This window comes from Megachile rotundata, chromosome 15 (genome assembly GCF_050947335.1).
Source record: "Megachile rotundata isolate GNS110a chromosome 15, iyMegRotu1, whole genome shotgun sequence".
NCBI classification, from domain to species: domain Eukaryota; kingdom Metazoa; phylum Arthropoda; class Insecta; order Hymenoptera; family Megachilidae; genus Megachile; species Megachile rotundata.
In genome coordinates this window covers 9513699-9768892 of record NC_134997.1, presented here as the reverse complement: position 1 = coordinate 9768892, position 255194 = coordinate 9513699, and the positions used below count along the sequence as shown (strand labels likewise).

The 255194-nt window shown below is 37.3% G+C and overlaps 5 protein-coding genes and 1 long non-coding RNA gene across 7 annotated transcripts; 4 read left to right on the top strand and 2 right to left on the bottom strand.

Annotated features, from left to right (window-relative positions):
- Window positions 1-24810: 24810 nt before the first annotated feature.
- On the top strand, window positions 24811-36923 carry LOC100881092 (ras-related and estrogen-regulated growth inhibitor). The gene is made up of 5 exons (XM_003703659.3): window positions 24811-24992; window positions 26746-26968; window positions 27985-28171; window positions 31751-34686; window positions 34771-36923. Exons 1-4 carry the CDS (start codon window positions 24854-24856, stop codon window positions 31931-31933), a joined length of 732 nt encoding a protein of 243 aa, XP_003703707.1. The 5' UTR covers window positions 24811-24853; the 3' UTR covers window positions 31934-34686; window positions 34771-36923.
- On the bottom strand, window positions 32214-35377 carry LOC100881752 (BBSome complex member BBS2). 2 transcript variants are annotated; one of them, XM_003703502.3, is made up of 11 exons: window positions 35153-35377; window positions 34979-35098; window positions 34736-34924; window positions 34484-34666; window positions 34192-34414; window positions 33920-34131; window positions 33696-33866; window positions 33534-33638; window positions 32780-33092; window positions 32461-32715; window positions 32214-32396 (listed from the first exon to the last, which is right to left on the bottom strand). In XM_003703502.3, the coding sequence occupies exons 1-11, from the start codon at window positions 35375-35377 to the stop codon at window positions 32302-32304; spliced, it is 2091 nt and encodes a 696-aa protein (XP_003703550.2). In that variant the 3' UTR covers window positions 32214-32301. The 2 variants fall into 2 exon arrangements, with proteins under 2 accessions (XP_003703550.2, XP_012141494.2); XM_012286104.2 differs by having other exon boundaries at window positions 33920-34414.
- Window positions 35578-36716, bottom strand: EMC10 (ER membrane protein complex subunit 10). The gene is made up of 4 exons (XM_003703660.3): window positions 36576-36716; window positions 36246-36509; window positions 35907-36173; window positions 35578-35823 (listed from the first exon to the last, which is right to left on the bottom strand). The coding sequence occupies exons 1-4, from the start codon at window positions 36633-36635 to the stop codon at window positions 35725-35727; spliced, it is 690 nt and encodes a 229-aa protein (XP_003703708.1). The 5' UTR covers window positions 36636-36716; the 3' UTR covers window positions 35578-35724.
- A 376-nt stretch (window positions 36924-37299) lies between the features above and the next one.
- On the top strand, window positions 37300-40516 carry Mad1 (Mitotic arrest-deficient 1). The gene is made up of 7 exons (XM_003703503.3): window positions 37300-37560; window positions 37710-37976; window positions 38055-38285; window positions 38355-38791; window positions 38865-39317; window positions 39384-39682; window positions 39966-40516. The coding sequence occupies exons 2-7, from the start codon at window positions 37710-37712 to the stop codon at window positions 40316-40318; spliced, it is 2040 nt and encodes a 679-aa protein (XP_003703551.1). The 5' UTR covers window positions 37300-37560; the 3' UTR covers window positions 40319-40516.
- A 66510-nt stretch (window positions 40517-107026) lies between these two features.
- LOC143265901 (uncharacterized) lies at window positions 107027-120454 on the top strand. Its single transcript, XR_013040696.1, has 4 exons — window positions 107027-107250; window positions 108040-108176; window positions 112581-112682; window positions 119893-120454. It is a non-coding gene; the product is annotated as an uncharacterized LOC143265901 (long non-coding RNA).
- A 9143-nt stretch (window positions 120455-129597) lies between these two features.
- On the top strand, window positions 129598-244448 carry LOC100881497 (uncharacterized). The gene is made up of 4 exons (XM_012286108.2): window positions 129598-133357; window positions 234343-234609; window positions 236846-237075; window positions 240412-244448. The coding sequence occupies exons 1-4, from the start codon at window positions 133174-133176 to the stop codon at window positions 240727-240729; spliced, it is 999 nt and encodes a 332-aa protein (XP_012141498.1). The 5' UTR covers window positions 129598-133173; the 3' UTR covers window positions 240730-244448.
- The last annotated feature ends 10746 nt before the right edge of the window (window positions 244449-255194 follow it).

Below are 255194 nucleotides of genomic sequence, written 5' to 3'. Positions count from 1 at the left end.
CAGTGACCGCGTAATTGCAAGGCCAAGAAACCCGTCTCGTTCCAGCTTCGCGGCCGAGCTCCGCTCGTATTTTTAGCCGCGATTTATCGCCGACACACGGAATCAAATGTCGAAAGACTTTCGCGATTCAAACAGGAGGAAGATTATCGGGGGATACCTTCTTAGTATTTTCGTGGGTGTTCCTTTATCTTGTTTTATTGCGGTAGGTGGTTTAGTCTGTGGTAGGTGGTGAGGTGCATTGAACTGGTTATGCTAGTATTAGTAGCATTGATATAGTAATTCAAGTTAGTTGAGTTAGATAGAAATTTATTTGACCAAAGAAGAATTATATGGTTTATATTATACATGATTATACGCTTTATACAAGTTTATTTTGTAAAAGATTATACACTTTGTATTATACAGAATTATACAGTTTACATTTTACAAAATTATACAGCTTATATTATACGGAATTACATAGTTTATTCAAATTCAATGGATATGTTAATATTTCGCGACTGTGGCGCCATAACAAAATGGCCACCGCCCACTCGCTCCACCTCGCGTTATTATAAAAAGATTATAACAATTTCAGTCAATGTAAAAACGTAATAATCACTTCAGTTAACGTAAAAAAGTAGCAGTAACCTTACTGTAAAAAGATTTTGTACGAGGTACACACTTTATATTATACAGTATCATATAATTAATTCAAATTTAATGGAAATGTTAATATATCTCCACCGTAGGGCGTCACAAAATGGCCGTCGCCCACTCGCTTCACCTCGCGTTATTATAAAAAGATTACAACAATTTCAGTCGATGTAAAAACGTAATTACAACATCAGCTAACGTAACAAAGCACTAAAAAGGTAGTAGTAAATAACAAAGTACTAATATATTTAGTTAATATAAAAAATTAACCTAATTTCACTTACAACAAAAAACTAACACTAATTTCAACTACCAGCAATTTCATTTAATAAAAGAATTACCAGTTTCCTATAAAGAAGTAACGGTGCATAATAAAAACTCTAAGATAATAACCGCCTCGATTTCAAGGTCAAAGTAATTAGGATATCCGAGTGAACCGTGTGGGTTACATAACGAAAATCTCGACCGCCCCCCGTATGTTCTATGAACGGGGTTAAGTTCGGGTTGTTATCGCAGCCCGTCGATCACATTCCCGTATCTGTTTTGCAGCGTCCAGATTTTTCTCCGGATAATCCCGGGCGGCCACGGGAAACGCGGTCGTGCAGCTGGCCAAATCTATGTAGGTCCGATTTGCTTAGGGGATCACGTGCACCGTTGTTGATTGCACTTTGAAATCGGGTCTGCTGACTCGCGGGGGGCGATAACTGCACGCGTCTACGATACTCGACAGCCTCGAATCGATCTAACGAGAATTACCCAGCATACATTCAGACATCATCCGTTATGCGAATCACGGAGCTTTCGGGATCTGTGTGATTATGCGTCTTCGTTACCGAACGTGTTACGTCGTCCTAGTTGCATGGAGCAGTTGAGAAGATGAATTAGAGGGAATGGGAAAAATTATTGGAGAGAAGCTATTTTTAGAACGGTTAGAAGAATAGTCTTTTTTAAGGTTTTATTGAGATTTTATGGGAAAGGAATTTAAAAATTGACAAATTGATAAGGTGACAAATTTGCAAATGGATAAATTGAGAAATTGAGAAATGGACAAGTTGACAAGTAAACAAATTAACAAGTTGACAAGTAAACAAATTAACAAGTTGACAAGTAGACAAATTAACAAGTTGACAAATTGACAAGTTTACAGGTAGACAATTTAACAAGTTGACAAATTGACAAGATGACAAGTAAATAAATTAACAAGTTGACACATTGACAAGTTTACAAGTAGACAATTTAACAAGTTGACAAATTGACAAGATGGCAAGTAAATAAATTAACAAGTTGACATATTGATAAGTTCATAAGTAGACAAATTAACAAGTTGACACATTGACAAGTTTACAAATAGACAATTTAACAAGTTGACAAATTGACAAGTTTACAAGTAGACAATTTAACAAGTTAACAAATTGACAAGTTTACAAGTAGACAATTTAACAAGTTGATAAAATTGACAAGCTGACAAGTAGACAAATTAACAAGTTGACAAATTGACAAGTTTACAAGTAGACAATTTAACAAGTTGACAAATTGACAAGATGACAAGTAAATAAATTAACAAGTTGACACATTGATAAGTTCACAAGTAGACAAATTAAAAAATTGAAAAGTAGACAAAGTAACAAGTTGACAAATTGAAAATTTGAAAAATTAAAAAATTAAAAAATGGAAGAATTGAAAAGTTGAAAAATTGAAAAATTGAAGAATTGAGGAATTGAAGAATTGAAGAATAGAAGAATTGAAGAATGGAAGAATTAAAATTGAAAAATTGAAAAATTGAAAAATTGAAAAATTGAAAAATTGAAAAACTGTAAAACTGAAAAACTGAAAACTTAAAAACTTGAAATCTTGAAAACTTGAGAACTTGAGAACTTGAAAACTTGAAACCTTGAATACTTGAAACCTTGAAACCTTAAAACCTTGAAACCTTAAAACCTTGAATCCTTGAAACCTTAAAACCTTAAAACCTTGAAACCTCGAATCCTTGAATCCTTGAAAAATTTGAAATATCGAACCTTAAACCAGAACAAAATAAAAAATATTATAACCAACTATGCACCTCTAAATCTCCAAAAGTCTCTCATAATTTAAAATTCCCAGAAGCCCGTGAATTCCACAAATTTCTTAAATACCCTCCTCAAATTTATACGTTCATTCAAATCCAGATTAAGTAATCGTCGTATTCGCGTGTAAGTAGTATTCTCCAACACGTGTGTTTGGAATTTCGTTCTGATCGACTCGTACTACTCGATATCGTTGAACGACACGTGCAACCGGTTGGTCTGACCGATTTGTTGAACGAAACGACACGTGGTTTCCGGTGATTCGAGTACTTGCACGAGTGGCACGCTTTTACGGATCGTTTACGGAATGTACATATGTGAATCTCGTTTAATGACGAGTCATTGATGACTGCTGCAATTTTCTTAGTATTTGTAGATTCGTTTTAGAACTTCGTTTTGGAAGTTGATTATTTTTAAAGAAATTTGCAGGAGTACTTTAATTTTTTTATTGGTTCATTAACATTATTTTTTTAATATTTCACTATTTGCTTTGTTATTGTTTACATTTTTTTATATTTTTTAAAGCATCGTTATTCTGTGATTTTAATATTTCATTATTCTGTTATTGCACATTCTTTCAATTTTAGCTTGAAATTTTTTTTAAACACTGTATGATGTATGGATGTTTTCTATAGAGTTTTATTATGTTATCTTACTATTTTATTATTGTATAGTATCATTATTTCATCGTTATACAATTTGATTACTGTATTATTGCATCATTTGGAATTAAGTTTGAAATTGTAGAAAGACAATAATTATAATTACAGCGTATTCTGTTATTTGCTATAAATGTTAATAAATATTGTGTCAATTGTGTAACATAATTTTGGCAATAGTGTATTTATTATGTCTCGTAATTTTTACGGAACCTCTCGCTGCGGGTGTCTGACCACGCACCGCTAAGCGAGATCCACTGACGCCAGGTATTGCATCTCAACAGGTTTCGCTTTCAAGTTATATCTCCCCTAAAAATAAAATTTTGCATCTAAACTAATTCAAACTCACATATTTTTAGAGAAGCTAACAAACATCTAAATTACATAATTTTGCAAAATTGTAATTTATAGGTGTGACCTTGCAAATGCGACCATTGTAAAATGGCGTCTTAGACAAATGGCATCTTAGAAAAAAATATTTACAAATATCTCAATATATTTTTCAATACTATAATTTTACATTTTAAATAATTTCTCAAAGTTCCTATTTCTCTAAAATCATAACCCATTAAAATTCATCTTAAAATTCATCTTCACCTAACAATAACCTTGTCAAACAAATTTCTTTACATCGTGTTAACAGAACAGTCATACATTTATTACCATTACCATTTATTAGCCACACTAACATAATTTATTACATTTATTAACACTAATAAACGATCCGAATCAATTGTCCACGATATAATTTCGCACGGAAGTCTCTTTCCCTGTTTATTTTCCTTGAGCAGACTTTTCCTGCTAGTTCTTTCTGCGCTTCGGCCTTGATCCAGAGGATGCGAGAAATATCGCCCATAAAATAGGTCGGCAAACCGATTGGAGGACTCGTAAACAAGTACAAGGTTCGTCGTACAATAATCCAGACCTTCAAACCAAAGAGCATCGCGAAAAAGAATATCACCAAAAAGGAATATTCCTTTAGGAACGGAATGCACTGTTTCGTATTGCGTATCGTTTTATCGCTAGCACATTTCCAACGCTCGATATTAGCAACGAAGATGCTCGACAGAGGTAGCCATAGAAGCTGAGAGGTCTAAGGTCGACTCGTGTACGACCTGAAACCGATATGACGATCGAGGAAATAACAATTGACTCGTTTTATCGTGTAAACGCTCGATGCAGTTTCCCTTGATTCGATCCGCAGAAAAATATTGTTCTGTACAAACTTCAAGATGATCGGCCTAGTTTCTGCTTCGGTTTTCAGGCTACGATTATACCAGTCGGAATATTTATTTTCTTGCTTCTACATTGTTATTTTGCAATAACTTATTACTGTAACAATTGTGTACAATTATTACAATTATTTTTCGGGGAATTTTTAGTGGGAGACTTTGTGGAATTTTTTAATAACATTTTTTAGGTTATTGCGTTTCTTTATTTTTCGGTATAAATTTTTATTCTGAAGTTTCAATAACCTAACCTTTTGTGTTCTGTTAGTTCTAACCTTAACTGCGTTCTCTTAGTTTTAAGTTGACATAATCTAACATAGCTGTATTGTTTTGAAATTAACCTAAGTCTAACGTTTTCTAAGTTTTAAATTTCTTAAATTTCCAAGAATTTACAATTTTTAATTTATGTTTCGTTCTGAGTTCTGAGGTCCTAGACGTTGATACAAAATGGCGGCTGATGTATACAAAATGGCGTTCTAAGTTCTCAGGTCCTTTTGTACAAAATGGAGGGTGAATTATACAAAATGATTCATACAAAATGTAGTTCGGTTTCGTTCTAAGATCTGAGGTCCTTTTACACAAAATGGAGGCTCATTTATACAAAATGGAGGTCTCCTTTACATCTTCAATTAAATATTACACGTGAGTTTATAAAGTTTCTGTATTACAAAAATTTCTATAATTTCCTATACAGTCAAGACTTATAAATTTTTCAAACTTGCTTCAATTTTACGTACTGAGGTCCTTTTATACAAAATGGAAGCCGATTTATACAAAATGGAAGTCTCCTTACGTTTCGAATCAAATATAAACTTGTAAAGTTTCTGTAACCCAAAACTTTCTAAAATTCCCTACACATTCAAGACTTCTAAATCTTTCAAACTTGCTTTAATTTTACGTATGTACATCCACAAAAATAATTTTTGAATAAATACAATAGAAGTAACTTTAAAAAACTAACTAAAAAATGCCTATAAAGAACTAACTGTAAAGTGTCTATTAAATCTATAACCATAAAGTGACAATAAAGAATATAGTAAATTCTAGAAGAATTCTCTCAAGCTAAAAATCGAAAGTAACGTTCAAAGGAATGCAAGAAATTCGAAATTTTGTACACGTGGGAAAATCTTGTATTACGTATCCTGCGTCATCGGTTACGACACGTGTGTCGTTGCCCGTGTAACCGTTTCTCACACGTGCATCGTTTACCGTGTCATTTTGCAACACTGATTCATTCATACGGTTCCGTTATCGAGAAACAAGGATAACAGATACAGTTTTCAAGCGGCGATAACGATGCACGAAGCTGTTGAAGCACGCTCGGTGCGAGTCTCGCAGTTAACAGAGGTAATTGCCTGAACGTTTACTCGAAGTTTACCCTACATATTCAATTTAGATCGTTAGTTCTAGCTGGCGGGACTCTGTACGTGTTTATTGCATGCATTACGATTTTATTACACTGTTGTAGGCTTCCTGTAACTCGTTGTGATAAGAATAGCTCGTTTCAACACTTCTATACAACTACATTTTTATGTTTCCACATTTTTACGTCTATACAATTTTGCAATTTCGCAATTCCACAATTCCATAATTCCACAATTCCACAATTCTATAATTCCACAATTTCTCAATTTCCCAAATTCCCCAATTCCACAATTCCCAACTCCACAATTCCCCAACTCCACAATTCCACGACTCTACAATTTCCCTACTCCACAATTCCCTTATTCCCCAATTCCATAATTTCCCAGTTCCACAATTCCCCAATTTCCCAATTTCCCAAATTTCCCAATTCCCCAACTCCACGATTCCCTTATTCCCCAATTCCACAATTCCCCAGTTCCAGAATTCCCAAATTTCCCAATTTTCCAATTCCACAATTCCATAATTCCCCAATTCTCCAATTCCCCAATTCCCCAATTCCCCAATTCCCCAATTCCACAATTCCCCAGTTCCAGAATTCCCAAATTTCCCAATTTTCCAATTCCACAATTCCATAATTCTCCAATTCCCCTATTTCCCAATTCATCTATTTTCCAATTCCCCAATTCCCCAATTCCCCAATTCCGCAATTCCAGAATTCCCTAATTCCCCTATTCTCCAATTCCCCAATTCCCCAATTCCCCAATTCCACAATTCCCCAATTTCCCAACTTCTCAATTTCCTAATCTCCCAATTTCCCAATTTCCCAATTCCCCAATTCCCCAATTCCCCAATTCCCCAATTCCCCAATTCCCCAATACCACATATCCCCAACTCCACAATTCCCCAATTCCATAATTCCATAATTCCACAATTTCCCAGTTCCCCAATTTCCCACTTCCCTAATTCCGAAATTCCCTAATTCCAAAATTCCAAAATTCCACAACTCAGCAATTCCACAATTCTACAACGCTGCAATTCCACAACTTGAGATTTCCGAAATTCCACAAATCTACCATTCTACAGCGTTACAATTCCACAATTCCACGACTCCATAATTCCGCAATTCCACCAATCTACAATTCCGCAACTTTACAATACTACAATTTAACAATTCCATAATTCCACAGTTCGCAAGCTTGCATTTTTAAGTAATTTATAAATTTATCACTCTATGAAATGAATGAATAATAAATTTGTGAATTATTCAAAAACGAATAATAGAATCATTAATTATCGACATCTCGTTATATGGCCATCAGTTTCAGATGATTTAAACGTGAACCCAACCGGGAAACAATTATTCTCAGTCTGTGGTACAATCATGTCTGATCATTTAACCAGGCCCGAACGAGGCAATAGGTGAATTAGATCACTAAGCAGAATTATTTTCGCCAATCACTCCACTCGGTCCGCTCGAGACCCCTGTCCCATTCGATTAGTGTAAAGCCCACTATTAACCTGTTGAGTCGGACCGGTCGTAAATGACCCGTGTTAGGTGATCGCTCGTTCTGGTTCACCCTCATTGTATTCGTAAACAAAAAAGTAAGATTTTATTTCTCAGATTTTGCATCGCAATTTTTGGGAATTTGGAATTTTGCAGAGAATGGAATTATTTAAAGGATGGAATTTTTGTGAGGTTGGAATTTTTGAGAGGTTGGAATTTTGAGAGGTTGGAGATTTTGAGAGGTTGGAATTTTTGAGAGGGTGGAATTTTCGAGTGATTGGAATTTTGAGAGATTGAAATTTTGAGTGATTGGAATTTTGAGAGATTGGAATTTTCAGTGATTGGAATTTTGAGGGATTGGAATTTTCAGTGATTGGAATTTTGAGAGATTGGAATTTTCAGTGATTGGAATTTTGAGAGATTGGAATTTTGAGAGATTGGAATTTTGAGAGATTGGAATTTTGAGAGATTGGAATTTTGAGTGATTGGAATTTTGATTGATTGGAATTTTGAGAGATTGGAATTTTGAATGATTGGAATTTTGAGTGATTGAAATTTTGAGAGATTGGAATTTTGAGAGATTGGAACTTTTGAGGAGTTGGAATTTTGAGAGTTTTGAATTTTGAGTGATTGGAATTTTGAGAGATTGGGATTTTGAAAAATTTAAAAATTCCTAATTTGAAAATTTGAGATCTATAAAGCTTAAAACCTTGAAAACTCAATAACATTCAAAGATCCAAAAAAAACCTAAAAAACCTCGCAAATACATAAAAAGAAGAATGAAAACGCACAATAAAACAAAGAAGCATTCATCTATAAATAACTGTAATCTGAATCGCAATTCAGTTTGTAAAGTTCAACTGCACGGAACGAAATTGGACTATCTAAGCTTCCTGAATTGAAAGAGTAGGAGGAGAAATAGAGAGCTGCAGTACACGTGGAAGAAGTAGGTCTCTCGTCGAGGATCATCCTAATCTATGTTACTTACCTCATTGTCGTTGACTGATCATGCACCTTGCTCATGCACACATCTCCCCATGCAGCGTTCTGGCGCACGCGACCTGACCTCTGTCTGCTCATCTTTATCATCTTTCGACTCATGCCGTGCTTCTGACCGATTGACACACCGATTACTCGATTATTGGCAGACACGCAAATCCAACGACGATACTTTGACACCTAATTTTGGGTCTTTGGCCCGTTTACGCTCCGGTCGTTAACTCCTCGTCGCCGGGGCTGTTGACTGGATTTTAAATTGATGTCTCCTTGGGTACAAAGGTGTTTGATCTGATTGAAATCTCTTTCGATTATTATTTTAACCTGGTTTTTATTCTTTTGTGTTGTTTATGGGTGGCTTTGGGTTTGTGGATAAGTGAAAAGTTTTGCGGTGGGAAAATATCGAATTGAATAATTTAAGATTTATATTTGTTAAGAATTTTTATTATTATATTATTGTGTGAATGAAACATTTTTATAAAGAGATGTAGATTATATTTGTTGTATTTTATTAAGTGATTTAAATGTCGTCCATTTTGTGTGTTTGACGTTTTGGCGCGTAATTTGAAAACGCGTACGAGCGTTCAGCGGTAACGTAACCTTAAAATAAAAATCCTTAAGTAAATATTCTTAAATTAACTGTTTTTATTCTTCTTCACTTGTTCCACTAACTTTAATATATGAATACGTGTAATATTTAAGTACAAACGAAAATATTTCTAATAAAACTTAAAGACGAACAAACAAGCTTCGTTTCGAAACTAAAAATAAAAGAATTTAACAAAAATATTTCCAGTAAAAAATTACTTTAACATTAGTTAGAATGACGTAACAAATGTGAAAGTATTTTGACCGAGAAATTTACCCTTCACAATAATAAGATAATTTGAAATCGGCCACGATTTTCCTTTTCCGAGAACGTAACGATAGAGACGTAGAAGAACTGTTTACACGAATGCGGCAAACCAAAGATCAAAAGGTTCACTGTTCCAGTTTCATAGATTGCTACCTCTGCGATCAATGTTTTTCCATTTAGAAGACAGATGCCTTCGGATCAAGAAACTGTGTTCACCGCGATGTACAGAGTCCGTAAACCTTCGACGCGATAGTCGGACGATCCTCTAACGTGTACGAGTTGCATCGGAATTCTATGCGTTCGTGAAATCTTTCCTGCGCTGTTCGATAAGGAAAGTTATGTCGGAGGAAGAAAGATGGAAGAGGGACGATCCCAGAGGACGAGGTTATGTTTTTTTAGATATAGGGAATTTTTTTAGTGATTAATTTTATTAGTGAGGGGATGTAGGAGCTTTGAAGCTGTTTAGTTACAAATTTGGGAATTTTTCGGGGGGTTTGGGGATTTAGGTACTTGGAAATTTGAGGGTTTTAGAATTGGGAGATTTTTTAATTTGAGGAGAATTGGGGAATTTTTTAATTTAGGGTGAATTTGGGGAATTTTCAATTGGGGGGGTGGTCAATTGGGGAATTGGGAAATTTAGGATATGGTGAACTAGGGAATTTTTAATTTGGAGGATGGGCAATTGGGGAAATGGGAAATTTAGGATGTGGTGAACTAGGGAATTTTTAATTTGGAGGATGGTCAATTGGGGAGTTTTAAAATTTGGGGTATGGTGAACTAGAGAATTTTAATTTTGTGGGATGGTTAATTAGGGAATTTTGTAATTTAGGGTATGGTGAACTAGGGAATTTTGAATTTGAAGGATGGTCAATTGGGGAATTTTGTAATTTAGGGTATGGTGAACTAGGGAATTTTTAATTTGGAGGATGGTCAATTAAGGAATTTTGAAATTTAGGGAATGGTAATTTGAAGAATTTTGAAATTTGGAAAATGGTGAATTAGGAAATTTTAAATTTGGGAATAAGTGAACTGGGGAACTTTGAAATTAGGGAATTTAGATTTTGAGAATTATTGAAATTAAGAAATTTTAATCAGTTACAAAATATTTACAATTTCAACTTCCTTAATTTCTAATTTAAAAAATCCCAAGACCATTTTGTAATTTCTAAATTTCCCAAAGTCTAATTTTCTCAATTGTCCTCTCTCCAAATTTCCACATACTCCCAAATATTCCCACACACCAAATCCTCAGCTTCAAAATCCCTAACCTATAATTCCCTCTAATCTCCACAAACTTAACCTTACCTAACCCACCCTTACCTTATCTTACCTTACCTACCCTTACCTTACCTTACCTTACCTGACCTAATCTTCAAATATTCCCTACACTCCCATCACCCCAAAAAACCCCAAAATACCAACCAAAAAAATTCACCAAATTCCCGACAAACTAAAAGAACGAAACGTTAAACTATCGTTCAATAAACTCAACGATTACGTATGACGCATTGTTTGTAACCTCTCCATTCTGTCCCTGTTTCTGTACCAGGTTATAGACGAACGTAAATGGCCGTGGAATTTCTCGATAGGGACAAATTGCCTAGGGGATCGCACGGGAACGAGCACAACGGACCGAGTATAAAAATATAATACAATTATGCATGCAATCGGAGGAGACGGTTGTTTTGCTGATTTACGCCGACGAGGTCCAAGTTCAGACGCCACGATCGACCTGGCTGTGTCGATGAAACAGGCTGGTGTCGACGACTCCGTTATCGTGATACCGGTCGGAAAACATCTACGTTGTATTCAATAGTATCCCATTTACGGTTAGGTGAATGTCGTATGTTCTCAATTTTTAATGTGCCTTTGTCAAATTTTTTTGTATTTTGGATCTTTGGTGGGATCTTGTTGGTTAGTTTAGTTAACTAGTTTTGTTAGCTTAATGTACTTAGTTAGCTACTTTGTAGGTTAGTTAGCTTAGGTCGCTATTGCAAGCTTAATTAGCTTAGTTAGCTATTGTAAGCTTAATTAGCTTAGTTCAGTTAGGTCAGATCTTTCACAGGATCTCATTAGTTAATTAGCTATCATATAGCTTAGTTAGTTAGTTTAGGTTGGAATTTTTGAGAGGATGGAATTTTTGAGAGGGTGAAATTTTCGAGTGATTGGAATTTTTGAGGGGTTGGAATTTTTGAGAGGGTGGAATTTTTGAGAGGATGGAATTTTTTAGATGGAATTTTTGAGAGGGTGGAATTTTCGAGTGATTGGAATTTTGAGAGATTGGAATTTTGAGTAATTGGAATTTTGAGTGATTGGAATTTTGAGTGATTGGCATTTTTGAAGGGTTGGAATTTTTGAGAGGGTGGAATTTTCGAGTGATTGGAATTTTGAGAGATTGGAATTTTGAGTAATTGGAATTTTGAGAGATTAGAATTTTGAGTGATTGGAATTTTGAGAGATTGGAATTTTGAGAGATTGGAATTTTTAAAAGGATGGAATTTTTGAGAGGGTGGAATTTTCGAGTGATTGGAATTTTGAGAGATTGGAATTTTGAGTAATTGGAATTTTGAGAGATTGGAATTTTGAGTGATTGGAATTTGGAGAGATTGGAATTTTGAGTGATTGGAATTTTGAGAGATTGGAATTTTTAAAGGGTTGCAATTTTTGAGAGGGTGGAATTTTCGAGAGATTGGAATTTTGAGAGATTGGAATTTTGAATAATTGGAATTTTGAGAGATTGGAATTTTGAGTAATTGGAATTTGGAGAGATTGGAATTTTGAGTGATTGAAATTTTAAGAGATTGGAATTTTGAGTGATTGGAATTTTGAGAGATTGGAATTTTTAAAGGGATGGAATTTTTGAGAGGGTGGAATTTTCGAGTGATTGGAATTTTCGAGTGATTGGAATTTTGAGAAATTGGAAAATTGCTAATTATATAGTTTAGTTAGCTAGGTTAATTTTCTTAGTTAGCTACTTTGTAGGTTAGTTAGCGTAGTTAGCTATTGCAAGCTTAATTAGCTTACTTAAGTTAGGTTAGGTCTTTGATAGGATCACATTGGTCAGTTAGCTATCATATATCTTAGTTAAATAGCTTATTTTACTTAATTAGCTACTATGTTGGTTAGTTAGCCTAGTTAGCTATTGCAAGCTTAATTAGCTTAGTTAAGTTAGGTTAGGTCTTTGATAGGATCTCATAAGTTAGTTAGCTATCATATAGTTAGCTTAGTTAGGTATCATACAGCTATCATACAGCTTAGCTAGCTATTGTATAGCTTAGTTAGCTACCATATAGCTTAGTTAGCTCAGCTAACTATTATATACCTTAGTTAGTTATCATATAACTTAGTTAGCTTAGTTAACTATCATATAACTTAGTCAGCTTAGTCAGGTTAGGTTACCATATTTATAAAAGTTATGATAATATTTTGTTAAGTGTTTCAACATGTCTTCATCACATTTTTAAATGTTCAGCCAGGTCCTCATCACACTTCTGCACATTGCAATTCATTCTTATTGCATTTCCAAGTGCCTCAGCATTTCTTCATCATAGTTTTAAATGTTTCACCAGGTCTCTATCATATTCTGGCACATTGTATCCACAAAGTCATCCTCATAGTGAAGTCAACTTCACTAGTTGATGACTCTGAACCGTACTCCAAATTCGATTCAATATATTCCATAGAACATTCCCTATTCTCATTAACCTTGAAGACCTCGATCGGCCCAGAATACCAACAAAACAACAGTTACACAATTGCCATTGCTTGTAAGCCATGAACAATACTCCCTGAACGTTGCTCCTCGAACATGCGCGTTCGTCGTGCAATTACAGGCGTTATGCAACCATAATCCGTGTAAACAAACCAATACAATCTTCGAAACGGTGTCCGTAAACAAACCCTACCTCTATTGCCACACACAAATCTTGGATGTTCTCACAAATTCCAAACTGGATCAAAATTGACTTCTGCTAAATTACTAATATTTACAAGTTATAAATTTTCAATCTTGTCAAATTCTAAATTACTAATGTTGACAAGTTACAAATTTTCAATCTTGTCAAATTCTAAATTTCTAATCTTGTCAAGTTCTAAGTCTTCAATCTTATCAAGTTCTAAATCACCAAGTTTTATCAAAATCTGAAGCAAGTGTATCTAACCTCAATGCAATCCAAAATGGCGGACGAACTTCGTAATTTAAACACCAAAAACGTTTGAATGTTTCTTAAATTTTTATATATTTAAGAGGTTATGTGTATATATTTAAGAGAATTTTTGTGTTATATATTTAAGAGGTTATGTTTGTGTATATTTGCAGTCCACCAAGTACCTAACCTTTACGCTGCGACCCAAAATGGCGGAACTCCATGACTCAAACACCAGAAACGTTTGAACGAATCTCGAAATTTTGATATATTAAAATGGAGGTTATGTTTCTGCATATTTGCAGTCCACCAAGTACCTAACCTTTACGCTGCAACCCAAAATGGCGGAACTCCATGACTCAAACACCAGAAACGTTTGAACGAATCTTGAAATTTTGATATATTAAAATGGAGGTTACGTTTGTATATATTTGGCCACCATGTATGATCGGACAAACACGAGAGATATTCAGTAAGGTGCATGACACATCGAGAGAAGAGAACGGGCCACGCTATCTTGGCCGTTCACATCGGTTCAGAGGTCAATCAATTGAAAAGAGAAAAGGAAGAACAAAAAAAAAAGGAGGAATGATCGTTAACGGGCGCCCCGCGTTAATGGGCACCGCGTTATAATTGAAACGACAATCTTTAATGTAGCAATTATTCTTGGACGGGGTAATAGGTTTTTTACGAGGCGATCGTTTATTAATAGATCCGAGAGGCGCATCTTGCCTGGCTGGTCAACAATCCTTTACTATCGTCCGAGGAATCGTGTCAGAGTGTGCAGAATATTCCAGGAAATGTGGAGAGTATCGTTTCCAGATACAATGTAATCCTTGCTTTCTGTGAAAATTATTTAGGTTGCGTGGAATTATTGGAGTGAGTTAGACAGCAGGTTTTTAAATTTTTATGTGATGAGTGAGCTTAGAATTTAGATAAGTTAAAATTAGGTGTGGTTTGATTAGGTTGGTGGATGTATTTTAATAGTTTAGGTTGGATGTGCTGGGTTTGGGAAAGTCTAAATTTCCTGTGTTTTAAGTTTTCAGAGTATTGCATTTCCTAGGTTCTAAATTTTTCAACTTTTAGGCTTTACAAGGTTTAAATTTCTCAAGTTGTAAATTTCCCAAATTCTAATTTTCCCAAGTTGCAAAAGGCCCAAATTCATTTTCCCAAGTTGCAAATTTCCGAAGTTCTAATTTTCCCAAGTTGGAAATTTCCCAAATTCTAATTTTCCCAAGTTGCAAAAGGCCCAAATTCATTTTCCCAAGTTGCAAATTTCCGAAGTTCTAATTTTCCCAAGTTGGAAATTTCCCAAATTCTAATTTTTCCAAGTTGGAAATTTCCCAAATTCTAATTTTCCCAAGTTCCAAATTTCCCAATTTGTAAATTTACCAAATTATAATTTTCCCAAGTTCTAAATTTCCTAAATTCTAAATTTCCCAAGTTACAAATTTTCCAAATTCTAAATTTCTCAAGTTACAAATTTCCCAAATTCTAAATTTCCCAAGTTTGAAATTTCCTAAATTCTAAATTTCCCAAATTGTAAATTTCTCAAGTTACAAATTTCCCAAATTCTAATTTTCCCAAGTTCCAAGTTTCCCAATTTGTAAATTTACCAAATTATAATTTTCCCAAGTTCTAAATTCCCTAAATTCTAAATTTCCCAAGTTACAAATTTTCCAAATTCTAAATTTCTCAAGTTACAAATTTCCCAAATTCTAAATTTCCCAAGTTTGAAATTTCCTAAATTCTAATTTCCCAAATTCTAATTTTCCCAAGTTGCAAATTTCCCAAGTTCTAAATTTCCCAAACTCTAAATTTCCCAAGTTACAAATTTCAAAAATTCTAAATTTCCCAATTTATAAATTTCCCAAGTTGGAAATTTCCTAAATTCTAATTTCCCAAATTATAATTTTCCCATATCCTAAATTTCCCAATTCTAAATTTTCCCAAACTCTAAATTTCCCAAACTCTAAATTTCCCAACTTATAAATCTCCCTCGTTGTAATTTTCCTAAGTTACATTTCCCTACTGCTAAATCTCTCAATCTCCAAGTTCATCAATCTCAAATTTCCTTAAACTCTAAGTTCCTCAAACGTTAATTTCCCTGAACATTTCCCTTCCAACATTCCTAACTTCTAATTTCCCTAAGTTCTAACTTGCTTAAATCATAAATTCCTATATTTCCAACATTCTTACGCCTTAATTTCCTAAAATTCTGTCTTCCAGAATTTTTCTGTCTTCTTCAAGTTCCTCAAACTTAGAATAAGTTCCTCCAACTTAGAACAAGTTCCTCCAACTTCCTTCTAACTAGTAACGACACCACGCTATTTATTATTACACGTAAATAATTGTTGATAAATATTGATTTGTTGTCCTTAAAACCAGCCAGCCACAATCGCCAAGCAAATATTTATTTTGTCTTATGGTATTATGTCTCAGGGTAATGTATGCGCCACGAGATTACTTTATCAGAGTAAATATATGAGCGAATAACAGTGAACGGGTTTATGGCGGTTCACTCGCGATGTCAATAACGAGCGAACAAGCAAATAGAGAACAATCGATTTTTTACCGGAAACGTTTTGATCGTCGACGAAACAAACGCTTGGTTGTTTACCAATTTTGATTGGGAGTTATCGATACCTCAATGAGTCATGGGTAATATGTCAAGTGAAATCGGGGAATCTCTCTGCAACGTTTACGGAAACATTTACGAAATCTGCGAAATTATTCAATCTTGAAATAAGGTCTTGACATTAAAAATTCATCTCAACGTGTAGTGGAAATCAATATTCATAATCGATCGTTGATGATGTAAGAGGAAATTGAAATTTTCGCGCTGCGAATTCACGCAACGTTTCTGCGCATGCGCGGTGGATCCCGCCACCATTCGCCTTTCAAATACCGCGAAAAATGATTTCTTTCGAATTAATTATGATGTCAAGCTGATTTTCGCCGATAAAATTTTGCAATAAATTAATAAATTATTTCACTACACACTTATGAAAGTTATAGTCTCGAATTTACTTCAAATTTATAAAAGTTTCAAACTATATAGGAAAATTGAAGGAATTAGTTTTTCATTGTTTTGAATATGTCAATAACTTTATCGTCGACCATAAAAAAAACGTAGGGCCGATAGTAGTGTCTTAAAATAGAGATTATGAAGCTAAAAATTGATTACTCCTCGGTTTCGATTTTAGCTGCACAGGGCAGTGATCAACAAAGGTCATTCGAAAATATTTTTAGACTTAGATCCAAGGGAAAAACAAAAAATATCGGGTCACAGAACTGAACTGACTAAAAATTATAGGCACATAATTGGCCCCTGTAGGATCTCTAGATAAGAAGATAGATCGTCAATAACTCTCCCCTTTCCTTGAACCATGCAACCAACAAACAACATCTACAAAAAATATCAATAAAGTTTCAGTTCCTAGAATTTCAGGTCTTGGAGGATGTTGAAGCACACAGACTTGTTTTTTCATCAAAAATTCACGAACAAGTTCTGTGACATGGTGCGTCATGCAACAGAAACCAACTTTCCGCTCGATATTCGGGCCTCACGAACGATCTTCCGCAAATGTTCCATAACCCAGATAATATTCGCCATTAACATTTTGTCCCTGCGGAACGAATTCCCGAAGTATAATTCCTTCAGAATCGTAAAAGCAAATTAACATTGTCTTCTCGAGGGACTTCTGGAATCGCAATTTTTTGATTTTGGAGAGCCTGGAGATTTCCACGTAGCACTTTGGCGCTTTGTTCGAGGTTCATACTTGAAGCACCAAGTCCCATCACTAGTTACAATTGATTCCAGGAATGTACAGTTTCGTCCGGCTGTTTTGATAAGATCTCGCAATATTCAACGCGAGCAATTTGTTGCGCTTGCTCGTGATTTTGTGACACGGTGACGGAAGGTTCTGTCGCATTAAACGCTATAAGTTTACAATTCGTTGCTCGATTCCAATGATTGTTGTGTTTTGTAGGGTATACTGTTTTCAGATAACATGTTTTAATAGATGGCGCTAGTTTTCCTTAAATTTAAGTTCCGTTACTTTTCCGACATACTGTGTGGAAGGGCTCCTTGAGTACTAGCGAGAAAGTCAAGTCTCATGCGCCGTCTAGTGATGAACATACAAATCGCCATAACTTTAACCGGTGTTAGAGTAACGTTCTGTAAATCTATTCGTTCTATCTCACAATAAAGATTGTTGTGTTTTGCAGAAGAGGTATACTATTTTCAAATAACATGTTTTAATAGATGACGCTAGTTTTCCTTAAATATAAGTTCCGTTACTTTTCCGACATTTGAGAATAGTTTGAATATTCCTATCTGTGACGATATTTAATAAAGTGGAATAGAGATTGATAATGTCTACGACCCTGAAAGAGGTCCACCAAGGTCCAAAACAACTTTCCCGATAAACTATCAGATCTGAAATATGTCCTCCATCGATGTCCCCTTAATTAACGACCGAACTGTGACACTGGAATGCGTTAGAGTTCAATGTCCCCAGCAGAGAACCCCCACAATTCGTCAAAAATCATTCTTATCCCTGTTAAAGCTCTGTCCGGAGTCAACAACCCAACGTAAAAACCATAATTCCCGAGGTCGATGTCAGTGTCCTCTCGATCGCCGGTTCATCGACACGAATCGATCGATCGGAATCCCTTTATCTTATCCAGCGTCCCTTTCGTACTCCATTTTTTAATCGGCCGGTGAAACTGGCGGGCGCGCTTTTTTTCGGAGCCCGTGGCGTGGCCAGGGCAACCGATAAACGTGATAAGGGCAGCGAGTTACACGCGGCGATAACCCCGTGGTGCTCGCATGAGGTCAACCGGCGTCCGGCACGCTTTTCATCTACACGGCCGACTTCATGGCGTCTATATTTAGATTATCAATGGCCGGTTTGGTGTACCAGGAAACACCGATTCAGGAGAAACGGATCCAGAATTCCTGGTATTGGCCCGGATGAGTGTGTGACGGGACTCCTCAAATGCCTCGGCTGTTATACCATGAGGAGAGTAATTTCCTAATCGATTTTCCGATCATTTGCAAAATGATTTATCGTAATGCTTATGTGGTAGAGATAGTTGTGTCGGGGATAAAAATAATTAGTTATCAATTTTAAGATTTGTTCAAGGCTGAAATTGTCTTCGCTGGAGCGAAATTTTGTGCGAAGTGAGTCAAGGTGAGGGGAAACGAGTTCAGTCGCGGAGCAATTGTTATTGAGTTCTGTTTTTGTACTACATAAATAACTACCCTATTCAGATGAGGCAAATAGTCAAATAACTAATGTAGCTAAAATATGAACAACCTTTGAAGAAGTTAAATATGATTAATACTTGAGGCAGCTAACTATGTACATTTCTTGGAGACACAAAATATGAACAACCTTCAAAAAAGTTAAAATATGGACAACCCTTAAAGAAGCAAAAATATGAACAACTCTTAAAAAATCTAAAATGTGGACAATCCTTAAAGAGAGCAAAGATATGAACAGTCCTTAAAAAAACTAAAATATGGACAATGCTTAAAGAAGCTAAAATATGGACAATCCTAAAAAAAATCTAAAATATGGACAATTTTCAAAAAATCTAAAATATGAGCAACCCTTGAAGCAGTTAAATATGATCAATCCTTGAAGTAGCTAACTATGTGCAATCCTGAAAGACACAAAATATGAACAACCCTTAAAAAGCTAAAATATGAATAACCCTATAAAAACCAAAACTTGAACAGCCCTCAAAGAATCTAAATATGAGCAACCCTATAAGAACCAAAACTTGAACAACCCTCAAAGAATCTAAATATGAACAACCCTTGAAAAGTTAGAAGATGAACCCTCAAAAGAGCTGAAAGTACAACTCTTAAAGAAATTAAATATTGAAGAACTCAATCTTGAAGAACCCAAATAAAAGAACTCTTCAAGAACTCTTTATGTATAAACAACCCTTGTTATATTCTTCAAGTATTAACAGTAATAATCGATTATTAAAGTATTAATAAAGTAATGAACAGTAGGTCAATTAATTAAGAAGAATGGTTTAGTAAGATAATAAATTTGTGAAGAGATCATATTCAAGAATGGCGGACAGGGTGTTACGAGACTAGACAGAGATAGGATGGAGCTGTAGCAAAAATAGTCGACGTGATCGCAGTTCCGCAAGAGGTCGTGAAGGATTATATTGATGTTCGATGTATACTGCGTTATCGTTAATCTTTAGATTGAACCACGTACTCGTTTCGCAAGGTTCCATTTTGCGAATCTGAGGTGGCGCGAAATTTGAACGATGCGAGATGGGTAGATGGTTTAGAGTTGATAATTGAGTGATAATATGAGGATTGTGAGGGAAGTTTTGGGGAAAGTGTTTGAGGAAGAGGGTTTTTAGTATTAGGAAGTGTAGATTGGAGGTTTGAGGGAATTGGGGTAAATTGGGGAATTGGGAAGAAGGTTGGGAAATTTAGAATTTGGAGTGTTGGGAATTTGGGGGGTTGGGAATTTGGGGGGTTGGGAATTTGGGACGTTTGGAATTTGGGAAATTTAGAATTTGGGGGGTTGGGACTTTGGGGGGGTTGGGAATTTGGGACGTTTGGAATTTGGGATGCTGGGAATTTGGAACGTTTGAAATTTGGGGGGTTGGGAATTTGGGACGCTTGGAATTGGGGGTGCTGGGAATTTCGGAAATTTAGAATTTGGAGGGTTGGGAATTTGGGACGTTTGGAATTTGGGGGATTGGGAATTTGGGAAATTTAGAATTTGGAGGGTTGGGAATTTGGGACGTTTGGAATTTGGGATGCTGGGAATTTGGGACGTTTGGAATTTGGGGGATTGGGAATTTGGGAAATTTAGAATTTGGAGGGTTGGGAATTTGGGACGTTTGGAATTTGGGGTGCTGGGAATTTGAGACGTTTGGAATTTGGGGTGTTGGGAATTTGGAACGCTTGGAATTTGAAGTGTTGGGAATTGGGGACGTTTGGAATTTGGGAAATTTAGAATTTGGGATGCTGGGAATTTGGGAAATTTAGAATTTGGATCATTGGGAATTTGGGAAATTTAGTATTTGGAGCATTAGGAATTTGAAAATTCAGAATTTGAAAATTTGCGACTATAGAATTAAAAAATTCTAAAATATCGAATCAGAAAATTTCAGAATTTGAATTGAATATAACAACCTAAAAAATAATTAAAATATGCAAACTTCAATCGCAATTACTAATATCACCATCACAATTTACAATAATTAATCACTTCTCCCAATCACTATTAATCATATTTCTCCCTAATCGCGCAATAATGATGCAATATAATACGATGCATGTTTACATAATACTTCCAGCTAACGTTTCAACATATTTTCAATATTCGCACGAATTCATTAACTTCAGAGAAGTTAAAACTTGCCAGCAATGTCGCACGTGGAGTTCAAAATGTAAACATGTTTGGTGAATCGTTTTTGACCCGTAGTTTCATTTTTCGCGCGATGGAGCATTGTATAATCGAGTTTACATTGATAATTATTCGTTTATCGTTCAACGAGATATTTCGGCTCGTTATCTATATCATACATCGTTTTTATGTTTATTATCGATGATACGAATTCACTTGATTTTGTTTATTTTTTCTTTTACATCAGAAGAAAAATGGTTGTTTTTTCTGTTGAGATAAGCATGATGGAATATTTAGTTTAACTGATTGAAAAAATATTTAAATGATATTTGAGGAAATTTGTAGATTTTAATATTTGTGTTAGATCAAATTTTTATTTGAATTTTATGTACATGTTTAGAGTATATATTTTTTTATCTTTGTGGTTTTGTTCTATATATAATTTTGTGTTTATCATTTTTATTCTTTGGGACTGATAAGGGAAATTATAAATTACAAATTACAAATTATAAATTATAAATTGTAAATTACAAATAAAAATTGCTAATAAATATTGCAAATAAAAATTGCAAATAAAAATTGCAAATTAAAATTGTAAATAAAAATAACAAATTACAAATAAAAATTATAAGCTACATATCAGAAATAAAAAATTACAAACTACAAATTACAAATAAGAATTACAAATAAAAATTACAAACTACATATTACAAATAAAAATTACAAATAAAAATTACAAACCACAAATTACAAATAAAAATTACAAACTACATATTACAAATAAAAATTAGAAATAAAAATTACAAACTACAAATTACAAATAAAAATTACAAATAAAAATTACAAACTACAAATTACAAATAAAAATTACAAATAAAAATTACCAGTAAAAATTACAAATAAAAATTACAAATAAAAATTACAAATAAAAATTACAAATAAAAATTGCAAATAATGAAAAATTAGTTAATTACAAATAACATAAGCAGTGTAAATCATAAAAGAATATATAATTGTAAAATATAAAAAAATATCTATTATAAGAGGAAAACGCATCAAAATGCTCTTTGCTTTTATTTATCAAAGAATCGATATCGAATCCCGTCAAAAAATTCCAAACCGGTTCATTGACTTCAATTTGCATTCCAAAAATATTCGATACACTTTATCACCGATAAATCCACTTTATTTCTACAATACGCATATTAATATCTCGACTGCGTTATATTGGGCACTTTTTTCTACGACAAATTAACCTCGATGCCTAAACCTCAATCGATATCCACGTTTTGTAACATGATTAACTGTTAAGTAACTTTTATTGATTTCTTAAAATATACAGTACATCGATATTTTTAACATTAACTGAGAAACGGTTGTAAAATTAACATTATAAGAATCATTAGATAACGAAATAATTACGTTTACACAAATCTGTATATAGAATATAATCTTCTGACGTCTTGTAATTATGGTCAGATTAACTAAAAATCGGTGTACAATGTAGATTTAATTTGAAATTAAAAATGAACGAGAAAACAAGAATTGATTCATGACAGTTATTGCATGTACCGTTGGCAACCCACGAGTTGGCGCGTGAGGTGTTTAGAAGAGCAGCAGTTTACATAGTTAACCGAATAATACTAAATTGATATAATATTTTAACTTTCTTCATCTGTTTTAGTATTGCAGCAGTGATTAGTTCTGACCGACGCGAATAAATCATGAGGCAAGGGTACCGATGCCAACCCACGAGTTGGCGCGTGAGGCTGACGTGTTTAGAAGAGCCACGGCAGTTTACATAGTCAACCGAATAATACTAAATTGATATAATATTTTAACTTTCTCCATCTGTTTTAGTATTGCAGCAGTGATTAGTTCTGACCGACGCGAATAAATCATGAGGCAAGGGTACCGATGCCAACCCACGAGTTGGCGCGTGAGTTGACGTGTTTAGAAGAGCTGCAATTGGTCGGAATAGAAAAATGGACGCCTCACGTATTTTCGGCGATGCAATTGGCTCGCGGTCGGTACATTAGACCAAAAGCAATGACGGAAACGAGAGTGAGATAGTGCGGTTCAGCAGTTGTTATTATTCTTATTTGAAGTGTGGAAAACTTCTTTTATTTTGGGTGACTGAAGTGTGGGAATTTTGTTTCACGCGCCAACTCGTGGTTTGACATCAGTACACGTTAAAATATGAAACCAATTAAGATCTCTCTCAAACCTTGAAACTCTATTAATGAACCTTGACTTAATCTTAAGGAAAACGCAGAAAATATTACCTCACAGGAAAGTGCGTAGAATTCATGCGAAATAAAAGTGAGTCACCCTAATCTACGCTATCAGCATGCGAAAGACGTAGACATAGTTCGACAGAGGCTTGACAATAACTGACAAAGGAACTGTTTAATGTTTCTTACATAAAAGTAATAATAACCATCAGTTATTGTGCCACGCTACCTAACCCAGACCTAACTCAGCGCCTACAGTGGCGAAAGTGCAATTGAAACGATGTTGGTTTTATTCCATACAGCAGGAGGGCCGCGAATTGCGAAATAAATCGTTAAAAGTTTGACCTAGCGACATTGATACGAAGCATCTCGATTAGAATGATGTGTATGTGTGTACTTATGTGTAGATCTGCGTTTGATTTCTGCTTTGGCGCCATTGAGGTTCGTCTGCAACGCAAGACTTCCGCTAGTTTGTTTGTTTGAGGAATTGAATTTTTTCAAGTGTAACTGGATACTTTGACTCGTTTGGAGGATTTGGAAGTTTGTAGAGTTTTGTAGATAGTAATTTTCAATTTTGTATATTTGTTATTTTATAGTTTTCAAGTTTAGGAATTTACTACCCTACAGTTTTCAATTTTTGTAAATTTACTACTCTACTATTTACTATTTTACAAATTTATAACTCAACAATTCTCAAATTTCAAAATACTTACATTTTCATATTTCCTAACCGCCAAATTCTAGAAGATGCAAATTCCTATATTGCCAAGTTTCAAAATTCCCAATTCCCATATTGTAAAATTTCTAAAACCCCAAACTTCTAAAATTTCCGAATTGCCACGCCCCCGAATTCTCAAATTTCCTAATTACCACGCCCCCAAATTCTAACATTTCCAACTTACCACGCCCCCAAATTCTCAAATTTCCAAATAGCCACGCCCCCAACGCCTCAAATTTCCAAATAGCCACGCCCCCAAATCTCACATTTCCAAATCGCCACGCCCCTAACTTCTCACATTTCCAAATAGCCACGCCCCAACTTCTCACATTTCCAAATAGCCACGCCCCCGAATTCTCAAATTTCCCAATAGCCACGCCCCCAACTTCTCAAATTACCAAATAGCCACGCCCCCAAATTCTCAAATTTCCGAATTACCACGCTCCCAAATTCTAACATTTCCAAATTACCACGCCCCAAATTTCAAAATTCCAAATTCCCACATTGCAAAATTTCTGCAACCCCAAATTCTAAAGTTTACAAATTCCCACAACCCCCAATAAGCTTCCAAATTTCCAACCCCTCAAATATTCCCCTAATCTCAAGTATATCCTACAATTACTCCCCTCTAAAATTAACCTAAACATTTTATCTCCACCCACAAACAATTTTCCCAAAGTACATCCATAAAAAAATCATCCCCCAAAATCATCCATAAACAAAATCTCAATAATAAAAATTGCTAAAAACCTCGATAAAAATGATTTTAAAACGATTTCCACATAAACAATAAAAGTACAAAGACATCTGAATGAACATTAAAAAAGACCTTGACTAAATCGAGTACTTTCTTAATGGTCGCTGGTTATGAATAGCGATGGTAATAAAGCATAATCGATCGTTTGTTTACTAAACACGGTTCAACGAGAAGGAAAGGGAGGCTCGAAGGATACATGCATAATAATACGCGTATTAAATATCATCGGGTAAAAGAGAGGGTCCATAAATCGATGAGACGCACCAGAGGGAAAGCAGTGACGGTCAAGTCATGGAGAGATTCAGTCCACCAGCAGCTTCATTGAAGAAAAGAATTAGCCCTCCGATAGCGTGGAATCTTGGTTTGACTAGCAGGGAACCGAGACTCGTTAAAGTGATTTTGTTAGGGCATCAGGGTGTTGGTAAAACTGGTAAGAATTTGGGTAGTTATTGGTAGAATTGTGGTTGTGCAATTTTTGGGGGTTGATTTTTACAGGTGGAAGTTTGGAGGTTAGGAATTTTTGGAAGATGGTTGTGTTTGGTTGTTTTTCTGGGTTAATTGTAGGTTGATTGTAGGTTGCAATTTTTATGGTGTTTCTCAAATTTGAAATGTAGGTCTTTTTTGAGTAAATAGTTCATTCATTTTTACTTTTATTAATTTTGAAGTTTAGGTGTTTAAGAATTCTATTTTTGTAAGGTTCTGTTTGTGTAATTTGCAATTTGTACAATTTCCACCTTCCCCAAATTTACACTTTCCTAATTTCTAGCCTCCCCAATTTCCACCTTTTCCAATTTCCTACTTTTCTAATTTCCACCTTTCCTAATTTCCATCTCTTCCAATTTCCTACTTTCCCAATTTCCACCTTTCCTAATTTCCACCTTTTCCAATTCCCTACTTTTCCAATTTCCACCTTTCCTAATTTCTCACTTTTCCAATTTCCACCTTCCCAAATTCTCAATACCCCAATTCTCACTTTCCTAATTTCCACCCTCCCCAATTTCCACCTTTTCCAATTTCCACCTTTCCTAATTTCTCACTTTCCCAATTTCCACCTTCCCAAATTCTCAATACCCTAATTCTCACTTTCCTAATTTCCACCCTCCCCAATTTCCACCTTTTCCAATTTCCACCTTTCCCAATTTCCACCTTCCCAAATTCTCAATACCCCAATTCTCACTTTCCTAATTTCCACCCTCCCCAATTTCCACCTTTTCCAATTTCCACCTTCCCAAATTCCCATTACCTCAATTTCCACTTTCTTAATTACCACCCTCCCCAATTTCCACCTTTCCCAAATTTCCACATCCCCAATTTCCACCTTCCCAATTTCCACATCCCAAATTTCCACCTTCTCCCAATTCTCACTCTTCCAAATTCTTATTTCCTCTTTCCACATCCCCTAATTCCTACTTACTCAAATTTTCAACTTTCCAAATTTCTCACTCCCCCAAATTCCTACTTCCCCAAATTCTCACTCCACCAAATTCTCACTTCCCCAAATTCTTACTTCCCCAATTTCCACCCTCCCTAATCTCCCAAATCCTTGATAACCCTCCCCAATTTCCACCTTTCCCAAATTCCACCTTCCCCAAATTTCCACTTCCCCAAATTTCCACAACCCCAATTTTCACTTTCCCAATTTCCACCTTCCCAATTTCCACATCCCCAATTCTCACTCCCCCAAATTCTTATTTCCCCTTTCCACATCCCCAAATTCCGACTTCCTCAAATTTCCACCTTCCCGAATTTCTCACTCCCCCAAATTTCTGCTTCCTCAAATTCTCATCCCCCCAAATTCTCACTCCACCAAATTTTCACTTCCCCAATTTCCACCCTCCCCAATCTCCCAAATCCTTGATAACCTTCCCCAAATTCCACCCTCCCCAAAATCCACCTTCCCTAATTTGCAACCTCCCTAATTTTCAATCTCCCTATCTTCCACCCCTTCCAAATTCCCACCCTTCCCTCTTCCCTTTTCCTTCTTCTCTCTTCCCTTTTCCTTCTTCCCTCTTCCCTCTTCCCTCTTCCTTCTTCCCTCTTCCCACTCCCCAAATCTCCCAAATACAATTTTCCACAGTTCCCAAATTCCCCCTTCCCCAGAAATCTACCTCCCCAAAACTCACCAATAATTCTCACCAACGAATACGTATAATTCATATAAACCGCAATTTATATGTATACAGCCTTGGCAGTAAGATTCGCCACCAAACGATACATAGGCGAATATGACTGCACCACCGAGAGGATGTACAAGGTGGACAGCTTCCTCGACGCTACGTGGGAGATATCTGATCCTCCAGGATTCTTACCACCCCCGACCGAGCTAAAATTACGATGGGCTGATGTGATTGTCCTGGTTTATTCAGTGTCGGATCGAGTCAGCTTTGACGAGACTTCTCGACTTCGGTGAGAAAGCGAATTCCAATCTTATTTTCACTATTTCTGTTGTGTATGTTAATACAAAAGAAGTATCATTCTTCTTTGGTAAATTTTGTATAATGTGTACTCAATTTGAAGTTAAAAAATAAATAAACAAACGGAACATAAATTAGTACACACATTTATTCTTTATCTTGATGGAAGTCAATGCTGATTTCAAGGAATGTTTTTTGACAATATGTGTACCTTGTAATAAGAAACTTGTGGAGCGGTCATTTTACTGGTTTGGTAGTTTTAGTGTTAACCCTTTGCGCTCGAGAGGTGACTCACCATTATATTTAATACAATAATTTTAAATAAGCATTTTTTAATTGATTCTGTAACATGACACGTGTGATGTATAAACATAGTGAAACAAATAATAATAATCTCAAGTAAAGAAATAATAACCTCAAGAAAATTCATTTAACTTTTTAACTAAATTTTAAAGCTGCTGTTTGTAAACAGTCAAATTACCTTCGAGTGCGAAGGGTTAACTCTCAGAAGATGTAGTATTTGGTGTTAATGTATCTGGTACAGGAATTATATTTAATAAACTAGTATAGTAATAATATATTATACACTGTAAACTAGCATATTAATAATATATTATAAATTATAAATTAGTATATTTATAAAGACATAATACATGGTTCATACGTTTTCTAACGAAATGTGTTAACACGTAACAATAATTTGGAACGATGTTACACTTTCTTCGGCTATGATTTTTTTCTGCATCTGAATCGATGTCCCCCAGCTATTTTTAATTAATCGTGGAAATATCAAGGGGTTACGCAAGAAATGCCAGAGGAATACGCACGGTTCAACCCCTATCGTACACGCTATACAAAGTTACTTGAGCTTCCGTTTTTAATAAATTCATCCATGAAAGTACATTAATGAAATTTCGCTTTATGAAGTTTATTGATCATTAAGATCTTTAATGAATTTTCATGAATAGGTGACTGCGAAAGGTTTTATATAAAATAGTTTGTTGGTAGATTTCTAGTGTCACACGCGAGGAGAACTAGGAAGGTACCACCTGTGGTGATACTGATTGCCAATAAAGCGGACGTAACGTACACACCTGGCGAAAGGGTGGTTTCCACTGCGGAGGGTCGCCAGAGGGCCGAAGAAATCGAAGCTCACGCGTTTCATGAGATTTCGGTCAGAGAATCGGTCGAACAGGTAATTTTATCTTTATTTCTCATTTTTTTATGCAAACGATTATTTATAGATTCATGTATATTATTGTTTATGCATCAAGACTTTGGTAATATTTCACAAAGTTAATTTTGTAAAGATCAAGCGAATGTTATGTTAGAAAGCTTTGATTCTGGTATTAATATTAAACGTAGTACTACGTTTACTCGTACCATTTCTCATAAATTTCATTTTGACTGCCATAGCTTAGTTACCTTACACAAAATTGAAATTTAACCTTGATTAAAAATAAAACATGTAGTACTACGTTTTGGATTCACTCGTACAATTTCTTGTAAATTTCACTGTAACTACCATAGCTTTGTTGGCTTACATAAATTTGAAATTCAACTTTGATTAAAAATAAAACACGTAGTACTACGTTTTGGATTCACTCGTACAATTTCTTGTAAATTTTATTCTGACTACTATAGCTTAGTTGGCTTACATAAAATTGAAATTCAACCCTGATTCAAAATACAACACGTAGTACTACTTGAATAGGTGCATTGCTAATACTACTGTTTTTTAAACCTATAAATTTATAAATCGGTAGAAAAGTTAGAACAGTCAGTTCGAAACACGAAATCGTGCTATTAGAGATAACAGAACAGCACTTCAGCTTCGGAAAAATCAGAAGTCGTTGACATGGTGGTGTTACGTCTTGAACGATAATGATGGAAGCGTTTGACGTAAAACTGACATTGACTTCTCTGTTGTATGATCTTCGGGCACAAGGGCTAAGGCATAGGGCAAACTTATTTGTTTGTAAAATAAACAATTATGCAATTCAATAAATAAAATCCTCTTCCATTAAAAAACTTGACTAAGAAATTGTATAAAATTTGCTGTTTATATTGCTCTTCATCAGAATTCATATTTATAGAATGCTTTGATTTATAGAACGTAGTACTACGTACTTCATTTTATTTGCATTTAAGCGTTATGTATATTCAAACTAAAATGTATTTAATATTTGTACAAAATTTTGTACGAAATTTTTATTGGGGATGAAACTTGTCAAAGAACGTACTACTACGTCTTTCATTTTGTTGACTTTTGTGGATTCCACACGTGCTGTCTAACATTTACTTCGAATTTCTACAAAATTGTATAGAAAAGTTTCATCGAAGATGCAATTTGTCAAAGAACGTACTACTACGTGCTTCATTTTGTTAACGTTTGTGTCTCACACCTGCTGCCTAAGGTCCACTTGATATTTCTACTAGATTTCATATAAAAATTTAATCAGAGTTAAAGTTCGTTAAAGAACGTAGTACTACGTTCTTCGTTTCATCAACCTTTTAACGTGCTACGTGTGTCAATACACATTTCCTGAATATCCCTACAAAATTTCCTATGGAATTTTCATGACAGGTGATACTTATTAAAGAACGTACTACTACGTGCTTTAACCATATTTAAAAAAAACAATGATTATGTAATAATAATTAATTATTAGTAAGATTCGTCAAACACATCAAAATTCTCCACGAAAGTTTGCCCCATCAGAAGTGACGTATTACTACGTGTCTCGTTTTGTAACGTCTGGTAGATAGCCTTATCACTTACGAAAGTGTTTATGGTATACCAAAAAGAATCGTACGTCCTACCTACGTTCTAGAATTCCCTTTCCCACGAACGTAGTACTACGTTCTCGATAATTTGCAATGTCAACCGAATTCATTTGATTCTCTTCTCATCTAAATGAATATCAACACCCCAAAAACACTCGATTATCTCGAAAAATTCCGTCGACTCGAACGTAGTACTACGTACGCGAAAGTTCTGAGATTTAATCGAACGCGAAATACTTATCGAACGAAATTCGCAAACTACGCATATCGTGGGCGAACGATACACCGATTGACGTAGCACTTCGTCAACGTAGCACTACGTCATCCATCGTGGGAGACGTTCGAGCGAGATACCGATCGCCGGAAGTGCTATTTCCGATTGCGGAAGCGTTCAGGTTTCGCGAATCAACGACGAAGATCTCTGGTTATTTTTCTTAAACGATTGTTTACTCCACCGGGAAATCAGTCATGGCGTTCACGCGTGATCGCCAAGTGGTAAACAAAATCTGTATCGCGACGAAGCTGTCCGCGAGATATACGGCCACATCTCCAATCGTCCTGCTTGCTATCTTAATATGGCCGCAATTAAAAATTTGTTTCACAATTAATTATCCGCAGACACTGTCTACGATGGACTGATTGTTGGTACATCGGAGAGCAGATTAAAATGGAGAACTTAGGGAATTGTAGAAAATTGTGAGAAATTACAGAGAATCGTAGGAAACTAGAGGAAATTAGGAAAGTAGGAGAAAGTAGGGAAATATAGAACCTGAGTAAATCTAGAATTTAGTGAGACTTCCATGGAATCTAGGGGAAACTTGTATTGTATCAAAAACCTAAACTAGTTTGTCCAAGTTAAAGTCAAGGAGTCTCTAGGGACCCTAGAGTCTGGTCAGCACCTAGCAACCATACATAGTTTAAAACCTAGGGAGAACCTAACCTAGAAGGTAGTCTATATCTTAGAGATAACCTAGTGTTCAGTAAGAATCTAGAGACTGGAGAGAACCTAGAAGCAGTTTAGAACCTAGGAACAACCTGTTGAAGTAGGTATTCTAGGGAGAATTTAGTGTTTAGTGAGCGCTTACTGTCTAAGAGCAATTGAAGAGAGAATGTAGACTCCAGAAGAAACTAGAAACTAGGGAGAATGTAATACTAGTAATCTAGATTGTGAGAAACCAGAACTTAGAGAGGATCTGAAACTAGTAATCTCGATTCTGAGAAACTAGATCCTAGGGAGAGCCTGAGACTAGTAACTTGGATCCTAGGAAACTAGGAATTTCGAGTTCAGTTTCTGGGAATCTAGAACTGAACCTGGAGCCTAAGAACCTAAAATCTAGGAGCTGGAGAAGCCTAGACCCTAGTAGCCTAAAAACCCTAGACCCTAGTAGTTTAAGAACACTAGACCCTAGTAGCCTAACAACCCTAGACTCTAATAGCTTAAAAACCCTAGGTCCTAGTAGCTTAAAAACCCTAGACCCTAGTAGCCTAAGAACCCTAGACCTTAGTAGCCTAAAAACCCTAAAACCTAGTAGCCTAAGAACCCTAGACTCTAATAGCCTAAGAACCCTAGGCCTTAGTAGCCTATAAACCCTAAAACCTAGTAGCCTAAAAACCCTAGAACCTAGCAGCCTAAGAACTCTAGACTCTAGTAGCTTAGAAATACTAGACCCTAGTAGCCTAAGAACCCTAAACCCTAGTACCCTAAGAACCCTAAGAACCTTAAGAACCCTAGACCCTAGTACCCTAAGAACCCTAGGAACTCTAGGAACCCTAGGAACCCTAGACCCTAATACCTTAAATACCCAGAAATCTAAAATTAGCCTAAAAACCTAGGAACCCAGCAGCTTACAAAAGTCGCACGTGTCGCGGCCATTTAGTGAGGGGCGAAAATAAAAATAGAAAATGGCTGGGCGATAATCGAGTTGAATAGATAATCGCACGCGTTATGCAACGATGGTAGACAGGCCCGATTATTTTTATTTGGCAGGTCATGGCCGTTTTCACCGACATCTCCAAGTTGTTGACGGAATTGCCGGGCAACTCTGGGCACCAAGGGAGCTCCTTCAGAGTGAGAGCCTCGACTGATGGCACTTTGAACGCTCTTCGACGACCCTCGCCTATTCCGCTCAAGAGGAGATTCAGCATCTCCGTACGGGGAACGACTCATTGAATCAATTGAATGTTAATTGTGATTGTTGTTTATAGTAATTTAATGAAATTTATTGTAAGTATCTGGTATTTTTAGTTTTAATGGGCTGAGATCAGTCTGAAGACCTCGAGGTACCTTGAAGAGTATACAAAATATACAGAGATTTATAAAATGAATGCCTACTATTCTGAATACTAACAAAATGGCGGCGCGTTGATGCCTACAGATTGACCTCATACTTGTACCATTATCTTGTTAAACATTCGTTACAGTTTTTGTGAAAAGTAAAATAATACAAAAGTCTTATAAGAATTTTTATTAACACCTCCAAGTAGAATTTTACAATAAAATTTTTTTACAAAAATTCTTACTGCGTAAACAGTTCAAATTCAACCATGTCTTATCGCGAACGCGAGAGCCTTTGGATTCTCGTCTTGAATGGCGGCTCTGCATCCAGCTACAGTGTTCGACGAACTTTTCCCAACTGTATTAAAAAATTCCCAACAATTAAAAAATAATTCACACGTCAGGATAAAATATTAGGCTACCTCTCAGTCTGGCTGCACGTTGCACTCCCATGTTCAGCTCCTTCAAGTTCGACGTGAGTTCCCTGTAACTCTTCATCCTGATTTCGTGTTCCCTTATTAAATCCGCGTTCACGTTCTTCAGCTGCACTAATCTTCTCCTCATGTCGTCCACATTCTCGAGAATCCTAGCATCTTCCAGTCTGATTATTATATTTTTTAATAACGTCGTCTCGTTTGCGGTCTCCGCCTGCAGTTTAGCGTCAATCTCCTTCAGTTCTACAAAAAAATTAAGAATTAATCTTCAAAATTTATTAAAAATCATTGCTAAGTTTTCATTTACCTCTGACGCGTTCCAGTGCGTCGACCAGCCTTTTCTCTTCGTCCGGGAACGAGACTTCAGAAGAAAGCTCTCTGAGACCCAGATACATAGCCAAAGATTGAATAACGTCACCCGCGAATGCGGAATCCTCTGTTTGAATGGTTATTTTTCCAGCGGAGTTGACCAGGAAACAGTGAACCTTGTCGTCCCTCATTCCACGAAGCCATAGCTCGATGCCTCCATTGTGTATGCCGTCTTCCTTCATTTCGAACTCTTCCGGTAGGATGAGGCTCTGGTTCAGCCAGAGGGCGATCCTTTGAGGCCTCTCTGCAAGCTGAAAATATCTTCTGCTATTTTGTACAATAATCGCTTCTGAATAAACACTTCTCTTCAACAAAATGATGTACAATTTCTTTCAACAACCATCTTAGTTTGCATCAAATAATTAAGTTTCGTAGAAGAAATAACAGGACATTTCTTCCAGCAGCAACCATCTTTTGTACTTTCAGTTTGCATAAAAAAAATTAAGTTACATAAAGAAACTAACAGGACATTTCTTCCAGCAGCAACCATCTTTAGTACTTTCAGTTTGCATAAAAAAAATTAAGTTACATAAAGAAACTAACAAGACATTTCTTCCAGCATGAACCATCTTCTGTATTTTCAGTTTGCATCAAATAATTAAGTTCCATAGAGGAACTAACAAGACATTTCTTCCAACAACCATCTTTTGTACTTTCACTTTGCATCAAATAATTAGATTCCACAGAAGTACCTCAGCAGTGACACTATTTTTAGCGAAGTCATCCGGAATCTGCGAAGGACGATCAATGACTTCGTACATACAGAATCTAGGCAGCTGACGGGTCATCTCAAACACCTGTTAAGAAGTAGCTGTGCAGTTAACCAAATTAAACATTTCTCTGTAATTTGATACCTGAAGAAGATCAGCTCCAGCGGGACCAACGCAGACCTTCACATGCATGTCCACAGGAGTATTCTTCGCAGGACGAAGCTCAATTTCAAGTTCCCCTCTGGGCTTACTAGGGTGAACAACCAGGGTCTCACCTTCGAAGACTCCTTCCGTGAAAACTATAGCGCAGTGAATCTGAAAGAGTCAGAATTAAGAAGAGTAAGAAGTAATCTTATTAGACTATCTACCAGAAGTCCAGGTCCGGATGCGAGCGAGACGCGGGCCGCACCCCTTGAGGTCATTAAACTGACGGCCAATTTTGTCCCGTGGTACATGTTTGGAACGGTCGAAGCTCTTTGTCTGAGTTCCATCTGCAGCATCTGTTTTCTAGCTAATAAATCTCGCATGGCTTCACCGGGTTCTGGAGTGTCCATCGTGGAGGCAGAACTGTAGCCTCGTACTGTAACGATGAAAACGTCGAATAGTGGATAATACGAGGGTGTTGCGAATAATATTTCACCTTCTCCGGTGGTGGAGACCACTACCAAGTCGGGCTTTCCGAGTCGCCTATAGTCGGCCTCCACGATTCCAGCCACACCGGCTGATAATTGAATTTTAAAAATTACTTCGCCACTGTCGGACAACCTGGCATCCACTTTTCCATTATTCCAGCCGGTTATTACTTCCGGAGTGCCGTCCCCATTCAAGTCGAAGCTGCGTGTAACCACCACCCTGTGTTTCGACTGAAAAATTCATTGAATCGAATATGGTCTCGTCTATTTTTATACGTTCGATAATTTCGAAGAACCGACCTTAACACGCCAGAGTCTCTGAGACATTTCGTAGACACCTAAAGTTCCATTTCCGACGGAATAAACGAATCTTCGATTAGGGAGGCCGGTTAAACTGGTGATGGGTGCTGTTTCCTTGGTCTCCCAGAGAACGTTGCTCTGCTTGTGCACCTTTATCTCAAAATCTACTGTACCAGTTATCAGCTGGTAACAAAATAATTTCAGTAAGAATAAAATATTAATTTGCTGAAAAAAGTTTCAGTTTGATTTTACCTCATTCTCATTATCCCCATTGAAATCAAACACAGCCAGGGAGCTAACCATACCTCCTACCACTGTCCAGAATACTTCTGTACCCTGTGAGTCCAAGATGGTTACCGAACAGTTTCCACCCACTATAGCCACATGATTTGAGAGCCAGCCCAGTCTTCCAATGATTATGCATTTAGCTCCATCAGACATCTAGCAGAAAAGATGATTGAGCATCCTCATCAAGGGTTCAGGATGATTCAGTACCTCTTTGTAGAAGATGTCTGAGTTGTCTTCAACGTGGAAGGCAAGAACATGAGTGACAGTTCCAATTAGAAGAATATCCCTTTCATCTTCACCAAGTCTGCCAGTACACAGTGCTGTAATCTGTTAGAAATATAATAAATGGTAATCTTGGACTAATTAAGGGTGTCACTTTACCTCGGTACCAATTTGGAGTTCAGCAAGCTCCCCACTCCATGATAATTTCCTGTCTGCCTGCTCATGATCATGGCCAGTTATTTGTGGTTGTCTATGAGGACTGTGCACCAAAATATTCCCGCCAAATGTGGCTGCTGCTAGGCAGGCATGGGAACCATCAAACTTCCCACAAGTGACAAGGCAAGGTTCCACGTGTTTTTCAATGTTCAGAGTAAAGGCTGCCATTTTTAGAGCAGCTTAGTTTGTATGTATTCTAATGCATAGTGCTAACAGGCTATGGCTTACTCATTGGGTGGTGGATTATTGATTACTGTTTCACCTGTGAACCTTACCTTCTGTATTAAACTATACATATTGATGCATAGTTACAGCTGTTTGTATTCAAGGAGAGACAAAGCATATGTTTTTGGGAAAATAACAAAAGGTTTTTACTTAAATCAAGTTTATTCAGAAGATGTAATTATGAATGTTACAATTGCAATTATGAAAGTACATTGTAACTTTATAAATAAACGGTCCACACATGAACACTCATCGAGCAATAATGCACATGAAGATGTAACAATATGGTCTCACTGTCTTTGGGCACTGCCTCCCCCTGCTCCTCCAGCTTCAGGATTTGTTGCAGATGACAGAACAACAAAGATCAATGCTGGTACAATGTACATCCACTGAAACAAAAATATAATAATGTACAATTTAAAGTGTCATATAAAAATAGAATCACAAATACCATTTGAATTAAAGAACTTACATATCTTGCAAGGAAAGATCTGTTATCTTTAGCTTCCCCTCTTTCCCTTGCTTCTCTCTCACGTTCAAGTTTCTGAATGTACGTAGCAGTGTCTGGAACTGGTCCACCATCAGGATATTTAACAATAACATTAGTTGTCCACATATTTGTGAATGGACTCTCGGTATTACAAGGACCTGGCGAGGAGAGGCTTACAACTATTGGTTCAGCTGCACTATCTAGCCAAACTGTTATTACATCTTCTAGATCAGAACCAAGAAGATAACACTGAAAAAAGAAACGCGGATATAAATGTTTATAGGATATAAGTAACTGCAATGATGAGAGAAGTATAATTACCGCAGGTACAGAAGTTAAAAATGTTATTTCATTTCCTGAAGAAGTACGGGCTACTGCTTTAAGCCTGTATTTGCCATCATTTTTGGCAAGATTTTTCAATTCAGTTATGTGGGTTTGCAGTAACCCATTTTGTCCAATGACAGATGCACCACTGCGGACACTGGATATGGTTACATTTCCACGCTCTATAAAAATGGGCTCTGGTTCATCATTAAATGCGTGCCATAGTCTTAGCTGTAGCCATCCATCATAGTCTAATTCGCTCTGAAATGTTATCGAAGTTTGTTACGTGGCATATTGTAGACTGCTCAAACTTATGGTTATACTAACCCCATGAATCAATGATGACAGGCTAAGTAACAAACTTATACAGAAGTATGATATATACATTATTAAAATTATCTATTTTTTACAGTGTATAAACAGAATTAAATTGATCTCATTTTATAACATTAATCTTCTAATATTTATTTATTAATAGTAATTCAACATGTATGTTTCCGCACTGCGGTATAAACGATTTTAACAGCAACAACGTTGACATTTAGTCCTTATCATTTGTACTCTCATACGGCTATCAATTAAATTTATTTAATTTAATGCTAAATTTATAGTATTATCAAATTTTATTTAATTTATTAAAAAAATATCGGTTGTCAAAGTTGAGCAGTTTAGAAATGATGCATCAACTTTTTGTAACTTTCTTGTGGTTTTATTGGCAATAGTTAGGGATAATTTTTGATCAGTCCTACCAATACATACATTATACAGCATACAGTGCGGACACTCGAACAAAATATTGTATTCTAGGATCTTCTTGGGCGTTCCCAAATTCTTTGGAAATGCAAAAACTTTTTTGGTTGTTACATATATTAAAATATTCTAATATTTGGAGTATTATGACATTCATATTTTATTCATAATTTTCGCAAATAATCAATGATACTTATTGGATAATGCAGTAGCTATAGTACATTATTTATAACTCTTGGAGACGCTTCCATGGCGCCAATGTCTACACCAGCGCCACCATATTGCCGATTATATTGCTACTGTAGAAGGTTGACTGAAGTATCAGTAGTAATGATACTTCAAATTCGTAAACCGAATAGCTACGAAACTAATTCTGAATTAAAGTACTACATAGTGTCCCAAGAATTGTGATTTCAGTCGTCGAAACCTTCTGTAACAAATTGTGCCGTACATAGGATAAGTGATACATATCAATGTATATTTGTATACTCCGATTACAATCAAGCAACGCGCGTTTTAGCATTTGAATTCCTCAACAACAGCAGCATCGTAATTTAACATAGTAAGTTCAATTGATGTTATTTTAATTGTTTTTCTGAAACTGTTTTGTTTGGATATACTCAGCCAATAAATAGTAATGACTTAAGAAATATATTGATACATTCTTTAATTACTATTTAATTTTCATGTTTTTAATAATTGTTGTTACAGATGGATGATAAGGATCCAACTACTGTCATCAAAATGATAAAGGATTTGAGATCAGGTTCAGAAGCCTATCGTAAAAGCAGTAGTAGTGGTGTATCATTACGGCTCTCAGGAACTGCATTTACATCTCCTTTGTTCAGTGAACAAGAGGAATGTATTATTTCACCCAAAAGACGAAGACTTGATGATTCAGATAGTTCTATTTCAAATAAGAGTCAGACAGAGACTGTTCCAGGTAGTCCATGGGAATGGAGAAGATTAAAGGGAGAAGTAAACATTTTTTGACTAACACCATACATGAATTTATAGAAATTCTATACATTAGGAAAATTCTGTGTGTTTTGTTAGGTTGTATCTTTAAAAACGAGGCTTTCTCATCAAGAGGCAACAGTGCAACAACTTCACAAGATACGTAGGCAAATGGAAGAGGTGTTTGAAAAGCAGAAAAGTGGTTTAGAGATACAGATAGAAGAAGACAAACAAACTATCAAACAGTTAGAAGTGAGGCTAGATATTGCTCGTAGAACAATTCAAGATGCACGCACTGCACAAGCTGCTGCGGAAAAGGAATTACACCAGGTAAATAAACTGTGCTCAAACATTTACATTTTAATGTCTACAGAATTGTATATATAATGGAATTTGTAGGTGAAGACAAATTTGGAGCAAAAGAACCTCACACTAATGAATGAGAATGCAAAACTATTAGATGAGCTTAAAAATGTTCCTACACAAGAAACCCTGCCAAAATCTACAGATGGAGAAGAAATTTCACAAAGTCAGCAACAGCTTGAGGTAGCACAAAAACGAATAACACAGTTAGAGGAAAAACTGAGAGAATATCAAACTAAACAGCAAGTATTGGAACTGCAAAATGTGGAACTTCAAAATATGAAAATAAAAATAGAGAAACTAGAATCAGAAAGAGCATCCTGGGAAGAAGGAAAATTATTGCTTGCCAAAGCAGCGAAAGCAAATGAGCTTGAGAAAGAACTCACAGTTGCGAAAGAAACTATTGCCAATTTAAGAGAATCTGTCAGAGGAAAATTATTACTAGAAGAACAAATGGCTAATGTAATGAAGAGGTATTGTTTCTGAAATCGCTTTTACAATTCACGTAGCCATTACTTCATGATAAATATATTTGTCCTTTTACAGGTTAGAGCATACAGAGAAAGTGGAACAGCAAGTTACTGTGTTGGAAGCCAAAAAAGCGGAACTTACATTACGTCTGGCCGAATACGAGTCTATTGGTATCACCGGTGGACCGTCGGTCTTGAAACGTGAATTGAACAGACTACAGCAAGCCGAATTAGTTTTGAAAGCAGAAGAAGGACAACTTAGATCAAAGTTGGACGCTGCATTGAGAGAATCGCAGAATCTATCAAAAAAATACGAGGACGCTAAGAAATTGGCCACAGACGTAACAGTGTCCAAAGAAAAATTAAACAAGTTGGCGAGCAGATTACAGAAGAAGATGATCCTCGTGACGAGAGAAAGGGACAGTTACAGACAGCAGTTAGATTTATACGAAAAAGAGATGACCATAGATAGCAATAACGCCATAACCGAAAGAATTCCTGCACTGGAACGTACAATAGATGCTTACCGGTAATTATAAGACCTCAGTTTAAGTATTTAGTATCAACTGCAATGCTAAAGAGATTTATTTCCCAGGGAGTTAGTTACCAAATTAGAGTCGGATCTTCAAGCAGCCGAGGGTTATAGTCAAGTGGATGAGTGCAATAAATTGAAGGAGGAAGTCGAGCGACTGAAGGGCGAATTGGAGCATCGTGCACTAAAAGGTGATTTTAATTGCAACGCTAGGATACTGCACTATTCCATGAATCCTGCTGCTATCGCGGAACAGCAGGCGGAGGAAAAGCAGAAAGCATTACTGCGTGAACTGGAAGAACTGAGAGCTAAAGTGGCGCAGGGAGGAACCAACGCTACGACATCTTCTCTACAGGCACAAGGTAAGGGTTTTATATTATATGGAATGGTGATGAAACCAAGTGCTCATTGGAGAGTTTGTGGAGTACTGTAGCAGACTCTAGTTATGTTTGTTGAGCGAGTTACCTTTGGGCATTTGGGGATTTGAGAAGTTGGAAGCTTGCAAACTTGAAATTGACAAATCAAAAAGTTTTGAAACACGGAAGAACCTCTGTTTATCCTTATGAACTTTTGTCAATCTGAAGACTGATACTACCTTAAATTTCTCACTCAACATAATAATCTTCATGCAACTGTTTTTTATAGAAATAGCGGAACTTAAGCAAACTCACGAGATCAAAATAGCTCGTTTGAAGGAGGCTTTTAAGGCATCGTCGCAGGAGTATCGACAAGCTTGTTACCAGCTATTCGGTTGGAGAGTAGACAGAACGAAGGAAGGTCGATATAAATTATTCAGTCAGTATGCGGAATCACCTGACGACTATCTGTTCTTCCAAATCAGTGGGGATGGAGTGGATCTCCTGGAAACCGCGTTCTCAGCGACACTCGAGTCATTGATGGAACAACACTTGCATCGACAGCACAGCGTGCCCATGTTTCTAAACGCTGTACAAACAGACTTATTCAATCAGCAGACTATGACTAATGTTATGAGTTGATCTTCCTAGCTGCTAAAAGAATTAAATCTTCAAATATGGAATGAAAATATGAAGATCAAGGAATTATAATCATTGTCAGCTATAAAATTGGGTTTATTCTCCATGTTATTTTAAATGAATTTTTTCATAAAACTTAGTTCTTGAAACGAGTGCTCTGTGAATAAAATGAATACTTCTTGATTAAAAATCATGTGGCAACCTGGCGTTTTTATTGTATGAATGCAGGATCAAAGTAGAGATAAGGCTGGAACTTTGTATGTTGCTTCCTTTGGTTAAGAGTGAGTCTTCAGAAATTTTAAAACTCAGGAATTTAGGGAGAAACGTAAAAACATGTCTCTGAATATGAAAGACACAATATATTCCTCTACGGTTTAATTAAAGGAAGCTGTACTCATATGACTAATAGCAGTTCATATAACATGAAGTTGCTTGCATTAATGTGATGTTTTAGAAAGTAATCTACATTTTATTTCTTTAAAATTATACTTCGAATGTGGCAAAATATTTACACGGTACAATAATTTACGACTAATCAATTTTTATTCGGTCCAGTTGGAAAAGATGGTTACGTCGTTTGAACTTTTAAATAAAGTATTTCCGACATGATACAAAGTTTTGAATTTAATTTATAATACCTGTATTTAAAAGGTGTAGGAGAATAACTGGTGCGATTCTTTACACATTCACAAGTATTTTCAAGCTTAATTCTTACAATATGCGCGCGCTTTTTGCAAACACCGTTGGCGCCATCCAACGGTGAACTACGACATCAAAATGTAATTTTTTATTTTTAACGTTTTTAACTAATAATTATCGTATTATTTTAGTTCTGTTTACATAATAAAATATTGTATACGTATTAGAAAAGCGTGGAAGTATTTAATTTTACAGAAAAATTAAATTTTCTGGTAGACTAATACCACAGCCCACCGCCGAGTGGCGCCATTGGTACTGTCTCAAAAGCGCGCGCAATTTAAACTGGTCAAACTTAAAGAATTAATTCTTTTACTATTTTTAGTCAAACTAAAATATTAATTTTGCAATAGTCCAATATTTTTTGATACTGTTAATTTAATTCTAATTTACTTTAATTTTAATGTACTTCTCTTTAGCTCTACGTAGTTTTAATTAATGCAAGTGCAACCAGTTAATTTTAGCGTCAAGATGCATTTAAATTAAAGGACACAAGATATTCTCCATTCCGAATTCTTCACCTCAAAATTATACGCGACAGGATTTCCTAGCTATTAAAGTAATTAAGTTATGAACGAAGAAGGCAGACTACGAACACGTCAGTCCATCTCAAGAACGGTCTCGCCTAAGCATTGATAAACGACGTCATAATGGAACGGGCGCGAAACCAAGGAAGAGGAATTCCTGCTCGAGGAACAGGAGAATCGTTCATCTCAATTATGTGGCAGTCTCACCAGCAGTCTTTCCAATTCTTATCGCACGAGAAAAGCCATGACAATAGAACGTTGCGGATGGAGAGTCCCGTGGAGCCTTTCCTGCTTCCCGGGGGATGCGTTCATGGTTCTCGGTGACCCCCGTATCCGAGGGGATTCCCGTGGAACGATTCCAATTGCATTGTCCGCCAAGGGGTGGTAATTCTTCATTAGCGTCTGAGTCATCTCAAGAACCCGTGGGACGCCCACATATGTCTACTTTCTTAGATACACCTACACTCATTAACTTATACAGAGTATAAGTTAATACTAACTGAGTAAGTTCAAAATAAGGTACCTAAATTTTCTAGTAAATATAACATTTTCAGACTGGCAAATTTAAAATTAAATATTTTTGTGGTCACAAATCTAAAATTTCCAGACTTGCAAATTTAAAGATATTTAATTTTAAATTTGCTAGTCTAAAATTTCCAAATTTGCAAATTTGGAAGAACAAAATTTCTGTGGTCACAAATATAAAATTTCCAAACTTGCAAGTTTAAAGATATTTAATTTGAAATTTGCAAGTCTAAAATTTCCAAACTTGCAAATTTAAAGATATTTAATTCTAAATTTACTAGTCTAAAATTTCCAAATTTGCACATTTGGAAGAACAAAATTTCTGTGGACACAAATATAAAATTTCCAAACTTGCAAATTTAAAGATATTTAATTTTAAATTTGCTAGTCTAAAATTTCCAAATTTGCACATTTGGAAGAACAAAATTTCTGTGGTCACAAATATAAAATTTCCAAACTTGCAAGTTTAAAGATATTTAATTTTAAATTTGCTAGTCTAAAATTTTCAAATTTGCAAATTTGGAAGAACAAAATTTCTGTGGACCCAAATCTAAAATTTCCAAACTTGCAAATTTAAAATAAAAAATTTCTGAATTTTTAAATCAGACATATTGATGAATTATTAATTAATTGAATTAACCCTTGGAAGGGTGAATGCAAATATTTGAAGTTTACCGTAAAGAAAATGGAGTATATTTTATTACGAACGCTATTGATTGTGATTAGCATAAGGAGGTCGGTTGATCCGTAAAATTGTCGAAAGTTGTAGAGAAAAAGTTTACTATAATCTCGCGATAATATCGCGTTTAACGACCAAATGTGCAGAAAGATATTCCGAAACAGCTATTAAGGTTAAACAAGCGGGTACAGTTTTTTTCTTCCGAAGTTATTCCAGACGGTAGTTTTTAACGATATAAGATTTTTCTCGCGATACTCGGACATAATCACAGAAGTTGCCTTGTTAAATAATTCTCAACTTATATATTTTATAACATTATCGCGACTTCTGCCCCGTAAGGGCAGTTTCCATAATTCACCGTAACTTTGTTTATTCATTGATCGAAATATCGTCTCGTTTTATATGATATTCGAAGTTCGAAAATAAACGAGGGTGCGCTTTAAGCGATTCGAGCATGCGTTTCAATTTCCCTTCGAAATGTCGACGAAGAAATTGATAAAAATAGGAAAACCTGAATGGCTCGCGGCGTTTACATTTCGTGCTTCCATGTTGTACAATTTCCCCTTTGCTTTCGTATTGTTGAGGTTCTCGAGCGTTTAATGAAAACCGACGACTTAATACGGAAAGGGGTTGAATTTTCTCCCTTGCAACTTTGTAGATTATTTGAGAAGCAGCGGATAGGATTACGGAACTTCTCGGTTACTCTATTCGAACTGACGGCCTAACAAAATCCTTCACGTCCAGGTACAACTTTACTAGCATAATTCGCTGAAGAACAAAATGCTATTCCCGCGAAACAAATTTAAATATTCAGATGCATCAATCGCGTTCAATTTACCGCGATCTGGATTTCTACGGAATATTTTCTCCGGAATTCTATTTTATTTCTTCGAAATACGTTACACGACTTGTATTCTGGTTATCTCATATTTCTTGTTTATATACAATTTTTTTTATTGTAATAAAAATATAGGTATTTTTATATAGAATGTTTAATGAAATAAAAATTGATAGACATTAATTTGCCTGAATTTTCGTTTCAATTAAAACTTAACGCTTTCCTCTGTCCGCCATATTGGATGACGCTTCACTTTCTGTACGAGTTTCAATTTCAAACTCGTATCAACTACTTGGGACTGCGAATAATAAATACAACTATTGTGAAAATACTCGGTGAGGTTAAAATTAAAAACTGTCAGCTTCAATGTAAAAGTTGAGTTAAATTTTTATCTCATATAACTCTTCATCTAAAAATGCGTCGCATTGGACAACTGCTAAATTAAGAAATTAGTAATACAATCAAAACTAAAAGACATCCATTCCTCACCTTAAATATTGCTAAAAAGTTAATGAATCTAAAAAATTGAGAATAAACCAAAATGTAAGAATATTACCTCAAAATTGAAGCAGTTTCCAAATGTTGCAGGAGGTCGGACATTTTGTCTTTGACGCACGAAAGCGTATAAAGTCGAATAGTAGGAGGTACGTGCGAGAAACTGGACGACCAAAAGCATTTTCGTGGGTCGGTTGTGCACGTTGGCTGACGACAGGAACTCGATATAACGACGCCAGCTGCGAAGGGACTCGAGTCGACGGCAACTCCCGCCCCGAAACTCCATTATCCTTAATTATAATCGCGTTTAATCGCAAACTCATCCAGGCTCCCTTCCATATGTGCTCGTCGCGGCGCCTTAACTTCACCACGTCGAACCGCCACCCTCGTTCAACCACGGTTATCAATCTGGAATCAACCCTGCCCGTTTTCCGCCGCAGACCTATACCTCTGCTTAGAAAATCTTCTTTGTACCTTTCTTGCTAACATTGTTAAACCATTAGGTCGGTGAGGTAGAATATCTCGTTAAGGGCTGCTTTTTTTGGTTGGTGGTTAATTTTACTTGTTTATTGCTTTGGGGAATTATGCCATGACAAGGAATTGTGATTACTGACACGAGGTTAGCTTTTTAAATTTAAGGAAAACCATCTATTAAAACATGTTATCTGAAAATAGTATACCTCCTCTATAAAACACAACAATCATTATTGTGAGATAGAACGAATAGATTTACAGAACGTTACTCTAACACTGGTTAAAGTTATGGCGATTTGTACGTTCATCACTAGACGGCGCATGAGACTTGACTTTCTCGCTAGTACTCAAGGAGCCCTTCAACAGTATGTCGGAAAAGTAACGGAACTTAAATTTAAGGAAAACTAGCGCCATCTATTAAAACATGTTATCTGAAAACAGTATACCCTACAAAACACAACAATCATTGGAATCGAGCAACGAATTGTAAACTTATAGCGTTTAATGCGACAGAACCTTCCGTCACCGTGTCACAAAATCACGGGCAAGCGCAACAAATTGCTCGCGTTGAATATTGCGAGATCTTATCAAAACAGCCGGACGAAACTGTACATTCCTGGAATCAATTGTAACTAGTGATGGGACTTGGTGCTTCAAGTATGAACCTCGAACAAAGCGCCAAAGTGCTACGTGGAAATCTCCAGGCTCTCCAAAATAAAAAAATTGCGATTCCAGAAGTCCCTCGAGAAGACAATGTTAATTTGCTTTTACGATTCTGAAGGAATTATACTTCGGGAACTCGTTCCACAGGGACAAAATGTTAATGGCGAATATTATCTGGGTTATGGAACATTTGTGGAAGATCGTTCGTGAGGCCCGAATATCGAACGGAAAGTTGGTTTCTGTTGCATGACGTACCATGTCACAGAACTTGTTCGTGAATTTTTGACGAAAAAACAAGTCTATATGCTTCAACATCCTCCAAATTATTGAATATAAGTACGTATACTGATTATAATTACTGGAATGAAGAAGAACGAAAAATTAGATTCAGTCTACTGTAAGACGTAAAACACGAAATCTTAGGCGCTCGAAGCGCGTGAATATTTGAACCGAAGGAACCTCGCGGCTCCGTTTTGTCGTTCTTGAGACAAGACCGGTCTCTTATATCCGGCGGGCTGGTGAAATTTTTAGTACCAGACCGTCGGATTGTTTTCCTATTGCTTCATCCTTGCTGAAGATACCTCGCACAGCCACTGTAAAAATGGGAACACGATGAAACTTGGAAACTGGATTAGGATTGGACAATCCACTTCGACGAAATTTACGCTTCGTATTCCCATCTTGTGTGCTCGTAAAAACCTTCCTTTGCGCAATCTCGAGATATCCTGCTAAATTACCTGGGATTTTATTTGGTAATTTTGTCACTTTGTAATTTGGGGATTTCGGGATTTGGTCATTTGGAGGTGTGGACATTTGGAAATTTGGGGATTTAGGGGTTTGTAGGTTAGGTTAGGTTAGGTTAGAAAATTGTAGAATTGCAGAATTGAAGAATTGAAGAATTGAAGAATTGAAGAATGGAAGAATTGAAGAATTGAAGAATTGAAAAATGGAAGAATTGAAAAATGGAAGAATTGAAAAATTGAAAAATTGAAAAATTGAATAATTGAAAAATTGAAAAATTGAAAAATTGAAGAACTGAAAAATTGAAAGTATAAATTAATAAAAATAAAAAATCTATATTTTCTGTCATAAAACATTTCAAGTTGAATTTTCCAAAACTTTTCTAAACACTAAAAAATGTAAAGTAGTTTTTAGAACCAGTACATGTGTTGACAGGTACAGATAAATTGTACTTATATGCGACGAGCAGAAAATTTGTCGCAGGTGGAAGTTACTCAACCATCAAAGCAGTAAGGTGATATTGATCGATTGATTGATTGATTGCCATGGCTACAAGTTCGATTGGACCAGTTTCGGAAATATTTCGACAGCTGGGTAATCCGATCAACCGTATCTGACGTGTTCTCCATAATGCGGAGGTTCAGATTAGATTTTCTAATTATCTTGTTTGCCGTCTGTGTTGTTACAGCACTCACAGTTGGGATTCGAGGATACTATTTCCAGCTTTCTGATCAATACGAATGTTTTCGAAAGTAATTTCCGACATATTCCATATTAAATTCTCGGTTCATACCACGCACAATTTCTCTATTCATTAAAACTTCTAGATGGAGCTCGAAAAAACGATTGCGAACTCAAATATCTCGTTCTACGAAAAATAACAAATCACGAATGAAAATTAAGATACTGTTATCTTAACTATCCCCGTGTATTTTATGCAGAAGTTGTTCGATTAAAAAATAGTCTACAAAAAGTTAATTGAGAAACCAACATCCCTCTGCGCCGTTAAACTGTCCGTACACCCATTTTTTATGACCGAAATTGCCGAAGATAATATTTAACATTCTACTTTGTGCGATACTTTAATTAAAAATGAGGCGTTTTATTGTACATAAAAAAAAGTACAGATGTAACAGGAAAGAAGTTGTAACTTTCAAAAATTGTAGTCTCACGTTGAATGCTTCTGCAAACGGGGTCTTGGATTTGTTCAAGCAAGAACGCCGCGAGCATCGACGCGGAGGGTATTGAATTTTTCACAGGATTGTTAATTATTCTGCAAAGTTTTCGCGGTACAAAGGGGCTGCTCGATTGGTCACGAGGAAAATTAGTTCCTCGGGTCTCTTTGGCAGACAAGTTTTCGATGAGAAGCTCACTTCTAGAACGGTTGGAGAACCGACTACTCTATCAACATTCTCGAACTTCTAGAAACATATTGCAACATTTTTCTTTTTATAAGAATTTTATTTTTATGATTCTGGAGGTAGAAGCTCGCAAGTTTCTTCATTTCTAAATTACTAAATTTTCAATTTTTCAATTTTTCAGTTCTTTAATTTTTCTATTTTTTAGTTCTTCAATTCTTCTATTTTCTAGTTCTTCAATTTTTCAATTCTTCAATTCTTCAATTTTTCAATTTTTCAATTTTTCAATTTTGCAAGTTTTCAATTTTTCTATTTTTTAGTTCTTCAATTCTTCAATTCTTCGATTCTTCGATTCTTCAATTCTTCAATTCTTCAATTCTTCAATTCTTCAATTCTTCAATTCTTCAATTCTTCAATTCCTCAATTTCTCAATTTTTTAACTCTTCAATTCTTCAATTTTTCAATTCTTTCATTTTCCAACTTCACCTTTTCCTGTCAATTTTGCAGTTTTTCAACTTTTTCCCAATTTTGCAGATTTCCAAATAATTCGTTAACAAGGATTATACTCCAAAGTGAATCTACTATGATGCACATTAATCAAAGATACTATCACTCCCCTTATAAAGAAATTCTACAAGTGACACAATTAGGAGTAAAACAGAGAGGGTTGGTTTTAGTGCCCCCAAACTTGAAATACAATATCACAAAAAGCAACCCTTAACTTCCGAAAACAAATAAGAAAAGATTCCACTCGAAAGTGAATCCACAAAGATTTACGTTTATCGAAAAGCCCTCACGAAGAAATTCTATAAGTACTAGAGTCGAAGTAGAAAAGAGAGGGTTGATTTTAACGTCACCCTCGCTGTGTTTATATTTAATGGCTATCCTGAATCCGGACGTGGCGCACCCCGGTCTAGCCCCTCTTCGTTCATCCCCTGTTTCTCCCCTTTTCGATGATCCGACCCGTGAAAACCATATCGACTCGGCTGATCTTCAACGTTCGGGGGATTAATTTTTATCCTCGCAGCCCAATGGCGTACTTAATTTGCCGTGAATCGACACGGGAAGCTTCTGTCACCCCCTCCGTGCTTTCAGAAGTCAACGAGTCACAAGTCGCAAAGGTTATTCGATCTGTTCCGTGAAATTGCCGTTCAACGTGGCTCTTCACTTTTTCCCGAACAATTTTCCTGACTTTGCTACAGCTGCCTTCTTTCCTCCGCCACCCTTTTTTTTTTTCTCCCCCGGCACCATTTTATTTTAACGCGTTCGACGTCGATCGTTCCACGGTTTTATCGACGAAAGCCGATTGTTTCAAGCTTCTAATTGGCTACCCTTGCTTTTCTTTCCAGATTTTTACCCTTACATAAAATGTACTCGTTTATTTATCAGCCTCTTGTAAATTTTACGGAAAATCCTTAGCCGATTAATCGCTGGAACACCGGTTTTAATGGGGGATTCGACGGGTTTTAGGAATATTAATGAAAATTAGAACGCTTTGAATATTTAACGTTTGATTACTTGGCTTCTTAGATCGCCATGAATTTTAATTTAGCCAAACGATGAAAAACTGCTGGGAGAAAAGACGACCTGGGAGCTTTTTCGCGATGCGTTAAATTAACGCCTCTTCGTAGGGCCATATAGCGAGACACGTCCCTTCTAATATTACTCATTTATCAAACACAATATGTCAATGGAAAATTCTCGAAGACACAACCATTGTTTAGCAAAGAAATAGAATTTCATTTCTGAAGAATTTGCATCGTCTAAGGGCCATATAGCGAGACACCCTTAAACCTGATATTTTCCATTCTACTGTCATGTTCATTGACCATGCTATTGACACGAAAAATATTGATATGACCTTCATTGTCATGAAGAATGTGCATCATGCATCTGAGGCCATATAATGAGACGCCCTCATACTTTGTATTTCCGTTCTACTTCCTCGTTTATTGACCGCGATACTGACACGAAGTAACAATATTGATACCTTTATTGATATGAACAACGTACATCATCTATATGAGGCCATATAACGAGACTCGTCCCTTCTAATTTTACTCATTTATCAAACACAATATGTCAATGAAAAATTCTCGAAGACAACATTGTTTAGCAAAGAAATAGAATTTCATTTCTGAAGAATTTGCATCGTCTAAGGGCCATATAGCGAGACACCCTTAAACTTAACATTTTCCATTCTACTCTCATGTTCATTGACCATGCTATTGACACGAAAAATATTGATATGACCTTCATTAATATGAAGAACGTACATCATCCAAATGAGGCCATATAGCGAGACACCCCCATATTTTTGTATTTCCATCCTACTCCCCCGTTTCTTAACCACGATATCGACACCTACAGACGAAAATTCGCTAAGGAAAAAATCACAAGCACCGTTTAGCAGAGAGATAGAATTTTATTTCGGTAGAATGTGCTATTTACCGAGAGTGTCGCATCTTTTTCCAGCCAATTCCGTCGATTTCTGCGCGACTTAAGCACCGTGGAATTCGTGGTTCTTGATTTTTCTGATTCCACTCGCGTCGTGAAAATTTTCGCCCGCAAACGGTCGCGTTCTCTGCTCCCGGAATTTTCCAGCGGCTTATTTAAGCGGCGCTTTCGCGTGTCCCGTGTTTGCCGAGTTCACGGCTGAACGTTCGTGGTTATTCCGACGAAAGTGTTGTACACTGCGTCGAATATGCACGCGCGCGCCCACACATACGTGAGCACGTGCTAATAATAATTTGTAGCGATTGCGCGAAAAGAAGGAAGCTGTGCTAGCGTTTCCGCTTCCGACCCCTTTGAACCCAACGCGTTGGAACGCGAGGCCGACGAGGCGCGAATAAAATTTAATTGTTGCGAATGTGGACGCAGCTGTTGGAAAAATATTGGAACCTCGTTTCGCGACAACTTTTCGGAAAATTACTTTTTGGACTACGCTTCCTTTCTTCGGTTAATTACGGAACCTCGATTATTGAAAAGTTTCGAGATGGCTTTTTGTACGGAACTCGTGTGCGGTTATTGATAGTACTATAATGGGATTCATGTACAGTTAAATCCCTAGATTCTCTAATTACCAAATTGTTGAATCCTTAAATTTCATAAGTACCAGATTCTCAAGTTAATAAAGTCCCCAACTACCAAATTCCCAGATTTCAGAATCTTTAGATTCCCAAATCTCTAGATAACAAAATCCCCAGATAGCAAAATCCCTAGATTCCCAAATCCCTAGATTCGAAAATCTCCAAATACCAAAGTCCCCAGATTTCCAAATCCCCAGATACCAACACCTCTAGATTTTCAAATCCACAGATACCAAAATCCCCAGATAGCAAAATCCCTACATTCCTAAATCCTCAGAAACCAAAATCCCTAGATTCCCAAGTCCTCAGATGCCAAAATCCCTAGATTCCGAAATCCCAAGACACCAAAACCCCTAGTTTCCCAAATCCCTAAATTCGAAAATCCCCAAATTCCCAAATCCCCAGATACCAAAATCCCCAAATTCCCAAATCCCCAGATACCAAAATCCCTAAATTCCCAAATCCCCAGATAGCGAAATCCCCAGATTCCCAAATTTCCAAATACCAAAATCCCTAGATTCCCAAATTCCCAAATACCAAAATCCCTAGATTCCCATTTCTCCAGATATCAAAATCCCTAAATTCCCCAAATCCCAGATAGCGAAATCCCCAGATTCCCAAATCCCCAGATTCCCAAATCCCCAGATACCAAAATCTCTAAATTCCCAAATCCCCAGATAGCGAAATCCCCAGATTCCCAAATTCCCAAATACCAAAATCCCTAGATTACCAAATTCCCAAATACCAAAATCCCTAGATTCCCATTTCTCCAGATATCAAAATATCTAGATTCCCAAATTCCCAAATCTTCAGATGTAAAAATCCCCAGATTCCCAAATCCCCAAATTCCCAAATCCCCAGATCCCCAAATTCACACGTAAATTTCCCTAGGACCCCGAACCGACATAACGTAATAAACGATTAATCCTCCGAACCGTAAAATCAGCATACAATTATTTTTGCACCGGTAAATGGTCCAACAAACATACGAATCGTCCTGCTTACATAATTTCGTTGCTTCGCAATAAGAACAAACGGCCCTCTAATGAATGTTGATTCAACGTTTAAATATAAAATTACTGTGAACAGAGGTACAGAAACGATAACGGGCGTACATTACAAAAAACTCGTGCGGGTAAAACAACAATGTGACTTCTGCAGGAGTACAATCGAAGTGTGGTTAACGGTACAATAGGGGTGGGTCGAACGAAATTCAATTAAAAGAATCGTCGATGCGTGTCGCTATATTATCGATCTTCTAATTGCGTCGTTTTAACGCGGCTCCCGGTTAAAACTGGCGCATTAATGTCGCTGTAATTCAATTAATTAACCGCAGCCATTACACGCGTACCGGAGAGTGTGTCAAACGTTCCTCGCGCGAAAACCTTCTTGCACCCCCGCCGTTTCCCAACGATTATTTCGCCAACTCGTGTACCCGGCGAATAAATACCGAAATTAAACGGCGAGGAACACGGCGAAAAAAAAGAGGGAAAATTGGGAACGGAAAATGCGCACGGCGGGAGAAATTTTAGAAAGAGACGTGAACGAGCGTTGAGTGGTCCCGTATGACCCGCTCACATTTTAATGAGCTTTTGCGCGTTAATAGTTCGTATCGCCGAGCGCTAGAATGCCACGCGGTATATGGTCAAGTAAGCTTTATGTCAAATTAGTGGCGTCATTTCAACGTTTAAATGAAAAAACTTTTAACTATACGTGAATTATGTTTGGGGTATTAGAAATTATTGTACAGAAATTTTGGGGATGAGGAAATTTGTACTGGGGAGTTTACCTCTTACTATATTGCCAATTTCAAGAATCTACAAACGAAATCCCATCTGAGGCCAACAAATTTTTGATAACTATACGTGAATTATGTTTGAGATATTAGGAATTATTCTACAGAAATTTTGTGTGATGAGTTAAATCATACTGGGGAATTTACCTCTTACTATATTGCCAATTTCAAGAATCTACAAACGAAATCCCATCTGAAGCAAACAAATTTTGGTAACTATACGTAAATTATGTTTGAGGTATTAAGAATTATTGTACAGAAATTTTGTGTGACGAGTAAATTCATGCTGTTAAATTTACCTCTTACTATATTGCCAATTCCAAGAATCTACAAACGAACCGTCTGTGGCCATATAATGAGAGTACCACAACAATAATACCAACTAGAATTACTAGAATTACTAAAAGGATAAAAATACCATAATTGTACCATAATAATATCTGTAATACAATAATCAATAATCAATACCATTGGTACATTATCCTTCATAGTTAACGTGAAGGGATTATGTTGTTATAATCGTAGCCAAATTGAAACATGACTGATGAACCGAAAAGTTGACAAGACATTGACTAATAGACGTTAACTTGCCAAACACGCCTTTATCTATTTATCTACATCATAATACTGACATAATCAAATACCGATGGCAACCCATGAGTTGTCGCATGAAGAGGTGTTTAGAACAGCGGCAGTTTACATAGTCAACCGAATAATACTAAATTGATATAATATTTTAACTTTCTCCATCTGTTTCAGTATTGCAGCAGTGATTAGTTCTGACCGACGCGAATAAATCATGAGGCAAGGGTACCGATGCCAACCCACGAGTTGGCGCGTGAGGCTGACGTGTTTAGAAGAGCCACGGCAGCTTACATAGTCAACCGAATAATACTAAATTGATATAATATTTTAACTTTCTCCATCTGTTTTAGTATTGCAGCAGTGATTAGTTCTGACCGACGCGAATAAATCATGAGGCAAGGGTACCGATGCCAACCCACGAGTTGGCGCGTGAGTTGACGTGTTTAGAAGAGCTGCAATTGGTCGGAATAGAAAAATGGACGCCACACGTATTTTCGGCGGTGCAATTGGCTCGCGGTCGGTACATTAGGCCAAAAACAATGACAGAGATAGTGTAGTTCAGCAGATGTTATTATTTTTATTTAAAATGTAACTGGAAGTGTCTTTTACTTTGGGTCAACATGTGCATTTGACTATGTCAATATTACAACACATATTCGTACATACATATTTGCACTAACACAGTAAAGGCATATGAAGCATCAGATTCCGCAACTATCTCCAGCATACGTCTGCATAATCATCATTCGGCCACCGGAAATTAGGCACTCAAACCGGTCCTCCTTTAATTAAGAAGCTGACGGTCGCCGAGCCTTGATGACGCAATTCGCCATAAGCCTGGAAGTATGTTTTCCTGTAGAGCATAAAACTAATGTTCCAACTTCACGAGCGCCGGATTCACCATAGATGCGTCGTTAACCCTCGTTATTCGGATTCAGAAACATTCCGGACTTTGCGAACTCGCCTTTCCGTCTGAGGACGTAACGTCGCCATAGAAACGATAGGTTCACAGAAACGCGATATTCGACGATATTTAGCGTCATTATTCTGGTAGCACGCGTGAAACATTCAGGCGGCCATGAAAAGACGCGAGGGGCATTTAAATATTGCCGCCTTAGGACGCCTCTTAGCGTTCGCATGATTTTTTCAACGCCACTTCGCGAAATGGCCGCTTCACATCCGTTGAATCGTTCCTACGGCAATTCCGCAAAGAGCACAATGCGCCCCTTAAAAGCGAACCGCATCAGAAATTCTACAGGGAAATTCTTCGACATCGCGAACTATGGGCTCGTTCGTCTATCGCTTGTTTCAATGAACCATTTTGCGTTAACACGAAGCAGCCATTTTGCGTTAACAAGCTATGCAGCCCTCGAATAGCATTCAACGACGCTCATTTTTTATTGAATTAAAATCAAATGTTGAATTTTGATGACTAAGAATCAATTAGAAGACGTGGAAAAAGAAACTTCTTCATACCAATTGAAATAACACTGGAAATCTTAAAATAATTACAAAAATTTATCTTACAGTAAATAAATTTTTGTAGAACTAAAAATTAATACATAATTTTGTCTTCGCTTCAAGACTATTTAGTTAAGAAGTTAAATGAAATGCACGTAGATCGGCAATCTTCGAAGAAACGATTAAATACTTAATGAAAATCAAACCCTTATTTATCAAGGGGAAATCCCGTAGGATTCGGGGATCACGGTTAAACCGAACGATTTAAGGGAAAAGGGAGTGATGGAAGTATAACGAAAGAGGACAGGCCGAGACTATCCGGGCAAAACGTATAAATAATAGAAAGCCAGGATAAGTTTCGTTGCTCTTAGAGCGCCTCATATGTCCCACGCGTAAAGGAGCACGGATAAGAGGTTGCTTTTAAGGGCATAAAATACGTAGACACGTAAGAATACCTGCGCACACGTGAGCCCGTTGCTTTAACCCCTCTTTCCGACGGAACACCACTTTTCTTTCTACCGTAGAATTCCGTGACTTCGCCGATAAATGATGTTCGATCGAAAGGATTCGAGCTTTTAACCAATCCTTACCTTTCAATTACTTGATTATGTTAGGCTCGTAATGTAGAGGATGAAGCTTAAAAAATTGAAAAAAAATTATGGGAGGAACTTTTTGAAAATTTAACGTGCGTTAAGTATGACGTCCGTTAAATTCGACGTGCGTTAAGTCTGACGTCCGTCAAGTTTAACGTCCGTCAAGTCTGACGTCCGTCAAGTTTGATGTCCGTCAGATGCAATGCGCGTTGCAAACATAGCACGTCAAATACGCAGTTCATTAATTATATCTTCTGTTAAATATAGCATGTAGTGAAAATATAAACTGTTGAATATACGTTGCGTTGAATATACCGTGCGTTGATTGCTCAGTAGGTTGTATCCACGGTGCGTTAAATAACCAACGCATTGAATTTACGGTGCGTTAACTACTTCACGCGTTAAATACACACTGTGACATTTATACGGCGCGTTGAATGCATCGTACACCAAACATTCGACGCGTCGAATATACCGTGCGTTGAATATACCGTACGTTGTTTATGCGGTGCGTTGAGAATACGGTGCATCGAATATACGGTGCGTCGAATTCACAGTGCATTGAATATACGATAGATCGAGTACACAATGCGTCCAACATTTTGCGTGTTGAATACACAGTGCGTCAAATACACCGTGCGTCAAATATCCCGTACGTAAAATATACCGTGCGTCAAATATACCGTGCGTCAAATACACCGTGCATTGAATTCACATTGCATTAAATAAACGATGCACCGAATACTCGAGGCGTTGAACTTAACGCACGTCGAGCATACCGCACGTCAATTACAACGTCCGTCGAATTTAACGCACGTCGAACTTAACGCACGTCAAATTTAACGTACGTCAAATTTAAAACGTAATGGAATAATTTACGACAAATATAGCAGGTGATTATACGACGTAGTTTAAAAATGCGTGGCAATATAATGAGTGGAATAGAGCGTTATATATAGAATTTATGGCGTTATGTATAGAAACTTGCAATTTACATAGAATATTTAAGAATATTTTTTGCAGGTTTCACCTTTATCAATAATCCGGCACCGGGGAGCTATAACACTAAAGATCCCCTTAATATCGTAGCCGGAGTAAAATGGCGGTAGGATCGCGTAAAGTATCGTTCAAGCGTCTACATTGGACGCAATCTCGCGAGAGTTTTACGAAAAACCATAATTTCTTCGCTCGCTATCTCCTTAGCGAGCGTCCCGGTGCCGTTATCATTGTTCGAAGTCTACTTTAGCTCGCCGGCAGGAGCCGAAGTGTCCGTAAAAAGGCCAACAACGATCGATCGGAAGCGATAGATAACGGGCGTGGGACGTTCGACTAATCAAAATCGGAGAGGAACAGCGGCGAGGGGCGAAGCGAAAGTTATAGCCCAACGTCCATTAACACGATATGGTGTCGCTGCACGCGAAATGTCCGTTTGCCGACCCCGTGAATATGAATTACAGTTTCGCCGTTTGAACGAGCCGGACTAAACCGCGGCTAGACCCTGTGTTCCAGCAAAGTCACCCTGCCAAATGAATGAACCCTGAATTCTCGATCGCTTTCGATGCTTCGATAAGGCTGTGCGTTGTAATCGTTAACAGCTTTTCCACGTAGAAATGACGTGGCTGATAGAAAGAATTCATTGCGCCAGATCGTAGGATTAACGGAGACCTATTTAGACCAGGCAGTCGTGTTTGTATTTCTTACGTTACTTGCGAGAATTGCAAGTCTGTCAGTTTTGTTTTAGGGTGAAGGGTTAAATGTGGATAATTATTGACGTAATTAACGGAGTTTCATTTGAGCGGTTAATTGTGGGTAATCGCGAAGCCGGTTGTAATTAGCTTGATGGTTTTGTAAATGAAACTTGAGGTTCGATGTTTGATTAAAATTAGGTAGATAATTATGACTTCTTTTAATTAATAATTAACTGCGGTTTCTGTTGGTCAAGGGATATTGTTTTAATTATGATGGATTTTTTTTAGTGTTTTCTGAATTATGTTTAGTTTGATGTTATAGAAAATTAATTTTTTTTATCGAATTTCGTGAAAGTACTAATTAATTTAGTTTCTAAATTGCAATCTGTTCAAATTGATAATTAGAATTTGATTTCTAACTTGATTTAAAAATTGCAATTAATTCTAATTAAGTTTGAAAGTGAGATTTAATATGATTGATTAAAATAATGTAACTGAATGTAATTGAATTTATAAATATAATTAAATTTAATTAAAAGTAATAATGTTATTGGATTTAATTGATTTTAAAAATGTAATTAAATCTAATCAAATTTATAAATCTAATTAAATCTAATTAAATCTAAAAATGTAACAAAATTAATTAGATCTAAAAATGTAATTAAATCTAATGAAATTTAATTAAATCTAAAAATATAACAAAATCTAATTAAATATAAAAATATAATTAAATCTAATTAAACCTAAAAATATAACAAATCTAATTAAATATAAAAATGTAAAAAAAAATAATTAAACCTAAAAATGTAACAAAATCCAAATAAATCTAAAAATCTAAAAATATAACAAAATCTAATTAAATCTAAAATTATAACAAAATCTAATTAAGTCTAAAAATGTTAAAAAATCTAATTAAACCTAAAAATGTAATTAAATCCAATAAATTCTGAAAAGTACCTAAATTATAAAATTTTAAAATTTCATAAATAATCAAAAAATTGTTGATCAATTAAATTTAATCAGTTTTAATCAAATTAGGAACGAAATACCAGTAAACCTGGCTAGAGTTAATATCCTTGATTCAACAAACCCTTTTTAATCTCCATTTATGAATGAGTGGTACAAATTTGATCGTACAAATAAATTCCTCCTTATCGCGTAATATCTAATTTCCTGCCAGACAAACGCCCACGATTCTCTTAGAGAGCCTTTTTAAACGACCACGTATTCCCCTGTTCTAGGCTATGCATCACGGTTAACACACGATATCGCCCAGAATCGTTTCCAATCAATTTCAGAGCAATTTAAAGCTGCTCTCTAATTCAGACCACGTTGTTTCTCTTCTCATCATTCCCTTCTGTCTCTATAAATACAGTATCGTTTAAAAGTTCCTCCAAATGAGAATTCCTCGAATTAATCATTCCTTAATTCTCCCGGCGAATTCCAACGAAATAAATAACCCGATCAGCATCGAGAAATTTCAATTTGTTATCCAATTGATACGATCATACGGAAATAAATTAAGCGCTTGTTCCACTCACGGTGTTAATTAAGTACGAAGTCATGTTTGAGCTGGACGTTTTTTTTTAAATCAAAGACCCTCTATAAACGCGAGATTGAAAAACTTGTTGAAAGGTTTAAAGAGGTCGGGGGATTGCAATCAGCGGTTAATTACTTTACGTTTATGCAACCTTGTCTTTGTTAAGGCTTGAACAAAGAGACATAACTTTTAACTTGATAATTACTATTTCGTATTCTTTTTGAGCGCCGCTATTAGAATCTGTCACGGGTGCCCCTGCAGCTACCCGTGTTTCCAAATTTCATCGAGTAATCCTTCGTTAATTTATTTCCGTTCATGTTTTACGATATGGTGCGGTGATTGGAAACGGGAAATTTTATTGGTCGATGAAGGGAAAATGATTTTGTGGAGTGCAGATTGGGAGATTAAAAATTTCGTGGCAATTATGGGAATGATAGGGGTAGAAATAGTGGAATTTTTTAGTAACGGAATTTCAGATGTTGGGAATTGGGAATTTGGGAAGGGCGGGGTCGTGGAATTTGGGGGCGAGGCAATTTTGAAGGTTTAGAATTTGAGGGCGTGACAATTTGAATAATTTGAGATTTGGAGGCGTGACATTTTCGGAAATTTCAGAATTTGGCAAGTTAGAAATTTGGAAATTTGAGAATTCGGGGGCGTGGTAATTTGGAAATTTGAGAATTTGGGGGCGTGGTAATTTGGAAACTTGAGAATTTGGGGGCGTGGTAATTCGGAAATTTGAGAATTTGGGGGCGTGACTATTTGGAAACTTGAGAATTCGGGGGCGTGACTATTTGGAAACTTGAGAATTCAGGGGCGTGGCAATTTGGAAATGTGAGAATTTGGGGGCGTGGTGATTTGGAAACTTGAGAATTTGGGGGCGTGGCAATTTGGAAACTTGAGAATTCGGAGGCGTGGTAATTTGGAAACTTGAGAATTCGGGGGCGTGGCAATTTGGAAACTTGAGAATTTGGGGGCTGGGTAATTCGGAAATTTGAGAATTCGGGGGCGTGGTAATTTGGAAACTTGAGAATTTGGGGGCGTGGCAATTTGGAACCTTGAGAACTCGGGGGAGTGGCTATTTGGAAAAGGGAGAATTCGGGGGCGTGGTAATTTGGAAATGTGAGAATTTGGGGGCGTGGTAATTTGGAAACTTGAGAATTTGGGGGCGTGGCAATTTGGAAACTTGAGAATTTGGGGGCTTGGTAATTCGGAAATTTGAGAATTCGGGGGCGTGGTAATTTGGAAATTTGAGAATTCGGAGGCGTGGCTATTTGGGAACTTGAGAACTCGGGGGCGTGGCTATTTGGAAAAGGGAGAATTCGGGGGCGTGGCAATTCGGAAATTTGACAATTCAGGGGCGTGGTTATTCGGAAATTTGAGAACTCAGGGGCGTGGCTATTCAGAAATTTGAGAATTCGAGGTCGTGGCAATTACAAAATTTCATAATTCAGAGACATGAGGATTTGATAATTTGGAAATTTGGAAATTCTAATGAACTTCTTACTTAACTTCCATTATCTGATAATTATTTTCCTCTCTAATGTTCCATGAAACATCACACACATCAAGATATAAATGCCTCCACTTTATTTTGTCGGCGCCGAAGTCCAAAATGCCAGTTGAGTGATCGTCGTTGAACGCAAGTATCGAGAAAGTGGTCGCAAACGCTTCGAAGGAACAACAAGGTGATTGGGGGATGAAATGGAAGCGTAAGGGTGGTTGGTCACGCGATTGTCTCTCGTCTTTAAGGGTCTCGATCATGCGAGCTTCACGGAAACCAGAAGGTATTTCGTGTTGGGTCTCATTAGACCCCACAATTATCTAAATGCATCCTCGCTCTTCATTGATGAAACGTGTATTTGGTAAATTCGGGGAAGATTGCGAGTTATGAGTGCTGCAATTATTCTTCTTCTCAATGTAAAATACACTTGGTTTAATGGGATCATTTTGACCCAGCAATGTACAAGATTTTATCAAAGTTTATATAAAGAGAATATTGCAAAATTTATTCAGGAAAATAATTTTTATCAAGGTTTATGCAAAGAAATAATTTTGCCAAAGTTTTGTTCAGACAGATAATTTTTCAAAGTTGCAAAAAAATAATTTTTGTCAAGATTTATGCAAAAAAATAATTTTTTGCAAACTTTGTGCAAAGAGATAATTGTGCAAGATTACAAAAAAAATAATTTCTGTCAAAATTTCTGCAAAAAGATAATTTCCCAAAGTTACAACAAAAATAAAAAATACATTGTTCACAACAAACTGTATTTTAACTTTTCCTCAAACTTCAATTTTTTACCTGACGTCTTAATTCAAGAAAACTGACGTTGCACTCTGACAGACAAAACCGTTCCTAATTCAGTACTCGTTGAAACACGACGCTTGATAAGATGTTCATCGTCAACAATGAAACACTAATGTTTTTCAGTCTATAATTCGACAGTCTAGTACTCGGGAACAGGTTCAACAACTATAATTACTCGGAAGATTAATTATTGGCTAACTGGCAACCGGAGTGGTGTTGGGTTGTTGTTCACGTGTAAACCTGGGATCGAGTTAGAGTATTAAAATGTGCTGACGTTAGTTCAGATTGTTTAATAGGAATTTATGAGCTGTCAGATTAATGTTCAGTGGCCGTGATCGATGATTGATGACTGCAGGAAATAAATTGGTGGACAGGATGAAAATTAAGAGTTGTTCGACCGAGGATGGACTTGGAGGAAAAGATCAAGATAAACGTAGTAAAAAATAACGTATTATTATTGCTTACATAAGGAAAATCCTTAATTTGTATTGCAATAGTGATAGGAACGTGTAAAAATTTCAATAGTGATGGTAGGAGATGATTTGAGGACAATTAAGTAGAATAAGTCAATATTTGGTCAGACAGTATATACTCTTTTTATTGGGCAAGTAGTACAAACACGTATATGGTCAGCCAGGATATACTCCTTAATAGAACAAGTAGTACAAGTACGTATATGGTCAGCCAGGATATACTCCTTAATAGAACAAGTAGTACATGCACGTATATGGTCAGACAACACATATTGTTTCAATAGAACAAGTAGTACAAACATGTATAAGGTCAGACAACACATACTCTTTCAATAGAACAAGTAATACAAGCACATATATGGCCAGACAGGCTATAACATTTTAATTGACACGAAAGAGATTAATTTCGGGACACTTCTCCAGAATAATAACTTTGAAATAAGTCGTTTAAAGCTAGTCTGCCAAAGGAGATATCACAGAAATAATTCGTTACAGCATACTTGATCGGGAGGGAACGTATCTCTTATCGGGCAATATCCCGTCTTACGGGCAAGTTACCCTAAAACGAAGTGGATCCGTCGAACCTCTCACAAAATACTGCTCGAACACCCGAGACAACCGCATGTACCAGAAAGTGTCCCCGGTGGGCAGTGTCCTTCGGCCAATAAGCCGTGCTTCAGATCGTCGTCCTCTGGACAATTTTCTGTATAGCCGGAAGAAAAAGAAGGTCCATCCCGGTCGAAACACGTGAGAGGCGAGCCGATAGTTGGCTTAGTGACAGACTCCAATCTCCGGCTATTCTCTCGGAGACACCTCGGTGTAAGGGTGGTTTTTAAGGGCGGCGTCCTACGACGGAGGTTATGGGGCACTTTTCTTAAATGGCGGGGAACGATAAGGAGCAGGAACGTTTGATGAATCGGCACGGGACCACGTCCGGCATACGTAAACTCCCCCGGGGGAGGTGGAGCGGTGGGATGAACGATGCCCTCGTCGGGACCAGAATGTCGAGAGCAAACTCTCCCTGCCTCGAAACACTTAAAAGTGATTACAGGAAAACTCTCTTGCCGCTGAAACTCGCTGACCACTTTGCTAATACTGTGGAGCTGGATTTCAGCCACTACCACCGTCTCGCACTCAAAGATGTCGAGATTCTTTGTGGCCTCCCACTTTGAACGACCGACTCTGGAGGACTCACTTCAAAGTATTTGATGCGGTGGATTTAGCTTTTGGGTCCGCGAGATCTATTTCGTGAAACTTCCGGGAGAACCTTTATGGGTGTCAAGGGTTCTATTTCGGCTGGCATTCAAGGTATTTTACTAGGGACTATTATTTCGGGCGACTCAACCTGGGTAGTCATTTCAGGTCTCAAGGAAAGGTTTTAGGTTTGTTCTAGGAGACTTGTGCATAGTGGGATCGGGGGATCTCATAGTGTGGAGTTTCATCAAAGGATATGTTATAGTATGGGATATGGTCAAGAGGACTCATGGTGTGAGATGTGATGAAAGGGACTTACAGTGTGGGGATCTGGTCAATGGGACTCATGGTGTGGGATCTAATCAAGGTGAGTCATAGTATAGGATCTGACTCAGAAGACCCATAGTGTGGAGTCTGGTTCAGAAGACTTATAGTGTGGGACCTAGTCAAGTGGACTCATGGTGTAGGTTCTGATCAAGGGGTCTCATAGTGTGGGATCTGGTCAATGGGACTCATAGTGTCACATGGTCCAGAAGACTCATGCTAAAAACGCCCTCTATGTGATCCACTTGAAGGGTCAACATCACAAGAAAATAATTTAGGAGATTTGTGCCAGACATCTCATATTTAAGGACCCATTTGATGTAATTTACTAAGAAGTACGCAGCAGAAGATTTATTCCAAATGAGCTGTTTCAAAGAACATGTTAGCATCCTCCTTTGAAGAGATTCATTTTGAAGGACCCAATTTTTGGGACTCATACAAGTGACCTATCTGATGAGACTCCTTCAAGAATACACAATAAAAGAGTCATTCTAGAGCAACGTTGTCAAAGGACATGCTAGCATCCTCTTTTGAAGAGATGCAATATGAAGGACCCACTTTTTGGGACTCATACAAGTGACCTCTCTTATGAGACTCCTTCAAGAGTACACAATGAAACAGTCATTCTAGAGGAACATTGGCAAAGGACATGTCAGCATCCTCCTTTGAAGAGATGCAATATGAAGGACCCACTTTTTGGGACTCATGCAAGGAACCCATTCTATGAGACTCATTCAAGAGTCCACAATGAAACAGTCATTCTAGAGGAACATTTTGAAAAGACATGTTATCATCCTTCTTTGAAGAGATTCATTATGAAGGACCCATTTTTTGGGACTTATGCAAGGAACCCATTCTATGAGATTCATTCAAGAGTCCACAATGAAACAGTCATTCTAGAGGAACATTTTGAAAAGACATGTTATCATCCTCCTTTGAAGAGATTCATTTTAAAGGACCCATTTCAGAGGTCCTACTTTGTAAAAGTCGTCAGAGCAGACGCACCAGAGGAATAACCAAGTGAAGAACACAAAAACGAAAAGGTGGACGTACCAGTTGGTCATGGGTTCCTCAATGTACACAGTGTCAGCGGAAGTGTCAGTTCGCTACTTGTAGCCTCTGTAATTTCCGGCTGCCACTCGACCTGTTCTTATTTCCCGTCACGTTCAACGGTCGCGCCGTCTTTCTCGTCGGCCCTTACTCGTCCTTCAGGTGTAATGGAGCCGAGAAATAGATAATTATCCCCTTGGCCCGCTTTGCAACGTAAGAATTTTGCCGCGTTATCCCGGCGCTGATTTTTCATTCCGGCCGCAAAATGGAAGGCTCGGTGTTTAAACGAATAATCCCGCCTCCTCGTAGCGCATTTGTAAGTCGAGTGCGAGGGATTAGGCTCGCTGGACGGTTTTGTTCCGTGCGACGGAGGCGAAAAACCGCGACGGAATTAAGGAACGCTGCCTTTTTCGCTTCCCGCTAGGCTTAAGGTTTCAGGGAATTCGTTAATAACTCGATGTTGTTCGACAATCGTGTTTCAAAAGGATAAAGACTCGGAATTTTCATAAAGTGACGCTTCCGGATGAAACGCGCCTTTTATGAAAAGGAACCGGCATCAAAGCAGCACCGGGTCTTTATCCGAAAGCACATTTGTTTGCAGTCGGAGAAATTAAGAGCTCCCCGGAATATTCCATATTGTGCGCGACTTTTTACGAGAAAGAAACGGTGTCTCTGCGCGATAGCAGCCATTATGAAATATCGAGCCGTTTAATTATCGGCCACGACGCGAAATTCGTGTTCAACAGGAAAAATAACGAGCCGGCTACATCGGGGAAAAAAAGGAAGATCGATCGCAAGAGTCGAACAACACGTTGAAATATCGAATTCTTTCGGAATGAAAAGGTTCCGTTATCGAAACATAAATATTTGATCGTCTCTCTAAAGGGTGGCGGTTCACGTCCGCAGCAACCAGAGTGGAATCCACTCCTTCTTTTTTCCCTTCTTTTTTTTTTTGTTTAAATAATTCCGCCGGCTCCTCGAAACGGATGGACCGATAGAGAGCGTAAGACATTTATGACACCTCCATTTAGGAATATTGATGAACCTGTTGGTGTGCCTCCATTTATGCATCGACACATCCTGCCAGACTCTATTTACATGCTACGCGGGGATCTCCTGTAATTTATTTCGTTCAAAATTCGTTCGTCCATAACGCGCTGATAATCCTCTTCATCTGGAACGCTTCGCGCAAAAATATTATGCTTGATCACTTTAAACAGACTTTTTTATTTTATATTCGTTATAACTTCGAAAATTTACGTGTTTCGGAATTTATGACGGATTTAATTTTAGGATTTGTTAGATTTAACTGGGTTGTGAAATTTATCTGGATTTTTCTAGGTTTAATCAAAATTGGTTAGGTCCGTAGGTTTCTTCTATGATCACTGTAGAGGCTATTCAAATCTTCAGTGGAACAAGGGATTTAGGTTTTACATTGTGTAGCTTCCACATAAAGCTTCAGCTAGGTTTAATCTAAACTTCATGTAGGTTTAATATAAACTTCATCTGGGTTTCTCATAAATATCAGCTAGGGTCCATATGAAAATTAGGTAGGTTACATACAAGTGTCATTTAGGTTCACTATAAACTTCATGTAGGCACTGCATAAGTTTCACATAAGTTATCTGTAAGCTTGATCACAGATTTCTCGCAAGATCTTCATAGATCCCATCTAGGTCTTTATAAGTACCTGCTGAGATGACCATAGGTGTCACATGAACTTCATAAACTCCAAGTTCCATCTAGGTCTTCATAGGTACCCCTTCATATGTCCATGACTGTCACATGAACTCCATAAACTTCACAAACTCCAAGTTCCATCTACTTCCTCATAGGTACTTCTTCATATGTCCATGACTGTCACATGAACTCCATAAACTTCACAAACTCCAAGTTCCATCTACTTCCTCATAGGTACTCCTTCATATGTCCATGAGTGTCACATGAACTCCATGAACTCCACAAACTCCAAGTTCCATGTACTTCCTCATAGGTACCCCTTGAGATGTCCATGACTGTCACATGAACTCCATGAACTCCACAAACTCCAAGTTCCATGTACTTCCTCATAGGTACCCCTTGAGATGTCCATGACTGTCACATGAACTCCATGAGCTTCATAAACTCTAAGTCCCATCTACTTCTTCATAGGTACCCCCTGAGATGTCCACAAGTGTCACATAAACTCCACAACCTCCAACTTCCATCTAGATTCATAAACGCCACTTATGTTTAGATTTCACATAAACTTCACCTAGGTGTCCCAAGATTCCACACAAGCACCCAGGTTCCACTTAAATTTCACATAAACTTCACCTAGGTTCCACACAAGCTTCTAAGATATTAAACTTCATTTCACCTAAGATCTCCATAGGTATACCTAGGGCATAAGCTTCACTTAGATCCAATTTAGGTTTTGTTCCACATTTCATCTAGGTTCCAGTTCTCTTGTAAGAACCACTGGTTTCTTGTAGCTTCATTCATCAGTTCAGACCCTAAGATCAGTTCAGACCCTAGACTTCATCACTTTAGACCCTTAAGTGAATCATAGACTTCTCATGTATGTAAATAGTGAACCCAGAAGGAGAAGCTCTAGCTTCTTCATGGGCTACCGTGAAGACCTAGGCTCCCTAATTTCCAGGATCCTTGTTCTCCATGATCTTTGTAAGTTAGCATCCTTCAAACATCACAATTTCCCCAGAGATCACTATAGACTTCTCCAAAGACCCCAATAGATCAGATACTGCAAATATTTCCACAGTTTTCCCAAAAATCCCCATAGGTTCCTCCAAAGATGAGAATTCCAAAGTCCACAAAAGAGAATTATTTACAAAATATCGGATGACACGAAAAATTTTGAGGGTGTTGAAACTCGAATAAATTATAGCAAGTCCCGTCGTGAAGCGTTCAAATTTGTCGGACGATCATGGTTGAAATTTCTCGTTTCTCGCGCGACAGATACGACGCGTCGTATCAATGCGACGATGCGCGATAGACGTGATAGACGATCGCATTATTGGCCCATATTTCACCGATCGCTGGCAAACAGGTATGCTTCATTTTTATTGGGGCAGATTACAAATTTCTACCACCCCACCTCCCACCGCGTCCTCCGCCCCCTGGCACCCACCGGCAGAGATGGGAACAGCGTTAGCAGCTCGATATTCGACGGGACGCCGATAAAACGGCCGTTTTATGCAAACTGCGTTATCAATGCGGCGTAAACCGGCCGTCGGGATTTCCGCCGGAAACGAAGGAGAATTTAACGTCTCACTTTAGCGCGCGCTTTGTACGATCTATCGTTCCGCCGATCGACTTCCGGTTTCAGCGTGTATCTCTGCGGACGTTATTCATATGGGAACTTGAAGGCGGATCTCTTGTATCGAGTTTCTGTTTTAGGTTCAGAATTTTTTTAGTTAAAAGCTCGTGTGTGGAGTTCTTGATTGCAGTTTGTCAAAGTAAATCGAGTATCGTTGATATTTGTTTGATTGCGTTTTACTGTGGTGAATGGAACGTATTTTATTGAGGTGAATTTAAAAAGAGTGGAATTCTAATCGTTAAATTTCATGGAGTGGAATTCTATTTGTGCTGAATTTTAACTGCACTGAATTCCATTGCTTTGATTTTTAATCTTGTTGAATTTGAACTGAAATTTCAGATAGGTTGATTTACTATCCATTGAATTTTAATCGTAGTGAGTTCTAAGGTATCGAATTGCAATCGTATCGTATTCAGTTGTATTAAATTTCAAGAGTATCGTATTTCAGTGTGACGAGTTCTGGTCGTATCGAATTGCATAGTATCAAATTTCAATTGTATTGAACTTCATCGTATCGAATTCTAATCATATCGAATTTCAGCGCGTCGAAATCCAAGTGTATCGAATTCTAATCATATTAGATTTCACGTATCATATTTCAGTCGTATCGAATTCCAATCGTATCGAGTTTCATTGTGTCGAATTCCAGTCGTATCGAATTCCTATTGCATTGAATTCTATTGTGTGGAATTCCAGCGCGTTAAATTTCGGTCATATCGAATTTCTATTGCAAGGAATTCCAGCGGTCCGAATTCCATCGCATCGAATACCATCGTGTTGTAATTCAATCGCACCGAATTCCACCGTATTTAATTTCTACCGCATCGAATTCCATCGCGTAGAATTCCATCGCGTAGAATTACAGTCATATCGAATTTCTATTGCAAGGAATTCCAGCAGTTCGAATTCCATCGCATCGAATACCATCGTGTTGTAATTCAATCGCACCGAATTCCACCGTATTGAATTTCTACCGCATCGAATTCCATCGCATAGAATTCCATCGCGTAGAATTACAGTCATATCGAATTTCTATTGCAAGGAATTCCAGCAGTTCGAATTCCATCGCATCGAATACCATCGTGTTGTAATTCAATCGCACCGAATTCCACCGTATTGAATTTCTACCGCATCGAATTCCATCGCATAGAATTCCATCGCGTAGAATTACAGTCATATCGAAATTCTATTGCAAGGAATTCCAGCAGTTCGAATTCCATCGCATCGAATACCATCGTGTTGTAATTCAATCGCACCGAATTCCACCGTATTGAATTTCTACCGCATCGAATTCCATCGCGTAGAATTACAGTCATATCGAATTTCTATTGCAAGGAATTCCAGCAGTTCGAATTCCATCGCATCGAATACCATCACGCCGAATTCCACCGTGTTGAATTTCTACCGCATCGAATTCCATCGTGTAGAATTCCATCGCGTCGAATTCTAGTCATGTCGAATTTCTGTTGCAAGGAATTCCAGCAGTCCGAATTCCATCGCATCGAATTCCAGTCGATCAAATTCCAACCGTGCCGAATTCCATCGCATCGAATTCCTGCCTCCTCGAATTCCCACTAACACTGCTGAAGAGCCCTTACTTCCTTCAACTGCATCCAAGAACAAGCATCCGTTTAGCGTATTCCAAAATTCCTCACGAACTCTCCTCAACCACTAATAAACGTTACGCTCTCAAAAAAGACCAACAAAAAAACTAAAGAAACAAGAAGAAAGCAGCAGTACCGCTCACAAAATGGCGTACACGGTCCGCCGAGAAAAGGAGTGCATATTCAACATGGCCAGTTTTTCGCTCACGACTCGCACTCAAGCATTTCCCGCGAGTCATTGTCTCTATCTTTTCCATCCTTGATTGTTCGCAGTCAGGAAACATCTAATTACCTTTCTCGCTTTCTGTTCTCTGTCCGTCCATCAGGCACGTTTCGTTGAATTTTCATGCTCCTCCCGATACGCCATTCATGACAATATCTCTCTTCCTTTACGCGTTATTGCTTCAATCATTCCGCTCTGATGATCATCCACCACTGTCTCAGATTTTATTAAACCACCGTTGCAATTGCATTTGCATATTTCTTGCCATCGCCTCTTTCTTTGCTTTCGCATAATTCCTACCGTTTCCCCTACCATCCGCGTTATTTACTTATCGTTACTTCGCCCGCTACTGTTTCCCCGATTCTTGCAAACTTTTCGCGCGGAAAATTCTCCCGATCTTGCCATCTTTTTGTGGATACCCTTCCCTTTGGTTTCTGATTCACTAATCATTAAAACTGACTCTTTCCAGTGAACCTCCTTAAATAGACTCATTCTAAACATCCATTCCAAACGCATTCCAGTAAGAGAGACTTGTTTTAAACAATTCATTAAATTGGACTCGTTTGAAAGAAGTGGCTAGAAGAGACTCATTTGAAAGAAGTTACTAGAAGAGACTCATTTAAAAGAAGTTACTAGAAGAGACTCATTTGAAAGAAGTTGCTAGAAGAGACTCATTTAAAAGAGACCCTTACAAAGGACTCATGTTAAAGCAACAACCTCATATGATCCATTATAAGGAATTAACTAAAGACAATCAGTCTAGAGGATCTACTTCATGTGGCTCACAGAGGATGATCTAAAAGAGACTCATCCTAGAGGATGTATTTGATGCGACTCAGTTCAGAGGATGAACTAGAAGAGACTCATACTGTAGGACCCATCTCATATGACTTATCATGGACAATGAACTAAAAGTCAGTCCAAAAGACCTGTCTTATGTGACTCATACTAGGTGATGATTTAATAGGTACTCATTCTAGAGGATACACATGAACAGACCTAGCCTAGATGGTCCACTGAAAGTGGCTCATCCTAGACAACTGATTAAACCAGACTCGTTTCAGAGGATTCGTTACATGTGACTCATTATTGAGAATGAATTAAAGGAGAGTCAGTTTGAAGGACTCATCACATGTGGCTCACATTAGGTGACCATTTAAGAGGTACTGATCTTAGAGGATACATTAGAACAGCCTCATCCTGAAGGACCTATCTCATGTGACTCATTGAAGAGAATGAATTAAAGGAGAGTCAGTCTAATGGACTCATCACATGTGGCTCACATTAGGTGATCACTGAAGAGGTACTCATCCTAGAGGATGCATTAGAACAGCCTCATCCTAAAGGACCCATCTCATGTGACTCATTATAGAGAATGAATTAAAGGAGTGTCAGTCTAATGGACTCATCACATATGGCTCACATTAGGTGACTATTTCAGAGGTTCTCAACCTAGAGGATACGTTAGAACAGCCTCATCCTAAAGGACCCATCTCATGAGACTCATCGTAGAGAATGAATTAAGGGAGAGTCAGTCTAATGGACTCATCACATGTGGCTCACATTAGGTGATCACTGAAGAGGTACTTATGCTAGAGGATACATAAGAACAGCCTCATCTTATAGGATCTATTTCATGTGACTAAAGGGTGATGGAAGATTGAGCATCATAGGTAGACCGTTAAGAGGTCGACTGCGTTTCGAAGTAAACGAGATCAGCGTAGAATAAAACGGAAGCGCCGTACAAGGGAATAAAAGTAGAATGGTTTTGCGATGGTGGATGTAACTTCCGTTATCGACGGCGCTTACTATGGTCCGCGTAAAAAATAAGTATTGCTGTGTTCATCGTGCAAGCGACAGGTTGTCTATAAATCTTTCCGCGATGCTGTCGTCGACGGATCAGAAAATAACGAGGGGAAGGTAAAAGCCAGAGAAAGATTCGTCGTTTCCCGTCTTTCATCGTCGACGTCCCGCCTCGGATTAATTTCGATATTGTATCGGCTACAGAGATAGAGTTTTGCATCAAGGGGGGTGATGGAGCCGAGAAACAGGCAATTATGTTCGCGATAGCCTTCGAAAGTACCCTTTCAGGGGCTCGATAAACGTACCGGAAGTCCCCTCCGATCATCCGGCTGAAGATGATCATCGCGGGAATAACGCGAGAAGTTGGCTATAAAACGGTTTTCCTGTCAGCCCCGTTGCGTTGCCCCGGTGAAGTTTGTTTTCAGAACAAAGTTCCCGGGGTAAATGTTTTCAACGAACTTCCAACGGCGAATAAACCGGCAAATGAATGGGTTTTTAGTGTAGCGTATTTTTTTTTTCAGACGCGTCAGCGGACATCATAGAAACGGCCGTGTACGCGCTAACGCGTTTACCCCCGTTTATATTTGCCGGATTAAATGGAGAATAATATTTATGATGATGGGCGTTTTTCAGCGAAACCCGACGGAAACAGATCAAACGAATATTCGTTAAAGATTCCGGTTCCAATTAGAAGCTAGACGATCCCGCGCGTAAATAGCGGCTTAAATAAACATTTACCCTCCGTAAACTTCTTATCGAGCTTGCCAGCATCATAATTCGAGGATCTTGCGGAAATTAATAAACTTTCTGATTAAATCTCGCGCCGATCTCTCGAACACCGATTTCGTGCCGCGTGCGGGACGCTAGTCATCATTTTGGTAAATTAGTCAACTTTGAGTTATAATTACTTTCTTCTTTTATTTTTATGTACTTTTTATTGGTTTTTAACAATTTTATGGGTTCTTTATATTTTTGGAATCGTATATTGTCAGATTGCAAGGTTTGTAGCAATCTCCACAATTCCTATATTTCGCAATTCCCACATTCCTCAATTTCCACTCTCCCCAATTCCCACATTCCCCAATTCCACATTCCCTAATTCCACATTCCTCAATTTCCACTCTCCCCAATTCCTACATTCCCCAATTCCACATTCCCTAATTCCACATTCCTCAATTTCCACTCTCCCCAATTCCTACATTCCCCAATTCCACATTCCCTAATTCCACATTCTCCAATTCCCACTCTCCCCAATTCCTACATTCCCCAATTCCCACATTCCTACATTCCCCAATTCCACATACCCCAATTTCCACTGTCCCCAATTTCTACATTTCCCAATTCCCACATTCCCCAATTCCACATTCCCCAATTCTACATTCCCCAATTTCCATTCTCCCCAATTCCTACATTTCCCAATTCCCACATTCCTCAATTCCACATTCCCCAATTCCACATTCTCCAATTTCCACTCTCCCCAATTCCTACATTCTCCAATTCCCACATTCCCCAATTCCACATTCCCCAATTTCCACTCTCCCCAATTCCTACATTCTCCAATTCCCACATTCCCACATTCCCACATTCCCCAATTCCACATACCCCAATTTCCACTCTCCCCAATTTCTACATTTCCCAATTCCCACATTCCCCAATTCTACATTCCCCAATTTCCACTCTACCCAATTCCAACATTTCCCAATTCCCACATTCCCCAATTCCACATTCTCCAATTCCCACTCTGCCCAATTCCTACATTCCCCAATTCCCACATTCCCACATTCCCCAATTCCACATTCCCCAATTCCCACATTCCCCAATTCCACATTCCTCAATTCCACATTCCCCAATTCCCATTCTCCCCAATTCCTACATTCCCGAATTCTCACATTCCTCAATTCTCACTTTCCCCAATTCCCACTTTTCCCAATTCCTACATGCCCCAACTCTTGCATCCCTAGATTTCCATATTCTCCATCTCCTACATCCCCAAATTTCTACGTCCCCAATTACTACGTCCCCCAATTCCTACATGTCTAGATCTCTACATGCCTCAACTCCTGCATCCCTAGATCTCTACATCCCCTAATTCCTACATCGTTAGACCTCTACATCTCCCAATTATTGCATCCCTAAATCTCCATATCCTACAACTGCTGCATCTCTAGATCTCTACATCCCCCAATCCTTACAGCTTTAGATCTCTACATCCCCCAATTATTGCATTCCTAAATTTCTATATCCTACAACTCCTACATCCCTAGTTCTCCACATCCCTCCACCCCTACGTCCCTAGTTCTCCACATCCCTCCACCCCTACATCCCTAGATTTCCACACCCCTCCATCCTTACATCCCTGGACTTCTACATCCCCCAATTCCTGCATCCCCATATCTCCACACTCCCCAAATCTCTCATCCCTCAACTCCTACATCCCCTGTTCTCTATAACCCAAAAACACCTCCCGCTGTCTCTCTGTCCCAATTCCCACACTCAAATTTCTTATCCCTTGAACTTTGTCCCTTCAACCGTTCCCTGATTTGTTTGTTTTCGGCGAATCGACGCATCGGAACGATGGAATTTTTCAAATTTAAGAAAGAGAATTTGAAATGCGCCGTTTCGTAGAAATTTCGTTTAAAGGGAATTTAGAGCAGCTTGTTAGCTAGAAGCTACGTTACAACGTCCTCTTATTTAAATAGAACACGAGCTTGCCACGGGGAATGGAATGGTATGCGAGTGTACTAAGGTGAAAAAAAAGGAAGTGGAAAAGGACGAAAAGCGTGAAAATAGGTGGTGTGTATGTGTATATATACATGTGTATGCGTGTATAACACGAGAAATTTAATAAACGGTCTTTCAAATGAAATAGAAGTGACGACTGCGTTCATCTCCTTTCTCAATTTTATTGCCCGACAATATTTTACGATTACGACCCCTCTGTTTCTTATTTATTTATCGATTTTCTTGTCGTACTACATGCACTTCACTTTGCATGGAAGATATTCTGAAAATTCATTTATTTACATTCTTGAAAACTGATTAGTGTACAATTTTGTTTCAAACTTTATTTTTAATTAATTACAAGGGTATTATTACTTATAAAATCATAGGAAAGGTTTTATATTTAATCAATTTTTGTGAAACTCATTCAAATTATTCTCATTAAAATACTAAAAATGAATAACATGTATAAAATTATAATATAGCAAATATAATAACAAATATAAAAATGGAAAAATGAATAAAATTAAAGCATGTCAAGTGTTCTTCGTACGAGTACACGTTTTAATTCCAGAGAACGCAGATACAAAATGGTGGTCCATTTGGTAAATTGACGAATACCTGAAATACCCGACAATTGGTTATATTCGCAACCAAAATGGTTCCCAGAAATTCCTATTCCTCCTCATAGATCGCATGCATATATGTACATACGTAGATCCTTTGTTCCAACATCGAGTGTCTCTGTGTATAAAGCTCGAATCTACAAGGTAACTAGGTAATCCACTGAAAGTCCTCTCAACCCCCTCGCAATTCTATCTCTTTTCATCCCTGAAACCCCTTGCTATCGATCGAAACCTTTTGTGGAATTATTCGACAATCTTGTATAACTAACGTTAGGTTTCTGTTTCAACTCCTCTTCAATTGTTAACAATTTTAGAAATATTTCATAAATAAACTTTGACATTTTTTTAAAGCAAAATAAAAATAATTTTCAAGACAAATTTTTGCTGAATGTCTTTCAGCAGTGTTTTGTAGTTTTTTTTATTTAAAAAATATTTTTTCAATTTTGTAATTTTTCACCAAAATAATTATTGCAGTTTTTAACTTGTTTGTATTTTAATACTCCATGTAGTAATTTTCTAAAAATAATTTTGAGGAAAATCTTTTTGCTGAATGTCTTTCAGCAGTGTTTTGTAGTTTTTTATTTTAAAAAATTATTTTTTAATATTGCAATTTTTTATCAAAATAATTATTGTAGTTTTTAACTTGTTTGTATTTTAATACTTCATGTAGAAATTTTCTAAAAATAATTTTGAGGAAAATCTTTTTGCTGAATGTCTTTTAGCAGTGTTTTGTAGTTTTTTAATTTAAAAAATATTTTTTCAATTTTGTAATTTTTCATCAAAATAATTATTGTAGTTTTTAACTTGTTTGTATTTTAATACTTCATGTAGAAATTTTCTAAAAATAATTTTGAAGAAAATTTTTCTGCTAAATTTCTTTTAGCAGTGTTTTGTAGTTTTTTATTTAAAAAATTATTTTTTAATTTTGTAATTTTTTATTAAAATAATTATTGTAGTTTGAGTTACATGTTCCTTAAGGGAATGAGCTCGTTTAATTTTTAACTTATTAATACTTCATGTATAAATAACGAGAATTTTATAAAAAAAGTAAAGCATAACAATCGTTTAAAAATATCTTCCCTTAAAAAACAGTGGGTTGAAATGCACATTCAAACACGGAATTTCAGACAATACACAAGTCGCATTGTCCGAAAACTTCAACCTACCCCAACAAACGCAGTTCACCGTCACAAATCAAGAAAACACGATCCTTTCTTCCCCATTCCAGGGACCCGAAGCATTCTGCGAGAACTACTCTTTAAACCGCCGTAGCATTGAAGCGAGACAGCCCCTCTCGAAAACGTAGAAACTCACTTTCCTTCATTGTCACTTGGTCCCCACTTCTGGCAAACGTCCTCGCAACCGGTTTATCTTCTCGGCTGAAAAATTGCCAAGCAACGTCACAAGTGTTGGAAAGTCATCGGGGAATGATTCAGCTAGCAAGAGAAGCAAAAGGGGTCTGTATAACCCGCGGCGTAACTCTCCGTTTACGTTCGCTCTATCTTTCTTGTGCTCTCGTGACAAAGTGGAAGACGCTCGCGAACGTTCATACCATTCCTCTAGAGATGTACACGGTGATTCATGGAAATCGGACCGACGTTTCGGTTGTCTTGGAAGTTGCACAATTCGGGGATTTGCAGGTTTAGGAGTTTGGATGTTTTTGATGTTTGGGGATTTGGGAATTTGATTACAGAGAAGTCTGGGATTTTGGAAGTAGTTTCGGGTTTGTAGCGGTTTCTGGGGATTTAGGAGGGTGGGATTTATAGGGTTTAGGATTTTGCAACATTAGAATTGGAGGTTTTAGGTTTTGAGAATTTTTGGGAGTTCTGAAATATTGGTATTTGTTGCTTGGAAAATATGAAATTTGCAATTTTATGGCTTTGAGAGGTTTTGGGGATTTAACTGTGAGGGACTTATAGGGTCTGTGATTCACAATATTAGAATTTAAGGTTTTAGGACTTTGGGAGTTTTAGGGAGTTCCAAAATATGGTATTTGTCACTTGGAAAATATGAAATTTGGAATTTTATGTCATTCAGGGGTTTTGGGGATTTAACTATGAGGGACTTATAGGATCTATGATTCACAATAGTAGAATTCAAGCTTTTAGGTACTGGAGAGTTTTGGGGAGTTGTAAAATATGGTATTTTTCACTTGGAAAATATGAAATTTGCAATTTTATGGCTTTGAGAGGTTTTGGGGATTTAACTGTGAGAGATTTATAAGGTTTATGATTCACAATAGTAGAATTCAAGCTTTTAGGTACTGGAAAGTTTTGGGGAGTTCTAAAATAAGGTATTTGTCACTTGGAAAATATTAAATTTTTAGTTTTGTGTTCTTGAGAGTTTTTGGGGATTTAACTATGAAGGATTTATAGGGTTTATGATTCACAATTATAGAATTTAAGGTTTCAGGTCTTTGAGAAATTTTGAGAATTCTGTAACGTGACACTGAAAAATTATGAAAATTGGAATTTGATGTCCTTGAGAGTTTTTGGGGATTTAGCTATCAGGGATTTATAGGGTTTATGGTTCACAATATTAGAATATAAAGTTTCAGCTCTTTGAGAAATTAAAAGTATTTTGCAATATAGGACTTGCAGGATTTGAGTCTTAGAATATTTGAAATTGCTAATTTTAAGCCCTTGTCATTTTTTGGGGATTTAAGAAGATGGGACTTATAGGGTTTGGATTCACAATATTACAATTCAAGGTTTCAGGTCCTGAAGAATTTTTAGGAGTTCTAAACTAAAGAACTTATAGAATTTTGGACTTAAAAGATTTTGAATATGATGTCTTTGAGAACTTCTGGGAATTTAACTATCAGGGACTTATAAGATTGAGGACTTATAACACATGGAATTTAAAGTTTACGTCTTTAAGAATTTTGTGGGAGCACTAAAATATACTTCCAGGATTTAGGACATGAAATTTTGAATTTTATCTCCTTGAGAATTTTGAGGGATTTAACTATCAGGGACTTATAGCATGGAGCACTTATAACATTATAAATTTAGGTCGCTGAAAATTTTTTGAAATTTTACAACATATAACTTGCAGGAATTAAAATTTGGAATTTTATGTCCTTAAAAATTTTTGAGAATTTATAATTTGAGACTCACAGCTAAATCCCTTAAACTAAAAATTTTTAAAAATCAGCAAACTTTGGAAATATATAAATTGTGAGGATTTGAAAGTTGCCTTAGGGACCTGTATAATCAAACCTAGAATTTTGAATTCAAAATTTTTTAAAATAATTGCAATAACTATTTTGACACCCAACAATTTTGAAACTCATTCCTAATTTTCGAACGTGAAACTTTAAAACCTTGAAACTCACATCCCCACACATCCGAACTCCCCCGAATCAACCTACATCCAATATCTTAAGGAATCATTTCCCAAAATGGCAATGGATCCAGAAAAGTTTGAGAACCTCTATAACCTAACCCAGTTACATGGGACACCCTGTACACATTCAGCCATCGTCGATATAACCGGGTCTATGCTTCGCAACTCTGATCGACGAACTTCCTCTTGGCAATGCCGCGAGCACACAGACTCGAAAGTTAGCACAACCCTTGAACCATCTCCGTCGTCCGCGTCTGAAAAGCGTGCTGTCTATCTTTGTCACGCGTTACCAATCCCCGTCCCGAATGCGAAGAACACGGGTACGTACACCTACGTCAGGACCAACTTCCAACGAAGATGGGCCAACTTTGATAAGATACCCGTTTACTCTCCTCCCTCCGATTGATTATCTTCCTCACAAGGCAGTCGGGATATCGATGAGGGATCACGCGTACCTTTTTACATCCGCCAACAATGATCGCAACTTTTCCGGGACCTGGTTATTGGCCTGGAGAGTATGGGAATACGACTGACTCTTGGCAACAATGGTTGTTTGTTCCTGTTTCGTGGAAGTGATGTTCTGAAGGTTTCCAGAGTACACCCGGGGATCGTTGCTTCCAGATTAGGGTTTTCACGTGGATACGTCGATTCTGTGATTGTGGATGCACTTAGGTTGCAATATCTCACTTTACTGATGGGATAGTGGGGTTTGATTAGACGGGAATAGTTGGGGAACTCGTTGCAAATATAGGTGCCACCGGGGGTTGTGTCGGAAGGGTAATATGTACGTGACTGTAAGTCCCTAATTATTATTATAAACTTTGCTAGTCTATGCACGATCTTAGCTTATTATTATTAGAAATCCCAGAGGGGGGTTTTATGGGTTCTCGATACTGGACTCACACTCGGTCTAGATTCTAGGCTTCTTAGGTACTAGATGACTCCAACAATTTTAATGACTCATAACTTTTCATTAGGTCCTAAATCTGATGGAGTCTACCTAGGTCATATGCTCCACATGTGCTCACAAGTCCTAGACTTCATAGGGTCCACCTAGGTCCTATGCTCCATATGTGCTCATCAGGTCCTAAATTTGATGGGGTCCACTTAGGTCCCATGCTCCACATGTGCTCACAAGTCTCAGACTTCATAGGGGCCACCTAGGTCCTATGCTCCACATGTGCTCACAAGTCCTAGACTTCATAGGGTCCACCTAGGTCCTATGCTCCACATGTGCTCATCAGGTCCTAAACTTCATGGACTCCACCTAGGTCATATGCTCCACATGTGCTCACAAGTCCTAGACTTCATAGGGGCCACCTAGGTCCTATGCTCCACATGTGCTCATCAGGTCCTAAATTTGATGGGGTCCACTTAGGTCCCATGCTCCACATGTGCTCACAAGTCTCAGACTTCATAGGGTCCACCTAGGTCCTATGCTCCACATGTGCTCATCAGGTCCTGCATTCGATGGGGTCCACTTAGGTCCCATGCTCCACATGTGCTCACAAGTCTCAGACTTCATAGGGTCCATCTAGGTCCTATGCTCCACATGTGCTCATCAGGTCCTAAACTTCATGGACTCCACCTAGGTCCTATGCTCCACATGTGCTCACAAGTCCTAGACTTCATAGGGGCCACCTAGATCCTATGCTCCACATGTGCTCATCAGGTCCTGCATTCGATGGGGTCCACTTAGGTCCCATGCTCCACATGTGCTCACAAGTCTCAGACTTCATAGGGTCCATCTAGGTCCTATGCTCCACATGTGTCCATAAGGTCTTCAACTCCAGTTTCTAAGTTTATCTAGGTCCTATATTCTCAATACAACATTTCTCATAATCACCAAGTTCCCCTAAAACCTAGATCACCCCAAGGCGTAGGAGTCCCAGACATGTGGGCTCTGAGTCCTCCTAGGTCTTACATTTTGGATTTTAGATTTTTTCACAAATTTTTGATCCTTGAAGATCCTATTAAGTGGTCCTACATTTCCTTGGGTCCTGAGCATCCTTGAAGTATCAGACACTTATTATCTAGTACTAGGTTTCCCTAAATACTAGAGGAATATAATAATTCACCAGACTTGTGGCCAGAAGGACTGTATTCTCTTTATGATGAATTGCAACTGGATTATAGAACCCTAGGTCCCAGTGTGTCTCTACTATCCTTTCTGAAATGTTCCTAAAATGTCCCTAGAATGTCCCTAATCATCCAAATGAAAGAGGAACTCACATGACACATGTGGAGTAGATTAACATAGAACTCCAGATCCTAGTCCGTCTTTAGTATCCTTTCTAAAACGTCCCTAAAATGTTCCTAGAATGTCCCTAAAATGTGCCTAGAATGTCCCTAGTCACCAAAATGAAAGCGCTCACACAGCACGTGTGTAGAAGATTGATATTCAGACCGGATGAAATGTTCTTTCGAGAAGTGGTAGATTTTAAAAGGTAACAGAGACGGTGCACAGCGAATAATAAGAGCTGAGGAGGATAGTAATCGTACGGTAAGGATCAATGTTTCAGCGAGCACTGTTCTGCATCCAAGATACATGTAAATGGAGACCGGGTTCTCGGGTTTCGGACCAACAAGAGCTGCGCTACGACCACGCCTTTAACCGTGTTAATCATTGAAAGGATCCTGTTAATCCTGCGAAAGTCGACACGATACTTACGGACTCTGCTAAATATTCAGATTTTTACTGAATGCGTTCCATGATAAAATTCTTTTCGATTGTGAATTATTCTGATTGAGTTCAACAATTATCATGTTTATATACCAATCTCAAAATTATCTCAAGTACATCACAACGTACCGGAATTAAATATGGAAGCCTAAAACGCGAAAGGTCATCGGCATTTCGCGTTATAACGTTTCTGACGAGTAGACACTTTCGAAATTTCATCTGAACTGCTCGTACCGCCTGTGCGTTACAATTAATCGTGACAAATGGAGTTCGGTGAGCAAAGTTAGCAGTTTCGACGTAATTTTCTGAACCGATAATTCGTTCAACGTGGCCATACACATCAAAGAAGTGGAACTCGGTTCGAAAACACTCGTCCGTAGCGTAGCGTTCGCTACGAGGTGGACGGAGCGCAACAATGTCAACGCCTCGGGTCTCGAGCGTGTTTTAAACCCCGGGCCAGATGTAATTTGCACGCGAAACGATGTCAAGTTGCCACGTAAACGCCGCTTTTATGCCGCCGAAAGCTTCGATAATGAGGAGGTTCTAACGCAAGGCTCAAGCTCGTGCGCTGCTTTCGAACAAGAAGCCTTTTCCGTGCTCGCGCACTGCTTCGTTAAATTTATTCGATAAGTTGGAAACGTTTTTTTTTTCCTGCCGCTCTTTCCTTTTTCTTCTCGTTCCAGCTCCGGCTAACGAGTACGATTTTCACGAATAACTCTAACTCGTTCTTTGATCGCCAACCAATTCCGTTTCAACGATTTCGCTAGTAATTTTGCATTGTTAATAGGTTTGACGGGGTGAGTGGGAGATTTGGATTTTACAGTTTGAGGGATGGGAATTTTAGGAGTTTTGGAGAGTTTGGTGCAAAGATTGCAATTTTGGGATTCGGGAATTTAGGTTTTGGGAAGTTGGGAGCTTTGGAATTTGGGGAATTTTGGGTTTGGGATATTGGAAGTTTTGGAATCTAGGGAATTTTGGGATTTGGGAATTTTGGGATTTGGGAATTTTGGGATTTGGGAATTTTGGGATTTGGGAATTTTGGGATTTGGGAATTTTGGGATTTGGGAATTTGGGAATTTGGGAATTTTGGAATTTGGAAACTTTGGAATTTGGGAAATTTCGGATCTAGGGAATTTGGGGTTCGGGCAATTGGGAGTTTTGGAATTTTGGATCTAGGGAATTTGAGGTTGGGGCAAATGGAAGTTTTGGAATTTGGAGAATTTTGAGTCTAGGGAAGTTGGGAGTTTTGGAAATTGGGGAATTTCGGGTCTCGGAAATTTTGGGTTTGGACAATTGGAAGTTTTGGAATTTGGGGAATTTCGTGTCTGGGGAATTTGGAGTTTTGGGCAGTTGAGAGTTTTGGAATTTGGGGAATTTCGGGTCTAGGAAATTGGGGATTTTGAGAATTTTAGAGTTTTGGAATTTGGGGAATTTCGTGTCTGGGGAATTTGGGATTTTGAGAAGTTTAGAGTTTTTGAATTTGGGGAATTTTTGATCTAGGGAATTGGGAAGTTTAGAGTTTTGGAATTTGGGGAAATTTGGGTCTAGGGAATTTGGAGTCTGGAATTTTTGAACTAAGGAATTTGGGGTTCAGGAAGTTAGGAGTTTTAGAATTCAGGGAATTTTGGGTCTAGGGAATTTGGGGGTTGGGAAGTTGGAAGTTTTGGAATTTAGGGAATTTTAGAAGTAGGGAATTTGGGAAATTGAAAATTTGGGAATTTTTTAATTTGGAATTTCAGGAATTTGGAAATTTAGAGTTATTAATTTAGAATCTTTTAAACCTGAAAATTTATTATTATTAATATAATCTTGCCTTTGATATTTCAGGTTAGGTTAGGTTAGCTTGAGTTAGGATGTTTTAAAATTTGGAAATTAGGAAAGTTTCTAATTTAGAATCTTGTAAATCTGTGAGAGTATATTATAATTAATCTAGTTTTGAGTTTTATACTAAAGGTTAGGCTAGGTTAGGTTAAGCTAAATGTTTTAATAACTAGAAATTTGGGAAGTTGCTAATTTAAAAACTTTTAAATCTGAAAATTTATTATCAATAATGTAGTAATATCCTTGATACTGTAGGTTAGGTCTGGTTATGTTAATTATAATAACTATTATAATTAATGGAATTATGTCCCTAATATTTGGGGCTAGGTTAGGTTAGGTTCGTTTATGAAATTTTTAAAATTTGTGAATTTACAAAGTTGTTAATTTACATGTTTTTAAATCTGGCAATCTATTGTAATTAATGGAATCAAGTCCCTGATATTTTAGGTTAGATTAGGTTAGGTTAGAATAAACAATTTTGAAATTAGGAAACTTAGGAGGTTGCTAATTCAGAAACTTCTAAAACTAAGAATCCATTATAATCAATATAATTGTATCCCTCATACTTAGTTTTATAGGTTATGTTAGGTTAGGTCACCAAAATAAAATTCACAGTTCTTATAGTTGATGATTATGAAGACAATTTCTTTTAAAAAAAAAATAACAAAATCAGAGATTCACGAAAGAACCAGTTAAAAGTTCGAATAGCATCAGGTAATACAATAAGAGTTGCAAATTTTCTTCCAGGCAGTAAATCACGAAAAAAGAAAATGGTTCCGAAGGAGGTCAATAAGTGCAAATTACAAGGGTGTACGGTAGATGGCACGGACAATTCGAAAGGAATGAAACTTAAGTCATTGTCACGGGGCAAGTGGAATTCAAAGAAACTCGGATAGAACCAGAGGGACGAGAGAGGGACGCAGGGGGTTGGAAACGGTAGAAGCAAATGAAGCTCCCCTATTTGCAAAGTTCGACCCGACTCGACTGTTCGCTAGCAAAAGAGACTCTGAGATAAGCTGAAACTTTCATCGTCGAACTGTACACTCTTCTAATGGCGCCATACACACGGCGAAAATTTTATCTGTTCGTTTGGAATCCTTTACGATCGAGAAAATTTTCATTCGATCGTTCGATATCTTCAAGATATACTCGCGTACTTTGCAATCTTCTGATAACTATTTTATACGGCTATCCAATTATCGCTGTTAGATTCATAGTTGCGCATGGTCACCCTTTCTTTTCTGTTTTTGGGTAATTTAGATAAATTGTAATTTTATTTCTTTTTTTATTGGTTACCCTTATATTCATAGTTGCACATAATCACCCTTTCTTTTTCATTTTCAGTTGATTTGGATAACTTGCAATTTTACAAATTTAATTATACCTTTTTTTATAATCATAGTTACCCTTAAATTCATAGTCATTCATAGTCACCCTTCCTCTTTAATTTTCATGTAATTTATAAATCTTGCAATTTTACAAATTTATTTATACCTTTTTTATAATCACAGTTACCCTTAAATTCATAGTCATTCATAGTCACCCTTTCTCTTTAATTTTCATGTAATTTATAAATCTTGCAATTTTATAAATGTATTTATACCTTTTTTTATAATCATACCCTTAAACAATAGGCTTTTATGTGCATAATAATAAACTCTTGTGTGCATGGTTGACAATATTCAAATATAATGAAAATTTTTTTTGTTCAAATATAATAAAAGAAATTTTCTTGTTCTAACATAATGAAGAAAATTTTTTTGTTCATATATAATAAAAAATATTTTCTTGTTCTAATATAATGAAGAAAATTTCTTTGTTCATATATAAAAAAAATATTTTCTTGTTCAATTATAATAAAAAAATTAAACTAATTGAACAGAAAATAAAGAACACAGAAAAGTTGTAAAGATGTTTCATGGAAGGTGGCAGTATCACGAAAAGTGACTCAACGCACCTTATCTTTTTCATCCCCTCGGCTAACAAGTCCGACAGTAGTCGCGAAACGTTTCTCGAAGGGAAATTAATAACACGTCCCCGGTTAATGCCAGCTCGTCGTGAAAACGCATCGTCGCGACGACGTGGGAATATATTACCGTCCGCGTAAATGTCATCGTGGAATATTCGGGTCTGCTGGATTTCGTCCGCGGGGCTTGATTCCGCGACACAATTTCGATGCAAATTTTCCCGCCATCACCGTACCTTCACCCTTGGATTTAACCCAGTTATCCAAGTGTCTTGGAAAGAACAGGAAAAATCAAATTTCGTTTCTTCGAGAGGATGCTTGCTGGAATAAGGTTTCATGTGTCGACGTTTCTGAGGGGTGGAACTTTGTAATTAGGGGTGATCGAGTAGAGTTAAGTTTTGTAGAAAAATTGCAGTGTGCTGCAAATGGGTTAAATTGGAAAAGATGGTTAGGGAAAAGTTGGTTTGAGGAAAATTTTAGAATTGCAGGTTTTGAGTGAGAAGTGCAGAATTGCTGAATTTTCAGATGTGGTAATTTTGGGGTGGGAAATTTCAAGTTGAAGAATTTTCGAATGTGGTAATTTGGGGGGAGAAAATTTCAAATTGTCGAATTTCCGAATGTGGAAATTTAGGGGTGAGAAAATTTCAAATTGCTGAATTTTCAGATGTGGTAATTTGGGGGTGGGAAATTTCAAGTCGAAGAATTTTCATATGTGGTAACTAAGAAATGTGGTAATTTAGTGTACTGAAATTTCAAATTGTCGAATTTCCAAATGTGGAAATTTGGGGGTGAGAAAATTCCAAATTGCTGAATATTCAGATGTGGTAATTTGGGGGTGGGAAATTTCAAGTCAAAGAATTTTCATATGTAGTAACTAAGAAATGTGGTAATTTAGGGTACTGAAATTTCAAATTGTCGAATTTCCAAATGTGGAAATTTGGGGGTGAGAAAATTTCAAATTATCCAATTTGCAAATGTGGTAATTTAGGGGTGTAAAATTTCAAGTTGGTTAATTCCCAATTGTAGTAACTTAGGAATCTGGTAAATTTCAGAAATTTACACTTGAGAATACAGACACTTCAAACACAAAAATTCACAAATACTAAAATTCAGTATACAAAAACCACCCCTAATCACTTACCAATTACAAAATTTCAAAATCTACATCTTCTCATACTTAACAACCCATAAATTACAAAAATAATCCCCAAATAATCCAAGAAAAGCACCCTGAATCTCAGAATTCGACTTCGGCGGGTCTCTCTCCATGGTCCGTCAAAAAAAAAGAAGTCTCTCGGCATCAAGCAGGAAAATTACAAAGGTAGCCTTGTAAAATTTGAAGAAGGAAGTTCATTCCCTGGAAACAAGCAAGGTCTAGCAATCTCTTCGCCGGTGGATTCGGATCATCTCCAAATCACGAAGAGGAACGGAGATTAGAAGCTTCGAAGCGGTGGTCGTTTCCCTTAATTATGCAAAGCAGACTTATTCGCGAAACGAGAGACTCTCTTATACATCCACAGGGACACACACGTACGAACTGACACGCACACGGAATCACGGTCGTAGCATTCTTTCTCGTGTTCCATTTACCGTATTTTACGCGCGAGTCCTCCTCGAAACTCTTCGCTGTGTCGTGCAGAGTGGTGGGCCGCAGTAAATGCTTATGACCCCGAGGCAAACGCTCGCGGCGAAGGGTTAAATAGCGGAAAAGAGGGGGTTGACCGAGGAGAAATTGCACCGACGGTGACTTTATTCTGCTCTTCGTTGGCCGCCGGTAAATTTCTACGGATACAGGAAACTCGAATGCCAGACAGTCTAAGAAGCCAAACTGTGTAAGCTTTTGTTCGGACAAGAACAAAGAACCCGGGGTCCATTGGGGATGATTCTGCTGACATTCTTTGGGGATGCAACTTTTGGGGATCATCCTTCGAATCATCAGTAATTTCTGAATTTTTACTGGTAATTTGAATAATTAGTTTTAGGGTAGTTTAGGGTAGTTCTGACGAGGTTTGTACTATTTTAGGAAATCATTGGAATAAAATTTTGGAGGAATTTTTAGGGGATGATCCTTCTGATTCTTCGAGGGTTTCAAGTTCTTTTTTAGGTAGCAATCATTTTTCTAAAATTTGTGAATTTCTAGGGAAATTCTACAAGTTGACATTTTAGCAAGAGCTCTTTTGAGGTTCATAATTTGTTAAGGGTTGATTAAAATTTATGAATTTTCATATAATGAAAAATTTAGAAGCTAGAATTTTATAAATGAAAAATTTGAAGAATGAGAATTGGAAAGTGATTAAATTTGACCCCCAACAATTTTGCACCAATAATTACCCTAGGCTAGCTAGGTCACAAGGTTCAGAAGCCCGGGAATCTTTGATCTTCATTGATTATTTCCTCACAGTCGTTTCATTCGTGGTCGAATGAAATCTTCTATGTCTACAGAGGCTGCTCGCTTCACTGTCCAGTTTGATATTGCTTGTCCTTATTTCTTTAATGTCCATAATGATTTCTTTTGCTTCTGAGATTATTCACAGTAATATTTGACCTTAATCCAGCGTCGTACGATGTTTTACTGGTATTAATACTTTCGAACCCGAGTGGGTATTATTACGAATTCTGACGTAGTGATGGGTATTGACATATGATACTCCGGGATCGAACTTGGTAAGTTTCATATGGAGGTCCATAAAAATTGTATTAATTCAAATATTTGACTGTGTGAATGTTGTAACGTGGAATTATTAATGGTTCAGAATAAAATTGCAAATTTTTTAGGAGTTTATTATGAAATTAAACAATGTATAAGTTTTATGAAGATTAAAAGGAAAGGGTGATTATGAATAACAGTGAACTTAAGGGTAACTATGATTGTAAAAAAAGATGCAAATAAAGAAACAAATACATTTATAAAATTACAAGATATATAAATTACATGAAAATTAAAGTGAAAGGGTGACTATGAATTTAAGTATTAATTTGTAGCCATTGCTGATATAAATAATCTTCAAAATTATCTTCTGTAGCTTGTATTATTTATCTCACATTATTTATCTTAATATTTCAAGCGAGTTGTGCAATTTTCATTAAATGAATTATGAAGAAATCTTGATTAAATTTTCCTTAAACCAATTTCTTTTTGAAATAATTAATAAAAATAAAGACCTCGATTGTGTCTCCGTAAATAACAAAATGAAAACGTGAGAAGTGATTAACAACGAAACGCAATATTGATAGAAATTGTATAATTTCGAGATAAAAGTATTTCCGATGATGAAGTAAAACGCAAGCTTAATTCGTCTGGTTTCGGTGGAACGATAATACGTGTGTACACAGTTGATATAGAATTATATTTGAACAGGAATATAATGTTGGAAATACGGTAGCTTGTACTGTTAATTGCAGAAACTAATTAAGGAACTGGAGGACGATAAAAGCTCGCTAACGGACGAATCCGGTAACTATGCATTAATAACTATCATATGCAGTAGATATAACGGTGATAAGCAGATGAGAACGATAATAATATTTGATGATTGTAATAACGATTTTTAATTATTCTTATTTCGCGTTGCTTTGTGTTGTTTATTGGAAGGGAAATTGAGAGATATGAAGATGAAAAGAGGTTGGGAGAGTTTTAGAGGGAATGAGGGGATTCTAGGGATTTTTTAGGGATTTTAGGCAGAAATTTGGGACGGTTATTGGGTGTTTAGGAAGATGGAGTGTTAGGGATTTAGAAATTTGGAGAAGATTTGGGGGTCTTGGGATTTTGGGAATTGCAGTTTCGGGTATTTCAAAATTTGGAGATTTAGGGATTTTGGGTTTTGGGGATTTGAGGATTTAGGGATTTAGGGATTTGGGGATTTAGGGATTTGGGGATTTAGGGATTTAGGGATTTGGGGATTTAGGGATTTAGGGATTTGGGGATTTAGGAATTTGGGGATTTAGGGATTTGGGGATTTAGGGATTTAGGGATTTGGGGATTTAGGGATTTGGGGATTTGGGGACTTAGGGAATTAGGGATTTAGGGATTTAGGGATTCAGAGATTTAGAGATTTAGAGATTTAGAGATTTAGAGATTTAGAGATTTAGAGATTTAGAGATTTAGAGATTTAGAGATTTAGAGATTTAGAGATTTAGAGATTTAGAGATTTAGAGATTGGGAGATTTAGAGATTGGGAGAGTTAGAGATTGGGAGATTTAGAGATTGGGAGATTTAGAGATTGGGAGATTTAGAGATTGTGAGATTTAGAGATTGGGAGAGTTAGAGATTGGGAGATTTAGAGATTGGGAGATTTTGGGATTTAGGGATTTAGGGATTTAAGGTTTTAGGGATTTAGAGATTTAGAGATTTAGAGATTTAGAGATTGGGAGATTTAGAGATTTGGAGATTTAGAGATTTAGAGATTTAGAGATTTAGAGATTTAGAGATTTAGAGATTTAGAGATTTAGAGATTTAGAGATTTAGAGATTTAGAGATTTAGAGATTTAGAGATTTAGAGATTTAGAGATTTAGAGATTTAGAGATTTAGAGATTTAGAGATTTAGAGATTTGGAGACTTTGAGATTTTGGATTTTGAGTATTTGAATATTTGAAGACTTTGAGATTTTGGATTTTGAGTATTTGAATATTTGAAGACTTTGAGATTTTGGATTTTGAGTATTTGAATATTTGAAGATTTAGAGATTTGGAGAATTCAAATCCTAAATTCCTAAATCCCTAAATCTCTCATTTCCTAACTCCCAAATAACAATAAAAAATGCCTACTTGTAGACATTTATTGCTCTAATATTATTTGTAAGACCCGTTATATGTTTATTACAATTTCTTGAAGTGTGAATGAAGTGAATGAAGGCGTTGCAAGTGGAGACGAATGATCGTTGGAAATGTATGAAGCCGTTAATGTTCAATTGATTTGTTACCAGCCCTTTGCCACCCTTAAATTGTAAAAGACGTGTTTTAAAAGATTCAATAAAATATTTAAACATTGCCCCATTAAATAAATGTTTAAACTAGTTGGAAGTGCTATATAATAAATAAATTACCATAAAAATTCCGCTCCTAACAAATCCCAAAAATATCCAAAATCTTCCCAGACTACTTAACAAGCAATTTATATTTCCAGCCCTAAAAAATGATGCATTAAGTTTACTGCGTTCAAGAGGGCTAATCGAATTTGGACGATCAATTATTAAATCCTCTTCTCAAAGAAGTCTTACTTTTTTCGCCTTTCATAAGGTAGAAACGCCGGTAGCAGACGGAGCACGATTTTCGCAAGAAGTCCGCCGCATCATCCCTCGCGTCGCATCTGCTCCTCGTTTCATCCCCTTTCCTCGCGACGAGTCCGCGGAGACTCGCTCAATCATTCATAAAATACGCGTTTTAGGGAGATCTTTCGTTCTCGATTTAAATATTCAACAGCATCTGCGTCCTCTTTGCGCTGCACCCCCGTGGACGAACGTGCCACTCCAATCAACCCCCGGTACGTCGTCACCCCTCAGTGACTATCAAAGTCGCTTTCGCACCCGCATCACACCCCTTTCGAGAAAGTTAACACGAATGATACGCTAGCGAATCCTTTTGCAACTCGCTCGAATGTTTACGATCCGACTGTCACTGCTCGTTTCAGCGCGGGGGATGAATTTGCACCCTTATGCGACTTCAACGTTATGTAGCTCGAAGTTTGCTGCTGGCACGTTTGGCTCTTCGATGGTTTCACCGGCTTGGAAAGTGTGAACTCGTATTTTTGGTTACAAGAAGGGTTACAGCAATAAGCTCGTGTCGTTGGGGAAAATCGAAATTTTGGTACGTGGGGGTTGAAATCGGAGGCATTCGGAAAGGTAGAGATTTTTGTGGTTCCAATGGGGTGAATTTAATTTCGAATTTTTAGATTGATTTGTTTTCAAATTCTTAAATCACCAAATCTTGAAATTTCCAAATCCTCAAATCACCAAATTTTCAAATAACCAAACACTCAAATCACGAAGTCCTCAAATTACCAAATCGTCAAATGAACAAACCTTCAAATCACCAAATTCTCAAGTGACCAAACCCTTAAATCACCAAATTCTCAAATGACCAAATTCTCAAATCACCAAACCCTCAAATCACGAAGTCCTCAAATGACCAAGTCCTGAAATGACCAAATCCTCAAATGACCAAACTCTCAAATCACCAAATCCTCAAATGACCAAATCCTCAAATCACCAAACCTTCAAATGACCAAACCCTCAAATCACGAAGACCTCAAATCACCAAATCCTCAAATCACCAAATCCTCATATGAAAAAACCCTCAAATGACCAAACCCTCAAATCACGAAGACCTCAAATCACCAAATCCTCATATGAAAAAACCCTCAAATGACCAAACCCTCAAATCACGAAGACCTCAAATCACCAAATCCTCAAATGACCAAATCCTCAAATCACCAAATCCTCATATGAAAAAACCCTCAAATTACCAAATCCTCAAATCACCAAATCCTCAAATCACCAAATCCTCAAATCACCAAATCCTCAAATCACCAAATCCTCAAATCACCAAATCCTTATATGAAAAAACCCTCAAATTACCAAATCCTCAAATCACCAAATCCTCAAATGACCAAACCCTCAAATCACCAAATCCTCAAATGACCAAACCCTCAAATCACCAAATCCTCAAATGACCAAACCCTCAAATCACGAAGACCTCAAATGACCAAACCATCAAATGACCAAATCCTCAAATCTCCAAATTCTCAAATCACCAAATCTTCAAATCTCCAAATTCTCAAATCTCCAAATCCCCAAATCAGCAAAGCCTCAAAATCTCCAAATTCCTAAATCAACATTTTTTTAATCCCTCCTCAAATATTGCAAGAAGTAAACTGTGACAAAAAAGGAGAGAAGGTAAATGGTCCGTGAGCACCGTAACGAGGAAGAAAATCGAAGGAAAGCGATGGTGGGAAAATTGTGAGCGCAATTAGGCAGCTTGCTTGTGATTGTTTCGAAGATGCAATCTGCAAAGGAGACGAGAAGCTAAACCGAGAGGATGAAATGTCTCGAGAGCTAGGGGTTGATTATCACGGAGGTGTGAGGTGACCGAAGGATACACCCTGGGATCGAGCATGGTCCTACAAGACCCACAGGAAATTGCTATGCGGGTGATGGCTTCCGGGTGATTGGCAGTGGCTACCAACAGCATTCCTAATCGACACTTGTGCTAAAGTGTTCGACATTCGATACGCTTCTACTTTCTGCCTCTTCGTCTTTATTCATCTTTCAATATATTGATGCAGGAAAATATTTGGAATGTGGGATTGAAGTTTTGATGAGGTGGAGGAGGGTTTGAGGGGGATGAGATGGTGGGAAGGGAATTTGAAGATTTGGGGATTTGGGGGTTTGGAGATTTGAGGATTTGGTGATTTGAGGATTTGGTGATTTGAGGATTTGGAGATTTGAGAATTTGGTGATTTGAGGATTTGGAGATTTCAAGATTTGGTGATTGGAGAATTTGGAGATTTGAGAATTTGGTGATTTGAGGGTTTGGTCATTTGAGGATTTGGAGATTTGAGGGTTTGGTCATTTGAGAATTTGGTGATTTGAGAATTTGGAGATTTCAAGATTTGGTGATTGGAGAATTTGGAGATTTGAGAATTTGGTGATTTGAGGGTTTGGTCATTTGAGGATTTGGTAATTTGAGGATTTGGTCATTTGAGAATTTGGTGATTTGAGGATTTGGAGATTTCAAGATTTGGTGATTGGAGAATTTGGAGATTTGAGAATTTGGTGATTTGAGGGTTTGGTCATTTGAGGATTTGGAGATTTGAGGATGTGGAGATTTGAGGGTTTGGTCATTTGAGGATTTGGAGATTTGAGAATTTGGTGATTTGAGGATTAGGAGATTTCAAGATTTGGTGATTGGAGAATTTGGAGATTTGAGAATTTGGTGATTTCAAGATTTGGTGATTGGAGAATTTGGAGATTTGAGGGTTTGGTCATTTGAGAATTTGGTGATTTGAGAATTTGGAGATTTGAGAATTTGGTGATTTGAGGATTAGGAGATTTCAAGATTTGGTGATTGGAGAATTTGGAGATTTGAGAATTTGGTGATTTGAGGGTTTGGTCATTTGAGGATTTGGTAATTTGAGGATTTGGTGATTTAAGGATTTGGTAATTTGAGGATTTGGTGATTTGAGGGTATGGTCATTTGAGGATTTGGTGATTTGAAAGTTTGGTCATTTGAGGATTTGGTGATTTGAGGGTTTGGTCATTTGAGGATTTGGTGATTTGAGGGTTTGGTGATTTGAAGATTCAACAATTGAGACATTTGAGGATTTGGTGATATGACTATTCAACAATTTAGAAATTTGAGGATTTGGCAATTTGAGGATTTAACAATTCAGAGATTTGAGAATTTGGTGATATGAAAATTCAACAATTTAGAGATTTGAGAATTTGGTGATATGAAAATTCAACAATTTAGAGATTTGAGGATTTGGTGATATGAAAATTCAACAATTTAGAGATTTGAGGATTTGGTGATTTGAGGATTAGGAGATTTGAAAGTTTGGTCATTTGAGGATTTGGTGATTTGAGGGTTTGGTCATTTGAGGATTTGGTGATTTGAAGATTTAACAATTTAGAGATTTGAGGATTTGGTGATATGAATATTCAATAATTTAGAGATTTGAGGATTTGGTGATATGAAAATTCAACAATTTAGAGATTTGAGGATTTGGTGATATGAAAATTCAACAATTTAGAGATTTGAGGATTTGGTGATATGAAAATTCAACAATTTAGAGATTTGAGGATTTGGTGATTTGAAGATTCAACAATTTAGAGATTTGATAACTTGAAGATATAAGAATTTGAGAAACTAAGAATATAAACCTTGAGAATTCACCAGCTTGACTACCCAAAAATTCCCAAAATGTAAAAATCCACAAGTTCCTGAATTTCACAATGCACCCCACAACAAATAAACATCAAACATTCCTATGATAACTTCCGTATTATACAGATCGTTGACCCGCAATCAAAGTCAGAGTCCACATTGATCGCCACCCAAGTATCAGTGTAAGAACAAATTTTGGTTTCGGTTCAGTAAGAAGCTTTCGAAGGCCAGTAATAATTAAGTCTACAAATGATCAGTTTAACCAAGCGCAGTCTCAGAATACAGCTTAGCGATAATACCACGAAATTCATAGATCGAGTTGAAAGGACTTAGTGGAAGCATTAAGGCAAACTGTGCTCTGAATCGAGCTAGAATCAATAGGAACGTCTAAAACCCTCAAACGCGACTGCCAAATCCGTGGTGAATGTCCGATCCACTTCAGTCATTACGTTGATCAATTTGAGAGGACTGTCAAAGCTCAAGAATCGAATATGTACGGGTCTTGAATCTGAAAATCCTTGAGGAAGCATTTTGCTTTGGGGTCTAATTAGTACGAGTTCAAGCACGGATTGTAAGGTGGGGTTTTGATATAAGCGAGCATGATCTACAGGATGTAAGTGAAGAGATTATTCTTGGCAATGGGGAAGAGGTTTGAGGTGCAATGAAATTTGGGGGATGAGAAATTTGATGCGAGAGAATAGTTAGGGAAGAATGTGGAACTTTTTTTGGTTTGGTATTTTGGGTTATTGAATTTTTGTGGAGGGATGTTGAATGTTGTGGTGAGGATTTTATTGGGAATGAGATATGGTTGGGATGGTAGTTAAAGGTGGAATTGACGGTGGGAAATTTGGGAATTTGGGGATTTAGGATATTTGGAATTTGAGAATTTGGGGGTTTTGAAATTTGGGAGATTGGGAATTTGGGGATTTAGGATATTTGGAATTTGAGAATTTGAGGATTTTGAAAGTTGGGAGATTGAGAATTTGGGGATTTAGGATATTTGGGAATTTGAGAATTTGGGGATTTAGAAATTTGGGAATTGGGAATTTGGGGATTTAGGATATTTGGAATTTGAGAATTTCGGGATTTGGAAAGTTAGGAAATTGAAAACTTGGAAGTTTGAAAATTTGGGGATTTAGAAATTAGGGAATTGGGAATTTGGGGATTTAGGATATTTGGAAATTTGAGAATTTGGGGATTTAGAAATTTGGGAATTGGGAATTTGGGGATTTAGGATATTTGGGAATTTGAGAATTTGGGGATTTAGAAATTTGGGAATTAGGAATTTGGGGATTTAGGATATTTGGAATTTGAGAATTTCGGGATTTGGAAAGTTAGGAAATTGAAAACTTGGAAATTTGAAAATTTGGGGATTTAGAAATTAGGGAATTGGGAATTTGGGTATTTAGGATATTTGGGAATTTGAGAATTTGGGGATTTAGAAAGTTGGGAGATTGAGAATTTGGGTATTTAGGATATTTGGAAATTTGAGAATTTGGGGATTTGGAGATTTGGATGATTGAGAATTTGGAATTTTAGGATATTTGGAAATTTGGAAATTGTATAATTTGAGAATTTGGAAATTGTAAAATTTGGAAATTTAGAAATTGTAAAATTTGGAAATTTGGAAATTTGGAAATTGTAAAATTTGGAAATTTAGAAATTGTAAAATTTGGAAATTTGGAAATTTGGAAATTGTAAAATTTGTGAGTTGGTAAATTGTAAAATTTGAGAATTTGAAAATCTGAAAATTTGAGTATTTAAAAATCTAAAAATTTAGAAATATAATAATACTTCATAACAAAAATGTAACAAATTCACTAAATTAATAATAAAACAATTTAAAACTTCTCCAACGATACACAATAATTAATACATTTCTAAAGAAAGAACAAGAAACCACATACATTCCACAAATTTTGACCAATTCAAACTTTCATACATCATAAGTGTACACATAAATTTCCTCGATACATATACTCATCACCGAACTATCATCCCAAAAAATGAAAAAGAAAAAAAAACAGAAAAAAATAATTTAATCTGTAGCTGACATCTCTCCTAAATCACCAACGTTTCCATCATGTGTTGTCTCTTCCAAAAATCGCGCAAACATTCCTAAAAAAAGGCCATTTTTCAAATCCTTCAAACTATACTTCACGCACTTAACTATATCATACCTCGCTGACGTATTCAAATATCTCACCTGTTCCATTACTAGGAAAAAAAGTACTGAAAAATTATCTGTGGTGCGGCTATGAGATCTGGTTATGGTATTTCTGTACTTATTTTGTATAAATATAATATTTGGTGATTTGGAGAATTTTTGGAGATTCTGGGGATATTGGGGATTTTTGGAAATTTTGGAAATTCTGGGGATTTTGAGGATTTTGGGGATTTTGGAGAATTTTGGGATTTTAGGGATTCTAGTGTTTTGGAGGATTTTTGGGAACTGTTGGAGATTTTAGGGATTCTAGGGTTTTTGGGGAGTCTAGGGATTGTGGGAACTGTTGGAGATTTTTGGGATCTTTAAGGATTCTAGGGTTTTGGGGATTTCGAGGATTTTGGAGATTTTGGGGTTCTTGGGGATTCTGGGGATTCTAGGGGTTCTGGGGATTCTGGTCATTTTAGAGATTTTGTGGATTTTGTGGAGTCTGGGGATTCTGGGAATTTTGGGGATTTTTGGGAGTTTGGATATTCTGGAGATTCTGGGGATTTTAGAGATTATAGGGTTTCTTAGGATTTTGTGAATTTTAAAAATTTTGGGGATTTTGGGAAGTTTAGGAAGTTTGTGTATTCTGGAGATTCTGGGGATTTTAGAAATTGTAGAGTTTCTAGGGTTCCTTGGGATTTAGTGAATTTTAAAAATTTTGGAGATTTGAAGATTTGATCAGCCCTCCATAGCTAATTCACAAAATACATAATTAATAAAGACATCAACTTCCCCGAATCACAAAAAGAAACCTCATCAAATACCTCCTCGAACCCCTACCTAGAATTGCACCCCAAATTAATTCCCACTATCCCAAGTAAAAACACCCTAACCAAAACATTAACAGAATAAAGTCCACTCCCTTTTAAAGCTAGCCCACCGATCAATCTCCCCCAGCACTACTTTCAACCCCCATCACCGCTGCGTCTCGCCAGGAACCACCCCTTTTGCAGCACGATGTTCTTCACCTGTTAGAAAAAAAAAAAAACGTTAAAACGGGTCGAAGAAGAGCAGACAGTAGAAAAAAGTCTTACTACCGCTTTCTCGAGCAAGATCGTCCGCTACAGGGGGTTGGTTATCTGGAAACACGTAAGCAACCCTCGTCAACGGTCGACTGGCAGGAACACACGTATGACTTACGTGCTTCTCGTAGCTGCTAACGAGCTATCGCGGATTATCGCGTGTCTGTTTGCATTATTGCTGCACCACCGACCACCCCCGTCACCCACCCCCTCGACTGATCTTGGCGTGCTACGGGCCGGAGGTACCACCTTCTGTCACGCCCCTGTCATTAATTTTCATGCCAGACCGTACGATGCGTCGCGTTCGCTCGAAATTTACGGGGTAACTCGTCCTCCAGGACTCGAACGGCCAGGGAAGGGGTGGAAGAGCCGACATCGTTTCCCCCGGGGACTACCTCGAACGATTAATTTTTCACGGTAACACGTGGCACGATATTTTCGGACGCCACTTGCTGCCTACATACAACTTTTTCCTATTTGTCGACCTTATTTGTGCGATGAACGTCGGACTACGCTGTGTTCTAAAGGTTTTTGGGTTTTTGAAATTGGGGGATTATTAAGCGAGGGGGTTTTGCAAGTGGGTATTTCTGCGAATAAGGAGGTGGAATTCTGTGACGTATTTTGCATTTAACAACTGGGGAATTTGGGGAGGGTGAGAATTTTTACATTTGGAGAGATTATATTGAATTAAAATGATTGTTCCAAAGATTTTTTGTTATCAAATTTTTAGACATTTGATTTCATGGATTTTCAATTTTTAAATTAAGTAATTTAATGATTTTATTCTCAGGTTTTACAACGTTGAAATTTTAGAAAATCTAAGTTTGTATATTTCGGGGTGGTTCTCGATTTTACTTAGGGGTGGTTTACAATTTCTAAGGTAAATTTGACATGTTTTCTTTTAGTAATTGTCAATTGTGGTATCTTCATTAACTATATATATATTCTATATATTATTTATGGAGGGTTGCATTTAATTTTGTTAATTCTTTACTTAGGGTGGTTTTACTTTAAACATTAAAAATTCATCACAGAATTCTACTTAGGGGTGGTTCACAATTTCTAAAATAAATTTGACAAGTTTTCTTTTAGTAAATGAAAATTGCAATGTCTCCATTAACTATATATATATTCACTAAATTAATTATAGAGGGGTGGTTTTTATTCTGTCAATGTCTCGGTTAGAGTATGTTTACTTCAGATATTGAATTACTTCGTCGCAGCCCTACTTAGGGGTGGTTCTACTCTTCCAGATGAGCTTGACAAATTTTATTTCAAATATTTGGAAGATTTCGTTATAATATTTTGATTAATTATATGTTCCTTCAATTAATTACCAGGGGGTGGATTTTATTTTGAATTTATTAAAGCAGATTTGAAATTTTCTTATGAACTGGAAGTTAGGGTGTTTTTACTTTGGATATTGAATTAATTTGTTGGAGGATTCTATTTAGGGGTAGTTTACATTTTTCTGGAGGAATTTGATATTTTTTATTTTAATATTTAAGAGGTTATGATATCTTAATTAATTATGTGTTCTTTTAATTAGTTGTGAAGAGGGTGAACTCTGTTGATGATTCTATTAGGGTGTTTTTATTTATGATATTAGAAATTGTAGAATTTTATTTAGGGGTGGTTTACACTCTTCTAGAGAAACTTGATATTTATTTCAAATATTTAAGGAATTATTGTATTTTAATTAATTATATGCTCTTTCAATTAATTATGAAGAGGGTGAACTCTGGTGATGATTCTATTAAGGTGTTTTTATTTAGGGGTAGTTCTTCATTGTACATATAATCAATATTTCTATTTAATAACTTAAAAACTTCATTACAATTTCTTAATAAATTATAAAAATTATTAATATATTAATTATAAATATTTCATTCTGTTACTGCTACAATAAGGGTGTCTTTATTTGAAACACCCCTAAAAAAATTTTTAAAATTGCTTTTAAACAATTCACAGATTTTATTGTGATATCACATTTTTAATTTAAGTTAATTATGTACATACTTTGTAACTGCTCTCTTTATTAGTTAATTTTTATAATTACAAGGGTGTGGATTCCATGCATAATAATGCTTAGTCTTGCGCATTCCCCAAATTGAAAAACTCTTTCATATTAAACGCGTAAAGGATTTCGTTGCGATATTTTGGTTAATTACACATGTACCTTGTTTTAATTAGTTATGGAAGGAACTTTATTCTGTTGATATTTCGGTGAGGGTGTTTTTACCAGGGAAATCGTGAATTAATTTGTTACCGAAATTTACTTAGGGGTGGTTTGCACTCCCCAAATTAAACAGCTTGATAAATTTATTTTAAATAATTGGAAATTTCATTTTGATATTTCGACAAATTATATACGTTCCATCTTAATTAGTTATTAATTAAATTCAACCCTTATAAATTACCGTACATCGATTTGTATGAACCAATGTTTAATTCGGTTAAAAAGTACAGTTAAAACACAATTATTTTATCTGCATTTAAAAAATTGCTGAAATTATTGCTAAAAGCGTTTCGTAGCTCAATTCCACGGTGAAAGGGTGGCTCCAAGCAGGGTAGTTTTATGAATATTTTTAGTAAGCGATTCGACAGGTCAGGCTGGTACTATACACGATCTCACGGGAGAGATAAATAAGGAGGCACTCACGTTGATGTCTCGTAAAACGTTCATGTTTAGATTATGGGTTGTTGCAGTCTTCTTTTTTAGACCTTGTTTGCGTACAAGCTGATAAAAGCGAGCTTACATTACCCTTTCGAGTACATCTAACGATGCAATTTTCCAATTTTTCATGCATACAATTAGTTTCATTTTTCTCTCAGAACTCCTGCAATCACTGTCGACGCAAAACTAATTCGATAAACTACCCTCTGGGATTTATTACTTCATCACTTATACTGACATTATTTTAGTAATTTATTTATTACTTTTTTATTTAAGAATTGGGACAATTACCACCCTTGTTATACTAATTTAGTTATTTATTTCACAAAAATTAATTTTGCAAAAATTGTCAAAGCTACCCTTGTATATACTAAATTACTGATTCATTTCACCCTTCTTGCATTTATTATTTCAACCATCAGTTTACTAAGCAGAAATATTTATTATATTTTGTCAATTTATTAATGTATTTGTAACATTTTAATTTTGTTAAGTTTAATCAAAATAACTACCCTTGTATATGGTACTAATTTACTGATTTATTTCACCCCTCTTGCATTTATTATTTCAACCATCATTTTACTAAGCAGACACACTTATTATATTTTGTCAATTTATTAATGTATTTGTAACATTTTAATTTTGTTAAGTTTAATCAAAATAACTACCCTTGTATATGGTACTAATTTACTGATTTATTTCACCCATCTTGCATTTATTATTTCAACCATCAGTTTACTAAGCAGACATATTTATTTTATTCTGTCAAATTATTAATATATTTGTAACATTTTAATTTTGCAAAATTTATCAAAATAACTACCCTTGTGCATCACACTAATTTACCAATTTATCCCTCTGATTTATTATTTCGTAGCACAAACACCTACTTCCATTTCAACCCTTAATTTTAAAAAAACTCACAAACTATGCGAAAAACTACTACCCTTGAATTTCCTAAAACCCCTAAATTTTCTATCACCCCTAAATTTCCTACCACCCCTAAATTTCCTATAACTCCCCTATATCTCAGAATCTACCCAATAACGAAATAAAAACAGAATTAAGTAAAATTTCGATCAATTAAAAAGAGACACGTGAAAAGAATTTAAGGGTTGTTCGTCCTGAAAACACGAGTCGTTACTTTTTCTAAGGAACGATAGTTGGTTGAGGACGAGGTCGACGTTATCGTTGGCTGATCAGTATGCGGAAGGTGAAACGGAAGATGTTAGTCTCGCTCTTTCTTTTCTCCGGCTCTTCTATGCCTGAGGGGTGGCAAGGGACGAGGGTAAGTTTAAAATTTCCCGAGGGAAACAGGTCGGGACTAGATAGACCGATGATAGGGGGAGAGTCCTGCTGAGGTGGGGACAGAAAAACGAAAAATCCAGCTGTATCTATGTGATTCTCTTTATCATCAACAATTATATCAATTTTTTAGTGGAGAGATTAAATACAGTCATGGATTGTAGTCAAGTTGATTTACGTGAAGGGTAGTTTAGTTAGGTTTATTGCAAGAATTGATTGATTTCGTAAAATTGAAATTTAAAATGAAATTTCAAATTTTTCATAAAATTTGGAATTTATAATTTTTCATAAAATTTGAAATTCTAATTTTGAAATAAAAAATGAAGTTCAAAATAATTTAAACAAATGCAAGGTAAAAATGAGTGTGTACATTAATTTATTTTTGTGAAGATCAATGAAGATTTAAAAAAAGTTACTTTAACAAATTGTGCAATTTAAAATAAAATATTTGTAGAACATTTGATATTGCGGTTTCAGTATTAAATTATGGAATAATAGAATTTTGAAATAATTGCAAATAACTGCAAAATAATAAAATTACAGAATAATAAGACTGAAAAACAGGAAATCTGCAAAATAATGAAATTGCAGTATAACAAAATAATTACAGAGTAAAATTGTAAAATAATAAAATTGCAAAATAAAAAAATTATTAGACAGTAAAATTGTAAAATAATAAAATAACAAAATAACAAAATAATTAAACAATAAAACAGTAAAATAAAAAAACCGAAAAACAGTGAATCCAAATAATAAAATCGCAAAGCAAAAAACCATAAAACCATTGAAATCATGATGGTTGAACGAGACCGCAAAAATAATAAAATAAAAAAGTCCCGCAACATCTGCGAATTCCCAAAAAAATCAATTCGCATATGAATCGCTTCTCCGCAAAGTAAATATCCCGGTCTCCGTTCCATCGAGCCACCCTAAAAGATTTAATTTCGAATCTCCGTTTCCAAGAATCCGAACGTTTCCCACCGAAAGAATTCACTCGTCGAAAGCTTAAGTCTTTTCCCGCGACTCTTTGCGCAGTAATTTCTCGAGTATTGTATCGCGGAGTGAACGTGACACGAGTGTTACGCGAATTTTCAATTTTAAAGATCGTGCTATTCTACCGGCAGCGTGGCGAGGGTGCGAGTCGAAGGAAACGGAAGGAGCCGTGGGTATCGTGGCAAATCTCGAGCGTCTTCGAAACGTATCCAGCCTTCGAATTACTCGTCGCGAGGACCCGTGAGAGGAGCGAAGGATAAGAAAGAAGGAAGGGGAAAAAAAAGGAGAAAAAGAAGGAAGCAAAGGAACCGGAGATACCCGGTTGAATGCCGAGCGAACGGAAACGCGGAAAATTGAACGGCGTAAGCGCACGGTGAATTCGAGAAGGCGACGATACCGGCAGGAAATCCGAGGTCGCTGAAGCATCGTGAAAACCTGATCATAATTAAATGCAACCACTTACTCGATTGATAGTAGATGCGATTTTCTTCTTTGAATTGATACATTACTCAGCAGGTTGGAAACGTTCTTTAAACATGGCTATTTCGTTCTGATGGATGTAACAAGGAATGAGGTACAGTCGATGGCAGAATATTTCTAGGAAAAATATGGGTGCTATGAAGGGAAAATTCACATACGTGGGTTTTTAGGGATTTTTCGAGGTTTGGAGATTTGGGTCGATTCGGGATGGGCTTTGGGATATGTGGAATTTGGGATGTGTGGGATTTGGGGTGTGTGGGATTTGGGATATCTGGGATTTGGGATATATGGGATTTGGGATATGTGGGATTAGGGATATGTTGAGTTTGGGATATGTGGAGTTTGGGATATGTGAAGTTTGGGATATGTGGGATTTAGGATATGTGGAATTTGGAATGTGTGGGAATTGAGATATGTGGGATTTGGGATATGTGGGAATTGGGATATGTGGGATTTGGGATATGTGGGATATGGGATATGTGGGATTTGGGATATGTCGAGTTTGGGATATATGGGATTTGGGATATGTGGAATTAGGGATGTGTGGGATTTGGGACGTGTGGGATTTGGGACATGTGGGATTTAGGGCATGTGGGGTTTGGCATATGTGGGATTTGGGATATGTGGGATTTGGGATATGTGGGATTTGGGATGTATGGGATTTGGAATGTGTGGGAATTGGGATATGTGAGATTTGGGATATGTGGGAACTGGGATATGTGGGATTTGGGATATGTGGGATTTGGGATATGTGGGATTTAGGATATGTGGGATTTGGGATATGTGGGATTTGGGATATGTGGGATTTGGGATATGTGGGATTTGGGATATGTGGGATTTGGGATGTATGGGATTTGGAATGTGTGGGAATTGGGATATGTGAGATTTGGGATATGTGGGAACTGGGATATGTGGGATTTGGGATATGTGGAATTAGGGATGTGTAGAATTTAGGATATGTGGGATTTGTAATATGTGAGATTTGAGACATGTGGGGTTTGGCATATGTGGGATTTGGGATATGTGAGATTTGAGACATGTGGGGTTTGGCATATGTGGGATTTGGGATATGTGGAATTAGGGATGTGTGGAATTTGTCATATGTGGAATTTGTCATATGTGGGATTTAACATATGTGGGATTTGTCATATGTGGGATTTGTCATATGTGGGATTTATCATATGTGGAATTTGTCATATGTGAGATTTGACATATGAGGGATTTGTCATATGTGGGATTTGTCATATATGGGATTTGACATATGTGGGATTTGGCATATGCGGGATGTGGCAAATATGGGATGTGGCATATGTGGGATTTGACATACGTGTAGTAATTAAGGAACATAGAAATCTTGTAATGTTGAAATCTATGGATTTATAAAAACATGCAATCCACGGATTTGACTACAATGTGTCTTAAAACATGCTTGGGAACATATTAACACCGAAAGTAGTATCTCTCATTTTTCACTAATATCACCAACTTCTCCATCTTCTCTTCATTCACTGTCCTCATATCAGCCTCTTCAATTTAACCAAGCAAATTCACCAAATTTTCACTGCAAGGTTATCTCAATTTTCCTAACGCTTCTTCAAGGATTAAAATCGCCGAACAAATTTCGGTCGGCCCGAATTCCCCAGAGACACGTTCCCTCGTTTTTCGTCGCATTCGGCGATAAACAGGAACGTAACGGGCGCAGACAAAAAGTGTAATCGAATCCGTCGTCTAGTTTCCGAAACTCTGTTTCCAATCGTTGTTCGACGAATTTTTTTCCACTTCCGACCCGACAGTTAGGCGAAATCCAGCCGGAGAACGTGGCCCGGCCTAGTTCCAAATCGAATTAGAGAAGTTTCTCATGCACAATCGATGGAACGCGAACTTTCGCGAGCGATTAACGCACGGCTCGTTCACGATCCAACGGGTGGCTCGCGAAACGCGCGAGGGCAACGCGTTTGCCCTCTGGCTGCGAGCCGAACTCCGAGATAAAAGTTTCGCGTGGGGAGCAACGCCGCGGAAAATTCACCCTCAGGCCCTTTCTTAACCGTTACGACAGTTCTGCCTTTATTTCGCGATAGAGAAATGTGAAACAAAGTTGCGAGAGGGAGAATATTTGCGGGGATTTATCTTCCGAGCAATTACCATTCCATCACATTTGTAGTTTCAATTCCCTGCAGTGGCAATAAGACCCAAGTCACATTCTAGGGAGTATTTTTTATCGTCGCATCTGGAACCCTTAAGCAGTCCTTTGTGAACTACTGGCGTTGTGACGTCCATGCGCTTATGAACATAACCTCTTTCAGGAATTTCAGGCTTGGTTATAATTTTACAAAATATTTTCTAAGAATATATTTTAGTATGCATTGTATGTATGTAGTATTATATAAGAATATATTTTAAACATTCTATGTATATAGTATTGTACAAGAATACATTTTATTATACAATATATGCAATACTGTGACTCACATTCACATATGATACAATTGTTGTAGTTACAGAAGACAAGTCTGTAGAATTTTCATACAGCAAAATCCTGAAAGTACAAATTGAAGACAATTTTCGAAGGGTACAAGTTGTCTTCGGTAACAATCTTATCATCCCGGCAGTTATTCGATCAAGCAGAGTCGGAAAAGTCCGGAAACTCTTCCTATTCCACGGTGTATACATTGTTGTTCGTTCAAGGGCTCTCCCGTGGCGTGTCTAACACATTGGCCCATAAAAACAAATAAACAAACGATGGTATCCCATCGCTGTTATCTCCGAGCCCGCTATAGCAATCTCACGTCCACCAGAGGGTCATCCAGGACCAATAGGTTTCGACCCTGACCCGAGAACGTACGAGCCAGAGGACCAACAAATTCCTTTCAACGTATCTTCCATTATCACGTCATTTTATTACGGTTATAATTTAACGTGTGTACGTTTATAGCTTTCTAAATTACTGGATTATTAGATTATTGGAGTTGTAGGATTCTGGTTACATTTGTTAGAAAAATATTAGACAAGAATAAAAGTGTAAGTGACAAATCAAAGTATGTACAGAGAACAATGAGTACATGTGAATATTACTATCTCATATGGGATATGTGGGTTCCAAAGCTCCAAGCACCTAAAATTCATGTATGTTAGTTTCTACGTCTACAAATCCCACATGTGCTAAATCCCACATGTGTCAAATCCCACATATGACAAATCCCACATATGTCAAATCCCACATATGACAAATTCCACATGTGATACATCCCATATATGACAAATCCCATATATGACAAATCCCACATATGACAAATCTCATATGTGACAAATCCCACATATGAGAAATTCTACGTATGATAAATTCCACGTATGACAAATTCCACATATGACAAATCCCATATATGACAAATCCCACATATGGCAAATTCCACATATGACAAATCCCACATATGTCAAATCCCAATATGACAAATTCCACATATGACAAATCCCACATATCTTAAATCTCACATATGACAAATTCCACATATGACAAATCCCACATATCCCAAATCCCACATATCCCAAATCCCACATATCCCAAATCCCACATATGACAAATCCCACATATGTCAAATCCCACATATGATAAATCCCACATATGTCAAATCCCACATATGACAAATTCCACATATCCCAAATCCCACATATGCCAAATCCCACATATGATAAATCCCACATATGACAAATCCCACATATCCCAAATCCCACATATCCCAAATCCCACATATGACAAATCCCACATATGTCAAATCCCACATATGATAAATCCCACATATGTCAAATCCCACATATGACAAATTCCACATATCCCAAATCTCACATATCCCAAATCTCACATATGCCAAATTCCACATATGACAAATCCCACATATGCCAAATCCTACATATCCCATATCTCACCCCCTATCATTACCCTCTCACCCTCACGAAATTAATTATAGATCACATGTCCATATGAAAATACATATGTACATATCTCAAAAAGCTACTAAACAACCAGAATAAAAGTACACCTAATAAATGAAAGTCCACACAGTAAACGATAAGTGCATCATTTGACTATCCTCTCATCCACATGAAGTGAATTACCGATTGAAAATCATTGCAGTGAATAAAACCGCGGCCCCGCGCTAACGAATCAAACGTATAATATTAAACGAAACTTAGGAAGAGCGATAATCTTGAAATACAAAACTCCTCGGATCTTTTAACCCTGACTCTGATTGCGGTTCAAACAGTATATTCAATGGCAGCTACCTCTTCATTTTCAACTGCACTTCATACCATCGCAATACCCATTACACACTCGCATCACGTATCCCCTTATACGCGAAACTCTGTGCATGCTCGCACACCAAGGCCGGAAACTATTCAGCTGCGCATCGTATTCGAAAGCAAAACTCAACGGGATCTCTTCCATAATTTTCTGTATACGTGTCGTTCGTGTTTCACGCAGAAGTTCGCTTTCAACGGGTCTGGATACGGCATACAAGACAACATTGCCACGCATTGCAACGGAACACAAGTTTCTGCCGCAGTTCACGAAACAATAACTACGTAACATTGTTTCGCCTGGTTGCCGTGTTGCGTTTCGCAAAAACAACATCGACCCGAAGCTTCTTTGTTATAATACGCGTTGTACCAAGTTGCCTCGGTACATATTTGTTTTACACTGATAAATATTTACGTACTAAATGCTGCCGCGGAAAGAAACTAGGTTGTAATTATTTAGAATGACGCTCGATGTATATAGCCGGGGATGGACTTTTAAAATAGATGATGAGGTTTATTGCTTTTGATGAAGATGGGAAAATTAGAATGGTGTATATTTGATGGACTTGTAAATATAAATGTGGAGTTGTAGATTTTTAAAAATAAGTATGATTGGGTGGCCATATAGTGAGAGTATAGGTGGTACGATGATTTGGGAATTCTTTAGTAATTTTAGAAATATTGAAATTTCACATTTAGAATTTAGGGATCTAGGGATTTAGGGATCTAGAGATCTAGGAATTTGGGGATCTAGGGATTTGGGGATCTAGGGATTTGGGGATCTAGAGATTTGGGGATCTAGGGATTTGGGGATCTAGGGATTTGGGGATCTAGGGATTTGGGGATCTAGGGATTTGGGGATCTAGCGATTTGGGAATCTAGGGATTTAGGGATTTAGGGATCTAGGGATTCAGGGATTTAGGGATCCAGAGGTTGGGGGATCTAGGGATTTGGGGATCTAGCGATTTGGGGATCTAGCGATTTGGGGATCTAGGGATTTAGGGATTTAGGGATCTAGGGATTCAGGGATCTAGGGATCTAGGGATTTAGGGATCCAGAGGTTGGGGGATCTAGGGATTTGGGGATCTAGGGATTTGGGGATCTAGGGATTTGGGGATCTAGGGATTTGGAGATCTAGGGATTTGGGGATCTAGGGATTTGGGGATCTAGGGATTTGGGGATTTAGGGATTTAGGGATTTAGGGATCTAGGGATCTAGGGATCTAGAGATCTAAGGATTTAGGGATTTAGGGATCTAGGGATTTAGAGATTTAGGGATATAGAAATTGGTAACATAAGAATATTGAAATTTCAAATTTGAAAACTCCCCCTAAGTCCCAAAACTAAAAAAACTGCACATAAGCCCAAAAATAAAAATTACTAAAAAATTCCCTGAATAAAACTTAAAGCAATTAATATTCCACGTACGATATCCAAATATCAGGAATCCGGTGTCTGTCACGAAAGTTCCGAAGAAATTCAAACTGCCAAACAGATCCGCGTGCAGAACTCCGGCATAGCGAACGGAAACTGGCGGTATGCATTCTCGATAAGTCGGATCGATAATCGAATGGTCGTCGTACGATCTCGACCAATCGTGGTCAGCTTTAAATCGTGTCGTCTTTGTCTCGTCGGCAAGAGACGAAAATGGTGGCCGCAAATTAATGGGAACACGAGTGGGGTCTTCTGTAGTTCTTTCGTCGTCTTGAACCGGAGTTGCCAGGAAGCTTGCAAAAAGCTGAAAAAGTGTTAAGCGCGTGGAAGTAGCTCTAGCTGATGGAAGTAATGGTCCTTGGAAAAAGAGGAAGCGGGCTCTAAGGATCCTCTAACGTCCGAAGGTCTATACGTTACCATATCTCTGGAACGGTAACATACTTTTCCACTAATCTATTATACCCGGTAACGTCACGCGCTATTTTTGCCTGTCTCTGACCCTTGAAATTTTCATCGATCACTGGAACTGCTATCGCACCTTCATTTTGTTGTTTTCCGATTTCGAGTCACTTTTCTTATTTCGACGTTTAAAGTGTCATGGTGAACGATTCTTTCCACATTACACTGTAGTTATTCTTTAGGGTTATTAGGGTTCAACGTAAAACATTTTATTATGCACATCTTTTGTTATTAATTAATTTAATTTAACATTTATTTATTTATTTCAAATGTTTATATTATTATTTTGATTTTCAAATTTATCAAATTTTCTCAGTTGTTAATTTTCCAAATTTCTTAATATCAAAGTCCCTAGATCCCTTCACCGCCAAGCCCTTAAATCACTAGATCTTCCTAGGTCCACTTATATTCAGATCCCTAGATCTCAATCTACAAATCCCTAATCCCTAGGTCCCCTTCTTCCCAAACCCCAAAAACCCTAGATCCTAATCCCTACATCAAACGCCCATGTCCCAACTACTTATCCCACCCCTAAATCGTCAAATCCTCCATAATCCCCATAAATCTCTATAATCTTCCTCCCCTGTCACCGTTACATTCTCCTCCACTAAAACGCACCCTCAAATAGTAAAATATTAATGCACCAATGACAACCCGATAAATTCAATATTGAACAACTATCGATAAACTGAATATTAACTCCACTCTTAACAAACAATAAACTAAATAATCAAAAGCGATCATTTAAACGTATCATTTCAGTCTCCCAACGAGTGCATAAAAAGATGTTTAAAAATTTTGATGAACGCGCATCTGAAAACCAAATTCACACGTTGTTCGTACACATCCGGGCACAATGGCGGGGACAGGACAGACACGAAGAGGAGTGCCAGCTAATGGTATGGCGGTGGCGGTTATTGAATTATTAATTAAGTCAGTTAATTAATAAACGATAGGCCACAGAGCCAGGCAGTCAGCCAAGCTGCACCCCCGTCCCCTTAAACGCAGCCGCCCCTAAGCTTTCAGCGACTCGTTTGAACGGGGGTGGTTTAGCCGTTGCAACGATCGTCACATCCGGCACGTTTCCAGCCCTTTCTACGCCCCTGAACTTCATATATCTTCGATATTAGACAGCCACCCCGAAGCTGACTTCTTCCCATCCTTCGTTACCTGCTCGTCCCAGACCTCTTCTTCCCATCTTCGTTATTTATTTTTATCGTATCACCTAGCCGAACACCTTTCTCTCCTCTCCTCCCTTTTTTCCTTTACCGTTCGTCCTCATTCCGCACCTGTATATTTTCATTCGCCCGGGGAAATTAATGTTCCACGGAACACGGGTTTCCCTTTCTTCCGTCGCGAATTATTAATCGCTGCTTCGTCATCGGACGCTCGTTGCTTCTTCCCACCGAGCTTTACTCGAGAACTGTTATTCTTTTTTCGCGGAACTTCTTTTGTTTCTGCTTTTTTCGTCTGATTGATTGATTCGACCGGTTGGTTAGCGCGGTAGGCGTTTATAATTGCTTGTTAAGGGGGATGGGTCGAGTGGATTCGGGGGATGAAAGATCGCTCGGATTTATGGAGACGTAGAAACTTGGGAGGGAGATACGTTGTTATTCGACGCGAGGAATTTTGATACGTGATAGATTGACGCGTGATAGTTTTGTGTGTGGTAATTCGCAGCGTGGTAATTGGATATGTTGTAATTCGACGTGTAATAGTTGGAAGTATGGTAATTCAATACGTAGTTTTTCAACGCATAGTTCGACGAGTGATGGTTCAATACGCGGTAACTTGACGCATGGTAGTTCGACGCGTGGAGGTCGAATGTGTGGAAGTTCAACGCGTGAATGTGGGACGCATGCTAGTTCAACGCGTGGTAGTGAGACGCGTAAGAGTGGGATGCGTGGTAGTTCGACGCGTATGGAAGTGGGATGCGTGGTAGTAGGATGCGTGGGAATGCGAAGCGTGAGAGTGAGGTGCGTGGTAGTGCAACGCGTGAGAGTGGGATGCGTGGTAGTTCAACGCGTGGGAGTAGGATGCGTGGTAGTGGGATGCGTGGAAGTGGGATGCGTGATAGTTCGGCGCGTGGGAGTGGCATGCGCAGTAGATCGACGCGTGGTAGATCGACGCGTGGGAGTGGCATGCGCAGTAGATCGACGCGTGGAAGTGGAATGCGTGGTAGTTTGGCGCGTGGGAGTGGCATGCGCAGTAGATCGACGCGTGGTAGTGGAATGCGTGGTAGATCGACGCGTGGGAGTGGCATGCGTGGTAGTTCGGTGCGTGGAAATGGCATGCGCAGTAGATCGACGCGTGGGAGTTGATTTGCGTGAGAAATCGACGCGTGGGAGTAAAATACATGGTAATAGGATACGTAGTGGTTCGACGCATGATAGTTCGACGCACAGTAATTGCATGCGTTGTAATTCGACGCGTTGCACTTCCACACACGGTACTTCAGTAAATGATACTTCGCCATGTGATTACTACATCCACGATAGCTCAACGCAAGGTAGTTCTACGCGCAGTAACTCAACATACAGTAATTCAGCGTTGCAATAAAACATGCAACCATAAAACGCACGGTAATACAACTCGTATCGCGTTAACGCTATTCTATCGCGCGTTAAATCAACACGTAGCAATAAAAAGTCGTGAAACAGAAAATAAATTAAATTTTCCTCAGCAAATTTTACAAAATAATTCCCCACTAAAACTTCCGGAGCATATTTCAAAAAATTCCATAAACGCAGTACTCTGAATTTCACGCGAGAGTCATTTGACAAATTTCTGGGGACACTTACTCTTCCAAATAGCGAGTTTCATTGGACGAGCGTAGCGATTCGAAAGTGTATGCAAATAAACCATCTCGTACATCATCGAGTTCATAAAACGTTCGCAGAAATCTTTATAGTGTCAGGGGATCCTGTGTGTGTGGGAAGGCACTTTATCGCCGGCGGCTTTTAATCATCGCACCGTGTTCATTCCGGACACCCGTTAGATAAAAAGCTAGATCTGCGACAAGCGCGCGTAAGCCACGGAAAATGGCAGAAAATACCGCGGCTCTGCGATAAGCTAGAAGCACTGGCACGTCGAAAAAATAAAGAAAGAGAGAAAAACAAGAAAGAAATATCGTAGCTGTACATCACCCGGAATAGAATGTACCGAGTGGTCTCTGTATCTCCACTGAAATTTTCAAATCGATTTGGCACGCAATTTTTAAAAACGTCTGCACGCTTCCCTTGTAAACGGAAATACATGTGATTACTCTTCTTACATACATTATTTTATATCATTTATATAATTACATATTAATATACATATTGATATACACTATTAAATATGTACATTTTTAAATATTATAGTATATAAAACAGTACATGTGTTCTTTACATATGGTGTACTTATAAAATACATAATATAAATAACAATATCAAATTTTCTTTAATATTTATATTTATTAAAATATACTGTATACAGTAGACGAAAAATATATACAATGTATTTGATATTATTATATAAAAATTTTATCCTCGCGTAGTGAAATTTCGTTATAAAGCAATATAGAAGGTTTCGACTGTATTTGTTGAATGGGTGAGACAGTCGAGCAGTAATTGCAGTATAATTAAATTCTTCGATAGTTATTCAATAGATAACAAGGTCTTGATAACGAATGAATGGAGAATACGATTACACGAGAAGCAATCTAGAAGCAACCTGTTGCCGGTGCAGTGATAAATAAAGCGGTTGATTGTATCGTTAGAAATTTGTGTACCCGAATGCGATGTTTATTGTGTTTCTATTCGTTCATTTTAATTCCGCTTATAGCTTGTTCCCCGGGCAAATATATTATCTGCTTCAACGATTCTACGTCCGAATCACCAAATTTGCGGTGTTGGAAATTAGAAAACTTTCAAATTAAAATTTTGTATAAATTATTAAGTATTACAATGTTACAAGATCTTATCTACTTCTTACCATCCTTCCACGCGAACAAAGTAATTGATTTCATTTCAAACAACCGTAACAACAAAGTAAAAAAGCACAGTATACATCACCGTGTATACGAAACCGAGTGCATTAAACGCAAGTCTACTTTGAAAATTACGACAACAAAAAATCGTCGACCGTGACGAACGAGCAAGTCGTTCAACTCGACGACACATCGTTCTTCGTTCGCGCGGAGACTCCCGATTCGATCCATCAGTAGCGCCATTATTTTATCGCGCTGTTCAATTTCACCGCGGTACATTCGAAAATAGAACGGACAAGAAGCAAATATTGTCGACGCGACAGCGGAAAGAAACGAAGAACATTGCGGGCTTCTGCCCACAGCGAGAGGAAAAATCGAGGCACGCCCGCGGGACCGAGAGAATCGAATTACACGATACGGACCATAAAATAAATAGAGGAATATTCATTCCCTTGCCCTTACTTCAGTTTATCTTTTTCACGTCGTTTCTTGGCGTTCCGACTCGTCGAGCGGGATACAATGCCGCTCGCGTTAATTGGCGCCCGGAATTAATGGCTCGGCTGATCACCGTAGAATTTCTGAAGATACTCGCAGGAGAAAATAAGGAAGGGATGGGAATGAAGGGATGAGTGCAAGGTTTGCGTTGGATTTGATGGCTTACTTCAGATTTGTATGATTAAAATTATATTTTAGGTTATGTTTATGGGTGGCTTGAAGTTTTAAGAAAAGTAGATTTGTGGGATTGTGAGTATATTCGATGTGTGGTAGTGGGACGCGTGAGAGTGGGTTCTGTGGGGATGCAATGCGTGAGAGTGGGATACGTAGTAGTGTGACGCGTGAGAGTGGGATGCGTGGTAGTGCGACGCGTGGGAGTAGGATACGTGGTAGTGGGACGCGTGGTAGATCCACGCGTGGGAGTGGCATGCGCTGTAGATCGACGCGTGGGAGTGGGACGCGTGGTAGATCGACGCGTGGGAGTGGCATGCGCAGTAGATCGACGCGTGGGAGTGGAACGCGTGGCAGATCGACGCGTGGGAGTGGCTTGCGTGGTAGTTCAACGCGTGGGAGTGGAACGCGTGGTAGATCGACGCGTGGGAGTGGGATACGTGGTAGATCGACGCGTGGGAGTGGCATGCGCAGTAGATCGACGCGTGGGTGTGGCATGCGTAGTAGATCGACGCGTGGGAGTGGAATGCGTGGTAGAACGACACGTGGGAGTAGAATGCGTAGTAGATATTAGGTCAGAATACAAGTCTGTATGGTCAAAATTTTACGTTAACCCTTGAAGGTTTAAAAAATATAAATGTGTATAATTGTAATAATTTTGTTTAAGGTCAAGTTTGATGACTGCAGCTTAATTACTACCCTCAAGAACCAAACAAGGAAAATAATAATTTCACTACAGCACTCGACCATACTTGAACTATACCACAAGGTAACATATCATTTCGTAATTTCATTTCTGACAATAAATCTATAATTTTCTTAACAACGTATTAATCAAGATGGCACGAAACAAAGAGCACTAATGGTTTTCGAGAAGCAGCGGTTGCGCGGGATCAGCGATCAGCAATGGTTGTAGCAAAACAAACATGAACCCTAGATGCGAGCTTCCTACAATTAATAACGATAATATCCATCGGTGCTTATGGTTAACGTTGAACCGGCTCATTGGAAAATCGTTCAATTACCCGATGAGCTGGTGTCTATGTATACGATAAACAGTGAACGTGCATACCGAGTACATGCATACACGTGCTTCAGAATTAGAGTACAAGCTCTGTCGTGGATCAAGTGCGGTTAAACTCGATTTAGATAGAAACTGTTCTGCAGGTTGCATTTGCCATTAAACGAAATGAGTTCGAAATCTTGAGGCAAAGGTTTTGTGCGACTCAAAATTTTGGTCCCAAATTTTCTAGGCTCACTTTCTTGGATTCGAAATTTTTGGGTCACAAATTTTCTGGGATATTTTTTGGGTAACACATAGGTTGAAATCTAAAATTCTTAAAGTCCCAAAATTGAAAGGTGTCAAATTCCAAAAATTCTAAAATTCTGATTCGTCAAAGTATTTGAAGAGTCTCTAAATGAACGGAGATTCCCTGTCTATATATTTCACATTCATGCAATAATTTTGAAACATAAAGTCTGCTTAAACATTATTGTTTCATTCAAAAAATCGGAACAACGTCGTTTCGTTTAATTAAAACGTGCTTCACAATAAACGTCACGAATCATCGATGAGACAGCGTTAATCGAAGGCATTAAACATCGCATTTGAAACTTTACAGCAATATTTTCTATTTTATCAAAGTCTCGTACAAAATGCCATATTTACGATGATATACCGTATATCTACCATCCACGTATTAAACATGATTTACGATAAATAAACGTTGTAAAAGTACATCCTCAAACAACGTCACATTCATTTAACAGCATGAAACGCGTTATTCGTTAAATAGCCTGTTTACTTTCACACGAAAAGTAAGAACAATTCATCGGCCAAAACGCGCATCCTCAAAAGAAATTCGCATAAATCTTTTCGTGTCTACTCTTGGCACAAAGGCTTACATTTTCCGGTGTTCAGAAAAAATCTTGACTTTGATTAAAGCTCAGCAGAGCAAACGAAGCAAACGCGCTGCGGTCGGTAAAGCTTTGAGCGCGAGAGCCGCCAAAACACTTGGAAACCTGGCTTAACGAACGACGGGCTAAAAATCTTAATAGGGTAAGCCGTTGAGCAAACTGGGTAACAAGAGCTTTTCTTTAACTTGCGTTCAATTTTCGTCCAGGTATTACGAATTTGCACGGGTGTCACACTCGGATGCCTCGGACATATTTGGGCCAAATGCGAATGAACTTTCTGGGTGATTCAGCACCTGGGGTTAGGGTGTGTTTAGGGTCTTACAAATTTGGGGTCGTTCGAATTTAGGGGATTGGAAATTTGGGATTTGAGAAATTTGGGGTTATTGGAATTTGGAAGCTTGGAAATTCGGGATTTGACAAATTTGGAGTTATTGGAATTTGGGAGCTTGGAAATTTGGAGCCTGAGAAATTTGGGAGCATTCGAATTTGGGAGCTTGGAAATTTGAAAGCTGAGAAATTTGGGAGCATTCGAATTTGGGAGCTTGGAAATTTGGAACCTGAGAAATTTGGGATCATTCGAATTTGGAAGCTGAGAAATTTGGAATGACTCGAATTTGGAAGCTTGGAAATTTGGAACCTGAGAAATTTGGGAGCTTGGAAATTTGGAAGCTGAGAAATTTGGGAGCATTCGAATTTAGGAGCTTGGAAATTTGGAACCTGAGAAATTTGGGAGCATTCGAATTTGGAAGCTTGGAAATTTTGGAACCTGAGAAATTTGGGAGCTTGGAAATTTGGAAGCTGAGAAATTTGGGAGCATTCGAATTTGGGAGCTTGGAAATTTGGAATCTGAGAAATTAGGAATCACTCGAATTTGGGAGCTTGGAAATTTGGAAGCTGAGAAATTTGGGAGCATTCAAATTTGGGAGCTTGGAAATTTAGAACCTGAGAAATTTGGCACCATTCAAATTTGGGAGCTTGGAAATTTAGAACCTGAGAAATTTGGCACCATTCGAATTTAGAAGCTTGGAAATTAGGAACCTGAGAAATTCGGCACCATTCGAATTTGGAACCTTGAAAATTTAGAACCCGAGAAATTAGTGATCATTCGAGTTCCAAAACCTTGAAAACCTTCAACCTTCCCTAAACACATCACACACCTGTTCTGCCTCCAAAAGTCTCCCACGTTCCACTTCCTAAATTACCCCATGTAATCCATCCCTAATTTCCATCAAAATATCTCCCACCAAATCAAAGTCTAACAAAACTCCGATAACACAAAGGTTACATGTGTATAACGTCCGCACAAAGGTCCGTATAAAGGCAGCATGACACGTGGCTAGTGTAAATGGAACAAGGGGTCACAGTTCACGTGTAAACGTATGAACGTGTATAACATAACAGCCCGCAGGCTGACTGGTCGCGTTCGAATAACACATTTCGCTTGGAAACTTCACCAGGACGAGGGGGGATGAAGGGGTTGTTCGTTTTTGAAAAATAACCAAACGACGGGAATAATGGGTTCCGATGTTGTTCCATCGTTGTCCAACGAATTAATTCCGATCGATCCTTTCTATTTGACTCTTATTATTCTGGCTATTGAATGGACGAATTGAAAGATCGATAAGATTCATAACGACTGTGACATTATGGCGGAGCGTGTTCGCCGTAATTAGAAAACACAGTTGCAGCTTTTATCGTTCCCCGCACGATTTATGCTAATGGAGCTGTTCCATCGAGCCGCGTTTAGTGTTTCTGTTTTCGTATCAATTCGGTGGTAATTAATGGGCTGGGTTGATTTTTGGGGAGTTCGGACGCTCGAGGGTGTAAAAGGGACAAGTTTGAAAAGGAGGTAAATTTGAAAAAGGGGTTTGAAAGTGGAGGAGGTAAATTTAGCTTGGTAAATTTGTATAATACAACGATTATCGATCGGTTTCAGTAGAGGGTATGGAGGGTGAATGCGTAGCAATTTGACACGTGAATACGGGACACATGGTAGTTCACCGTGTGATATTGTGACGCGTAGGAGTGGGATGCGTGGTGGTTCGACGCGTATGGGAGTGGGATGCGTGGTAGTAGGATGCGTAGGAATTCAATGCGTGAGAGTGGGATGCGTGGTAGTTCAACGCGTGGGAGTGGGATGCGTGGTAGATCGACGCGTGGTAGTGGGATGCGTGGTAGTGGGATGCGTGATAGATCGACGCGTGGTAGTGGGACGCGTGGTAGAACGACGCGTGGGAGTGGGATGCGTGGTAGTTCAACGCGTGGGAGTGGGATGCGTGGTGGTTCAACGCATGGGAGTGGCATGCGCAGTAGATCGGCGCGTGGAAGTGAGATGCGTGGTAGTCCGACGCGTGGGAGTGGCATGCGCAGTATATCGACGCGTGGGAGTGGGATGCGTGGTAGATCGACGCGTGGGAGTGGCATGCGCAGTAGATCGACGCGTGCGAGTGGGACGCGTGGTAGATCGACGCGTGGGAGTGGCATGCGCAGTAGATCAACGCGTGGGAGTGGAATGCGTGGTAGAACGTCGCGTAGGAGTGGTATGCACTGTAGGTCAACGTGTGGGAGTGGTATGCGCAGTAGATCGACGCGTGGTAAATTTATACATTGATTATCCATTGGTTTTAGTAGAAACCGCAAATTTTTGAAATTTTAATTAACCCTTGAGGATGAAGAGGGTGAAAACACCGCAAGAAACTTTACTGTCTATTTATTCATTTTACTGTAATAGTAAATTTATTTTAATAGTAAATTTTTGAAACTTCAACTGTGACATCAAACCGGTATTTCAACATAGTTCTGAATTACACAAAAATTTCGAAAATATCCAACGCAACCATAAAAGCCGATATGTTTACTTTAAAACAACCCCCATTGGGACATGATACAAAATAATTTACAGCAAACAATAAAAGACATCTGTTATTATTTCATTACAATTACTCCCTTCCATCAAAAGAAAAGCTGTTAGATTTATTACGTGATTCGATCCGCTTCTACAACAAGTATTTTTTCCAAATTAAGAAACCACAAATCTTGAAAGAAACCCTCGCAACACCTCATTAAACTTCTCCCAACAGAAACGAGGAAAGAAAAGCGATATATCATTGCGAGAAGAAACTCAGCTCGAAAAGAAACCTTGGACACGGATCGACGACAATGGAGTCCCCATTCGAGTTTCTTTTCACCGGTGCTCGCCGAAAAATACGACAAAGTCGACGGGAAAATATTTACAGATCTCTGTGAAACGTTCTCCTTGCATGTTTTTTTTTCCACCCCTCTGTGGTTTTCCGTAATTTCAATCGTTACTGGACGCGTTTATTTCGCTGTTACATTTTAATGAAAGGGTTCTATCGATCGAGGCTGATTTCTTCTCTGACAAGAACCACCCTCCGGAAACGATTGCTCACCGATTCCTCAGCGAAAATCCATGCGTGCGGTCATTAAGGGTAAAATACGGCTAATAAAAATCGTTGCAAACTTTGGGATGCAGTTCTGTTCCAAACTTTCGAATGGGAAAAGTGCGCTGATACTGCATCGGGATGAAAAAAAATATAAATAAAAGAGAGGAACAATGGGAACGTACGAAATATTTCCGATGTTTGATCGTTGGCTGTAATTTTATGGGATGGAGGCAGGAATGGGCGGATTACGGAGACTGGGTCGCGGACAGAGGGTGCTTTGGACAGAAGGTAGGTTTAGGGAAAGAGAATTTTGTTTTTTGGTGATGGGATTTCGTGTTTGGTTGCTTTGGGATTTTGGGATTTTGGAATTTGGGAATTTGAAGACTCTGAAATTCTAAAACTCCAAATCTCTAAAACCCAAAATCTCAAAAATTCTAAAACTCCAAATTCCCAAATCTTTAAAACTCCAAATCTCTAAAACTCCAAATCCCTAAAACCCAAAATCTCCAAAACTCTAAAACTCCAAATTCCCAAATCTCTAAAACTCCAAATCTCTAGAACTCCAAATCTCTAAAACTTCAAATCCCTAAAACTCCAAATCTCTGAAACTCCAAATCTCTAAAACCCAAAATCTCCAAAATTCTAAAACTCCAAATTCCCAAATCTCTAAAACTCCAAATCCCTAAAACTCCAAATCTATAAAACTCTAAAACTCCAAATTCCCAAATCTCTAAAACTCCAAATCTCTAAAACTCTAAATCTCCAAAACCCCAAAAGTTCCAAACAAAAAAAAGTACCAGATTCGGAAATTTCCAACCTCCCCTCATACAAAACACGCCCCTAAAGAACTCCGCCAATAAATCACCATCACAAACGACCAAAAGCTGTTTTATTTTCCATAATTCATCCCCGAACTTCCACCCTCATCGGACCTAGTACCCCGTCAGTTCTACTCAGTTTTGACGGAAGAATCTTCCCGTTCGGCTTTCATATCGCTTCATCCTCGAGCGGAATAGTATGTCAACTTATGGTCGGACAGTTCGATGTACGCGAAGAAAGGATATACGTTTAAAGATCCCTTCACACCGGCAGCCAGCGCCAAACGAGATACGACACTCGATATATCACAATTTACGATAAAACGACTTGGACGTATTTACACGAGAGTCACGTTACGACGTCGCCTCGTGGTCGTGCTGGGTTTTCGTGTTTTCAAAGCATGTTCCGTGGGAAATTTTCGTGGCCGTGTCGAACAACCCGTTGAAATTTCGGCGTCGTACGAAACAGCGGTGGCTCGATTATCTGAATTAACGCGAACAACGTTGACAAACGGCTATGACGGCCATGGTGCACCGTGTTGTTGCTCGTTAACCGATAACTGATGATATTATGTTGGTTTCGCAGAGAATTCGTTTCCCTAAATGTTCTATTATTCTTCGTTTCGATATCATTTAGGGAGAACCCGAAGATTTATACGGGTAAGTGTCATCGTGTTTTGATTGCCTCTCTGTATCGGAATTTCAGTTGTTTATGCGGATACATTTTTATCGGTAAAATTGTTTATGTGGACGAGTTTTTTATCGGAAAAATTTCGATTGTTTATGTGCACGTTTCTATTGGAAAAATTTCAATTAATGTGGATGTATTTGTAGAGAAATTTTTTTCTCTGGAAGGAGGGCTTGCAATGATTAAAATATTTGGCTTCAGAATATTTTTTTGGTTATTCATACATATTCTGATTAATTGGTGACCTTGACCTTAATTTTGACCTTCAACTTCACCTTCAACTCGACCTTTCACTTCACCTTCCACTTGACCTTTAACTTGATCTTTCACTTTACTTTGAACTTGACTTTCAACTTTACTTTGAACTTGACCTTCCACTTGACCTACAACTTGACCTTCCACGTGACTTTCAACTTGATCTTTCACTTTACTTTGAACTTGACCTTCCACTTGACCTACAACTTGACCTTTCACTTTACTTTGAATTTGACTTTCAATTTGACTTTCAACTTGACCTACAACTTGACCTTTCACTTTACTATGAACTTGACCTTCAATCGACCTTCAACTTGACTTTCAACTTGACCTTCCACTTGACCTTCCACTTGACTTTCCACTTGACTTTCCACTTGACTTTCCACTTGACTTTCCACTTGACCTTCAACTTAATCTTTCACTTTACTTTGAGCTTGACCTTCCACTTGACCTACAACTTGACCTTTCACTTCACTTTGAACTTGACTGTCAACTTGACTTTCAACTTGACCTTCAACTTGACCTTCCACTTGTCCTTGACCTCAACCTCAACCTTGACTTGATTTTAATAAATAGTGAACAATATTCTTAAATCAATACACTCAGATCTAATTATTCCTAGATGTAATGCTTTCAGATAACCTCCCAATATCTCTATATCCAAACATGTTCAAATACCAACATCTGCAATATATTTAGATTCACATACTTTCAGTCAAATATCAAATATCTCCACATGTATCTGCTTTAAACTATCGACATACCAATGTCAATATCAATATACCAATGTCAGTATGAATATACCAATATCCCTAGATTATAACATGTTAGGAACACCCTAAAGCTAGTAAGATAGGACATTACCACATCCAGTGAAAATATCCCGATTTTCAACAGCAACCCTCGAGAAGAAGCCGAGGGAAAAATAATTCGCGTGAGGGTAACACAGATTGATCTGTCCCGTGTGGTCCATTAGCCGCGGCTACAACGTACCTCGGATTAGAAGAGAGCGCCGCGATGTCCGACGAGAGAGAAAGCAGGTCGCAGGGATCATCCAGGACCTCGAAGAGGAGGAAGACGATCGTGGACGGGATACCAGGCTGATTCCATCGGGTCAGCTCGACGTACCAAGTCGATCCGAATAAACGAGCTCGAGGGACAAGCAGGATCGCTTGCACCACCTTCGAATCACCACGCCTTCGTGTGTACGTGACGCGATAACTATCTGTCGGTGGCGGTGTCGTGGGAAACGGCCGGCACAAAACGAAAATCGTCCAACCCGCTACCAAGGTCCTTTTCGCTGTTCCTGCAGGGAAGGATTCCTGTCGACACGAGTTTCTGTCATCCTCGACTACGAATATTCGGGATTGTACGGATTGCTGTATGTGCACTCGATGACGCCATTTTTTATTATCTTAAAAATTAATTAATATTGTATCTGATATTTTTATGAAAATTTAGTAACTGAGCTAGTGTAAGTAACTAAACTATATTTAGTTAGCTAAATCTAATTAAGCTAAATCGAATATTTTGGCTGCTTGTTCGGATTACGTATGTGGTTGCACTCGATGACGCCATTTTTTATTATTTTAAAAATTAATTAATATTGTATCTGATATTTTTATGAAAATTTAGTAACTGAGCTAGTGTAGTAACTAAACTATATTTAGTTAGCTAAATCTAATTAAACTAAATCGAATATTTTGGCTGCTTGTTCGGATTACGTATGTGGTTGCACTCGATGACGCCATTTTTTATTATCTTAAAAATTAATGTATATTGCATTTGGTATGTTTAAGAAGATTTAGTAACGAAGCTACAGTAATTACCTAAACTAAAAGTTAGCTAAATTAACTAAACTAGATTTGCTGCCATTTTAGTGCTGGAGCTACCAAGACAAAATGGCCGCCTTTAGGTTACAGAGTTCAGCTTGCAAAGTTACTCTGCATTTCATATTTTCTGAAAAATATGTTATTTCTTAAATTAAAAGCAACTAAATTTAGTTAGCTAAATCTAACTAAACTAGATTTGCTGACATTTTAGTACTGGAGCTACCAAGACAAAATGGCCGCCTTTAGGTTACAGAGTTCAGCTTGCAAAGTTACTCTGCATTTCATATATTCTGAAAAATATGTTATTCCTTAATTTAAAAGCAACTAAATTTAGTTAGCTAAATCTAACTAAACTAGATTTGCTGACATTTTAGTGCTGAAGCTACCAAGACAAAATGGCCGCCTTTAGGTTACAGAGTTCAGCTTGCGAAATTACTCTGCATTTCACATTTTCTAAAAAATGATGTTATTCTTTAACTTCAAAGTATTTGTAACTTCCATATCGTCATTTTCAATATAATAATAAACAGTGAGGTATTTATTATAATTTTCTAAATGTGATAAAAATGAAAGAACAATTTGAGCTCCAGAGAATAAATTTCAGCGAAAATCTTATTTGAAGGAATAGAATTTCTCCGGGCCACTTTTCCAAAATTCATATTGCGTCGTGTGATTTAATTTCACGTTAGGGTATTCCTCTTTCTCGATGGTATCAATTGACTCCTCTTTCTCTTCCAGGTATGAAATCCAATTTTCCAGATCAGAGTGAGCAATCCCAAAGACACGAGCTTCTACTCCGACCGAGTAAGCTTCGAGCTACTTGGTCTCTTTGTGATTTCGTTCTTGGTTCCTCGGCTAACGGAGAACTGATCTAAAATGGCGCGATTCTTTTCGCGCTTCGATAAAAGAAATACCGAGTTCTGGGAATCCATTGCGTTCACAAAAATTGGATCCATATTTCACGCATTTTCCGCATTGCAAATTTATAGTGTTATAAATTTATAAACATTCGCGGGCCGCAGATAACATTTTTTAATACTTTAAATCACCCTTATCCGGCCGCCATTTTACATACGTCTGGGTGATACATGAACTTGCCTATGAATTTATCGCTTATTTTAGCGGATACCGTTTTACGTTGTAAATTATGTTTCATTTTGCCGAGTATTTAAGTACGGGAATTATAGGCGCGGTATTAGAGGAAGAGAATTATAGGTTAGGTTAAATGTCTGGGTTTATAGGTTAGGTATTCAGCGACAATTATAGGTTATGTATTGAAGCTCAAGAATTATAGGTTAAGTAATGAAGATCAAGAATTATAGGTTAAGCTTTAGAGGTTAAGTAACGAAGGTCAACCATTAGGTCAAACCTTGAGTATTAAAGTAAAATTTAATATTAAATAGCGTTATAAGAATGTTAAATATAAAATTTAATAAAATATTTATTCAAGTGTTTCTAAAAGGCTACAACATAAATAAATGTCACCTGTAATTAAATAAAATATTCGCACAAGTTAAATTAAAAATTCCACAAAAAATTCAAAATGTCTTCCGAGTTTGTATTATCTGAACCAGATAATAAATGTATTATCTGGAACTAGACATCTCCAGACGTGTACGTAATCCAGATATCTGGCCATGTCGTAAATCAAGCCGTAGGACGAAACACCGACCGCTGCTTCGATATCTAAATATTTTAAACAATCTCACGGTGAACGCCATTGTTATTCTCCGTTAACAGGCGCATAAACATTTCATCTCTCCGTACAATAAAACCTTGTAATTCGCGTCTAATGACGAAATGCGGGCTCGCAACATTTTATCATTGGAATTACCGTAGCCATCGAGAGCCATTAATTAATTATTAATTTCGGCCGATATTGTTCTTCGGTAGAGGCTGGCAATTTAGTTTCTCGCCGGCGTTGTAATGCGATATCACCGAACGGAGTTTATTAGCTGTCCGTTTCGCGTAGCCAACGGTTCGACAACAATGATGGTACGGGTAATACGAAGAACAATATGATAATAACGAACGATGCGTTGTTGTTGTTGTTGTCGCGGTGCCGCGGGGGTATCCATAAAGCACTCGTATATTTTAAACATTCGTTTCGCCGTTTCTATTGTTCGTTTGTTTCGCGATCAAAAGGAAACCGCTTCCATCGTTGCCGCCTTGAACCCGCGCAGCCACGACAGCCCGTATATATTTCACCGCGATAAAGAAACGGTGGAACAAAAGAAAGAAGAAAAAAAAAGGAAAATAGGAACCGGGTAATGAAGGACGTTTTTAGGAGTCTTTTTAAGCCGAAGGAAATATTTATCACGATGAAATCTCCGGGCTAGCGCGATTTCTCTCCGCGGATACGCCGGTGCTTTTCAAGCCCCGCGTTGGACCACTTCGGCCATGACGATTCTTTAGCCCGCGGAAAATAAATCGAAATCGTGAAATGAAATTTGTCCGAAAAGCGATTTTTCTTCGGGCGAAATGCGTTCGCAGTGCATTCTGGGTAATCGTGATTTTCGTTAGGAGAATTTTAAATATTTTATTCTGCTTTTTTAACGGAGGATAAAGGGATCCAGGGATATCTGGATCAATGTGGGTCATGGTCCATTTGGATACAGAACTATTGGAATCTAGGGATATTTGCATCTAGGTATATTGGGATACAGAACTATTGGAATCTAGGGATATTTGTATCTAGGTATATTGGTATCAAGAAATATTGGAATCCAGAGATATTTAAATACTAGAGTCTTTGGATTTCAAATATTTTATTTTGCTTTTTGACTGGAGGATAAAGGTATCTAGGGATATTATGGTTAAGGGATATCTGGACTAATGTGGATGATGGTCTAGGGATATTGGAATATGGAATTATTGGAATCTAGGGATTTCAAATATTTTAGTTAGCCATTTCAGTGAGGGATAAAGGGATCTAGGGATATTTGGACTATTATGAATCATGGTCTAGGGATACTTAGATATAGAAGTGCTAGAATCTAGGGATATTGGGGTGTAGAACTACTAGAATCTAGGGATTTTAAATATTTTATTTTGCCTTTTTAATGAGGGAGGAACGGATCTAGGGATATTTGGAACAATGTGGACCATGGTCTAGGGATATTGGGACCTAGTACTTCTAGAACCTAGGTATATTTTGATAAAGAAATATTGGAATCTAGGGATATTTAAATACTGGAGTATTTAGATCTAGAGATATTTAAATCTATGTTGAGATTTAAGAATGTTGGGTTATAAGTATATTTGGATCTAGGGATATTCAGTCTAAAATCTAGGAATATTAGAATCTGGGGACATTTGATATTAAAATATTTGAATCTAGGGATATTAGAATATACGAGCATGAGATATATAGCTATAAAAATAAAAAATCAAAGAAGAAAACACCTAATGTAGAATATTACTAGAATTCTAGTAGTATTAGTAGGTATTATTGTTAGATATTACTAATAATATTACTAGATATTGTTACTAGACATTACTAGAATATTACGAGAATAACTAATATTACTAAATATTATGACTAGATATTACTAGAATAAGTAATATTACTTAATACTGTTACTGGATACTACTAATATTTAGTAATATTAGTTATTCTCGTAATATTCTAGTATTATTTCAGTAATATTACTAGTGATGTCTAGTAAAAATTATGACTAGATATTACTAGAATAAGTAATATTACTCGATACTGTTACTGGATACTAGTAACATTTAGTAATATTAGTTATTCTCGTAATATTCTAGTATTATTTCAGTAATATTACTAGTAATGTCTAGTAAAAATTATGACTAGATATTACTAGAATAAGTAATATTACTAGATACTGTTGCTAGATACTGTTACTAGATACTACTAATAATATTACTAATAATATTACTAGAATATTACTAGAATTCTAGCAATATAAAAAATCACTAGAATACAAAGCTCCATGAATCCAATAATGCTACAAAATCAACGAAATTTGTACCAATCACACGTCCGACCAAAGTATATTAACTAATTCCAAAGAAAAGTGTATTATCGCAAATAAAATTGCTTTATAATTAGCGAAAAAAAATGGGAAATCTCTCTGTGGCGCACAGATAAAAAAAATCAGCACAAAGGAATACGAGTTTAGGAGAATCATATTGAATTCGTGATCGAATGAAAGGAATGTTTCCCGCTTCGGAATTGGCGCGAAAGCATGAAAGAGTAACAAGAAGGAGGATACTCGATGAACGCGCGAAGGCGAATGAAATGAGCAGAGGTCCACGGAGCAGCCAGCGTTGCCTCGAATATCGATTAAACGACGATTAATATTCATCGACGGGGAGAATTGTTCGCGCGCTGGTTGCGTAGGTACCGCGTTGAATTTTAAATCAACGATTATAAATTAAGTCATCCGACTCGACGAGGAACCCGTGTACGCCCGCGCGTTCGATCGATTTCGAATTCGTGTTTCCCGCCGTTATCGAGCTGCCACGCGTCACCAACTTCTTCCGCTTTCAAATTACCCCCAACTTCATTAATTAACATTACCGATTAGTTTTCAATTCTGTCAGTTTTCTTCACTTTAAAATAATTTTGAAATCTTATTCGTGAGAGGGACATTATCAGAGCAATAAGGGGAAACTTTGATTATCTGATTATTGGTACCGAATGTTTGATACGTTATTGTGGCACATTATCAGATTGGTAGCAGGTGTGCGCGATAATATGCCAGCTATTATATCGTATAACACATCGAATTTTGATATAAAGCTCGTTTGTAATAAGATCTTCCACGTGATCCTGGCTTTGTAACCCTCAGCTATTTAATCTTTGAACCGTAACTCTAGCCTGTACTCCTCGAATCTCCGATACCGGCTACACTCAGTTGCAAACTAAACTCGACTGCAAACTACCGGCAAACTAAACCGGCTCTTCGATCCCATTGCACTCTTAAAACTACGACCGCCCGAAATCGAGCCTCGTATTCGAAACAGCCAATTCCGTTACCCAAAACACACCATCTTGTGAGCATTCAAAATTCAGAAACGCCAAGAAACCGATCCGCTTCCCCTCTACGGGAGGCCGAACAATTTCCAACTGGATCAGAATTACTATTCTACTATAACTGATCGTAACAGCTTTCAATTAAAACTTCAAGGTACCATTCAATTTCCGGTTCGATTGTTCCCGTTCGCGATTGAAGATTCTTAAACCGCTCGTTCGAACTTCGATTAATTTTGTTTTCGATGTGCTACCATTTTAATTGGACCTGATAATTGTTTGCAATTAATCGCTACCTCTCATTTATGCTGTAACCTTTCTACGTCTCTGCGTTCTTATATTCCTAGTAATCGACATTTGTAGATTTCTGGATCAGTGGATCTCTAAGTCCCTAGATCTTTAGATCGGTAGATCCGAAATCCCTAGACCTTTACATTTCAATATTTCTAGGCACTTAATTAGTAAAGTACAGATACTTTATTTTGCATATACCTAAATCTCCCGATAACTAAATTCCTAGATCCCGAATTCCCTAGATTTCTTAATACTTAGACCAGAAAATCTCTAGATTTCAAAATTTCCTGGGATCGTGAATACTTAGATCAATAGATCAGAAAGTCCCCAGATTCGCAAATCTCCAGATTTCAAAATTCCCTAGGGTCATAAATACTTGGATAAATAGATAAGAAAATCCCTAGATTGGAAAATTTGTAGATTGCAAAATTCACTAGGAACCTAAATACTTAGATTAATTGATCAGAAAATCTCTAGATCTTGAAATCCATAGATTTCAAAATTCCCTAGGGCCCTAAATACTTAGATAAATAGACAAGAAAATCTCTAGATTGGAAAATTTGTAGATTGCAAAATTCACTAGGAACCCAAATACTTTGATTAATCGATCAGAAAATACCTAGATCCTAAAATCCATAGATTTCAAAATTCCCTAGGGCCCTAAATACTTAGATAAATAGATCAGAAAATCCCTAGATTGGCAAATCTGTAGATTGCAAAATTCCCTACGAACCAAAATACTTAGATCGATAGATCAGAAACCCTAGATCCTAAAATTCTTAGATTTCAAAATTTCCTAGGGCCCTAAATACTTAGACAAATAGATCAGAAAATCCCTAGATTGGCAAATCTGTAGATTGCAAAATTCCCTACGAACCCAAATACTTAGATCGATAGATCAGAAACCCCAGATCCTAAAATTCTTAGGTTTCAAAATTCCCTAGGATCCTAAATACTTAAATAAATAGATGAGAAAATCCCTAGATTGGCAAATCTGTAGATTTCTAAATTCTCTAGGATCCCATATGCTTAGATCGATAAATCAGAAAATCCCTAAATCCTAAAATTCTTAGATTTCAAAATACTATAGAATCCTAAATACTTAGATAGACAGATTAGAAAATCCCTAGATTGGAAAATCTGTAGATTACAAAATTGCATAGGATCCCAAATACTTAGATCGATCGATTAGAAAATCTCTAGATACGTAAATCTCTAGATTTCGAAATTTCCTAGGATCCTAAATACTCAGATTAATCAATCAGAAAATCCCTAGATCCTCAAATCCCTAAATTCCTAGATCATCAAATCCCTAGGTCCCTAGATCCCCAAATTCCCATTTTCCTCTCACCCTAATTCTAGTGACACCAAATATCCCCACATCCCTAAAACACCAGAATTGGAATTAAAAATTTTTGAATAATTAAAAATTCTAAGTTTGAGAAATTCTAGGTCAATGAAAATGTAATCCCCTATTTCAAGATCGAATATAAATACCCACATCCCCAGATTTATTGAAATATCCTTAAATCCGCAGATGCCTGAACCGCCTCATTATACATCAAAGCTTACGACATCTCGTTACCGTGATAACTTACGAAAAGTGGCCAGAAAATTGACGCGAATCGGTCTCCTTACCAGATATCAAGGAAATATTTGTTTCGAATGAGAAAGAATGGAGATAATGGGCGGTGCTGAGGTTTGAAAAGAGTTGAGGTGCATTAACAGGTTCCAGCCGCAAATGGCAGCGCGTCCCCCGACTTAACCCGGTTAGTTGGTCGTCGGAACTCCTCGAAGCTTTCCGGCAAGGGTCTATCCCAGCTTTTTCCTTTCTTTTCGCAGGAATTCCACTCGGCGGAAAGGCGGTTAATGCCGGCTCTCTTCAAAAGGCTGCAGCGTGAGGGAATTTTTCAATTAGCTTCGTTCGTTGCCCGCGGATAACTGGATGACAAAGTGACGCTTTACAATATCGTCGTGAACTTCCTTTCGTTTCGAGAACGAGCTTAACTGAAATCGAAATCTCTCTTCGGCCTTTCAACGATGCAACAATGCGACCGGTATGAGCCGGAAATGCTCAAAGTTTCGATCTAAACGTTTTTCAGATACGATACGTTATTCTCCAGATAATCGATATTATTCACGACATACAACACTAGTGATATTGTTCACCAATTAGTATCTTGTTCTGAATAGCAAACTTTGAGAAACTAAACTTTTTAAGGAGGGTCATTTTGTATTTTTAAATTTGCAGTCATTTTTATAAAATTTTGCAGGACTATTCATTAGACCTATCTAATAATATTTATATATAATACATAAATATTAAATATAATTTATTAAGTTTAATATGATTATTAAATTTTTTTACAAATCGTTTGTTGTACACTTTTTGTCAAAATATTTGTCGTCCACAAATTTTGGTTAATTTGCATTTTGCTGTAGAACATGAAAACCATAAAACTTCCCCATACCTTAAGTTCACGTGCAGCTTCGTTAATAATACATAATTATTAAATATAATTTATTAAGTTTAATATGATCATCAAATTTTTTTACAAAATGTTTGTTGTACACTTTTTGTCAAAATGTCTGTCATCTACAAATTTTGGTTAATTTGCATCTTGCTGTAGTATATGAAAACCATAAAACTTCCCCACACCTTAAGTTCATATGTAGCTTCGTTAATAATACATAATTATTAAATATAATTTATTAAGTTCAATATAATCATTAAATTTTTTTACAGAATGTTTGTTGTACACATCTTGTCAAAATGTCTGTCATCCACAAATTTTGGTTAATTTGCATCTTATTGTAGTATATGTGAACCATAAAACTTTCCCATTCCTCAAGTTCATGTGTAGCTTCCTCCAGGTAGTCGAAAGGACATCCTTTATTTTTGTTTGCTTGACAAACACACAAAGTTTCATCAAAAGGGACACTCGTTAGATAACATTTTTCATGTTTGCTAACACTTTCTCGTTAAATCAAACAAGTGTGCAAAGTTCAAAAAATCATTGGTTCTTATAAAACGCATCCTGCCATGACCAAACTTCCACAAGTTCGGTCTCAGAAAATTCAAGGACCAATAGTAGAAAAATCTTGAAAACCACTCGGGAAACCTTGAAACCAGCTTCATGCCCAGAACTTGAAGGCAAAAAAAAACTTCGGGTGCAAATCCATGCAAAACTTGAAGAAATTAGTATCGAGGGTTAATTCTAGGGGTGCACGTGCTTCGACAGATCCCGATAGCGTAAAATATAAGGAACGAGACAGAAGAAACACGCGACAAGGTGGAGACGGCGAACGGGCAACGTCCGTAAAGGGCGAGGTAAGGACTCCGCGGAGAGAGGAGAGTATGGGGATCCGTCGAGAGAGTAAGGGCAGGAGCGACGAAGAGGGCACGACGATCCAGAGTGGAGGAGCATGCGCGGGTGGGAGTGGCACCTTATTCGTCGTGCAGCTCCCGCCAAGGCTTTCTGTCAACTACGAACTGTCGACGGAAAAGGTTCCCTGTCAACGACGTGTGCGATCGTCACGGCTCGGTGAAACCCGAAAATGTGACCGTTCGCTTTGTACCGTGTTCCTCGCGAAACGTGATCGCTGACGGACCGACGAGGTTGCAACTTGTTCCGATCGCGGAAATCGGTATGCCTCCCCTGCATGGATTAACGTGATCGATGGTGATCGATGTACCTACGCGGCCAGTTCGACGGTGATATAGTGCGAGACTGTGCGCCGATACCATCGATAAACGAACGGTGATCGACGCTGAACTGCGGCAATTTACCATATCGTAATCAGTGTCACGTGGACTAAGTGACACGTGACTGCTACTGACTGATTTGATATCTGATTCCTAGGGGGTTCTAGGGAACTGTTGCGGAAATTACGGATTATGTGGCTGAGGTTCCAAGTGCGGAATGCAACAGCTTGCAGGTCAGACGTTTGTGATAACTCAGGTTGTTTCGCAAGAAGCGAGACAAAAAATAATCAGTGAACTTTCGGATCATAAGTCAGAGAGGTCAGCTTCGAGTTTCATCAAAACATTCTGTGATTAGTACCAAGTGAGCAGAACTGAGAGTTACATATGATCAAGGTCTTGAAAATATTTTGTGATGTATTAAAATAGTGAAAGTATTTGCATCTCGCTAAGTGGATCTTCAGATTTAGTGTGACACTCATTAACGTTCGAAGTAAGGATACAAAGTGCGACATCTTGGCCAGAGTGCGAAAAGGTTCATATTTTGTGATTAATTCATAACAGTTTAATTGAAGTGACAGTACCCTCGGGAACTCAATATTTAAGAGGGATCTAGGGAAGGAGAGCAAACACATCCGTGGATTATTGTTCTTCAAGTTCCGGAGGCAGAAAAATGATGTGACTTTGTGACTAATTCATGAGAGTCTAATTAAAGTGACATCAGAAATACCCGTAGAGGTTCTGCATTTAACGAGAAGGAACGGCAAATATTGTTCTTCGTCTTTCGAAATTAAAAACGATAATTGATATTCGATAAGGAAAAGTCTAGTCCGAGTACTTTGTAATTAATACAAAAACGACTTAATTAAAGTTTCATTGTTGAACAACATTTAACAAGGAAGCAAAGAAGTTGCAAACAGGAACTTGTTCTTCAAGTTCTTGCAGGTCTGAACAAAAGCGAAACAAGTACTCGTATTCTTCGAGTTAATACAAGAACGACCTAATTAAAGTTATATCGTTTAATAACATTCGAAAAGAAGAGTGAATTGGAGCTTCATTGAGCTTCAGGTTCTTCCAGAACAAAGAAGGTGTATGTTAATACAGACGTCGCTTCAAAAAGTGTAAGAGGGAGTGTAACATCGCTCGGAGAAAAGTGCAAACATCGAGCAGTGTTTAGGTTCTACTTGATATAAGAGAAAGAGCGAAGCAGATAGAGCGAAGGCAATATAGCAGCCACGTAATTGCAGGGATATTGAAGAAGTGTAACTTCTGTCAGGAAGTGTAAACACGGAGATCGAACAGTTGAGTTTTACTTGATATAAGAGAAAGAGCGAGAGTACATCGATGTTAATATAAGTCACGTTGAAGAGTGACATCGTTCAAAAGGAAGTGTAACGTCAGTAGAAGACGTATGACGTTAGTCAACAAGTGTAAACGGGACGATCGAGTGATGTTTCAGCTCTACTTGATATAAGAGAAAGAGCGACACAGCTCATTGATGTTAATACAAAGGCTACATAATTGTAGACATATTGAAGAAGTGTAACGTCATCAAAAAGTGTAAACAGGAGTATCGAACAGTGCTTAAAAGCTGTACTTGATATAAGAGAAAGAGCGAAACTGCACATTCAAGTTAATCTAACAACTACATAACTGAAGTCATATTGAAGGAGAAGTGTAACGTCACCAAAAAGTGTAAATAGAAGTATCGAACAGTGTTTAAGAGTTGTACTTGATATAAGAGAACAAGCGAACCAGCACATCCAACTTAATATAACAACTACATAACTGAAGTCATACTGAAGGAGAAGTGTAACGTCACCAAAAAGTGTAAACACGAATATCGAGCAGTGCTTAAGAGTTCTACTTGATATAAGAGAAAAAGCGAAACAGCACATCACGTTAACATAACAACTACATAATTGAAGATACATCGAAGAAAAAGTGTAACATCATCAAAAAGTGTAAACAAAAAATCAAGCAGTGTTTAAGTTCTACCCGATATAAGTGAAACACGCTACTTGAAGACATATTAAAAAAGTGTAACATCAAAAAGTGTAACAACTCAAGTGAACATAAAAAAAAAGTGCAAAACCTACAGTGTTCAAGTCTAAATAAAAAAAAGTTCACATCAAACAAAAAACTTAAGTCACATCTGAAAGAGATCCGATTGAAAAGGTACATAAATCCGGAGTAACAGAAATGATCTTGTTCTAAAGGTAGAGTCAGAATAATCTTGAAGAAGCAGTAAACAGAAGGATGCGTACGAACGGAATAATTCATGGCGTAGGCCGATAGCCAGGCAGAAGGACACTCATAGCGGATAATTAATCCGGCTACTAATTAGTCGCGGAGCGTCGCGCGACTGGTCTAAAGAGACAAATACGCGCGGGAAGCGTCGCTGATTAAAACTCACCGGTGGATGACCCGGAAGGATACGGATGAAAGGCTGGGCTAATGAGAACAGGGAAACGCCTTGATACCTTGTAAGAAAGTGACAGGACAAGTTACATCCTCCTCCCGTGTCACCTTGACCTGCCATAATCCCTGCCTTTGCTACTTTTAATCTTCCAAACAACGTCCCTGACTTTGCAAGGTCCTAATCCTCTAAACGCATTTGGCAAACCTTGCGTTTGCGGCATATGCGAATAGAACCGCAATCCTTGATTTTGCAACTTTGCCACAGTCATACTGCAACCTTGATATTTTCTTAATCTTTGCTACCTTGTCAGAATTCCATAAACGTCCTTCAATTTGCAACCTTGACATTCTGCTGACATCCTTGAGTAACACTGACGTTCGTGTGGGAACATTGCAACATTGTGAGAATTTGCAACATTGCAATTCTGTAACCACCCTTTGAAGCCTTGTCACAATCCGAACCTTGTCTTTCAAAGCTTACAATTCTATGAACGTGCAACCTTTATAATCCTATGAACGTCTTTGCAACCTTGTTATAATCCTATGAACGTCCTTGCAACCTTGTCACAATCCTCCGAACCTTGTCTTTCAAACCTCACAATCCTATGAACGTCTTTGCAACCTTGTTATAATCCTATGAACGCCCGTGCAACCTTTTCATAATCCTATGAACGTCTTTGCAACTTTGTTGCAATCCTATGAACGTCCCTGTAACCCTATCATAATCCTATAAACTAGACCTCAATTTGAACCTTTAACTTTGCAACCGTGAACGCTTCTTTGCAACTCTGAACCTTGCACTAATCCCGTAACCAGTGTCTGTGCAATCTTGTGGCTTCGTCCGAATATCCGAACTGTTTTAAATTTTTGTGGAATTTCTGGACTTGATCAAGGATTCTGAAGACTCTGTTAACGGACTCAAGGTGTAAATGATATCGTACAGTGGACTTTCACGGGGTTCGTTCAGGTTGTCAGATGTCGAGAGTACGATGAAGTCGAGTGGCTCGAGTGCCACTTCGATCGGTGATTCGTGGAAATCCAGGTGTGGAAAGTGTTCGAGGAAAATGCGGATCCTTTCGACGATCTTGCTGCTCTGCTCCGTCTTGAGGACAGGTGAGAACGCCACTTTTTGACCAATTCGTAGACGCTACACGTAGTTATACGTACATTTTAGAAAAATTTCATGTACAAAATGGACTTTTTTGACTTTAAGGAGGATTCACTATGTTCTAGTTTGAACATTTTTTTAAAATTTCATTTACAAAATGGAGAAAACTTCTTTGACTTTAAGGAGGATTCATTATGTTCTAGTTTGAACATTTTTTAAAAATTTCATATACAAAATGCAGGAAAACTTCATTGATTTTGAGGAGGATTCATTATGTTCTAGTTTGAACATTTTTTAAAAATTTCATATACAAAATGCAAGAAAACTTCATTGATTTTGAGGAGGATTCATTATGTTCTAGTTTGAACATTTTTTAAAAGCATCATACGCGAAATGGAGAAAACTCCTTTGATTTTGAGGATTCATTATGTTCTAGTTTACACATTTTTTAATTAACAGTAGCAATTTTTCGGAACAAATATTTTTTGTCGGATTTATGCTCGGTTTTTCGGCGCGCGATAGAGGGAAAATGGAAATAGCAGCGACGAAGGGTGTAGAAAATAAAATGTGACTGAAACAAAGTAGAATGTATTGTGAAATGTATTCATGACATTTTAATTATACTTGTTGCTGGATATATTATTACAAAACGCTAATGGGTATCTGTGCTAATTTTGATATATCATTTATCAGTCGAGCGATACATTTTCAATGTGTGAGTTTATTCAAATAATTTTTAAATAATTACATACTTTTTCAATACCAGTTTCAAACAAGAATTTTTAAATAAAAATTCACTCAATTTAAAAAAAAAATTAACTTAAGAATAAATAGTTATATAAAACGTGAAAAATTGTTTTTGATATTTCAAATAACACAAAAATATCTCAACAAAATAATTCAGTTAGCTGATCATTAAATTGAACGCAACAAACGAACACAGTTTTATGTGCACATTTTTAAAGGAAACAATTAACTTTTAATTTTGTTCGTCACCGAACAAAAGAATGAAATTGAATCTTTATTGTATCCTAAGACTTGTCTCTAGAAAAATTAAACAAGAAAAGAGGCCGAGGGTGGAGGGGTGACAAGGATTTGTCCCAGAGGTACAAATTATCGCTCGACGCTTTAATCTCTGATTCCTTAGCGGGAAAATTTAATTTTCAACCGAGGTAATTGGAACATTTCTTTTTTTTTTTCATGGAATTTCAGCCGGTGTTTACGCATCGGCCGTGAGTCGAGAGCTAAATTGAATCGCGTTTTTCATCCTGCTTCCTTTTGAGCGAGCTTAATTGCCAGCTCGCGGCTGCGACGAATTTCTCGCGTGAACACGCTTTTTTCGAAGCTGACACACCCCTGTCAAGGACAAAACAAGGGGTAGTTGTTAACGAACAAGAACGTTTTTACCTTTGCCTGGAAATCTACTTGTGTATTTGCTTCCGACGTCTTTTACCTTCTCGCTTAAGGATGCTGCATAATGTAGGTTATGGATATAGCTCTACCTATACTGCCGTCGTGCGTGATGGAGTTTCGTACTTTTTTAAGGAAGTTTGATTTGGAAATTTTATTTGGAAATAACGTTGTTTTATATTTTTTAATTTGTTGGGGAAATTTGGGAAATTGAGATGGGAAGATGGAAGTTTGGGAATTTAAGGATTTAGAAACTTAGGAATTGGGGAGTTCAGGATTTCGGGAATTTAGGAACTTAGGAATTTAGGAATTTAGGAATTTAGGAATTTAGGAATTTAGGAATTTAGGAATTTAGGAATCTAAGAATTCAGGAATTCAGGAATTCAAGAATTCAAGAATTCAAGAATTCAAGAATTCTAGAATTCAAGAATTCAAGAATTCAAGAATTCAAGAATTTACGAATTTACGAATTTACGAATTTAAGAATTAAAGAATTTAAGAATTAAAGAATTTAAGAATTTAAGAATTTAAGAATTTAAGAATTTAAGAATTTAAGAACTTAAGAATTTACGAATTTACGAATTTACGAATTCACGAATTTAGGAATTTAAGTGTTTATAAATTTGATAATTGGAGAATTGATGAATCCACGAATCTGTGAAACCTTGAATTTGTAAATTCGTGAATTCGCGAATATGTAAATTCGTTATTTTGTGAATTCGTGAATTTATCAATCAGTGGGTTTATAGATTCCTGAATTCCTGGCTTTGTAAATCTGTGAATTTATCAATTTGTGAATTCGTGAATTTGTAAATTCGTGATTTTATGAATTTGTAAATACGTGAATTCGTAAATTCGTAAATTTGTGACTTTGTTAATTCGTGACTCTGTGAATTCGTGACTTTCTTAATTCGTGAAATCGTGACTTTGTAAATTCGTGAATTCGTGACTTTCTTAATTCGTGAAATCGTGACTTTGTAAAATCGTAAATTCGTGAATTCGTGACTCTGTAAAATCGTAAATTGGTGACTTTTATAATTCCTGAATTCGTGACTCTGTAAATTCGTGACTCTGTGAATTCGTTACTTTGTTAATTCGTGAAATCGTGACTTTGTAAAATCGTGAATTCGTGACTCTGTAAAAACGTAATATGGTGACTTTGATAATTCCTGAATTCGTGACTCTGTAAATTCGTGACTCTGTGAATTCGTGACTCTGTAAATTCGTGACTTTGTAAATTCGTGACTTCGATAATTTCTGAATTCGTGACTCTGTAAATTCGTGAATTCGTGACTTTGTAAAATCGTAAATTCGTGACTCTGTAAAATCGTGAATTCTTGTCTTTGTAAATTCACGATTTCGTGAATTCGTGCATCTGTAAATCTATAAATCTGTGAATCTACAAATTTATAAACACCTAAATCCGCAAATTAGAAAGAATTGCGAAAATATAAAAAGTCATGAATATTCGAACAGAGAACGAAAGTGCCGATCGGTACAACATCCACGAAATACTGATCGATTAGTGTTTATGATGCGATGAAAATTGTCGCCGCAAAATGATCAAACGAGCGTTTGTAGACAGCGTTGAATGGCTCTGATACACGTTATCAAAGATTAGCGAGAAATCCATGAAACCGAAATTTATGGCAATTTCGTATCGAAATTGACGCAGTTCCCATCAGCTAGGGGTTAATCATCGCGGTCCTTGCATTCGATTTCATTATTACATCTGCGAGTGTATTTCATCGATTACTTACCTCCGCTCGCAGGTATTTACCTGCTCACTTATTCGATTAAACATATCCCCGTTAATGAGAAAATTATCAATATTTGCGTATTTTCCAATATTTGAACGACCACCGCGATCGTAATTTTTGTCAAAACTCTTCTATTTGCGTTTCGATGGGTTAATTAAATGACGTCATTATCGTACCTTATTTAAATTAAAAATATTTACAACATTAATGTAATATTTGTTACACCGTTTCGAAACTTGATTGATTGACGACTTTCGATTCGGCAATACCATCATTAATTGATTATGATGGAACAGAAATGTTCGTAATGAACGCATATTGAAATGGCAGCTTGTATCGAAAAATGAAATGAAATTTTCCTCGATTTTAATGCAGACATTTTTTTATAATAACGCAATTTCGCGAATAAATTTCATGAACCAATATTAAAATCTGAACAGATCTTCAGGCGTTTTAATTATATAATTTCAACGTATTACCAAAATTAATAATTGCATAATTAACAAAGAGCGTCAATTCAGTGACGTTTCATTCTCAATTTAATAAAAAAAAATCCAATTTTGATTTCCGAAATGCATGATACCAATCAACATTGACAATATTTAATTACTTCGCGAGTTTATTTGCAAACTTGCATAAAAATCTTCAGAACATGTTATTATAAATATCGAATGAATTTGCATAATTTAAAAGCTGTAAAGTCCAACAGTTTTATCTGCTAATTTAACAGAGAAATTCACCGTATGATTATACTTAGTCGACCGAACAGAAAGTGCATCGTTTCACGCAAACAATTTGCTTTAATTCGAATTTTATCGGATTCGTTTTTATCGCCGCGGAGAAACAATTCTTTTTTTCCGGTCGCTTAATCGGTCAAGTTTGGAGAAACACACTGTACTCCCGTTCGCAGGCTCGATTTTCTTTCGTAATTAATCCCGGTAATGAGTTTAATAATGAGTTTTGAAATTTATTCGTCAACTGTACGCCCCGGTCGCCGTGAGCGACGCGTTAAATCCTCTTCTATAAATTGATTTCGCTCGACGATTCGAGCCGCGTTCTCATTCCCTCCGATTTTGCCAATTTATTTTCCTTTTTTATAACGGTTCCCTTTGTTTCCACCGTGATTCGACGCTTCGCGAGACGTTAGTCGATCTTCAATTTGCCACCAATCACGGATAATTGCGAAACTTCGATATACAGAACCTGTTTGCTCGTGACGGACCCTTCTGAGACGCCATTTTAGATGATATTGTAATCAAAATGGCGGGCGTAATGTAGCTTTACTTTACGAATTTAAGTTCTTATTTTTTTTTGGTCTTTAAAGTGCAGTGTTCACTTTGAGGTTTTGGTAGTTTTTTATATGACTCTTTCGGGACGCCATTTTAGATGATATTGTAATCAAAATGGCGGGCGTAATGTAGCTTTACTTTACGAATTTAAGTTTTTATTTTTTTTTGGTCTTTAAAGTGCAGTGTTCACTTTGAGGTTTTGGTAGTTTTTTATATGACTCTTTCGGGACGCCATTTTAGATGCTATTGTAATCAAAATGGCGAATGTAATATAGCTTTACTTTACGAATTTAAGTTCTTATTTTTTTTTGGTCTTTAAAGTGCAGTGTTCACTTTGAGGTTTTGGTAGTTCTTAATATGACTCTTTCGGGACGCCATTTTAGATGATATTGTAATCAAAATGGCGGACGTAATGTAGCTTTACTTTACGAATTTAAGTTCTTATTTCTTTTTAGTCTTTAAAGTGCAGTGTTCACTTTGAGGTTTTGATACTTTTTGGTATAACTCTTTCGGGACACCATTTTATATAATATTACAATCAAAATGGCGAACGAAACTTAGCTCTATTCTACAAATTTAAATAATCTTAGTTTCTTCGTGCTTTAGAGTATCATACCGATGTTCATTTCAAGGTTTAATTTGCTTATTCTCGACAGAACTCTTTCGAGACGCCATTTTAGGTGATATCACAATCAAAATGGCGGACATAACCTAGCACAACTCTACGAACTTAAGTTGTCTTATTTTCTTTGCACTTTACAATACAGTGATGTTCACTTTAAGCTTTAATTTGCTTCTCTTCGAAAGAACTCCTTTGACACACCGTTTTAAATAATGTTGCAATAAAAATGGTGAACATAACCTTTACTTTACAAATTTAAGTTGTATTATCTTTTTTGCTCTTTAAAGTACGTTCACTCGAGGTTTAATTTACTTATTCTCGACAGAACTCTTTCGGGACGCCATTTTAAATAACATTGCAATCAAAATGGCGGCCATAACCTAGCTTTACTCTACGAATTTAAATTCCCTTATCTTCTTTGTTCTTTAAAGTATACTGATCGTATTCACTTCAAGATTTAATTTGTTCCTCCTCGAAAGAACCCTTCCTAGACACCACTTCCAGTAATATTATAATCAAAATGGCGGCCATACATAACCTTCATTCTACAAATATAAATTATCTTAAATAAATATTATTAGTTATAATAACTGTAATAAACAATTATTACTGCAATCACAATATCATTATAACTATTCTAATACAATATTACAATTACAGTAATTACAATACTAATTATATAATAGTTTCTCTTCCTTTCTTTAAAGTATACTAACGATGTTTGAGCTTTAATTCTGTTATGTATTATATACTATTATGAATGTTCTATGTCTATACTGTGATTGTTCTAATTATGTGTCACATGTAATAAGTCTCTTATTTCATACACTATTATGTACACGTTGCTTGATGTCGGTGGGATTACGTTCAGAGTGAAGCTGTTAAATTATTAATCGTATTACTCTGATTGTCCAATAAACGATTCATTACATTGTTGCATATCGAACAGCAGTACAATTGCGTGAATAGTAAATGTTCATCAGATTTGCATTAGTCGAAGTTAACCTAACTTTGTGCAGCTGCTAATGTAGGCTCTCAATTCATTACATTCCTGTTAGCTTTCGATTCTTGTAACCTCTCAATTCTTCCAATTCTATCAAATTTTCAAGCTCTGTTTCTCGCAAATACAAGCTTGCATTCCAAAAAATTTTCAAAGCTTGAATTCCAAAAAATTTACAAAGCTTGAATTCCAAAAATATTTCAAAGCTTGAATTCCAAAAATATTTCAAAGCTTGAATTTCAACAAAATTTTGAAACTTGAATTCCAATAAATTTTCAAAGCTTGAATTTCAACAAAATTTTGAAACTTGAATTCCAATAAATTTTCAAAGCTTGTATTCCAAAAATATTTCAAAGCTTGAATTTCAACAAAATTTTGAAACTTGAATTCCAAAAAATTTTCAAAGCTTGAATTCCAAAAAATTTTCAAAGCTTGAATTTCACCAAAATTTCGAAGCTTGAATTCCAAAAAATTTACAAAGCTTGAATTCCAAAAATATTTCAAAGCTTGAATTTCAACAAAATTTTGAAACTTGAATTCCAATAAATTTTCAAAGCTTGAATTCCAAAAAATTTTCAAAGCTTGAATTTCACAAAAATTTCGAAGCTTGAATTCCAAAAAATTTACAAAGCTTGAATTCCAAAAAATTTACAAAGCTTGAATTCCAAAAATATTTCAAAGCTTGAATTTCAACAAAATTTTGAAACTTGAATTTCAATAAATTTTCAAAGCTTGAATTTCAACAAAATTTTGAAACCTGAATTCCAATAAATTTTTAAAGCTTGAATTCTAAAAAATTTTCAAAGCTTAAATTTGACCAAAATTTCGAAGCTTGAATTCCAAAAAATTTACAAAGCTTGAATTCCAAAAATATTTCAGAGCTTGAATTTCGACAAAATTTTGAAACTTGAATTCCAATAAATTTTCAAAGCTTGAATTGCAAAAAACATCAAAGCCCTCATAAAAATGTTCCTCACGGAAGATCCACATTTCACAAACTTAGATTCTCCTGATTGTTTGATGCATTTACCCCGTGATATTTGTATTTCGATTAGATAGACATCAATGAGGGTAAAAAAAGAATCTAGCGGAGATAAGATGGCGGTATGAAAATGATGATAATCTAACCGGGGTCTCTAAGGGAATCAAGAGATCTGTAATTCCAATGAAGTATGCTCGAGCAAAGCGCGATATCTTACGTTTTGAAAGTGTCATTACTTCTTACCCTTAGGGAGCTCAATAACAGAGAACCGATAAATCAATCCATCTTGCCTATCTGCCTGAGATATTAGTTGATTTGCATTCGGGTTGAAGTTGACTAATGACTAGCCATCCACGGGCCTGTGCAAGACAGATGTGTCCTTATTCGTTTCGCGTGCTATCAACGCTTAACCTTTTCATCCTGTATCAAATATTTCTGGACTTTAATATTTCGTTGTGCCGCCGTGAGACTTGCGGAAAGTTTGATCGAGTGCCGGGTACATTGTGCTCTACGGAAATTCCAACTTTCAAACTTGGCTCGCGCGTATAAATTTAGAGTTCTGACATTTTGTTTGATGATATAACTGTAGCGAATCTGTAGCGTTAGGGTTATTAAAATACTTGGATATAATTTTGCGGACCATTGTGAATTACGGTGGATTTTTGTTATATGGCCATTGAGTTAATTCTTACAAGAGGCCATATATTGAGATGGGTAGAAGAATATACAAATTTCGAAAATTTTATCATTCTGTATTATGAAAACTGTAATATCTCCAAAAACTAATAAATTCCACAACTGCAGAATATTGAAACCTAAAAATGTTTCCAAAAACGATACTTAAAAGGAGAACGAGTAATTGAAAGGAAGATGAAATAACGAGCTGGAAGAATGTGGACCTAGTCGGTCGAGATTCTTACGCTGCTTAATTCCTCTGCTTTTTGCGGCGCAGTTGAAATGCCAGCTAAGCAGTCCACATTCAGGAAGAAATCGTAGATGTGGCCGTGAACGTTCCACGATCGGAAAGTTGCTTTCAACGGGCTGAATCCGAGGAAAACGGTCGGTGCTGGGTAACTGTAAAAATTCACCGGATTTTTTCCGTAACGAGGACGCTTTCATTCTATTAACCCCATGAAACGAGTCAACTCATCATCTAACCGACATTCGTTAGCGATTTTGCATCTACGAAACAAGATACCCAATATTCAACGAGCTTCGTATTTCAAATATTGGAATTCGATACAAATTTCGTACAAATCTTCGTATGAATACTACGATTACTGTGTTTCTGGTACCTAATATAACGGGTACCATGTTATTTAGGTACTTAATATTAAGGTTATCATGTTTTTAGGTACTTAATATAAGGGCTACTTTGTTCTGAGGTACCTAATATTAGGGGTACCATGTTTAGGTACCTAATATTAAGAGTATTAAGTTTTTAGGTACTTAATATTAAGGGTACCATGTTTTTAGGTACTTAACATTAGGGCTACCTTGTTCTTAGGCACCTAATATTAGGGGTACCATGTTTAGGTACCTAATATTAAGAGTATTAAGTTTTTAGGTACTTAATATTAGGTACTTAATGTTTTTTGTAGGTACTTAATAATAGGGCTACCTTGTTCTTAGGTACTTAATATTAGGGGTACCAAGTTTAGGTACCTAATATTAAGAGTATTAAGTTTCTAGGTACCTAATACCAAGGGTACTATGTTTCTAGCTACCTACTATTAAGGCTACCTTGCTTTTAAGTACCTAATACTAAGGCTTCCTTGTTTTTGGTACCTAATGTTAAGGAAATCATCTTTAGGTATATAATATTAAAGGTACTTTACATTTTAGGTACCTAATACTAAAGGTATGTAGTACTTAAGTGTGTTGGGTATCGAGTAAAGAAATATCAGGTACATAAAATACTAAATACTATTGCTTAAACGAAGGTACTGAAATCTGCAACATCAGGTACCTGGAGCAAGGAATATTTGTACCTAAATATCTAAGGTACCAAGTTTAGACATATCATTTACCTGGAACACGAAATGCTAGTACCTAAGTACTTAATGTAGCAAGTTCTGCAGTGTTATGTATTTGAAACAGAAAATACTTGCACCCAGGGATGTAAGATATAGAATTTGAAAAAACTCAGGCACCTGGAATAGGTCGTACCGGTACCTGTGTACTTATAGTGCCTGAGTTCTAAATGTTAGGTACCTGACACATGAAATATCAATGCATGTCTACTTAAGTTGCCAGATTATTAAATACAAGGTACCTAAAATGCGAAACACTAATACCTACGTAACAAGGGTATGGAATTGCAAAATGTCAGGTACCTGAGCACGGAGTACTAATATACAGTGTTTGAGGTACCTAATGATGAGTGTATCGAGTACCTAATCCAACGGATTTGAAATTCACCGAGTACCTGAAATGATACAGTTGTAAACAAGTTGTTACCTAAATTATCGAATAGAAGAAAGTACCTGAATCAGTCATCAATTCGTACCAAATTCTCATACACTGAAAATTAGGACATAAAATTTTGAAATTAGTACCTGAAATACTGAAACCTGAATACCAAGTACCTGAATACACAATATGAAACGTACTTATCTACAAGATGAATAGTACGTCATCTACAAAATGAAGAGCGAACGTCACGACCTCGACGAAATTAATTTGAATAAGTCCCTCGACTAACGATAGAAATCTACACGATATATGCGCGCGAAAGACGCGAAATCGTTTGAGATCATCGTAAGTAAATCAGCAACAGTATCAAAGTAAATTCGAGTTGTCATAAACTAAAGCCACTTAGAGCCCGAGTATCAGAAGATTAAAGTCCCCGAATTAGCCCGGAAGATAAACTTCGGTTAATCAGTTGCGCACAGTGGCGAGGCAATTCCATAAATTGGAGAACTCAAAGCAATTACACAGCGGCGTGTATTTCGCTCGAAAATCAAAATTACAACACGGCAAAGGTATCCCATTATTAAACAAGGAGGTCAGCCACGGTTAATCACTCGGATAGGTTGAGAGCAAAGGGAACTAATCTCGCGGCGTGGAGTGTGCCTGTGTGTTCCGTGATACATAATCCCCGGGACGGCATACGGAAACGATCTCGCCACGATCGGGAAATCGATGGTTCCTTAGGAGAGTGCGGCCGGAATAAATCAGAGTGCATCTGCTCGTAAACAGTCCTGGCAAAAGGAGAAGCCGGGAACCGCGAAACGTTTTCATCGGTAGCTTACCCGCGAGGGGTGGGTAGGAAAGAACCGGAAAAGGGAGCGAAAAGGACGGGGGGGTTGGTGACGTGGTAGAAAGGGTAAGATGGCGAAGAGAAACGAATGCTGGTGTGCACGCGAAGGCGGACCAAGATTATGCAAACGGCAGCCAATTCGATTGAAGTGCACCTCAAATAACCGCAGTTTTAACCCATTCGACTAAATGCGTCCATGGTTCGCCTGGAACGCCTCCCCATTAGAATATCCAGCACGCGAACGAGCCCCCGCCGTGACACAGATACACCTGCTCTTTCATTAATTTTCCATTATCGGCCGATCCGCGATTACCGAATTACCGAACACCTTTGACGGCGGGCATCGTTCAAGGGATTTCGTCGACTATTCGTTTTACGTCCGCTTGCTTAGGGAATTTATTGTGGGATAACTGCAGGATGTAGGGAACTGGATGTATGGTGATTACTATTGACGGCGGGGAGTGTTACGAACGGATGAATTATGGGGTTGAGTATTGAAAGGGCGAAGATGAGCGGTTTGCAAGTGGAGATGGATTGGCGATCAATTCGAATTGATTTGAGATGGCTCGACAGTACAGGGTGCCTTAAATAGTAGGTGAATTTGAGCTATTTTGCTACCGTGAGCAGTAAAATTGAGTAGCTACTGTATAAAATTTAGAAGTATTTAGTACACAAGTACTAAGTGCCTAACGTAGCAAGTATATAAGAACCAAATATCTAAAGTACAAAGTACCTGATGCATAAAACTGGTTATGCATTATGGTTAAAATAGTAAGGACCTGACGTATCGAGTTCTTAACGTATCAAATTTCAAAGCAGTTAATACATAAGCACCAAGTATCCACTGTACAAAGTACCTAAGTATCAAATACTTGACGTACCAAGTATTTAATTACCAAATACCTATCGGCCCAGGTAGCTAAATACCAAATACTTAACGTGCCAAGTATCTAAGTACCAAATACCTAACGTGGCAAGTACCTAAATAACAACTACCTAAACTACAAAGTGCCTAAGTGCCAAATGCCTAACGTAGGAAGTACCTAAGTACCAAATACCTCATGTACCAAGTACCTAAGTACCAAATACCTAACGTAGAAAGTATCTAAGTACCAAATACCTCACGTACTAAGTACCTAAGTACCGAATACCTAACGTGGCAAGTACCTAAGCACCACATACCTCACGTCCTAAGTATCTAAGTACCGAATACCTAACGTAGCAAGTACCTAAATACCAAATACCTCACGTACCAAGTACCTACGTACCGAATACCTAACGTAGGAAGTACCTAAATACCAAATACTTCACGTACCAAGTACCTACGTACCGAATACCTAACGTAGAAAGTACCTAAATACCAAATACCTCGCGTATCAAGTATTTAAGCACCAAATACCTCGCGTACTAAGCACCTAAGTACCGAATACCTAACGTAGCAAGTACCTAAGTACCAAATAATTCACGTACCAAGTACCTACGTACCGAATACCTAACGTAGAAAGTACCTAAATACCAAATACCTCGCGTATTAAGTACCTAAGCACCAAATACCTCGCGTACTAAGTACCTAAGTACCGACTACCCAACGTAGGAAGTACCTAAATACCAAATACCTCGCGTACTAAGTACCTAAGTACCAAATACCTCACGTACTAAGGACCTAAGTACCGAAAACCTAACGTACCAAGTACTTATGTTCTAAATATCCATCGTAGCAAGTACCTAATATATAATATTCGAAATTATCTTGTACCTAAACTAGGAAGTACCTAACGCATCGAGTCCTTACCGTACAACATGTGAAAGTATCTAGTACCTACGTACTATGTACCTAACGAGTACCTAAACCCACATCAACCTCTATAAATGAATCGTCAGAATCTCGAAACAGAATACATTTACTATAGCAACCAATACTAACCGAATACCTAATATATGTCAAACGAATTTTACCCGCATGAATACCCAAATACCTTCACAATAAATTTCGACTACAGGTACTCTGGTTAACCTAATGAATATTCTTAACTCGTCGAACACGACTGTCGCGAAAAGGGAAAAAACTAGCAGGAGGAAAGGAGCGTTTCCATCAGGAAAAGTGGCCATTCCAGTCACAGGATCCAGTATGTTCCCCAATCTGAAAATCCATCGAACGACTCTCGTGATCCGAGCTCGAACGTTTCATCCGGCCAGGAGCCCTCGAAACGCTTCGAAAAAAAAAAAAGAACGAGCGCCATCGAGCGTGGCGCGTGCATTTTAATCTCGTCGACAAAAACTGACCGTTCCAGGGCTGGAAAAAGGTTCCGTCCATGGATTACGTGCAGGGCATTAATTCGGGCCTGATATCGGGTGACCCCCTATCGGGAAGCGTACGACGACGGTAACGAGCGGATTTTCGACGAAGACGATTCGACCCGGCCATTAACGAGCAGGAACCTGAGTTCTCCGCGACTGGATTACCGTACGGGCGCACTCCGGCGAGCGGAAAACGCGTTGGTCGAGCGGAAAACGTCACTCGATCGCCTTACTGGTCGCGTTACCGAACGGCTTTGGTCACGTTAAGATGTTACCATTGCTCTTCCACGTGGGAGGGGAACTTTAAAATCGAGTGGTTGAGATTAGTTGAATCGAACAGTGGAATATGGGTTCTTATGGATGATATTTTATAGGGACTTTAGCAAATTTTAGTATTTGGGGTTTTAGGTATTTAGTGTGTTCAAATTAGGTATTTAGGTACTTGGTATTTTGGAATTTGGTGGTTTGGTACTGGATATTTTAGGATTCGGTAATTAGGTACTTGGTATATTCGAATTTGGTAATTAGATACTTGGCAACTTCGAATTTGGTATTTAGGTACTTGGCACATTCCGAATTCGGAATTTGGGTACTTGTTATTTGGGAATTCGGTAATTAGGAATTTCATATCTTCGAGTTCGGTATTTAGGTATTTCACACCTTTAGTTCGGTATGTAGGTACTTCACATCTTCGAATTTGGTATTTAGGTACTTGGTACGTTTCTAAATTAGTATTTAGGTACTTAGCACGCTCCTAATTTAGTATTTAGGTACTCCACATCTTCGAGTTCGGTATTTAGGTATTTCACACCTTCTAGTTCGGTATTTAGGTACTTCACATCTTCGAATTTGGTATTTTGGTACTTGGTACCTTTCTAAATTAGTATTTAAGTACTTAGCACGCTCCTAATTTAGTATTTAGGTACTCCACATCTTCGAGCTCGGTATTTAGGTATTCCACACCTTCGAGTTCGGCATTTAGGTACTTCACATCTTCGAATTTGGTATTTAGGTACTTGGTACCTTTCGATATTAGTATTCAGGTACTTTGCACCCTCCTAATTTGGTATTTAGGTACTCCACACCTTCAAGTTCGGTAGCTAGGTATTTCACTCCTTCGAGTTTGGTATTTAGGTACTTCACATCTTCGAGTTCGGTATTTAAGTATTTCACACCTTCAAGTTCGGTATTTAGGTGTTTAGTACCTTCGCAATTAGTATTTAGGTACTTCGCATCCTCCTAATTTGGTATTTAGATACTCTACACCTTCATGTTCGATATTTAAGTACTTCATATCTTCGAGTTTGGTATTTAGGTACTTCACATCTTTGAATTTGGTATTTATGTACTTGGCACCCTCTGAATTTGGTATTTAGGTATTTAGTGTCTTTGACTATGCTATTTAGGTACTTGTTACCATCGAATTTGATATTTAGGTACTTCGTACTCCTCCAGTTTCGTATTTCAATTCGACATAACAAGTACTAATCCCTTTCTAAGAAGTCATGTCAGGTATCAACTAATTATAGTTTCAGTACCTTAGGTACCTATTATTAGTACATTCGATATTTCAGGTACTACACATTTTTTCAATTAGGTACTTCGGGAGCTAGTTATATCTGTATCTTTCTGGTACGAATCATTCTCCAGTTCAGTATTTCAGGTACGTAATGTTTGCTATTCTCAGTTTGTACAATCTTTTACGTGCTTGATGTGCTGTTATATATTCTCCAACTTAGTATATCAGGTACCTAATGTTTGCTATTCTCATTTTGTACAATCTCTCACGTACTTGATGTTCTGTTATATATTCTCCAACTCAGTATTTCAGGTATCTAATGCTTCTCATTCTCAGTTTGTACATTCTGTTATGTACTTGACGCTCCATATTCTGCATGTCAGTATTTCAGGTACCTAATGCTTGTGATTTCCAATTTGTACATTCTCTTAGATACATGACGTTCCATATTGTCCAACTCAGGTACTCATTGAGTACACATATTCAATATGCATGCAATATGCATCATCATTCAGGTACGCACTCAGGTACTCATTCAATGACGAATATTTCAAACGTCAGTTGCATCCATCGACCAAAAGTGTATCTCTCTCTAAAATCATTTGCAAAGATTGAACATAAAAACGCAATTAAAAGTTGCTGTTATAAAAGCAAAGATTTCCTACCGCGTCACACATATAAGAGCGCAATTAAAAGTTGGCGATACATACAAAGCTATTTCGTTTTCCAACACTATAAATAATCTCTCAGTATTACCTGCCCCACAAATGGACCAGCAATTCCGTCAAAAAACTTTCGTTCAATAGAACCATGGATTTTATGTGAACTCTTCTATAGAGAGCTCTCATTATTGAGCCAATCAAAAGGTTTTATCGCATGAGACTCTCAGATCCACAGTTCCGCCGCAGACGGAAAACTTCTCTCGATTCTTCGACGACAGAATCGTTTCTTCTCGACAAATACCAGAAAAAATATTCGCGCACGAAATTGAGAATTTGTTAATCCGCGAGGAGTACGGCGTGCGGATTATCCCGGCTGTGTGTTCCGAATAAATTTCGAAAAACGTCCAGAAAAATAGGATTAGAAGGTAGCGAGAATTATTTCCGGGAACCTTGGCGTTTATGAAAACGATAAAAGCCAGACGAGAATCATCCGCGATATGAAGTCGCAAATATTGCGGTCTTTATTAATGTCGGGTCCTCATTCACCGCGTCTCGAGTAATATTTGTTTATGCCGCAGCCTGGTATTTAGAGTGCGAGAAGAGCTTGAAACGTAATTTCGATATGAATGCGTGCACCAACCTCTCGTTTTACGTCGTTTTTCGAATGGAACAGCTGTTTCAATTAGTCACTCGCTTTTCGATGAAATGTGTCTCTTCGCGTTTATCTACTAAAAGCGTCGTCCCTTACGAATACTATTTAGTTCATTTCCATGTAGAATTTTGCTTGCAACTTTTAGACTCACATTTCTGCTTGTCTGTACTTTTTTTAATATTGACATTTAAAATATCTAAATTCTGTATCAGTGATTTTGTACATTTTCGAAATATTAAGTTTTTAAATTTTTAATTTAAAAAAATTTTTTTTATCTTTTTTCAAAATCAAGATTTCTTAATTTACTTATTGAAAGTTCTCCAAATGTCCACATTTTCAAATCTTCAAATCCCCAACTTCAAATTTAAGAATTTCAAAACTTGCCATATATCAAATATGTCATATACCAAAATGCCATATATCAAAAACTTCCTCTACACCATATAGCAAAATACTCCTCAAATTGCGTACTCTTCCCTCAAAAAATATGAAAATCCCCTAAGAAAAGTATATAAAAATTTTTATCGCAACAGCGAAAATTGTTCGATAAATTCCAGTTCGTTTTTTCGAAGCCCCCAATGATTTTCGTGTTCGTTATACGCGTTACGAGGCCCCCGCTTTATCGCTTTATCATCCCGTGAACGAGAAAGCGATCTCGTTGTCCTCGCAAGCGAACTACGGATCGAAGGTGATTGATCGCCTTGATCGTGTTCTGTCGTGAATCCGTGGGACAACTTTCCTGAGATGAGCTCCCCTGCCCCGGAATCTTTGGTAATTTTTCCCGGTTTTCACCCGCTGAACCTTGCGAGAGTGTATTGGAGAGCAACCTGTGAAAAATTATCCAGCGAACGTTACCTCGCCGATTACTCGAAGCAGAACTTCCGATCAGGAAGTGAAATTACCTGATTCAACCTCTCTGGGTGTCGTAATTCCATGGAATTTATCGTTTGTAGGATATTCATTGAACTATATCGATTTCGTATCGGTAGAATTTATTACTAGATTTAACGGGTTTTTGTTGAGACGTACTAGGTAGGTACTTGATGTTGTAGGTGTTGTGTGGAGGCTTTTGGAATTTTGGGTATTTGGTACTGTAGGTAGTTGATATTTTGGGTATTCGGTGCTATAGAGGTATTTGGGTTAATAAGTATTCGGTAATGTAGGTATTTGGATTTATAGGTGTTCGGTCATGTAGGTACTTGGATTTATAGGTATTCGGTACTGTAGGTATTTGGATTTATAGGTATTCGGTAATGTAGGTATTTGGATTTATAGGTATTCGGTACTATAGGTATTCGGTACTGTAGGTATTTGGATTTATAGGTATTCGGTAATGTAGATATTTGGATTTATAGGTATTCGGTACTATAGATATTCGGTACTGTAGGTATTTGGGTTTACAGGTATTCGGTACTGTAGGTACTCGGTACTATAGGTAATCGGTGCTATAGGTATTCGGTACTATAGGTACTCGGTATTATATAGGTATTCGATACTATAGGTATTCGGTACTCTAGGTATTTAGGTACATAGGTATTCGGTACAATAGGTTCTCGGTATTATATAGGTATTCGGTACCATAGGTATTCGGTACTCTAGCTATTTAGGAACATAGGTATTTGGTACAATAGGTACTCGGTATTATATAGGTATTCGGTACTATAGGTATTCGGTACTATAGGTATTCGGTACTATAGGTATTCGGTACTATAGGTATTCGGTACTCTAGGTATTCGGTACTATAGGTATTCGGTACTCTAAGTATTTGATGCGTAGGTACTTGGGAGACTTACTGCTTAGTACTCTAGGTCTTTGGTAGATTTACTGTTTGGTACTTCAGGTATTTGGTTGACTTACTGCTTAGTACTCTAGGTACTTGGTAGACTTGCTATTTACTACTTCAGGTGCTTGAGCAGAATCAGTGATTGGTACTCCAGGCACTTGGTACATTTACTGCTGAGTACTTCAGGAGATTTACTGATGATACTCCAGGTACTTGGTAGATTTACTGTAGGTACTTCAGGTACTTGGGAGATTTACAGATGGTACTCCAGGTACTTGATAGATTTACTGTACGTACTTCAGGTACTTGGGAAACTCACTGCTTTGTCCTTCAGGTACTTAGTAGATTTACTGTTTGGTATTTTAGGAATTTGAGAGATACATTGAATCCAGGTACTTGATAGACTCACTGAGTTTGCTATTCTGGTACCTGAAAGCTTACGAAAATGTCGGAGAGAAGAAAGCAAGACTAATGGAGTTGTAAGGTAGCAGGCATGGTATGCATGATATGGATGGGCAGTATTTGTATGAATCGCTTACTGAACACTAGCGAGAAAGCCATCTCGACGTCATGCGCCATCTAGCGTCGTTCCTAATAATTACTCTTTCACTCCTCCGAAGAGGATATGAGGATATTTGATACTTCTCCCAAATTCCAACGACAATTCCCAAAATCCCTAAATCTCCATTTTCAATACCTAAGTAACAAACTTTCCAAAGAATCCGCACGTTCCTAAAATCCGAGAGCCTATTTTCCCCAGAAAGCACCCAAGTGTACAATTCGAATCGGCTCAAAGGGAGATCCGATAGAATTTCCGTCGCGACAACGAGTTTCCCCGCTGTCAGGCGTGCAAAAAAGAGCCGCGACGTGTTCGCGGAGATGATTTACGAGAAACGAGAAAGCTTTCTCGCAAGAGTGACGGAAGAAGGGGGTCCCCGAGTTGGGTAACGGATAAACAGCGTCCGTTCGCGTGACACTATGAAATATCGAAACAAACGACACGCCTCCCTTTTCTCTCTATCTTGGAAAGCTTTCTTTATCACGAGTGTCCCCTCTTATTCTTCTTCTTCTTCGTTGGATACATGTGCACATAAATGCCAAGCTACGTTGCGCGCTTTAAAGGGGAATAAAAAGTAAAGTTGGTGCCTGCGGGAGAACGAAGTCGGAAAAGCTCGCGGTCCCTTTGAATTATGCAGCCCGAAAAATGGCGAAGCTCATGTTTGAAACACCGTCTGTTTCCCGTTTCCCTCTCTTTTTTTTTACTCCCTCGCTCTTCCTTCTTCTACCGCGCGAGACCTTTGAAATTTCATGATGATTCTTTATTTCACGGTCTTCGAGCGTTTTCCAGCGGTTTCCTGTTGCCTCTAATTTTCTCCGGGTGCCCCCGTGTTTTGTTTTCGTTTAACGCCGGCTTCCGTGAGAAATTCCGGAAGTAAGTAGCGCACGTTTTACGTCCGGGAAAATTTCCTTCTCTATTAACGACACAACGGAATAAGTTCCTCCTGTTTTCCTGTTATTACAGGAAGATCCTACGTTGCTTTTAAGACACGGATTTTTTTAATGTACAAGCGCTTTCGCGCGAATGCCCCTCTTCTTTTCTACATTGTTACGCAATTAGCAGTTTCGTTCGTGGGAGATTTTTAAATTGAACGTGTTACGAAATATCTCGTCGAGAAATTGGGCTCATGCGGGAAGATTATGTTTAAGATCAATTGTGTTAAAACACAGAGCACGTTGTTATATTTCCTATACTTGTTTATAAAAATACAGCAGGTCGAAGTATAAGAAAAATACAAATATGTCTGATACTTTCAATTTCAAGTGCAAAGAAAATTCATACTTTTAAAAACAGTAATAATAATTTTCAATAATTTTTTAAAACTCAAGATCCACCTTGAAAGATGTAAAAATTGTTCCTCAAGTTTCTGAGGCACCTTACAAAAATTGTTTATAATTTGTATTAATGTAAAATTGAATTCAGAGTATTTAAAAGTCATAAAGATTTGTATGCATTCAACTATAAATGTTTGTAAGTTTTTATGTACACCGGCTTAAACTTGGTAACCAGGCTTTGAAAGAGGTTAGGTTTGTATCGACAATGTAGACCCAGCGTTAATGTATTTTGCCAGTGATAACGGGCTTTAGAAATCAGTTAGGAACACTGGTTGCACCTAATACATCCTGCTCGTGCGATAATCTCGAAACTTTCCCTTCTACGTCTTCCCTAGTTTCCTTCAGCTGGCTTTTGCTTGTATTTAAACCCACCGTGACTGCAAACATAATCTAAGCACGTTGTGACGGGATCCTTAATTCTAAATATTACAAATACATAACTTTATTATAGGTAAAATTCTTTGGAATTTTTGTAGGATGAAATGTGTTTGTACTGTTAAGATTTTGAGGGAATTGCATTATTAGTCGATGTGATATAGTGAAAGATTGTACAAACTACTTAGTATTTGCAATATTCAACAGCTAAGTACTTAATATTCACTATACTCAATAGTTTAGTACTCATTACTCACAATATTCAATGTCTGAGTAGTGAGTACTCATATTATTCAATGTTTGACTACTCGGTATTCATAATATTTAACGTCTAAGTACTCAATACTCACAATACTCAATAGTTTAGTACTCATTACTCACAATATTCAATGTCTGAGTAGTGAGTACTCATATTATTCAATGTTTGACTACTCGGTATTCATAATATTTAACGTCTAAGTACTCAATACTCACAATACTCAATATTTTAGTACTCATTACTCACAATATTCAATACCTTAGCAGTCAGTACTCATATTATTCAACGTCTAGCTACTCAGTATTCACAATTTTCAACGTCTAAGTACACAATACTCACAATACTCGACAGTTTAATACTCACTACTCACAACATTCAATGTCTAAGTAGTCAGTACTCATATTATTCAACATCTAACTACTCAGTATTCATAATATTCAACGTCTAAGTACACAATACTCACAATACTCAATAGTTTAATGTTCATTACTCACAGTATTCAATGCCTAAGTAGTCAGTACTCATATCATTCAACATCTAACTACTCAGTCTTTACAATATTCAACATTTAAGTACACAATACTCACAATACTCGACAGTTTAATACTCACTACTCACAACATTCAATATCTAAGTAGTCAGTACTTATATTATTCAACGTCTAACTACTCAGTATTCACAATATTCAACATCTAAGTACTCAATACTCACAATACTCGACAGTTTAATACTCACTACTCACAACATTCAATGTCTAAGTAGTCAGTACTCATATTATTCAACATCTAACTACTCAGTATTCATAATATTCAACATCTAAGTACTCAATACTCACAATACTCGACAGTTTAATACTCACTACTCACAACATTCAATGTCTAAGTAGTCAGTACTCACATTATTCAACGTCTAACTACTCAATGCTCACAATAGTCAACATTTAACTACTCAGTGCTCACACTGTTCAATATTTAACTACTCAGCATTCAGAATATTCAATACCTAAATAGTCAGTACTCCTATTATTCAACGTCTAACTACTCAGTGCCCACAATATTGAATATCTAACTACTCAGTACTCTCAGTACTCAACATACAAGTATCCTCACAGCCCCTGCAGCTTCCACTACCTGACACACTCCTCCCAAAGCACTCTCCAACCACACTAAACCCTTCCCCAACAGTAACATTTTTTGTGCAGCAGTTCTCGCTTCGATTCGTTCACATAACAGAGGACACTTCCGATGTGTCACACTGTACCGTTCACAGAAACGTTCGTAATTACGCGGTTCCCCCTAAATCTGATTAGCGGGAAGCAATTTGCGCTTACGTCTCGCAAAGGCTACCGGTCCGAATGATTTCCGGCCGTAATAATACCACGGTAACGAACGTATGCGCGCACGGAATACGTCCTCTGCTACGTCGGCCGTCCACGGAAACTCTGGCCGGAAACGCGGAGAGCAATCCTGAGCTACGGGCTTCGGGACAGATTCCTGTGTCTACCCGGTGAGCATCATTTTCATACGTAAACACGTCGGAATAAAGTGGAGAAGAGAGGACAAAGAGGCCCCGTCCCACGGAGGCTGCAATAAGACGAATGGCTGCTACCGGTTCCCTGTGTATCCCTGCGGGCCAGTTTCGCCATCCTTCCGGAGTCTGTTTGGATTACCACCAAGATAATCCTCGCGGCTGCTGGAAAATTCAATTTCGCCCCGGCTATTAATTCGAAAGAGCCGCGATGTGGTCGATTGTTGGAACTACGACTCGGCCCACCGGACTGCGTTCGCCCCTTTGTTCGCACAACCGACTGTGACGGAGCATCGCACCGAAATACTCTCGCTATTTTGATCGTTTAAATTGTTGATCTTTCGAATGCGTAATATCGGACCTGGAGTGTATTGCTAATGAATCAGTGGGAATATTTGCGCTGGATGTAGATTTGATTTCTCCAGGAAAATTATGAAGAGAGACTCGTTTTTTGGGGAGTTTTGAAAATTGAAGGCTGAGGAATTTTGAGTTAGGGATTTGACGAGTGATGCATGGATGCAATAGTTGGGAATATAATGTCACAAAAGGATTTTAATTAATTCTGCATACAGCTCTTTTAATAAACGGTGGATACTGTTTGCTGATTAACATTTCCTCTCGAATACAAATGATACAATATAAAAGGATAAGATACGTTCAAATACAACATACACAAGACGTTGGTTAATCTCGAAATTGAAGCAAACAGCTTCCCATTTATCCTGATGAAGTATTTCCCGTTGGCGGGTTCGCAAACGAAACTTGCGAGCTCTGTAATTAAAATCAATCCCAGGAACGAGAAAGGGAATAACAAAAGAAAAAATGAAGAGAAAAAAAAACACTGGACAATAATTACTTAATAATAGGACAATTCACGGAAAATGCATTTGGTATCCAATTGAAAATGTCCGCTGCAAGAGGACCTTCCTTACGGTTTTAATGTCCTCTCGGAAGTTAACGCGGCATTAACGTCTCGTAAGAAGCGACGCGTACATCGCCGGAGGATTTCCTTGCTTTTCCAAAACGCGTTCCGTGTAATTAAGGCTGGACCAACGACCGCGTTGTCCTGCGAAAAGGACATTCAGATTCGCGTAGTAATTTTTTACCGCAGCCAGACCGTGACGTTTTATAGTTTCAGCGTCTCGGTTGCCGTGTTCTCGCGAAATAAATGAGTAATCTCTCGAGGAATCCGTTACTAACGTCTCTAAATAGAAACTTATGTATGCGATACTGTAGTTGGTGGTAGGAGTAAATGTTAGGTATGTAGTTTAGTATGGTGTTTGGTTTGGGAACTGGGTATTGCAGGTACTTGGTACTATGGGTAATCGGAATTATAAGTACTCGGTATTATAGGATTTCGATATTAAAGTACTCAGTACTATCTGTATATTTGATTATTGGATATTGAGAGTCAATGCTCAATTACTGAATATTAAGTGCCTTAACATTAAGTTAAGCTGAATACTTGAGTACCGAGTATTAAGAGTATTGGATACTTGAGTACTGAGAGTATTGAAGCCTTGAACACCGAGTACTGAGAGTATTGGATACTTGAGTACTGAGTGCTGAGAGTACTGAAACCTTGAGCACCGAGTACTGAGAGTATTGGACACTTAAATACTGAGTACTGAGAGTATTGGACACTTAAGTATTGAGTACTGAGAGTATTGGATACTCGAGTACCGAGTACCAAGAGTATTGGATACTTGAATACTGAGTACTGAGAGTACTGAAGCTTTGAGTGCCAAGTACTGAGAGTATTGGATACTTAAATACTGAGTACTGAGAGTGTTGGATACTTAAGAACTGAGTACTGAGAGTATTGGATACTTAAGTACTGAGTACTGAGAGTATTGGATACTTGAGTACCGAGTACTGAGAGTATTGGACACTTGAGTACTCAGTACTCCTAGTATCGAGTAATTAGGTACTGAAGGTCCAGAATACAAAATATAGGCAATATCTAGCATTTGAAGTTCAGAATTCGAAAGTATTTAGTAACTAAGGTACCAAACTTGAAAGTACTAGATACGTAAGGCACTGAATTCAAAACTATTAAATACCAAAGGTACTGAATTCACTGAATGAGTACTGAAGGTATTAATTTCCAAATTATTGAGTACCAAACGTACTAAATTCGAAGGTATTGAGTACCGAAGGTACTAATTCCAAAAGGTATTAAATTCGACAGTATAGAGTACGAAAGGTACCTAACTCGAAAGTATTGAGTACCAAGGGTACCTAACTCGAAAGTATTGAGTACCAGAGGTACCTAACTCGAAAGTATTGAGTACCAGAGGTACCTAACTCGATAGTATTGAGTACCAGAGGTACCTATCTCGAAAGTATTGAGTACTAAAGGTACCTATCTCGAAAGTATTGCGTATCAAAGGTACCTAACTTGAAAGTATTGTGCACCAGAGGTACCTATCTCGAAGGTATTGAGTACCGGGGATATCTAACTTGAAAGTATTGTGTACCAAAGGTACCTAACACGAAAGTATTGACTCCAAGAGGTACCTAACTCGAAAGTATTTAGTACCAGAGGTACCTAACTCGAAAGTATTGAGTACTAGAGGTACCTAACACGAAAGTATCGAGTACCAAAGATACCTAACTCGAAAGTATTGAGTACCAAAGGTACCTAACTCGAAAGTATTGAGTACCAAAGGTACCTAACTTAAAAATATCAAGTATCTATTGAACCTAACTCCAAAATACCAATTTCCTACAATACCAAAATCGTAAATAGGTACCTAATCCGCCAAATTGGAAGTCATCGAAGTACCAAATTAAAAAATTCTGCAAACCTAACCCTGAATATACCAACCAATACCAACACAACCTAACGAATACTACGAAGTTTAAATTTGCTCACGAGGCATCGATAAACGTACATTTTCCGCAAACCTTGTTACAAAAGCAGAACGAAATAATTGAAAAAGCATGAAAATTTATAACACATGCAATATACTTTTCATTTCGGAAAGGTGTAAATTTCGTGTGTGAAATAAATCAACCGTGTCATGTAACGATACGAGCAATTGCAATAACCAGGTAATTTTACCAGGATATTTTGTTGGAAAATGAGCGGTTGAACATGGTAATCACATTTCGTGACTATTGAGAGACGTTACAGTTAATACGGTCGGTTAATGCACATCTCGCGAACGTGGAATTCATTCGGTAGAGAAACACAAATTAACAGGTTCCCCGTTCAAAAATAACCACCGCTTCCTGAACTCGTATAAACCCGGCTAAATTATCGCTAACGAACCGTGAATAATTCTAAAATTAATTTAATAAACTGCTTATTTACATGACGGGTCTAATCATTTATTTACCGGTTATCGTAACGTCCGCAACTATTCCGCGGAACATTCCGTACATTCATTGTCGAACGAAATTACTTCATTAACATGTACCAATTATTTCTCCCAATTATACATTCATTTCTCTATTTGGAAACTTCGCGCTCGTCCTTTGATATTTCGAACTAAATTAAATTCGGAACGAGGTAATTATTTTGCAAAAAAACCTAACGAGAACGAAAAAACCGAAGGTACAAAATGACAAAGAGAGCAGGGGAGAACCAGTTGGAAATCGAATTAACTCGAGGATGAAATTCGCTCGTGTAAGAGACAGTAATTCGAAATATCTGTTTCGAAGATCCAAGGAATCAATCTGAACGCAAACGGAACACATCTTGGAGGTTCTGTTGGTTGGCTGCAAACACTAATATCCTGACAGGGATCGTTTACACGGAAACGCGGCCGAATTTTGCCGGAAGTAGCAGCGTGCTTCAAGGCACGTATCGTGCAAACGTTCCTGAAAAAGGTAGGTTCTGTTGAAACATCTCTCCTCGGATTACGGTCTGATGACGCGGAGATTACTCGACTACGTGTGGTCTTGATTACTTTCGACTATGATCTTCTTATCAGCCCGGTATATCGCGGAAATGACCGGATTTTTGTTAACCGTCGTAGTCTATTATGTGTTTCACTTTATTGGGAGAGGACTCATATCGATGCGATGTAATCCAATACGAGCCAGTTCGGTGGGACACGTGATCGAATTGAACGCAATGGAATTCGGTAGGACGCAATTAGACGCGATTTGATTGCGGCTGATTCAATTTGACGAGATAGAGTTCTAGGATTCTTAATTTGGGGATAGAATTCGCGACGATCGAATTTTAGGGGACTAGTAGGGCGATGGAATTTATAGTTTGGAATTCCATATCACCGGCGATATGATAAGGCATTTAGGGAAATGGAATTCCACGGAATGGAATTAACAAAATTGCACAAGATGGAATTCCAAGTGGAAGAAATTTCACATGATGGAATTCCATGTGATAGAATTTCAAGGGATGGAATTACAAGGGATGGAGTTCTATGTGATAGAATTCTAAGGGATGGAATTCCATGTGATGAAATTCCAAGGGCTTGAATTCCACGCATACGGATTTCACGTGATGGAATTCCACGCATGCGGATTTCACGTGATGGAATTCCACGCTTGGGAATTCAACGTGATGGATTTCCACGCTTGGGAATTCCACGTGATGGATTTCCACGCTTGGGAATTCCACGCTTGGGAATTCCACGTGATGGAATTTCACGCAATGGCATTCCACGTGATGGAATTTCACGCAATGGAATTCCACGTGATGGAATTTCACGCAATTGAATTCCACGTGATGGAATTTCACGCAATGGAATTCCACGCGATGGAATTCAGCGTGATGGAATTCCTCGCTTGGGGATTCCACGTGATGGATTTCCATGCACGGGAATTCCGCGTGATGGAATTCCACGCTTGGGGATTCCACGTAATGGATTTCCATGCACGGGAATTCCACGTCATGGAATTCCACGCTTGGGAATTCCACGCTTGGGAATTCCACGTGATGGATTTCCATGCTTGGGGATTCCACGTGATGGATTTCCATGCACGGGAATTCCACGTCATGGAATTCCACGTGATGGATTTCCATGCACAGGAATTCCACGTCATCGAATTCCACGTGATGGATTTCCACGCTTGGGAATTCCACGTGATGGATTTCCATGCATGGGAATTCCACGTGATGGAATTCGTGGCAATGGAATTCAGCGTGATGGAATTCCACGCTTAGGAATTCCACGTGATGAGAATTCACACATCAGAATTCCACGTACTGAAATTTCACGCATTGGAATTCCACGTGGTACAATTCAGTGCAATGGAATTCCACGTTATGGAATTCTACGCTATGATAATTCATCCACCTGAATTCGATGCAATGAAATTCAATGCCTTAGAATTATACAATGTGATATATAACGCAGTAGAATTTGACGCGTTAGAAACATTTGAGAACGAATTCCAGCGCGCCGAATTCCATCATCGAATCTCCCCTATAGATGAAAAAATCTGCAACGATTCTCATGGCGATACTGCAGATTTGAATGGCCGGCCGGATCATAAATATTCACAGCGTTGACACACTGATTTGAATACCATAATTAAAAAATGAAATTACCACCTGATGGAGCTATCGATAAAACAGCGTGGCAATTAACACGTTGATTGCCGTGGGTGTCACAGATGACTGGCTCTAGAAATCAATTTAGCTGAAATAATTAAAATACGGAAGACGAACGTGCACTTTAAAACATCGCTAAAATTACACAGCAAATTATCTCGGATAATTCTAATTATAATGTACCGTACCGACCATAGTTATTTTCAGTGGGAGAGTCAACGTAGTAAATTGTTAAATGAAACTTCACTCTTATCCTGACCTCACGGTAGAAAAACATTTACAATTCTCTTGTGGAATGAATTCTTCGTCGTCGCAATTCTACCATTTTTAGCGCGACACGTCGTTGAAACAATTTTCACTGTCACGTCGCTTTCGAAGTTAAACGAAAACACGATGGGAGGCGGCCGTGCTTCCGGTTCGATCTAGTTCCGAGGATGCGGCACGCCGTTCGATCCAAATAATTATCATAAAAGTTCCATTTATCCCACTTACTGAACTTTACGCTCTTCGTTTTCTGCCTCTTCCTCTTTCCACCTTTCTTTCGACGAATCAAGCGCGAGCCTTTGATCTTCGAGGGTTTCGCGAAGGAGTCCAATACGAAGGAGAAATAGCATTTCCAGATTACGGCCAAATGAAATTGCCCGATTGTTTCGTTGCTGTTCACGGCTGCCTTCGATGAAACTTTCTCTTTGCGAATGTGTATTACGATCATTTCATTTAACAGTGTTGCGATTTCTTTAATTGTTAAAATATTGTCAGGAATTTTTATAATCCATTGCGTTGAAGTTTATTACGTGGAGTTTCAAGAAATTGATTTCCATTGTGTGGATTTCCATCGCGTGGAATTTCCAAGTGTGGAATTCCATCACGTCGAATTCCATCGCGTGGAATTCTCATGCGTGGAATTCCATCATGTGAAATCCCCATGCGTGGAATTCCATCACGACAAATTCCATCACATGGAATTCTCGTGCGTGGAATTCCATCACGTGAAATCCCCATGCGTGGAATTCCATCACGTGGAATTCCATGGCGTGGAATTTCCAAATGTGGAATTCCACCACGCCGAATTCAATCGCGTGGAATTCCATCACGTGAAATCCCCATGCGTGGAATTCCATCGCGTCGAATTCCATCGCGTGGAATTCTCATGCGTGAAATTCCATCACGCCGAATTCCATCACGCCGAATTCCATCACGCCGAATTCCATCACGCCGAATTCCATCACGTGGAATTTCCATGCGTGGAATTCCATCGCTTGGAATTCCATCACGTGAAATCCCCATGCGTGGAATTCCATCACGTGGAATTTCCAAGCGTGGAATTCCATCACGCCGAATTCCATCAAGTGGAATTTCCAAGCGTGGAATTCCAGCACGCCGAATTCCATCACGTGGAATTTCCATGCGTGGAATTCCATCGCTTGGAATTCCATCACGTGAAATCCCCATGCGTGGAATTCCATCACGTGGAATTTCCAAGCGTGGAATTCCAGCACGCCGAATTCCATCGCGTGGAATTCTCATGCGTGAAATTCCATCACGCCGAATTCCATCACGTGGAATTTCCATGCGTGGAATTCCATCGCTTGGAATTCCATCACGTGAAATCCCCATGCGTGGAATTCCATCACGTGGAATTTCCAAGCGTGGAATTCCAGCACGCCGAATTCCATCGCGTGGAATTCCATCACGTGAAATTCCCATGCGTAGAATTCCATCGCATGGAATTTCCAAGTGTGGAATTCCATCGCGCCGAATTCCATGCCATGGAATTCTTATGCGTGGAATTCCATCACGTGAAATCCCCTCGCATTCGAAATCCACCCCGCAGAATTCCTCCGTCCCGTATTCCATTCCACTGAATTCCACCGCGTGAAATTCCACCCAACCATCCTATAGAATTCCCTCGCGTCCACCGACACTTCCGTATCCCCAACAGAATTAAACATCTCCGGCAGCAGTAATTAAATCAGATCCCGCGCTTGTTCAATTATATTACACGTTCTCCATTAATCAACTCATTAGTAGGTAAAGGGAATAAAAAAGAGAAAACACGACAAAAGACGATTTCACATACAAACGAATCTTCCAACCCAATTCCATTCAACCAGTTCGTTCCAGCTTCTTGATCCGGCTCGTTGCCGGTCGCTAAGTCGATTATCTATTATACTTCCAACTTACTAAGTCGATTATCCACAATTACCAAATTAGTAACTAGATTACCCATTGTTACTGTATTCAACGACCAGCATCGAACTTCGTTCCCGGCCAACTCTAACCCCGGACTCCATTTCTCGCTAAAAAGGTCCACGTAGCTTTTCCAACTTTCAAACTCGCAATTACGCTCGCTCCTACCGATACTCCATTCGATACGATTCGATACGGACACATACGCGCACAGGTATGCGCATACAGTGACACAATACGTTTCATCGTACAGTCGACCGTGTGCAGCCAGCCTAAAATATAGGGCATTAACTTCACCCGACATCCGAATATCTGACCCCTCGACAATTAACAATGAGACTCGCATAATGTCGGCACATAAGCCGATACTGAAATTATCATCCGGTTTTATTGCGCACTCGTGAAATGCTTGTATTGTTGTACTTGTATTTGATCGTGCATGCGTTCCAGATTTATTCGATGTAATTACGATCTGTGATTGGCAGAAGACAGTTTTAATAGGGGCGTAAATAACGCGATGAAATCGATCAGCTTATTTTTGATATTGAATTATGGAAGCGGGAAATTGTTGTAATGAATGGTGCTTTTGATGGAGTTGTTTTTTATGTTAATCGTATGGGATTCTGGTGCTATAGTGATGCAGTGTTTTCAATATTCTTAGTTTGCATCTTTGTATTTTAGTGGTTTTTTGTTGTATGCAGTTTCTTTGCATGATATTTAATACTGGTGATATTTAGTATTGTTGACGTTGACTATTACTGATACTTCGAATTACCACTATATTACTGGCACTGGTACTTTAGGTAGCAGGGGTACCTGATAATTACAACGCGTGCAAATTTATACCTCGAACTCACATTATAGCACGTGGAATTCCAATGTGTGAATTTCTGTCGCGTAGAATTCCATTGCCCCGAATTCCATCACGTGAAATTCTATCACGCTTAATTCCATTGCTACGAATTCCATCACATGGAATTTCTACGCGAGGAATTCCGTGACGCTGAATTCCATTGCTCTGAATTCCATCAAGTGGAATTCCCATGCGTGGAATTCCATTGCTAAGAATTCCATCACATGGAATTGTCATGCGTGGAACTCCGTGACACTGAATTCCATTGCCCCGAATTCCATCACGTGGAATTCCCATGCGTGGAATTCCATCACGCTGAATTCCATCACGTGGAATTCCCACGCGTGGAATTCCATCACGCTAAATTCCATTGCCCTGAATTCCATCACGTGGAATTCCCATGCGTGGAATTCCATCACGCTGAATTCCATCACGTGGAATTCCCACGCGTGGAATTCCATCACGCTGAATTCCATCACGTGGAATTCCCACGCGTGGAATTCCATCACGCTAAATTCCATTGCCCTGAATTCCATCACGTGGAATTCCCATGCGTGGAATTCCATCACGCTGAATTCCATCACGTGGAATTCCCACGCGTGGAATTCCATCACGCTGAATTCCATCACGTGGAATTCCCACGCGTGGAATTCCATCACGCTAAATTCCATTGCCCTGAATTCCATCACGTGGAATTCCCATGCGTGGAATTCCCATGCGTGGAATTCCATCACGTTGAATTCCATCACGTGGAATTCCTACGCGTGGAATTCCATCACGCTAAATTCCATTGGCCTGAATTCCATCACGTGGAATTCCCATGCGTGGAATTCCATTACTACGAATTCCATCATATGGAATTTCCATGCGTGGAATTCCATGACGCTGAATTCCATTGCTCTGAATTCCATCACGTGGAATTCCCATGCGTGGAATTCCATCACGCCGAATTCCATTACGTGGAATTCCATCACGCTGAATTCCATTGCCCCGAATTCCATCACGTCGAATTCCCATGCAAACACAGTCATTAATGGTAACTGATACTTGGTATTTAGGATTCTTAGTATCGTGTATGAGAGTACCAGGTATTTTCAGTATTAGGTACTCTGAGTACTAGGTACTCCAGGTACCAAATACTTTTTGTTCCAATTATGGATTGTATCAAATAATTTTGATGCTTGCTTTGTTACATCACTCTGAAGGCTTCATAATAGGATGTGTACTATTCTGAATACTTGGTATTCGACGTACCAAGTACTTCAGGTACCAAATACTTTCTGTCCTCACTTTTCTCGTGCTACTTGCTGTGTTATGTCATTCTAAATGCTTAATAATGTGATGAAAGTACTACATAATATGATACTAAGTACTACTCTGAGTACTCGGTATTCAACGTACTAGGTACTTGAGTACTTCAGGTACTTCAGATACTTCAAGTACTTGTACGATCCATATTTGTACCATTTCGCACTGTACAAGGTATTTTCAATATTTAGCACTTGGATATTCACATTATGCGTCACATAGAATTTTTAGCACCGTCCGTACTCAAGTATTTATGGTATTCGATAAGCGCAACTTCCTAGTACTCTCAGGCTACGCCCTAGATTTCGTTTCCTCCGCACGACGCCGTATATACGAGAGAACGTTTATCCGCAAAGTCGAACGGAACGCGAATTTCTCAACATTAATGCGAAATGGTATTTACCAAAAATAAGGAAACTTTCTAAACAGATAACGAAGTTAGCCGGTCAACTTCGCTCGTATATTCACAAGCGAGCCTCGACTTTCCTGTTTGAGGGATTAGCTTAGCGCGTCGGCATTCAGGCAGCACGTTAATCCAGATAAACATTTACAACTTTAAATTTAATCCGCCGACGAAGAACCCGGGCGTCGCCATAAAATGCAGAAAAATACTATGGCTTTCGCCCGGCGAATTTCGCGAGCGAAAAAGGAGAAGGTCACGTTTCATGGGGTTCATAATTGAAGAAGCAAATTGAAGCTTCGTCGAGAATGCGTCTCAATTTCCGGCCTAATTACGACCTTACCGTTTTGATCCTTCTCGCAGTTATTATCTGGAATCGTCAGAAAAGCCTCTCGTTCGTATAAAATTAATTTCATCCCCGTGAAATGGGTCGAATTTCTTGACGAGGCTTAAACTTCGAGCCTCGATATCCCGTCGTTCGAACGTTTAATTCCACGCGATATCCACAAATTAAGTCCGACTAAATTTTACATCGAAAACATTTAAATTAAATTGGAGATCCAACGTCGCTTGTTTTTTTTAAAAAGTACGCACAGCAAAATCAATACCAAAAATTTCAAATATCTCACGAATTGCCTTTTAAATATTGACTCTTAATATTTATTCTGCGCGGACCGTGGACCGGCAGGTTAAAACAATGATACTTTCACTAAAAATAATGTACTGGTAACTCTTGAACTTAATAAAGACTTAATATTGGACGTTGTATCAGTAACATAATTATTATTATTAATATCAGACATTATACCAGCCATACAATTAGTATTATTAACCTCAGACATTGCACCAGCCTCATAATTAATTATTATTTATTTTAAACATTGTATCAGCCACATAATTATAATTAATAATATCAGACATTATACCAGCCACACAATTAGTATTATTAACCTCAGACATTTTACCAGCGTCATAATTAATTATTATTTATTTTAAACATTGTATCAGTCACATAATTATAATTAATAATATCAGACATTATACCAGCCACATAATTAGTATTATTAACCTCAGACATTGTGCCAGCCTCATAATTAATTATTATTTATCTTAAACATTGTACCAGCCACATACTAAACAACTATTATTATCATACATCGAATGAGAAACATAATAATAGTTAATATTACGTCCTAGATAAATGATCTATAAAAAGTTAATAAAAAAACATGAAGAAAAAAGCGAAGCACGGTACATTGACCCAAGTCCCAAGCAGCTCCACTATTTGAAACAAAAGCATGAACCTCGGCAAAGGATGTCAGTGACAATCGCATGGCCATCGATAACACGTCACTTGTTCGTCGTCAATCGCATTATTCGCGTCCCGTCGACCATAACGTCTCCATCGTGTAGAAAAGAGGAAAGACGAAAGGCGACAAAGAGTGGAAAGAAGCGTAGGCGTGAACTTCCAGTCAGCCGTTTCAGCGTGCACGATGCGTCGCGGTATAGATCTTAAAGAACCATCGAACCTGACATGATGCATCGTCAAACGATTAGGATTCTTGCACGGGGAATGCACACGGCTCTTGTGGTCCGTCAAACAATGCACGGAAGTGGATACTTGCGATTTATAGCATTTATACTTGTATTATTTATTGCTGTAGTTTATGGCTTCTTTAGTTTTTGTGGGGAATTGATATACGCTTTTGATGCGCTGGGATGTAGGACGGGTTGAATTGGAACGAGTTGAATTGTATTGTGTTGAGTTCTATTGTGTTGAGTACCATTGCGTTGAGTTCCATTGCACTGAATTTTTTGCGTTTAATTCCATAGGATAGTATTTCATTGCGCTGAGTTCCACTGTATCGAATTTCACTGTGTTGAGTTCCATTTTATAGCATTTTACTGCGCTGAGTTCCACTGCATAGAGTTCCAGTGCGTTGAGTTCCAGTGGATAGAATTTTATTGCGCTGAGTTCCACTGTATCGAATTTCACTGTGTTGAGCTCCATTCTATAGCATTTCATTGCGCTGAGTTCTTCTGCATAGAGTTCCAGTGCGTTGAATTCAGTTGCGTTGAGTTCCAGTGGATAGAATTACATTGCGTTGAGTTCCATTGCATCGAATTTCCCTGTGTTGAGTTCCATTGCATAGTATTTTGTTGCGTTGAGTTCCAGTCCATAGAATTCCAGTGCGTTGAGTTCCAGTGGATAGAATTACATTGCGTTGAGTTCCATTGCATCGAATTTCCCTGTGTTGAGTTCCATTGCATAGTATTTTGTTGCGTTGAGTTCCAGTGCATAGAATTCCAGTGCGTTGAATTCAGTTGCGTTGAGTTCCAGTGGATAGAATTACATTGCGTTGAATTTCACTGCGTTGAGTTCCATTACATGGTATTTCATTGCGTTGAGTTCCACTGCATAGAATTCCAGTGCGTTGAGTTCCACTGTATAAAATTCCAGTGTGTTGAATTCAGTTGCGTTGAGTTCCATTGGATAGAATTACATTTCGTTGAATTCCATTGCATCGAATTTCCTTGTGTTGAGTTCCATTGCAAAGTATTTCATTGCGTTGAGTTCTACTTCATAGAATTCCATTGCGTTGAGTTCCACTGCATCGAATTACAATGCGCTGAGTTCCATTGCATTAAATTTCTTTGCGTTCGGCTCTATTTCATTGAACTCCACCGTTTTGGGTTCCAACGTATGGAATTCCATCGCGTTGAGTTCTACAGCGCTTAATCTTGTTGCGCTCAATTCCCTCCGAATTAAATCCTGCTGCGTTGTGTTCCACTGCGTTGAATTCTGGCCTGTTAAGTTATATTACAATGAATTCTCTCGCATTGAGTTCCATCACGTTGCGTTGAGTTCCACCGCGTTGAATTCTATTGCGCTGAGTTCCATAACCCTGAATTCTCTCATTTTGAGTTCTACTGAATTGAATTATGCTACCTTGAGTTCCATCACGTTGAATTGCGTTGCGCTGAGTTCCACTACGTTGAATTCTGTTGCGTTGTGTTCCACTGCGTTGAATTCTGTCTTATTACGTTACATTGCAATGAATTCTCTTGCGTTGAGTTCCATGACGTTGAGTTCTATCATGTTGAGTTCCACCGCACTGAATTATGCTGCGCTAACGTTAAATTCTGTTGCGTTGAGTTCCACCACGTTGAATTCTACCGTGTTATGTTCTACCTAACAGTATTCCATCGTCCCAAATTACGTCGCATCAAACTACATATCATTGATTCGAATTGCTCCACCATCGCACCAGCAAACCATACCACCCCAAATCACTCCTCTCATGAAGTCATAATCAAAGCGACCACCCCATCAATTTCCATATATCTACCCTTAACCCAACTCGCCCCAAATTAAAATCTAAAAATTGTCAAATACGCAGTGCATACTAGACAACAAACTAGACCTGGTATCGACTAAACAATATAACAAAAATGGCAGCATACGCATGTACGGTAAGCTTCGATCGATTGTCTCGTTGGAAATCGTGGACTGCCGGACGCGTGTACTCGAGTCCCAGATCGACAGGACAGAGTGGTACTCGAGCGACTAGCGCGTTTCTCTCGTTTTCCCATTGTTTCTGCGACGGACGTGAAGCACGCGGCCGAATAATAAATTCGAGTTCCACTTATCCGGGTGCTCGCGAGTCCCGTACAGATCCCGAGGGACAATGACGATCAGCCATGGGCCGGCAGGATCGTGTAGACCAACGACAACGGAAACGCCTCCCATTACCTTCTCTCTTTCCTTTTTTTTCTCTATTGTCAATTACTCGTCGGTGCCCAACATGACGCATTGTTGCCCACCACCGCCAATAAACGGATCTTCCTTTCCACTTTTCTTTTTTCCCCTCTCTCTGTTTTACATTCAACCCTGGTGGCGCCTGTTTTACCCGTCCGCTTTCTTTAAAACCCCTCGTATATCGCGCGTATCCGTCCCAGCCAGGCATATCTCGTTTCGTATCGATCACTCGCGCACGATGAGCGCTGATCATCGTGTTTTATTGCGTTTTCTACCCTCCCCCCAAACCCCGCGTTCACCGTCAGGACGATTTATTCGTGTCTCGAGATACCTTTGCTAACGGATTCCTCGGAATTCGCGTTTCAATGATTGAAAATAGAGATTCGAGGGGCGGTAATCGATATTGCCGATGTTTGATCGTATAGGAAAGGATTTGTGCGTTGAATGCGGGAATGTGTTTTGCCGCTGGGGAATTTCATTTTTAATGAGCGCTAGCGGTTAGCTATTTCGTATGCTACTTGTTTAGTTTACCTGTTTGTCAATTTATGTGAGTTTACAGGTCTGAAATTTCATGACAGACAAGTTTTGTCAAATTTTGGTTGTGATACGTCAAATTAAAGCTTAGAGTCTAGCCAAAATATGTACGTATCGATTTTTACGATATTCTCAAAACAAAATGGCGGATCATCAATTATAGTTAACAATAATCAATTTTAAGTGTTATGAAGTCTGAGTTAAGTTCATGACAGAAAAGTTTCATCAAATTTCACTTGTGATACGTCAAATTAAAGCTTAGAGTCTAGCTAAAATATCTGCGTAATGACTTTGCTGATACACCCAATACAAAATGGCGGACTATCAATTATAGTTAACAATAACCAATTTCAAGTGTTATGAAGTTTGAGTTAAGTTCATGACAGAAAAGTTTCATCAAATTTCACTTGTGATACGTCAAATTAAAGCTTAGAGTCTAGCTAAAATATCTGCGTAATGACTTTGCTGATACACCTAATACAAAATGGCGGACTATCAATTATAGTTAGCCATCACCAGTTTTGAGTTTTATGCAGTCTAATTTAATTTCATGACAGAAAAGTTTCATCAAATTTCACTTGTGATACGTCAAATTAAGGCCTAAACTCTAACGAAAGCAGCCACATAAATGTCTCGTAAATAGTCGTAATAGAAAATAGCTGACCATCACTGGAGCCAAACAATAAAACTCAAACAACTGATTTCGAAACACCAAAATTCCAACACGATTTCATGACTTAAAAGTACCACGAAATGGCACTTATAGTACATCAATTTAAAGCTTGAAGCATCACGAAAATTTCTATGCAAACGGTTCGTGAATGCTGTGAACACAGAAGAGTTTATCGTTCATTGTACCAAACAGAAGTATTTTATTACAATAAAACGTGATTTCAACACGTGAAAAGTGAGATAGAATTTCATGACATAAAAGTATCATCAAATGTAACCTATGATACATCAAATTAAAGCTTGCAGTTCAACAAAAGCGCCTATGTAAGCGTTTTAGGAGTATTTGGAACAAAATTCGATTGATCGTGAATTGTAACAAACATTTTGTTAAAATCGAATAATTTGGAACGTGAAAAGTCAAATAGAAATTCATGACATAAAAGTATCATCAAAAGTACCTTATGATACACCAAATTAAAGCTTGAAGTCTAACAAAAACGCCTATGTAAGTGCCCCGTGAGTATTTTGAACACAGACTGATTGATCGTAAATTATAACAAACCTTTCGTTAAAATTAAATAATATGGAACGTGAAAAGTCAAATAGAAATTCATGACATAAAAGTATCATCAAAAGTAGCTCACGATACATCAAATTAAAGCTTAAAGCTTGCCAAAAACGGCTACAAAAGTGCCCCGTCGAAATTCTTATCGTGAAACGCGACAAACTTGTATCAATCCCGCTCCACTTGAGAGTTCTAACGATGCTTCAAATTTGCAAACGGGTTAATCTCTTTGGAACATTGAATGTAACGCTTGAAAGCTTTCACTCGCAAGCCCTTTAAAGCTCTCTCTTAAGAACGTTACAACTGGCTTACATTTCAGGATCCTCGATTCATTAAAATTGCTTATCAAATTTAATTACGGATCGTTTTATTAGTAACCGTATCAAGTAGCAATTTTGATCCACGTACGAACACGGGCCATTTGTCTTTGTACGTCGGCGGACAAGCCCGCTATTTCGACAAATGGAATCGATGCGGAGACACAAAGCAAGGCAAATTATAAATTAGAAGCGGCAATCGAGAATAATCGACGGTTCAATGCGATCACGTTCGCACGAAATTCTAGATAGACCGATTATTCGACAATCGGCCGGGCATTTCAAGCCGATTCGCGAACACAACGAGCCCGATAAATTGGTGTCACGCGAGCTGACGATCCGCGGCGAGTGTTTAATTCGAAATCGTTTCGAAAATTCACGATCTTAACCAGCGTTTTTGGTAGCCACTCAATGCGTCATCCAGTAATGCCACTAGAATTATCTCTGTCAGCGATGTTTCCTCATCGAAGCCATCTCGGATCAAATCAAATCGGCCTCTGTCAAATTTCGAGTGGTTTAACGGGAGATTGAGGAGGGGTGACAATATTTTCAAGTCGATTTGCTGATTTGACAATTGGGGATATAACAGAGCTTTTGTTGTTTGGAAATTTTAGTTATGAAATTGTGATTTTGGGAATTAAAGGTATGAGTGGTTTAGATATGAAAATTATGGATTTTTTATATTTTTTAGGTTATGAAGTTTTCATATTTAGAGATTTTTTAATTTTCAAATTATTATATTGTGAAATTAGCAAGTTTTTCAATTTTTAAGGTAATTTTCTGTAGGTTATCTTTAGGTACTCAAGGTACTCAGCTACTTAACTGCTCAAGGTACTCAGGTACTCAAGGTATTTAGGTACTCAAGGTACTCAGGTACTCAAGATTCTTAAGCACTCAAGGTATTCAAGTACTCAAGGTACTCAAAGTACTCCAGGTACTCAAGGTACTCAGCTACTTAGCTGCTCAAGGTACTTAGGTACTCAAGGTATTTAGGTACTCAAGATTCTTAAGCACTCAAGGTATTCAGGTACTCAAGGTACTCAAAGCACTCCAGATACTCAAGGTACTCAGCTCCTTAGCTGCTCAGGGTACTCAGGTACTCAAGATTCTTAGGCACTCAAGGTATTCAGGTATTAGAGGTATTCCAGGTACTCAAGGTACTCCAGGTACTTGTTATATTTTTTAGTTATTCATGTTTTCATATTTAAACATTTTTTACTTTTCAAATTATTACATTTTTAAATTATCAAGTTTTCCAATTATTCACGTAATTTTCTGTAGGTAATCTTCAGGTACTCAAGGTACTCCGCTACTTTGCTGCTCAAGGTACTCAGGTACTCAGGATTCTTAAGCACTCAAGGTGTTCAGATACTCAAGGTACCCTAGGTGCTCCAGGTACTTAAGATACTCAGCTACTTAGCTCCTGAAGATACTCAAGGTACTCAAGGTACTCAGGTACTTGAGGTATTCAGGTACTCAAGGTACTCCAGGTACTCCAGGTACTTTTTATATTTTTTAGTAATTCATGTTTTCACATTGAAACCTTTTTTAATTTTAAAATGATTGCATTGTGAAATTAGTAAGTTTTCCAATCTTTAAGGTAATTTTCTGAGTTTCTAAAACTGCAAATCCATAAATCCCAAAATTCCCAAACTCACTAAACTCCTGTATCACTAACAGAATCTACAAGTGCGAAAATGTATAAATTTTCAACTTCATTCCGTTCATTTGAAAGTAAATTTCGAGAGGTCCATTGTTCGTCGATAATTCCGACGAATCGTCTGGTTTTGCCGGTCCGCGAAATACATAAAATCGACGAGCAGAAAAATTTGGAAATTCGTGGCTCGGAAAATTGGTACATTTAAAAGTAAATAAATTCGAGAGGTCTGTTCGTGGTTCGTCAATAATTCCGACGATTCAGACGGTTTCATCGAAAAGAACTGCGGCGTAACTGATGCGCCCCGTTTCGCGAAAATAATTTGCGATCTGTCAAACGTAGCGACAGTGGCACTGTGTGATGATGCATCACGCCGAACGACCGAAGAAGAAGTTTATAACGGAAGTTCCGATCGATTCGTCAAAATCACCGTGCGCTATCGTCGTTCCGAATCCAGCAAAAACGAAAAGGAAATACGAGCAAAAACCGGGAAAAACGAGGTCGATCTTTGAAAAATTTAACAAAAAATTTCAATCTAACTGACCTCGTTACGGTACTTCGGAATAACGTGATCAGAAGTTGTTTAATTAATAAAATAATCTTTAGAAAAATTTCAAAAATAAATTAATTTTTAGGTTAAATTCAACGAGAGAATTAAACAAGTTTCTAGCGTTATTGACAATCGATCATTTTTGGACTTCGCCATCTGCGATTTTGCTATAATTAAAATATGTTGTAGTCCACGTGAAATTAGGGAGGGTTTAAGTCATCATTTTGCCGGTTTCGAATTTGCTAAAAAATAACAAGTCTTCAAAGTTTGCAATTTTTATCCATTTTTGCCAAAAACAGGCTTCACTTACGAATTTTTTTCTCAGAAACTACTCAACCGATTTGCCTAAATTCTTTTTCGTTTTATTCACGAAGGATTGGACTATTTTAAAATATTTTTTTTAATTCCGTCAATTTGTTATAGAATTTTGCAAAGTTTAACAAGTGATACTAAAAAATCTCCAAGAAGTAAAATATGAAAACTTGTTAAAGAACTTACTGATATGATATTTAATAAATTATTAACACCGTGAGAGAAATCATAAAAGCGGAAATAAATAACAATAAAAATATAATGAAAGTGGAGTTAACAGATTATGCACAATGAACGCGAATCGACAGTGCATTGTTAGAAGGAATAAATACACGTTGTTGAAAGTTAGTTTTTACGCAAAAAACATTGTGCAAAATTCGACGGATCATGATTTGTTTTAAAATAAATGCGAATCGCGAACGCAGAAAAATATACAACGTTTATTACATTCATTTATGATATATCAAATTGTACGCCCGGACGTAGCGGAATAACCCCGGTAGTACCTGGAATACGATAAAATGAAATATTCAGGACGGAACAATATTTTTAAGCAGCTTATCCGAGAAAATATCTAACAATTGTATAGATTCGTACAAACATCTGCAACGCGATGGATTGTTTTAACAGCGCAAAAAGTTGAATCGTTATTTCTCGACTGAATTTATTTTTCGTAATCCGTCTTTTATTTTGATGCGAACTTTTGCGCGAATATTACGCTGTGGAAAGAAAATTTTAATTTCGTTCATTTTAACGATGTAATCTTCTGCGTTCGGTATTGTACGGATTTTGAAAATGGGCTCGTGGATTTTATGATTTTGGGAATTATGGAATTGGGGATTTGGGAATGGGTGGTTTGAGAATTTTTAAGTACGAGGATTTCGTGATTTTAGGGACTTGAAGGATTTGGGGATTTGGGGGATTTGGGGATTTGGGGACTTCACAATTTGGAGATTTGAGGAATTGGAGTTTTAAGGATTTGGAGATTTGAGAATTTGGAGTTTTAAGGATTTGGAGATTTGAGAATTTGGAGATTTGAGGATTTGGAAATTTGAGAATTTGGAGATTTGAGGTATTGGAGTTTTAAGGATTTGGAGATTTGAGGTACTGGGGTTTTAAGGATTTGGAGATTTGAGAATTTGGAGATTTGAGGTATTGGAGTTTTAAGGATTTGGAGATTTGAGAATTTGGAGATTTGAGGTACTGGGGTTTTAAGGATTTGGAGATTTGAGAATTTGGAGTCAGAAGGATTTGGAGATTTGAGAATTTGGAGTCAGAAGGATTTGGAGATTTGAGAATTTGGAGTCAGAAGGATTTGGAGATTTGAGGTATTGGAGTTTTAAGGATTTGAAGGTTTGAAAATTTGGAGTCTTAAGGATTTGGAGTTTTGAGGTATTGGAGTTTTAAGGATTTGAAGGTTTGAAAATTTGGAGTCTTAAGGATTTGGAGATTTGAGATATTAGAGTTTTAAGGATTTGAAGGCTTGAAAATTTGGAGTCTTAAGGATTTGGAGATTTGAGATATTAGAGTTTTAAGGATTTTAAGATATATACATTCAGAAATTTAGACACTCAAAAATTCAAAAATTATAAAAATTCCAAAATCGAGCTACTTTGTTATAAATATAGAAATTCACAAATTCATAAATTTAGAAACCCAGCAATTGTTGAACCAACAAATTCATAAGTATGCACCCATAGCAGTTAAAACACAATATGTTTCAACCTAAATCTTGCAAACAAGACCCCAGAACAGCAAAGCTCCAAAATTGTCTCAAGTATAAACCTAATTAATGACCCCAGAGAACCATCAACGAAAGCAAATAAAGCAGAAAATCCGCAGAAGTTTAAAACAGACCTTGGATTAAAATCCCTTGCAAAAAACGCAAGGAGAGCAAGAATCTCCTTTGAATTTAGAATAATGTGAAAAGTTCCCGAACTTTGCAACCCTTTTTAACTTTCTTCGAGTACGAGCGAACTGTTAATTAATAATCTCGTTTCATTCAGAAAATCACGCTAATAGCTTGAAACCGCACGCGGTATCGAATGTTATCAACGGTGTTTGATTTTTATCAATTTTTTTATTTTTAACGCGTACACCTTTCTTCTATTTTGCCGCCGTTTTTAATCTCGTTTCCTATTCGATTTCACGGGAATTCAATTTGCTAATAATCGCGGGGCTTTGAATCGCGAAAATGTTTTTCGCGCTCGTAACGAGCCCTCGTATTTTCCAGGGATTTCGCGCAAATATCCTGGCAAAACAGGGATCACTTTTCTCCTTTTTCCGGGTGTTGAAAGCGGCGATATATTTGCGCTTGCTGTTTGATTTAACCGCGGGAATCGAAAGCTCAATGGAAGACTTTGATCCAAATATTTTTCGTTCCTGTGTCCTATCAAAATTCACCGCCCGAAAATAAGCTAATGGTTCCTGTAAGCTGTCAGATGTTGCGAAAAACTACTTCACGCACATTCGAGTGAAATCGGTTTAGGAAGATTTTTGAGGAAGGTTTAAATTATTTTATATTTTTTGTCACTATTTATTTATTGAATATTTTAGCAAATAAATGTAGTATTAATTTAATAATTTGTACATATACATGAAAGTATCAAAATTAGGTACGCAATATTATCTATCGTAAGTTCAATGTTATCTGTTATCTTCAAAATATTCATTATTATCTATCACTTTTTAGTAATGTTAGTATTTAATTATTAAATATTTTAACAAGCAAAAATATTGTCAATTTAGTAATTTGTATAGATGCATAAATATATTTATAAAAATATTCAATATTGTTTATGATTTTAAAGGTATTTAATATTATCTATTATCTTGAAACTATTCATTATCATTTATCATCTTGAAAGTATTCATTATTATCTATTATCTTGAAAGTACTCATTGTTATCTATCATCTTGAAAGTATTCATTATTATCTATTATCTTGAAAGTACTCATTATTATCTATTATCTTGAAAGTACCCATTGCTATCCATCATTTTGAAAGTACTCATTGTTATCTATCATCTTGAAAGCATTCAATATCATCTATCATCTCAAAACTATTCACTATTACCTACCATCTTGAAAGTACCCATTGTTATCTATCATCTTGAAAGTACTCATTATTATCTATTATCTTGAAAGTACCAATTGTTATCCATCCTCTTTAAAGTACTCATTATTATCTATCATCTTGAAAGTACCCATTGTTATCCATCCTCTTGAAAGTACTCATTATTATCTATCATCTTGAAAGTACTCATTATTATCTATTATCTTGAAAGTACCCATTGTTATCCATCATCTTGAAAGTACTCATTGTTATCTATCATCTTGAAAGCATTCAATATCATCTATCATCTCAAAAGTATTCACTATTACCTACCATCTTGAAAGTACCCATTGTTATCTATCATCTTGAAAGTACTCATTGTTATCTATCATCTTGAAAGTACTCATTATTATCTATTATCTTGAAAGTACCCATTGTCATCCATCCTCTTGAAAGTACTCATTATTATCTATTATCTTGAAAGCACTCATTGTTATCTATCATCTTGAAAGCATTCAATATCATCTATCATCTTGAAAGTATTCATTATTACCTACCATCTTGAAAGTACCCATTGTTATCCATCCTCTTAAAAGTACTCATTGTTATCTATCATCTTGAAAGTATTCCTTATTATCCTCCACAATTTTATAAATACCACTACTTATTTATAAAACACAAACAACTAAAAATACTCTAAATATGCTCATTTACACAGGTGCATAAGAATATTGATAAAAAGCCAATATTATAAATCCCATGTCCACTTGTCAAACACAAACAAAGCCAAAGATAAGATTACGTCGAAATGTGAGAAAAATATAATATAATTTCCTCCTCAGTATCGATAAAATGTCTATCATCCACCATTCCGTTTGTCGAGCGAAAAGGTGACTAATTGTTCGCGATAGGATCGTTAGCGAAGATCCACGTCTAATCAGATTATTGGAAAAGAGATAAACGTTGATCCGCGAAATGAACGGGCGAACATTCATTAATCATTGTCTCGAATTTTTCTCGCGACCAAGCTCGAACAGGATCGGAATCGATCCGGGGATTCACGGGGTTCCATATCAAACTCGAAATCGAGGAAACAAATCTACGGAGAGACAGTTGGGTTTGGGTATAAAAATCATATTGGACAGATAAGCCGGAAGCTTCGCTGGACTCGTTGCAGACTCTGATCCAACTTCGACAGTGAATTACTCGATATAAATAAAAAGGAAGGAAAGTGAATGAGGAATGAGGAAAAAATGGCGCAGGGTGTGCCATTTGTCATGCAAGATTTATAATACTGTTCGTAAATGTATGGACACTCGAATAGACAGGACATCTGAAAACATTCTCGTTATATTGCCGAAAATAGAACTGTAGAGTAATATTAATGGTGTTGCATATGCGAGCTGTTAGTAAAATTCTATGGTTCTATAACTTCAACAGAGATTTAAGTATCTAAATACTGAGAGCACAGAGTGCTTGGAGAAGGTGCTATTAGATATCAGAATTATTGAGTATCCATTGAGGTATTCAAGGTACTCAGGTACTCAAGGTATTCAGGTATTCAAGATACTTAGTCATTCAAGGCACTCAAGGTACTAAGGTACTCGAGATTCTTAGACATTCAAGGTACTGAGGTACTAAGGTACATGAGATTCTTAGGCATTTGAGGTACGCAGGTACTCAAGATTTTTAGGCATTCAAGGTACTCAGACACTCAAGATTCTTAGACACTTAAGGTACTCAGGTACTGAAGATTCTTAGGCATTAAAGGTACTCAGGCACTCAAGCTACTCAGCTGCTTAACTGCTCAAGGTACTCGGGTACTCAGTTACTCAGGTACTCAAGATTTTTAGTCAGTCAAGGTACTCAGACACTCAAGATTCTTAGGCACTTAAGGTACTCAGACACTCAAGATTCTTAGACACTTAAGGTACTCAGGTACTGAAGATTCTTAGGCATTGAAGGTACTCAAGCACTCAAGCTACTCAGCTGCTTAACTGCTCAAGGTACTTGGGTACTGTGTTACTCAGGTTCTCAAGATTTTTAGTCATTCAAGGTACTCAGGCACTCAAGGTACTCAGCTGCTTAACTGCTCAAGGTACTTGAGTACTCTGTTACTCAGGTTCTCAAGATTTTTAGTCATTCAAGGTACTCAGGTACTCAAGATTCTTAGACACTTAAGGTACTCAGAGGCTCCAAATTCTTAGGCATTGAAGGTTATGGTACTTAAGATCCTTAGTCATTCAAGGTACTGAGGTGCTCAAACTACTCAGTTACTTAACTGCTCAAGGTACTTGGGTACTCAAGGTATTCCGGTACTCAATTACTCAGGTACTTAGGTACTCAATTAGAAATGATGTCACGATCGTATAGAAATGATAATAGACACCAAAGCACCAAAAGCAGTAAATACCAAAATTACAGAAATGGCAAAAATACCTAAAAAATCAGGTACTCAAATATCGGAAACCCTGAATTTTCTCCGCCCACCATAAACTTCAGTAACAATTAACAATGGCTCCACCCACTAAAACTACCGAGTACCTAAATACCCAAATACTCGAATACCAAAAGTACTCACAGTACCTGATACCTGAAATACCGATTCCCTAAGCCACAAACTCTACCAAATACTCCAAGATCTACCAAGATCTACTCGCAAAAAAATACAATAAGCACTCAGATCGAAGAATTTACAAGTACCTAAAGTACCTGAAACACATTTCGCGAAAGCAATATCCGTAAAGATTATACGAACTCTCTAACAGATATATTTCGCGGTGCAATCGAATCTGGAAAAACACGCTTAAGAAGCACGGAACTTCTGGAAAGTTCGCGAATGTAAAACCGGTAAAACGTTCTCAGTTAACTCCGTCTGTTGTCGTAATGTCGGCGAGCGTATTTAAGACGATACTCGCGGGAGGAGAACGAAAATACTCCCGAGGGAGCTGCGACGACAGCCGGCGAAAGTTTCGCGCGAACTTGCCCGATAAGAATAATATCTGGACTGCGAATTACGCGGACGACAGGAGATAACAGCGAGCAATTATTTGAATACAGCCGGTTTCCGGTCGTGCCCTCCGCGGACCCTCCCGCCAGCTTGCCCCGTTTCCGGTCGGCCTTCTTCTTCCTTTCTTCGGCTGATTGCGAACTCGACCGTGAACGCACGTGACGGGAAACCGTTTCGCAAAACATACATTCCTTCGCTTCTGTTAATTAACCATCGCGGAATTTCATCGGGTTCGCAGAGGAAAGACGACGCTGTAACGAATTGCTTTGATTGTTGTTTGCACTGCGTCCTTCTTTCCTCCCCGCGATACACGGGCTCGCCAAAACTTTGCCTGCTCGGAAAATTGATAATTCCTGCTCCTCGTATCGGGAAACCGATCGTCTGGAAATTTCAGCGTTTCTTGCTGGGCGAATACGCTTATCGTGGAAATTGAGGTGATTAAAAGATCTCTGTTAGAGAATTTTCTCTTTATCTCTGACTGGAAATTTTATTCCGGCGTCCGTTAGAGAGTTTTATTCGTTTCTATCTCTGTTAGAGGATTTTATTCATTTTTACGTCTCGGAGAATTTTATTTCTTCTGCATCTTTGTTAGGGGATTTTATTCCTTTCTACATCTTTATTATGAAATTTTATTTCTTTCTGTATTTTTGCTAGGGAATTGTAGTTTTTTTGTACATCTTTGCTAGGGAGTTTTATTTCTTTTCACATCTTTGTTAGGGAATTTTATTTTTTTTTATACCTTACCTAGGGAATTTTATTTCTTTCTACATCTTTGTTAGGGAATTTCATTTCTTTCTGTATCTTTACTGGGAATTTTATTTCTTTTTACATCTTTGTTAGGGAATTTTATTTTTTTTCATACCTTACCTAGGGAATTTTATTTCTGTCTACATCTTTGTTAGGAAGTTTTATTTCTTTCTGTATTTTTGCTAGGGAATTTTATTCCTTTCTACATCCTAGTTAGGGAATTTTACTTCTTTCTATACCTTTGCTAGGGAATTTCAGTACTTTCTATATTTCTGCTAGGAAATTTTATTCCATTTTACAGCTATGCTAGGGAATTTTCTAATGCTTTATAATCTTTGCTATGGAATTTTATTTTTACCTATAGCTATGATAGGGAATTTCATTTCTACCTCCAGCTCTGCTAGGGAATTTTATTCCAGCCCACAGCTATGCTTGGGAATTTTATTTCTACCAACAGCTCTGCTAGGGAATTTTATTCCAGCCTACAGCTATGCTAGGGAATTTTATTCCAACCCACAGCTATGCTAGGGAATTTTCTTCTTGCCTGCAGCTATGCTAGGGAATTTTATTTCTACCTACAACTTTGCTAGGGAATTTTATAATTCTTCCTACATCTGTGTTAGAAAATTTTATATTTGAAATTTTATATACAATATTGTTGAATAAAAATAATTTTATTCATCAACAATAAATTTAGAAAAATAATTCTTATAGTGTCCTCCAATAAAAAATAATATGAATCATGAAATAATAAAATTCGTCTACATAAAGAATATAAAATAAAATTACTGAAAATAGTATTAAAATATCAAGAGTACAATTTAAAAAGAAATTATTTTTACAACGATCTCCATTAAAATTTGTATCTAACAGTATTATCTAAAAAAATACCTCAAATAATTTGCAACTATTAAAATTCCGGAAATTTAAAACAATACAGGAAACTCGAAATAATTTTAAAGAGGAAAAATAAAAGAATTGACAATGAATGGAACTGACAGAACAAAGAAAAAAAACAATACGAAGCATCAACAACAGAACCAGAAGAATAATTCCTGAAGCGATTTCAAGCGTTCCAGTTCATAAACAACAATTGCGTAAAAGCCGTAACGAGAATAATCGCTTAAAAACACATAGTTGCTGAAAGAGAACCATGTTGTTATTCCATTGTATAATCGTGAAAATGTCGGTTCTTAAAGCAGGCAATTCAGAGTCGACCAGTATCAAAGCGTAGCACAACAAACATCTACGCAAAAGCCAGTCGCCATTCGATTCGTATTCACCGGCTCATACGAACGTGTTTCACGTGGTTGTTTTACCAAATTGAAGCTCCCTCTGAACACCCGTTCCATGCTTATTCCCTCTCTATTTTTATTCTTTCCCTCCATGAAACGTACGTTTCCCCGTGATCGTGTCTAATTACACCGCGCCGCTGTTCCAAAGGATGGCTGTAATTAGCACTACTCGGAACATAAAGACCCCGCGTGAGTACCGGCACGCTGATTTATTTACTGCTCTTAATTTACATTCGACGACCGTGCTTCGGCCGGGATTTATGACCAAAGAGACAAGATAGAAACGATCCGTTATCGTTTCCCTAATGATCAAGCCGATAGTGATCGCTATTCTTCTATCGTTTATTGGAAACCGTTTGTTAAGATCTGGCAGATTTATTGCCCCATCGGATGCTGGAATTCAGATGCTCAGATTGTAGTTTCGAGGCTGATTGTAGATTTGATCTTTATGGTGGACACTTGTTTATTATGGTTGCTTTGTATTTTTGTTATGGCTCTTATCAGATGTGGTGTTTTTGGACGCTTCGTCTGCTAAGTCATAGGTAGGCCGCAGATGTCATTTTCGGAACTCAGATGTTAGAGAGGTTCTCATTGTTGCTTGGGTTACTTGTAGGGTATTAATTCTACGTTTGGTCCTTTCATGGTGAAGGTTTACTCATTTCATGGCTATATCGAGATATTTTAATAAGAAATTTGGTGCTTTGGGACGCTTCGTCTGCTAAGTCATAGGTAGACCGCAGATGTCAATTTTGGAACTCAGATGTTAGAGAGCTATTCATTGTAGCTTGGATGTCACTTGTAGGGTATTAATTCTACGTTTGACCCTTCCATGATGAAGGTTTATTCATTTCAAGGCTATATCGAGATATTTTAATAAGAAATTTGGTGTTTTGGGATACTTCGCGTGCTAAGTCATAGGTAGACCGCACATGTGGATCTTGGAACTCAGATGTTGGAGAGGTACACATAGTAGTTTGGATGTTAATCATAGGTTGTTTATTCTAGTTTTCATAGTTTATGAGGAAGACTTATTTGCAGCTATTACAATATATGTAAATCAGAAATTTGATGTTTTAGGACACTTCATACGCCAGGTTCCTTTAGCAGATTGAACATTTATGTACATGTGCCACATACAACTCTACACTATCCACATATATCGTATGTATGTGACATTATATATTATACAATTACGTAGACAGTTACTACAAATATTATAAACAATATACTTTTATTCAGTTACGTTGCAGACAATGCACTCATATTGTTCAGTCTTCATCCACATTGTCTTTATTTATTGTCTTCATTCTTCATCCTTGTCATCAAATATAATTTCCTACAAAACCGCAATCTGTGAGAGTCAGTAGAGTTCCATTTTGAGATCTATCTCTGCAACCCTTATTATCAAGATTTCCTGACTCTTAAAAGTCAAGATTACTCACAAGTTAGGATTATTTAAGCGTTGAGGTCCTTCACGTGCTGAAATCCTTCACACGCTGAATTTCTCACGTACTAAGGTTCCTTACGCGCTGAATCACCTAACGCGTTGAATCTCTCACACACTGAGATTCCTTATGGCCTCCCTTGCACGTTGAATTCCTCACATACAGAACTTCTCACGTGTTCAGATTTCATGCGCGTTGTGCCCGTCGCGTGTTAATATCTCATGCTCTAAATTCCTTGGTTACAGTTTCTTACGCTGAATTACTTAATTGGTTAATATCTTTATCCTGGGATTCCAAATGCATTGAAATTACTTACATGTTGAATCTTAGACAATGAAAGTCTTTATGGTTGAGGTCCCTTTTGCGTTCAATCCTTCAGGAACAAAAGTTCTCACGTGTTGAGATTTCATGTGTGGTATCCTCATATGTGAATCCCTGTGTCATCAATTCCTCACATGCTAAATCCCTTTTGCTGAATTTCTCATGTGTTAAGATTCCTCATGTATTTAAATCCTGTATGCGTAGAGTCTCCTGTGTGTTGAGACCCTCATGTGTGTTGAAGTCCACATGTGTTGAGATCCTCATGTGTTAACTCCTTCATATTGAACCTTCCATGTGTTGAAATTCCTTATGTCAAATCTCATGTGTTCAAATCCATATGTGTTGAAATCTACATGTATTCAAATCCACATGTGTTGAGACCCTTATGTGTTAACTCTTTCATGTACCAAATCCTTCATACTGAACCTTCATGTCTTGAAATTCATATGTGCTGAAATTCCTTATCTCTCAATCAGATCTCTTATGTGTTGATGTACCATATGTGTTGAAATCTCACATACGTTGAAATCCCTCATGTGTTAACTTTTTCAAGTGCCAAATCCCATGTATTGTACCTTCCATGTGTTAAAATTCCATATGTGTAGAAATTCCTCATGTGAGATCCCTTATGTGTTGAAATACCATATGTGTTGAAATTTCACATGTGTTGAAATCCATATATGTTGTGTTCCCTCATGTGTTAACTTGTTCATGTACCAAATCCTTCATACTAAACCTTCCACGTGTTGAAATTCCATATATGTAGAAATTCCACATGTGAGATCCCTTATGTGTTGAAATACGATATGTGTTGGAATTTCACATGTGTTGAAATCCATATATATTGTGTTCCCTCATGTGTTAACTCCTTTATATCCCAAATCCCTCGTACTAAACTTTCACACGTCGAAGTTCCATATGTATAGAAATCCCATATATGAGATCCCACATATATTGAAATCCCACATATGCTAAAACCCTACGTGCATCGACAACCCTCATATGTTAAATCCCTCATGCCAAATCTCTCACGCGTTAAAATTCCACATACGTACAAATTTCTCATATGAAATCCCTCACATATCAAAATCTCACACACGTACAAATTCCTTACATTTCAAATCCCTCACATTGATCCTTCAAAGACCCCAAAATAAGAACACAGTACTTGTATCACTCAATTACAGACCAGTTCATCGTTATCAAAATGCTCTCGAAATTCTTCACCACCTCTTTTGCACAATATAACTATCCAGCCTCGAATTCCTAGTTCTCTACAACTCTCCACAGTGACCGAGTTTCCGTAGCTGAAAAACGGCGCGTCGTATCAAAAGGGTTAATCGATCCATTGTTCCGGCGAGAATCGGAAAAAGTAAAAATCGAGGGTTATAAATTCGCGCACGGTTTTTGAACAGCTTTAAAAAAAAAAAAATACGTACGGAAAGAAGGAAATACGCGATCGAGGTCGGCGCGAAGCGGCGGCTCGAATGCGCATTGTGCGGAACAGCGACGAGGGAAATGCAAGCCTATAGATTTTCGTCCGAGTCTCGCGAAGGCACACTGTGAAACCGTGGCGATTATTACCGGTGGCAGCCTCGTTGTATATCGCTCGTACGTGCATACAGCCGCGATTTAATCGTTAATTTAACAACGCGGATCCCGTCATCCCGCTTCGCGCACGTGTAAAAGTACAACAGCGCGTGTGGTAAATAACGCGCGTAGAATTTGCTGGTAAACGATGTAGCCGGCTTTGATTAACAATAACCACCCCCGTTGTTCTCGCCCCGTTCCTCGCTTAATCGACTTGTCGACACTTTCGACGCCTTGTATTCGGGGAATTTGCGCGTCGTTTTCGATGGTTGTATTGGAAACGGCACGCTTCTCTGGGGGGGTGCGGTGGAAGGGGGATGCGAACAAAAAAAAACAATTTCATAGAATAATTTCTCTTTGGTTTATTAGGTTATATAACAATACTCCGTTACAAAAATACAAACCGAAATTTTCAGCAAATATTAATCGTAATTTGCGGTACGTGTCCGAAAATTGATAACCCGGGTTAAGTGAGTGTCCACAAACACGCATGGAAACCGCACGTCGACCAGTGTCGTATTTGGGTGGTTTCGCGCCCTTAACCGAGCATTGATATTCATTTATTTTCATAGCCCTTCAACGCGGAGAATGGCGCGTCTGCAAATACGTGTAATGAATGGAGCCGGTGTAACCGTTACGAGACCAACACTGTGTAACATCGAATTACTTTCATACGGCTCGAGTAGTACCCGCTTTCCATTTATTTTTCCGATACAAAAAGCACCGGCGTTAACGATAGCCCTCTCGGCCGAACGTGGAAGAGGCATCGTCATAAAACAGCCACTCGAATTTTGTGGCCCTCCGTTTACGATCGAAACTTCTTATTATCTGTATGCCTGTTTCGTTTGATTGCGGTTTCATTTTTCTGTGTGTGTTGGGACGTTTATCATGTTATAATCAAGTGTTCATTTTTTGAGACAATATTTGACTAGTGAGTAAAAATATTTTCACGGTTAAAAAAAAAATTCTCTCGCCGTAGAAAAAATTCTACCACCATAAGAGTACTGCACAAACCACAACTGCTATGTACCAACAGTATAAAAAATTTACATGTATAGTTAGAAGTAACAGGTATAAAAAATAAGTGCCCATTCTGAAAAAAATCGACAAGGATTTTACTACGCTATACAAGTATTATGACTTCCAGATATTATTTTTTCAAAAGCGGTTGCGACATTTGTGTCTCTAAATAAAATACCGCAAGCAGTTAATCAGATCATAAACATAAAAGTACAAGCTTGAAAGTATAAATAAAAAAAATGTGAGTATAATTTTATCTAAGAGGATGAGACTTCAAAGCAGCAAAAAGCTGCGGATATCAGGTATTCGTGAATTGCTCACGAATTCCCATAACATTCTGGGTGAGGAGAATCGAATATCCATGGGTATGTGTCCGTAAGTCGGTCTTTGATCAGGGACCGTCTCGAGAGCGTTCCGCTTCGCGTTTCTCCGAGCGTCTTAGAGAGCAACGTTTCAAGAGAGCTCGAAGAGGTTTCGCATCGAGTCAGACGGAGAAATATGTAATTATGGTTGCACGCTGTTCGCGTGCATTTGCAATTGTTGTTTGGTGAAACGGAGCGAGAAGGGGAGAGTCTAAGGGTTGCCTTTTGAACGTTGCCGGTGAATTGCTTACCCTTCCCCTCCACGGTTGTTACGTTCGTAAATGACTATTTACTTTGTCGTTCCTTGGCGGAGCTAATGCTCCGAAACCGGTGTTGCAGTCAACAATGAGATTTACATTATCGTTGAGAAGTATTAGTGACGGTTACGGTGCATCGGGGCATTCGAGACGGGTAGTTATTTTGGTAGTCGGTGTTTATACTATTTGCACTTTCAGATTCTTTTGATGTTAGTCGTATTTGGTACTTGGTGTAGTTGGTGTTCGGTTAGTATTACTTTCGGTGGGTAGCGAAGGCACTTGGGTACTCGGATATTTTGGTACTTTCGGTACTTGGGTACTCTGGATACTTAAGTACTTTGGGTACTTGATACTTGGGTAGTTTGGGTACTTGGGTACTCTGGATACTTGGGTACTCTGGATACTTTAGTACTTTGGATACTTTAGTACTTTGGATACTTAAGTACTTTGGGTACTTGATACTTGGGTAGTTTGGGTACTTGGGTACTCTGGATACTTTAGTACTTTGGATACTTTAGTACTTTGGATACTTAAGTATTTTGGGTACTTGATACTTGGGTAGTTTGGGTACTTGGGTACTCTGGATACTTTAGTACTTTGGATACTTTAGTACTTTGGGTACTTGATACTTGGGTAGTTTGGGTACTTGGGTACTCGGGATACTTTGGGTACTTGAGTACTTTGGATACTTGGTACTTGGGTAGTTTGGGTACTTGGGTACTCTGGATACTTTAGTATTTTGGATACTTAAATAGTTTGGATACTTAAGTAGTTTGGGTACTTGAGTACTTTGGATACTTGGTACTTGTGTACTCTGGATACTTCAGTACTTTGGATACTTAAGTACTCTAAGTACCTAAGTACTTGGACACTTGGATACTCTACACACTTATGTACTCTAGATACCTTAATACTCTAGATACCTTAATACTCTGGATACTTTGGTACTCTACATACTTGAGTAATCTATATACTTTAGTACGTTGGATACTTAGCTACCCTAGATACTTGAATACTTTAGATACTTTGATACTCTAGATACTTGAGTACCTTAGATACTTGTGTACTCTTAGTACCTGAATATCTCAGATACTTGATACTTTTGGAACTTTGATACTTTTCATAATCAATACGTTTTGTAATGAATAGTTTGATATTTAAAAGCATTTTCAGTTACTATATTTGTTATTGCAATATAGTAGTGTTTAGATGAATATTGCAAGTTGAGAACGTATTGCTTGATTTCTTGAGTATTCAATAATTTTAACATTTTGTATCACAAACATTACTTCCCCTGTTGAATATCTTAACAATACCCTTAGCATTTTAGTACTTCAAGTACTGAGTACTCTTTGTACTGTAGTGTTTTAGTACTTCAAGTACTGAGTAATTTTCGTATTCTAGTATCCCAAGTACTCAGTATTCAAGTACTGAGAGTACTAAGTACCTTGAGATACTTAGTACCTCAACAAGTACTCAAGGTACTTAGCACCTCAACAGGTACTCAAGGTACTTAGCACCTCAACAAGTACTCAAGGTACTTAGCACCTCAACAAGTACTCAAGGTACGTAGCACCTCAACAAGTACTCAAGGTACTTAGTACTCTTAGTACTTGAGTACTCAATGTACTCAGCACCCTCAGTACTTTAGTACCAAAGTATTCAAGTACTCTCAATAATTCAGTATTTCACTTTCTTATTTCTCACAGTATCACAACTCCTGAATCCACTTAAAACTTAGAAAATTTGTTCTTCTATTAATTTTCTACAACATGTATCAAAACTACCACCCCTCTTTTTATACACAATAAAGATTGTACTTCGACCAAAAGTCTTACATCCCTATTTTAAAACATAAAAGTGATAGATAATCAATTGCAACCTCATTTCCCTGCAACATATAAATATCAAGAAATAAGAACACGCAATTACTGGGCAACCAAGATCCACGAAATCGAATTTCCCCTTCCAATTACTCTCCGCGGAACCAAACAAGGAACGAATAGAAGCAAATGCGTTCCAGAGGCTATCACCGGTATCACTTTCAAGGGGCAGTTAGCCCTTATCTCACGTTTCACGGTAGTCTTTGTGTGAGCATTATCCAGCGTGTACACTGTGGTACCCCTTATCTTCCTTCAATTCCCCCATCGTAGAAGGCCAGTATTTTCGTGTGTCGGCCTTGTAATTTTTAATCGCGTCCCTCTTTCGTTGCCTTTTGTGCTCTCGGTGGCGGGTGTTTGGCATCGGCGGGATAATGAAGTCCCATAGGTACTCGAATACGTAATTATAGCACGCTTAAAAGCTCGTAAGAGAAAGAGGAGGAATCAGAATAGCGTTGCACCCTCTCGACATGGTTGCAGAAACTAACCCCGTTGTCTGTTCGCAAGCCCCTTTGGCGCATTCAGTTCGCGTCCTTGTCTCTGAATTTTCTCCTCTCGTTTGTCCGTCCCGGTTTTTGTCGCTCGTTTTTTCGCCGCTGCCTACCGCGGCATTATCCGTTTCGGCGGAATTGTTTCGCGGAACGATACTGCCGGTATAGACCCAGGATTTTTTCGTGTATCTATAGAAAATATAGAGAGAGCCTTTGTCGAATAATGATTCTTGTTAGCGCTCGCTACTCGCTTGCTCCTATGATTATGAACGATTTCACGCATGAAGAGGAAAAACGACACAATAGGCCGTCCCTCTGTGTGTGCTCGTTTTTGTTTTCGAGACTCGCTGTTCCGAGCATCGGTTTCGCATTCGTTCGCTCGATCCATTGGAACGAAATTTTTTGCTCGTACAGGTATATTCTTTTTACGGGAACGCATCGGTGAATATGGTTGGCTTGGTAATGCGTCGGCTAAACAACCATTTGCAACTGCAGACTTTTTGCCTGCTAACTTCGAGATAAATGCCGTTTCTTGTTCGCGATGATGCTTCGATTTGAATGATATTGTCGAGGTACGCTTGAGTACTCATATAAAAAATATTTCAAACATACATAAATTATGAGATGGAAGAAATATTGCATAAGGCTTGACTGGATATCAATATTACATTGAACACTGGGTATCAGTATTAAATATATATAATGACGACAATAATGCTAACAACATTAAAAAATAAGCTCCAAAAAATTTATAGAAGTCTACGAGTACCGGTATTCACAATGAGTACCGGTATTCATAACAGTGAGTACTGGTATTCATAATAGCTAGTGCTCGGAACATAAGCTTCCTTAGTTCTTGCAATGTAGAATGCATTTAATGTGAACTCAGAATAGCAAGTATGGGAACTAAATAACTTCGAAGTACTGTAAATACTAGGTATTCGGTATTAATTATTAAAATTTGAGAATACTATGAGTACATGGATGCTCTGTCTATTCAGTATGACTAGCACTGAATATTTAAAATGTAATGTATCGAGTTAGGTGTTGAATTATGAGATGCAAGAACGAACAGAAAATCTTGAATGCAAGTGGTTTGAGTACGGGTATTAATCATCAAAATTTGAGAATACTACAAGTACTTATAGGGTGCTCTGTCTATTCACTATGACTAGCACTGAATATTTAAAGCGTGATGTATCGAGTTAGGTGTTGAATTATGAAATGCGAGAACGAACAGAAAATCTTGAATGCAAGTACCTTGAGTACCGGTATTAATTATTAAAATTTGAGAATACTTATAGGGTGTTCTATTTGTTCACTATAACTAGTACTGAGTATTTAAAATGTAATGTAACGAGTTAGGTGTTGAATTATGAGATGCAAGAACGAACAGAAAATCTTGAATGCAAGTGGTTTGAGTACCGGTATTAATTATTGAAATTTGAGAATATTACGAGTACTTGTAGGGTGCTCTGTCTATTCACTATGACTAGCACTGAATATTTAAAGCGTGATGTATCGAGTTAGGTGTTGAATTATGAAATCCAAGAACGAACAGAATATCTTGAATGCAAGTACCTTGAGTACCGGTATTAATTATGTTAAATCCATCAGAAAGGTAGTAACTAACCACAAGGTAGTAGGTGCAGACCACTCTGAATATAAAATATGCACTCCTAGACTAAGTGAATACTCAACACAATTGCCAATACTTTACAATACCACGAATACCACAAATATCGAATAAATACTAAATCTCTAAAATAACGAAATTAAACGCTAAAACATGATAAAAAAATAAGAAGAGGTTACAAAGTACCGTGAGTACCGGTATTCAGAACGCCGAATAATCAGTGGATCACGCAGAAGGGTGCTCAGAGGAATATATTGGAACGTTTTAACCGATTACAGAGCATTTCGATCCCGATAGGCGGATCAAGATGACTCGTATCGCGTCATGAGAGGGTCTTTGTTGACGGCCTGCTCGAAACGCGAAATTTATCCGCTACGTAATGAGGCAAAATTAATCAATCGTCGATATTGGCGAGGCGGCGCACACGGAATCGGTATCCTTTGTGAATTACGGTCTAGTGAATGGATGCGGCAACCTACGGACGCATAGATTACAAATTCTCGAATATTCGATAGCTTCCGGTGAGGTCGCTAGAACTGAACCGACTAATTCAATGCATCCCATTTCCTTTTTCGATTGTTCGAGCAATCGCTGATGTGGGATTCATTTAATTTTCACTTTATCGCTTCGTTTATTTTCTAACGGTCAGGTTGCCGATGCGGAGATTTTAGGACACGGAGATACAGGGATTTAGAGATATAGGGACTAGGTCATGGAGATACGGATTAGAGGATATGGAGATTTAGAGACACGGTTTGAGAACATGGAGATGTAGGTTAAGATTAGGTTGGACGTATGGAGATTTCGGGATACTGGGATTTGAAGGATGCGAAGTATGAGGATTTGGAGATATAAGGAGTTTGAGGTTTAGGGATTTAGGAAGGTAGGGAGTTGGGTATTTGGGCATTTGAAATTAAAGTATGGGGATTTGGGTATGTGGAGAGTTGCGAATGAAGGAATTTGGGGAAGTGGAAATTTGGGAATATGGGGATTTGGGATGTAGGGAGTGGGGGATGTGGAGAGTGGGGGATGTGGAGAGTGGGGGATGTAGGGAGAGGGGGATATAGAGAGTGGGGGATATAGAGAGTGGGGGATGTAGAGAGTGGGGGATATAGCGAGTGGGGGATGTAGAGAGTGAGGGATGTAGGGAGTGGGGGAAGTAGGAAGTGGGGGATGTAGAGAGTGGGGGATATAGCGAGTGGGGGATGTAGAGAGTGAGGGATGTAGGGAGTGGGGGAAGTAGGAAGTGGGGGATGTAGAGAGTGGGGGATGTAGAGAGTGGGGGATATAGAGAGTAGGGGATGTAGAGAGTGGGGGAAGTAGGAAGTGGGGGATATAGAGAGTGGGGTATGTAGAGAGTGGGGGATATAGAGAGTGGGGGATGTAGAGAGTGGGGGATATAGAGAGTGGGGGATGTAGGAAGTGGGGGATGTAGAGATCTACAGACGTGGGAAGTGGAGAATATGGAGAGTGAGGGATGTAGTAATTTGGAAATTTGGAAATTTGAAAATTTAGAAATATGGAAATTTAAAAACTTATCAATCTAAAAATTTAAAAACTCAGAAATAAACAATTCTGAAAACATTCTAAATTTCCAAGAATCCCTAAATCTAAAACTATTCACTAATTTCATAAATGATATCTAAATCCACATCTAACATTTTCTTTAAATGTCTCCCTTTTACAGTCTTCCTCTGGCAAAATAATTTAATATAATTGCCACTGTAATGCACCTGAGTAATTTCTAAGGAAGACCGTAGAGCAGATAGCAACTTCAGTTGGCAACTTAATATGAAACCGTTTTATTTTGCAAGTTTGATGGAAGCACCACCGTACACGGTTTTTTATAAGCGAGTCATTTTAGAACTAATTTGTGATTATACGACGAAGTATATTTTACGCCAGCTAATTAGAAAAAATATGATATCATGACACACTGAGATGGAGTTTAATATGTTCCCTTTGAAACCATCGTAGAAAATTGCACTTTTAAAAAATGACGACTTCAAAGCTAAGATTAAAATTTGCAATTTCATGTAGCTTGGCGTGTGTTTCAGAGGATGCTCACATTCGTTCTAAGATATATTACCGTTGGATATTGTAGATTGCGATGTTCAAATTAGATTTTTATGATATTTTTATTATTTGTTCTCTTGATCGAATTGGGAGACGATCGTGGACTTTAATTAGGAAGATTTTTATTAATTATTGGAGATGTTAGCATTAAATTATATTGTGATGTAACGAAACATTTTATAACATTTTATAATTTCAAAATTCCAAGAATTCCAAGCATTCCAAGAATTCCAAAAATTCCAAGAATTCCAAGAATTCCAAGAATTCCAAGAATTCCAAGAATTCCAAGAATTCCAAGAATTCCAAGAATTCCAAGAATTCCAAGCATTCCAAGCATTCCAAAAATTCAAAAAATTCAAGGATTCCAAGGATTCCAAGGATTCCAATGACTCCAAGGATTCCAAGGATTCCAAGGATTCCAAGAACTTCAAGAACTCCAAGATTTCCAAGCATCCCAAGAATTCCCAGAATTCCAAGAATTCCAAGATTTCCCAGAATTCCAAGAATTACAAGAATTCCAAGAATTCCAAGAATTCCAAGAATTCCAAGCATTCCAAAAATTCAAAAAATTCAAGGATTTCAAGGATTCCAAGGATTCCAATGACTCCAAGGATTCCAAGGATTCCAAGGATTCCAAGAACTTCAAGAACTCCAAGATTTCCAAGCATCCCAAGAATTCCCAGAATTCCAAGAATTCCAAGATTTCCCAGAATTACAAGAATTCCAAGAATTCCAAGAATTCCAAAAATTCCAGAATTCCAAGAATCCAAAAAATTTCAATAACCCACAAAAAATCGGACCAACGATCCCAATCATCGAGCCCCCCCAAAAAATCAATCAATCAATCGACCCATTGTAAATAATAAATATCCATTTCATGAAAACACTCGATGCAATTTGTTTGCCACACTCGGACACGATTCAATCTCTTCAAAGCGCGCTTGCTCGTGCCGCGTGTAAAAAACACTGTATTCATCAATTTGTTAAAAATCCGTGTACATCGGGGCTTTCGTTCTCTTTTTTTTTTGTCCCTGTTCCTTTTCGATTCGATATCGATTCGCGGCCCGGTACACGTGCCAGCAGGTCGCATTTTAAGCTGACGTGTTTAAAATATCATGCGGTTCTCTTTCACCAAAGCAAATCGGTTTACGTGTTGTCTAAAGATGATCAAGCTTCGAACGAATCGTTCGCGGTTCACGTACAGCGATTCGATCATACCGATTAATCCTTTTATCGCGATGAAATTGTTTTACCAATTGAACGGACGATTTTCCGAACGGAACTGATTTTCTACATTGTTCGATCGCGCGAATTTCTGATTCGAAATGTTTTAAATTCCTGATTAAATTTGGCTTTTGATTCTATGGTTTTATGATTGGGAATTTTTTTACGGAAATTAGTTATCAAAATTAATGAGCAATTATTAATTGAACGTCAATAATTAATGTTATTAGTAATTAATTAACAAAATTGTCATAATCAAACAGTAATAAAAATTCGTGAATTAGTAATCAAAATTCATGATCAATTTAATCAATCATCAATAATTAATGTTATCAATAATTAATAAGTAAAATGATCATGATCGAACAATAATAAAAATTGACAAATTAATAATCAATATTGATGACCAATTATTAGTCAAACATCAATAATTAATGTTATCAATAATCAATAAATAAAATGATCATGATCGAACAATAATAAAAATTGACAAATTAATAATCAATATTGATGACCAATTATTAGTCAAACATCAATAAATAATGTTATCAATAATCAATAAAGAAAATCATCATAATCGAGCAATAATAAAAATTGACAAATTAATAATCAATATTGATGACCAATTATTAATCAAACATCAATAAATAATGCTATCAATAATCAATAAGTAAAATGATCACAATCAAACAGTAATAAAAATTGATAAATTAATAATCAATATTGATGACCAATTATTAATCAAACATCAATAAATAATGCTATCAATAATCAATAAGTAAAATGATCACAATCAAATAGTAATAAAAATTGATAAATTAATAATCAATATTGATGACCAATTATTAATCAAACATCAATAATTAATGTTATCAATAATCAATAAATAAAATGCTCACAATCAAACAATAATAAAAATTCACAAATTGGTAATCAAAATTGATGACCTATTATTGATCACATATGAATAATTAATGTCATCAATAATCAATGAAGAAACTGATCATCAAATGGTAATAAAAATTCACGAATCAGTAATTAAAATTAATGACCAACTATTAATTAATAATCAATGATAAAAATCATCAATGATGATCAAATCTAATCAAGAAAAAAATAATCACAATCAAACAGTCCTCAAAAATGACTAATTATTCATCAATTATGAATGAAATAAAAGTGATCAACAATCAATAAAAATTAATTATGGCAAAAATAATCAATAATCAATACAAATTAACACGGACAAAAATAATCAATAATCAATAAAAATTATTAAGGACAAAAATGATCAATGATGATCAAATCCAATCAACAAACAAACTGATCACAATCAAACAACTCCTAAAACATGACCAATCATCAATCAATTACGAATACAAAAAAATGACCAACAAATAAACAGTTCCCCAAATCACCAATAAATAAACAATTCCCCAAATCAATCCCCAGTAATTGTGTATCTAAATTATCATCTAAATTACCTAAAAAACAACCACACAAAAAGTGAAAGAAACCCAGCTTAAAAGCATAGAAGAGGTAAACAGAACGTAAGAGAGCATAGCGTGAATATGGCGGCATTTCTTGGTTGTTAATTAATGGGGAGAAGAAGAGGGGTGCACGAACGGTGTACGGTCACGATCATCTCGTTACACGAGCTGGCGAGCAACGGGCACAGTCATTCCTTCATTGTCGTGATTACCACTGTCCCACCATATTGTCATTCCACGGGCCATGGCGTTACAATCATGCACTCTCCGCGTGTCTGTTAGCGCGGAATGCGTCGGCTTAGAGCAGACAATAATTTCAAGCAGACCAACGGATATAATGGATATCCTTTCAGGGGCGTACCTTCTTTTCTTTCCGGTTCGCTATGTTTATTTATTCCCTTACCGAGCTCTTTATTACTGTAATTATCGAGGGATTGTTATGGGAGCGGTGTAGTTCTTTTGTTTTTTGCAGGAAACAATTTTGGGAAATATGGGAAAATTACTGGGTGGGAAGTCGAGAAATTAAGTAGGGAAATTTGAAATGGTGGCAATTCAGAATGATGGGAGAGTGTGATTGGTTAAATGGAGGTTAGGGGATTTGGAGGCTAGGAGATAATTTGTAAGTTTTCTGGGTTAATAATGTGTTAAGAATAAATCTGTTATGTAAAGTAAATATGTCAATTATTGTATAATTATTGTATAATTACTGTAAATTACTGTAAATTATTTAATCTACATTAGCGTCTAGGTTAGGTTTACCAAAGTTAGGACAAAGCTTGTATACCTAAAGATGGATTCTACAAAATTGTAAACTGTGCAAGTTGTTAGGTTAATATCCCAATATTATATTATAATTTTAGATTACAGTGTAATTACAGCAGTGATATAATTTTGCAACGTAATATAATTGCAGCGTGCTACAAATTTACACTACAGTATAATTACAGTAAAGTACAATTTTACACTACAGTAATTAAAGTCCAATTTTACTACAGTATAACAGTGTAATTAGTAATTAACAATGGTCACAGTCATCAGTGATCAAACAGGAGAAAATCAGTTGCAAAAGGTAATAATTAAAATTATGAACTATCAATCATGCAAGTAAATGAACAGTAAATCACCAATTATAAATTCATAGTCAACTATTAATTAGTTATTGGAAGTAATCGATGACAAATTGAAGTGATCAGTTTCTGAAATTATTAATCAAACTTATCAGTGATCATGGACGAATAAAATGCAAATAAATAAATAAATAATTTCAGAAACCAATCAAAGATCAATTTTAACTAATCAATTATCGATGAAAGTAATTAATGACAAATTGAAATAATTAATTTCAGAAACCAATCAAAATTTCAACTATTAATCAATTATCGATGAAAGTAATAAATGACAAATTAAAACGATCAATTTCAGAAATTAATAATTAATCTTATCAGTGATTATCAACAAATAAAATGCAAATAAATAAATAAATAATTTCAGAAACCAATCAAAATTTGCTTTCAACTATTAATCAATTATCGATGAAAGTAATGAATGATAAATTAAAACGATCAATTTCAGAAATTAATAATTAAACTTATCAGTGATTATCAACAAATAAAATGCAAATAAATAAATGAATAATTTCAGAAACCAATCAAAGTTCAATATTAACTAATCAATTATCGATGAAAGTAATCCATGACAAATAAAAATGATCAATTTCAGAAATTAGTAAACAAAGTTAATGACCGATCAGCAATTAATTAATTATTTATCGACGTGTAAAATATAAATGATTGAACAGCTTCATAAATCACTGATTGAAATTAATTTTCAATCAAAATTTTACATTGCAATAAATATTACATATAAAGTGTATTCACAGGTACATCAAGCATTAAAGTACTAAATAAAATAATTAGAAGAATTGAACAATTTAATTGTGTAATTAAATATTAATAATACAATGTGTATTTGTTTAAAAAATTTAGATATTTATATCTACCTATTGAATTACGAATGTTAAAATATAATAAACATTAATTCATGTTATTATTTAAATTTCCAAACACAAATTTTCATAATATAATACATTATAATAAAAATTAATTCATATTAAATTTTAAAGTTTAAACGAAACGAAATGTTTGTCGTATCATTTTATATAAAAAGTCTTGATATAAAAGAAATTGGGATCTTGCTGAGTTTGACCATTCTGAGGTAACTGACCTCTCGATCGTCATATATCTATATAAAACCAGTCATATGTAATTTTTAAAGGGTACTTTATGAACTAACATGAAGGGACAGTTCCCATTAAAATCATCAAAGCACCGAAATAACAAGATTAATACATAGGGGCTGCGCGATCATTGGAGTCACCCTAACCCATATTTCAGTCGATCAGCCAATTAACGATTGTATTTATTGATCGATGTGACACGTGTTAAATATCCTCGTACATCAATTTAATTCCTACGCAATATAATTCTACCGTCATTCTTTTATTTTTTTACTTCTTACGAGCTCGACATTTTAATTCCAAAACTCTTACAAAAACATAAATGAATAAATATCGACTATTAACAAAAATCACACATTTCCAATTTAATAAAAATACAAAATCCTCAACAAAAATATAGAAAACGAAGACAATTTTAAATGAAAAATTCCAGAATCGAAATATATGAAAAATGTGATGTGATGCAGTTTCGAAAAATGCGGCTACATTTAGTAAAAAATTTTCGCTCAGCAATCGTGAGTTAATTTAATATTAAGAGAACAAAGCGGCCGGCAAAATATCTCGCATATTAAACGAAATTAATTATAATAATAAAGGATCCATCCGGTTCAAAAGGCGCTCTTAATAAAGCCTAATTCGACCCGGTGTTTTCTCTACGCGCCATTTACATTATCAGTAAAATATTCTGTAAAAAAAATGTAACCACGATTTCGTGCCCGCGTTATTTCATTTCGCGTAGGCGCATACGATATTCCGCGTACAAAAATTCGAGCTAATAATTAAAATTCATGCAGCCAAGGCAGCGTGAAACGGCATAGTCATGCGACCAGATATGATACGCGCCACTGTGAATTAGTAGATTCAAACATTCCTTCCAACAAAACCTGCGTTATGCTAAAACCGTAACCGTGGCTTACATTTCCTTCTTTTTGCCTCCGCCAGAAGAGAAATTGTTTTAACTTTGTTGGTTCTACTAATTACGCTGGGATATTCGAAAAAACTCGGTAATCTTTTTTACCGTGTTTTATCATATCCTGTAGAGTGATAATAATTTTTACGAGTTTCCGGGTAGAACGTGCTGTTTAAGTAATTAATGCATGTTTCGTTACGTTGACGTAAAAAGCTTGCAAAATGACTTATGGCATGTTAAGTTAAACTTCGAGCTTTCAATATAATGGCTGGATTGAGGTTTAATGATGTACTTTATACAAAATTATTGAAAATTTTGAGTGAAATTGAGTGTTGGAGAATTTGATGTGTTTCGACTGCGATCATTCACTGATGATTCACTTATTCTGATGAAGAATAAGTTACTTTGTGGATGAAATATTTATGGGGCCTTTATACAGTTATTTTTGCTAAGCTTCAAGCTTTAATTTGGTGTATCATAAGTGCAATTTGGAAATACTTTTCTGTCATGAATTTTTTTCAGAAGTTTCACATTTCGAGATCAATCGTTTCACTGTAATGGAATTGTGTAGTCTGTTACAAATGATGATCAGTCATTCTGTGTTGAGAACCGTTATAAAACCTTTACGCAGTTATTTTCCTCACACTGCAAGCTTTAAATGGATGTATCATAAGTGCAATTTGGAAATACTTTTCTGTCATGAATTTTTTTCAGAAGTTTCACATTTTGAGATCAATCGTTTCACTGTAATGGAATTGTATAGTTTGATACAAGTGATGATCAGTCATTCTGTGTTGAGAACCGTTATGAAACCTTTACGCAGTTATTTTCCTCACACTTCAAGCTTTAAATTGATGTATCATAAGTGCAATTTGGAAATACTTTTCTGTCATGAATTTGTTTCAGAAGTTTCACATTTCGAGATCAATCGTGTCAGTGTAATGGAATTGTATAGTTTGATACAAGTGATGATCAGTCATTCTGTGTTGAGAATTTTTATGAAACTTTTACGCAGTCATTTTCGTCACACTTCAAGCTTTAAATTGATATATCACAAGTGTCATTTGATGATACTTTTATGTCATGAATTTTCGTCCAACTAAACACGTTTCAAAGTGGATCTCGAGACGATCTCTCCATGTGTCAGAACATAACTTGATATAATTAGTTACCAGCCATTTTCAGTGAAGAATATCAATAAAATTCTAGTGCAATTATTTTCCTGATAGATTAAGCATTAATTTGATGTATCATAAGTGGTATTTGACGATACTTTTATGTCATGAATTTTCATCCAACTAAACACGTTTCAAAAAGAGCCTCGATGTGATCTCTAAATATGTCATAACATTACTCGCTATAATTAATAATCAACCATTTTCAGTGACGAATGTCAACGAAACTCTTGTGCACTTATTTTCCTGATACATTAAGCTGTAATTTGATACACCATAAAAGACAATCGACACAACTTTTATGTCATGAATTTGCATTAGACTGCGTACATTTCGAAATTGCGTGCTTAGTATGCAACAACTGTGGTGGACGATCGAATACAGAAAACTCCACAGGGGAATTAAGCGGATTAATTAAAAAACCATTAAGTAATAGCATCGAAGGTAGAATTGTTAAATGTTCGTTCACTTAATGACAGAGTACGTGCCGCTGTACCTTAATGAGATTATTATTCTAATCTCGCAAACAGCGGCACACCGAGTGCCGAGTTCCATGTGAAATATTTCAGGTAGCCCGGTTTAATGTCGCTCGCAGGGAACTTAATCACGCGTCCCCATTGTCTTCTTCGAAATGGAATTAGGCTATCGTTGCGAAACAAGCGAATTTCTCTCTGTGCAACGACGAAAGGGTTAATACCGGTGTATGTATGGCCGAGTGCTGTACACGTCGCTCGCCGCATTTCCCGGATACCAGCCGGCCGGAATTCGATTTCTATCGAATTATGCTAATAAAGAGAACAGCACCGAAAGAATTTACATTGCACCGAACATTGCACGTAGAATGGAGGAAACAAAACACGCCGAGAATAAACAAATTGGATTTATCCGGTGAATGGGACGCCGCGAAATACGAGACAGGTGAAAAACGAAATGTTCGAATTTCTGGTCGATGGAAATGAAGGAAGGTTCCTTCGATGTTTTGTCATATTTTCCTTCTGATTTTGCAGATTTTGCAAATCTGATTTCAGATTCAATTCTAGCTGGCGGAATTGCCAGTTTATTTTGTGGATATGCATAGATTCGAGTATGTAAATGCTTTTGGTTTGATTTTTGGTTGGGAAGTAACAAAGGGAACTTTCATTGTGCAAGGGTTGAATGTTCGATTATAATGCATTTATACAAGTATCCAGAAATTTTAATATGCAAATGCAAGGATATAAACATTTTTGTAATAAACAATTCAAATATTGTGAAGTCCTGGTAACAAAAATTCAAGTATCACAATTTAATGAGAAGATATTAAAACATTCCAATAATAAATTCCTACATTTAAATATAATATATAAAAGTATTTTACGAATTTCAATATTTAAATATAAAATATAAAAATATTTTATGAATTGCAATATTTAAATACAAAATATAAAAATATTTTATAAATTTTAATATTTAAATATAAAATATACAAATATTTTATAAATTCTAATCTTCAAATGTAAAGTATAAAAGTATTTTATAAATTGCAATATTTAAATACGAAATATAAAAATATTTAATAAATATAATATTTTAATATACAATAATTTATGTATCCTAAATTTCAAATACCCCAAAAATTAAAATATCCCAAAATTCTAATAATAAAGAACTGAAACGTCACAAAATTCACTATCCTTAAATTCACCCATCTTAAAATTCAATTACTTCCAAATTTTAACACCCCAAAATTCAACTACTCCAAAATTCTAACACCTCAAAATTCAACTATCCTAAAATTGAATCACCCTAAAATTCAACAACCCCAAAATTGAAGCACCCTAAAATTAAACTATCCCAAAATTGAATCATACCAAAAATTAACCACTTTAAAATTCTAATACCCCAAAATTCCCACACCCCAAAATTCAACCACTTCGAAATTCTAACACCCTAAAATTATAACATCTCAGAATTCAACTATTCTAAAATTGAATCACTCCAAAAGTCAACAATCCCAAAATTGAACCGCACCAAAAATCCATCACTTCAAAATTCTAATACCCCAAAATTCTAACACCTCAAAATTCAACCATCCTAAAATTGAATCACCCTAAAATTCAACAACCCCACAGTTGAACCACCTTAAAATTAAACTACCCCAAAATTGAACCACCCCAAAAATTGAACCACCCCAAAATTCAACCACCCCAAACTTAAAACACCCCAACACCCTAATCCGAAAAAATGACCCCAAAACAGAAAATTTCACCAATAAAATTCGAACAAAAATGCTAAACCTTTCTCCACCAAATAATTCACCTACTTGATCGCGATTTAATTACAATTTGATCGAGACAATTTCCCAGGTACCCTCTCCCTTTCTCGAACAGATGCGTTCCATTTTCCCTCCACTTCGGTGTCTCTGTTTGCGCAACGTAGGTGTTTAATCTCGTTTGTTTGTCATTTGGTAGTTCCCCTCTGCAGAGATCGTTTCTTGCAGCTTATGAATGTCGTGTACGCAAAATGTTGCTTGCTCCTGGATTACGGGACGAAACTTGACCAGATAACCCGACACAATTTATACGACAAAGGGAAAAACTTTCTCTAACGTAATTTCTACTATCACGTGTCACCGGTGTGCAGTCTCCTTTAATCAAGACTTCATTTTCAAGTTACTTCTAGGGGACTGTTATGTTCACATAATCAACGTTGTCGTTTGTATTTATTTATTTGATGTATTTTATGGTTAGTTGAAGTTTATATCTGCTTGAGAAATTGGCATAAAATAATATGTGGCATAAAATAGTATGTGGCATAATTTGAATAAAATTATTCATATGTGATTTTGTACTATGAACACATGATTAATGTTGATGTGCACTATAAAATAATTAATTTGTATAAAATTATTCATATGTGAATTTTGTACTATGCACACATGATTAATATTGATGTGCTCTATAAAATAGTTAATTTGTATAAAATTATTCATATGTAAATTTTGTACTATGCACACATGATTAATGTTTATGTGCTCTATAAAATAGTTTATTTGTATAAAATTATTCATACGTGAATTTTGTACTATGTACACATGATTAATCTTGATGTGCACTATAAAATAATTAATTTGTATAAAATTATTCATATGTGAATTTTGTACTATGCACACATGATTAATATTGATGTGCTCTATAAAATAGTTAATTTGTATAAAATTATTCATATGTAAATTTTGTACTTTGTACACATGATTAATGTTGATGTGCACTATAAAATAGTTAATTTGTATAAAATTATTCATATGTGATTTTGTACTATGCACACATGATTAATGTTAGTGTTCACTATAAAATAATTTGTATAAAATTATTCATACGTAAATTTTGTACTATGAACACATGATTGTCAATGAATTAATTATAATCTTGATTCCATAGAATAATTAATATGGAATAATTACGAATTCGTCAAGTAGTTAATTAATACCGTAGATAAAATCTTGAATAATTACGAAGACAGGTTGATTAATCCCCTAATGGACATTTCAATCAATAAATTTGATAAAACTGATTAAATCTTGAAGACAGCTTAGGACAAAACGTCGAGTGATTAACTTCCATAAATCAGTGTTAATCAAAAGCAACCGTTTCCCTTCAAATTACATTCGGCTGTTAATTGACACGAAAGCTATAATAGCAGCGAGTAGTGGAGGACACCTATAATTCATCAGGAAGTCGACGAAACGGTCACGGGTTGTCGATCAAACGATTAACCAAACCAGCCTGAAACGAATCGAGAACGCGTAGGCAGTAATCGGTCGATTTCGCGAGCGAACAGATCGCGAAAGTGGATTAGCAGGGGCGTAACAATGGCACAGTCAAAGCTGTCCCCTCGATTAACCAATTCTATAATTGTGCTAACCGATCGTGTCGACGAGTTTAGCGGGCAAAATAAACGAACCGTTCGTAATTAAAATCACACGCAACGGACGTGTATTAATTACACCGAGCACGGTAATAACGTGAAATTAATTCGTTGCTGATCGAATTGTACTGGGGCACACTTGTCCATGAACACGTCGCTGATTCTTTCGTGGAAAATATTCTACAACTTTATTTAAGGTTTATTAGTTTACTTTATTAGCTATTTTTAATTAGTAATTACATTTGGGTTATTTTTTTATTTTTCGTTGGCGAGACATTTTTGTTATTCATGGGAGGTGATACTTGGTGAAATAGGTATACTAGTAATTTTCAGAATATTAATAATTATGTTTGGGTTATTTTTTTATTTTTCGTTGGAGAGAAATTTTTATTGTTTAGGTGGGAGGTGGTATTAGTTAATACTATTTAATGCTAATACTAGTTAATACTAGTTAATACTATTTAATACTAATACTAGTTAATGCTATTTAATACTAATACTAGTTAATGCTAGTTAATACTATTTAATACTAATACTAGTTAATAGTAGTTAATACCATTTAATACTAATACTCGTTAATGCTAGTTAATACTATTTAATACTAATACTACTTAATACTAGTTAATACTAATAACAGAATTACCTTCTAAGTTACTTTCAAATATTAGTAACTACTGTTGTCATTTCTTTATTTTTCATTCTAGAGAAATTCTTATTATTCAAGAGAGTCGTGGTACTAGTTAATACTATTTAATGCTAATACTAGTTAACACTAGCTAATACTAATAATAATAGGTTTACTTTATTAGTTACTTTCAAATATTAGTAACTACTGTTGTCATTTCTTTATTTTTCATTCTAGAGAAATTCTTATTGTTCAAGTGGGAGGTGATACTAGTTAATACTATTTAATGCTAATACTAGTTAACACTAGCTAATACTAATAATAATAAGTTTACCTTATTAGTTACTTTCAAATATTAGTAACTACTGTTGTCATTTCTCGATTTTTCATTCTAGAGAAATTTTTATTGTGCAAGTGAGAGGTGGTACTTGTTAATACTATTTAATGCTAATACTAGTTAACACTAGCTAATATTAATAATAACAGGTTTAGCTTATTAATTACTTTCAAATATTAGTAATTACTGTAGTTATTTTTTGATTTTTCATTCTACTGAAACTTTTATTGATCAAGTGGGATTTGGTACTAGTTAATACTATTTAATACTAGTACTAGTTAACAATAGCTAGTACTAATAATAATAGAATTAGCTTATTAGACATTTTCAAATATTAGTAATTAGTGTTGCTATTTTTTTATTTTTCATTCTGAAGAAATTTTTATTGTTCAAGTGAAAGGTGGTACTAGTTAATACCATTTAATATTAATACTACTATCTAATACTAATACTAATAGATTTACCTCATTAGTTACTTTCAAATTTTAGTAGCTGCTTCTGTTACTTTTTGATATTTTATTGTAGAGAAATTTTCATTGTTCAAGTCGGAGGTAATACTAGTTAATACTATTTGATATTAAGACTAGTTAATACTAATACTAATTAATACTAGTTAATACTAGTTAATACCAGTTAATATTAATACTAATTAATACTAGTTATCACTAGTTAATACTAATACTAATTAATACTAATTAATACTAGTTAATACTAGCTAATGCTAATAATATGTCTACTTCATTAGTTACTTTCATATACAAGTAACTACTGCTGTTATTCTTTAATTTTTCATTCGAGAAAAATTCTCATTATCCAAACAGCAGTCAACTAATTAAAATTGAAAATACAGGGCTATAAGCAGTGTAACGTTCGTTTTACGCTTCCAGTACAATTTTCGAATAAACCAGCCAAACACTGAGACTTCATAGTGATTTGCTCAATATTACCAACCCTAGACGTAAACATTGCCACTGAGTATACACGCGTAAATTTACGCCACGCGGACGTTGTACACCTCCTTAATGTTGAAAACGCAAGCGTGCACATTTCTAGTCCACTAATAAAATTGTAATTATTAAATAAAATGGACATTCACTTAATTAAACATTTATGTATCTTTAAATATTAAAGTAGACTTTTATAAAACATAATTAATTTCAATCTTTTAACCACAATGTTACCCACAAGTTAATTATTGTTAATTATTGCTGCAACAAAAGAAAGTAAAAATGTTAAGTTTTCAGTGGTCCTTGATTACACAGATTATAATTAGAATTGAACCTAAAATTTAATCGCAATGAAAATACTGATTTATTTCCAAGTGCGTCACGAGTGACGCCATATTGTAGGATTTGCTATTTCACAAAGCTTCTCATAGTAAAATTCGCTTGTTAATAACAGAAGATAAATCAGCATGATTTACGTAAAATTCATTAATATCTTACGTAACCCGTTTTATGAAACACATTTCCGAGACATTAATCCTTCGTCGCATCTCATTATAATCATAAAATGTGATTCTTGCATTTCGAAAATAAACGAGCAGCGTACATCATAATTAACAAGATCGATGCCCTCCTTTCATACGTACACAACCTCTAAATACACGAATAAAAAAATGTGTAAAGAAAAAGGGGTTTAAACCCCCTCTTTAGCTCTCATCAGAAAGATAACGTTAAATCGCGCGGTTATCGCCAGGCGGCAATCCCTTATCAAATTCATTTGGCCGAGTAGAATTCAGCAATTTTCCCGGGGGCGAGAAATGGCCGGGATAAAATCGGCCGGACGATTCCGAAGCGAGCTGTAAGAAGCTGCGAAAGAAAATCGTGCGACAGCCCCTTAATTCGAATTTAATGAAAGAGGAGGACAGGCGTTGGAGTCCGGGGGCGATCAGCTTCGATAATTGGTTCTCAAAAGTCAAGCGTCCTCGAGGAGTACCCCCGTTGCGCCCCCACGGTAATTCATCCCCTGTGCGATCCGTGGCTGGACGACGGTATTCTGGCCACAGGCTATGCATTAATTCGAAAACGATCTCGCGGGAGGAATAAGGAATGCCGTTGGTGCTAACTATCTCTCGTATCAGCTTCTCTTTGGTCACGCTTGGATAATTGCTTACGAGCTTGCCAGGTAACGAGCAACCCTTTGCTTGCTACCCCCTTAAGGACTTACAACTAGCTGAAATTCGCGACACTGCATATACCGGAATTTCGGAACAATGTCTCGTTGAAACGCTGCTCATAATTACTGTAACCCTTCTGTTTTTTCGTCTACGCTATTTGTCTTAAATGGCGTATTCAAGTTTTTTCGTCTACGCTTTAGTTTACTTCTGATTTTAGTTCATTTTATTTGAAGGGTGTTATGAAAATTTTTTTGAGGACACACCGGGTGCGTCACGTCGTGTAAGATATAGAATAGGGAGAACCTAAGAAGAGACCAAGAAAATCTAAAATTTATATAGGGAAATATATATGGAATTTTAGGTGGTGTTTTAAAATTAAGTTTTGTAAGGGTTCTTTTGAGGACGCACCAGGTGCGTCACGGAGTGCAAGATATAAAATAGGGAGAACCTAAGAGGACACTATTAAAATCTCAGATATATATAGGGACATACAGACAGAATTCTAGATATTCTAAAATTATTAAGTTTTGCAAGAATTTTTCTGAGGACGCACCAGGTGCGTCACGTCATGCAAGATATAGAATAGGAAAAATCTAAGAAGAGACTATAAAAGTCTAAGAAGTCTCTAGGGAAGTATAGGTAGGATTCTAGATGGCATTCTAAAATTATTAAATTTTGTAAGAATTTCTTTGAGGACGCACCAGGTGTGTCACGTCGTGCAAGACATAAAATAGGAAGAACCTGAGAAGCTACTAAAAGTGTCTAAGAAGTCTATAGGGAAGTACAGTTGCAATTCTACATGACGTTCTAAAATTATTAAATTATGTATGAATTTCATTGATGACGCACCAGGTGCGTCATTACCTGCAAAATGTAGAATAAAAAAAATCTAAGAGAAGACTATAAGAATCTAAGAAATCTATATAGAAATACTATATGCTCTCAAATTATCAAGTTTTGTAAAAAATTCTTTCAAGACGCACCAGGTGCGTCACGACATGTGGATAGGAGATAACCTAAGTTCTTTCAAATTTTTTAAATTACAAATTCTATGAAATTTCAAAGTCACTTATAATTTCTCAAATTACCCATTAAAGTTTCCAACTCTCCAGGGTCTCAGATTCATATATCAGCAAATTTCTAAATTTCCATATTCTCAAACCTCCAAGGTCTTAGATCCATGTATCACCTTCCTAAATTTCCATATTACCAAATTGCCCAGCCCCAGAATTTTCAAACTTCCGAATCCCTGTAATCTCAAATCTCCTGTGTGTAATTTGTGTAATCCTGTATACATCGATAAATCGAAAGCCCAATTTGCAAATTCCGAATTGAAATTTCAAAAATCCTAGTATCTTCAAATTTTCAAATAGTATGTTATTATATAATCTATCAGATAATTAAGGGTAACGTAACTGCTAATGCAGCAATATTTTCCCATAAATCACATGAAATCGAGGACATCCGAGGTAACGAAGATGACGTAAACATGAAGTCATTAAGAGGATTAAGTTCGCCACGCGTTACATGACCCTTCAATGAGCAGCAAAGACCCGGCGAAGCAACCGTTGCACGACTTCATTCGAAAATGACTTGATTCAAGGAAGGAAGCACCGTGGGACGTCCGACTTGGAAAGGATTAGAGGAGCGAAGGGGTGTAAAAGGGGGGTTGAAACGTTCCGCTTGGCCGCAGCACGAGTAATTACGTTATAATCGTATCGGGCAGTTGTCGTTATTTTGCAACAACTGCGTGGCCCTCGGCTGCCAGCATAATAGATTCTCCCTATTGTTTGTCGCCGGCTACATCGAGGTCGGCTACGAAATTATTAAATCCGCCCGCGGATAACAGGGGTGGGCGGAGGGACGACAGGAGGGGTGGGTCGGAGCGAGTCTCGGAGATGGGAAAAGACAATTACGTTAAAAATGAACGTGGACCATTGTCTCCGTGTAAAATTGCGTTCCTTGCGCCCGTAGAAAACGGAATTATCGCCCCGCGAGCTTCTGCACTTTCCTCGATTCATATTGTTAAGAATACGAACGTGACTTCTTCCCTGTTTTTCAAATTGTAAATCATTTCGTTCGCCGTTCGCTCATTTTTATTATCAAATTGTCCTCTTCAACGGGAACGTACCGAACTTGATGGACGTGCAATTTCCGCGGGACAAATTTCTGCTTAGATTGCTCTTACCATCTTGGTTAAAGCTTCGTAATGTTTCATTATTGATTTTATTGCAGTATTTTATTTATTGAGGGTGCCGCACGTTAGATATTTGCACGCCAGATTTGTACGCGCTAGATATCTGCACTCTAGATTTATGCACGTTAAATATCCATGCGTCAGATATCTATACTTTTGGTTTTCATAGATTAAATATCTTTGAGTTCAATATCTACGTCCGATATCTGCACGTCAAATATCTACACGTCAGATATCTACACGTTAGATATATGTCCAATAGATATCTATACGTTAGATATCTGCACGTTAAATAACCATACGTCAAATTGCTACGCGTTACATTTCCACGTAACAAATTTCCACGCTTTGTATTCGCTATGCAGTGAGTTTACTATGCCTTGAATTTATTAGACGTTTAATTCATCGTGCGTTAATTTCACCATACGTTTAATTCACGGTGCATTTAGTTTACCGCGCGTTTAGTTCATGTGTCAAGTTCACTGTACGTTATATTCACTACGTATTATAATCCACTTATATCATATTTGTCGTGTGTTGTATTCATCCCACGTTACACTGAACGTCATATCTGCTGTACGTTATACTCAACGTGCGTCGTATATACTTGCGTTATATTCGACGCACGTCGTATTTATTCTGCGTTATATTTAACACACGTCGTATTTGTTGCGCGTCATATTCGACGTACGTTGAATTACCGAGCGTTAAATTTAACGCACGTCGAATTACCGCGCGTTAAATTCAACGCACGTTGAATTACCGCGCGTCATATTCAACGTCGAATCGTAGCGCGAAAAAGCACATGTGCTGCATTTATCACGCGTTATATCCCCTTTAACACGGCACTTTCATTTATAACGCAGCACGATACAATAAATCGCATCACGAAGAAATCAACCCCTAATCACCCCAATTGTTTCCAGCTTTCATCCACGCGGTTTCTACCCCTAGATCATCGGAACAAATCGACATGCCTCGAAGAATCGATCCCAGCGTGATCTGTGTGTGCACGCGGGCTTGTTCGCGTGTTGCCAGTGTAAATATCGTCAGAGTGTTAGGTTACACGAGGGGGTGGATCGGTTCTCACGCGATTGAATCGTTTCACCAGCTGGCTAAGGGAGCATGCTAGGTGCAACAAGGCGTGGAACACTTCCACCTCGATGAATTGAATATTACGGCGATATAGGGGGTGGTGTGGTATAAATTTGTTTAAATTACCGGCCACAACTTTGTTGCCTTATATATTGCAGTGGAGATCTTTCTTTCTTAAATTCATTCGATTGCACTATTATTAATTTTATTATTTACAAAATACGAAACTGATATTGTATTTTACGTAACATTTTCATGCTTTTAAGTTAATAACAATGAAATAAAGATTTGTCGATAATATTTATTTGTGATATATTCGAGAATAAGACTAATATTTACCATGTTCATACAGATGTATTAATACCGTTAATTATAAAACAACAGTTTGTAAACAACAACAGATATCTGAGCGTTAAAAGCAATCGAATTGCGAAGTATGACACGCACGATTATTATTTAAATTATAACGTAAACGAAGTTATACAATTTGATATACAAATATACCGCATATTTACCGATCGGGAGACGGACCAATAGAGTAAACATCGGTGATAATTCATTTTTAATTAATCAGTACACGCATTATGCGTCGGTAATTGCAGTTTACGCGAATCGTATTAGCGTACAACAGAATATTATGGATTAATTGAAACGAAACATCGATGTTGGATTCGTGGCCAATGGAATGAAATACTTATCCGCGATTTAACGACGCGTGTATTATTGGCAGTCTGTCAAATTCTGCATGCGGTCAGAGTAAACAACAGTTCGCTTAAATAAACTGTCAAGTGGTGAATATCCGTTGCGATAACGCGTTTCAATCATGTGTTACAACAGATATCTATCGCATGTTACAACTGGATTTACGCCGAATTTCCACTATGATATATTGCAATTAAATTTCTACATGTCAGATTTCTACCTGACAGATTTCTACTTGTTGGACTTTTACGCGATGGATTTCTATCTGTCAGATTTCTACAGGTTAGATTTTGAGTCGACAGATTTCTATGGTTTGGTATCTACACGAGCAGTAATACTTTTACCTGATAGATTTCGGCGCGTTAGATTTTTATCTGTTAGATTCTTACACGTTAGATTATTACCTGTTAGATTTCTACGTGTTAGATTTCCACCCGTCGAATTTCCACAATTTGTTATCCCACGCGTGGTAAGATTTTCATCTATTAGATTTCTACACATTAGATTCCTACTTGCCAGATTTCGACACGTTAGATATCTGCCTGTCAGATTTCTACGCGTTAGATTTTTACCCGTCGAATTTCCATAATTTGCTATCCCACGCGTGGTAAGATTTTCATCTGTTAGATTTCTACACATTAGATTCCTACTCGTCAGATTTCGACACGTTAGATATCTGCCTGTCAGATTTCTACGCGTTAGATTTTTACCCATCAAATTTCCACAATTTGCTATCCCTACACGTGATAAAATTTTTATCCATTAAATTTCTACATGTTAGATTGCTATTTGCCAGGTTTCTACACGTTAGATATCTGCCCGTTAGATTTCTACGCATCAGATTTTTACCTCTTAGATCCCTACGCGTTAGATTTCTACCCACTAAATTTTTACTCGTCAAATTTCCACAATTTTCCATCTCCATATGTGATAAAACTTTCATCCGTTAAATTTCTACATGTTAGATTCCTACTTGTCAGATTTCTACACGTTATATATCTACCTGTTAGATTTCTACCCATTATATTTCCACGCATGACGTCTCCACACCTTAAATTTCTACCCGTTATATTTCCACGCATGATGTCTCCACGCCTTAAATTTCTACCCGTTATATTTCCACGAATTATGTCTTCGTCCGTTAGAGTTCCATCCGTGACATCCCCACGCGTTGTCTCCACACTTTGTATTCATCAGGCGTTGTATTTGCAACACGTTAAATCCTCATGCGTTCTATTCGTCTCACGTTGTAATTGTCAAGCTTTGTATTGATCACGCGTTAAATAATCAAGCGTCAAATCGCCATGCAACTTGTATACGTCACTCGTTGCATTATCTCGCGTTATATGACCAAAAGTCCATTATGACGACTTTACCTCGCGTTATATGACCAAAATCCTATTATCACCTCTTTGATGTGATATTTGAAGATCACGTAAAGAATATCAATCTTCATTTGTAATATTAAATATAAACTACTCCTGAATATCGAGATCGACATAAATTACAGCTAATGAAAAATGAAAATTCCAGTGGTAATAAAAAATGGAAAATAAAATTACAGTGGAAATAAGTAAAGAAGACTGGTATAGCAACCTCTTAGAGCACCGTACGCTACATATGTCACTTGTTACATTATCTCGCGTTATATGACCGAAATCCTATTATCGCGTCTTTACCTCGCGTTATATGACCAAAATCCTATTATCACCTCTTTGATGTGATATTTGAAGATCACGTAAAGAATATCAATCTTCATCTGTAATATCAAACATAAACTACTCTTGAATATCGAGATCGACATAAATTACAGCTAATGAAAAATGAAAATTTCAGTGGTAATAAAAAGGGAAAATGAAATTACAGTGGAAATAACTAAAGAAGACTTGTATAGCAACCTCTTAGAGGACCGTACGCTACATATGTCACTCGTTACATTATCTCGCGTTATATGACCGAAATCCTATTATCGCGTCTTTACCTCGCGTTATATGACCAAAATCCTATTATCACCTCTTTGATGCGATATTTGAAGATCACGTAAAGAATATCAATCCTCATCTGTAATATCAAACATAAACTACCCCCGATATCACAAATTACAGATAATAAGAGCTGAAAATTCGGAAAAGCTATTGCAACGGGAATAACCGCAGAAATTACAGTGGAAATAACAGGAAAGAAGAGTACCGTAACGATTCCCAATCTCGCAAACGACGCATTCGCGAGGGCGAAATTATCCGGCGTGGCCACCCTACCAGAATTATGCGACGTGATATGAATATTCGATAGATATCAGCATGTGTTATCGATGGCCCCCGATATAGTATTTTACGCCGGCTGTACAACCGTGTTCCCGTTAATATACTTTGAACATTATATCGGTCTCCCAGGGGAGGCATGACTGTGTCACTATAAATGATAATAGGAGCTCCGCGGCGGAGTAATACTACGTACCCTTAACGTAAGTTAATACATATTACATAGTGCGTTATGTATATGACGTTATAACGGCACGGCAAACCGTGATGTATGAAAATAATGCCTCGACGGGAGAGTGTGCGCGTTTGAATTTCATAAGTTCCACAGTTGGCCGGGTAAAAGGGGGTGTAAAGAGGGGGACGGGGCTGAAACAGGGCTCGGACAGGGACGAGCACTCGAGTGCCAGATTTCGAAATCTCGAATTCTCGGCAACGATTTATTAATCCTTCGAGCCTCGAGCTTCTCTGCGGCTGCTGGCTCCGCTCATAAGCGCAATTCGGACCGTAAGCTCTTGCCTAGTGGTACTTGATGCATCGGTACATGTAAAATTTAGAGATACTACATTTTGGGATTGATCATTCGCTCACATCGTCATTGGCGAATTATGCTCTTCATTTCCACAATTTTTTATTTAAATTTTATAGCAAATTTTTATTAGGGTTTTGCGGATGTCTAGTTATTTATCTTATGGAAATCATTGTATAAAGAGTTTTGGTATGTTTTATTTATCTTGTCACAGGTTTTCAAAGGAAATCAAACGGTCTTACACGTTCTGTCGGCGTGACAGGTGACCGGGGGTGAAAAAAATTGATTTACTGTCACGGCCGTTGTCGCCTCGTCCGAGCGTTAAAATTGATGGAAAAATAGGAACAGGGTAAATCGACGAAATATGTATAATACAGATCGAGCGAACGCTGCGAAGAACTCGATTAAGAAATCATAGAAACGTAAAATATTTGTCCGTCTGAAAGAATCGACAGTTGATTTCGTCGAAATACGGGGATAGTTCGATATCATTTCCCTTCTTGATTTATTCTCGTTGTATGTCGTAAATATATATTTCAGCGTACCATCAAGAACGGAAACGAGGATGAAATAAAAAAAAGAGAGCCGAGAGGAAAACGATCGCGATGCGTGCTTCGTCGTTCTATCAATCAAATCGCGTTCCTTTTTTATCTTCCATGAAAGTACAGCCGTCGAATTGAAAAAGGAAGATGTATTTCGCACGAGAATTTCAGTGGTTGTTTTCGGATACCTAACGAGAGATTCTTGTGTACCGAATTCATTTTTATTTTGCCGCTTTTTGAGTAACATATATATTTACTGTCGATTTATTCCTTCTTTAGTTATTATTAAATTTCGATACGTAATCGAGGTTAGATATATTCATAAGTAAGCATAGGGCGATATAACGCGTGGCGATATAATGCGAGGTACTGGTACGCATTTGAATTTAATGCGCAATGATTCAACGCATGGAAATCTAATGTATTGAAATATCACAGGTGGTGATACAACGAGTGGTAATATAACACGTGGCAATATAACGCGAGGTGTTAATAAGCATTGCAACTTAACGCGAGGCATGAATAAGCATTAGAATTTGATACAACGTGCTTTTATGCATGTGTTATACAGTATATGGCGATACAACGAGTGGCGATATAACGCGTGGCAATATAACGCGAGGTACTAATAAACATTGCAATTTAACGCGAGGCATGAATAAGCATTAGAATTTGACACAACGTGCTTCTATGCATGTGTTATACAGTATATAGTGATACAACGAGTGGCAATATAACGCGAGGTATTAACAAGCATCAAAATTTAACGCAAGGTATTAATAAGCATTACAATTTAACGCATAATACTCCCACGCATGTGTTTAAATACAGCACGTGACGATACAACGAATGGCGATATAACGCGAGGTACTATTACATATTACAATTTAACGCGTTACTCCACGCATAGAAATTCAATGTGTTGAAAGGCAACGTGTAATGAATAAACATGTGCTGAATTTAACACACGGCCACCTCAATGTGCGTCGAATATAGCGCGTGACAAATGTAGCGTGCGTCGAATGCGACGTGCCGTAAATACGACGAGCAACGAGTATAACATGCTTAAAATATAGCTTGGTGTGAATATACGCGTCGAAAGGAACGTGTAACAGATACACTGTGTATCAAATATGATGTTCATTAACTATAACTTGCGTTAGGTGTAACGTGCGTTAAATGTGATGTGCGTCAAATACGACTTGTGACAAGTACAACGCATTTGAGATATAAATTGATGTGAATATAATATAGATACAACGCACGTCAGTATAACGGACGTTAGATCTAACGTGCGTTATGTATAACGTGCGTCAAATATGACATGCAACAATTACAATACGCTTCAAATTAACGCAATGTGAATACAATATGCGTCGAATATAACTCGTGACAGATACAACATACGTCGAATATAACGCACGTCAAGGATAACGTGCGTCAAACACAACGTGCGTCAAATATAACGTGCGTCAAATATGACATGCAACATTACAGTACGCTTCAAATTAACGCAATCTGAATACAACATCCGTCGAATATAACGCGTGACAGATACAACGCACGTCGAATATAACGCACGCCAAGGACAACGTGCGTCAAATACAACGTGCGTCAAATGTAACTTGCGTCAATTATAATGCACATCGAACCTGAAATGTAGAAAATTAACTGCGTGTCAATGTTAGTACGTTAACACTAACGTAATTGTATAACGCGAGGCAATTTAACGCGTTGGAACGCGACCCTCGCAATTTATCGCGTGGAAATCTGGTGACGATACATCGCACAGTTTAGTACTACACCTCACGTCTATTATCGGTAATCAGAAATGATCCAAAGCGTAAGATTTGCAGCACCTTAAAACGTATGACCGTTTATCCAAGCAATTTGAAACGCAATGTCCGTACGATGCTAATCGTAAGAAGTCCGTTGCACGGGTCATTAATTCCCCGCAATGCTAAGGAGATCTTGTCCGCAGGACGCGTGGAGATTAGTGGGAATTGCTGGAAATTTCTGGACCACTTGTGGTGAAGCCTGTAGGAAACGGTTGTACGAGATGTGGGCGGGTCGAGATGTCAAGTGGCTGGCCGTCGTAAGTCGCTCGTCGACGTCGTGGCGTTTCATCAACCCGCGTTTAACGTTCTCGCACACACACACGCGTATGTATACACACACGTTCGACGACGTTACGTTTCTCGATGCATTGCGTTCCTTAAACAACCATCCAGAACGAGTGTCGTACGCAGCTTAAATCGCGTCTAACGAGCTCGCGAGCGTTTCTTAAGCTGCTCGAGCCATGGCCTCATTTATGGCCTCGCTAATTGAACGTGAACGTGCAGTTTCTTTCCATTTTTTTACTTTGGTTTAGTGTACGTTACATGCTAATGCTACTGTGTACACCCGGGATAAGACAGGGGAATGAAAGCTTCCTTCACGATGGGAACTTTTGATGCGTCTGAAAGCGAATTTTCGAGGATAAAGAGGTTGCCGAGGATGGACCTTTTCATGGAGAACATTTTTAATTTATGGGGATGTTGAGTAATTAATGCTGATTAACGTGGACCTTTTTCGGGTAATTTGTCTGTGGAGTGACTGCGTTTGTAATTAGAGGAATTGGAGATATCTTCGCTTATATTCATGTTTTTTTTGGGAAGTCTTTTTGAGGTTAGGTTACTGACAATTTTTTATTTTCACAATTTTATAATTTTTATAATGTGATTTTATAATTACTTAAATTCTTTAGCATCTCTTTGTTACTTAGAACGTTTGTAACATAATTAATTCAAACTCTTAAAAAAATTAAGATCTTGAATTTTAGGTTAAGTTCGTAACCTAATTTTGAAAGTAATTATGTTAGGAACGTGTTACGTAGAAATGTTAGAATTTAATTAGAAGCAAAACATGCAAACAGTAATTACTTTAGAGAAAAGGTACGTTAATCATCTCTCTCGTAATCAGTGTACCCAGATAAAATACCGATGGTTGAAATGTTATCTGAGACGTATACAACTATTTATTACTGTTTCAAGAAAGCTTGGAAAGCTTTCCTCGCTTTATCTCCATTATTACAGCGTAAGAACTCCGGCTGGTGTCGTGAGAATTGTATATTAAGAATTATGCCAGTTTGCAGCGAGAACGTGTTGACTTTTGCCTCCTCCTACTTAAGATGGCGGGAGGAATCGCATAAGAGGCTCAATTGCAATGAACGTTTAAGCGGACACTCTCCAGTAATGGCTTGTTTTCTTTCGAACAACCACTGCAAATATTTCTTCTTGTCACTGAGGAAGAATTTAGTAATTGATCGAACATTCCTACGATCGGGGCAAGCTTTCTCGATAAATTCAGAATTTATACTACTTTCTTTTATTTTAGACTGAACGAAAAAATGTGTAATGTACAGAAACAGATATTTATTAAATTTCAGTTGTGAAAATGGTACTGGAGTAATGGGGGTTTTATTGGTATTTTTTTATGATATTCGTACATGGTATTTGGTTATAATATTTATTTATGATGGTTATTTGATGGGGATTTATGATATTTATGTATTCTTTACGATATTTATTTTTTTATACGTGTATGATATTTACTTATGGTATTCATTCATGATATTTATTTTTGATTTTTATTTATGATATTTATTCTTGAAATTTATTTGTGATATTTATTTGTGATATTTATTTGTTATATTTATTTGTGATATTTATTTGTGATATTTATTTAAGATATTTATTTTTGTTATTTATTTTTGATTTTTATTTATAATATTTATTTTTGATTTTTAATTATGATATTTATTTGTGATATTTATTTGTGATATTTATTTGTGATATTTATTTATGATATTTATTCTTGATATTTATTTGTGATATTTATTTGTGATATTTATTTAAGATATTTATTCTTGATATTTATTTTTGATTTTTATTTATAATATTTATTTTTGATTTTTAATTATGATATTTATTTGTGATATTTATTCTTGATATTTATTTGTGATATTTATTTGTGATATTTATTTAAGATATTTATTTTTGATATTTATTTTTGATTTTTATTTATAATATTTATTTTTGATTTTTAATTATGATATTTATTTGTGATATTTATTTTTTGATATTTATTTATGATATTTATTCTTGATACTTATTTGTGATATTTATTTGTGATATTTATTTAAGATATTTATTCTTGATATTTATTTTTGATTTTTATTTATAATATTTATTTTTGATTTTTAATTATGATATTTATTTGTGATATTTATTTGTGATATTTATTTATCATATTTATTTATGAAATTTATTTATGATATTTACTTACGATATTTATTCTTGATATTTATTCATGAAATTTATTTATGATATTTATTTGTGATGTTTATTTATCATATTCATTCATGAAATTTAGTTACGATATTTACTTATGATATTCATTCATGATATTTATCCTAGATATTCACTTATGATTCTCATTCTTGATATTTATTCCCGATATTTATTTCTGATGTTCATTCACGATATTTGTTCATGAAATTCATTTATGCTATATATTCACGAACTTTATTTATGATATTTGTTTACGACAATTATTCATGATATTTATTCACGATATTTATTTATGGTACCATTTGCAAAATTTATTTATGACAATTATTCATGATATTTATTCATGATATCCATTTACGAAATTCACCTACGAAATTTATTTATGAAATTCATTAATGATGTTTCTTCATCATGTAATCATTTCCATATCGTTTTACGTATCCATTTAATGTTGCATACCGATATCGCGTTACCGTAGAAATGCGTTCAAAGATAAAAAACAAAATATAATTTTGGAAATGTTGTAATAACTAAGAAGCGTATTACTGCGCTTGGGTCACGGTGGGCATTGTTCATCATCTAACTCGAGGTTACGACCACGCACTTCCGTTCAAGTTGTACATCTCGTTGCAGAAACGTCGTGGCCAATGAACGAGCCGCATATGTGACCGCAATTGGTTACAATTAATGTCAACGCTGGTAGTTTACCCTCTACGACTGCGACTTGATATTTTACTCCTTCGCCATCATGAAAACTAATCGTTCATAATCGGTATTAATCAACGGACATCCAACGAACGAACGACCGTTAAGAAACAATTATTTGTTTGCTTATTCGTTTAGAGGTTGTTGCCCTTTTTATCGTAACATATATCACTATATATCCACTGTGGATCAATAGTGTAGTCGTATAGGTTTAATATACTATAATTGTTATTAAATATTATAGTATACTTTTTTAGTTATTATTAGATTCATGCATACTTTTAAATTATTTATTTTGTGAGGGTACAAAAATTTGATGAATTGTGTTCTAATTGCTAGGGTTAGTGCTGGAGGAACTGATTGTTAATAATGATACATCCATAAAATTAATTTTAAATTTTCAAAATTTTCGTGTGCATAAAAACCTATATTTTTTATTATTTCCTCAAAGTATCAAAATTGCAAATTTTTCAATTTTTCTGATTTCCACAAATTTCCACAAGTTTCTCAAATTTTCAAATTCCTCATTTTTCATACTTCAACCACTAAATTCCTACATTTCCCAAATCCCCAAATTTTCAAAACTTGCCTCTCAAAAATCCAAAATCCCTCCACCTTCCGCGTTCGTAAATTTCAAACCCCAGCAGCCGTTCTCTCCAAAATTGCTGTAATAAACTTGAGTCCCACCCATAATGGCACCTCATTGTTCAAAGTGTTAATAAAAAATTGTTGAATACTTTCGTCGCTTGTGGAGCGAGCACCGGCGTTTTAATGTTAAATTAGCGGTTCGCGCGTTAAAAGTTATAATTAAAATCGCGGTGGTTAAGCTTGATGAACATTTTGGCACGCCGCCCGCTCCGAAAAAGCGAAAAATTCTGTGGCGAATTCACGGATGCTGCGAAAAGTTGAGGTCGCAAAGAATCCGAACGCTAAGTCGTTTAACAAAGAAGCCGGAAATCAGTTCACCCTTGTCCGCCATCCGTTTCCGCGGCGTTTCAAGCAGATTTTAAAGCCGTCAGAGGAAATTGCTGGCGGAAAATCCTTCGGGTGACGCACACGCATAAACGTCGAAGAACATCGCGTTCGATTTCCTTGTCGAATAATTTTGACCGTGAAACGCCTCCGTGTAGGAATTATTAATTTCGAAAGAGATGAAAAGATGTCTGTAATACTTTCTGCGAGAAAAACGATGCTGAATGCGTGGGTTCGACGAAGCGAAGGATAACAATGGCGGAGCATAAGACTGTCTGAAAAGACTGGCAGTAGAAAGCCAATAACAAAATATCAACGGTACGATATCGCAAGGAGATTTCAATAACGAGACATCAAATCACGAGAGCTTGAAATCCCTGTGGAAGATCGGGAAATTTCAAGAAAACACCGGGGGATTTATTCTGAATATTCCGAGCACCGTTTAAATTTTCTTACTTTTTGTGGGTTATTTTCTGAGGGGGACTCTTTTATGGAACGGTGTGAGGGTTGGAGAATTATCGGTGGCTTTTTATTATATATATATAAAGCGGGGTGGAAAATTAAATTTGTGAATATTTTTGTTTGTGATGTTTTGGTAGTATATTCTTTGTTCAAGGAGAAATTAAATAATTTATATAAAGTTTAGTGCAGAAGAAAAGTTTTCTTTGTTAAGAATATGTATGATGTATAAAGTAGAACGTATGTTAATTAATGTATTACAAGTATTATATTGTATATAAGTGCAATATATATGAATATATACACATAATATATAAATACAAAAATACACAAAATTTACATATAATATATAAATGCAGAATATATCAAAATATACACATAATACATAAATGCAAAATATATCAAAATATACACATAATATACAGAGTATCTCACAATTAGTGTAGGTCCCTGAAATGAGAGGTAGTTGACGTGATTCTGAATAAGATTTCCCTTTGCAGAAATGAGCTATGAAGCTTCGTTTTTGAGTTATTAAGGAAAAAGCGCGGACCAATCAGAGCGAGAGGACTGCGCATGCGCTGGCACGAGAGCGACACGCCCCTAGCGACTGAGCGAGGATTACGCATGCGCAGACGCGACGCGAGCCTAGCGTCTGCGCATGCGCAATCCTCGCGCTCTGATTGGTCCGCGCTTTTTCCTTAATAACTCAAAAACGAAGCTTCGAACCTCATTTCTGTAAAGGGAAATTTTATTCAGAATCACGTCAGCTACCATTTTAAAGACCTAGTGACACCCTGTATAAATTACGTAAAAACAAGCTTAACAATAAAATGAAAATAGAAAATAAATACAATTCCACAAATAATTTCTTAGGTAAACCTAAAAAATAAACCTAACCAAAAACTGCTAAAATCCCATAAACATCCGAAAAATCTGTGTTATCTCCCCAAATGACCCGTAACCTATTGTTTCCGTAGCCCACGCTTAATCTTCCCTAAAACCCCCGGAATTCGTTGGAATACCAGGAGATTAACCGTGTCTGCTCTCAATCGCAAGAAATCACCTAGCAACATTCCCCGAATATTCTCAGACGATTAAACGAGAGATTTACTGCGGAGTCGAGGTTGGATAAGCGGGAAAGAATAAAAAAAAGGGGGTATAAAAAAGTGGAGAATAGCAGTTGCGTGAATGAGCACGGATGGAGGTTCGAAACAAACGCGGTACACGAGCTGTGCAGGCCGTTTCCAATAAAGCCTACAACCGTTCTCACCCTCTGGTTCCCGCGCGAATTTATAGCACGCTTAATTAGCGGACAAATAACACGATTAACGGGGTACCGGTCGGCACGCGATAGTTTGTCGTAGCCGGCTGCAAAAGCCTCGACTCGTTACACGAAGCACCCTCGGAAACTGTTGCACGCGACAGGAAAAACTGTCGCTGTGTATTTTCCCGGAACATCGGAGGGGGTGGTTTCGGTAGACGAAGGGTGAAAATCGAGGCGACTAATTGGAGAGCGGATTTTCAGCTACGATCGTGACTGTGCCGACGAATCCTTGTAATTTTCGATCACTACCGTTGTCTCTCGTTTTTTTTCATGTTCCCAACTCGTGACACTTCTCTCCGAGAAATAACGAAAGCTCGAGCTTTTCCGGCTTAACCGAAATTCGACGAGACGCTTTTTTACGCGGGAAAAATTGACGGAGTGCCATGCCGTGATTTATCGCTCGCTGCGAAGTGTCTCTGCCCGCGAAATTATGCGATTTTTATTGCTACTCCAGACACTTTTTGATCTACTATCACTATTTTTTGCGGTTCGAGTACTTTTGTTATGGAAGAACTTTTTGCGGAAAGTTTTTTTTTGTACAAATTATGTAAAGTTTGGTTCTCATAAGAATTAGGTTAGATTGAGGTTTTTGGGGATGAGGGTGTTCAGTTTTTATTTCAAGTCTAAGTGTTTACATAATTGAATGAGAAAAGTCTTAAAACATCAAGGGTACAAATCTTGAAACATCAAAAAATGTCATCAAACCTCAGAACCAAAAGTTTTGCATTAAAAATACAAATTTTGAAACACAAAGACAAATTTAAAAAATGAACTATTCTTGACTATCTAAGAACAAATTATTTTGAACGAAATAACAAGTAAATAAATTGAATAAGTAATAGAGAGCAGTTGGTAAAAATCAATAGCTTGATCAAACAAGAGACAAAAGGCCGAAACGTATAAGCCTACCTAAATAATACAATAAATTCTTTCATCCGTTGAAAAGGAGCGGGACTTCTCGCAAGCCAATTAAGCCAGCAATTAGTTTAATAATTAGCAGATTAATTAATATGTCACAGCGGACAATAGGCAGTCGGTGGAAGCTGTGTTTGCCTCGTGTTCTGAAAACGAGACCTCCAAATGAATCCCCCTTGTTTAAGGACAACCCTGCGCGAAATCCCGAAGGATAAGTACGAAAGGCTTGTTTTGAGATTCGTGGGATGAATGGAGCTCCCTGGTTGATAGAATTCGTCGGTGTTCTTGCATTGTATGCAATTAATCGATTCTGGACTTTGAAGTGGTCTGAAAAGGGGTTGGCTTTGATTCAATCGTTGTTGATAGAAAAATAACTTCGTTTTTAATTATTGTTTTAGTAACGACACGTGTGGAGTTTAATACATGTATCGTTGTGTTTAGGGTATTTTTATAATTTGGGGGTTCATTTTTGGTATTTGAGTTTTAACTATTTTTCGTTTAATTTTGTATTATTTTTGTGGTAATCAAGGTTAGAGAATTTTAGTGTTATTCAATTTTGGAAAATTTCATTGTCATTCAATTTTATATAATTTTAGTATTCTTCAATTTTATACAATTTTAATGTTATTCAATTTTAGAAAACTTCACTGTCATTTTAATGTCGTACATAGTACACAAATATATCCTGTATGCATCATAATACAGTAACACATGTGTGACATATCCTAATGCAATAACACATATGTGACATGTCCTAATATAGTAACACATATGTGACATGTCCTAATAAAGTAACACATGTGTGACATATCCTAATAAATTAATATAGCACACATATACTACATCATAATACAATAGCACATATGTGACATATTCTAATACAGTAACACATATGTGACATAACCTAATACAGCAGCACATATGTGACATGTCCTAATAAAGTAATACAGCACACATATACTACATCATAGTACAATAGCACACATGTGACATAACCTAATACAGTAACATATATGTGACATATCCTAATAAAGTAACATAGCACACATGTACATCATAATATAGTAACACACATATGACATATTCTAATACAGTAACACATATGTGACATTACCTAATAGAGCAACACATATGTGACATAACCTAATACAGCAACACACATATGACATCCTAATAAAGTAACAAACTACATACACATCATAACACAGTAACACAAACATCATTTGACGAATTCAAAAAAAAATACACATAAGTATCCTTGAGCCGAAACACAAGTACCCGAGTAGGTTAATATTAAAGCGCAGGCAGCCGTGAATTAACGAAACATCTTCGCAAGGCAAAGATCAGCGAAAGACAATAAATTGTGGAATCGCGTTCAAAGGTTTGAGGAGCGGTGCACCGACGGTATTCGGGAACAATAACGAGGCATTTTAAATAATTCGTTGTCTTTTCAGCGCTTTATGCCGCGGTAAGCACCAGTTAACTGCGCTACAATGGGTCCAGACCCCTTTGGTTTGAGGGGTGGTTCCCGTTTAGGGGCGAGTTTTTCGAGTGTCATGCCTCTTGGCTGGCCTCCTCCTCCTTTTCTCGTTTTTGTCTCGGGCAAACAGAAAATACTCGCGGCCAATTCCTTTGTTTCCGTTTTCATTCGTACGACCCGTCGCTCGACGAGACGTTATTGCATTATGCAAGGTGGATCATGAATTCGTCGCGACGCAACGGAACACAATGCAGTTCCGAGGGAAAAAAAAAAACCGATCTAGGGCGCAGTTGAACTTTTGATACCTTCGGTTTCTTTTTTATTCTGTCCTCTTTTTTTTCTGATTGTTTCGTTCGACAGCCTCGGTCGATGCATCGTGATTCGTTCGAAGGGACACGCGTGGAATAAAAATCGGATTGCACCGAATTCTATGATGTTTTGGGTTGTTTTTTATTGGCTGTGATTTCTCTGTTCTCGATTTCAATTTTTTGCCCGATGTCCGGGTGTTGTATAAATAAATTCGGCCCTCGAATACCGGGCTTTTTTTACAAATATTTGTAATTTGTTATCGATAATTCTATTAGAGACTCCTTTCTGTTTACTGGGGATTTTGTTTGTTTTCGGGGGGAATTTCGGGTTTTTGCTTTTGGCTTTTTGTTTGTCAATTTGATTAAAATCGGAGTTTTATGGAAAATTGACCTTTGGGACGTTTGCTTTGCAAGTTTTTTATTCGAGTTATGTCCGTAATATATATTATTTAGTATCCTAAAAGTTATGCAGGTTTAATAGATTATTAAATTGCTACATTATTAAATTATAAAATTATGAAGTTACGAAATCATGTAATAATAAAATAATGAAATTACAAAATTATGAAGTTATGTAATTACAAAATCATGTCATTATAAAATAATGAAATTAAAAAGTTATGAAGTTATGTATTTATGAAATAATGAAATTAAAAAGTAACAAAATAATAAAATCATAAAATTGTTTTCAGCTTACTTCACCAACTACCACATAAAAATATTAAACAGTTTCACACAGTCTATAAAAATTATTATAACACATCTGTGCATATCACTAAATTTGTTACATTTAATTAGATTGGTTAATAATGAGCAGTGAATTGTGTCCAATTAACTAAATCGATCACAGTTGAATACCCACTGGAATAATTATGGATATTGATTTACTCTACACATAAAGGATAACGTTGTTTATTTATACAGCTATATTTATAATTGTACTCCTTGAAATTAATTTATTATTACATTTTAACTCTTTGTTACATTTTATTACAATTATGTGTACTTATTATATGCATGTATTATGAGCATTTGCATAGTGTGTCTTCATTATGTGTGTTCATATGTGGCTTCATCATGTGTCTTCATCATGTGTGTTCACATATGTGTCTTCATCGTGTATCTTCATCATGTGTGTTTACTATGTGTCTTCATTATGTACCTTCATTATGTATTTTCAGTATGTGTCCTCAGTATGTGTCTTCATTATGTGTCCTCATCATGTGTGTTCACATGTGTCTTCATCACGTGTCTTCAACCTGTGTCTTCATTATGTACCTTCATTATGTATTTTCAGTATGTGTCTTCATCATGTGTCTCCACTCTGTGTCTTCAATATATACCTTCATTATGTATTTTCAGTATGTGTCTTCAGTATGTGTCTTCATTATGTGTCTTCATCATGTGTGTTCATCATGTGTGTTCACTATGTGTCTTCATCATGTGTCTCCACTCTGTGTCTTCAATATGTACCTTCATTATGTATTTTCAATATGTACCTTCATTATGTATTTTCAGTATGTGTCTTCAGTATGTGTCTTCATTATGTGTCTTCATCATGAGTGTTCATCATGTGTGTTCACTATGTGTCTTCGCTCTGTGTCTTCATTATGTACCTGCATTATGTATTTTCAGTATGTGTCTTCAGTATGTGTCTTCATCATGTGTGTTCACATGTGTCTTCATTATGTACCTTCATTATGTATTTTCATTATGTGTCTTCAGTATGTGTCTTCATCACATGTCTTTATCATGTGTGTTCACATGTGTCTTCATCATGTGTGTTCACTATGTATCTTCATTATGTACCTTCATTATGTGTTTTCAGTATGTATCTTCATTATACATGTTCATTAGAAACAGTCCCAAAAAAATATGTTTACCGAAACAAAGATTGAGGAACCTAAATATTAAGATTGAAGAGGTGCTCACACGGCAATCACCGCGATAATGACCCTAATTACCGGATGAACAACAAGGTCGTTAAGACTGAAAAACTGCTATTCGTCTCAAGAACGAAAATCCTTGCGCACAAAGCGTACGAACGCTCAATAAACATTCGTTGCAGGATATAAAACAGTCGCTGTCGAAATCAAGCACCCTATAGAACGTTTCAGTGCACGGCTGAAGTAAACTCGTAGAACAATCGGGTCCATTTTGTGCGCGACACAATGCCGTTGCAGAGAAATCGCGAACAACAGAACGAGCCCTTAAGTCGATCAAAGGACAGGCAAGTAGCGAGTCCTGCCATTCGGAATAAACGAAATGTCGTAACGGCGGGATGCAACCTGGAGAAATTTCAAGTAATTCAATTACTGCACCGACGCTTCTTATTCGAAGTCGAAAGTTCTCGCGAATTTTCTTGCAATTTAATGATCTTAATGCTGCCGGTGTGAATTTGTAAATTTCAAAGCGATACTGTTACTGCTGAACTTTGTCAACTTGTCTGAAATGAAAGGATATCTTGAAAATTTTCAATTTAACGAACTTAATGCTCTTCAAATGCGAATTTCAAAGGTATTTCTGAAGTTTTCACTTAATTTTGATGAAGGGATGTTCTGGGTATTCGTTACTTTGATGATTTTGGAGATTTGGAAATATTTTTTTAGGATTTTGGATTTTGGAAGTTGGGGAAATTAGGGTTTGGGGGTTGAGAATCTGGGGCATTTAGAGATTTGGGGAATTTAGGGATTTGGAGAATTTAGGGATTTGGGGAATTTAGGGATTTGGGGAATTTAGGGATTTGGGGAATTTAGGGATTTGGGAAGTTTAGGGATTTGGAAAATTTAGAGATTTGGGAAATTTAAGGATTTGGGAAATTTAGGGATTTGGAAAATTTAGAAATTTGGGGGATTTGGGAAATTTAGGGATTTGGGAAATTTAGAAATTTGGGACATTTAGAGATTTGGGAAATTTAGAGATTTTGGGGAATTTAGTGTATGGAGTTTGAGAATCTGGGGAATTTAGAATTTGAGATTGGAGAATTTGGGGAATTTTGAAATATTTTTCTAAGATTTAGGATTTAGAAATTTGAGGAATTTAGAGAATCTAGGAAATTTAGGGATTTAGGAAAGTTAGAAATGTCTGTCAAGAATTTATAATTTAAGAATCTAGGGAATTTAGTGTTTGGAATTTAAGAATTTGAGGAATTTAGTGTTTGGGATTTGAGAATCTAGGGAATTTTGGGATTTGGGAAATTTAGAAATGTCTGTCAAGAATTTATAATTTAGTAATCTAGGGAATTTAGTGTTTGGGGTTTGAGAATCCAGGGAATTTAGAGATTTGGGAAATTTAGAAATGTCTGTCAAGAATGTATAATTTAGGAATCTAGGGAATTTAGTGTTTGGGATTTGCTAATCTGGGGAGTTTAATGCCTAGAGTTTGAAAAACTAGGGAATTTTGGGATTTGGGAAATTTAGAAATGTCTGTCAAGAATTTAGAATTTAGGAATCTGGGGAATTTAGTGTTTAGGGTTCGAGAATCTGGGGAATTTAGAATTTGGGGTTAGAGAATTAGTGAATTAAGAATTTGTCGTCTAAGTACTTGAAATTTATGGATTTTACAAATTAAAAATTTGGGTTCGAGAATTATGGTACTTGAAATTTTCAAATTTATAATCTTCATTTTGACACTTTCAAACGTACAATCTTATAAATTTGTAAACTACAAAGTTTAACAAAAAATTACTACAAAACTTTATCTCATTCGAAATGAAAATATACCTTGAAAATTTTCAATTTAATACTCTTCTGCTTTTAAACCTACTGCCCAACTTTCGTCTTAATCTAAATTAAATGATGCGCCCTTAATACACATCAATTTAATTATCCAGTAACCTTGTCGCTACGTATTAACAAATTTACAAGGGATTAAAATGAACTTCGATGTGGGGGTCTTGAAAATGTTAAAGGAGTTAATAATTCTAACCTGCTTGCCACCGGCGCTCATTTGCAACCCAAAATTAGCAAATTTTAAAGCAATCTTGTTAATGCTCCACTCCGTGTTGCTTCGGGAGCTTATCCCGGAGTCCTGCGAATTTTCTGAAATTTAACGATAGTAATTCGATTAATTCTGCCACCGGTTTCATATTTCTTAATTAAATTACGAACTTTAAACGCTGTAAGATTTAATACCAAGTAAATGATTTCTTAATTTCAAAATTCGTAACACGATTATCTTATAAACGATTATTTGTTAAAGTACCCATAATTTAAAAAGGATTCAAAAATTAAGAGAAGAAAGATCAAGTTTTTATTTTCAAGATTTGTTCATCTACTTCGAAGTTTTCACAGCGTAATATGTCGGATCGGCCGATTGGATTTACATTTTCTAATCGAGCATAACTCCTTCGACTCTGTGTCATAGTTCCAGCTTCATTTCGAGTACACCGTTCGCAATCAGTAAAAACCAGCGCCACGAAACTCGGTTATGAATGCAAAGTACCTCCTCAAAGTTTCATAACGTCGGATTAAAGCACCTCGAATTTATAATTCCTGGCAGCGTGCAATTTTCTTTAAAGTATACCCCCTGCGAAAACAATCGTGCAAACTGGCTACGACGGAAAGCGAGGAAAGTATTCTTTTTTTGTCGAGACACGGTGTTGTACTTTGGGATCTTGGGAATTTGTGGGGTTTTCAAGTTTTGGGGAGGTGAGAAGTTGAAGATTTAGGAATTTGGGGAATTTAGTGTATGGAGTTGGAGAATTTGGGGTATTTAGGGATTTGGGAAATTTAGAAAATTTCTTCGAGGGTTTGGGATTTAGGAATCTGGGGAATTTAGGAATTTGGGAAATTTAGAAAATTTCTTCGAGGGTTTCGGATTTAGAATTCTGGGGAATTTAGGGATTTGGGAAATTTAGAAAATTTCTTTTCAAGGATTTGGGATTTAGGAATCTAGGAAATTTAGGGATTTGGGAAATTTAGACAATTTTTTGCAAGGAATTGTGATTTAGGAATCTAGGGAATTTAGGGATTTGGAAAATTTAGAAAATTTCATCGAGGGTTTAGGATTTAAGAATTTCGGAATTTTAGAAAATTTTTTCAAGGACTTGGGATTTAGGAATCTAGGGAATTTAGGGATTTGGAAAATTTAGAAAATTTCATCGAAGGTTTGAGATTTAAGAATTTGGGAAATTTGGGGATTTGGAAAAATTTAGAAAATTTTTTCAAGGACTTGGGATTTAGGAATTTGGGGAATTTAGTGTTTGGGATTTGAGAATCTGGGGAATTTAGGGATTTGAAATTTGAGAATCTGGGGAATTTAGGGACTTGGAAAATTTAGAAATATTTTTCAAGGACTTGAAATTTAGGAATTTGGGGAATTTAGTGTTTGGGATTTGAGAATCTGGGGAATTTAGGGATTTGAAATTTGAGAATCTGGGGAATTTAGGGACTTGAGAAATTTAGAAATATTTTTGAAGGGCATGGAATTTAGGAATTTGGGGAATTTAAGAATTTGGAAAATTTGGAAATATTTCTTAAGAATTTGGGATTTATGAATCTGGGGAATTTAGGGATTTGAAATTTGAGAATCTGGGGAATTTAAGGACTTGCGAAATTTAGAAATATTTTTCAAGGAGTTAGGATTTTGGGGAATTTAGTATTTGGGGTTTGTGAATTTAGAGAATTTATAGTTTGGGATTTGTAAATCTAGGGAATTTTTGGATTTGAGAAATTTAGAAATATTTTTTTAGGGATTTGGGATTTATGAATTTGGAGAATTTATTTCTTACAGTTTGAGAATCTAGGATAATTTGAGTTTAGGACTTGAGAATCTAGGGAATTTTTCGATTTGGAAAATTTAGAACTTGAGTTGGAAAATTATAATATTTAGAATTTTGAGAAAATTGCGAAAATTTGGAACCTTGAACATATAATCTAGTGATTCCTAAATTTAAAACTTTTCGACTTCGCTCAAACCTCAAAAATCCCTCATCTAAAACTTCCAAACCTCCTAAATCACTCTCCTAGTATCTCAAATTAAATCAACCTACAACGCGTTAAAAGAGCATCGAGTGCCAAAATCGCGACATCATCCACCTTCTTCAGCGTTTTAACGCCCGCACCTCGTCGTTTCGCACTCCTGACGCAATCGTTCCGTCTCGATAGCCTTTTCCACCATCACCGGTATATACTTGTTTCATTCGTGGGTGACGCAATTTCAAGCCCGTCTATTCGCTCTTTGGTTAGCGAGAGACTACCGAAGCGATAGCAGTGCCAAGTGCATGACAAATTCGTGCGATCTGGAAATCGTTTACGACCACACTCTCTTCGTTCTGCTGAATACAGAGCGGCTGGTCCCTTTGGATTGCACCGTTCCTCGTTCTCCTTTTTTTCCCCTCTTTTCGGAAGAAACGATGGCCTCGGGTTATTGTTTTAAGTAGCACGTAGCTGGCTCGCGCCCGAAACCATTTCCGGCAGCTCTAGAATGCGAATTTCTTGGCTCGGATTGCTGATCGTGTTCTGCTGCGGCTCGAATGGCGACGATGAAGGTGCTAAAAAATAGTTTCGATTTTACCGACATTTTTATCGCGCCTCGCAAATTATCTCGACTGGGAATTCCTGTTCGTTATTTATTCAGAACTTGCTTGATTTACAATTTTAATTATTTATGCGTAGCATCACTATTTTTTATAGAGTGACATGATATAATTTATATGAAGACCTTGATGCAAATGGTGGTTCATTAATATTAGCGAAATCAATTTCATTTTAAACCATTCACAAATTTACATAGAAATTAATATTTTATTAACAATTAATATTTTGTGACATTATTAAACTGCATATGTTTATGTATTTACATATATGTTTATGTATTTAGGCAAAGTCAACGTGATGTACTTTATGTATGTATGTATGTGGATCATATGTGGATGTATACATATGTGGTTACTTTAATATGTGATCATATGTGGTTACTCTAATATGTGACCATATGTGAATCTATACATGTGTGATTACTCTAATATATGATCGTATGTGGATCATATGTGAATATATACATATGTGGTTACTCTAATATGTGGTCATATGTGAATCTATTCATGTGTGGTTACTATAATATGTGATCATATGTGAATCTATACATATGTGGTTACTCTAACATGTGATCATATATGAATGTATACATATGTGGTAACTCTAATATGTGATCATGTGTGGTTACTCTAATATGTGACTATATGTGAATCTATACATGTGTGATTACTCTAATATATGATCGTATGTGGATCATATGTGAATATATACATATGTGGTTACCATAATATGTGATCATATGTGAATCCATACATATGTGGTTACTCTAATATGTGATCATATGTGTTCGTTTACACACATGTTTACGAAGTCGTAAGGTAACGAATAAAATGAAATACCCCTAAGTGGAGCTAAATTAAGAACACATTTAACTGTTCTCGAATTAGCATTTTCCAGTTGGCCTGTTTGAACATCGTCGATTAACGTTACACCCTTGAACGGAATTTATTTACAGGAAGCAGAACGATTGCCAATTATCGTGGGTTGAGCGTTCGGTTCGATCGATTAAACGTTTAAACACAGGCTGTTTAATCGCAAAAAAGACAGTTCCTTGATCGCTAACGAGCTGCCGCCTGGCAATTATTGACGCGTCAGCGAGGCGACAAAATTTGTTCAGCTGGTCAACCGCATAAACGAGCCTTGAAAATGAAAAAAAAAAAAAAAAAATAAAACGAAACAAGTGTTTGCACTGCATTGACAGCGGGTAACCGCGAACTCCGGGTTTATTTGCGATCGAGCAATCGCGACGAGGTGAAATCGCGATTATTCGCGACGGTGGAAAAAGCATGTTCGATCGAGCAGTCGAACGCAGTCGCATTAATCTGTTTATCGACGTAGCGAACCCTTCACCGGGGTAATTAAAAACGTCCGATCGATCGGACACTCGTGTAATCATTCAGGTGGAAAAAAAGCGATCGAATGTTTCCAACTAAAATGGCAGAGCCCCCGTTGGCGCGACGATTGTACGCGATGCTTTTTCTTTCGCGATACTCGCGCGTCGATTGTTTCGATGCACTTGGGTCGATTTGCTGGCTGAACATCCGTGATGATGGCACGCGTGTTTGCATCTCAATGGGATCATTTCAACGTAGAATTTCAGCTTTCGTACGATGAAAGTTTTGCTCGCCGATACCACGGCTTTACGCGCGATTGCTTTCCAACCTGCACGCACGTAGCCGACTGTAAATTAATAATCTATCGTTTGCTTCTACGATGCCCGTTTCGAATGCGAACGATACTATTTTCTGTGTACGCGAAAGTGAAATGGTACGTTGATACCTTTTTATTAACGTCATAACGCTTTTCTGATCATCTGTTAACGCGATAATTGCTTGTCTGACTATTTAGGACACTGTATCACTTTATGTATTGTGGAGAAATTTTTTGGATAATTCTGGTCATTTGTCAGAGTGTAATACTTGTTTGACAATATTAAATTCATAGTTTGACATGATGTGGGTTGAGAACGATGAAATAAATTAGTATTTATTGGTTGTAGTACGTAGTAACACTTGTCTGACCATTTTCGAGTTGTATCACTTGATGAGGTGAAGAAGAGTCTATTCTACTTGTCTGACCACTAGTCGCACTACACTACTTGTCTTACCACTAGTGAGCCTATACTACTTATCTTACCACTCCTAAGCCTATACTACTTGTCTGGCCACTGAGAGTCTATACTACTTGTTTGATCACTCGTAGGGTTATACTACTTGTCTGACTACTGACGAGGTTATACTACTTGTCTGACCACAGAGGAGACAATACTACTTGTCTTACCACTGATGAACCTATACTACTTGTCTGACTACTGGTGAACTTATACTACTTGTCTTACCATTGAGAGGATTGTTCTACTTGTCTGACCACTGATGACACTGTTCTACTATTCTGATAACGTTCTACTTACATGACCATACAGGTTGATGTCTACATTTTGACACGATAATGCGCATTAAAGAAAATATTAGAAAATAACATTTTCTTCATGATATATCAAAAGATAAGTTTATACAACCTATCTCGCATATTGTACATGTATACATTAATTAAATCCAATTAAATTCATATTTATCAAAAATAAACAGGGAAAATTCTATAAAAACCACAAGAACAAAAATTAAAACAGCATTCAATTAAAACAAAAAATTAAAAACGTAAAACTGAACCGCACAAGTACACTCGGTTTAACCTAAGCCAGCAGTAAATTCGAGTTAATTGGAGATAAAGGAAATTTCACATTACACACCCGAATTAAATCCAGTTATGCCCTTAAGCGGCTAAAGAGGCCGCATTTTGTAATAATATTTCAGTACTCGGGTACAATTGCCATCATGATACAGTACGCTATTGTTGCCTTGATCCACTGCATATGCAACAATATTACCAGTCTGACTGCACGTTGCGCCGAACGTACGGCTACTTATACTGCTTGCGTGACTAATTAGTTGAACCACGTAGGAAAGTGATCACTTCGGAAGTCGTAACTTACCTATATTGTTAGAAGCAACTATCGTAATCGTTAAACAAACTATGAATGCAACTTCAGGGGATTTTGGCGAACAATCCTTGGGCAAAATTAATCATCAAACCAGATAATTCGTGAGCTAAGTGAAACGTTAATGTGAGTTTATAAGGACTTATAGTCCGCGTTCAAAATTTGCGGCGAAACTCGTTAATTCGGATGCTAAATAAAGTGTTGGGAATTTATGGAGGTAATGCCAAAATTAAAAATCAAACTTTGTTCGGAATAAAATATTAATTCGATATTAAATGAAGTTACTATCATATGAACATTCTTCGCATAATCTAACCTTCACTTCACATGACCTAACGCCTGAACTTCATATCTAACCCCATATGAAACACAACACAAAACAATTTACTACCTACATAGTTTAGCAAGAAGGTTCAACTGTATTTCAAAGTACAAAATATTCGAAAGAGTCCACAGTATTTTTTACATGACATTTTCTTTAATTACAGGAACGAGTCTTCAACTGCTTCGACTGGACGTACCCAGTATAGCAGATCCGAGGTGGGACAAAGTGGTTCTGAGGTGTGAATACGACTTGGGCGGTGAGGATTTGTACTCAGTAAAGTGGTACAAGGACGGATGTGAGTTCTTCAGGTATATGCCTGACTCTAAACCCCCTGGTCGCGAGTTCCCCGTCCCTGGTGTCCACGTCGACCTAAATAAAAGCGACAACAAGCAAGTGACGCTGTTTGGACAGAACAGTCTAATTCGCGCAGGTTGGTTCCGATTTTATTAATATTAAAGTAACTTTAAATTGAAACTTCGCTGCAAGCTTCTTGATGGGGTTGTATATTATGAACGTCACAATTTTTCAATTCTGACGTTTATAAATTTTCATGGATGTATGACCACTCGTGGACTGTACTACTTGTCTGACTGGTGACGAGAGTATACTACTCGTCTGACCAGTGGTGAGGCTGTACTACTTGTCTAACTACTGACGAGACTACAGTATTTGTCTTACCAATGACGAGACTATACTACTTGTCTGACTACTCATGAAGCTGTACTACTTGTCTGACCACTCATGACGCTGTACTACTTGTCTGACTACAGACGAGGCTACACTACTTGTCTGACTACAGACGAGGCTACACTACTTGTCTGACTACAGACGAGGCTACACTACTTGTCTGACTACAGGCGAGGCTACACTACTTGTCTGACGATTGAGGAAACTATACTACTTGTCTTACTACATACAGGATTATGCTACTTGGCTGACTATATGCGAATCTATGCTACTGGACTGACTTTTTCTTTAAGACCTTAAAGTTTACGAACTTGGTAATATTTATAATTTTGCAAATGAAGATTTCGTCGAATTTCGGAAATGATCTCCCGGAACAGAATGTCAGGTTCGAAATTAAAATCGAGAAGGTAATTTAGACGCGAAGGAAAGAAACGCGCCGGCAGCGAGGACAAAAGTTAACGGAGTCGCTGAATTTCGTTTAAATAATTAACGAACTTTCCTCATCGCCAGGCGAGACTCGGCTCTATTAAATTTCTATTCCCGGCCATTTTTCACCGTTCTACGGAGATCCTTTTTTCTCCGGTGAACATCAGACTTCTAATCTGCGAAACGACGCTACGCGCCGCGACGCGAACTTCGCGCATGCTCGCGATTGCACTCGAAGTAGCTCGCGAGAGTTCATTAATTCATTACGGACGAGGAGGCAGCCTCGCGATAAGCTTCCGGCCAACCGTGCGTCCTTCTTTCGCTCGAAACTCCGTGAAACCCTGGGAAAATCTATGGAAACCGACCTCGCGCCGATCCCGGTGTCAATGGAAGTGAAAAACGTATCAAAAGAATACCAACGACCGAAACTCTGCTGCGGCATTTAATGAAACTCCACAATTTATAGAATTTTACAACAACGTTCTATTCTGTATTTACTTTTGTCACTTTAAATATTTAACCACAGAGTACGAGTCAATTTCATCAAACAAATTTCATATCTAAAAAACTATCAATTCTAGAAAATGAATTTCGCGACTAAAATTTAAATTTCAGTTGCACGAAATGAAACTGAATATCCGTTCTATAAAATTGCTGTACCAGTGAAATATACAAAATGAATTTTACATCAAAAATATAAATGTCAATTGTAAAAAATGAATCCACACTTCAAATTTCAGTTGCATGAAATGAAACTGAACTTTATTTTCATAAAATTCTAATACCGGACTGTCAAATCTATGACATGACGCTCCTTCGCACATGACGCATCGCATATGTGACGCACCTTCACACATGACGCACCACATATGTGATGCACCTCCACACATGACGCACCTCATATGTGACGCACTTCCACACATGACGCACCTCATATGTGATGCTCCACATATGTGACGCACCTTCACATATGTGACGCACCTTCATATGTGCCGCACCTTATATGTGATGCACCTTATATGTCATGCACCTCCACACATGACGCATCTCATATGTGACGCACCTTCACACATGACGCACCACATATGTGACGCACCCATACTTCAACCCTGACAGATCTTCCTCGAATTTTGAATACTCTTCAATGTAAAATTTAAGTCCAATTATAATTTGCATAGTCAAGAATTGCTGAATACAGAAGTGACATAACATTTCCACTTCTTCCCCTGCGTTAATAATGTAGCTGTTAGTTCCTGACGCACCTGACGCATAAGGGTTGAAAGTCCGTAACTGTACTAAAACGTAATTATGTGTCCTGAATACACAATTCCCACAAAATTTCAACTTCTTTCCCCCCTATTAATATTGCAGCAGTAATTGGTTAGTTTCTACCGAAATAAGACAAGGTATCTAACAAACCCAGTAAAATGTAATTGTCCGCAAATAAAATTAATCGCGGTACAACTAAACATCCGTAAGTGGTCAACGGTACTTTTCTACCGTTCTAAGAACGTGTGGTACAATTAGTGTTATGTGTGTGCTGTCTGCGACAGGTAAGGTGAACCTCGCGGGATCTTATGGCTGCGAGGTATCCTCAGAGGCGCCGAGTTTCCAGACGATCTACGGCGAGGCGAACATGAGCGTTGCCATACCTCCGAAGGAACCACCGAGTCTTCATGGTCTTCGACCGTCTTACGAGGCCGGTGAGACTCTGTTCGCTGAGTGCACCTCGGCGCCGAGCTACCCTCCGGCGCTCCTTGCTTTCATCCTCAACGGGAAAGAGGTAAGCCGACTGTTTTATGAGAATGGACGGCTATTAGCGCCTGGAGAGACATTCTCGTGTACCCGTTTCTTTAATATTCTCGATCCGTTTGCTTAATTGCCGTCGCGATTTTTTGCCCCGACTACCTTTCCTGTGCACTTGGAGAATTCACACGGTGCGCTATTTCACTTATGCTCTATTTAACTTTATGTGGATGTTTAAGTGAAAGAAATTAATTAAAGCCTGATATTAAGGACGTGACACGAGAACGTGACTCAACAACGTGACTCAAGAACCTGACTTAAAGACCTGACTCAAAGACCTGACTAAAGGACCTGACTCAAAGACCTGACTCAAGGACCTGACTCAAGGACCTGACTCGAGGACCTGACTTAAGTACATGACTCAAAAACACGACTTAAGGACACGACTCAAGGACATGACTCAAAGACATGACACAAGGATGTGACTCAATTACACGACTCAAGGACGTAACTTAAAGACGTGACTCAATGATATGACTCAAGGATGTGACTCAATTACATGACTCAAGGACGTAACTCAAGAACGTGACTCAATTACATGACTCAAGAATGTAACTCAAGAATGTGACTCAATCACATGATTCAAGAACGTAACTCAAGGACGTGACTCAATGACATGACTCAAGGATGTGACTCAATTACATGAGTCAAGGATGTAACTCAAGAATGTGACTCAATTACATGATTCAAGAACGTAACTCAAGGACGTGACTCAATGACATGACTCAAGGATATGACTCAATTACACGACTCAAGGACGTAACTCAAGAGCGAGTCTCAAGGACATGATTTAAGGACGTGACTCAAGTACGTGACACAATGACGTGACTCAAAGACGCGATACAATGATGTATCTCAAAGACATGACTCAATGACGTGACACAAGGACATGACACTATGACGTTACTCAAGGACGTGACACAAGAACGTGACTCAAGGACCTGACTCAAGGAGGTTATACAAGGACGTGGCTCAAGATGTGATACACCTTGGAACATGACGTACCTTGAGACGTGGCGCACCTTCAGACATGTGTACATGTGTAACACAAGGACGTGACTTAAGGTCGTGTTTCAAGGACATGACTTAAGGACGTGACACATGGACATGACTCAAGGACCTGACTCAAGGTCACAACACAATATGTATGACTTTCTATCCTCATTTGATGAAAAGAATCGTTCAAATTGAACAACTAGATAAATAAATAAACAGTACAGCGTCATATAAATGAAATTTATAATATTTTTAAGGAGACGTTGAGAAAAGAATGAATATAAAAAAATTTGAGAGGAATGTAACATAAAAATTTGTAGGAATGCGTAACACGAAAAGGGTGTAACGAGTCGGGGAGTTATTGAAAGAATGAAAAAAAGAAGAGAAAGGGTCAAATGTCCATGAATTGCAGATTCGTGGCAAGCAGACGCGAAATTCACGAAACCACTTAGAATGATGCTCGTTTAGTGTTTTCGCGACGGTGCCCTCTATTCGAGACGTCTAAAAACTTCCTCCGAGATAGGAGTTAAAAGTTGAGGATGCTTTCAGAATCGCTTACCGCATTCAGTTCATGCTTTCGTTTCCAAGGTGATGAACACGCCCCGTTGCTTTATTAAATTTACGTCGCACCACCGAAGAACTTAACGATGTAACTGGTAGAATCTCCTTAAATTACGATTCGCCACCGTTTTCTATCTGGCCGTGCATTATTATCGATTCATTCTCTTCCGGTCATCTATTTTCTTAATCTTGATACAAAGCTTTTCTTCAATTTTTATGTGAAACTAGTTACTTTCGAAACTAAGAAAGATTTTGGTATTAATTTTTTGTATAGTAACATTTTTGGTTAGAACTAATTTTAACAATTTTTTTATAATTTCAATAATTTACTTCTGTATGACAAAATATTTTAGATCGTTTGTATGTTACTATACTCAAAAATTTGAAGGTTACTAGATCAAAATATCTCTAGAAATTATTTCAGGTCACCACATTCCAACCTTGTGAATTCAGTAAATTGCAATAGAGAAATAAATTACTAGATCTTAAGATCCCAATATCCCTAGGGCTGATTTTTCTAATTTCACTAAATTTCTAATAACTTATATTTTTGGGTAATATTTCAATATTTCTAGATAACTAGGTCCCTAGATTACAATATTCTCACAATATCCCTAGATCTCTACGTATTGTTATCCTAATGTCCCTAGATCTCTACGTATCCATATTCTAATGTCCCTAGATCTGTAGACACTGATATTCTAATATCCCTAGATTTCTGCGTGCTGGAATCCTAATATTCCTAGATCTCTACGTACTGGTATTCCAATGTTCCCAGATTCTTACGAATCGCTATCAAAATATCCCTAGATCTCTACGCATTGATACACTAATATCCCTAGATCTCTACGTATTGATATCAAAATGTCCCTAGATATCTACGCATCGGTATTCCAATGTCCCTAGATTCTTACGAATTGATATCAAAATATCCCTAGATCTCTACGTACTGATACACTAATATCCCTAGATCTCTACGTATCGATATCAAAATGTCCCTAAATATCTACGTATCGGTATTCCAATGTCCCTAGATTCTTACGAATTGATGTCAAAATGTCCCTAGATCTCTACGCATTGATACATTAATATCCATAGATCTCTATGTATCGGCATTCTATTGCCCCTAGATCTCTACGTATAGGTATTCAAATGTCCCTAGATTCTTACGAATCGATATCAAAATATCCCTAGATCTCTACACGCTAATATACTAATATCCTTATATCTCTACGTGCTGAAATTCTAATGTCCCTAGATCTTTACGTGCTAAAATTCTAATATCCCTAGATCTCTACGTATCGATATACTAATGTCCCTAGATCTCTACATATCGATATCCTAATACCCCTATACTTCAGATGCAGAAATCTTGTCACGTTCAAACACAATTAAACCTAAATATCCCCAGGTTTCCTCAGATTTATCCGAACATCAACGTCCTCAAAATAGCAATCTTCCATTGCCCGATTCCCTAGACACTCGCTGCTGTACCCGAAGGGATTATCTCCCGGAGAATCGGATTGCTAAATAAATCAATTAGAAGCGAAACGTTCAGTACAATACCCTAAGCCGTATCTGTCAGTCCATCAAACATAATCCATTACCCTCTTCTCCTGTCGAAACTACGCTCCCAACAAAGGACCATACCGCTTAACAATCGGAGAACTAACCATCTCGCGGTAGCTAGCGGGGAAACTTACAATCGAAACAAGGATCAAGTATATCCTGACCGCTGTCGACCGTTCTTCGACAGGTGAACAAAGCGTTGACCAAAGAACTGCCAAGCGGATCGACGTCGGAGGAGAGCATGGTGTCGTCGTCGCGTCTGCGTTTGACGTTACGCTTAGAGCGACATCATTTCCCGGGCGGAACTTTAAGTTTGAGCTGCCAGTCGACGTTGCCAGGAGTCGCAGGCACCAGGCCGTTAGAGAGGACAGAAACCGCGACTTTGGCTGCCAACAATCAACGACTCGCGCAAGAACCACCGAGATCAGCCGCCGGCTTACACGGACCCTTATCAGCAAACATAGTCTGCATCATGGCCATTCTACGTTCGGCTTCGTTGTGGTAATTTAGCACCTATGCATGTTTAATATTTAACAAAGAATATGGACAAGCTCAAATTGTATCGAATTTCGCTCACGTTTTTGCAGTCGTTATGTTTGTGAGGAGCATTGGCGTAAGTAGGGGAACGCGTTGACTGTTCATGTGTGATCGAATTTGGTTACATTATTTTTTGAGAAATGTAATTGTACACTTGAGGTTTATGTTGGAACACTGATAATGAGTTAAAAAATTAAGTTATGAAATTGAGTACTCTTGTTCGGATGTCATGTGTGACTGTCACGTGTGAGTCACATATGTGACCGGTATTGCAAGATCAATTAAATTGATTATTTATGTGAATTATAAATGAAAGGAACAATTGATGTACAGGAATGTAAAGGAACTATGATATACCCTAAAAGTTTAAAAAATTAATTTAGAAGTTTGAGTATTCTTGCTCTTATATCATATGTGACATATGTGACCAGCATACCAAGTTCAGTTAAATGAATTATCTGTAGAAAAAGCAAACGGAACATTTGAGATTAATGTCGAGACATTGATATACAATGGATCTAACGACGAACTTGAACGGTTAAGTACATTTGTTCATATGTGACATATGTGACACATGTGACATATGTGAAAGGTACTGCGAGTTCAGTTAAATTGACCATATGCATATAACATTTTAAAGAACTAATGGATTAAAAATGAGGAATAATAATTAAGTTCTTGTTCGCGTGTCATATGTGTCATATGTGACACATGTGACATATATGGCATATGTGAACAACAGTGCTACTTCAATTAAATACACACAGGACTTCAAAGGATTAATACATTAAAAAATGAAGTTGAATAATTAAGTACTCTTATTTTTATGTCATATGTGACATATATGACATATGTGAGACAGTGATAGATCAAATTGTAAAATTAAGTAACTTTTTAATAATCTATGTTACAGTGTATAACTTTTCACTGTGGCAGTCAACGTGTTAAAATACAAATTAAACCCTATCGGAAACTATTGTGATTAATAAAAAAAATCGTTGTATAAAATTTTTATTTGATTACTTTAATTAAGAAATGATCGTTGGGATAATTAGATAGAACCTAGAAAGAAAGTAGAATATTAAAATGCAGATTACGTGCTACCTCTGCCAAAAACTATTGCAATTAACACAAAACATCAGCATAGAAAATTTTGTTTCAAATTTTTCAATTGAGAAATCGAGGTATGTAGATAGTGAATAGAGAAATGGTAGAACATTGAAATGCAGTTTACATGCTACCTCCATCAGCAACTATTGCAATTAAAAATATTCGTTAGTAAAATTTTGTTTCGACTTAATTGAAGATATAAGTAGACAGAGGATAGGAGTAGATTAAAATGCAGACTATACGCTACCTCTATCAGAAATTGATTAGTAATACTTGGATGCTTAAATTTTGACTTTTTAATTTTCGAAGATTGATTATTTTGGAAGAGTATCGATAAGAATGCTAAAGATAAATGATCGATCACGCGGTATCGCGTGGTTTGTGAGACAATGGATAAATATTTAGGCATACAACGACCACTTCTTAGTCTAAGTTCGGCAGAAGCCCTAGTTACGCCAATGTGAAATGATTCGAGGGTGATTAGAGTGAAACGAGTAAAATGGTTGCAATGAAAAGAATCGAAGAATTGAATCGCATCGAATTCCATTGCGTATTCAATCGAGGGATGCGTGGAATTCCACTATGTTGAATATCATCGTGTAGAAATGTATTGCTTCGAATTCAGTGAAGTCGAATAATGAATTCCATCGAATTAGGATGCATGGAATTCCAATTTATCGAATTTTAATGTGCTAAAGCCCATTACGCTGAATTTCACCTGAGCTGAATTGTGTTACAGTAGATGTAATTACATGAAATTTTATCGTGAGGAATTCTATTATGCGGAATTCTATCGCCTTAAATTATATTGGGTGGAATTCTATCGCGTGGAAGAGTGAATTCCATCGAATTCCATTGCGTAGAATTCTATTACGTCGAATTCTATCGCGTTGAACAGTGAATTCCACCGAATTCAATTGCGTGGAATTCCATCGCGTCGAGTACTATTGCATAGAATTCCATCACATAAAATTCTGTCACGTGGAACAGTGAATTTCACCAAATTCCATTGCGTGGAATTCCATCGCGTCGAGTACTATTGCATAGAATTCCATCACGTCAAATTCTATCGCGTTGAACAGTGAATTCCACCGAATTCCATTGCGTGGAATTCCATCGCATCGAGTACTATTGCATAGAATTCCATCACGTCAAATTCTATCGCGTTGAACAGTGAATTCCACCGAATTCCATTGCGTGGAATTCCTTCGCGTCGAGTACTATTGCATAGAATTCCATGACATCAAATTCTATCGCGTTGAATAGTGAATTCTACCGAATTCCATTGCGTGAAATTCCATCGCGTCGAGTACAATTGCCTGGAATTCCATCGCACGAAATTCTGTCACGTGGAACAGTGAATTCCACGGAATTCTATTGCGTGGAGTTCCATAGCGTCGAGATTGCACAGAATTCTATCACGTTGAACGTGAACTCCATTAAATTCCATTGCGTGGAATTCCATCTCAAATTCCATAGCGTGGAATTCCATCGTGATTTCATAGCGTAGAATTCCATCGTGATTTCATCGCGTCAGACCACGCATGACACAGAATTCCATTACACCGAACCGAATTTCGTCGATTTCCATCGCATCCGATTGAATTCAATTCCATCATTGCAATTAATCCGCACCGAATACGTCGAAGAACGAACGTTCGCTCGCTTACTCTAGAAGCACCCTCAGAGCAGAAACGAACGCAGCCACTTGAAATTCAAGCAATTACAATTTAAACTGTAAGCACCAACCGAATTTCCGTTCTCGAAATTTCGTTAAGAAATACACTCGAAAAGCGACTACTCGGTACCAGCAGCGCGTTAATTGCTCGCGAGATATTTCGTAGAGGATTATAATTGTTGCGCACGCGTATGTAATATTCATATACACGTACACACACGAGGCTACAGACACGTATGTATGTATTGTATGTATGTATGTACACGGCAACAAGGCGGCTAGGGTTTATCAACGTGCGAGTGAACAAAGAAGAAACACTATAGCAATATATACATATATATATATATATACAATTTGATTGAAAATCGTGTCGTTAACACGACTCTGTACATAGTGTATGATTGTGAGGTAGATTAACGAGACGGTGTCGTGTGTAATTAAGGATGGGAGGGGTGCGACAAACACGGTGAAAGTAAACGGGGGAAATTCGTTAGAAACCGATGGGATTTACAATCACTGCCGACAAAACGGTCGATTGTTTTACGCGATATGCACGTTATCCACGAAAATTCTGTCGAGTCCGGGAGACACGATTGTACACGAAATCGAACGGGGATACACGTGAACCCGAATTGAAACGGATTCCGAGTTTACGAGATGTCCGCCAATCGACCTACGTAATTGCGTCTCTCTCTCTCGCCGGAGATCGTTCTTTTTTTTATTTCAGTGGCGTACAAGAATTTATATACATATATAAATATAAATATAAATATATATATACATATACGTATATGTATACACGAGGAATATCGTCGTATTTACGTTTTACTGTAATTTTACATGATCCATATCTGATCGTTACAACACATTTCAAACAATAAAGAGAAACGTCAGGCATACTGCTGTCTTCTTCTTTCATCCCTTTTCATTCATTTTTTACTCCCATGTTTTTATTACAGGTTTCAGGGTGCTTTTTATTGTAGCAATATTGTTTGATGCAGCTGTCATAACAGATACAGGACTATTCTACTTGTTTGACCACTTATAGGGCTACTCTACTTGTCTGTTTACTCACAGGGTTGTACTACTTGCCTGACCACTGATGGGGCAATACTACTTGTCTCACCATTGATGGAGCTGTTCTACTTGTCTGACCACTTGCAAGGTTGTACTATTCTGATCACTTGTGAGGTTACACTACTTGCCTGACCACAGAAGAGACAATACTACTTGTCTGGCAACTGATGGGGCTATACTACTTTTCTGACAACTTGCAAGGTTATACTACTTGTCTTATCACTTGCAAGGTTATACTACTTGTCTAACCACTGAAGGACAATACTACTTGTCTAACCACTGAAGGGAGAATACTACTTGTTTGGCCACTGATGGAGCTATACTACTTGTCTGACAACTCTCAAGGTTGTACTACTTGTCTTATCACTCGCAAGGTTATATTACTTGTCTAACCACTGAAGGGACAATACTACTTGTCTAACCACTGAAGGGAGAATACTATTTGTCTTGCCACTGATGGGACTACACTACTTGTTTGACCACTAATGGGACCGTACTACTTGTCTTACTACTGACGAGACCACTCTACTTGTCTGACCAATGACGTGCCTATGCTACTTGTCTTACCAATGGTGAGGCTATACTACTTGTCTGACCACTGACGAGGTTATACTACTTGTCTTACTTCATACAGAGTGATGCTACTTGACTGACTGTGCGCGGATCTATGCTACTTGGCTGACTACATACGGGGCTATACTATTTGTCTGACTACATACGGGGTCATACTACTGGTCTGACTACATACGAGGCTACACTACTTGTTTCACTACCTCTTGCAATTTTAATTACAAATCTTCTTTTTTAACCTGCAGGGTACAAAGTGCATATAAAGAAGGACACGACTTGGGACACTGAACACGAATCTCTGATTTATTTTATTTCGGTGGACTTCAAAAATCAGATCTGTAAAATAGTGAAAGATGAAAGGTCCCATGATTTTACTCCCTAACAACCGTATTGTTCGAAGGGCATAAGTTTGATCACTTCGACAAAAGTTTCTCTATAAAACCTTTGTGTCTTCCACGTGCTATAAACACCACGATCTGAACTCTTATACAACGTTAATCCACTTAACATTTTATGTAACTGTCGGATATACTTCCATTCGGTTTATAGACCTATTATCTGGACTTCGTGTTACGAGCGAGGAACATGAAATACGGTTCTTGATAAATTCTGCCGGTGCACCGTGCACCATAACCATAACATCCTGCCACATTTTCATGCAAAAATTCTCCTCTTCGGACAATGAAACTTGAGTAACCTGAAAACGAAAGAATTTTCAGCGACGCAGTCTCGTTCTGAAGTTCGCGATCTGTCATCGAGTTTAGAAAAGGAATTGCGAAACGGAGAAATGAGTAAGTGTCCCGGGGGACCGCGGCTCGCTATTATTACGTTTTTATCTGTACGAAGTTATGATAAGTCACTTTCAGTGAGCAGAATTTATAACAGTTATTTTGTATTTAGTTTTGCACAGGGGGTTGCATCCCTTATCATTTAAAACTCTAATTTACAAACACAGTTTTATTTATCGGTACAAACTTATGTTAAATTTCTATCAAGGGGTGGAACTTATAGAAGTTATTTTGTATCGAGTTTTGTTCAGAATAAACTTATGTTAAATCTTTCACGGTATATAGTGAAATTAATAGAAATTGTACGTACTTCTCTCAATAGAATGTTGCAAATTTCATCTGTAATACTTCCATTCACTATCTCGAAATTATTTCCAAAACTATCAGAACGATCAAAGTAATATTTTGCTGAGAAATTATTTCATTTGGCGTTCCATGTTAGAGCTCGTCATACTCGAGATATAACATGTATATCTTTGAGATTAGGTGCTGCTGTAACGCGTTAATAATAACAGCGATGGCAATGGCACTCTCCTTTTGAAATTGCAATTCCACTAATTCCTCAACACCTGTTCCCAATTTCGCTGCAGCGTACGAAAGTTAATTCACGCGATGTATCGTTACATCACAGAGGCAACTGGTCCAGATAAATGTTCGTGAGAAAGAGAGTTGGGTGGAGATTTGGGAGCGGGATAAAAGCGATTAGAGATGGCAAAAGGAGAACGATTTAGCGGGTAGGTAAACAGTGCAACGGGAAATCTAAATCCAGACTTCGAGGAAGGATTTCCGCGAGGAAAGCAGAAGCGAGAGGCTTCCGTATAAGCCGTCTCAAAGCCGGCATCCTCGCCGATTCGATTCGACCTATCGACTCTGTTCCTTCGTCCGCGATTCGATTTCCAGATTAATTAAGGATCGCCGGTCTGAAAGGAGACCCTCGAAGATCCTTTCAAGCGGAGGCACCGGAGGTCGGGTCGAGTGTCCCTTCGGGAAAGGCGTAACAAGGCGCCGCCGATTCGAATTCGTTTCACGAAACACCGACCTCGATAATGACATTTTTCGTCGTTTCCGGTAAGTCGATACCGTCCCGCCCCAAACACTGTTAATGAGAAACGACCTACAACGGTAATACTGATTCGTGTCCCAGTCGAATCGACAACGGACAAAAGTTTCGTCGGAGGGTCCCGAACGGTGGAGGTAAGTACCCGTAATTTGCATTGTGGAAATCTTGTGAAATTCAATAGAGATAAATAATTGTGTACTTTGATCAAAATGAGGGGGTTGTATAGACCAATGATTGATAGATCAAGTGTTCCCTGAGCACTCTGAATTTTGGTGCGATGAATTTCATGAATCAGAATTCCATTATTCAAAATTCTATAGCGTTGAATTTCATCATTCAGAATTCTATAGTGTTGAATTTCATCATTCAGAGTTCCATAGTGTTGAATTTCATCATTCAGAATTCCATAGTGTTGAATTTCATCATTCAGAATTCCATAGCGTTGAATTTCATCATTCAGAATTTCATAGCGTTGAATTTCATCATTCAGAGTTCCATAGTGTTGAATTTCATCATTCAGAATTCCACAGCATTGAATTTCATTATTCAGAACTCCATCATGCAGAATTCTATCGCTAGGAAATTTAACAACATTGAATTCTACCATTCAGAATTCCATAGCGTTGAATTCCCTCATTTCGAATTCCACAACATAGAATTCTAGCACTCGGAATTCCAACGCGTTGAATTCTAGCGCGTGAAGTTCCAACGCGTTGAATTCCACCGCGCAGAATTCACTCACGTGCAATTCTATCACTAGGAATTCCATTATTCAGAATTCTACAGTGTTGAATTCTATCATTCGAAATTCCACCACGTAGAATTCTAGCATTTGGTATTACATCGTGTTGAATTCCCTTATTCAGAATTCCATTGTGTTAAATTCGATCGCTAGGTATTCCACCTCGTTGAATTCCATTGGGTCGCATTGCACCACGTTGAATTCAATCACTCAGAATTCCACCTCGTTGAAATCCATCGCAGCCAATTCCGCAATATTGAATTCCATCACTCAGAACTCCACCGTGCTGAATTCCATCACTTAGAATTCCATCATATTGAATTCCATCACTCGAAATTCCACTTCGATGAATTCCGTCACTTACAACTCCACCTCGCTGAACTCCGTCACTTAGAATTCCATCATATTTAATTCCATCACTAAAAATTCCACCTCGCTGAATTCCGTCACTTAGAATTCCATCATATTTAAGTCCATCACTACAAATTCCACCTCATTGAATTCTATCACTCAAAATTCCATGTTGCTGTATTCCATCGTGCTGAATTCCATCATATTGAAATTCCATTACTCAAAATTTCACGTCATTGAATTCTAACACTCAAAATTCTACCTTACTGAATTCCACCGTACCGAATTCCATCATATTGCATTCTATTACTCAAAACTTCACCTCATTGAATTCTATCACTCAAAATTCCACCTTGCTGTATTCCATCGTGCTGAATTCCATCATATTGAATTCCATTACTCAAAATTTTGCCTCGCTTCCAGCACTTATAATTCCACCTTATTGAATTCCCACTCTCAGAATTCCACTATGTTGAATTCCATTGCATTGAATTCCATCACTAAAAATTGTACCTTGTTGAACTCTACCACTGAAAATTCCACCCCCCTGAATTCTATTACTAAGAATTCCACCACAGTGAATTCCATCTTAGTGAATTCCACGATAGTGAATTCCACCACTCAGAAATCTCCCTCGACTTCTACCACGTCATTACGTGAATTCCGTAAAGTCCCACACACTAGTTTCTAAAATTACCAGCAACCTATGATATATTGAAACTCAGCAAGCCCGGAACCATCAAAGGAGCTATTTTTCCGTTTATACGAATGTGTACAGCCTTTGGCCTAATAACCGTGGTAAAAGGAAGTCAAAGAAGATTCAGAAATGGCAGAACAGGATGCTGGTTTGCTCGAGGGAGTTCCACGGCACAGGTAAACTATCCCTATTATCTTGGCATTGTTTTATCGTCATGGCGCTGCTACAAAAGCACGCACAGATACGCGATACCACAAATACCCTGTATTTGTATTTGCCGGTAAGTACGAGTAACGTTTCTCTGACCAACGGTGCAGGTAATTGTGTGCTTGTTTTCGCAAGTGTGCGATGGTGTTTGCATGCGTCTGTGAACGCGAGCACGTTTTTGCACGGCATACGTGAACCTCCTCTTACGACTGGCTACGGCAAACTGATACCGAATCGATGGAACCAAGCTCTTGCCGACATGTCGATGTTATCTAACTTTGTCGGATGCAATAACTTAAGAACTAGATTCCAATTGTATACCGTTTACTGTGGTGTGTTTAGTGTTCAATTGCTCGTTTTGGGGAATTTAGATATTGATTTAGAATTGTTTTCATGGTTTTCGTATTTCGTGCTCTGTGATTTTAGTACATTTTTATGTCACTAAATTTGTAGATTTGTGGATTTTTGGATTTTTGAATCCACAAATTCTGAAATTCCTAATTTCCTATATCACCAAATAGTTAAATCCCCAATTTGTTATATCGCCAAATTTTCAAATTTTCAATTTGCTTTATTGTCAAATTCTCAAATTCCAAATTTCCTGTAACGCCGAATTCTCAAATTCTCAATTTGCTATACTGCCAAATTCTCAAATCCCCAATTTGCTATATCGCCATATTCTCAAATCTTCAATTTACTATATCCCCAAATTCTCAAATCCCCAATTTCCTATATCGTCAAATTCTCAAATCAAAATTTCCTATATCGCCAAATCCTCAAATCCCCAATTTTCTAAATACCCAATTTCCTATATTGCCAAATTCTCAAAACCCAAATTTGCTATATTGAATTCCATCTGGTGGAATTCCTTCAACATTGAATTCCATCTGGTGGAATTCCTACGACTCTGAATTCCATCTGGTGGAATTCCTCCGACTCTGAATTCCATCTGGCGGAATTCCTCCGACACTGAATTCCATCTGGTGGAATTCCTACGATTTTGAATTCCATCTGGTGGAATTCCTCCGACACTGAATTCCATCTGATGGAATTCCTCCGACACTGAATTCCATCTGGTGGAATTCCTTCGACATTGAATTCCATCTGGCGGAATTCCTCCGACACTGAATTCCATCTGGCGGAATTCCTCCGAAACTGAATTCCATCTGGTGGAATTCCTACGATTTTGAATTCCATCTGGTGGAATTCCTTCGACATTTAATTCCATCGTATAAATTTAGTCCGTACGGAATTCCACCGTATCAAATTTTATCGTATAAAATTTTAACCCCGTGAAATTCTATCAATCACGAAAGAATACCGTAACGAAATATCTTATATTCGAAACGCGTACGTTGAAAAACGAAAATCGTTTTATCGCGGTCAGAATTGATAAATGACTATTTTTTCGTGCAATTTTTCCATCCGGCGGGAGAGCCGTAGAGGATCGCGAACAGTAGGTAAATATAAACAGAGGCGTTAATTCCGAACGATTGCTTCCTGTGTTTCGTGACCAATGGAAATCTGGTTTAGCTCGGTTTCCAAGTAAGTGCGTATTACGTGTGCATCATGCACGAACGCGTTGCTTGCTCGACCCTGCACCGAGTCTTGCTTCTTTTCTGTTGCGATCACAAAAGAATACTCGACACGCTCGTTCGCGGGAAATCTCGGCAAATCATACCGGGGTTAGATCAATGTTCCGTGCGGTGTAATTATCCATTCGTGATGCACGTTTCTCCGCACAATCCCTTAACGAACGATATTTTTCATCGACACTCCGCCGTTCCATTGTGCCGCGAAAAATATCGCGTCTCGATTCGAGCGATATTCGATCGCTGACAATTTCGAGACGATTGTTTACTCGGATGAGGGTAAAATGACTGAGGGAGACGATCATTTAAAGAATTCACGATTCACGTTGAATCGTCGAAGATGGAACCGTTTGACGTTCACCGTTTTCCCTATCCAAACAAGTAATCCCTGCGCACCGTCGGCGCATAACGTTTATACATGTTTTTACTCGTCCCGCTTCTAATCTTTCAGAGGCTGAAATTTATTTCCCGTGGATTTATCTGTCTTCGACTAAGTAAACCCATTTGCATTTCAAATATCAGCCTTGATTCGCTTCCTACGGGTTCGCTCGTTTTTTCCCGAATTTATCGGCTAGAGGTCACGTACGTCCCGTTTCCCTTCTTTTTCACCGTCTTGCTCGAAAAAGAGTCGCTGCACGATAATGCAGCTGCGAGTTGATGCGCAGCCATGTTGATGAACAGCGCTATCGTTTGCATACTTTCCACCAAATCTGTTACCGTTATCCGACGTTTCATTTCGATTCGGATTTCTTCCGGTTTATTTCACGGGCTATGCTCTTTGGGAGCTTAGGGATTTACCGGGTTGACAATTTGGGGATTTAGGAAGTTTGAGGTCTTGACATTATGGGGATTCAGAGAATTTGAGGATTTGTGGATATTTTGGGAAATTTGGGAATATTTTGGGGTTTAAAAATTTGGTGATATACGAAATTATAGATTTAAGTATTTGACGATATAGGAAGTTTGGGATTTGAGAATTTGGCGATATAGCAAATCGGGAATTTCAGAATTCGGTGAAATAGCAAATTGAAGGTTTGAGAATACGGTAATATAGGAAATTACAGATTTAAGTATTTGGCGATATAGGAAGTTTGGGATTTGAGAATTTGGCGATATAGCAAATCGGGAACTTCAGAATCCGGTGATATAGCAAATTGAAGGTTTGAGAATACGGTAATATAGGAAATTGGGGATTTGAGTATTTGGCGATATAAGAAATTTGGGATTTGAGAATTTGGCGATATAGCAAATCGGGAATTTCAGAATTCGGTGATATAGCAAATTGAAGGTTTGAGAATACGGTAATATAGGAAATTGGTGATTTGAGTATTTGGCGATATAAGAAATTTGGGATTTGAGAATTTGGCGATATAGCAAATCGGGAATTTCAGAATTCGGTGATATAGCAAATTGGAGGTTTGAGAATTTGGCAATATAGCAAATTGGGGATTTGAGAATTCGGCGATATAGGAAATTTGGTACTTGAGATTAGATACCAGAAACGCTAGAAACCTTCTTCCAAACCTGCCTTGTACCAATACACATATTTGCAAAAAGTCCACTCTATAAATAACTAAATTTCTTCAAATCACCATCGCAATTTTTCCAAATTTCTCCGCAAAAATATTTGTATCAATCTCTTTGTCGTTGTTGCTCACGAGTAAAAAGCTACTTCTCGCGGTATACTGCTCAGCGAGCATTATTCATACTTCCTGCGTTTCCTGCACAAGTTCCTTTTTACGACTCGTCCTTCAATCTAGGTTCTTTCTCGGTGGCAACGTGCGCAATATTTTTCCGGCTCTCATTCGTACTTTCTCTGCAGTTGTAATTTTTCCTAGGGACCTTAATAAATTATACCGCCAACGCCGTGTTATCTGCCATTTATTTAGTTTCGTTGGTGGCACCGTACACTCAACTTAATGGGAATCAAGGTGTCCCCGTTATCTCGCGTGCTTGCCTATTCGAGCACAGAGATGTTCAACCAGGCTACGTTACAGCCACGGTCTTTTATGCAGTTCCAAGGGAGAAGTAGAAGCCCGGAGCCAATAAATCAGACGGCCCTCAGGGCAAAACGTTTCCGTTGGAAGTTGAAATTAGTCGCCGGGCAAATTGCGCCGTTCTCCAAAAGTAATTTCATTCGTTGGATCACGTCGTTCCGACTGCCATGAGTATCGACGATTCGCCTCGATCGTTTCAACCCTCGCCGATTGTTAAGACGAATATGCTATTTCGGATGGGACGAGTGATACAGGGATTTCGAATCAGAGAGAATTTTAAAATATCCGAAAGATTACAAAATTTAACGCACGGTAAATCTGACGCACGTTAAATTTAACGCACGGTGAAACTGACGCACGGTGGATCTGACGTACATCAAATGTAATACACGATGAATCTGACGCACATCATATTTAATTCACGGCGAATCTGACACACATCAAATTTAACGTACGGTGAATCTGATGAACGTCAAACTTAACGCACAGTGAATCTGACAGACGTCAAACTTAACGCACGGTGAATCTGACGCACGTCAAATTTAACGCACGATGAAGCTGACGCACGTTAAATTTAATGAATGGCGAATCTGACATACGTCAAATTTAACGTACTGTGAATCTGATGGACGTCAAACTTAACGCACGGTGAATTTGACGGACGTCAAACTTAACGCACGGTGAATCTGACGCACGTCAAATTTAATGAATGGCGAATCTGACACACATCAAACGCAGTGTTTAATGAATATAATGCGTGAATATAAGTTGCGGTAAATTTGAAAAATTCAACGCGTTTGAACGCACGTAAAATGCAACGTGCGTTTAAAGTCAAAGACCGCTGTAAACGACCTTTAATGGAGAAAATAATTATGCCTCCTGGTTATGATAAAGGATTTTATCGGCACATTTTTTCCGTCTCGTATCATTAATTTTACGGTTAGCCAGTTTTATTCTCTTTCGAAGAATTCTAATTTTCTTTGAAATTAACGCCGGAACGTGATAGGCTTTTTCCCCCAGGAATTTTAGCTTTTAAGTTTCCAATTTGATTAACGTCGGTTCTTTGAAGTGGCGCGAAAGTGCGACGCTCGGGATATATTTAATAAATTCTATTCTTTGATCATTTTTCACGACATGTTTTAACCAATTGTTCATATTTTCCGAGGAGGAAAAAGAATTTCGCGCGGATTGAATTTTGCGTTCGGTATTTTTGCACACCGGATCAATCAGAACGATAAACGAATGATTTGCTATTGGTATTTATTGGAAATCCTCTTTGTAAAAAGCCAAGCTCGGTATTTTCCATTGTGCGACCCCAGTCGCGCCCAATTTTGTCTAGGTGTCGAGAATCACCATTGTTTTAAATTTGCGATTATTTTCGGGCCCCGTTGTTCACCGACATTCCTTCACAATGTTCGAGCGTTTTATTCTTTTATTAAGACATTTCATTGTTTACAAAATTATAAAACCTCCCAGCCGTGAAACGCTGTCCCCGATATCGTAAGCAATATGAATTGTTTTACAGGACATATCTGTTTGCAACCGGTTGATTTATTTCGTCGACAACAACAGACCGAAATTCAAGGCGAGATAAAACTGACAAAATATATCACTCACTCGACACACGTCAGTTTTGTTGCAATTGCGTGTGATATAGTACTCGAAAAATTACTTGACACATTTTTTTATCGGGCAATATTCATTCCGGCCGCGACCCTTTCAATTGGCTTCGCACACCAATGAGCGTGCTACTTTCGCGTTCCGGAACGATCAAGTCGAAAAACAATTTATTTACAAAATAACATCTTCAAAATTTGATTAACCTCCGACAATTTTCGTGAAAATTTCCGTACACGAATTGTACGCGTTAAAGAAAAAAAATGTATCGATAGTAATGTTTTGTTTTAACGCTGTTACAAGTGTATCGTAGTTCGGGAAAGTCTATTTTCAGAAAATACGAATTAAATGTTTCTTCTTTCGTAACGAAATTGCTGAGGAGAAATGCTGTTATGCTCTCTGAACAATTCCTGGAAACTTACTCGGCTTTGAGCGGAGTTTATGCACTCTCTGTTGGTTCGTGTTCTCAACGGTTCGACGATGAAGAAAATAAGGAAGTTGAAGATCAAGTTACAGTTCTCTTCGACTGTGCTAACCACTGATCCCATTCACCTGGTATACCGACACCAGGGACTTGGAAACCGACTTCCTGAATCGACATCCTCAAATGTATCACCGAGACAACCGCCATTTCGAAGGCTACTTCAGCCATCGATACAGAGTGTTACAAGTTCGAGAACGTCTTTGGCGGTTTGATCGTTCAACGCCGCTCTGGGGAATTTATTCCTACTTCTCTGGGTTAATGAAACTGATTCGTGTTACGGGTTATAGAATTGGGAGATTTCGTAATTTTGCGACTTTAGAATAGAGTTGAGAATTTGGGGATTAGGACAATTCAGGAATTTGGGGACTTAAGAATTAACGCACGTCAAATTTAACGCACGGTGAATGTGACGCACGTCAAATTCAGCGTACCGTCAATCTGACGCACGTCAAATTTAATGCAC

Coding starts and splice junctions, on each gene's coding strand:
- LOC100881752 (XM_012286104.2), bottom strand. CDS start 35,377: ATGGCAGCCTTTACTCTGAACATTGAAAAACACGTGGAACCTTGCCTT. Junction 34,667..34,735: donor ATGGGGATAATGAGAATGAG/GTAAAATCAAAC, acceptor TTTTGTTACCAG/CTGATAACTGGTACAGTAGA. Junction 33,093..33,533: donor AAAATAGTGTCACTGCTGAG/GTACTTCTGTGG, acceptor AGATATTTTCAG/CTTGCAGAGAGGCCTCAAAG.
- LOC100881092 (XM_003703659.3), top strand. CDS start 24,854: ATGGAGAGATTCAGTCCACCAGCAGCTTCATTGAAGAAAAGAATTAGC. Junction 24,993..26,745: donor TCAGGGTGTTGGTAAAACTG/GTAAGAATTTGG, acceptor ATATGTATACAG/CCTTGGCAGTAAGATTCGCC. Junction 26,969..27,984: donor GACGAGACTTCTCGACTTCG/GTGAGAAAGCGA, acceptor GTTTGTTGGTAG/ATTTCTAGTGTCACACGCGA.
- EMC10 (XM_003703660.3), bottom strand. CDS start 36,635: ATGTATATATCATACTTCTGTATAAGTTTGTTACTTAGCCTGTCATCA. Junction 36,510..36,575: donor TGTCATCATTGATTCATGGG/GTTAGTATAACC, acceptor ATAACATTTCAG/AGCGAATTAGACTATGATGG. Junction 36,174..36,245: donor TTTTAACTTCTGTACCTGCG/GTAATTATACTT, acceptor TTCTTTTTTCAG/TGTTATCTTCTTGGTTCTGA.
- Mad1 (XM_003703503.3), top strand. CDS start 37,710: ATGGATGATAAGGATCCAACTACTGTCATCAAAATGATAAAGGATTTG. Junction 38,286..38,354: donor CGGAAAAGGAATTACACCAG/GTAAATAAACTG, acceptor TGGAATTTGTAG/GTGAAGACAAATTTGGAGCA. Junction 38,792..38,864: donor ATGGCTAATGTAATGAAGAG/GTATTGTTTCTG, acceptor GTCCTTTTACAG/GTTAGAGCATACAGAGAAAG.
- LOC100881497 (XM_012286108.2), top strand. CDS start 133,174: ATGATATCGTACAGTGGACTTTCACGGGGTTCGTTCAGGTTGTCAGAT. Junction 234,610..236,845: donor GAACAGTCTAATTCGCGCAG/GTTGGTTCCGAT, acceptor TGTCTGCGACAG/GTAAGGTGAACCTCGCGGGA. Junction 237,076..240,411: donor TCATCCTCAACGGGAAAGAG/GTAAGCCGACTG, acceptor GTTCTTCGACAG/GTGAACAAAGCGTTGACCAA.